We start from the raw sequence: 288,358 nt of genomic DNA on the forward strand, positions 1-288,358 counted from the left end.
GTGTATCTGCTTGTACGGTCTTTGTTTCTCCAAGCAGCAGCATTCTATTCTTTCTCCAAATCTGCTTACAGATTTGGAGAATCTACTTTTCTGCTCTAGACTGTAAATTATCTGATTTTAAAGACAAGGTCTACAGAGCTAGTCCTTGTCATTTCATTTTTACCCATCTAAAAGAGTAGCAAACCTATATGAATAAAAACAGAATCTATTGATAGTGAAAAATCATTAATAAACAAAGAGATTAGTGACGGATACCAATATAGGCAGAAATCATGATCCAAAACAGTATGCATAGTAGCAAATAGTGTGGTAACAACTATTAGTTCCTGGATGTTTGTGAGGGAAAGACACTGCTCTTTGTCATAGTTAGCAAAGAGAGCCTCAATTTAAGGACTGTCTCCATGGTAACTGCCTATAGGAATGTTTACTGGAGCATTTTCTTGATTTCTTGATGTACAATGCCCAAGCCTATTGTAAACAGTACTATCTCTAGGCAGGAGGGCCTTGGGCAGACAAAAAGGTAACATCACCCATCCATGGCCTCTGCCTCAGTTCCTGCCTCCAGGCTCCTGCCTTAACTTCCTGCCCTGACTTTCTTCAGTGGTGAACTCTTACCTGGAAGTGGAAGTGGAAACATGCCCCTCCCTTCGGAAGATGGTTACATTAGGGAATTTACACCAGCAAACTGGGGCAGACATGGAACAGCATGTTCCCCAGGATCCAAGTTGTCTTAATAACTTCTTACCTGGAGTGGAAGCCGCATTACCCACCTATCATGCTGTATTCCAACTGTCAAATTTGGAGAGTGTGTGGTTCTTAAAGGCAGGTAGCTTTATGAGGAAAATTAAATTTGAAATGGGCATTTTTGAAAGGGTAGAATTTGAATAGTAAGAAAGGAGAACATTTGATTAGAAAATAGCATGGAATAAGGTGTGAAATTTCTCTTGCTTTACGATAAAAGCGAACTAAATCAGGAAGGCCAAATATGAAAAAGTATAAAAATCCTGTAACTTGCCACCAAAATTTATTATTAGTTCTGTCTCCTCAGTACTTTAACTAACTGTTAACGGAAACCTATGAGGTGGTTAAATTCACAGTCTGTGAAGCCATATTATTATTATTATTTTTTTTTTTTGCTTAATTTCTGAAACTTACTAATTCTGTTTGACAAAGTTTCTAAACCCCAAGTGCCTTGGAGACAACAGGACTGTGCCAGTGATGTAATTCTAGTGTAGGCGTCCATGTAGTAAAAATGGGGACAGGTGCACTTTAATATTCAATTAATAAGGTCGCTTAAAGTTTCAACGTATTTCCCAAGAACGTTGGATATTCTTAAACTTTTAAAATTAGACTCGGTCTCTTTTAAACCAGGAGAATAATTCAATGGCACTTTTAAGACAGGCCAGTGCCAGCTCGGTCTTGGTTGCCATAGCTGGCTACCTGCACATCAGGAAGCTTCTAGGTCCTGTAAGCTCCATCGCTCATCTCCACTGACGGCACTGCAAAACTCCAAGTACAGTTATATCCGAATTCGATTATTCTAGGCAGTGGGCAGCTCCTTAAAGTTAAGGGGCTCCTGCAAATGCGCAAGTCCTGCTCAACCTGAAGAAACGCAGCAAAATTTATTTTACCATTCTTAAAAGTTCATTTTACGTCACTCTGCATGTGAGCTGCAGCTCTTTCATTTTACCTGGACCTGGATCCATTCAAAGGAGAAGTGAAGTCTTAACCTGATCGGGTGATTTGGAAATTCTCTCTCAATAAAAGTACTCAAACGGCTGCCTGCTTCCCGTCTCTGCGATGAATTAAGATGTAACTGACACGAACTGAACCTCTCTCGGGGACGCTTCTCTTTAGGGGGCTGAGATCACAGAGTCCATGCTTCTGGCTCTCGCAGCTCTTTGATTTTTGTCAGGGAGGCTTGACACCAGAGCACAACGCATAGCAACACGAGGGGACGTCTCCCATGTTCCCTAATGAAAAGCTGGCTTGGAGATGGGGGGGGGGGGGGGGGGGTTGGAGGGTAAATTTCAAAGAGGGGAAAGGTCAGTTCCTGGTCAAAGTATGAGGAGCTTATGGAAGAAAGAAAACTTCGAAAATAAAGCATTAACATACATTACTGAAAACAGCCTTTGAAATCCCACTGAAAGAGACCAAGCAACGGTACCATGATCAAGGCTTCCACTCTCCAAAGCCGTAGCCACCTTTGTCTTCTGCTGATGACTGTGTAAGATTACCAGAAATGTCTCTAGATGGTTCTATTTGACATTCTTAAAGAAAACTTTACGGTCACTGGAATTTTAAAAGATTGCTACCTCTTCACACAGGAAGAATGACGAGGTCACTGGCAACTTGGCTGAAAGAGAGGTCTGCCTTTGCTAATTGAGGGGTGGGGGAAATCACACTGAAATAATATTGTAACATAAACTGCACTGGTTTAAAGACGTAGGAGTGTCAACTCATTTCAACAAACTTGAAACATCAATAGCCCATAAGTAAAGTTGATAGTGATATGTCCAAGAAGAATCTTTTTCTCTTAAGAACAATGTATTATAGCCTGGAAAATAATGGCTGTCTGCATGAGCTACAGAAAAAGCAAGCAGTCTCTCGTTTTCTACCCCCACTTCACCAAGCTAAAGGACAAAAGGGCAAAATTATTAAAAAAAAAAAAAATCCAGAAAAAGAATTGGCGAAGCATAAAGGAAACAGCAAGTGCTCGGGCTTTGTAGGTAAAACTCAGTAATTTGTACTCAAACGCTTTCATCTCTCGGTCCCTGTATAACCTTAAAAGTGCATAAAGACAGCCAAATTTGTTTACATGAATTATATGCTTTGAATAATCATTATTTTGGAAGTTGAACCTGAATGTTTGTGTGTGTGTGTGTGTGTGTGTGTGTGTGTGTGTGTGTACATTTCAAAACAATGACAATGCATTATAGCGTAAATAACATTTTCACAAGCTAAACAAACCTCATTTTACAACTTTGCAAGTCTTTGTTGTATGTGCACTAGTAAAGAGAGCCAATTTCTACCTGCCTCCCTGCCCCTCCCCGCCGCGCCCTGCGATGGTTTGTGGTCTGATCCTATTGTTTGTCTTGTATTGTTTTATGTTGGTTGCTTGAGACAAGTTCTCCCTATGAGGCCCAGAACGGCCTGAAATCCTCAATCCTCCTGCGTCACATTCCCCAGTATGGGAATTACAACTGTGTAACACACAATGCCCGGCTTATCTCCTGTGACATCTTTAGTTTTGTTAAAAATATCAAGAAAATCTGATATCACACAAAATGTAACAGCAAAGGAGTTTTCTGATGGTTTTTTTAGACTCATTTGGGTCTTCTTCATTGTACTAGCACCTGCCAAATGCAAATTCTGTCTGCTGCAACCATATCAACGAATCCACACATGAAATTCAGGAAGTAATATGCAACTGTGGACAAATTTTCCATTCATGAAATGATTTTTCAACACAGTGCCATGGTCATTCAGAAGAAACAGTTTACTGAATTATATCTATCTTCAATCATTGATATATTTTTTAAGAAATAACTTTGATAAATATCACTATCATTCTCATTAAAAAATAAAAAAAAACCTTTGGAACTTATCAAGCCCAGAATAGTAGACACAATGTTTCATAAAACTTTAGTCTGAACATTTAAATGTTATCTTTAGACATAATGCTACCAGTTGTTTTCTTTGAATGCATAGTTTTATCTTGTACAGTATCAAGAAAACATTGCCAATTTTTAATTAGTTTGTCATACTCCGTTTCAAATAAAACTTAAATTCCATTTAAAAAATTCTTCATCTCACTCTTCAAGTGACCACCTCAGGTATTTGTTCAAGACAGGGACTGTGTTTGGGGAAACTTCCTCCCTGGCCACACAGAATATTAAAAACCTGTACTCAAAAGCCGCATTTTATTTATTTATTTATTTTTAATATTTGTTTATTATGTATATAGTGCTCTGCCTCCATGTATACCTGCAAGCCAGAAAAGGGCATCAGATCACATTATAGATGGTTGTGAGCCACCATGCGGCTGCTGGGAATTGAACTCATGACCTCTGGAAGAGCAGTCAGTGCTCTTAACCACTGAGCCATCTCTCTAGCCCCAAAAGCCACATTTTAATGAAGGTAATAAGTTTTCCTTCTTTACCAGGAACACTCTGTGAAGCTGCTTTCCCTTGTCTCCTTTTTTGATTGTGAGTTCAGGTTGGTACAGCTACCTGGCTCTAAGCTATGGTGCCAGCATCTTTCCTGGCCACTGCTTTTGTGCCATCAAAATAACAAAGAACCAGGCAAAAATGATGCATTCATGGTTTGAGAAGTCATTTTTTTTTTTTTACTGCCTCCAAAAGGGTCCAGCAGACACCTGGCCATCAACAGACATTGAGAACTGACAAAATGGAAAGGGAGTAAATTAGCCAAAGCCCAAGAAATAAGCAATTGCTATGGTAGTATCCATCAGGAGTAGAGTCGGTTTCCCGCCTGGACACTGGCTTCTCTCTTCTATTTACACTCATCCGTTCGACAGGCTTCCTGGGTGTGGTAGCACATTGCTTTAACCCCAGCATTTGGGAAGCAGAAGCTGGGAGAGCTCTGTTAACTTAAAGCAGGCAAGCCTTGTCTGCGGAGTAAGTTCCAGGCCACCTGGGTCTACATCGTGAGACCCTGCTTCAAAGAGAGAGTGGCGGCGAGGAAGTCTTAAGTACTCAAAGTACCGGCCATATTCAAAGAACATCAGCTGGGGCCAGCCCCGTGTTTGGAAACCTAAGTCTTGAGTGGAATTAAGAGACGGCTCAGCCGTTAAGAAAACGTGCTGCTCTTTCAGAAGACTGGAGAGCGTGGTTCCCAGAGCCTCGTGGAGCGGCTCTAGGAAGTCGATCTTTTACCACGCCCCGCCCTCCCCCCACTCCGGCTTCCACAGGCGCCTGCACTCATACAGGAGCATGCACATACACAGAAATAAAAATAAATAGTTTTAAAGAGAAAAGGGAAACTGATTACAACTGCACAGAAATGAATAAAATTAATTTTTTTAGAGAGATGGCTCAGAGGTTAGGAGCACTGGCTGTTCTTCCAGAGGACCTGGGTTCAGTTCCCAGAACCCACATGGCAGCTCATAACTGCTTCTAACTCCACCTCCACGAAATCCAACACCCTCACACAGACCTATTTACAGGCAAAACCCCGATGCACATAAAATAAGAATTAAAAATCATTTTAGAAAGTTTTTTTTTAAATAGCCCACAGAATCAGCTAAGCAAGGCTCAGAGGGGCTCACTGAGACTGAACGAACAATGAATGAGTCTGTGTAGGGACTGACCTAAGCCCTCTCTGTATGTATGTTATAGTGGGATCACTTAGTGTTCTTGTGGGACTCCTAACTTGAGGGCCTACCTCTGACACCTTTTTTAAAATATATTTTATTAATTTATTCATATTACATCTCAATTGTTATCTCATCCCTTGTATCCTCCCATTCCTCTCTCCCTCCCATTTTCCCCTTACTCCCCCCCCCCATGACAGTGACTGAGGAGGACCCCCTCCCCCTCTATATGCTCATAGGGTATCAAGTCTCTTCTTGGTAACCTGCTATCCTTCCTCTGAGTGCCACCACGTCTCCCCATCCAGGGGACGTGGTCAAATATGAGGCACCAGAGTACGTGTGAAATTCTTACTCTGCTCTCCACTCAACTCTGGAGAATGTTCTGTCCATTGGCTAGATCTGGGTAGGGGTGCGAAGTTTACTGCCCGTATCGTCCTTGGTTGGTGCCATAGTTTGAGCAGGACCCCTGGACCCAGATCTGCCCATCATAATGTTCTTCTTGTAGGTTTCTAGGACCCTTTGGATCCTTCTATTTCCCCATTCTCCCATGCTTCTCTCACCTAGAGTCCCAGTAGGATGTCCTCCCTTCTGTCTCACTTTCCTGGTAAGTGACGACTACCTCCAACTCTTTTGCCTGCTTTTAGGACCCTTTTGCTCCCACTGGGTTGCCTCGTCCAGCCGTGAAGTCAGGGATGTACCTAGTCTTATTGTAACTTCATGTGGCGCGCTTGGTTGACATCCCTGGAAGGCCGACCCTCTTCTGAAGGGAAATGGAGGAGGAGTGGATGTGGGTGAGAGGGGAGCTGTTTGGGTTGGGGTGGGGTGGAGTACTGGGAGGAGAGGAGGGAGGGTAAACTGTGATCAGGATGTAAATATATGAGAGAAGAAGAAATTATTAAATATGGCTGGTTAATAGCATATAGCACTCTTCTAGAGGAGGTGAGTTCAGTTCTTAGCACCTACAACAGGTGATTGACAGCTGCCTGGAACTTCAACTACAGAGTTATCTGACTCCTCTGGTCCTTGCAAGCATTTGCTCTATGCACAAAATACACTAATTAAAAATGAAAAAAAAATACATCTTAATTAAAAAAAGAAATGATGCAAAGAAAAAGCCAGAAATTGGATAAAGTTGAAATAGTGAACAGTTGCTCTTTACTAAAGTTTCTCTGTGATCTTCTAGTTTTTACAGTATGCATTTATTATTATGACAGGGAGCAGTATCCACACACACAATGTGTTTTACCATTATTTCAGTAATAGAGCCATTGGAAAAATTATGTTGTCACTCTCTCTAATCCCTATAAGCAATGGACGATCAATACAAGTAAATCTGATTAAACATGATAATGAGAACTGTGATGGTTTAGTAGCAATTTCTTTCTAATTCTTAATATGTCCATAAGTTCTATATTTACAATCAAATATAGATAAACTACTTCAAATTTGAATTGAGGTGATAATTTATAATTTATTTTTGCATAATGACAGAGAACGTTAAAATTATAGCTCATTTTTTAAGGATCATTGCTTTAAAATTTCCAGAACTTTAATGGTAAAAATTGCTTTTACCAAAATTTAAGATTACACTGGGAATTTATTGTGCTTTAATGAACAGGCTCCAGTGAACCATAACTTATATTTATATGGCACATTTATCTCCCATTTGTCATCTTCAGGTCACCACAGCGAACAGAAGCCTTATAATAATTGCTAGATATGCTTCTCAAGGATGCCACGTCACCTAAATTTATAAGTAGTACAATTAGTTATCAATATAACTAGGTGGTACAGGAGATACTTCTGTGACAAACTTTCTCCCAAATAGCATAGTTGTAGAAGGTACTGGGGTGTAGATACGGTCACTATGGCAGTGTCTAAAGTCAATACCAATGCCATAAATGAAAAACAAGCTCTCAAAAACATGTACTTCCTTGCATTTTGCATTTCTGAAGCTAAAACACTTTACAGTTAGGTGTGCAAATATGAGAAGAAGTTTAAATGTATGGCATAGGCTATGTCCATGTTGCTCTTCAAATCCCAAACGTATGAGAGCGATGCTTGTGTTCATTTGGAGAAAGCCTAGCATAGCACTGCTCTAATAGTTCAGCCCATTTAGCAAACATCCCAACCCAATATACTTCCTCTCTAAATACTATAAAAATGCTTTGTGCAGTGCTTTGGATCTGTATTGTCCTTTAGAGCAGGATTGTTCTTCCTTCTAATGTTTCAGTATTCCAGAGATATTCTCTTTATATTTGTTTCTCAATTTCTATAGAACCTACAGAGTATAAATATATTATATTTATATAAATATATTATATTTGTGCATGTCTTGATCATATGTATCATAAAAAGAATTTTTACATATATGCATATAATGCGGCCATGTTCGAGATTAGAAAGAGATCGTACAAATGATGCAATCTAGAATACCTCAAGTTGGATGGCTTTGTTATGTAGACTGATGTCTAAAAGAGCTAATTCAACAGCCAAGAAAGAAAGTTAAATCTTTATATTTAATAAAATAGCTAGACTTTTGAGACTATAAAATGTATATGAGCAATAATTTTTATGTGGTTGATATTCAATCAAGACCTCACATACAGTAGACAAGTACTTGACCATCCATCTAAATCCCAAAACCTTGAATGTGTATCAAAGGATTAAGTAGTTAATTAATTAAAGTACACATTTATACATGAGTTATAGGATAAATCTATAGTAAAGTACCAAAATTAATTAGCTTTCAGAGTTAACATAAACTAATCGTGCATAGCAACAAGCTTTCAGTTACATACACTAAAACATTTTATCCAAAAATACAAAGTGTTCAAAGCCCAGTGGGATCTTGGGGTATTTTATATGGCTATGTATTAACAACTCTTTTGAACAACATTATTTCTACCTAAGAAAGCAAATTTAATGAAAGGATTTTTCTCCATTCATTCAATTACTTATTTATCATTCATCCTATAAATATTTATTGACCTCCCTCCTCTACACTCATGTAGAAAAAGCATAGATATAAAACATATGGCAAGAATACCGTGTGATAAAACTCTTGGTTATTTACCAAGTTAAGATACCCATGGGAACAAATAAGGTTAATTACAAAAAAGTAAACCCTCTCAGTAATGTTACTTCTAATAACCCAGTTAAACAAAAATATTGCCAGTGTTAGAGTTCATTATACTACAAAGGAACTGGCAAGTGAGAAACTCTGAAATCATATTTAATTAAGGAAAATAAGGCACAGTGTCTATTTTCTCAACTTCATAGCCACCTAATGGACACATGGTCTTCATCTTTTCTTAGGTTATAAGAGTTCTCGGAAGACATTATAGCAAGCTCATTTGACTACGCAGAAAGACCATCACACAGAAAATGGCTAAATCACTCTCAGTTTAATATTTCACCATTTACTTATTTATTTATTTATCTTTCCCTCAGGCTTTGGCAATATTAAGGCCATATTGTAAATCCTGGTCACTGCTTTTCTAAAGAACACAATGAGAGTTTATTAGCATCTCAGTGGTTGCCTCAATAATGACAAAACAGTTGCTCATTACCGCTCATTAGCTCCATATTAGTTTCACTTGCAGTGGCAATACATCTTCTATTCATACCCAACTGCAAAACAACGAATAGAATTTGACACCTGCTGTACAACAGAATTCATTAGGCTGTGATAATACAAATAAAACTGCAGACTCTGGACTTACATTTGCATCTGTGATAACTGCATAGGGAAAGACCTCTGAAATTATCTAGGCTAGAAGAAGACACATGTGTACAGCAACTGAGGAAGGCTTTCAAGCACTGGATTTTCCAATTTTTTGATTTTTAAAAATATACTATCTACACAATATAACATTTCAATAGGTTGCTGGGATGCCCAAATTATGAAATACTTCATATAAATAAAGTGAAATACCAAAGAAGCATACCAAATAGAAAAGAATCCCAAGACATTTTAAACCCAAAGATAAACTGAATTATTTTTAATACAATTAATATTTGTTCATCTATTTGTGACTTAACCCATAGGGAGTAACTTGGTCTCAAAGGGAACTTAATCATTCTTCTGCCGGTCAATTATGGTAAGTTACTTGAACTCCTTGTAGCTCCTGTCACACGTAGCCAAATATAATAAAAGAAAAAACTTCCAACAGTATTATTTTGTGTTATTTTACATATTTAAATTACCAAGATACAAATCAAAAATGAAACAACTGTCTCTACCGTGAGAGCTTTAGAAAGGAATCTAATGTTGTTAGCTTATGAATTATGACCCATGCTACATATAATTTTTTTCATCAGAACATTATTGTTCATTGGAAATTCAATCCAGAAATGTTATACTTTTTTCTCAATATTATAACTTTAAAAAGAAAAACAAAACAAAAAACCCACAAAAGCAGTTGTCCCAGCATCATTCATTATTCCTTATCAAACACTATGGTGTGGTTTGACCTGTGCTTTTTAGCTGTAACTTGAAGTCAAAAGCAATAGGGAGGTGTGTATTTTAATGCACAAAGTGATGCTACCTAGTAAGATGTTTAATTACCACTTTTAGTTGTGCCATGTAGCCGTTCTCGTAAGATGGGTCCTTAGTGTTGTTTACCTTTGCTCTAATTGTCACAGACACACAGCTTTCTTAATTCAAGCTGCTATCCTGCATACACAAGTAAAGTCAGTCCTCATTCGGGGTAGTTCATATGAACAGCATTTGGTCCTTATCCAGAATCCAACATGAACCAATTAGTTCTCCTTTTTGCTTTACACACACACACACACACACACACACACACACACACACACACACACACCACTTCCTTTTTCTCTTTAATTTATTTATTCACTGTACATACTGCTCACACCCACTCCCTCCTCTCCTCCCAGTCCCATCCTTCTGCCCTCTACCCCCAGTCCCTACTCCCCTTCTTCTCAGAGAAGAGAGCCCCTGCCATGAGTCATCCCACCCAGCCAAGTCATCTTGCATCAGGGCTAAGCTCATCCTCTCCCACTGAAGCTAAACGAGGCTGGCCAGCTGGGGGAAAGTGACCCAATAGCAGGTAACTGCGCCCATGTCAGTGACAACCTCCATTCCAGTTGCTAAGAGACTCAAAGACTGAGCTGTCCATCAGCTCCATATGTGTAGGGTGCCTAGGTCTAGTCCATGCAAGCACTTAGGTTGGTGGTTCAGTCTCTGTAAGGTCCCATGGCCTAGGTTCGTTGATTCTGTTGGTCTTCTTGTGGAGTTCTTATCCCCTTTGGGTTCCTCCATCCCTCCCCCACCTCTTCCACAAGATTCCCAGATCTCTGTCTAGTGTTTGGCTGTGGGTCTCTACATGTGTTTTGGTCTACTGCTGGCAAGACACCACATTTCTTGTCCCATCAAATACACATAAAGTTGTCCCAATTGACACCATCAGTTCTTGAAGCCATAGGAGTATTAAGTCACTATTTATTACCTGAAGATATAAAAGACTTTTTGTGAACAGTGTGTGTGTGTGTGTGTGTGTGTGTGTGTGTGTGAGCAAACATGTGTGTGTGTGTTTTAAGATTTAGTAGTGAGTAGTTCAAAAGAAAAGTGAATTCATCTATTTATTTCAAGGCTTAGAAATGGATGCCTTATCAAAATCATAGTGAACTGGGTGGTGGTGGCACAGACCTTTAAATACAGTACGGAATACAGAGCAGGCAGATTTCTGAGTTTGGAGCCAGCCTGGTCTAGAGAGTTAGTTACATAGTTCCATGTCAGCCAATGCTACAAAAAGAAATCTTGTCTCAGAAACAAACATCTTTGTGCTAAAATGGAGTATAATATAGTATTAGAAAGAGGATGTAGGAGATGAGAAGGCAGGGCAGAGGAGGGATTATGGATAATTAACACTAAACAATGGCCTTTTGAAAGCCAGTCATAAACGTATTTTTGTAGAAGCTTCTTGAAACTATACATTAAATTTGTTTAAATGGAGTTACCATGTAACAATGTGATGTGCTACCAAGCCAAACCCCCACTATCAAGAATGGGTTACAACTTTAAAAACCATTGACCAAAGAGATGCTATAGACACCACAGTGCTGCTATTCGTTACCCTCTACAAGCAGATGGAAAGCTCCTTTCACTGAAGACACCTCATATTTATGTCATCAAACATGGATTGCTCAAGCTGGTGCCCAGTTAGAAAGTTTACCCATCTGACCAGTGTTCATAGTGTAGGAAAGAACTGCACATGCTACAGAATGAGAAAAAAAATCGTCAGTCTCATCCGGATGAAAATCCTGCAAGCTACAATAACATCCTGGCTGCAAGTTATACCCATGATAACAATAGTGGCACAGATGTCATGGGAGTAAGCAACCAGGTCGTTTTGTTTCTTAGTTGGATTAGGGCTCAGTATCTGACACTGTTAATGAGGTCAAGAACGTGCGACGAGATAGGTGATAGGCCCTAAGGGAAAACCTACTACCTTTATACTACTACATTGCAAGAAACTGACACCTAATAACATATTGCTATATCCATGGGCGAATGAATCACTCAGCTCCCATCAGAGAGCTCTCTTATTGCAGTTGCTGGTAATTAGTACAGACACTCACAACTGGACAATGTGCAGAGAGGGAGAGACTGCAGCATTCATCCTTTGTGTGTTTATCGCGCTCCTCCCATTAAGGCTCAGGGATGAATTAGAAAGAGAAGACCAAAGTATTGCTAGAGCCAGAGGGGGTAGATGATTCCAAGGAAACAGCACTTGCCAGCCACAGTAGGCCTGATGCACACATGGACTCACAGAAACTGACAGCCTGCCCAAGACCTGCAGAGCCTCAAACAGGAGAGGTAGACTCAAAGCCCTGCCCCTGACAAAGAAACTCCTTGCAACTGAGAGCTGCAGGAGAGAAGGAAAACCAGTTTTCTCCAATGCAGTGATCTGGATAGATCAACCACACTCCAGGGTGGGCCCGAGGCTCGGGGAACACAAAGAAGGTCTCCATGGGGCTGGGGACTTTAGTTTATTTGGTTAGTTTAGATGCAAAAACTAATTTCCTTCAGGAAGCCATATTATCACCAGAGACAGAGACAGCTCCTGGAGATAAATGTTTCAATTAGCACAAAGCTTCTAAATTTGTATATGTTCAATAATTTAACTTCAGAACTCACAAAGCAATATGCTAAAATAGAGAAACAAACAATTCCTCAGTTACAATACTGCCGTCTTAACAAACATATTTCTACATATTATATTTCATGACAAAAAAAAAAATCAGGAAACTTAAATTTAAGACCCATCTGTTTTCTGCTTCTACTCCACCAATGTCGGCTTTAACCCATACTGCTTTTAAACAAGTACTGTTTTACTTATGCATCTGTACTTGTGTTTAATATTTTTTCTTTCTAATATTGAGTAACTTAAGGGTACCACTTCCTTCATAAAGCACCAAAACGCTTCCTGCAACTTGTGTCTGTGCTATCCCAGAGAGAATATCTCCTGCTACCCTGCTTGTTTGTTTGTTTGTTTGGCTTTCTGACCTCCAGCTATCTTAATTTTCAATAAACACAAAGGTGTGCTTCTGCCATGTCTCTGTTGTGAGAGCCGTTTGTCTATCTGGAGTGCTTGCTATCCCCCACCTCCAGATAGTAAGGCCCAAAAAATACTCAGGACAACTGGCTGTGAGCATACCCAAACTCACCCCAGCTGCCGGCTTCCTGCACCTGTGGCTCCTCTCTGCTCTGCTCACTCCTGACCTCTACCCTACCCCTCTCCAGCACAGGGGTTCTGCTTCCCTTCTGCCCTACTTCTGGTTTCCATGGAAACCTGCCATTTTGGCCATGCAATCTCTTGGTTCTCTTGGCTCTGCTCTTGGTTCTCTTCCCTGGCTCCTCTTGACTTCCTTTCTCTTCTCACCCTCTCCCTCCTCTCATGACCCGGGTGACTGTGCTGGTCATGTTCAGCCTATGTCTTTCTCTCCTCTCTGGACTCTTCCAGATGCCTCTGGCTGTACGCTACCTCACATCTACAATAAAATTCTTCCTTCCAACTACACTTTGGAGTGTTCCTGTCCTCATGTCATTCATAGATACCATTAAATCCATTCCTTTAACTCCTTCAAGACTTTTCAATGAGTCAGAGAGATTCTTCCCAAAATAATAAAATGTGGAAATAACAGCATTGCCCTGGGAATGTTTGTGCTAGAATAATTACGAGTGTATTCAAGGAGACTGTATTTAAGAATGAACAAGTTTCTGAAGGTGAAATCAGCACGATTGCATCAGATATCTTGGAACAATTGTCCTAGGTTAATACTTTAGGTGGTGGGAGCCACCGTTGAAAGGTAGACATTTATAAGACACGTGTTCTTGCAGAAGTGTGTTCTGAAGATGGTTATGGGGGCTTTGGGCAAGGTTATTGTGCCGACAGAGGATATTTTGATTGTTACCTTCAAGCTTGAGTTTACAATGTAGTTCAACTGAGTGTTTGCCTAGCACACATGAGACCCTGTGTGATCCTCAGCACTGCATGAAACTAGGCATGGTAACAAACATCCATGGGTACAGGGGCTGTAAGAAGGAGGCTCAGAAACTAAAGGCCATGCTCGGCAGCATATTGATTTCAAGGCCAGCCTGGTCTACATAAGACTCTCTCTATAAAAAAAAATTAAAGCAACTCTGAGCTTTATTTCCTTGTTTGTTATGGTTGAAACAAGCCATTCTGTTTATCCTGGCCACCTACCCACAACGTTCCTTAACCACTCCATGCAAAGTAACAGTATGAGCACCTCCATCCTTGGCACTTTCTCTTGGCCTCGAATACTCCATTTTCTCTATGCATTCACACTTTCCTCTGTAACACTCTGGTCGGGAGAGTCTATACCGGGAAGCATCAAATGAGAGAGACGGAGAACGGCTTGATACAAAAGCAAGAGGCTTTAATATTCCAGCGCACTGGGGTCTACCTGCACACAGGAGTCAGGTGACCCTGAACAATAAATTCATAAAGTTTTTATACTCTAGCAAAGGCCGACTTCAGGAGCAGTACTGCGATTGGTCTATAAATTGATTGGGTCAGGCATATTGGGTGAGAATAAGGGTGTATTTGGAATGTGGAATTCTCTGCGTTGGAAGGTGTTTTGGGCCGCAAGGCAGTTTTTCCTAGTAGGGTCGGGTAGCTTTGACAGGCTATGGCAATGGAATTTAACTGTATCTAATTGCTCTGGGGGAGTTTCTACAGGCTGCTGGAAGTCTAGTTTACAGCAGTACGTGGTCATTCCCAGAACCCAGGATGAAGACACCTGGAGGACGGGTTGTCATACAGAACATAGTATTAAGTGCAGAATATAAATTACATAAAGGATATGCTATTAATTTTTGCCCCTACACGTCCACCTTGATATTACATGGGTTTCTACATATGACACTCATGTTAATGATCAATTGTTTCTAAAAAGGAACTTCAAAGTTTCCCAATGTGTTGTAAGTCTTAGCTTTCTCTGCCACTTGCAAAAGATATACACACCTAACACCAAAGCCCTTCCTTACATTCTACTAATTTATAATTATTTTTCTGCAGAAATAAATGTTTGTTCTTTGAAATACGTGGAATCAACTATATGATGTTTTCTATCATGTCCACTGCACTGGTTCTGTAGTTCCTATAAAGCAGTTTACCACCAGCACAACTTGAGCTGGTGGCTCATCCAGAGGCTTGAATTTCACAGTATATTCACTTCAGGTTAATAATAGATTCTACCAAGACATAGCACAAGGTTGTGTAATGCTTAAAGATATAAGCAAGAAACAATACAGATGCCACATTTTATTCTGGAAAAGTCTGCCTGCTTTAATCAAAGCATTCAAAAACATCCCTTTTCTTTCAGAGCAATTTGGGCTAAAATGCAAGTGAATTCTCAATACTGGCTGTGGAAACTACTTTCTCAAAGAAGCATTTTACTTTGTGATGTACCATTTTCACACTCAGTTACACAGAGAGAATATATTCATGTTATCAGAGTCTATTCTTCAGCAAGCCATACCCATAAATCTAAAAATTGCAGGTTGATTTACAGAACGCAATCCAGACCAACCGTGTCTGTCCTGCTAAAAGGCATTATGAAGTGTGCTCTCTCCACTCTCTTCCCTTAAAAACACCATCAGCATGATTTACGAGGTGGTCGGGCTTGGGGGTCAGTGTCCCGTCCCTGAGTCAAAATGAAGTAAGTCACAGGTCTGTCCCACAGCACAGTAAGGCACACACGTATACTCTGTCACAAAATCTATACAAAACAGCCACCTAAATACAGGATGCACTCTTTAAATAATACTTCATTTTACATATTAAGACAAAAGCTCTCTATCCTTTAAAATACTGTTTATGGGGAGATCCAAGATGGCGTCGAGCAGTGTGGACCATGTTTGGAAGCTCCAGTGAGCAATTCAGGGAATTCCACAGATTTCTGAGCCAGGAACACCAAGTTCCCCACACCACGGCAGCAGGAGTGCTCCACGGTTCAGAGGGACCAGGGTGCAGAGGACCTGCATGCCCCTACACACGGTAGGAGCATGGATTTTCTTGGATTGGAACAGCAGCAGCAGAGGCAGCAGCAGCAGCGGTGGCACCAGTGGCACCAGCGTCAGCAGTGGTGGCGGCTGAGATTTGCAGCTTAGAGCCTTCCAGTGGAGGCGATTGGTGTGGTGGCTGGTGGGAGTTGCTGTGGGAGAGGGGACTCTGGACAGGGGACTCTGGACAGGATTTCGGTCGCATGGTACCTTGAGACCCAAACTGGATTCGGCGGACAGTTCAGCCCCAGAGTCCTGGGTTCAGCTCAGTGCTCAGTACCGTAGAGACGCTGGCTCAGCTCAGCAAGCAATTCTGCCCAAGGCACTAGCTCAGCTCAGCCCCAGGTCCCCTGCTGTGACGCGGGCTGGGCCGAGCACTCAGTTCCACCCTAGGCACCAGATCAGCTCAGCGGCAACTCCCCTGCTATGATGCAGGCTGGGCGGAGCACTCAGTTCCACCAGAGGCACTAGCTCAGCCCAGCCGCAGTTCTCCTGCTGTGACTCAGGCTGGGCAGAGCACTCAGTTCCACTGAAGGTGCTAGCTCAGAGCAGCCGCAGTTCTCTTGCTGTGACACAGGCTGGGTGAAGTGCTCAATACCATTCTAGGCACCAGCTGAGCTCAGTGGCAGCTCCCCTGCTGTGACACAGGCTGGGCAGAGCGCTCGGTTCCACTGGAAGCACTAGCTTAGCGCAGCCGCGGTTCTCCTGCTGTGACACAGGCTGGGAAGAGCACTCAGTTCCTCCAGAGGCACTAGCTCAGCGTAGCCGCAGTTTTCCTGCTGTGACACAGGCAGGGCGGAGCGCTCAGTTACACCAGAGGCGCTAGTTCAGTTCATCGAGCAGTTCTGCACTAGACACGAGCTCAGCTCAGCGGGCAGTTCTGGGGTGCTGACGCAGGCTGAGAGCACGCGGATTCAGCCCAGAGGCTTTAGCTGGACTTGCCAGGTAGTTTGGGCCCAGAGACTCTAGCTGAGCTTTGTGCTCAGGCTCGGCGGCCCTAAGACTCTGCCTGGACTATCCAAGCAATTTAGGCCCAGAGTCCCGGGCTGATCTCAGTGCACAGTGTGAGTCCAGAGTCCCTGGCTGAGCTCGGTGCACAAATCTGTCCCAGAGACTCGGGTGGAGCTCAGCGTGCAGTTTGGGGCCAGAGTCCCTGACTGTGTTTGGCAGACAAATTGGGCCCAGAGACTCTAGCTGAGCTTTTGGCCCAGTACCAGCTCTAAGACTCTGGTTGGACACAGTGTGCAGTTTGAATCCAGAATTCCTGGCTGAGCTTGGCGGACGATTGGGGGCCTGAGTCAACAACTGACCACAGCACGCACTTTGGGCCAAAATCCTATAGCTGAGCTTGGTGCGCAATCCCAGCCCAAAAATTCTGTCTGGACCCTGTGTGCATTTTGGGCCCAGAATCCCTAGCTGAGCTCAGCAGACAGTTCAGGCCCTGAAAATCTAGCTGAGCTCCACGAAAAGTGGTTCGGGCCCAGTATCCCTGGTTGGACTTGGGAGGGGACCCAGGAGGCTGTGGAAGCCTTAGCCTGACCCAATGCTCATTCAGAGACCCAGAACAATTGCAGGACCCACAGCACAGGGGAGCTGAGGATCCCTAGCTGTGAGAGCCCAAAGCGACAGGGCCAACCTCCTGCCATCCACACCAGTGAAGCATCAGAGCTTCCACCCTACAGAAATCATGAGAAAACAAGTGAATCTATCATCAGACTCCCTCCATCCAAGTCTGGAAGCTACCCAACAAAAACAGAGATGGTAAGATGTCTAAAGGACAGCTTAAAAGTATGTGCAAAAAAACCCAAAACAACATGGCGCCTCCAGTTTCCAGCTATTAAAAAAAAAAAAAAAAAACAACCCAGAGAACTCAAATACAATGGAAACACAAGAAAATGACCTCAAATCCTTAGTAATGAGGATGATAATGGAGGAAACAAATAAAATTTGTAACCAAATGCAGGAAGACGCAGCCAAACAGGTGAGAGACATAAAAGAAGCACATAGAGTGGAACTGGAAAAATTGCAGGAAAATGCAAACAACCAGATGAAAGAAATAAATAAAATAGTTCAAGCTCTGAAGACCTATAAAGAGGCAATGGAAGAAACTCAGGAATATACAAAAAATCAGATGAAAGAAATAAAAAAATCAGTTCAAGATCTGAAAATGAAAATGGAGTCAATGATAAACACACAGACAGAAGAAAAACAAGAATGTGAGACCTCAGAGAAGAAGGCAAGCAAAACAGAGGTGAGCTTTTCTAAAAGAATCCAAGAGATGGAAGAACGAATCTCAGGTCTAGAAGATACAATCACAGATATTGAAGCAACCATTAACGAAAATGCCAAATCTGGAAAACTCCTGACACAAAACATCCAAGAAATTAAGGACACCATGAAAAGAAGAAATTTGAGGATAATAGGCATTGAAGAAAGAGAAGATATCAGACTCCAAGGCACAGAAACTATTCTCAACAAAATCATAGAAGAAAATTTCCCCAATCTAAAGAAAGAGATGCCTATAAACATACAAGAGGCCTACAAGACACCAAATAGAATTGACCAGAAAAGAAAAACTGCCCATCACATAATAATCAAGACACAAAACATACAAAACAAAGAAAAAATATTAAAAGCTGCAAGGGAAAAGAACCAAATAACATTTAATGGCAAACCTATCAGAATTACACCTGACTTCTCAGCAGATACCATAAAAGCCAGAAGGGCCTGAACAGGGATCCTGCAAACCCTAAGAGACCACAGATGCCAGGCCAGACTACTTTACCTAGAAAAACTATCAATAACTATTGATGGAGAAAACAAAATATTCCATGACAAAAACAAATTCAAACAATACCTATCCACAAATCCAACTTTACAGAAGGGACTAGAAGGGAAACTCCATCCCAAAGGGTCAAGCTACAACCAAAACTACTCAGGAAATAGATAACTATCCCATGGCAAAAACACAACTATACAAATGCTCAACTGGAAACAACATCAAAATTCAGACTCTTAACAGTCACTGGTCATTAATATCTCTCAACATCAATGGTGTCAATTTTCCAATAAAAAGACACAGACTAACTGAATGGGTACATAAACAAGATCCAACATTCTTCTGCATTCAAGAAACACATCTCACCCATAACGATAGGCATTACCTCAGGGTGAAAGGTTGGAAAAAAATATTCCAAGCAAATGGTCACAAGAAGCAAGCAGGCATAGCCATTTTAATATCAAACAAAATAGAATTTCAACCAAAATTAATCAAAAGGGATGAGGACGGACACTTCATACTCATCAAAAATAAAGTCAACCAAGAAGACATCACAATTCTGAACATCTATGCTCCCAATAAAAGGGCACCCACATTTGTAAAAGATCTGCTAAAAAGGCTTAAACCACACATCGATCCCCACACAATAATAGTGGGAGACTTCAACACCCCACTCTCACTGAAGGATAAGTCATTGAAAAAGAAACTAAGCCGAGAAATAACATCATTAATCAATGCCATGGGTCAAATGGATCTAACAGATATCTATAGAACCTTTCACTCAAACAAAAAAGAATATACCTTCTTCTCTGCACCCCATGGAACCTTCTCCAAAATTGATCACATTGTAGGTCACAAAGCAAGCTTCAACAGATACAAGAGGATTGAAATAATACCTTGTATCCTATCAGATCACCATGCTCTTAGGCTGCAATTCAACAACAACAGAAATAACAAAAAGTCCACACGTACGTGGAAACTAAACAACTCTCTGCTAAATGACACCTGGGTCAGGGAAAAAAAATAAAGAAAGAAATCAAGGAGTTTCTGAAATTCAATGAAAACGAAAGAACAACATACCCAAATTTGTGGGATACATTGAAAGCAGTGCTAAGAGGAAAATTCATAGCACTAAGTGCCTTTAAAAAGAAATTGGAAACATCGCACCTAAGCATCTTAACAACACAACTGGAAGCCCTAGAAAAAAAAAAAGAAGCAGAAACACCCAAAAAGAGTAGATGTCTGGAAATAATCAAACTCAGGGCTGAAATTAACAAATTAGAAACTAAGACAATAGTCCAAAGATTCAACAAAACCAAAAGCTGGTTCTTTGAGAAATTCAACAAGGTAGACAGACCATTAGCCAAACTAACTAAAAGGCAGAGAGACAGTGTTGAAATCAACAAAATCAGAAATGAAAAGGGAGACATAACAACAGACACTGAAGAAATACAAAGAATCATAAGATCCTACTTTGAAGGCATATATGCCACAAAATTTGAAAATCTAAGGGAAATGGACGATTTTCTTGATCAATTTCACTTGCCAAAGTTGAGTGAAGAACAGATAAACAAGCTAAATAGTCCCATTTCCCCTACAGAAATAGAAGCAATCATTGGTGGTCTCCCAACTACAAAAAGCCCTGGGCCAGATGGTTTCAGTGCAGAATTCTACCAGACCTTCAAGGGCGAGCTAATACCGATACTCTACAAGCTACCCCAAAAGATAGAAATGGATGGAACATTACCAAATTCATTCTATGAGGCCATAGTCTCATTGATACCTAAACCTCACAAAGACTCAACAAAGAAAGAGAATTTCACACCAATTTTGCTTATGAACATCGATGCAAAAATAGTAAATAAAATAGTTGCAAAACGAATACAGGAACACATCAAAGATATCATTCATCATGACCAAGTAGGCTTCATTCCAGGCATGCAGGGATGGTATAATATACAGAAATCCATTAATGTAATCCACCATATAAACAAACTGAAAATGAAAAACCACATGATCATCTTTTTAGATGCAGAGAAAGCATTTGATAAAATTCAACACCCATTCATGTTTAAAGTTTTAGAGAGATCGGGGATACAAGGCACTTTCCTCAACATAAGAAAGGCTATATACAGCAAGCCAATAGCCAAAATCAAAGTAAATGGTGAGATACTCAGGATATTCCTCTAAAATCGGGAACAAGGCAAGGCTGCCCACTCTCTACATATATTTTCAATATAGTACTCGAAGTTCTAGCCAGAGCAATAAGACAACAAAAGGAGATCAAGGGTATGCAAATGGGAAAGGAGGAAGTCAAATTATCCCTATTTGCAGATGATATGATAGTGTAAATAAGTGACCCTCAAAATTCCACCAGAGAACTCCTAAAGCTGATAAACACCTCAACAAATTGGCTGGATACAAAATTAACTCAAAAAAGTCTGTAGTCTTTCTATATACAAATGACAAGCTTGCAGAGGAAGAAATTAGGAAAGCCACACCCTTCACATTAGCCACAAGCAATATAAAATATCTAGGAGTTACTCTAACTAAGCAAGTGAAGGACTTGTTTGAAAAAAATTTCAACACTCTGAAGAAAGAGATTGAAGATGACATGAGAAGATGGAATGATCTTCCTTGCTCATGGATCGGGAGAATTAACATAGTAAAAATGACCATCCTACCAAAAGCAATCTACAGATTCAATGCAATCCCTATCAAAATACCTACACAATTTTTGAAAGACATTGAAAGTTCAATTCTGAACTTTATAAGGAAAAACAAAAAACCCAGAATAGCTAAAACAATCTTGTACAATAAAAGGTGCTCCGGAGGAATCTCCATACCTGATCTCAAACTGTACTATAAAGCAATAGTAATTAAAACAGCATGGTACTGGCACAGCAACAGGCTGGTTGATCAGTGGAATCGAATCAAAGACCCAGATATGAATCCACACACATCTGGTCACTTGATTTTTGACAAAGAAGCCAAATCCATTCAATGGAAAAAGGATAGCATCTTCAACAAATGGTGCTGGTCTAACTGGATGTCTATGTGTAAAAAAATGCAACTGGACCCATATTTGTCACCTTGCACAAAACTCAAATCCAAGTGGATTAAAGACCTCAACATAAAACCAGAGACACTAAGTCACTTAGAAGAAAAAGTGGGAAAGAGCCTGGAACATATTGGCACAGGAGACAACTTCCTGAACAGAACACCAATGGCCCAGGCCTTAATGTCAATAATTAATAAATGGGACCTCATGAGGTTGAGAAGCTTCTGTAAGGCAGGAGACACTGTCAAGAGAACAAAGCAACAGCCTACAGACTGGGAAAAGATCTTCACGAACCCTACATCTGACAAAGGTCTAATATCCAAAATATATAAAGAACTGAAGAAATTAAACACCACCAAACCAAATAACCCAATTGAGAAATGGGACTTGGAACTACACAGAGAATTCTCAAAAGAGGAATATCAAATGGCTGAGAAACATGTAAAGAAATGCTCAACCTCCTTAGTCATCAGGGAAATGCAAATCAAAACAACTCTGAGATTCCATCTTACACCCATCAGAATGGCTAAGATCAAAAATTCAAGTGACACCACATGCTGGCAAGGATGTGGGGAGAGAGGAACACTCCTTCATTGCTGGTGGGAATACAAACTAGTACAGCCACTTTGGAAATCTATCTGGTGCTATCTCAGAAAAATGGGAATAGGGCTTCCTCAAGACCCAGCTATTCCACTCCTTGGAATATACCCAGAAGATGCTCCAGCACACAACAAGAAAATTTGCTCAACCATGTTCATAGCAGCCTTATTCATAATAGCCAGAACATGGAAACAGCCTAAGTGTCCCTCAGTAGAAGAGTGGATAAAGAAACTGTGGTACATATACACTATGGATTACTACTCAGCTATTGAAAACAAGGAATTCCCGAAATTTGTGGATAAGTGGATTGAGGTAGAAATGATCATAATGAGTGAATTAACCCAGAAGCAGAAAGATTCAAATGGTATATACTCACTTATATCTGCATATTATCCCAAGGGGCATGTCCCACGAAAGCCTTCACTTACCAGTAAACTGGGACAGAGGGGAGGACATCCTATTGGAACTCTAGATGAGAGAAGCATGGGAGAATAGCAAAGTAGAAGGATCCAGAGGGTCCTAGAAACCTACAAGTAGAACATTATGATAGGCAGATTTGGGCCCAGGGGTCCCACTCAAACTAAGGCACCAGCCAAGGACAATACAGGCAGTAAACTTTAAACCCCTACCCAGATCTAGGCAATGGTCAGAACATTCTCCACAGCTGAGTGGAGAGTGGGATATGACTTTCTCACATACTCTGGTGCCTCACATTTGATCATGTCCCCTGGAGGCAGAGACCTGGAGGCCCTCAGAGGAAGGACAGCAGGTTACCAAGAAGAGACTTGATATCCTATGAGCATATACAGGGGGAGGTAATCCCCTTCAGCAACAGTCATAGGGGAGGGGAATAAGGGGAAAATGGGAGGGAGGGACGAATGGGAGGAAAGAAGGGATGGGATAATCTTTGAGATATAACAAGAATAAATTAATTTTAAAAATACTGTTTATAAGCATATATAATAAAATTACTTTCGCTGTAGCAAATACATGTGTCTCTTCTAAATATGCTCACCCCCCGGTTTCAAAACATTGGTTTAGTACTTTGTGATGCACTGTGTTGGCTGATTAGACAAATTGAGTTTACTCACATTAACATACAAACTTCTGCACTCTGGGTCAAAATTTTTTTCAAGATAATCAAAATAGGATACAATTTTACTTTCCAAAAAATCTGTGTGTGTGTGTGTGTGTGTGTGTGTGTGTGTGTGTGTGTGTGTGTGTGTGTGTCCGTGCATCTGGAGGCCAGAGGACAACGTTCAGGAACCAGTTTTCTTTGTGTGTTACAGGATTTGAATTCCTGCTGCCCGGCTTGTGCAGCAGACCTCTCACCAACTGAGACATCTCGCCAGCCACCATTATACACTTCAGTAAAAGATTCCAACATTCTCTTAAATGTCTCATCTGAAAGATCTCTGCTTTACGTCCAAGTCTTTGACATGTGCGAATACATGAGTTTTCATCAATAGCAATGATTATTTCATTATTATGCATGAGACCCACATTGTCTGGCAGACATTTCCATACAGTTGTTTTCAAAGCAGTTTTTCCATGTAACAAGTTTCTTTAGGAAGGCTGTTGCTTTCTTGTTTGTGAATTTTATTGTGAAGAGCCCAGCTATCTATTTTCTTTAGCAAATACACTAAGTCATAACCTTCTAGCAGCCATTAAGTATTTATCTCTCTAATTTTTCAACACTTAACTTTGTCTTTAATTATGTGCGTGTGTGAGAATGGGCACGTGTGCATGAGTACTGGTGCCCTGGGAGCCCAGAGGCATCTGATGCTCAGAAGCTGGAGTTACAAGCAGTTTGTGAGCCGCCTAATGTGGGTTACAGGAAGCAAACTCAGGTCCTCCGCAGGAGCGCCGCATCCTCTAAGTGTTGCGCCATTTACCCAGCCTCTATCTACCTCTGTTTGAAGCAGTTTGGATATGTGAGGATGGGGGTTCTGTGCTGCGTATGTGGGAGGTGGGGTGCAGGTAATGTGTATGTGGTTTGGGTTTTTCCACTTATTATATCATAAATTCATAGGAAATGAGCTCCAGCAGCTCAAACCTCTTTCTAATTGGCTCATACAACCTGGTACTTCAATTACTCCTGACACTGGCTTCTGTGGTTTCTTTCTCCGATATATCAGGAGGCTATTTGTGTATCATTTTATATATCAGGAGGCTATTTCATCTCTTAGTTTATGTAATACACTCACATTTTACATTAATTTGGGTGAAAACCTTACCCTCCTTTCTTTTGAAGAGTGCTATCAGCATCTGTACATCACTTTAGACTCCCTGGTCTGCTGTGGGTGCCTTGTGGCCATTCCTTTCTAAACATACTATCTCCTGATACCCGTCACAGCACTTTTCTGGAAGATTCACATGGATGGATCCTGAAGAGCATCTATCAGCTAGCTACCTCTCCTCTTTTTATGATTTTGAAGAGTTACTCACAGGTGGTAGTTCTGGCTGAAAGACAAGAACCCTTCATCTTGTTTAAAAAAAAAAAAAAAAAAAAAAAAAACAACCTACAATCTAGGTCTCATTCTAAAAGGAAAACTATAGCTATATTCGAGTTCCACAACTCCGTTAAGCACCATAATTTATGATGAGGCAGCTGGTGTAAATCATGCTTAGTCATTCCTCATGTGCTGAAAACATATCCTATGTATGAATTTAATTTACTAGGCAGAGAATCTGTTATGTGGGCACATGCACACATTACTATATTTACACCCAAAAAAAGCAAATAAGGAAATATCTGGGCAAGCCATAGCCAGCCTCTGCCAGGACCACAGAACCTTCCATATTCTGTTTTCTGTGTATGATGTGTCTTTACTATCATCTATGACCATATCCAGTGTGGTTTTACAGCATACATTAATAAGTTTCTTTCTGATTTCTGATTATAAAATAGCACAGTTATTAGATCTAGAATGTCTTCTCACACTCAGCTTGATCGTGCTCCCCCTCCAGTGCTTACAAGTTCCATGTTCTATTTAATGGGGTGACTTGATTGGTTGGTTCTGCTCATCACGATCATTTTTATGTCATTCAATACTTCAGGGCATTCATCTTCCATTACTCAAAGTGTCCTCCTTTTTTTTTTTTTTATAGAAAGAGCACAACACAGTTGCCTGTTTTCTGTTGCTGTGATAAATAGCATGACCAAAAGCCCCCTGGGGAGTTTAATTCAACATATAGGTTCCCTTCTGCACTGACAGACGTCATGGCAGGAGCTCAAGACAGGAACTTGGAGGCAGGAACTAAAGCAGAAATCATAAATGCTACTTATTGGCTTACTAAATTCAGCTTGCTCAGCTCCCTTTTCAGCCCAGGATCACCTGCCCAAGGATAGCTCCCCAGTAGACAGCCCCCCTACTACATCAATTAGCAGTCTATAAAATGTCTCACCAAGGTGCCCATAGGCCAATCTGAGTCTGTGGGAAGCAATTCTTTAATTAAAGTTCCCTCTTCTCAGTATATCAAGTTGCAAACCAAGATTAGCCATTCCACTTATTAAAATATTACTTCCAACAGAAAGTTCCTTTTAGGTATTTTTCACATTTGTCCTTACTTCCATGTTTAGTTTATTCATTTAATTTATACATTCATTTAATTTATACAAAAGAATATTTTGATTATTTCTCATGACAATTTCCCTACTAATTGCATTTTTAAGCGTATCCAACCTGTAGGCTATACATCATTATGAGTAGGTTTCATCCTACCTAGAATGTTGCAAAATTCTTTCATACCTTAAACCTGCCACACAAGAATTTCACATAGAACCTCCCTAAATGTGTGGTACCAGAAAACACTAGTTTGTCACAAGTGCTGAGGCAGAAGTTTTACTCAGGCATACTACGTGGCGTCTCTGTAATGAAGAGCCGTTCGGCATGTGATGTGGAAGAGCTGAGACTCAGATCAGAAAGCCTGAGTTCAAGACCAGCTCCACCCCCTATGAGATTCATGACCTAGGAAATGGCCTTACTTGGTCCTTGCCTCAGTGAACCTGTCTCTGAAATGGAGAGTAGGATTATCTCCACTTCTCAGGCGGTTAGATTCTGCAGCAGAGGAGTTGAGCTCTTGTCAGCTCATACCTAGAGCAATACTTTCACCAAAGATGCTGTCATTTTGTTTAGTCCTTATACAGGGTCAAGTCTTCATTCATTCATCTTCGGGACTCATTTATCCCATCACTTCTCCTCTTTCATCTTGGCTGCCTCACATAGTGTGATTTGTTCCCCCCCCCCCCCCCAATCAACAACAACAATTTAGACAGGTGCTCAGTTTGGTTTTTCCAGCCCAGAGCCAACATCACCACTCTTTTTGTTTGGGATATAAGTCTCTACTCTGATAGAAGGCTAGAAAGGTGGGCCACTCAGGGCTTCCCTCCTGACTCTTCTGGGCTTGTCCATGTAGCTTCAGGGAGTCAAGTCTGGTCCTGGACACTTCCTTTTCTAATCCTGCCAGATAGCTCATTCTTTCAGTTGTTAACTCCATGGGTCCAGCCCATCCTTAGCACACCAGCTAAGAACAAAACCCCCGAGAAGATGCAACACATTACAAATTTTCTGTACACTTGTGACCAATTTACCTGTTTCTGTGGTTTTTGATATATCTTATTGGGAAACTGCTTCAGGCAAAACACCTTGGCTGCCTACGCAAGACCTCAGTGGTCAAGCACATTGTTTCTAGATGAATCCTTTGGTTTTAACAGCCATGGGTTTTTTTTGTTTTTGTTTTATTTATTTTTTATTTTTTTGGTTTTTTTTTTTTTTTTTTTTGGTAATGTTGGAGAAGACAATGGCAGGTGCTGAATTCTCATAAAAAGTGCCACCTTTCCTTCAAATTAACACCTTCCCTTGACCAGAGTTCCAAGAGAAAACCTTTAGCAACATTGACTCGACCAGAATGAAAACCGTGATTGGTGATAGACTTAATAATACTAGCATTAATCTTTGAGTTTCCACAATATCTCTTCAGTTCTAACCTTCTGCATACACCAACCAAATACATACATACATACACATACATACATGCCAGACCAGATGGCCGTGATGCATGTCTTTAATCCCAGCACTCGGGATGCAGAGGCAGGTAGATCTCTGAGTTTGAGGCCAACCTGGTCTACAGAGTGAGTTCCAGGCAGCTAAAGCTACATGGAGAAATCCTTTCTCGAAAAACCAAAATAAATAAATAAATAATGAATGAATTTCTGCACATTCCAAACTACAAGTAAAAGGGGTTCTCCCAACCCTGCACATATGAAGAGGGCCCAGGACTGGAATTTCGATCTCTAAGGTTAAGCAATGACTTGGTGCTTCATTGCTCTAGTAAGCTGTAGTAAATTATGCAAAAAGTAAGCCAGCTTTGTTTGCCATGGCTTTCTTGATAATATTTTTTTCCTGTCCTAATCATAGCTCTTAAATTCTTAAGAGGATAAGAACCTTATTCATCTCTTCTGGCATTTCATATTGGGGTCTTCTGCAAACTATAAAGTCCAGTTAAGTAGACCGATATTGTAATAGTTTGATAGCGGCACTCGTGTAACGAATGTACAGAACTGGCCATTGGTAGTTGAAGTGGATGCTTTGCCAGATTTGAGAAGGAAAGTTGAAAAGGAAAGTTCTAAGCATCCTGCCACAGACTGGCCCAGGCATTTGCACAAGTGTGGTCACAGTCAGGGGCTCATTATAAAAACAAAAGATAGACTTCAGTAGGGAAATTCCAAGGGCTTTAAGAGTTCTGAGCCAGGGCCCAGGGATAAAGAGCTTATTTACTAGTTTAAGATATTCTATGTAGTACAGCTAAATGATAGCAGCCTGCCCACATTATACAGCAAAATTTTAAGTGAAAAAATACATCTAGGCCCACTTAAGACTTCTACTAATATACTTATGCATTGGCCAGCATTAAATGTATTATTAGCAGATTTAAAAAAATGTTTAGTAGGAAAAATTTATGAGCAAATATCATAGGACATGCTAATAATTTTTTATATGCCAAAAAACTGATAGCAGTTTAAATCTTCAAAACCAAGTCTATGTCTTATTTGAATATAAATTATGGAGGCATAAGGTAGTAAAACACCTACTGTGGTATTTCCGTTGTTTGTTTTTGATATAGGTCCTTGTTATAAATTTATTTCCAGTCTAGTCTCTTACTTACCCTCCTCCCATCTCAGCCTCTCAAGTTCTGGTATTATAAGAATACTGTACCATGACTATTAGTATTTTATTTTTTAATGTTTTCTTAATTTTTATTATATATGTATTAAGTGTATTTATTATATATGTTAAAAAATACAACATCTAAATCTTCCAGCCTACTCTAATGTGACAAAAAAAAATCATTTAAACATTTCAAAATCTGAAAATTCAAAATGTGTAAAGTTTTACAAGTCCAAACTAGAGAGGCGAGATTGTAGAAAGGAATAAACTTCTTTTTTTTTTTTTAAAAAAAGGAAGAATTTAAATCTTAAACTTATTCTGTTTTCTGTTGTTCTTAAGTAATTTTATTTCTAGTTTAGGTGAAAAAAATTAAAACAAAACAACAATATTCAAAGGAGGGAAAAAAATCTGTTAAAGTTCCTGTTGTTAAATGTCAAACTTTTTAATTGAAAAAAAAAAAAAACCAGAATGGTAAAATGATCTGTGGGTATCATTACTGAATTTTTATCATCCCAGTAGTTTGTGGAACCCGAGCCATGGAGACTCCACCTTGTCCCTAAACTCCATCTTAGGCCTGTCTTCAAGCTCAGCCCAGTTACTGGAAAAAACACAAACTTCCAGGAGAAGAACCACCCTACGCCCAATCAGGGGACAGCAGGGCAGATGTTATCGATATATTACTGAATCATTTATGACCAGACTTGATGGTCCCATGGTGCCACCCCATTCTTGCTAAAAGTCCTGTAATCACAAAACAAAAACAAACAAACAAACAAAAAACAAACAGAGAAAAAAAAAAACAAAAACAAAAACAAAAACCTGCTAAAGGATAGCTCGGGCCCTGCTGCTGATCCACTGCATTCATAAGGTTCGTGAGCCCTCAAGCTTCAGCAATAAAGGCCATTTATTTTGCATATGACTTCAGACTCCCTGGTGGTCTTTGGGGATTGCAAGATCTGGGCATAACATAGTTAGCCTGTATGTACTTAGAATGTATTCATGTAACATGAATCCAGATTTATCTGTAGCTATCATTTACACATCTACTAAGACCACGAATATCTGTGATTAGGCAGCAATGGTAAAATGGTTGATGATAGAGATTACATTTTGTATTTCAGTTGTTAATACAGTGTGTAATACAGAAAAATAATGGTTTTTCAATGAAAGCTGTATAAGTACTTTTGATTGACTGATAGTATAAGGAACTTCTATGTTGAAGAAATAGATATGTAAATTGTCTATAAAATATATTCACAGAGCACTTTCTACCGTTATGCCGAGATTACTCAGATCACGAGATTGCCCAAAAAAGACCACCAGGACTGATGCAACAAACACAGCGTCCTGTATTACGGGCTTAGAGCTTCTGATCACAGTCCTTCCTGAGGCAGCAGGATAGGAGAGTGATACTGGAGCTCCAAGGGCAGTGGGTTTATAAGGAAAAACTGTAATTAGGGGTGGGGGGGTCACCGGAAAGTAAGGACAAAACTATAAGTGGGGAGTCCTGAGTCGCAGGAATGCAGTCCTTTAGGCAGGCTGGGTGGGGACCGGATCTCCAGGGAAAGCTGTGAGTCTCAGGAATGCAGACCTTCAGGCAGGTTGGATCCAGGAGGCTGAATCTCCAGGGAACATTGGGTGTTAACTGTATCTTCTGGAGAGTGCTGCCAGGTTTAATTTATGGCAGTGCAGAGTCTTTCCCAGAGTGCAGGAAGTAGTGGAATCACCTGGAGGACAACTTTCTCACAGACCATGGCATTAATTGTAAAATATAAATTACATATAGAATATGGCATTCATTTTGCCCCTACATTACAACAAAATTGACTAAAATACTCATATTAATTTAGGTTATAACGCAAAATATTCTCAATTTACCTAAAGTTTCCTATAGTATAGGTTATTCCCTTAAAAATGATTTCAGAAGATGAAAGAACTGTTGGCTACAAATAATGATATTGTATTGTTTCTATTTTATCATAGCAAGGAACAGCTAATATTAGCAGAGACAATTCTTTACTAATTGGGTCATTTTTATCATTTTTAAATTTGATATGTGTACTGAGGAGAAACATGGGAGTGTATTACATTGTGATTGACATTAAATAGCACATTGTCTTATCTTCCTATAAAGACAAAGTATCAAATCTCGACATTGGATAACAGTTACACAAATTAGCAACACTATATAGTTTGGAATAACTATAATTAAGGTGACGTACTTTTACCAGTTCTACATCGAACTATTTTGTATTAGGAGATTAGATTCTCCTAATAGAATGATACTGTGGAAATGATATTGCGAGATGAGATTAAATTTGTTTTTTATTTGGTGTAAGAAAAATTATCATAATGATTAACAATTGAAATCAGACATAGTGGTGTGAAGCATGGTGCCACAAGCCTTTCGTCCCAGCACTTGGGAGGAGGCAGAAGCAGGTGGATCTCTGTGAGATTGAGACCAGCCTAGTGTATAAAGCAAGTGCAGGTCAGCTAGGCCTACACAGAGAAACTGCCTCAAAAAACAAATAAAATTAATTAATTAATTAATTAATTAAAAACAACTAGTTAGTTAAATAAAATCAGATAGAGCATTTGTCCTCATGTGCTATCTGAACTAATGTTATCACTTGTTATGTTTTGATTCTATGTGTTTCATATGGACTTATATGGTTAACTTCTTGTGGCAACATACCGGCACTGTTTGCCGAAGTTGTGGGTCCTGGCTGGCTAAAGAGAGTTACATAGGGGTAGGTCTTTGAGACTTAAGCCCAACTCTGCTTCTGGCCCCACATTATTTTTCTGGTCTAACTTCCAAGATTTGAGGATCTCTGGCTGCATAATCCACTATGTCTTCCCTTAGCAAGATGAACTAAAATCTCTTGAGACTATGATCCAAAAAAAAAAAAAAATTGTCCATTTTCCATTGAGCTGCTTCTAAGAAATATTTTGTTATAACAACAAAAAAAGCATAATTAATACAGAAAATTTGTGTGATGAGTGAAGATGTTGCCATGATACAACAGACCATATGGTTTCTAGGTCTTCAGAACTGGTTTGTGGTAGGGATGTGGAAGAGGTTGAAGATGCAGGCTAATACTATACCTTCCTCTTAGTAGAATATTCTGGTGGGTGTTCAGAAGACCAGAACGCTAATGGAAATTCAAGCACTAACTACTTACAGATTAGAAGCAGGGCTTGGATGGGGAGGAATTGAACTAGAGGCAATTTCTGATATGTTCTACAAAAGAATATGTCTACATGATGATTGTGCTCTAAAAGTTTTTTCCATATGATTTTTCTTTTTTGTTGTTGTTCTTTCATATTCTTCTTTCATACACTACATCCTGAATGCAATTTCCCCTCCTTCCATTCTTCTAGTCTCTCTCTCCAACCTCCCCTCTGCCCGACAGCCACTCCTCTTCCATTTCCCTTTTTTAAAAAAGCAGGCCTACCAGGGATATCAACTGAACATATACTAAAATTAGACTAGACACAAACCCTCATATCATTGCTGGACAAGGCAACCCAGTAGGAATGAAAGAGTTCCAAATGCAGGCAAAACAGTCAGAGACAACCCTCACTCCCTTGCGAGTCTCACAGGAATACCAAACTACACAACTATGACGTATATGCAGATGCTCTAAATGTTTAAATGAAAATAAATTTAAAAGTAGTTAGTGAATTTATTTAGCAAAGAAAATGTCAGGCTGTGGAGCAAGAACAGAAAGGGTTGTCCAGATGGTTCAGTAGGCAAGAATGCTTGCAGTGCAAACATGAAGACATGGGTTTGAACCCCCCAGGAAGCAAAAACCAGACATGGCTCTGAGTGCCTGTAATCCCAGTAAGATGGGCTTTGGAGGCAGTGGCAGAGACAAGCATCAGATTCCAGAAGCTTATTAGTAGGCCAGACTAGCAAAAATGGCAAGCTTCAGGTTCACTGAGAGACCAAGTCTTCAAGTAGTAAGTCACTGACTGACAGAATGGAGAATCCAGAACCCACCACAGCACTCCACATGTTCACACTTACATAAGCAAGTGTACCCCCATGTAAACACAATCATGAATAAATGGATAAATAAATATCACAGAGGAAATAGTAAGTCCTTTAGATCTAGAATGTATTTTGCTTCTGCTGTGTTTTCAATCTTTGGTTTATTTGCTTGTTTGAAATGATTGTTTTGTTTGTTTGTTTTGTGGGGATTTGTTGTTGTTTAAGTTAGCTGATTTTTAATTTTATTTAGGTAATTTATTCAGATTACTTCTTAATGTTATCCCCTCACTTGTGTCTTTCTATTCCTTCTACTCTCCCTCTTTTAGCCTATTCCTCTCCCCTAGGTCTGTGACAGAAGGAAACCTCCTTCTCCATCATAAGATCACAGCCTATCAGGTCTCATCCAGGTAGCCTGCTTACACTTTCTCTGAGCGCCTCCCTCCCCACCAAGGGGAAGTGGTCAAATAGGGGACACCAGAGTTCATGTCAGAATCAGTTGCCACTCTCCAGACAAGTGTGGAGAATGTGTTGTCCATTGACTAGATCTGAATAGGGGTTTAGGTTTATTGCATGCATTGTCCTTGTTTGGTACAGTAGTTTGAGCAGATCGTCCCCCACCCACCAGGTCCGGATCCACTGGCTTCGATGGTTTTCTTGTAGGTTTCTAGGACTTTCTGGATCCTTCTATTTCCTCATTCTCCCATACTTCTCTCACCTTTTAAAAAGATTTTATATATATATTAAACAACCATAAATATCCATTCCACCTTTTGGCAATGGGGAATTGTAATCTTAAAATTGCTTGTCTGGAGGCAAAGATATCTTTTGGATACCCTATGAAAATTGGGATATTGGCCAAGTCCAGGGAAAACTACCTGTATCTTTTTCTGTCCAGTATCTATGTTCTCTTCCAGTCTCTGTGTGATTGATCACATGCACTAGATGTTTTATAGTTGACTTGCATGCAAATTTTGGAGAAATCAGTAACTAAGGCAGTCTGGGAGAGTGAATCACCTGGGCTAATTGTTTTGTAAAGACATTCATATCTTAGCTAATAAGAGGTTTTCCCTGGACAGATCTAATTTTTATAAGTTTTAATGGTAACCATATTTTTTTCATTCCTTGTAGATAAATAAGAAGCCTAAACATGTCCTCACCTCAAAACTATTGCACACTTCCATTCTCATGTCAACACATCTTTAGACTATATTGGTTAGTCAAGTTCCTCAGTTTTTTTTTTTCAATAATCCAGTGTCTCTCAGTTGTTGTTTCTTTTTCACTAACATTAAGAAAATTTAAAGTTAACGAAGCATTATTTAGTCTGTCCCTGGGTAGTTTAATCGTTACTTTTTGTTTAATAAACATCTCTTTTAAGGTACAATTGGCTCTTTCTACAACTGCTGGTCCTGTGAGATTGTGTGGTATACCAATAATGTGCTTTATATTGTAGTATGTGGGAAAGATTAAGCTCTGTCACAGGTGGAAACAGTCTTGGCGTGCTTTACCCTTGGGGCACCCCATGAATACCTTGTGACAGACTGAGTGGAGCCATCCTGGGCCTGGAATTCAGGAAGCAGACCTGGGAACTCCAACTGGGCTATTGTTTTTCTAATTGACCCTCAATGGGAGAAGGAGACCGCCCTTTCCATGTGACTCAGGCAGGTGGGGAGGAGAGAACAACAGGTTCAGACTGGGCTTGAGCACCTGTGGAACAGCGAAGAGGCTGGACCAGCACGCCGGCCAGAGAGACACCTAAGGACCCATCTCGTGGAACGGATACCGGAAGGTTCACTCTTTTGTCCCTTTAACCTTTTTTCCTTCTTGTGTAAGCTAGTTGGGTTGTATAATAAAGTTTAATTATTAAGAAACAGAGCCAACAGTAATATGCAAAGAATTGCTTCATCTTACTGGATACATATGAAGGAGCGTCATCAGTCTTAATTTGTGCAGGTATCCCCATAATTGCTGTTATTTCCAATAAGTGAGTAATTACACAATCAGACTTTTCAGAACTTAAAACAGTTGCCCATTGAAACCGTGAGTATGTATCAATGGTATTGTGCGTATACGTTTGTTTTTCAAATTCTGCAAAATGAAAAACCTCAATCTGTCAGATTTGATTTCTTTTGGTTCCTCTAGGGTTGCTATCAGCAAGTACGGGACTTGGGTTATATAGAGAACACGCAGGGCATTTTTTAAATTATCTCTTTGTCTCATTGCCAAGTGACAGAAATTTTTTCTTCAAACCTTTCCCTTCAGCATGTCTCCCATGATTTTTGAGGCATCTAACACATTTCCTCATTTCCTTGTGCCAGTGGACCTGGTGAACCTGTATGAGACCGAATATGATTGATATATAGTGGATATTTCCTACTTCTGATGGCCTGTTGCAATTGCATAAATAACAGAGTTAATTCTGAATTATCAGGAACAAATTCAGCAGTCTCTATGAAAAACAACTTTTTTCTGCATATAAAGAATTAGTAATGATATTAAGACATTCAGGGAAAGCTAATGATACCATAAGAAGTGCATACAATTCTGATTTTTTAACTGAAGTATGTTGACTTTTGATAACTTTGCTTATTTTGTCTGATGTATAGCCTGCTATTCCCATCTTGTTTGTATCAGTATAGAATGTTGGTACCTCTGGAATTGGTGTTTTCTTTACAATACATGGAAGAATCCAATTAGTTCTTTTTATAAACTGTGTATGTTTGATTTTCATACAGTTGTTATTAATCTCTCCCAAGTAGTTACTAAAAGCTCTTTGTCCATCTTCAATGATCACCCATAATGACACAAACTCAGCATTAGTAAGAGGTACTACAATATCAGCTGGATTTGTTCCTCATACTTGATGTAGTTTTATTCTACCTTTTATAATTACTTCAGAACTCTTTTCCCTATATGTCTTCTTTTTTTTTTTTTTTTACTTTTTTTTAATGAGCTAAGAAAATCTATTCCATAATACTATCATCTCTTTGTATAATGAGCCCAGTAGGAGAAAGAGTTGAAGGCAAAATGACCAAAATACAATCAAGTTTAGGACCAATTTGGTCCACGTATGCATCTTTCAACCTTTCTTCTACAAGAGTTAACTCTTTTTCTGCTTCAGATGTTAGACATTTTGGACTGCTTAAATTTGAACCTCCTTGTAATGTTTGAGACAAATTACTTAACTCGAAAGTACTTAATCCAATTGTAGGCCTCACACAGTTAATATCTCCCATTAATTTTTGAAAATCATTAAGAGTTTGCAATTGGTCCCTACAGATCTGTACCTTTTGTAGTTGAATTTTTTGTTGCATGATTTTATAACCCAAATAACTAAGTGAATCTCCTCTTTGTATATTTTTTTTCTGGAACAATCTGTAACCTTTAGCATAGAAGAATTCTTTGTGTTTCCTTAAATAGTTTCTCTAATGTATCTGCATCACAATCAGCCAACAAAATATCACCCATGTAATGATAAATGATAGATTGAGGAAATTGCCTACAAATTATTTCTAACAGTTGGTGCACAAAATGCTGACATAAAGTTGGACTATTTAACATTCCCTGTAGAAGTACCTTCCATTGGTACCTTTTTTATTAGTCCACTTTTGTTCAGAGTAGGCACTATCCTGCTTGTGCAAGGGTATTGTGAAAAAGGAACCTTTCAAATCAATTATTATATAGGCCATGATCTAGGTAACAAAGAAAATAAAGGAATTCCAGGCTGTAAAGAACCTGGTTGAATTACTGTTCTTAAATCTATTATCATCCTCCACTTTGCCGGTTTCTTTTTACAACAAACACAGGGGAATTCCATGGCCTGGTAGACGCTTCTATATGTTGTTACTCCAGCTGTTCTTGTACCAGTTGTCTGCAATTTTTCTTTTGTTATGGGTCACAGCTCGTGCCACATAGGTCTGTTCAATAACCATTTTATGGGCAAGGCTGTTGGTTTCTCAGCAGTGACCCCTTTTATAAATTTGGAAACTCAGTCCCTGCGATGTCCTCTGTTTAGACAATGGTCATAGTTTGTGATTGTTTTCAATCACCCGTATCAATACATTCCCCAGGAGCATCTACCATTTCATCGCTAATTTCCTTATTTGCTGTCCCTGGAATTTCAGGAATATTAATTTGAGTACCTCACTGTTGTAGAAGATCCCTTCCTTATAAATTTATGGGTATGTCAACCAATAAGGTCTCAACTTCTTTGTTTGCCCTTCTGGGTGTTCACATTTAATCCGCCATGCACTTTGACTTATTCGTGATAATTTGCCAATTCCTATAAACTGTGTGTAAACCTTTTGAAGTGGCCAATCTAGATTCCAAGACTTTTTGGAAAGTATACTGATGTCAGCTCTTGTACCCACCAAACCTTCTATTTCAACACCATTAATTTGTAATATTAATCTGGGTCTCTGATGATTAACCACTGTTTGTCAGAATGCATGTTTTTCAGTACTCCCAAAATTTCTTGTTCTTTCTATTGCAGCAGCCTTGTCCTTGATGTAAGGAAACAGTAACAGCTGAGCAATTCTATCCCCTGCGTTAATTTGCATCTCCTTTTTCACGTATGCCATGATTTTAATTTCTTTCTCAAAATTCCCATCTATGATATCTGGGTGCACAATAAATTCTTGAGAAGTTAATCCACTTCTTCCCAAAAGTATTCCGACTGTCCCTTAAGGTAAAGGACCATAAACACCAGTGGTTAATTTGTAACATTCAACTTTCGTGGGTAGTGTAAAAGACATATCTGTCACCGGATCCAAAGCTGCACTGCCTTCTGTGGCATGGATCTTTTAATTTTCCTGCCCACTTGGTTTGATTCCTCCTGGCTGACCAAAGGAAAATGTCTCAGATTGTTTGCTGTGTGGCCTCAAGCTGACAGGACCCTCTGCTCATTTCCTGGTGGTAAGAGGTTACCTCGTATGTATCTCTTGGACCTACAATCTGTAGATCAATGTTTGCCCTTTCAATAGTGACTACAATACCCTGGAAGCCTTTGTGTTCCATTGTAGCTAAAAACTGCTTGTTCTCGTCTACGAATACCGCTTTCCCCAGAGTGAACGCACCTGCTATTCTGAGCTCTGAAGCTTCTAGCCTTACAATTTCTTTGGAAATGGCCAAATTCACAGCAATTAAAGCACCAGGCATTTTAAACTTCTGCGATTTCTAGCTATAGCTTGTCTAATTGCTTTCTTACATTCAATGTTTGCATTTTCAAAACCAAGATCTCTACGAACACATTGTCTGGTTTCAAGGACTGATCTGACTCTATTTACAGCTGAACCAAATCTCTTTAAAAAGTCAGTAAAGGCTTCTGCAGGGCCATGTATTACCTTAGTAAATGAGGTATATTTTTTTCCCAGGTTCCTCAACTATATCCCAAGCTCTTAAAACTACAACAGGACCTTGTTCAATTAAGACATCATCAGGTTGGATATGATCCTGCAGGTCAGTGTAATGACCTTCACCAAGCAGTTGGCCTTTAACAACCTTTGTCCCCTTTACTATATTACATTGTTCTAATTTTGTGGCTTTGCGCTTCCACCACTATAACCGTTACTGCTGACCAGCTTCTAGCCCAGCAGACACCAATCACTTCCAATCTTGGGGACTAACTCTATGCTGCATAGCCCAGTTACTCAATATTTCTTTAACAAATGGAGAATGCAAGCCAAATAATACTCATCTCAACGATGCTTGTTAAATATTGCCAGGTCATCACATTTCCTGTTGGTGGAAAAAGGAGTAAAAAAATACCTCAGTCTGGCAAAGGTTAGCCCCGACCCTACCCCCAAGCCCCCAGTACCCAAAACCTCAGCCCTACCCGCACAAGAATAACTGCTGATACAGACAGTTCCTATCTGAAACTGCAGAGGCAGAACTAGGGCAGAGAGTTATGCGCCACAAGCTCACTCTGATACTCCCTTCCACTCTAGCACTCCAACAAAATCTCAGCCTCCTCCTGCCCTGACCCCCTTAAGAGGGACACGTAGCACTCTTAACCTCTAAGCTGTCTCTCCAGTACAAGCCAAAATTTAATCTCTGATCAACTCCTTGAGGCACTGGAAGTGTTAAATAGGCATATATATAAATAGGCTTATATTACTATCCTGAACTGGACAGCTTTTCTCTCCTTTTTTATGGGGGAGCCTTATTTTTCCAAAGTACTAGCTTCAATATATAGTGAACATTCTGGTTAATAATAGGAAAGACAGTCTCTAAGATTTGCTTATAAAGTCTCATTAAACAATAGGTATCTCGGCATTGTAGCTCCCATTTATAATCTCTCTAACTGGGAAGCTGAGGCAGGAGAATGGTTTAACTTTATAGCTAGCTGGGCTGCAGAAGTAGAAGCAATCTCAAAGGCATAATGCAAACACAGAAAATAAACTAACAAACACATTAAACAGATCAAAAGTATTTAATGTGTTACTTGATAATTATATGAAAACATAAAAATGTGGTACCATAATAAAGATGACATATATATATATATATATATATACACACACACACAATCTTTTTGTATACTAAGACCTATATATTTAATTTTATCAGCATATATTACTTAAAAATGGTAGTAGCTTACATATAAACATTTATAGTCCAGTCTACAATGTACTTTAAAGCTATTTCACACCCCCATACCCTATCACCTCCTTTCTGACTCTTTGCACACACACACACACACACACACACACACATTAGTTTCCTTTGTTCCCCTAATCAGATAAATTCTTTTTCAAGAAAACGAAAGCTTTAAAACCACAAGATTAGTCATGGCTTTTCATGCTGAATAAGAGTAAATATGTTTCTGGATTCATCTTGCCTTTTAACTCAGAGATTCTGTTTATGGGTTACATATTTGAGTTCTGCATATTTGAAGTTCAATTTAGATTGAGGAATTTCCAGGATATTATGTTCATGAAAGTTTATTCCAATAGCCATTTTCATTCTATAAGTATAGCATAATACTGAACTGTGCCTTACTCTTTTTGCTCTTCCTTTTGTTTATTTTTGACTATAGTAGAAATTGAACCCAGCTCCTCAAGTACACTGAGAAATTACTCCACCCAGAAGCCCAGAAGTATACCTTTTTAGATCTATGATAATCACGCAAAAAATTAATATGACCTCTTGACTAAGTATATATCTGACTCATCCAATGTACTAGATAAAAATATCGTATGTGGAGAAGTTATTTCTGAACTTTGATATTGCTTATATTGTATAAGAAACATGATCTGGTTAATACTCACAACAATTTATCACTATTGCTATTATTATGTATGTTTGGACAAAATGTGGGAGCATGCATGTACCAGAGTCCACATGTGGAGGCCAAAGAACCATGTGGTACGTTGGTTCCTTCCTTCCACCTTTACAAAGCTCCAGAGATTAAACTCTCTTGCATACAAGCACCTTACTTCCTGAGCCATCTCATTGGACCTATTTTTTCATTTTTATGCCTTGTCTTAATTTTTTTCATATTTAAGGGTCAAAGAGTTTATTTTGGTTTATGGTTAGGGTATAGACCATCATGGGACATAGGACAAGGCAGGAGGACCCTGAGGCAACTGGCTACATCATAGCCACAGTCAGGAACAGGGATCAGTGATAAATGGGTTTTGCTGTGTTCCTTTTCGCCAGTTGTACAGTTCAGGATTTGAGCCAGGGAACGGTGCTGCCCACAGTGGGCATGTCTTCCAACCTTAACACAATCAAGATAATCCCCGACAGGCATAGCCAGAGCCTTTTCTCCCAAGACATTCTAAAGTCTATGATGAACCATTTCACTCCCTCCTTGTGCTCCAGAAATACTTCCTGTGATGAGGCTGCAAAAGGCCAGATAGTTCCCTATTCTGGTGGTTTATGCCACATGCCTGAGATGCTTCAGAACCTCACCACTTTGCAGTCCACACCCATCTCATCCAAACCATTTCTGTGCCTCTCTTGATGATATTTTTCTTTCTCTGGAATTTTTTTTTTTTTTTTTTTGATCATCAAACTTGGCTTATATTCTCTGCTTATGCTCACCACTATGGCATTAACTGGTTTAGTTTTCTTTGTTTGAGACAATGTTTTACTATATATATAGCCCAGACTAGCCTTGAACTCAGAATCTCCCTGCCTTGACTTCCCTAGTATTAAAGTTATAGGTATATACAACTATGCCCAACATCTGTAACAGTACTTTTAACATGAAATTTGCAATGTCTCTTTAATTGATCTCTCTAGGATATAAACTCACTCACATTAATCAGTGATTAAGGCTTCTTTGAATTTGTAATGATAGTACCCTTAAGACATTTTTACATATAAAAGAATTCGTGGGACTAAATACTAAGTGATGCTACCATGATAACCAGTCACACAAGAAAAATGTTTAACATTGGTATCACACAGACAGGAACACAAGAATATTGATATATAAAAGGTTTTAGGTATAAAGTTCTGCTTTCCTTACAACTATCTTTGTTGTTCAAAGGGTTAGGCTTATATATCCAGGTCACAAGTTCATTACTGAGGGAAGTCAGAGAAGGAACCCCAACAGGGGCTTGAATCAGAAACTACAGAAGAACAATACTTGCTGGCTCCCTCTCTGGCTTGAGCAGTCTCAGCTAGCATCTTTATATAGGCCAGGCCTGCCTGCCCAGGCAAGGAATGACACCACCCATGGTGGGCTGGGCCTTTCTATACCAGTTATCAATCGCAACAGTCCCCCACAAGACATGCCTACAGACTAACCCGATAAGAACTATTGATCAAGTAAAACTCCTTTTTTCACATGATTCTTGACTGTCTTAATTTGACAGTTAATGCTAAGCCAAACACTAAGTAAGCCCTTAATTATAAAAGTCACAGTTTTATTCTATGTGCTTATATGTAATGTACATATTATTGCATGAAGTATATCATTATTTTTAAAGGCATCAACATAGATTTCCTATGTAACCATATGTGTATACATTTATACATTTTATAGGAATTGGCATATATTATCCACATAAGTAGGGAATCTATGAATGGCTCATGAGAAACCATGGTTGCTTCTGGAAAGCAGAGGTGGTGGTAAAATACTTTTGTGCAATTTAACATTTTTATTTCATGTGAATTTTTAATAAAATAAATATATGAAGTAATTCTGAGACACCTACAGTTAAAAGCTCCAGTGTTTAGAACAAAAGCCACGGACCTTAACAAAGCCACAGCACAGTGCAAAATGTACATAAAGCCCTTTAACAGGCAGAAAGAGCCTTGGATCTATTCTCCATAAATTTTTGTTATTTTAACAATGAATAAGATGAAATGCATAGGATTGTAAAGGAAACAAATGCATTAAAACCCTGGTGTTTTGTTTGTTTGCTTCTGTAGTTCGAGGCAGGGTAGCATGTAGTACAGGCTGACCTGCTTCCTATGCAGTCAAAGATGTCCTGAGCTCCTGATCATTCTGCCCCGCCTCTTCAGTCCTGAGGTTACAGAGGTGTGCCACCATACCTGGGCCACCACATCTGGGCCACCACACCTGGCTCTAGTCTTTAAATATTTAAAATATTAGACCTCACAGTGGGTTTCATATCAGCCAGGCCCCTGCAGTAGTGGTGAACTTAAACACCCTGAGAGGCACATCTATAAGAGCTTTGCTCTTCACCTTCTGCTTCTTTTATTGAAAACAATCCCAGATAATGCTAAGGGTACATGGCTGGGTTTGATTGTTTGTGGTATGTCTTAATAAAATGCTAAATTCTACCTTAGCATATACAAACCCCCCCTCGCCTCACAAAATTATTTTAAAATCTAACAACAATAGAAAAGCACACTTTATGAGAATCCTTTGAGTTCTGTTTCCCTGTAATTCCCTTTGTCGCAGAGTCCCCATGAGAGGTTAAAGTGCATCCGGGGATTCTTTTCTTAATTCTGGATCACATGTTTATTTGGAATACTTACTTTCTCTCTGAGGAGACACAGCGTGAGGTTAGTCCAAAGTACCGTGACATTTCATCTGAGTGTGTAACCACACACTAAATAAGAAGTATATTAATTATTCAGCAAACATCTTCTTCACACATCTGTGGGTACTAAGCGAGGCTCCTTCTTTTCCTTTCTTTGCCCCTTCTTTTAAAATCATTGTAATATAACCTCTTCTTTTCCCCACTTCAACCTCAAATCAGTGGATTCTGTGTTTGACATTTTATTTACCTCTTTCTCCTTATGCAGAAGACTCAATCAGTCATGTTTCCCACGCCTGCTCACATTGTGTATGTCAGTGGTGGCTGAAGCCTGCGTCTTCACTTAATTTTATATTGTATTGAGTTGTAATCCTAGAATGTGTGCCTGAAAGCCACTGGTCACATCCCTTTTCAATAATTACTTGGTTCTTCTTTTTTTTTTTTTTGCTTGTTTTAAAATAGTTAAAACATTTAATAAGTTACAAAATGTCCACTTGAAACCCTTAATCAGTCAGAACGTTGGTAAATTATACCTTCATGCAATCCATATTGAGTACCCATTACTCCTGGACATAGGACATTAACTGACTCATTAGCTATTTCTAACCATATGGACTTGGATTTGGGTGGGTCATTTTGATAATATCCTGAGGTGAGTTTCCTAATTATTGCAATTATGTGATCTCATTCATGAGGCCAGGCTCACGAAATAGTGTCAGTGCCTTTCGGATGGGTGTCGTGCACCCAGACAATGACTGAGATGAGCAACATGCTCTTTGGTTGTTATAAGTCCCTTGATACCCAAAAAAGTAATTACTTGAGAAGTTCTGGGAAACCATTAGAAACTGTCTGAGAGTTGAAGAGCATGAAGTGCTTCAGTACTTAATGATGAGGACTGGCTTGCCCAGAACTGACGGTACAAAATCTCAAGTGCCTCAGTGTAGAAAATGTTCACACATTAAATTTACATAGCACTGTAAGTAACAAGGAAGGCTCTTTTAAAAATAATAAGCACATAAAGAATAAGTGAAAATATCTCATTGTCTGGGAGAAGCACTGTGAATTATCTCAAAACAAGTGAGAGATGCCAAACTCACACACTAATGAGTGGAGAAATAGCTTGAGGATTAAGAGTGTCTGCTGATTTTTCAGAAGAAGCAAGTTCAATTCTCAGTATCCGCGTCTGTCCAGTGGCAACATCTCTGACCCCTGTGGACACCTGAATTTATTTGCAGGCCACAAACATACATGTATACATTATTTAGAATGATAAAAATAAAGTTTTTAAGAAGTAAGTTTACATTATAATGCAAATAATGGAAAAATGGAAAAAATTACTGCAGCAAACTATAAATACCTAAAAATCTATGATTTTAAAGTGCTCCATATTATGACATTATGTGCCTTTGTGTGTGCTACACCACAGCATTGCCACCAATGTGTCTCCAGAAAACATCCATCTTCTTATGCTGTAACTCTGTGCCCACCAACCAAGAACCCTTCATTCTTCATTCTCCCAGGCCTCTGCAGCTACTGTCCTCTTGTTCTCCTGACTGTGAATTTCAACTGCTCTGGGTATCTCAAGGAAGCCAAACCAGACAATGTTTGCCCTTTAATGACTTGGTCAGAGCACATAGCATCATATTGTCCTCTAGGCTCAACCATGCTCTTGTGTATGCCAGAATTTCCTTCCCCATAGCTAGCAGGATGGCACACATCTGTAATCTCAACATTTGGGAAGTGGAGACAGAAAGATCAAGAGTTCACAGTCATCCTCAACTACATAGTGAGTTTAAGAGTAGCAAGAACTTACAGGAGATCCTGTCAATAACATTAAATAAATAAATGTGTAGTTTTTTTTTTCCTTTTTAAAGCTAAATACAATTATGTACATACATATTTTATATCATGAATATAAGCATAGACATATGATACTCCATCTTGTGTCTCAAGTCAACTGTTGGTAGACTCTTGTACTGCTTTTTGGAGCCTGTAAATAATACTGCTGTGAACATATGAACATATCGGTTCAAAACTCATTCTCTGTCTCTGTTTCCATCTACCTCTCCCTCTCTCTCCCTTCACTTTCCCCTCCTCCTTTCTCTACTACCTCACTCCTTCTCTCTGTGCCTCACTCTTTCCTTCCCCCACCTGGATGAGATTGACTTTAGGCCTTCATGTCCAGCTTACATTAAATTCTGAAAGGCTATTTAAAGCATCAAACATTACACACGCACTTCAGCCTCTACTCTGCCTGAGGACACTAACCAAAAACTAAAATAAGATATTTGCCAATAAAATGATCATCACTTGGAAGCAAAAATGGAGGAAATTTAAATTCCCAAAGAATCACTCTTTCTTTCATGTTTGTGAAGTCATTAGATTAATGTGCAATGGTCACCATTAAGAATAAAGAGTTCTGCTTCTGGGTTGCTCAGAGGTAAAAAGTATTAGCAGTGTCAGATTTGTCAAGAGAGGCCAATTTGGCACTGTACAGGCTCACCCTTGCAGAATTAGCATTGACCCCTGGAAGAGAATGGTGCTTACACCAAAAGAAGCAGACTACCAAAGCAAGAATGTTTGCTAGGACATTGTAGTCTTACAGATGAATATGTAAATTCATGATGGTGCAGAAATGGAGAGACAGAAAGGCAGCTCAGGATTAGTATGGGTTTGGGTTGGAACTGTAATCACTAGAGATGGGACCACACTTATGAACAGTTTGAGAATTTGGTAGCAAACGTTTTCAATGTTAAGGTAGAGAGGCCAGGCTTAAAAAGCAGAATCACGAAAAAAACTAACAAGATGTGTGAGACATTGTGTCATTCAGCAAGAACTGTTAAAGCACTTGCTCCACCAAAGCCTCTGTTGGTAATATGGCTTTAAATTTAATAGATCAATAATTCTTGGCTGATGAAATGGCTCAGCAGGCTAAAGATACTTGCATCCAAGTGCTATGACATGAGCTCAATTCCTGAGACCCACATGGTGCAAAGAAAGAACCAACTCCTACAAGTTGTCCTCTGACCTCCACATGCACTCTGTGGCATGTGCCCAACTGCCCCCTCCCACAGCACACACTATACACACAGAAAGAATAAATAAATAAATAATAAATGTAAATTTAGATGTATATCTTTCAATATTATTCCATGTAGGAGAAACTCCTAATGATGACTATTTTTGGTTGTCAACTTGACTACATTTGGAATTAACTAAAACCCAAAAATAAATAGCACACCTTTGAGAGATTTCCACATAATTTGAGGTGGAAAGATCCACTTTTAATCCAGGTTTGTGAGATAGACAGATATACCTTTCGTCCAGATCGTTAGTCTAGATCTAATCTGTGTGAGACTTCTGCTGGAAGCCTACAGAAAAGAACGTGGAAGTAGGAAGCCTTTTGCCAGCTTGCTCTTGCCTTCACTAGCAAGTCCATTCCTTCACTGGTGTTAGAGCCTATTCCTTCAATTTCAGTGTATACTAAACACTGGCTGAGACATCCAGCCTCATGGGCTGAACAACTTGTGGAGTCTTCAACTTTCTGTCCATAAGTAGCCATTTTTGGATTAGCTGAATCACAGCCTCTACGTCATTTTAATAAACCCTTTTTACATACAGAGCTAGCGATAGATAGATGATAGATAAATAGATAGATAGATAGATAGATGATAGATAGATAGAGAGAGATAATAGATAGATGATACATAGATAGATAGATAGATGATAGATAAATAGATAGATAGATAGATAGATGATAGATAGATAGATGGATAGATAGATGATAGATAGATAGAAAGAGATAATAGATAGATGATACATAGATAGATAGATAGATAGATAGATAGATAGATGATAGATAGATAGAGAGACAGAGACAGAGAGAGATGATAGATAGATGATAGATAGATAGATAGATAGATAGATAGATAGATAGATAGATGATAGATAGAGAGACAGAGACAGAGAGAGATGATAGATAGATGATAGATAGATAGATAGATAGATAGACAGACAGACAGACAGATTCTATAAGCTATGTTACTCTAGAGAATCCTCATACAGATTTTGGTACCAGAAGTGGTTCTAGAACAATGTAAGGATGAACTTTTAAATGTTTGAAATAAACTTTGCAATTTACAAAGACTACAGTTACAGAGGCCTCTCCTGGGAGCTCAGAGAGTACTGAAAGCCCCTTTCTGCGAACTGTATTACACACTTAAGGAAATTAATGCATTTGATTATTTTGATTGATCAGTTGTGAGTGGCAATGGATTTCCTTTAAACTCTGTATATAAAACTTTTGACAGCTTGTGGGAAAAAATGATGAAAATTATGATGCTAGTCAATTGCTTTTAGCATCTCTGGATAAATTGACAGAAGATAGGAATGAGATTTATGAAAAAATTAACCAATTTATAGCATCTCAGAATACAATCAAGGACCACAGTGAACTTAGTGATGAAATTTACCTGCTCCAGATGCACATAAACAGTGTAAAGGTTTCTAAGTGTGCCCTGGAAGAGAATCTTATTTCCAGAAGCCACAGAGCTCAAGTTGGGGAAAATCAAACCAAAGCCTTCATTGTAAATTTGGCTGAATTACAGCAAAAATTCAAGTCCCAGCCTTGGAGGGTATTGGCCATTAAAGTTAAGGGCATTGACTGGTATAGAATGGGATCTTGTAACTTCGGATAAGGGTGTGTGGGAGGGCCCTATTGAAGCTGAGGACTTCGAACACTCAAATTCACAAGGGGTTTTCTTGCCTGAGAAAGTAGTCTCTCTACTCTCAGCCCCACCGACTGAAATGCTGCCCTTTTCCAACTTCAGCTGAGGAAATTAATCCCTCATTGTCTGCTAAGCCAGCAGTGACTTTCCCTAAAAGAGATGCCAGGATAGACAACACTGATGTCCCTCAGTGCCCACCAACACTTGCCTAGAGACCTATAGGCAGACTTAAGTAAAGCAGGCTCCTAGAGCAGAGGTAGAAAGTGCAGTCAATGAGGAGGTATGCTACACTACTAAAGAGCTCAATGAGTTTGCTAATTCATTTAAGCAGAAGTCTGGAACTATGTGTGGAATTGGCTTTTAAGGGTAAAGGATAATGGTGGAATGAACATAAAACTGGATCAGACTGAGTTTATTGATAGGGGCCCTCTGAGTAGACATTCTAGACTTAATATGGGAACTCACACAATTTTTTAAAAAAAAGTGTTAAAATTTTGTTTTAATGATTGTCTGAAGCATTTGTCAAAAGATGTCCTACTGTAAAGGCATTGAAGATGCCTGGTATCCCTTGGCTTAGTATTGATGAAGGGGTTTTAAGGTTCAGGTATTGCAATGTCAGAGTGGGCACACTGTGCATATCCTACACCCCCATAGTGGGAAGGCCTAGAGACATGTTCTTCTCTGATCTTATAAGACACAAAATAGTGAGAGGGGCAGCCGCACACTTGGAGAGCTTTGTTGTCACTATTTTCCCTGTGCCGTGCCTTAGGGTTGGAGATGCTACTGCTCACTGGATGAATTAAATGCAATGGGTTTAATTGGGCCAGTGGCAGCACTGAACTGTCCAAGGCAAAGCCATCTTGGTTATTGCAATGGGCAGCATAGACAAAGCAGTGTCCATAATGGCCTGACCTAATGGTCAGCACAGCAAAGTGAACCTTGTAAGGACATGATTCGTATGGACCTTGGGTACTGGATAATCAATCATGGCATTTTCAGGCATGACATAGGTAAGAAGCCTACTGAATTTATGTTTGATTCACATAAGCAGCAGCATCCTCAAACAAATGAATGAAAGGCTACATTGGATCATGGCAAAAGGGAATCTCTGCCTGTAAATCAATTTGCAGACTACAGTCAGCTTACAAACCCAGAAAACATTGAGTGAAGGGACAGGCAGGTTCCCCTGAGGAAGGAAGACCTTGATAAAATACCTAAGAGTTACTGTTGTCTTTCTCCAGTCCTTTCCCAGAGGGACCTCTGGCCTTATACAAGGGTAACTGTACACTGGGGAAAAGGAAGCAATCAGACTTTTGAGGGGCTCTTAGATGTTGGTCCTGAATTAACACTGATTCTAGGAGATCCCTCAAAACACTGTGACCTTCTAGTTAAAGTAGGGGCTTATAGATGACAGATGATTAATAGAGTTTTGGCTGAAGTCACAGTATGTCCATTGTGTCCCTGAACTCATCCTGTAGTTATTTTCCCAGTCCCAGAAATAGATAGACTGAGAAGTTGGCAGATTTCTCACATGGGTTCCCTGTCCTGCAGAGTCAAGCCTGTTATGGTTGGAAAGGCTAAATGGAAGCCTCAAAAGTTGCCTCTGCCAGGGGAAATAGTGACTCAAAACAATATCTCATCCCTGGAGGAATTGCAAAAATGAGCGCCACCATCAAGGACTTGAAGGACGCAGGAGTGCTCATTTCCACCATATCTCCCTTTGACTCCCCTGTCTGGCCAATGCAGAAGACAGATGGATCATGGAGAATGACAACTGACTATCAAAAACTCAGTCAGGTACTGACTGAGATTGCAGCTGGTCTACCAGGTGTGATGTTCTTACTTGGGCAGGTTAACACATCTCCTGGAACACGGTATGCAGCTATTGATATATCAAATTCCTTTTTTCTTGGTGCCTGTCCATAACGATCACCAGAAACACTTTGCTTTCAGTTGGCAAGGCCAGCAGTATACCTTTACAGTTTTACCTCAAGAATATATTAATTCTGCATCAAGACATCTTGATTGTCTGTTTCTTCCATGAAATATCACACCAGTACGCTCGATTGATGACAGTGTGCTGATTGGACCAAGTGACCAGAGGACAGCATTCACTTTGAACTCATCATCAGAGTATGGGAAATATATCCAACCAAAATACAAGGGCCGTCCACCTTAGTGAAATTCTTAGAGGTTTAGTGGTGTGTGCGTGCAGATAAATTCCTTCAAAGGTGAAGGATAAGTTATAATTGCACCTGGCCCCTCCCACCACCAAGAAAGAAGCAGAATATTTTAGTAGGCCTATTTGGATTCCAGAGACAGCACATTTCTTGCTTGGGTGTGTTACTTCGTCCTATATACCAAGTGACTTAGAAAACTGCTAGCTTTGTGTGGGGCCTGGAAGAGGAGAAGGCTCTTCAACAGGACTACACTCCTGTACAGGCTGTCCTACCACTTGGACCATGTGAGCCAGCAGACCCAATGATACTTGAGGTGTCTGTGGTAGGCACAGATGCTGTTTGGAGCCTCTGTCAGGCCCCTGTTGGTGGACCACAGAAGAGACTTTGGGGATTTTGGAGCATGGCTCTACCATCATCTGCAGACAACTATTCCTCTTTTGAGAGACAGCTGTTGGCCTGCTTATTGGGCCTTAGGAAAACCTGAGTGTTTGACAATGGACTCACTAGTTTCCATGCCACCTGAGCCAGCCATCTTGAGCTGCGTGTTATTGGCCCCACCAAGTCATAAAGTAGGACGCACATAGCAGCAATCTATGATCAAATCGAAGTGGTGTATAGGTGATCAAGGCTAAGCATTTCCAGAAGGCACAAGCTGGATTTAAAATGTCCATCTGACTTGGAATGCTTTACCTGAATGCCTTTCAAGGCTTGCTCAGTTTATCTAAGACAGGCTACCACCAAAGGGTAGCCTCTAGAAAAAAATAATAATAAATGCTTCTAGGGACACAGGGTATATGCTGCCTGACTTTGCACATCACAAGCTCCATCAGGCTGGAAGTTCCAACAAGCCCTTCCACTTGGGACCCCTTGTTCATAAGTCCCTGGTCCTTTCTGTTGAATTTATATAATATACAAGATATCCATCAGTCTGTCATGGTCCTTCTGATTCCAGCACAGGTGAGCACGCCACATATATTATTTAGTGTTTTCTAAAAATATGTAAGCAAAGTAAAATGTGACTCTATGGAAAGTTTTTCACACACCAACTGCTTTGAGACTTCTGTCCTTCAGTGTTCTCCGTCTTGTTTCATTTCATCAAAGAGATGCACAAAGCGGAAGCTGCCCGTGATGCACTCTCTTCTGGGACTATAACAGAGAGCCTTTGGAATGCTGAGCTTATTAGAATAACTGTTATCTACCAGCAAGGGTGGCTAATGAGATGCATGAGGAAAATACTAGTCTATGTACAGTTTATGTTTATCATATTAATTTCCATGATATGAAAACACCCCATATGTTTAGCTAAGGAAAGGTAGTATGACTCTAGATCTACAATAACTCTTTCTTCAAATACACAAGCTTGGGAAGCCAGCAGGCTCCAATAACATGTGGAGGTCATGAATGGACTTTTCACATTGGCATAGGAGCATTTCGGAAGAATGAATGTAGTTATGGTTTGTGTATAGACTGTATTGACTGTAATGAAATACATGGTCATTTAAAAACTTTGTTCTTGTTATAGGCTGATGTCAAAAGGAAATCGTTGCTGACTACTGAAGATATATGAGTGTACATGTTTTAGTGTTTTTTTTTTTTTTTAGCAAAACAGCATTATAATTTTAATTTAAAAATTTATTTAAAGAAGCAACGAGAAGTTAAATAGCTACATCATTTCATGCAGACTAAAGATTTCTTAGTCTATTAGCAATTTTCTGCTTTGACGTGTGAGCTTTTCCATCCTATCATGCTACAGAATTGAAGATGCTGACAAAGCATGTTCAGTGACGACCAGCACGAGGAACGTCCCGTCGGAGCCCAGTGAGACTTCAGAGCATGATGCAATGATCAAATCTCTTTCTCCCTAATTCATGGTCATCCGAACATTCCCACAGGTACTTAAAATAAATCACTGTGGAGAAAAGCATCAAGAATGGTGACAGGAAAGGTTTCTATAGAAAGAAGCTTCTTAAGCAACAGAACACAGGGTTCTGCTACCTATCAAACATCCCCCCCCCTTTTTTTTTTTTGTACATGTCATTACAGTATTACTAAGGCAATTCATAGGAAGGGTTGATGAATTTATCAGCCACATGTGGAAGTGGAGTCTATACAGAGTCACAGGAAATCACATATTTTACTATTTTATTTGACTCTGTCAACTACATAAAATTACTTCCTTGTACATATGAGTAAATGCATATAAATTTTGACCCTAGTACGGATAGAGAGATATTGACACAAATTCATTCCAAGGGTTTTACACTAGGAAAACAATACTGAATCCATCTACAAGATCTCTAAAAGAGTGATGATCAGACATGGCAGGGGGACCAAAAATAAGAAAGCAGAAACAGTGGCATTACAAGCAAGGAAACGTCTCCTTCTGAACACAAACTCGCTTGTATTTGTGTGATTCCAGGCCAGGCAATCAGATGGTCTTAAACAACTGCTTTAGGGGCTGGGACAGGCAATGCCCTCTTCATCTGTCTAGTAGAGAAGAAATGCTGTGCGCAAGGTTTTTATGTCAAGTGTTCCTTAGTAAGAAAGACCGTGATTATCTGCTATTATTGAGTAGGGCTCAAACAATCCCTAAATCTCAGCCTTTAATCTAGATGGCGCACGTCTGAATACTGCATTTGGACTGGGCAGCTATTTTTAGGAGCCAGAGCAGGGGAGCCTGTTTTTAATCTTGGAGCTTCTGCTGCTACTCCCTGGGTGCTTTGTGATCCGAGGCTCCCAGAAAGAGGTAACACTTAGAAGTGACAATAAGTCATATCATTTCCAGTTCATCACCAAGGGTTGGAAGATAAAGAAAGGAGACAGTTTCTACTGCAGAGTCATCTGATAGAATAGTTCCTGAATTTTTACATTTCTGACACTTATATTAAAACACTTAGCAAGTTTCATCTCTCCAGAAAATACCCCTAGAAATTATGAAAGGTGAGAAATCAAACTGAAATCTAATTTGGTCCAATAATTTCTATTTAAAGTAGGGTTTGTTTGTTTGTTTGTTTTTGCTTTATTTCCTTGATAAATTCTTTGAAAAGTCTAAAAAGCTCAGTAGAAACTGATTAGCTATTCTATATTCCTATTACAAAGCAAATAAGAGAGAAAAATGACAGACATGTCCCTAGCCATGAAGACATCAACATAACTTGCGTCTCACATTTTCTTCTATCTACAGCGTCTTCTTCCTGTTTGGCCGGCTTCCATCATTTGTCTCTACCTTAAATTGGTCTCCTCACATTGTTTCCTGAACTGTAACTCTGGCAGTTTCTAATTAACCTCTCTCTGTCATTGCTTAGATGGGACCGTGTAGCTTTAAATCCATCTAAGTAGATATAAGTTTCAACGCTTTAAAACTCTCAGGTCTCATGTGCCCCTAGCCGACCTCAAACTCACTGTATATGTACCCATAGCTGCCTTTGCACTTCTCATTCTTCTACCTTTGCCTCTCAAATTCTGAGATCGTGGGCGTGCACTCTCATGCCTAGTTATACAGTGCTGGGGAAGAGCCAAGGTCTTCACACTCTAGGCAAGCAGCCTACCAGCTAAAACTCTATGCCCAGCTTTAGGATTCCATATTTGCCAAGAAACTTCCATTACATTTAAAAGCAAAACTAACTAGCTTGGCTTTGATCAAAAACAGCACTGTTAACTGTCAGGATTTGCATGATTTTGCTCTGCTGTTTTCTTAGCTATCTCTTCCAGTGGCCATATTAAATTAATCATGATGCCTCACCAAGGCAGGTGCATACTGCCTGTCCTGTCTCTCTGAAAGTATTAAGATCTTCTTGTTGTTTAGAATGGCCACTTAGGTTCTGAGCTCTGATGAGTTAGCCAGGTGAGCTGGCCTTACTTATGTGACAACGTGCGTGCACTCTGGGCTCAGATGCACAGAAGCCCACCAACTAGCACAGGACAGCAAGGAACTGCAGGATGGTGTGGTGTCATCGAGCTGAGACTCTAGTACTTCAGTAGTTGAGAACACTGGCTCATCTTCCAGAGGACCCGCTCTTGATTCCCAGCACCCAATGGCAGCTCACTATCAACTGTAACTCCAGTCTTGGGGGATCTGGTATTTTCTTCCGCTCCCCTCAGGCACTATACACACAAGGTGCACAGACATACATGTGGGCAAAGTACCTGAACACGTTTTTAAAAAATGAGAAAACAAAAAGAGTTGCGATGGAAGTGATGAACTTTAGGAAATAAGAAAACCAAGAGCATGTATACTAATGTCACCACTCCCTCTGAGTCAATCTCACCAGCAGAAATGGAGGGAAAATTACATTGGGAAGACAGAACAAGAAAAAAATCAGGTATGTTTTGAAGTGATATGTAATGCAACTATTTGCTTTTATTAAGAGGCCCTTATCACTGCTTTCTAGCAGCTGTAATGTCCCAAATTCACGTGCACCTGTGCAGCGCACCTGAGCACTCAGCACTTCCTACTCTCCCTAGATATAAGGACAGTTGATTCAAAGGCCTTCCTCCAGTTTGTCAAGAGCTTCATGGCCTTAAGTGCTTGTGACTACCTCTGGACAAAGGCTGGAGGAAGAGGAAGGTAGGGAGAAGAGCAGCTGAAATTACAGCATCTCAAGCCTTAGATGATAGTAGCCGTTTCATTCTTCAGTGACTCCTTGTCCAGTTACAACCTGTCTCACAGTGACCTGGCCACCATCCAGCATCCTGCATCCTGCATCCAGCCATCCCTCTGACTCATCTCTCTTCCTTTCTCTAACATTGTTCCTCTCTTCTCTCCTCCTCTTCTTCTTCCTCTTCCTCTTCTTCTTCTTCTTCTTCTTCTTCTTCTTCTTCTTCTTCTTCTTCTTCTTCTCTTCTCTTCTTCTTCTTCTCTTCTTCTTCTTCTTCTTCTTCTTCTTCTTCTCCTTCTCCTTCTCCTTCTCCTTCTCCTTTTCCTTCTCTTTCTCCTTCGCCCCCCTCACCCCCTTCATGCTTTGGGAACTCATGAAGTTCAAATTGTTTTTAAATCTACAGGGAAATGTTCTTTCAATGTGTTTAGCTAACAGAAGCCTCTTCACTGCAAGTTACTGTGATCATATTACAGTCAGGGTTCGTAGGGTCTTTCATAAGGAAACCATCCCATTTATAAAACATTCATTTATAAGCTCTTGTATCCTGATCACTTCTCAGAGTTTCCTTTCTTCTTTCCTTTCTTCCTTTCTTTCTTCCTTCCCTCCTTCCTTCCTTCCTTCTTTTCCTTTTTTCAAAGACAAGGATATTCTGTGTAGCCTTGGCTGTCCTGGACTCATGTTGTAGACCTGGCTGGCCTCAAACTCACAATTATCTGCCTGCCTCTGCCTCCTGAGTGCTGGGATTACAGGTGTGTGTGCCACCATGTACTTTTAAAAACTACAAAACAGTTCTCTTAGTGGTCACCTGTAGACCAGTCTCCAGTTTCTCTTCCTTTTAATTCTCAAAGATAACTGTCAACAGCTGGGTATATCTTCATAGTGAAGTGTCTACTCAGCCTTCCATGCCCCAGCACAAGAAAGAAATGAGACAGAAATGGGGAGAGCCGAGGACAAGAAAGAAGGACGGAGAAGGAAGGCGATTGTAGAAAGTTCTAGGAATGTATCTTAAGATGCAGAGAGCAGGTGAGTATAGCATAGGGTTTACTCCTGCTTCCCTTGCCCCAAACAGGATATCTCTTCTGGGTGAGTTAACCTAGCATACTGTGTACCTCTGGGTTCTAACAGCCTGGATGAGCTTCTTCGGGGAGACCCTCAGATGCGGGCAAGTAAAGCATGTGCCTTCAATCCTCCCTCTGGCCCAGGCAGCTTTGCTGAGCTGGAAAGCTGCTCTCAAGGAATCCTAGGCTTCTGTTCTCCCTTGCTGCCTGTGTGTGTAAGTAGTAAATCTGCTTCGTGTAACTTGTTATGTGTGTGGGTGTTCTGTCTCACCAGACGTAGATAAGCTGGGAACCAGTGCGCAGTGAACCTGCTTCGCAAATATCATCACATTGGATGTTAGGATTTAACATATGAATCTGGGGGGGACACAAACATTCGCTCTATAGCATATGTGTTCTGACATTTACATATTTGAAAATATCTCCACTTTTGCTTTCATGCATAAGGATAACTTGACTGTGTTTGCAATTCTTAAGTGCCATCACTGCGTTCACAGTTCTGTGGTCGGCACTCCTTTCCTTCTTTCATTCGTAACAAAAAGGAGTCGGGCCCACTTAGTTTTGGAGATGTGGCTGTCATTCTTCCTTTCCAATTAAAAAATAATTTTACATGTTTGGCTTCTAAATAATTGATTTTGATTTTCCAGATAAGTCTCAACTATGACTCTCACTTCAAAGGGAGTAAAAGTTTCTTCTGAAGCCAAATATGAGTGATTGTGGCCCAGGAACAGAGATCTGGGCTACTGGAGATACCGTGTCCCAATGTGGCAATGCTTCATGAAAGTGTATAATGACAGAACAAAGTAAGTTATAAGTGAAGACACCTTTAAAATACATTCGTGGGAACATCGGGTGTGTGGGCTACAGCAAAGTTGGGAACCCTTTCTTAGGATGCTTTCTGTTGGCATTAGCTTTTGGGTTGGTGGAAGCTAGCGGCTTGCTAGGAATACAGTTTAAGGGTTTGGTAGGCAGCAGGATGTCAGGCCAGACACAGAGTCAGGTGGGCAATGAACGGCTTTCAATGGGACTAAAAAAAACAGCACAAGAGATTTTAGCCATCGTCTGCAACATTTTAAGTCTCCACAATCAGACCATTGAGTCATTTGGCCATCTGTAATACATGTTGGGCTTTTTATCTACCTGGAGCTTAAATTCACAAAACTAATTGTGTGACATTCAGTTTTGAATTAAAATGTAGACTATCTTCCCGAAGCACTTTCTATCTTACTTCCAAAAGTGACGTCACAGTGCCATTACATCAGGATCTTGGCCTGAAGTGCCAATTCTGGCTGGCTGGCTGGCTGGCTGGGCCGTAGGTGACCACAAGCATTTTCTGTGAGAAGGTAGCAGGGCCATGAGAGGCAGAGAAAAGCTGAGTATGGCACACTGCTGCCTTTAAAGATGGATGAGGCTGTAAGCCAAGAAACATGGGTTGCCTCTAAGAGCTGGGAACACTTTGGAAATGGATCCGATCTTGGAGCTACTGAAATTTCATTTTTATCCCCCAAACTGTGCGAGTAATAGAACATGAATGGTGCTAGTTTTAGCTTCATATGTAAAGCTATCAAAACATATAAATTGATACAAATCAAAAAAATTTTTAAGAATAGTTTTGCTTTATTGTAATAAATTTATTTTTAAGTGAAAAAAGTTTTAACTTTTCTGGGAAAAACGGTCTCTAAATTTTAGGGCATTTCCATATAAGTGGCAACACATCTCTGTTTGGTCCTCTACAAAAATTCTTTTTCTCTGATAGGTCTTCAGTCTGGTCCTGGATACTAGAAATATGCAGGCTCTGTTCCTTAGTCTTGTTTTAAGACCAAATAGAAATATAGATGGTTTGGGGGGTAACTTGGTGTGATTTCCTACTAAAATCTATCCTGTGTAGGTCAAGTCTATACAAAGGAAAAATACACTGGTGAAATTATGATGTTTCCAAATTTCAAGGATTCCAGAACAACTCCTGAATCTGGAATTAGAAGAACCCAGTGTCAATATAAATAATTAATTTGTTCCCAAGTCCCTTGGGATTCAAGGTAAACACTTCCAGTTTTGTTTTCTTTTTCTTTCTTTCTTTCTTCTTTTTTTTTTTTTTACTTTTATTGAATGTCTATTATTTGCATGTCATGTACCAAAATCCCTCTCCTCCCCCAAGTAAAATAAAAGAAACAGACAAACAAAAAATCTTGTCACAGAATCTGTACTCTATTACACAGTATAGCCTTTTATTCACATATCTTTACTTTCAAATGTTCATTGCTACGAGTCATGGGTCTGGTTGGAGGCCTACACTAACGTTACCGGATCCTCACTGGGACTGCTGTCAGATATCCCATTGTTGCCTTGTGTCAAGGAGATTCTTAATCTTTGAATCTGTAGGCCTGGCCCCTTCATGTGTTCCAGCAGGTCATACATGAGGTAGATGTTGGGGTGAGGTTGATTCAGAGCCCTGGATCAGGGCCTGCTCCTGTGATCTCAGGGGAGGGCCTGCTCTCCCGCTCCCATGTCCTTGGGGCAGGACTAGTTCTCCTGCTCCCTGTCCTCAGAGCAAAACCAGCTCTCCAGTTCTTGTGTCTTCAGGGCAGGGACAGCTCTCTGGCTCCCGTGTCCCCAGGGCTGGCTCAACTGCCCCCTCATCCTTAGGGCCAGCTCTCCTGTTCTTGTGTCCTCAGGGTCAGCTCTCCTGCTCCCGTTCAATTCACCAGATTGTTGCTGGCTGTCAAGGCCTGCATGACCTCTTACTCCAGTGAGTACTAGATCTTGTGGGCCATCAAGCAGGTGGCAAGTGGACCAGTACTGTGTTTTGGAGCTCTCAGCAAGGTCCTTTGGTGGCTGTGCAGTCACTGCTGTTCCACGGATTAGACACAGTGTGTGATCAACGCCATCTTGAGTGATCTCAGCTTGGGTATTTCTAATACATTGTGCTAAGTGTTTCCTCCCAATCAGGCCACTCTTGGGGGATGAACATTTCTGTGTAGCTCTGGAACACAATCATCCTCTTCAAAATGCATGGAGGACCTCATCTTTTGAGTCCCATGTGGCCCCGTGCCCACCCGGGCCAACACTTCCAATTTTTCCTAAGTATTGCCAACAATAATTGGGAACTCTAATTGCTCACTAGCTAGAATAATCAGGAATTGTCATCTTCTTGCTTGAGGAAGACTAACTTAATGAAGCTAAAAATCATTGGACTGGGAAATGTCCTTTTCTTGCTTTGTTGTGCTGTCTGGTATTACTCCTCAGCACTGTTGTGTGCTGTCCCCAACACACTAGCATCCTTTTTTCCTCCCTCGGGACCTTTGCACAAATCCCCTCTTTCCCTTTTCTGTTTTCTAACAACTTAGATATTCAGACCCCACTTTAGCTACACTCCCTCAAAGTTTCCTTTGCCCCAGCCTGCTGTTTAAGTTAGTTAATCCTTAAACTCTCTCAGTGATAACCTAATAGCTCTTCCTCCTTACAACTCAAGTTTTAAAAAGGTAGAAGCCACATCTTTTGTAGATACCAGACTCAGGAATGTTTTGAGTGAAGGAATGGATCTGGACTGCCTGAGTGGCTCTTCTGGCCATTTCTGTACATCTTACCTCATCTTCTGTTCTATCAACCCAACTCAATCTCAGAACAGGAAACCATCTTTTATCTTTGTTCCTCATTCGTCAACTCAGCGCACAAAACCCAGAAAGCCAACCAACCAACCAGAAAACAAACAACAAAAACTATAGTTATTCCTTCAGAAATCTCTGAGCAAGTTACATTAGATATTGCCAGTGCAAGATAGCGCTCTCTTGACATGAGAAATAAGTCTCAATTGTACCAGCGTGTCACTCATGAGACCACGTAGCATTCATCCTCCAAATGTCTTGATCACTGTTTATGTTTGTGCCGCTGGAGATGAGACACCCCTGGCTGTCCTGTAGCTATAACACCACCTAACCTCCTGGTATCATGGCATTCCTTGATTGACATTTTCTGTATTGACTTCTGGGTTTGTGACTCTTATAAAGAGCATGTTTAACAAAGGTCTTCTTTGTCTTTCTTCAGTATTATTATTTGTGAAGCACTTTCAGCAAAATGACTTAAAGTTTCTTGTGAATGGACAATATTCATATTATTTACTGTTGCTAGCATAGATTTTTTTTTTTTTTTTTTTTTTTACTTCACTGTTATTCCTTCCTTCCCCAGGTAAATTCCAGAAGTATCAGATGAAGCCCAACCACAAGTGTGGGTAAATATTCAGGTATAAAATGAGGTCACTGTGTAATAAACATGTATAATTATGAAAATTATCACTAAAGAAGGGTTTTGGAAGGAAGACTCTCCATTACTAGTTATAACCATCATCCAGTACAAGGACTTTGTACACTGTCCTTTAACTGTTCTATTAAATCCCCTTGAATAAAATGACTACTGTCATTATTGGCCTGAGACACAAAACTTGTTTTTCCACAACTGAGATAAACACATGTATTCTTAATTGTATACAATTGCTTCTTGATTTTTTACCAATTACATACTTTTTTTCAACCAAATATATGTGATAAATAGAAGGGAGTATGTGACCAACATTGTATAGTCTTTTTCATGAAGCAAAGAGAGTATATTGAGGACTTTATTTTTGAAACTAATATAATATTATAAACTATCTGCATTCCACATAGTACTAAATTATCCTTTCTTTTTATTAAAAATGTGGTAAAAGACTATGTGCATGAAATGGCTAATCTTCATCTCAACTTGAAGAGCTTTAGAGCCACCTAAGGGGTGATAAGGTATACCTTGGAGTGTATGTGGGGGTCCGGTGGGGGTGTGTATTAACTGAGGAGGAAAGAACCACCTGAATATAAGTGGCATCATCCCATGGCTGAGGGCCCCAGAGCCAGGAAAGGAAGCAAACAAGAAAGCCAGGCACTTAATTCTTCCTGGCCACCATGATGTGAACTGGGAAGCTTTTCCACACCTCTTTGTCCTGATGGACTAAACTCTGAATTCATGAACCAAAACTAGTGAATCTTGGTTTGGTTAGGTATTCTGGTCACAACAACATACAAGTAATTAGCACAAGCATACCATTAATTTCACTGTGTATAGATAATGCTCTTAAAATTTGCTGTCATTGTAAGTGAAACACTTGTAAGATCTAAACAAAGTTATTACTCTACTCTCATTGGTCTATTCTATATCTCATTTCTTAAGGTTTCTATTGCTATGATGAAGCACATGACCAAAAAGCAAGTTGGGGAGGAGAGGGTTTATTGGGCTTACACATCCACACTGTAGTTCATCACTGAAAGAAACCAGGAAGGGACCACAAATAAGAGACAGGATCTGGTGCAGAGGCCTTGGAGGAATGCTTTTTACCAGCTTGCTCCTCATGGCTTGCTTAGCCTGTTTTCTTTCATCTTTTTCTTTTTTCTTTTCTTTCTTTCTTTCTTTCTTTCTTTTTTTTTTTTTTTTTTACACAAAGTTTCTCTGTGTAGCCTTGGCTGTTCTAGACTCCCTGTGTAGACTAGATGATCCTCGAACTCACAGCAATCTGCCTGCCTCTGCCTCTTGAGTGCTGGGATTAAAGGCGTGTGCCACCTAGAAGCCAGGACCGCCAGCCCGGTGATGGCAGCACCTATAATGGTCTGGATACTCCTGCATCAATCACCAAGAACATGCCCTACAGGCTTGGCTGCAGCCTGGTCTTCTGGAGGCATTTTCTCAGTTGAGGTTCCCTCCTCTCAGATAACTCTAGTTTATGTATCAGGTTGACACAACACTAGCCAACGCACCCAGGTTGGTCAGTATCGAGATTGTGTGCATTTTCTACACTCTTTTTTAGGTCCATAAAAATAAAATTATATAAACTTACACAGGGAAGAAATATGTGAAACAAATCAAGGAAATACAAACAATTTGCATGTATTATAGCGTTTCCATCATCAAAAAGGAATGTAGCTCAGCACCTGTCTGTTATTTCTGAGGCTCGGGGTTTACACACTATTAATGTTACCCTTCCTGATCCAATTGACAGGCTACTCCATGCTATATGTAGTGGTATCCAGAAGAATGCTATAATGATTAAAACTACGTATAACTTCACTTTACAATTGTTACACATTGGCTACATGACACTGTCAAGTACTTAAAGCAAGAATCACAGCACTGAGACTCTGGACTTATATTTTATTTAATTGCAAAGTGTCTGATGTTATCAGATTTCTTAACAGGGACCTAGCATCCTTATTATTTTAATTCAGATAACCTGAGTGCAAAGTCTGCAGAGCCTAAGGATAAAACTTGATCCCTGATAGGTTCTGTTTATATTATGTGTTTATATGGTGGCAGAGAGAAAGCACAAATAATTTTGACTATTGCTTCAAAACTATTTGCATGTACAAAACATGAAATTTAAAGAATAAAAGATATTTATTGGAGAAGACTGATCAAACTACATGTTTCAGAATGTGCGTTTAAAAGGGATAAACCACTATTTTCCTACTGAAGGGTATTCTCAGCATTAAAAAAGGTGAGTTAAGCCAGACATAGTGGTACATGACTATAATCCCAGCACTCAGGGAGGCAGAGGCATGCAGATCCCTGTGAGTTTGAGGTTAGCGTGGTCTACAAAGTGAGTCCAGGACAGGCACGGCTACACAGAGAAACCCTGTCTTGGAAAACAAACAAGCGAACAAATTAAATTAAATTTTAAAAAAGAGTTGAATTATTTACTGCATGTTTTTTGCTGTTGTTATCAATATCTTTTTTATAACAAAGCTTTATTTTATGAAAAAAAGAGGAAGAGAAAATTGAGGAAGGGAAATCAGACTACAAAATGACAGCTTCTCTGTTGTAACTCATCGCCATATTCTCCCTGGCCTGTCTTGTCTAGGTCATCAGGACTCCTCTCCCCTTCTTTAGTGATACATGCTGTTCCTCAGGACAAAGATACAAAGAATCTTAAGAGCCCAGCAAGTCCAAAGGCTCCCTGTGGTGAGAACTAATGAAAAACAACAAGAAGAAAAGAAAACCTGGGCCTCGGGCTAGAAAAGACGGATGCTATAAACAGTCACTGGACAAACCAGGCGAATGGAGGGGCCCCTTGATGGCTTTTATTGATTACCAGCTTGGCAGGATCTGAAGCCACCCAGAAGGCAAGCCTTAGATCTTACCTGTGAGGGTTGTCTAGATTAGATTAGGCTCTGAGTATGCCTGTGAAGGATTGTCTCAATTGAATAATTTGAGAGAGAAACACTCCCACCATAATCTGGGTTTGAGTCGTGGCCTGCACAAAAATGTTAAAGCTGGCTGAACACCAGCACTCATTTTCATCTTCTTCCCACCTGTGGATATGAAATGAACAACTGCCTCCTACACCTTCTGCCATTACCTCCCCACATGACTTGCTGTGCCCAGGAGCTGTGAATCACAAGGAACTCTTTCTCTTCTTTCCTTCCTTCCTTCCTTCCTTCCTTCCTTCCTTCCTTCCTTCCTTCCTTCCCTCTCTCCCTCTCTCCCTCCCTCCTTTCTTGTCTTTGTCAGTGTATTTTATATCATAACATAAAAGTAAGACAGACAAACTGCTAAATTGAAACCATTCAGAGTCCTTTTCTCTAAAGGCTGTTTTACCTCTTATACTATAGACCAATTGGGAAGCAGACTACGACACCTCAAAATAAACCACTTGGGCATGAAGGTTATTATGAGCTGAACACAGTTGATGAGGAGCAGATGTAGTGTGGGATCCTGCTTTTAAGGTCAAAGTCCGGTATCTCCTGGTAGCCTCTGAGCTCTGTATAAGAAGATGGGTTCCCTCTCCTCCAGATCTGGGAAACGCCAGATCCTCTAAGGAGAGTCACATAGCCCTCAGGGAGATTACAGGTCCAACCCTTTCCTGATACAAAACCTGTTCAGTGTCCACCTGGGGATTCCTGAAAACATCTACCTTATGCTAATGAGATGTCTTGGTGTCTTGACTTTCAACCAATGACCTTTAATCATATCTGGAGTTCTTCCCCCACCCATAGGATAATTAAGTACCGCCTTTTTCCCCTCTTATGATAGAGCTATGTTGTTACATGTAAGTCAGGTATCTCTGGTACCCCTAGCCCCAGCGAATCGAACACATTTACCGTTAAGACTCCTCCCACTGCCCAAGATTTATAAGTCCCTGTTTCACATAAACATAAAATGAATGGGCCAGCATCATCTGTTTCATCAAAGATCATCTGATACTTGTTATTTATTCTGTGGAAGGAAAGGCTCCCTTTGACCTCGAAGAATTCATCACTGGATTCCCCTGGGCTTGGCTGCCGTCCAGTCAGCCATGTGCTGCCAACTCCAGGAGTTTCTAACATTCACAGGAGTGTCAGCATGGATCACTGCTGCCATCTTTCTATCACCACTTTGCCCACCACAGTGCTAGGGCCAGGCCTCTGTTACCACCTGGCTCAGGTTTTGGATCCCTGAGCTCCTTTGGCCCTGTGCTTCACCCTTTTCTGCCCCAGTGTGTGCGCTTCTGGTTTCATGCTCTATGGGGTCAGAGCTTCTAGAGAGAGTACCTGAGAAAGCCCAGGCTCCCGCCTGATGCAGAACAACAGTGTATAAGCCCTCGCTAACTCCCCAACCCTTTCTGCGTAAAAGCAAGGTAGATTTTTCCCTATGGAAAGTCAACATACATTTGTGTGTGAAGTTTTCTTTCTTCAGCTAATATATATATATATATATATATATATATATATATATATATATATATATATATATATATATATCTTTGGAGGTTGAAGAGATGGTTCATTGGTTAAGAACAGTTCTTGCTCCTAGTTCACTTCTCAGCATCCACATGGTGACTCATAGTCACACATAACTTCTGTTCCAGGGGATCCAACGCTGTCTTTTGACTTCTGCTGCATCAGGTGTGCACATGGTGCCCATGTGCACACACAGGCAAAGCATTCCTAGACATGAAGTAAAATAAGTAATCTAACAAGAAAAGATATTTTTTTGTTTTATAACAAGCCATACTGATTAGCATATAGCGACTGCACATTTCCTAGTTACTTTCCATAATTTGCTGTACCTAGGAGTCTTAGGACTTTGTTTATCCAGTTATTTTCTTTCTTTCTTTCTCTCTCTCTTTCTTTCTTTCTTTCTTTCTTTCTTTCAACTTCTTTTCTCTTAGATCTTATGTAGGTAAAAATAAAGAAAAAACTTACAACAGCAAGGCGGCATAAGTTCTTTCTCCTGTTTGTCTGTGTTTTCTCTGCTTAGTTTTCTAGCACCTGCCAAATATGCAACTACTACTATAGGTGCTGGTGACATGCTGTAAAACTCCTGCTTTCAAGATTTGCAATGAAGTTGAAAATAACTAAATATTCATCCAAAAGAAAATTATTGAAGTAGGATCCATCTACATTTTAGAATAGCAGAAAATGTGTAAAGTTAAAATGTGGTAAGTTTGTATGTGTTCATGGTGACTTGAAGGGACTTTAAATTGACAAGAGCCAAAATGTGAAAGGCAAGTCTTGTAGAGTCAGCAGTTAAGAGCACTGGCCTCTTCTTCCAGAGGTCCTGAGATCAATTCCCAGCAACCACATGATGCCTCACTACCATTTATAGTGTGATTTGGTGCCCTCTTCTGGCATTCAGGCACACATGCTGGCAGAACACTGTATACATATCAAATAATCTTAAAAACAAACAGAAAGGCAGGCTCTTCATGACCTATTTTCTCCAACTAGGCACAACCTTCTAATAATTCATTTGAGGATGAACTCATCAATGAATTAATGCATTATCAAAGTTCACAGTTCATTGCTCCGATTATTTCTCAAAAGTCCCAAAAATGAGGGACCAAGCTTTCACTACATGAACCTTAGAGACGTTTTATGCCAACCATAGCACCTCCTATGCAAAGATATCAAATGACATAGATGTCCAATCGGGTTAAATTTCTGACAGGCTTGACTTCTAATTACTTAAACTGTATTGTTTTCAAAATGTCTATATCACTAATTCCTTCGCTCTCCATGGATTGGGGGCTTAGGAGTTGTAAGAGACCTTTCTGATTTTATAAAACGAAACCTAGCTCTTTGGCAGGCAGAGTATTTTCAATGAAGTAGTCTCCTAAATAACAAAGATTGTTTTTTAATAAAATATTTTGCCTGTGCAACAACTGTAACACCTTAATTGATTTTTAAAGTGATCTTGGCCTTGTAAAGATTACTCACTAAATGTTGGGATTTTCCTTATTCCTTTGAACTGGTATAACCATTTTTTTTTTTTTTTTTTTTTTTTTTTTTTTTTTTTTTACAATATTGGCCCTCTAGAAAATAGAACAGTCACCAAACTTAAGACTTGGCACACAACCAAGAAAGCATTTTTAAGTGTTGATGTCAAATCATTCATAGCTTGTAAGAGCTATCAAAATAGCTTTGTTTCAAATCCTAATTTTCCTAATCTCTTTTCCTGATGACTCAGACTTCAATGCTTTCCTGTATAAATTCCTTTCTTTCTTGTTTCTCATCACATTCACTGAGAAGATATTCTTTCACTAGTTCCAAAATTTGTATTCCTATATTCTGTCAGTTTCCATCTTGAAGCATACACGCAGCAATATGCTCTGAATCATAAAATTCTACATTAAATCCTAACACTTGGAAAATGTTCTGAGTGTAGGTTTACCTGCACTACTGTTCCCATTTGTATTTAGTACAAGTTGAAAGTCATTAACATCTAAGAAACTTGCAACTCTATTGGAATGCTAGGAAGACTTTGGCTGCAAGGAATATAAACTCAAGGTTTAACACATCAGACCCAGTGCCGGCTTGAGGGGGGAATGGAAATGCTGCTGGTGGGAAAGCTGACCTCGTACTTCAATAATGGCGTCCAGGGTGCAGGCTCTTCCCATCTTGCTCGTCTCACATTCTTTTCTTCTACATCAGTTTCATAATTCATCAGTTTTAAGTGTAGAGTTAAGATTTTGGCACAGTTGTAGTTATGCGAGCACAACTCAAAACAGTTCCATCCATCCGTAAGGCTCCTATCTCTGCCTGAATCTTCTCAACTCACATTTTGGCAATTTCACCTAACCGGAACACTCCAATGTGGCCCCACTCACGCCTGCTTCTGTTTATGCGGCAGAAGACTTGCTAGGTCCATCCAGGTTGATGCGTGTATTGCCAGTTTTGTTCCCTTTGCTGCGGGGTGATATGTTATTATATAAGGTCTATATTGCTTGTACTTTACCATGCACTAATTAGTAGGAATTTGATTCTAGTTTGGGGCTTGTATGGACTCAGGGGCTAATCAACATTTGTACCTACAACCTTTGCTGGTATAGGACTACCCTTCTCTTTTTCAAAGCACTTATTTTTATTATAAATTATGTGTTTCTCAGTGTATATCTATCTATGTGTGAGTGTGTGAAGCTGTGAGTGCAGTGTTCATGGAGATAAAAAAAAAGGGACTCTGAGTCATTGAAGTTGGAGATAGGTGGTTGTGAGCTGCCCAACACGGGTACTGAGAACTTGGGTCATCTGCAAAACCAATATGTGCTCTTAACCCTGAGCTATCCCTTCAGTACCGATTTCCTTGAAGAAATGTCTAAGAGCTCGCGTGTGGGGGGGTCACACACTTTGTGTTACACTAGTAGTTTATTTCACTTCAGAAGGTGTCAGTTAGTTGGGTCAGCCATCATGATCCTGTAAGATAAATTAGAAAATTCCCAAATGAAATAATTCATAAGTTTAAAAGTTGCACACGACTTCCTGAGTTGTGTGATAGACACTTTTTCTGTTACAACTGGAGCTTTGCCCATCCTTTTGTCACACATATTCACTTTGTATACACTACCTGTGTCAGCCATTTAGTACCTGTAGGGGTTCTCAGATTGACTCTTGTGGTGTTACAGTTTATTTTCAAATGATCCTTAAATATAGCCTAGTGTCATGTCCCAGCATGCGTAGGTGTCCAGTAGGTGGTACTATTTGCAAGGGGGGTGGGTGTTAGTTGTCACCACCTTCCTAGACATACTATGTCACTGGAAGCAGGCTCTGTTCTTTGCTTTGTGCTTGTGGATCAAGATGTGTGCTCTCACTTCCTGTTCCAGCGACCGTAGCTGCTGCTTATGGCCCTTGTCCTAAAATCATAGCCTCTTAACCCAATGGAACCATGAACAAACATAAAGCACCTCTTCCTTAAGTTGCCTTTGGTTGTGGTGTTTTATCACAGCAAGGGCCTTGTATTAATACACTCATATCCACATAACTGTCCCCCTCGATGGATTGTTACAAGTGCCCATCTAGTTATGCCTAACCTCTGACTATGTCTAATTTATAGATTGAATTCTTGATAAGGAAAATAAAATTTATCTTGTCTCACAAATGACCTTACAGGATAAAACAATCACAGACTATGTAAGGTTTGGCTCCATCTGTGGTTTCAGATATCTCCTGGGATCCTGGAATCTACTTCGTATGGATAAAATGGGAGATGCTAAACCAGAGCCTGACAAATTGTTTTCCAATGTGTCTGGATCAGCAGTATAAGAAAGCTCTATTTCCTCTACATCATTTCCAGCAATGGATATCTTACTAGTAGTGTGTACGTTCATGTGTGTGCATGTGTATGTGTGTGTGTGTGTGTGTGTGTGTGTGTGTGTGTGTACATGCCAGAGCTGGTGCATGTGGAGCCCCAAGTTTCCTCTTCAACTTTACTTTTTGAGACAGGATCACTCGCTGGAGATTCATCTCTAAGGCAAGGGTGCTGGTTCAATGCACTTCAGTGACCCACTTGTCTCTGGTCTTGTCATCCCTGCCTTGGGTGACAGAGGCTCTCTGACAGAAACTTCCTTCAGCTCTTGTGTTTCCTCCTCCCAAGTGCTGAGAGGGTTCCCGAGGCCTGTACCATGGAGCTTTTGTTGAGAATTTTTTACAGGCCAGACAAACACTACCAACGAAGCTACACTCCTGTCTCCAAAATGTGTTTTAAAAATGTTTTATAGCTATACCATCTAGTTCTTTTAAGAAATAGTCTCAGCCGGGCGGGGAGGCGCACGCCTTTAATCCCAGCACTTGGGAGGCAGAGGCAGGCGGATCTCTGTGAGTTCGAGGCCAGCCTGGTCTACAGAGCGAGTCCAGGACAGCCGGCATACACATAGAGAAACCCTGTCTCGAAAAACTAAAACAAAACAAAACAAAAACAAAAAAAGAAATAGTTTCACATCTTCCATTTTTGGAGTTTGATAAAAGTTCCATTTCCTTACTTCATCAAATGTAGGAAAGAGAGGTTAATCCCACAAGGCAACAATAGACCACTTCCACAACTTTTGAGCCAAATTTGAAACAAACTTTATTAACTACTGGCCAGAATGACGGACACTGGCCAGGTCCATACTCCAGATTTCCAGAGTATGGCTGCAAATCACATTAGTCAGAGGCGTAGGAAAGCAAAGCACACAAGGCTATGTACTTCCTGCCTTCCTCGAATCAGGGGCGCGCATATACCCTGACATAATTTCTGCCTATGTACATCTGGCCTATGTGTGTGACCAAGCACACCCTGTTGCTTGCAGTTGGAGCAAGCAAGCTTGTTCACGGAAGGGAAAACACATGGCTTGCTATCTTACCTGAACAGCAGTTCCCAGCATCCCTAGAAGTTTCCTGCTCATGGGCAAGTGGGGCTTACAAGCTAGAGGTATTTTTGTTTTATAGATCTCTTATGCAGAGTAATTTAAACTTAAAACATAACTTTAGCTCTACACAAAGAGAACATAAGTTTTCCTTTCAGTGTTTGCATCTGGGCAACTATTGACAGGTTCTAGGTAAGAAACTTAAGTATTATTTAAATACTTGTTTTATGAGGATTTGTTTTGCTTACTCGAAAACATAAACTCACTGTACACCCTTAAAGAATTCGGAAATTACTTAACATATTTCTCTCAGTTGTCATGGTAACCTTTAAACCCAATAACTAACCTTTTCCATTTTACAGATGGGAAGGTAGAAATTTACTAAGTAAACAGTGTTTTAAACACCATCCAATTAATAAACGGCAGAACTTGGCCTACCGCAGACACTTGCCTGAAAGTGTCATACCCAGAAACAGGCCCTCCTACTCACAGCAGCCCAGGCCCCAGGGGACTAGGTGGGTCTGCTGGTAATGGCTAGGTCAACTTGCAATCGCCTGGTGCTCAGGATTGGTACGGGACAGCTAAAGTTCTTACCGATTTAAGCGCCAGCCCTGGTTACTCCACCCCATACTAAGTCTGCCGGCCCTTCAGAGACAGTGGGGGGCTCAGGTGCTTAGAGAGTCTCAGCCACATTCTCAGTTCCTCCCTTCCACCTACACTGTACCCCGGGCGGCCCGGGTCAGGCTCCCAGGCCTCGGCTGCAGGGAGGCTGCCGGGAAGGTCGCCCTGCCCCTGGGAGGTGCCTGGCGCGTCCCGCCCTGCCGTGAGGCCTTGGCCCCGCCTGGCCAGGAACACCGGCAGCGCGGGGACGAGGGCGGCAGGTCAGTCTTCCCTCGGCCCAGCTCCGAGGTTCCGGTGAAGGCCCAGGCTCAGCCCCAGCCCGGGCCCCACCTGCCTTAGAAACCAGGCCGGGCGCTTCTGCACACCCGGGACCAGCGTGCTCGGAGGCTGGCGTGCCGGGGAGGGTAGGGTGGTGGTGGACAGGCGTGCCCGGGAGATGGCGTACCCCGGGACTGGCATGCCAGGAGCTGGTGTACCCCGGGACTGGCGTACCCGGGAGCTGGTGTACCCCGGGACTGGCATGACTGGGAGATGGCGTACCCCGGGACTGGCGTACAGCGGATGGGGCCGCCGCTCCCGCTGGGAAGGAGGGGTCTGCGAGCGTCACCCCGGTGCCACCAAGGATCCGGAAGAAACTTCACTTGTCTTTTTAGTTGTCCCACTCAGAAGTTTCTTTAGGAAGACCAGGAAGTTTTTAGCCAGCCCCTTTCGCGTGGGCCACGACTACTACCCGGTTAAGGGAGCCCGGTGAAACACATCCTGCTTCAGTTCGGTTGCCCTAGTTGTTCCCGGTTTGGATTTCCCGCTCTGCTTAGGGCGGTGTGCAGGCCGGAGTGGATTTTCGGCTGCCCTGGGCTCATTCAGTAAGGGAAGAAGGGAAAATTCTACTTAAGCGACGGTGGGAAGCTGTAGGGAGAGAGAGAGGGAGGGGAAAAAGGGGGGGGGGGGGGAGTGTGCTAATTTTCACAAAGCATTTGTCCTATTTAGATATTTTTGTAGCTGTTAACTTGTCACCACCCAGGCTCGTCTAGGAAGTGGGAACTTCAAGTAGCAGAATGCCCCCATTAGATTGACCCACAAGCAGATGTAGATCTGTTGGAAGAAGGCTCAGCCCTCAATGAGCAGTGGCCCTCGGGACGGGTGGTCCTGGTTTGTGTAACACAGCCAAACAGGCTGAGCCATTCAGACCGAGAGTAAGCCCACCGCTTCAGGACCTGCCTGGAATTCCTGCTGTGAGCTCCTGCCCTGACTCCCCTTCCGGGTGGACCATAAACTACAGAATGGAATAATCCCAAATTGCTTTTAGCCAGTGGTATTTATCACGGCAATAGAAACCAAACAAAAGCAAAATTTCCCGGTTTTGTTTATTTTTCTTTAGAAATACTAAGAGGACCATGGTTACTTCGTGTTTAGTTCCAAGCATTTACTTACTCTGATGTTTATTAATGGGCACCTTCTTGGTCAACCTAAAAAAAAGTCCTCATTAGTGATTTGCTAATATGTATGTAATAATAATTAATTAATTAAAGTTATATGCCCTTCTCAAGGATCATAGGATCCTTGTTATCCACACAGCTGTAATCTCTAAGGCAAAGCTATTTTTCATATTGATGGGAGGGGGTAAGAGGGAGGGTCAGAAAGCCCGAAATAACCTGAACTAGCCAGTGACCTAGTTTCTTAAGGTCTATTCTGTAGTGTTGCTAAGTATTAATAGACCCCCCAAAACGTATTTTTGAAGTATTGCTTTAAATGAAACACCATAGATATTTTTTATTTTTAATAGATTTTAAATTTTTTAGGAATTGTGTGTGTGTGTGTGCATGTGCATGTGAGTGCAGGTGCCAGTGGAAGAGGTCAAATGCATCAGGCCCCAGGAGCTGGAGTTACAGAGTCTATGAGCTGTTGTGGCTGCTGGGAACCGAATCCAGGTCCTCTGCAAAAGTATTGGCCGCTCTTAACCACCTGCCAGCTCTTTAGCCCCAACAAATATATGTCACATAAATTACATATATGCCAGTGACTCTTAGATTTCAGAGTATCTGAATTTCTAGCTTGAATATGGTGGACAGCTTCTCCAGTTGGAATTGTCTTCAGAATCTTAATCTTAGTTCTGGGAAAGACTTTGGGAGAAATGAGTTTCAGTGCTAGAGTTTTCACTGTTTACCTCCTCCCTCTGCCAACAGATGTGATGGCACCAAGAAGAAAAGAGAAATACCAGCTTCCGGTTCCACTGCCAGAAGGCAAAGTTCTGGGTGATGTGGAAGGAAACCAGTGGGCTCTGGGCAAGATGATTGGCTCTGGAGGGTTCGGACTGATATACTTAGGTAAAGTATGACGAAAGCGCCAAATGTAATTATGTCTGCAATCACTGTAACTATGGTAACAATGGTATTTTAAGAGCTAACGGAAATAACAGAATTCATAGATTTTTTTTTAAAGTAATTTGAAGATAGTTAATGTTTAGTACTATACATTAGGTTCAAGCTGTAACTGACGTAACACATTCCCTGTTGTTCATGTTTTCCCCCCAGTAGCTTGTAGAAGTCTTTTCAAAGCATAATTCTATGATCTGCCAGACAGAATATGACTTTTCTTTTTGAGAACTTGTTTTCCTGGAACCATATATATATATATATATGTATATATAATATACATATTATATATACTGGTTTATATATATATATATACGAAACCATTGATATATATGAGATATATATACATATCATAAACAACAACTCTATACATGTAAATACTTTCTGATGCTTTAAAAATATTTACTATATTTTGCGTATGATATGTGTAAGACGCATCCCAGGGCACCTGCGGAGGTCAGGGGGCAACAACCTTGTTTTACCTCTATGTGGGTTCTGGGATGCCAGCCAGGTGGTCAGACTTTTGGGAGAAAGCGCCTTTTCCTGCTGAGCTGGACTTCTCACCCCTGTGATCTAGAAAGGACTAGGGCCTGGATATTCCCTGACTATAGTGACAGAAATCATCTATTGCAGGAGAGACGGAGCTTCTCTTGTGAGACAGACGTTTACTAGTTCTGTTGTTCTGGGCAAAACTGACAAAGCAGATGCTCAGATTTCCTTCTGTGCTCTGTGGTAGGCAGGGAACTGTGCTTTGGTGCACCTCTACATTGCATTTAAATATTTAGAAATTACACTGAATTTAGAGAGACCATTAAGGACTATCTTTTTTTGTTTGTTTGCTTTTGTTTTCTGAGACAGGATTTCTCTGTGTAGCCTTGGCTATCCTGGACTCACTTTGTAGACCAGGCTGGCCTTGACCTCACAGCGATCCGCCTGCCTCTGCCTCTGGAGTGCTGGGATTAAAGGCGTGCGCCACCACACCTGGCTTTGAGGACTATCTTAGTGCTGTGCTGGGATGGGCAAGGTGATTGGTTTGATAAATAAACTAATGGTGATTAGAAAGGAAGACCCAGGGATTGGAGGGTACTTCATGCAAGATCTTGGGTACCATGACTTTCAGCACCTCCCACCCCAAACAAAAAATACAATGTATGATTCTCTTATATACACTTATTCACCCTTTAAACCTACATCTGTTTCTGTTGTAGATGTCTTCAGGGGTTGGGCATGTTGGCTCCTTCCTGTAATCTCAGCATTTGAAAGGTCACCTTGGCCTAAATTCCAGGCCAACCAGGGCTATTTAGTAATACCATACCTCAGAACAAACAATCAAACAACCCAAGAGAAAAAACCACACAAAACAAACAAACAAGGGGGAGAAAAGAAAAAGAAAAAGAAAAAGAAAAAGAAAAAGAAAACAACCTCCTTTACCCAGCCCCTCTCTCCTCCCCAAGTTGCTTGACCAAAAATATCCTCAAACTCTCAAAACAAATAAACCAAAACTGGATCTCTTTTGGGGGAATTCTGGGTTCCTTGTCAAACAAACATGTTTCTGAATCATGAATGATTAAGATCTTAATCTAGATATCTTACCTTTTGTGTTCCTCTATTTTGAGACAGACTCAAATAGCTGAGGCTAGCCTTGAACTGTGGACCCTCCTGTTCCTTCCCCTCCATTCTGGGACTACAGGTATAAACTACTATACCTGGCTATAGTTTGCAGTGAATGAAAGGCATTGAATAAATAATCTATTGTCTACCTATCACCTGTGCCTAATATAATTGGGAAAATGAAATCAGGACAAAAAAAAAAACCTCTATAAAGAGGAGCTTCCTAAGTCAACAGTGTTGCTGTGTGGCCCCTCAGCCATGCGGCCCCCAGCTCTCCAGCCTTTGGGGAGCTTCTACTCTGAATAGAAGACCAGACAGGGTTACATCTCTAGAGTCTATATCAACACAGAACAAAACAAAATGGGCAGGAGACACTTTTCAATAGAAACATATTGTGAGTCACTGACACAATTTTAAAACTTCCAAGAAACACATTAAGAAAGTTAAGAGAAGCAAGTGACATTCATTTTACTAGTATGCACTGTTCAGTTTTAATATATCCAAATGAATTCATTTTAGCTTGTTCATATAAAAATAGTGAAATAGCTGGTTGTGGTGGTGCATGCCTTTAATCCCAGCCTTTGGGAGGCAGAGGCAGGCAGATCACTGAGTTCTAGGCCTACGTGGTCTACACAGTGAGTTCAGGACAACCAGGGCTACACACAGAAAAACCCTGTCTCAAAAAAAACAAAAACAAAAAACAAAAACAAAGAAATAAATTAAATAAAAATAGAAAATAAATAAATAAAGATTGTGAGCTGCTTTACATCTGAGTGAACTCTTCTAAATCTAGAGAGCTTCAAGTGTCAAGATCCTTGTGACCTGCCTGACTCCTAAGCCGTGCAGACTAGTGGCTAGTGAGTGCTTGGAGCACAGAGGAGTGGCATTCCTAAGTACTCTCTGAACTCTTTTTTTGTGGCAGTGAGTAAGATGGCTGCTATTCTGGCTTGACAATAGGTCAGAACCTCAGTTGAATAAATTATTGATAACGTAACTGTGGCATTGGAACCATGGCCTGCCTCATATTTACTTTTCTAACTTTTGAATTACTTGAATAATTTCAAAGAACTGGAGAAAAACTTTGACTCCAATGGTCTTACTCCTTAAAATGGATATCTTTACATACTTCTTAAAGTGTAAATACTTATTTGTGTTTATTTGAATTCAGGTATAGGCGGAATGACAATATTGCATTCATATGCGTGGTTTATGAATCTGAGTGTGCACATCACAGCCTTGGTTTGCCTCTGGTCATGAAGGACAACTCTCCCAGCCCTGGCCTTTTCAAGTGCAGACCTTTCTAAGTGCAAGTCGCATGACTTTTACTTTTCTTTTTTCTTGTTATCCAAATAAACTTTGTTTTACAGCACGTTTTAAGATGCATTGTGTTGGGTGGCATCCCTCCACCATCTGACTTTTAGAAACTGAACGCTGGCAAGGCAGATACTAGCAACTACTCGTGGGACAGAGCCTTTTAATAAGCAGTAACTTTGAGAGAAAAAGAAAGGCTCCCTTCTTCAGAATTATAGGACAGTGCTTTATTGTTCTATCAATGGGCATGGTGAATCACATAATCAGCTTAACTCTGTTAGTGTTAGTTTTCACAGATTATTTCCAAAGCCATAAGTAGGAGATATTGGAGAAGCTCCTGCTGTTGGCGGTTGTGCACAGTTCTCTTCATGTTGTGCATATAGATTACAAAGCACTTAAATTCGAGATTTTCTTAAATAACCATGCCCGTCCCAGGTATTATTCCCAGACACACTGCTTTGACAGACACTTAGCAGTGTCTGCGGCCCAAGGCTGAGAGGAAAGCAGCTGCTGTGTGGCTCATTGTGCATTGTACAACTGTCTTCTAGCTTTGACATCAATAGCCCAGGCCTGTTGGTAATCAGCAACTTGAGCAAAGGGGGAGGGGGCAGAGAAGTTCCCTGTTTACTCTTGACTTGGAGAGCTACTGTGCCTGAAGCATTCTTAGCCACAGTCTTAAGAGGGAAGAGAAAAGTCTGAATACAAGAACAAAGTCTGAGCTCTCTCTTTGAATATGAAAGCGGCTGGGAAGGAGGAAAAGAAACTGGTTAGGGTGTGAGAAAGTCGCCGCCGTCGTTTTAGTACCAAGTGAGCAAAAAAGTTTCTAAAACTCCAGGGAAAGAGAGAACTGAAGGTTTCAATTCCCTTTAATGCAGCATACAGCATGGAAGCCACCCTAACCCAAAGGGAGCCTGCGCAAGAGGGGCCGAAGCTCAGGTGCTGGGGAAATCTGAGTTGGAGCTTGACTTGCCATGATGTCACTGACTGACGGACCAAGCTATCTCTACCTCATAAGACTAATTGCAAAGATTAAATGAGTTGTTTTAGAGTTTGGAACCTAGTAAGCAGCTAATAAGTAGAATTGATTTGGAATCTCCCATTCTATATACCCAGTGCTGTGTGTGATGCGTTAGGGAGAGGCCTCCCTTCACTGGAAGGATTTGGTGTTCCTTCTGCCTTGAATTGTGGTCGATTTCGTTACTGGTAAAACTAAGAGCACAGAGGCTGCCCCTTTAACGCCTGGTGAGTGGTTCTGTTTCGACGGCTACCTGTTTGCTTTAGATATGAGAAACTGGGCACCAAAATGTAATGAAAACGCAGAAAAAGAAAAGCTCTAGGTTAGATGGTTCATGACATCTCTTTAATGTTTGTTGTTGGAGGGACTGTGCCTGAGACTGTGGCACTGAGCCCACACAGTGAGTCTGCTGTGTTCTCTGCTGTCACTATAGATGCCACCCTTAACCCAGTGGGCAGTCACAGGTGAACCCTATTAGACACAAAGAGACCTGCTCAAGGTAACTCTCATGCACTCCTTTAAAACAGTGGTGCACTTCATCGTGCTGTGGTGACCCCAGCCATAAAATTGTATTCTTTTGCTGCTTCATAACTGTAATTTTGCCAGTTATGAATCATAATGCAAATCTGTTCTCCAATGGTCTTAGGTGAGTCCTGTGAAAGATTTGACCCCCCCCCCCATAGATTGAGAACCACTTCTCTAAAAAATTATGCAAATACGTTATTGACAATGAATTGATATAATTGTCTTTTTTTTTTTTTTTTGGTTTTTCGAGACAGGGTTTCTCTGTGTAGCCTTGGCTGTCCTGGACTCACTTTGTAGACCAGGCTGGCCTCGAACTCACAGCGATCCGCCTGCCTCTGCCTCCCGAGTGCTGGGATTAAAGGCGTGTGCCACCACGCCCGGCTCTGATATAATTGTCTTTTACAAAGAGTAACATGTTATAACTAAAATTGGCCACGGTGTTTTAATCTTATGGATCATTATTCGTGGATTATTGTTTAGACTTAGTTGAGTAACTTTTGGAGATTTTCATTATTGTTGTTACATTATCCTTTGTTCTTCAGAAACAGAAGAAAGTTTGGGGGGGCAGTTTTTGGAAGTAATCAAATTTAATTTTATTTACTGATGAGGAAATATTTCTACTTAAAGGAATAGAAGAATGTTTTGTGTTTTTGTTTGGTTTATTATTTAGTTGGTGGTAGTTGATTAATTTTTAAGGAATGCAGAGTAACATTCAGGGAGTCCAGTTATAACAGTAATAGCACTGTTAAATGTTATTTTTCCAATGTTTTTCAAGAGACGGCTGTTAGTCTTGTGAAAATGATGATAGTAGAAAAAAAGAGTATTTTATTTTAGAGATTATAGTAGCTACAATGTTATATATACCATAAACTATTTTCCAGTGAAGGCATAGGCAGATACGTAAATTCAAAAGAGGAGTTTACTTTTTAAAAATTAACTATTAATTTATTTATTAGATGTGTTAGGCCTACAGGTAAGTAAACATTTATAGCAGATGTGTTTAAAATTTTTCACGTGCCTTTAATCGGATGCTCACTTTTAGTGTATGCCAGGTAGTGCTGTTCATTTCCCTATCAGCTTCTTCATTTTCAGCAGTTTTAACTACCAGACCCTTGCCTCTCTGGACAGTTCATAAGCTTTCTGATTCTGCCCCACGTTTATGTATTTTGTCCCTTCATTGCACTGTTGCCATCTTCCTGCTTTTGCAGTGGTGAAAGCTTGTCTTCTTCTCTTTCTTTCTTTCTTTCCTTCCTTCCTTTTTTAATTTGCAGCTCACTGCTGTGGGGAGTTTCTTCCTTATGAAATGAGCTCACCTCTGTTGCCACACAATAAAAGAATTCTCTGTGTTGGAGAGCTTCTGGCTTCCTTATGAAATATGGATGGACTCTTGCTTCTGAAGTGTTTTAGCTTCTGCCTCTGTAGAGAGGGGCGGAGAGGAATAAATAGCATGAGGTGCATTCCTTCGTTTAAGACCCAGGGGTATCCATGTATATGAAACAAGTCAGAAGAGCATCTCAGAAACTTTAAACCGCGGAGCGAGACTTCACTAGAAACTAGCGCCTGGGATCACGGCGGTTCCCACAGTTAGCGACACAGAGGTCCGCGTGAGGTTTACGTTGCTTCCATGCTCAGATTTGCAATTATGCGTCAGTGTGTTGGCCTTTTCCATCCCTCTCACATGCACTGTGTTTTTCCTGAACACTGCACAGTTGCTCTGTGTCAAAGACTAGTTTAGGAGACGAGATGGAAACCTCAGCAATTGTTTCAAGACAGTTGTTTGAGAGGTATACTGCTTCTTTCCAGATGACAGCCCGGCAGGCCAAGCTTCCCTTAGCATCTCCAGCCCAGGGAAATGGTTTTGTAGAAAGATAGCCGGTGAAGGCCAGAAACATCTACAGATGCAGTGTGATCCCAGGCAATGAAGCATGTGGCCCTTCATTGGCATTTGATGCTAACAGGAGGATCTCCTGGCAGAAGAACTGACTTTTGCTGCGTTCTGCATGCTGCCCCTCCAAACCCATCTTTGATTGGCACCTATGCCCTATTGAAACTGGCATCACACCTTCTGAATGGGCGCTGTGCCAGGCTAGCAGATGGGTATGGGCAACGGCATGCCAGAAACCCAGTATGCGAATCAAGTTTAAGTATCAGGGGCCCAAACTCCCATCCAGGGATATCAAAACTGCAGTCTGTTGAGAGCTTTTTGTGCTTAAGGTTAAAGGACATGCCATTTCCACTCCAGCTTAGAGGTTGATTAATTTTGAAAGTCAAACAGGAACTCCTGTGGTGGTGTCAGGCAAAATTCTGTCTTTGGTGAGTGAGAATTGCCACTTAGTATTGTAATGAAGTTGCCGAGGAGAGTGACTCCCCCGCAAGTCCCTCCAGCACTTAAGCAGCGTGCGTTCAGCAAAGATGAATATTTCTGTTCTCCAGCGGAGCCAGGTGCAATCAAAGCCAGATCTGCAGCGCGCTGCAGCAAAGGACCCTAAATTTAGAAAGGGCAGGCGAAGTTTAGAAGAACTCCGCGGTGGTAGCTCTTCTCGCCACGAGCTTCACAGACCTGCGCGGAGGAGGAGATGAAGGGAAAACTCCAAATCGAAAATCTTCAGAGGGCTCCGACCTGAAACAGAAAGATCGCTAACAGTCCAAAAGAAAAACCCGCATCCATTCCCCTCCGTGCAGAAGTCGTTCTGATTTTTTTTTTTTTTTTTTTAATCAATAAAATCGTAGGTTACGGAAATGTTAGGATCAACTTAATACATAAGCAGCTAAACTTCCTGTTCTTACTTTCGTTTCCTTGCATGTCTATCATGTATATAAACTTTGCTTCTTGAATAATGGATTTTGCATAAAATTGAGTTGTAAACATCATATTCCTTATGATTGTCTCACACTCACCACAGAACTGTCCCCACACCAGAAAGAGAGGGCATCCTCCTTGTGGTCGCCTAACTTGTATCTTCTAAATACTCTTGAATTTACAGGCATGCCTGTAAGGCCAGCTGTGGCCAGGAGCAGCTTTGCTAATCGCATTATAACCCTTGCTTTTGCTTTTTCACTGTGTAAACTTTATCTATGGAACAGATTCCATGAGACCGTTGTGAATACTTCAACGTATTCAAAACATATAACTGCCACAAATTAAACTACTAAAACTAAAGCTGGTGCACTGTAACTGCCAAGTAAAACTGGCACGTCCCTCTGTCAGACTGCAGGGGAGTGTGCCATACAGGCCTCGGAAAACACAATTCATCCAGAAGCACTCTTGTCACTTGCTCTGATATTAAACCAGAGAAAGTGACATTAATTAAAGAAATGACATGAGCCGACAAAGGCAATGAAATTCTATACTTTGGCTTTGTGCAGACCTTCATCCAGGCCGTTCTGCCCAGGTACTGTGGTCGATCCTGAGGAGAGCCAAGGGTTATGACTTTTAATCTCTCCTCTCCCCATTCAGCAGCATTGTTGAATGACTAAAATCTCCCGCCCTGCGTTGGCCTGGTTTGGTAGTGTAACGCAGTCATAGCCGGGCTTCCTCGAACACCGTTGTGGTGTCATGCAGAACACCCACTGCACTTGGTGTGCAGTGAAAGGTACAGAGGAGTTGGTCTCACAAAAAAAGGTTCCCCAGCTGGCAGCTAGCAGAGATTATAGACTTGGATTGGAATCAAGGAGGCCTGTTTCTGGGGCCAGCTGACTGGAAACTCTTGTGAAGTGAAGAGACAAGCAGGAGAGGACCAGGATTTCTTCTTTGTTCCCCCAGGGAGCTTTCTCACAGCCATTGTTTCATCAATAATTATTCACACCAACTTTTCAGACCCTTCCCGCCTCCAGCCACTCTTACACCTTGTGCCGTGTTGTGCAGTCCTCCTGATAGGCAGCCTCTCAGGGTGAGGACATAATGGCCTCACGTGTCACAGTTATTAAAAAATGATTTTTCATAGAGACAAAAACTAGAAATTTTTAGAAAAAAGAGCACTAAATTTTATGGGATTTCTTTCTTTTAATGCAATGCCTGGTCTGTGTTTGAGACATTGTAATTTCATATTTAGAGACAGTATTTTGTATACTGTAGGGTGCTTGAGGTAAAAGTAGCATGTTTATTTTTTCAGATGTGTCTTTAAAATATTAGATACCATGTACTTTACTCATAGATTAAAGGAATTATTGGGAGATGTCTGCTCTATTAATGCATAATCTAAAGGAATTTTAAAAAACGGTTACTGCATTATATACAACCACTTCCATATATAGAATAAAAGCTCTACTGGGTAATATTTAATTGAAGTAGATTTAATAAGTACAAACTATTTTAGGAAAAAGTATGGTGTTTCCTGTTGGGTCAACTCTCTGCTCCGCATGGACTGTGTAAGAAATCAGCTTTTCAGAGAATGTTTGCACAAGTAACTTGAACAGAAAATAAACTATCCCCTCCCTCCCCTACCTGTTTGTCTGTTTGTCTATCTGTTTGCTTTGTCTGGCACTGGAGATCAAACACAGGGCTTCTCCCATGCTCTACCACTGAGCTACATCCCTAGCTCTGGACTTTTGACCCAAGTCTGTGAACAATGCATTGCAGCATTTACGCACAGTCGGAAGCTTGTGTTACAGTTTCCAAGCACAGATATTTGATATTTGAGATGCAGAGCTTTCTAACTGTATAATTAGTCACAAGGTTTAATGCACGTTTCCCATATCAAGCCGACAATGGCTTCAAAGAGACAGCAGTGCTTTAGGGGAGCAAGAAAAGGAGGCCAAAGTTGACACACACAGAGGCAAAACAGTGGAGGAAAATCAACACGGAGTTGTGAAGTCAGGCATTGGAACTCTGTCAGTGTTCAGGAGACCGTCTTTAATTTGCAATCCAAGTGAAAGAGAGCATTTAAATACGAGAGGCAGTATTATTGAGCCCCGCATGCCTGCTACCACTTGTTTGACTAGCTCAGAATAGAACACTGAGAGGCAAGGGCTCAAAGTTAAATGAACATTTATACATTTTAAAATCAAATGAAAGATTCAGAGTATATTCATGAATTAATTTTTTTTTTTTCAGGAATCCTAAATTTAATCAGCTGGAATTACTTTTAAAGTGTCATTCTATTTAACTTAGGGCAATGATGAATTTGCCTTTTAGTAGGGATGCTGTATTTTATCATGAAGATGAAACAAACTGTCTTTTGTTAATTACTCCCCAGAGACACTGGCCATTTTTCTCTCCTATGCTTAGTGTGGAGTGAAGACAGCGCCTGCAAATTTATTTCAGACAAGACCAAACCAGAAGCTTCAACATGCGTGAGAGGCACGAGAGGAATGTAGCTTCAGGTAGTCTGGGTGCCCCCCAATGAGCCTTTTTAGAGGGAATGCTACTACAGCCTTCTGAGGGGACCTTGAACACAGAGTAGGTAACCGCGGAGATTAGTTTCTGTGGTCTGTCTTAGGAAATGATCATCCGCTACTAGAATCTCTTTCTGAGCTGGGGTCCGAGGTTTGTGTGTATTACTTCATTTCCTCTTCTTGGAGCTTGGTGAGAATGATTGATCTTGAGGCCTAGGGAGGTGGTGATATGCCTTTAGGCCACTTATTTTTGTTGTTGTTTGTTTATTTGTTTTGTTCTTTTTGTTTTTTGTTTGTTTGTTTGAAACTGGGTTTCTCTGTGTAGCCTTGGTTGTCCTAGACTCGATTTGTAGACCAGGCTGGCCTCGAACTTACAGCGATCCGCCTGCCTCTGCCTCCCGAGCGCTGGAATTAAAGGCATGCGCCACCACGGTTCAGGCCACATTTTAAAAGACCGTCTCCATCTACTTTTGAGCACAGGATTCTTTGCATCCTGGTTTGATGTCCCTTGTGAAAGAACACTTCGAGTTTACAGCTAGCCAGAGAAAATATGGCAAGTGATGTGCTTACGGCAAGCTAATTTCTAACACTATAGCTAAATATGTGATTGACAGTGCTGGCAACTAACCCAGGAAATCTGTTAGTGCCGGTGCTCAGGTGGTGCCACTTTCACTCACACTGACAACCAAGGCCCAGAACACTGCGCATAGGGTCCTATTGTTAGGATCACCAAGTGTGCAAAAGAACGTCTGATATTTACAGTAAACCCAGTGCCGAGCACCGGAAAAAAAATACATTTAGAAGGTATTATAGCTTAGGTTGTACACACAATATTTTAGTGAAAATTAGTGAGACTAGTCAACCAAGTTGTGCTATGATCAGATGAGAAAGATTTGATGGGTTTTCAGGCTATTCAAAACTGAATAAACTTGTCCGATTTATAGGGATGTTTTATATTTAAGTCTTTTTTTTTTTTCTGCATAGCCACATTTATTGTGGAACTATTTTTTTTCATTTTTTTTATTTAAGTCTTAATAAGCTGCAAGACGAGAACATTAGAAGGAGGCCTCTTTAAATATGACACATACTGTGATTTAAGTGTAAGAAACATGGTGGAAGAGAGGTAACTTTACAGATACTGATTATTCTTAACTGTCTTTTTTTCTTGGACAATAATTTAAAGATACACAGTTCAGAAAATTAGGTCTTTTAAAAGGTAAGGCACAAAAAATACTTGGGTAAATAGAATCTTATTAAGGAATTTGGTTCATATTAAAGAATTTGTTTCAGATTAAATTATTTTATTTAGAATAGCAGTCTAGACTTTGAAAAAGATTCATTCTTTCGAGATGCTCAGATGCTCCCATGGAAAAAAAATTAGGACAGTTCATGTAGAGGTGACTTAAGGTATTGATAGATGTACTTATTATTTATTCCAATGATAGTTTTTATATCTCCTTACTTGGCATGTGTACATAATAAGAGAAAGAACAAACAAAATAGAATTATTACATTAAATTAAAATGAACATTTTTAGCAAGGCTGATGACATAACCCTATCATCACAGTCCTTGGAAGGCTGTGGGATAGGAAGATCACAAGTTCAAGGCCAGCCTTAGCTACATAGTGAGTTGAACTCTCTCTCTCTCAAAAATAAAGATATAAATAAATAAATAAATACATAAATAAATAAATGGGTTATTTGTTTCAATTTTTGTAGTGTGTGAAGGGACGGTATTCAGTACTCTTTACTTGACATACCTTGTGTCAAGAGATCACATCTTATCACCGACCTCCAACCCAATGTGAGATGTAACTGAGAATGGTTGTGAGTAATAGAAACCTTTACAAATACTGGGAGGTAAATAGGAGGAAAATTCTTCACACAGTAACCTTTGGGAAGAAAACAAATCAAAGATCCATAGCTAAAAGAAAGATGTTACATGATTGCGGAGGAACAAAAAGGTGGTATGAACCCCATAACCAGAAGAGCCTCTGCTTCAGCGGGCTGCTTTGAACTAGTCTCCACATTCTGAAATCAGTTATTTAATATAAATTGTATGTAACATGAAATCTCCCAAAGAGAAGAGATTGTTCCGTCAGCCTCTTAAAGGACGATGTTAAAACCTGCAAGGGTTTTTAGCAAAGTGACAGATATGGCAAATAGAGCAGACCTAACTCAAAAAGGAACGATGTAAAGAAACGGTCCAGAATTATTACCAATATTAGCAATATGCAAGCAGGTTTCAGATGATGAGTGTCAAGACAAATTATAAAAACCTGCAAAACTTAGGCCTTCCCTTTCCTGACATCCGGCTTCACTGTATTAGAAAGTGGCTTAAAGGCATGGGGGCAGGGTTGAGGACCTCTAGTAGGTTCTGAACCTCACATGCACATTCCATATAAGAAATGAAAAATCATTTAAGGCCCAGAAAACACGGTAGTTAAGAGAAACAGCACTATAGTTCCAGTGTGCTATATGGCCAACGTTTATTTCTCTTAGGAGATACAAATGAACACGTGAGATTTTACAGAACCTGACATCTTTTTGTAGCCAATTGTCCTTAAGATAAAATAGAAGCAAATGACTGAGAATCAAAAACAAATGAATTAAATATGTAAGCTGAGTGTGGTGGCTCTGGAGGCTGAGTTGGGAGGAATACCAGTAGCTGGAGGCTGCCCTGGGCTTCTGAGGGAGAGCTTGTCTTAAAGTGTGTGTATGTGTGTGTGTGTGTGTGTGTGTGTGTGTGCATGTATGTGTAGAGTTGGATACAAACTGAGCAGATTATATGTATTTAATTAGCAGTTAGAGACAAGGACAGTATGAATTTGAGGGAGATTTTTTTTTTGCACATTATAAGTGAAGAATAAAACAATCATCAGATTGTTTTGTAATTTTACATTCCATAATTAAAGTTCCTAGGAATGTATTAGAGTAGACTACAGAAACAGAGCTGATATGATGAATATATACGCATATATATATGTGTGTGTGTTATATGATTTATTAAAGTGGCTTACAGGCTGGTGCAGCTAATTCGCAGTGCCTGTCAGCCGTGGAAGGTCTGAGAGTCCGGCAGTTGCTCAGCCCACAAGGCTGGATGCTGCAGCTGGTCTTCAGTGTGTGCCGGAGTCCCAGACAAGTAGGCTTTGATGCCACTGAAGGAACGGACTTGCCCGTGAGAGTGAGGGCAAGCCGGCAAAGGGCAAAAGCTTCCTTCCTCCATGTTTTCATATAGGCTGCCCCCAGAAGGTGTGGCCCAGTTTAAGATGGGTCTTCCTCAAGTGATTTACTTAAAAATCTCTCACAAGAGTACCAAGCTGCTTGGATTTTAGTTAATAACAGATGGAGCCATGTCGACAACCAAGAACAGCCATTCCAAGATGTTGCAGTTATTATATCTGTAAGGCCTAGGAAGCCAATAACTGATACAATGAGACTGAAGAGTAATTTAAAGCTGCAAGCACTATGCTGGGCAGAATCTAAATTGCTACTAATCTACTAATAAGCTAAAATAAGCTACTCTAATCCTGTTTTCATAACCTACTATATCTCAATCACTTGCCAATCTGGTCCTCCTAGGGCAGCTTCTCTCCACCAACTGTCCTCTCTCAAATGTCAACCCCTCGGCTCCTCCTCCTTTCCTGGAAGCCCCGCCTTCCACTTCCTGTCCTTCTGCTCAGCTGATTGGCTAATCAGCAGTTTATTGACAACTGCTACATCCTCTCAAGGTATTGGAGAACGCAAGTGAAAAGGTAATAGTGGCAGAATGTTAAATGACTAGGATCATGTCAGTTTATTTTTACCCTAAAAAAAAAGAAAAGGAAAGAAAATGTGGCTGATATGAACAAGAAACTGTAGCTATCCAAAGATAAACAAACAAATGGACAAAATGCCTTCACATTGCTTGAACCCAAGTATATAGCTAAAAGAGGGGAGGGTCTCCAGTAAGCAGCCCCCACCACCCACTCACCAACCAAATATTTCTGTTTCATTCATTTTGTGTATTAATCTTCCAAGAAGCATCCCATTACTAACACACTGTCAATGTAAATAATTACACTAAAAATATGCCTATGCTATGAACTATGTACTTTATAGGAAAAGCTTTGATTTGGAGACTTTAATGGCATTATAAAGAACAGACTTTGTATGAAGATTTAAAATTTTAAATATAAACATTTTGACGTGTAATTTTTTTAACACACAAAAATCTAGGGTCTTATATGTCGAAGTTTCAGACTCCATGGCTGGCAGGACATACCGTGGATGTTCTGACCCTCGTGTGTTTTCTTCTGTGTTCTCTTTCTGCATTTCCTCCACATTCAAATTGTTCCTGTTTGAAGTCCACATTTATTTCAAAGCCTATAGTTACACCTTATACATTTTTAACCAGCTTGTACATTATTATTTATTTTCTACAATATTTTGGCCTTTAAAAAAACATTTTCTATTTTGTATGCATTTGTGTCTTTATTTTAACATTATTACAGAGGAAAATTAGCATTGTGTTTGTATTTTTCTTTAAATTTTAATACATTACCAGCACAATAGGATACAGCACATAGCCACCGTCTAAGCGTGTCACAGCTGTTAAGCTCCTCATCACAGCTTCCCTGTTCTGTCCTTTATTGTCTGCATGCTTCAGGTGAGTGGCGTCACACAGCACAGGTGTTGTCTGACCCTGGAAGGTGTCTGTGTGGTTTGAGGCCTTTACTTCCATTCCTTGGAATTGCGTTTGCTGTTGAGTTCCTTAGCTTTGCATATTCGGATATGATCAACGGGTCTGTACTTACAGAAAAATTACTTGCTGGAATTTTGTTTGGCATGGATGAATTTGCTGAGAACTGACATGCTAAATATGTAGAGCCTTCTATACCAGTGTGCCTCTCCACTTACATTTCTTTCATCATGTTTTGTGTAGTTTCAGCACACTAGCTCTGCATCAGTTGCAATTTTAATTTCCGTTTGTGTTCTTTACATTTATTTATTTATTAGGAAGTCATCGCATTCTTTGGTGTATACATGGAGGGGTCATAGGATAGTATGATTTTGTTTTTTCTGTTGACTGTTTACCAAGATGAAAACGATGCTTCCTTGAGAGTTCAGAGAGTTTTTATCAGGAATGAAAGTTAGCTTCATCAAATGCTTTTTTATGTATCAATTGATAGAATACTGTGGTGTGCACTGAGACTCATGATAGGTGGGTAACTGGTAACTTTGACTAGTGAGGCAGTCTTGTATTCTTCAAATAAGCCGTCATTGATCTTTATATCTGTATGTACACACACACACACACACACACACACACACACACACACACACACACTTCTGGATTTGATTTATTTGTGTTTTTCTATGTTAAATACAGCTAGTAGTGATAGCTTTCTCTTTCCCCTTCCTCCTCTCCTCTCTTCCCTTCTATCCCTTTTCTTTTACCATGTTTTCTGGTTTACATATTAGGATAATGATAACATAAACCACATAAAATGAATTCCAAACTATTATCTTCTTTTCTTTCTGCTGATGAATGTGTAGGATTAGTACTGTTCCTTTAAAAATGCTTTCATTGACTTCTACCATGAAGCCAGTGGGCTCTGGCCATTGACTTATCTTTTTTTTTTTTTTCTTTAAAATTTTTAAAAATTTCATTGATGTATCTTATGACTTTTCCTACTTTTCAATTTTTTTTTTTTTTTGGTTTTTCGAGACAGGGTTTCTCTGTGTAGCCTTGGCCATCCTGGACTCACTTTGTAGACCAGGCTGGTCTTGAACTCACAGCGATCCGCCTGCCTCTGCCTCCCGAGTGCTGGGATTAAAGGCGTGCGCCACCACGCCCGGCTACTTTTCAATTTTTAATAATATTTTCCATCCATCTAAAAACTATCAAATTTGTGCAAGTCACTTGTAGTATTGACATATTCCACTATTTTTTTGTGTGTGTCTGATGGTGGAGGTTGAACCCAGAACCTTGTGCCTGCTGGGCAAATGCTATCCCCCCAGTTGCATCTCAGCCCTTGTGTTATATTTTTAATGTGTCAGAACTGCACAAATTTAATATATTGTAGTTATTTTATATACTGTATTTATATTTACTAGAAAGTTTGTTAATACAGGTTATAATTTTTGCTACAACTGACAAATATATTTTAGGAAACTAGAAAAAAGATATGTAATCCGTATCGTGTCGAACTAGCTACAATATTTTTCTTCCTTTGTTCCTGGTAGTCCACATTTCTTTATACAATTTTTGTTTTTTGTTTTTTTTCAGTGTCTTCTCTATCACTGAGTCTTCCTATCTGAAGGGTGTTACTGATAAATATTGAGTTGAAAATTGCTTTTTCCCAGCACCTTCCTTTTCATAGTGTCTGATGAGAAAACCAGTCGTTCGGTTCAGCTGGTGTTTCATACTGATGAACTGTTTGGTTCTAGATCCCTTTAAAAGTTTTCCTTGTTCGTAGCTCCCAGCAGTGTGACCAGGACTCATGGAGCCCTTTCCCTGGGGGAGTCCCTTTGTGAGGCTCCAGCTTCTGTGTGTACTTGGGATCTCTTTCCATTGAATCTCTCCCCACTGCCCCCCAGTATTGTCTACTTTTCTACCTCAGTGCCTTCTTACAGTCTCCTCTTCCGTTGCCCCCAGATTCTTGAGGCTCTGTCTAGATTGGAGAATGCCTATTGATTTGTCATCAGTTGAATGACTCTTCCATATACTGTGTCTGTATCTGTCACAAGGCCACTTGATAATTCAGAGCATACTTTTGATTTAATGTTCTGAGTGTCAGAGGTATCATTTCATCCTCCTCAGAGGTTTCTGTATCTTTCTCAGGTTGTGGTGGCTTTTTCATTGGGAAGCATTTGACTTTTCTTGCCTGGGCACCAGAAACAGTTCCTTTCACGTCTGTTGAATTGCTTTAGTGCCTCTATCATTTCAACCTGGTGTCTGCTGATTGCCTTTTTGTATGTCAATGTGTTTTGTTTCATTTTTGTTTTTGTTGGTTGCGTTTTTTCCTATACTTGGTGTTTTTAGATTGCATTACGGATATATTGAGTATTTTGAGGATTTGCATATTGCTTTTTTATTTTAGCCAGGGAATATGAATAGTTAGGGATATGAATAGCAAGAAAGTTGTCCTGGTTATATTCAGTCCTCAAGTTCTGACTAGTGCACTCTTGTCTTTGGTGTGCTGTTAGTTCATTTTCACCAGCATTTTTCAGGTCTGTCCCATGTGTGTTGCACCCAAAACTTACTGCTTTTCCTAGTATGGGCACTGCTTAGTATTAGGTACTCAAGTGAGCAGGTGCAGAGAAAGACTGGAGTTCGTTAACACTTTTCAGCCTAGTCTTTCCAAACTCTCTTCCCTGTGATCTCTCTGAAATGTTGGTTCTCTGGGTCCTTGTTTTTGGGTTATTTGACTAGGAAGTTAGGCCCAAACCTTCGTCATCACTCTGTGCACCTGTGTCTGGGAAAGCTGGGGAAGGTGTGTGCAGAGAGCGTAAATAGGACAGTCTGATTTGGAGGAACCACAGTCCTTCAGCTTTGAACAGGAGCTTTCCCTCTCCTTCGCAGTGCATGTGCCTTAGTGTTTATGAGTCACCTCAGAATCCCTTGGTTGCTATGCTGAGAGTGAATGAAGGAAAAGTGAGTTTTCCAGATCTCTGTATTTTAGGACATTCATTTCAATCCCTCCCCTCCTCATCTAGTCGTAACCTGAGGGATTTCCCTGAAGGTCTTTCTGTTTGTACCAATGCAAACTTCAAAATTTGGAGCAGTTTTGAGTTCAGATCAAAAGATGCTAGAAGGTCATACTCCATTTTCCCCATTCTAATGTTCCCTGGGAAATACATGGAATATATGCCTGTTGCATGGCTTTCCTGTAGAGTCTGAACAAATGCCTATGTATCCTAGGCAGAACATCAGCAATAGACCAAAAATGATTCTACCTAAATCTTCTTGCCTGCCAAATGGTTGGATTTGTCAAAGTTACTTACAGGAGCATGTGTGACCCCACTCTGTCACAAATTCAAGATCTCTTCTGTAATTATTATTTTAAACACACACACACACACACACACACACACACACACACACACACACACGCTACTGAGTTCATTTTCTGTTGCTCACAGTTGCATGTGTTTAGGGCTGGCTGCTTGGGATTGGATCACCTATCAGAGCCTTGTGTCTGGAGTGCTGATTTTTCCTCCTCAGCAGCATTGATTGCCTGTAGCTTTTTATCCAGGTTGGGGCCTTGTGAGATGTCTTACCATCCATGTTGGCTGTCAGCTGTTGCAGTAGTTATATAGGTCTGGTGGAGACAGCCATGTAGTTGAGATTTCATGGGTTCAGCTTTCTGGCTGTATCTACAAGACCCTGTCTCACAGCAGCCATCCTGGCTGGTCCTTTGGCTGTTGGATGCTTTCTATGATGTTCCTTGAGCCTTATGGGTATTTACGTGAACCCTCTGATATGATGAGAGCCAGGCTTAAGAGAGGAGGCTCAGTTCCAGCTTGATTCCTCCATTTTCTATGTCTGAACTATGTGATATCTTTACCAACAGTTCAGGAGACAATCAAGGGCAATGGCTATATGCCAGGAGTGAGTAAAGAAACCACCAAAACAGCCAATCCATGATTAGGGGAAAGGTTTGTGTAAAAAGCTGAGCAGTGGAGGTTATAGCTTAATGGCGCAACTGTACAGAGGGATGAAACCACACCACACAACAGATCCACTTAAGAGGTTTAATAAGGAGATACAGGAATTGTCTCTGGAGACACACGTGGGGAGAGAGGGAGAGAGAGATAAAGAGACAGCGAAAGGTAGAGAGGAGTTAGAGAGGTAGAGAGACAGAGGTAGAGCTAGGTAAAGAGAGAGAGGTAGAGGGAGAAGAGAGAGGGAGAGAGAGAGGAGGAAGAGAGAGAGAGCGGAGAGAGAGGAGAGAGAGGAGAGAGAGAGGAGAGAGAGAGAGAGAGAGAGAGAGAGAGAGGGAGAGAGAGAGAGAGAGAGAGAGAGAGAGAGAGAGAGAGAGAGAGAGAGAGAGAGAGAGAGAGATCCATGTGCAGGGTCTGTTCTCTTATATGGCCCTAGGCAGGGCCACACCCTCGTGACAGGTAAACAGTGACATCACAGGTAGGCGGAGTTTCACAAAAATCCTAACAGTTTGTATTGTGGCTAAGAGAGAGAAAATATCCAGAGGCATCTGGGAGAGTCCAGAGCAGAGAGAAAAAGAAGCGGACTGGACATGACCAGGGCTGGGGAAGCAAAGGAAGAGAAGGAAGGAGCCAGAGAGAATAGAGGGAGTGGCCCAGGGGAAACTTATAAAGTGAGCGTTGGATCCGGAACTGCCTGGGGGCTCGCATAGTACAGAAGAGCCAGGGGGCTAGTGTAGGCGCTTTGCTTTGAAATGTATGACAAGTGCCTGTGAATAGGGACGGAGGGAGCCTGGAGGCCAGCATGGGCTTTAATATGCAACTACAGCTGTAAGGCACTGGAGAGCCCTGTGTCCCTTCTGCCAGAGGCAAGGGGGATGACTTCTTTTGGAGACAGGAGCCCAGCCTGTTCCCTAAGTTCCCGAGGAATGCTGGCTTTTATCTACCCACTAGAAAGCCTTCTGTAGTCCAGCTTGAGCTCATTTCTGGACATATGCACGGCCAGAGACATAATAATGGCAACAGCCTGTGTTGTTTCAAGGTCTTGTGGATTCCCTGGACCAGAAATCTCCCTTGACGGACACTAGGGTTTGAATTTTAAGAACGCGTTGTATATTTTTATTATACCTTTCATCAAATGTACGCTTTCCAGATATTTTCTCTCACACTGTTGATTTTTTAAAAATTCTCTTTACAGTGTCTTTTATAGAACAGAAAAAATAATTTTAGTAAATTCAGTTTTTTAAGTTTACCTCCATTGATTATAATTTCATTGTTAAATCTGAAACTTATATTACCTCAATTTTCACCTGTTATCTTCCAGAAGTTTTATGCTTTTGTGCTGTACATATTTATCTGCTGCTCCCCCACTTCCTTTTCATGTCTGCCTCGTTCCTGTCTCTTTTATACTTTCTTTCTTTTTTTGATGCATTTGCACTGTGTAACCTGGCCTGGCCTCAGAATCCTCCTGCCTCAGTCTCTCCTTGGATTCCAGGAGTGTGATATCATGCATAGCAGTGGCACATACTAATTAATTTTGAGATAATTAATTTTCACATGTAGTTGGTTTGATTTTGTTTTTGTTTTTCGTTTTTGTTTGTTTTTTGAGATAGGGTTTTTCTGTGTCACCCTGGCTGTCCTGAACTCACTTTGTAGACTAGGCTGGCCTCGAACTCACAGCCATCCACCTGCCTCTGCCTCCTGAGTGCACCACCATTCCCCGTTCAGTGTGATGGTTTGAATACGTTTGGCCCCCATAGACTCCTATGTGTGAATGCTTGGCCCATAGGGAGTGTCACTGTTAGGAGGTGTGACCTTGTTGGAGGAAGTGTGTCACTGTGAAGGCAAGCTGTGAGGGTTCTCATATCCTCCTGCTCCCCCTGTGTGGCACACAGTCGCCTTTCTGCTGACTGTGGATGGCACTTCTCCAGAACCGTGTCTGCTCGGATACTACCATGCTTCCCACCATGACGATAAACTGTAAGCCAGCCCAAATGAGGTGTTTCCCATTAGAAGAGTTGCCTTGGTTATGGTGCCTCTTCACAGTGATGAAACCCAAACTAAGACACTTGGTGTCTACATTACACTTTTATTTTGAATGTCTAATATCTTATGGGAAATTTTTGCATCAGTATCAGAGGTAATACACTATATTTATATAATTTCTCTTTCTGTTAATGTATTGATGTAATGTTGGTATTAAACTGAAACAATATTTATAGAATATGCTAGGATGTTTTCCTTTTATATTTATTTCTAGAAGAGGTTTTAAACTATTTCTTTTTTTTATTTATTAATTTATTCTTGTTACAACTCAATGGTTATCCCATCTCTTGTATCCTCCCATTCTTCCCTCCCTCCCATTTTCCCCTTATTCCCCTCCCCTATGACTGTTCCTAAGGGGGATTACCCCCCCCTGTATATGCTCATAGGGTATCAAGTCTCTTCTTGGTAACCTGCTGTCCTTCCTCTGAGTGCCACCAGGTCTCCCCCTCCAGGGGACATGGTCAAATGTGAGGTACCAGAGTACGTGAGAAAGTCATATCCCACTCTCCACTCAGCTGTGGAGAATGTTCTGACCATTGGCTAGATCTGGGTAGGGATTTAAAGTTTACCACCTGTATTGTCCTTGGCTGGTGCCTTAGTTTGAGCGGGACCCCTGGGCCCTTAAACTATTTCTTACTTAAGTGTTTATAGACTTCTCCAGTTAACCCAGCTGAGCTTGGCTGGACTTGGTTCTTTCCATTTGGAAGGTGTGTGTATGTGTGAGTGTTTGTGTGTGTGTGTGTGTGTAGCTTTGGTAAGTTTCCTTAGTCAGCTAGTAGGTCTTTTTCATTTGAGATTCAGCCACATTGTATATAACATTCTGTTGTAGGCCTTGCCGTGTCCATGATAGTCATAGTGCCTGTTGACTGAAATACAAGCACAGTGTGTTTTTTTCTATTTTTTTTCTTGGTCAGTTTAGCTTAAAGATTTTTGTCAAGTTATTGATCTTTTCTAAGAACTAGCCTTTGTGATTTGTTAATTTTCTCAGATTTTTATTTTTGATGTCATTGGTTTTATGCTCAAAAGCTGGTATCTTCTTGCTTAAGGTGGCCTGTATTGCTCTCCTTTGAATCTTTTCTTCTTCTTCTTCTTCTTCTTCTTCTTCTTCTTCTTCTTCTTCTTCTTCTTCTTCTTCTTCTTCTTCTTCCTCTTCTTCCTCTTCTTCTTCTTCTTCATGGGTGTGTCTATGTGTGTCAGTGCACATGCGTGTGTGCACACTCAAGGCACACGTGCCCTGGTGCACTTTGTGGAGGTCATAGGACAATTTGTCGCAGTTGGTTTCCTCCTTCCACTAAGTGGGTGCCGGGGGTGGAATGTAGGTCATTGGCTCAGGCAAGGGCCTCTTCCTGGCAAGCCATTTCCCTGGTGGACCCTCTTCTTCATTTGTTAAGGTAAAATTTAAAAGATTGATTTTATGCTTCTAATCTTAGACATATATGCAGTGCTACAAGTCTCCAGGTTAGCATTTCTATTGCTGCATCCCATGAACTGTAGGGTGTTGGTGTTTGAAGGGGTGAGCGTAAACTGCAGGACTTCTCCACGTTAGCCCGGCGCCATGGCACTAAGGTATGCACTCAACTCAGCATAGGGATCTCCTATGTTTTATTTTTGAGACAGGGTCTTGTCATGGTGACTGGGTGGTTTCTGAATGGGACCCAGGTGACCTGGAGCACAATGGAGTCTAGTCCAAAGGTTCAACGGGGCTTGGCACTTTGGTGGAAAGGTATGGAAGAATCAGGAGAAACAATGGCACAGCTTTTAGCATCAGAGGCCCGTGGAATGTTCCTGTCGCACAAGTTCCACAAAGACAACCTGCAAAGGAGTGCAGAAGAGGGAGATCGGTGTGGAGAGACTCTAGATGGTCATTTAGCTTTCCCCTACAGGAGGAGGCCTAGGGTAGGCTAGGGCGTTGTCTCCTCCAGGCTTGTTCTTGTGGTTTAAAATATTATTTTGGGGAAGGGTTGGGGATAGACTCACAACCGCCTGTAATGCCAGCACCAGGGCATCAGGCTTCTGTGAGCACCTACATGCAAGTGTACACTTACACAAATACACACACACACACACACAGATACACAGACACAGACATGCACACACACACACACACACACACACACACACACACACACAGGTATGTATGCATGCATGCACAATTTAAAAAATAACATTATTTGAAAGGGCTTTCCATAGGGCAGGGCAGCTGTAGATGATGTAATTATAAGCTGTCAAACAGCTGTGGGTTGTCTGCCTCTGGTCTTCTAGGAACTAGGGTGTGGTCAGCAAGTGGTTGTCAGGGGAACTTTTTAGGGTTGGCACCCCATCCTCATTGCCTGGTGGGGTCTAACTTATGGCCTCCTTAACTCTAGTACTCAAGTAAATCTCTTGCTTTGGCCACCCATGCAGCTGGAATTCTAAGCCTGCACAGCTCTAATGGACTAATTGAACTCCAACATTATTCTCTTGCCTTTTTTCTTTTTTTTCCTTTATACCTTCCCTGTAAACCTAGTCTACCACTAACCATCTAGCCAAATTCATCCCATAAAATTTGACAACTTATATTTTCATTTTTATTAGTTTAAAACATTTAATATTTCCCTTAAGACTTTCTCATTAATTTGTTATTTAGAAATATATATGTATATATATATATTTAAATCTAAATATTCCCTTCATACCTTTCAGTTTTGGTTTCTGATTTATTTCTGATGTGGTCTGAGAATACATTTTGTGCCAATTCTATTCCTTTAAGCTTGTTAACGTAGCCCCGTGTATGGTCTGTCTTGGTGCATCTATGTCCGAGCTTGAGAGTAACGTGGATTCTTTGGTTGCTGGGTACAGCACCCCCTAACTTCATTGATGAGCAGGGCCTCTGCTTTACATCTATACCCCAAGATTTGCTCGCCAGCGTGTGGTCACTTCCCTCTACTTCCCTGGTTTGAAGTTAAAGGCCAGTGGTGATTTGGCTGTTTCCATCCTCCCTTGGTTGGGCTCTGGTTCCAGAGTATTCCATGGCATGTAAAGTAGAGGGGAGAGGGAGCTAGAATTGGTCTTAGGTGCCTTCCACTGTCTTTTCTTCCTGCACAAGTCATGTTCACCGAGAGGGATAAGCTGGAATGTCCCCCTCCATCTGGTCTATTGTTTTTAATTATCAATTTCTATATTTATGTTATTTTATTCTCTGAAGTGCTTTTGAAAAATTGGTTTTTGTGTGTTACTGTCATTCTCCATTCCAGCATTTCTTTGTCATGTGTTTATGGTACAAGACTATCTTTTTTCTAAGTCTCTTCCGGATAGCTTATTTTTCTTTTTTCTTTTTTTTTTTCCTTTGAATAATTTGGCCAAGAGAATTATCATATAACTTTAAAGAACAATTCTGATTTTTCACTTATTTTGTTTCAGGTTTTTACTTTGAAAGCTTCATTTTGTCACTTTTAGATTTCAGATTTATAAAAAGCTTGGATGAAGAGAGTACCTATGTGCCCATCACACAGTCTGCCCAAGTCTTAGAAAACCCTGGCATCAATATCCTGGCCATCAGCCCAGATATGACACCGTTAACTTACCTGTGTCTCTTACAACCTTGCCAGTTGTCCTAATGACTTAAAAAAACAAACAAACACTCAAATCTGGGATGATAAAATAGCAATTAGTTTCTTTGGTCTTTTTTTTTTTCTCCTAAGTCTTGCAGTGTTGTTCAGTCTACTCAGACTTTAGGGTTCAAGTGGTTCCCTCCTGCAGCCGCCCAACTCTCTGGGTTCATGCACACATGGGCAGTATCCAGTGGTTCTTCTGTCTTTCTTGGTTGTTTATGGAAGTAGTATTTTTTGACCTTGCATTTTAAGCTACCATTCGGTGTTTGTATTATAGACTTCAAGTATCTTAGTGTCAACATGCTTTGTAATACAGAGGACAAATCCTAGGTAACTGAAGCCTGGGACACTCTTGTCAGTTCCTTGATTGTCACTTGCTGCACATGGCCCCACAGAAGTCCTGTGTTTTCTAATATACTGGCTTCTCTGGGACATGTCTGCTCTTTGGAACTTTACCCTTCATCCTGAACGAGTGAAAAGTCTTTTCTGGAACATTCTGTCCCTTATCTCAGTCACGATTGGATGAGTAGGTTCTCCCCTTAGAGAAGATCAGGATTCCCATACTTTTAATGGTCTCCCTGTTTCCTGTCCTCCTCCTTTCAGTGTGCTTTTGGGGGTGTACAGAAGAAAGACTTCAGAATGTCTTAATTTGGTCCAAAGAAGGAACTGCACTAAGGTGCTTCCTAAGGAATGAGACCTGAAGAAGGCACACACCCTTCCACACTGCCTCTGGCTGCACTCCAGAGCATTCAGCACTGTTGAAAAACTCAGTGTGACAATTAGCTATATTGGAGTCTCCTGCACTTGCCACAGTGCACTATGGAGACATCTGTTCTGTCGCTACAGGAATAAAGTCAGCAATATCACATAGAACTGTCCCTCCTTCACCTTGTGTGAGAGTTGTTTTGAGTTCTGTTAATTCCCTAGCAGATTCTGTGTTCGGAGCAGAAGGACCAGCTGGCTGTTAAACTTTGTTCTTTGTGCTATATTTCTTCTCAGGTGGATGTGAAGCCTCCTGTTGGCTTCTCACAGGTCTCTCTCTTTCAGCTATGAGTTTCCATTTACAACCAGTATATTATAGAGAGAAATTGGTTCCTTTCATCCATTTACCCGCTGGTTTTAGCCTTCATTAATGACTTTTGCTTACCATTGTCATTACTGTAATGTTTACCAAAAATTGACGTTTCATTTTTATGATTTATTCTACATTTATTAATTAAATTTCACTTGAAAGAAAGAATTGCCTTATCTTTCTCATTTGTTTATTCAATTATTTACATCACTATGGTCAATGGGTATTTTTTCTTTGGGTTAAAATTTATTTACTAACTTATATTATATAGCTTAAGTAGCTTATCTTGCTTTGCCTGGTCCAGCACTGGAGTCAGCCATTTCTCTAAGCATCCATGGTTCATTTAATCAGGAATGGCATTGAAAACCCATAATGTGCTCTAGATATATGCTCATTACTACATGGCGACTGAACTTTGGTGGTTTTAATCTTTAAGCTTGATTTTATTAATTTCTATTTATATCTTTAGCTTTCTAAATTATTAAACTGGTTATTTAGATCATTCATTTTATCCCTTTTTAAATAAAAATATTTCATGTTATAAATTTTCAAGTACAGCATCCATTCATTAACATACCTCTTAAATTTTAAATGAATATAGCTGGATCCTAATCTAGTGCTTGAGATGCAACTGAATAAAACAGAACCATTTCTATTGTTTGGTTTATACCCTAGCAAAGGAAGACAATAATCTTTTTAACTGTATTCCAATTAGTTTTTATATATTTTCATTATTATTCAATCTTATGCATTTCATGGGTTCTATTATACTTTCTCATTTCCTTAGGGAATGTTTACTGTGGCCAGAGAGGAGGCCTTAATATTTCTAAGAATTGTTTTGTGAATTAGGTAGGTCTTGTACTTGCTGTCACAGTCTCTGTGAGTTTATATGTATAATAGTCATATTGTATCTAGAAGACACTGTTACATTGGAGTCATCCGTCACCTTTGACCCTTTCAGTTTTTCCACTTCCTTTTCTGCATAGGTTCCTGATCCCTGAGGGGAAGGTTTTGTTGAAGACATTCCACTTAGAGGTTGAGTGCTTCAAAGTCCCTCACTCCCTTCATATTGTGGGTCTCTGTTAATTTCCAGTTACTACAAGAGGGGTCTTCTCTAATGCACCAATCTCTGGTATAGTATTGTCATTAGGGTTCATTTTATTGCTTTGTTCCTTTAGCAGAATCCCTGGAGTCCATGACCTATCCAGTCTCAGGTTCTTGGTCACTTTAGTAGCCTCAGAAATGGATTTTCGTCTCATGGATTGGGTCTTAAATCAACCCAAAAAGTGGTTGGTTATTCCCATAACATTTATGCCACTTTTGCACCAGCATATCTTGCATGCAGGTGATAGTTGTAGTTCACAGTTTACAGCTGGAAATATTGATGATTGTTTTTGTCCTCTGTTAGTGTGTAGAGTACCTTCCAACGCCACCCTGCTAGTTAGTATTGGTGAAGCTTCTAGTTGGGCATCTGCTTGATTTCCCCATTTTCAATGGCCAGCATGGAAAAAGGTAACTGGACCCAAAGTTCCACCCGTAACCATGAAGCTGCTTGTCACTGACACCTGTTGGTCAAGAATATCCATTTCCTCCAGGGGAGTGTCACTGGGTGCATCATCTACACTGCAGGGCAGGCTTCATGTCCAGGAAGAGTTATCCAATGCAAACCAGGTGCCATGTTTTTTTGGTGTGTGTGTATGTGTGTGTGCATTTTTTGTTTTGTTTTGTTTGGGTATTTTTTTGTTTTTGTTTGTTTGTTTTGACCTTTATTTGAGAGAGAGAGAGAGAGAGAGAGAGAGAGAGAGAGAGAGAGAGAGAGAGCTCACAAAGTTGGGTGGATAGGGATGTGGGAAGATTCTGGGTATAGTTTTAGGGGGAAGAATATTATACAATTTTTTTATATTTTAAATTAAACAAAGAATTGATAAAGGGAGTTAATTTCTACATATAAATTTGGATACTTTTAACATAATGCTTTATGCATTCTTGGAGAGAATGTACATTCTTTATTGTTTTTAAGTCTAAGTCTAGCTTCTAAAGAAAAATGGTGAACTGTACAGTTTTGTCCTGTTTTGTCTGTTTGCCTGAACATTATTGAATGCCATTAATATTTTCCACTATTTTGTCACTTTGTCATACATTCCTCACTATGGTTCTGCTAGCTGTGGATTTCTATATTTTGAAACTATTGTTACATACTTTCAGGTTATAGTTGCACAGTTCCTTTCATGATTAGGTTGTTATCTAGTAATTCTTCCCTCAGTTTCTTCAGCTTTGAAACTCCATGTCCTAGCTTTCTTTGTTCTTTCCATTAATTTTGATGTATTAGCTTATTTTTCCATCATCTTTTTAACATTGCAATTTGTCATCATCACATTTAAGGTTATATTTTATCAACAGAATGGATTAACCTGAGTTTTAAGAGCATGGGAATTTCTTGCTTTAGCTGATGAGCTTAGTCTATTTAAACTCATGGAGATTCCTGAAATTTTATCAAATGATAAACTAATTATTTCATGTGTGCATGTTGAACTCATGTTAGATGTTAATATAGTTCAGAATCATTATTTTCCTTTTGAGTAATTTCTCTTGTGTTTTTGTGGACCTGATATAAATTTAATAATCAGTGTTGCCCATTAAAATTTCACGAAATACCCTAAAATGGTCATAAAGTACTCAGTTATCACAGTTGTGTTGTGATAACGTTTTACCCCACCAAATTCAAATTTTGCTTGTAATAGTCTATTCTTGGCTTATCAATTTTTCTACATGTGTAATAATTTTAGTTAATGCCAATTCATTTTTTACTAACGTCCATTCAATGACAAATTTATTGTACAAAACTGCCATCAATATGCAAGATCAATAGAAGACAAAGGGACAGCAGGAATTGAGTTCATACGTATGCAGTGACTGTTATGTTTACATGCTGGAAAACATCTGGAAAACATGTGTATGATGTCATTAGTTCATAAGTGTATTCTTATCTAAAGCTCTTACATACTATTTCAGTGTCATTGTTTGGCTTTAGTCTTTGTTGCAATATTCCACGTATATAAGTAGTTAATGACTATCTTATTTTTTTCACTAGACAGCAAAAGCAGATATTCATTTCTTCAACTAAGTGGCTGATTATTCTAATGTAGCTGGAACAATGTTTGTGTATATAAAACCTTCTGGTCAATTGATTTTAGATTGAGGTGCTCCAATATAACCTGACTTAGAAGTTTTGGAAGGCTGTTGTATGCTATATCTTGACAAGTGTGGAGTTATCTTAGGTATGTGTGAACATATGATTATGTTCATATGAAACAATGTGAAAGAAAGATTCAGATTATATAGTGGTGGAAACATACAGACTGAAATTGCCCAGATCATAGACATTTAACAGGCTGGATTTTTTTCCCCCTTAGTGATAATTATAAGCTAGTTATCTAGAAGGAATGCCCACTTTTCTTCTGTAATTTTTAGGTCCTTACAATTTATTAAAAGTTGAAAAGAAGCCGGGCGAGGTAGTGTGCACCTGTAATCTCAGCACACAGAGGCAGAGGCAGGAGGATGTCTATGAGTTCGAGGCCAGCCTGGTCTTCAGAGCAAGTCCACGACAGCTAGGGCTGTTATACAGAGAAACCCTGTCTTGAAAAACAAAAAGTTTAAACGATTTATTTGCTGTTGTGGCCTTTTACTTTTAGACAAGAGGCAAGAAAGGAAGCTTACCTACACAGGTATTGTTGTACAAGGGACCAAGATTGGGGCAGGGCTACTTCTCCTCAGCTCGAGACACATGTTAAGCAAATCTGTTCTCAGAACACGAGTGCCCTTACTTGTCCCGTACAGCACCACGTCCCTTCTTTGTGGATATTTCCTCAATTTTTTTTCTTTCTCAAACCTGTATAATTCCTTCCTTCAACAGTTGTAACTGCATCCATAAAAATAAAGTAACTGTGTGAATGAAAATGAAAAGATAATTTTAATTGATGTGTAATTTCTTTGTTATGTATCTTTTAAAAATATTGGTTCATACTGTAAGATCAATTCATATGACATTGCTAATAGACATTTTGGGAAATGAGTAAAGAAATCAAGCAAAGGTTAGATGAACTATAATGTACAAGTTTTACACCTTTGTTTTTGTTTTATATTTTTTATTCAGAAAGATTTTTCTGAATACAATTTCCCCTGTCCCAGCCCCTCCCCTATCCTCCCCACTTTTCTATTCACCCTAATCCACACCCTTTTTGTCCCCTCTCTCTACTCAGAATACAAACAGTCATGTACATTTTTTAAAAAAGTATATAAAATAAAAACAGGCAGTGTGGTAGGTGCAGGTCTGCCTGACAGGCGCAGGTTCGTGGGGTTCAAAAGATGAGGTCCTCAGTGCATTTTGAGGAGGATGATTGTGTTCCAGAGCTACACTGAAATATTCACCCCGAGAGCAGCCTGATTGGGAAGAAACACTTAGCGCAATGTATTAGAAATACCCAAGTTGAGATCATCTAAGATGGCATCAATGCACACTGTGTCTGATGTGCGGAACAGCAGTGACTACACAGCCACTAAAGAACCATACTGAGAGCTCCAAAACACAGTGTTGGTATTTCCAAGAAAGAAGGAAATCCTGTCATGTGGCTCGTTCATGCCCTCCCACCACAGGACCATGGAACCATGCTCTGGTGAGCTCCCAGGGATCCTGGACCACTGCTGGGTTGCAGCCTGGCACGGGTGTTTTAGAAGGGGGTGCTGTTTGAGTCAAGCCTGAGCAATGACTGCTCCCGCCCACACCATAGGCCTCATAGGTGTCCTCTCACAGGCCAAGCCATGTTCAGTGCTGAGAGCTAGATCATGCAGAGGTGGATACTAGGGGCAGTACTTAGGCGGGGGCCTATGACGGATAGAGCACAAGATGGAACCAGAGACTCGAGAAGCACAAATCAACAAAGCCACAAGTTTTCCGGGACAAGAAACTGAGCTGGGCCAACATCAATGGATTCTGCAAGCTATTCAACGAAGACTTTGAGGGGCCTCCACTTGCCACCTGCTTGATGGCCCACAAGATCCAGTACCCATAGGAGTAGGAAGCCATCCAGGCCTTGATGGCCAGCAACAATCTGGTGAATTGAACAGGAGCAGGAGAGTTGACCCTGAAGACACAAGAACAGGAGATCTGGCCCTGAGGATGAGGGGGCAGGTGAGCCAGCCCTGGAGACATGGGAGCCTGAGAGCTGGCCCTCCCTTGAGGACACAGGAGCTGGAGAGCTATACTTGCCCTGAGGACATGAGAGCAGGAGAGCTGGCCCTGCCCTGAGAACACGGAAGTTAGAGAACCAGCCCCACCCCAAGGACATGGGAGTGGGATAGCAGGCCTTGACCTGAGGACACAGGAGTGGGAAAGCAGGCCCTGTCCTGAGGACATGGGAGTGGGTGAGCCAGCCCTGCCATGATGACACGGGAGTGGGAGAGTGGACCCTGCCCTGAGGACAAGAGAGCTGGTGAGCTGGCTCTGCCCTGAGGATATGGGAGCATGAGAGAGGGCCCTGCCCTGAGGACAAAGGAGTGGTAAAGCAGGCCATGAAGACATGATCAGGAGAGCGGGCCCTGCCATGATGACAGGGGAGTGAGAGAGTGGACCCTGCCTTGAGGACAAGGGAGCGGGCCCTGATCCAGGTCTCTGAGTGGACTTCATCCCATCATCTACCCCAGGTAAGACCTGCTGGAACACATGAAGGGGCTGGACCTGCAGATTCAAATATTAAGAATCTTCTTGACACACAGGCAACAAGCAGATATCTGACCAGCAGTCTCACTGCAGATCTGGTAACGATAGTGTGGGCCTCCAACCAGACCCATGACTCTTAGAAATGAACATTTGGAAGTAAACATTTGTGGACAAAAGGCTATACTGCGTGATACACTATAGCTTCTGTGACAAGATTTTTTGTTTGTCTGCTTTATTTACTGGGGGGAAGAGAGGGATTTTGGATGCCTGACATGTAAATCATAGACATTCAATAAAAGTAAAAAATTAAAAATAAAAATGAAAACAAGCAAACCAGAATAGGAAAATCAAAGAACAATAGAAATGAACAGAAAGAAAAAGAACCAAAGAAAGAAAGTAAGAAACCATAGAGGTGCTGGGATGCATACTTTCCCATATACAAAAACAGAAGATTGGAAACCATAATGTGTAAGCAGAAAGTCTGCAAAGGTTAAACAAAAATTCAGGCAAAGCATTGTGAGACAAAATAAGACTCCAAAACCACCACGGAGCCCATGTTGTGTTGGTCATGTGTCCTGGGCTTGGGGCCTGCCCTCAGTATGACTGAGCCCATGTTGTGTTGGTCATGTGTGCTGGGCTTGGGGCCTGCCCTCAGTGTGACTGAGCCCATGTTGGGTTGGCCATCTAGGCTGGGCTTGGGGCCTGCCCTCAGTGTGACTGAGCCCATGAGTGTTGGTCATCTGTGCTGTGCCTGGGGCCTGTCCTCAGTGTGACTGAGCCCATGAGTGTTGGTCATCTGTGCTAGACCTAGGGCCTGCCCTCAGTGTGACTGAGCCCATGCTGTGTTGGTCATCTGTGCTGGGTCTAGGGCCTGCCCTCAGTGTGACTGAGCCCATGAGTGTTGGTCATCTGTGCTGGGCCTGGGGCCTGCCTTCAGTGTGCCTGAGCCCATGAGTGTTGGTCATCTGTGCTGGGCTTGGGGCCTGTCCTCAGTGTGACTGAGCCCATGTTGTGTAGATCATCTGTGCTGGGCTCAGGGCCTGCCCTCAGTGTGACTGAGCCCTTGAGTTTTGGTCATCTGTGCTGGGCTTGGGGCCTGTCCTCAGTGTGACTGAGCCCATGTTGTGTAGACCATCTGTGCTGGGCTTGGGGCCTGCCCTCAGTGTGACTGAGCCCATGAGTGTTGGTCATCTGTGCTGGGCCTGAGGCCTGTCCTCAGTGTGACTGAGCCCATGAGTGTTGTGCTGTGCCTGGGGCCTGTCCTTAGTGTGACTGAGCCCATGAGTGTTGGTCATGTGTGCTGGGCTTGGGGCCTGCCCTCAGTATGATTGAGCCCATGTTGTGTTGGCCATCTGTGCTGGGCTTGGGGCTTGCTCTGAGTGTGACTGAGCCCATGAGTGTTGGTCATCTGTGCTGGGCCTAGGGCCTGCCCTCAGTGTGACTGAGCCCATGAGTTTTGGTCATCTGTGCTGGGCTTGGGTTACTGAGCCCATGTTGTGTTAGTCATCTGTGTTGGGCATGGGGCCTGCCTTCAGTGTGACTGAGCCCATGAGTGTTGGTCATGTGTGCTGGGCTTGGGTTACTGAGCCCATGTTGTGTTAGTCATCTGTGCTGGGCCTGGGGCCTGCCCTGAGTGTGACTGAGCCCATGAGTGTTGGTCATCTGTGCTGGGCCTAGGGCCTGTCCTCAGTGTGACTGAGCCCATGTTGTGTTGGTCATCTGTGCTGGGCCTAGGGCCTGCCCTCAGTGTGACTGAGCCCATGTTGTGTAGATCATCTGTGCTGGGCTCAGGGCCTGCCCTCAGTGTGACTGAGCCCATGAGTGTTGGTCATCTGTGCTGGGCTTGGGGCCTGTCCTCAGTGTGACTGAGCCCATGTTGTGTAGATCATCTGTGCTGGGCTTAGGGCCTGCCCTCAGTGTGACTGAGCCCATGAGTTTTGGCCATCTGTGCTGGGCCTAGGGCCTGCCCTCAGTGTGACTGAGCCCATGTTGTGTTGGTCATCTGTGCTGGGCCTAGGGCCTGCCCTCAGTGTGACTGATCCCATGAGTGTTGGTCATCTGTGCTGGGCTTGGGGCCTGTCCTCAGTGTGACTGAGCCCATGAGTGTTGGTCATCTGTGCTAGACCTAGGGCCTGCCATCAGTGTGACTGAGCCAATGTTGTGTTGGTCATCTGTGCTGGGCCTAGGGCCTGCCCTCAGTGTGATTGAGCCCGTGAGTGTTGGTCATCTGTGCTGAGCCTGGGGCCTGCCTTCAGTGTGACTGAGCCCATGAGTGTTGGTCATCTGTGCTGGGCTTGGGGCCTGTCCTCAGTGTGACTGAGCCCATGTTGTGTAGATCATCTGTGCTGGGCTCGGGTCCTGCCCTCAGTGTGACTGAGCCCGTGAGTTTTGGTCATCTGTGCTGGGCTTGGGGCCTGTCCTCAGTGTGACTGAGCCCATGTTGTGTAGATCATCTGTGCTGGGCTTGGGGCCTGCCCTCAGTGTGCCTGAGCCCATGAGTGTTGGTCATCTGTGCTGGGCCTGGGGCCTGTCCTCAGTGTGACTGAGCCCATGAGTGTTGGTCATCTGTGCTGGGCTTGGGTGACTGAGCCCATGTTGTGTTAGTCATCTGTGCTGGGCTTGGGGCCTGCCCTCAGTGTGACTGAGCCCATGAGTGCTGTGCTGTGCCTGGGGCCTGCCCTCAGTGTGACTGAGCCCATGAGTGTTGGTCATGTGTGCTGGGCTTGGGGCCTGCCCTCAGTGTGATTGAGCCCATGTTGTGTTGGCCATCTGTGCTGGGCTTGGGGCTTGCCCTCAGTGTGACTGAGCCCATGAGTGTTGGTCATCTGTGCTGGGCTTGGGGCCTGCCCTCAGTGTGACTGAGCCCATGAGTGTTGGTCATCTCTGCTGTGCCTGGGGCCTGTCCTTAGTGTGACTGAGCCCATGAGTTTTGGTCATCTGTGCTGGGCTTGGGGCCTGTCCTCAGTGTGACTGAGCCCATGTTGTGTAGATCATCTGTGCTGGGCTTGGGGCCTGCCCTCAGTGTGCCTGAGCCCATGAGTGTTGGTCATCTGTGCTGGGCCTAGGGCCTGCCCTCAATGTGACTAAGCCCATGTTGTGTTGGTCATCTATGCTGGGCCTAGGGCCTGCCCTCAGTGTGACTGATCCCATGAGTGTTGGCCATCTGTGCTGGGCTTGGGGCCTGCCCTCAGTGTGACTGAGCCCATATTGTGTAGATCATCTCTGCTGGGCTTGGGGCCTGCCCTCAGTGTGACTGAGCCCGTGAGTGTTGGTCATCTGTGCTGGGCCTGAGGCCTGTCCTCAGTGTGACTGAGCCCATGAGTGTTGGCCATCTGTGCTGGGCTTGGGTGACTGAGCCCATGTTGTGTTGGCCATCTGTGCTGGGCTTGGGGCCTGCCCTCAGTGTGACTGAGCCCATGAGTGTTGGTCATGTGTGCTGGGCTTGGGGCCTGCCTTCAGTGTGATTGAGCCCATGTTGTGTTGGCCATCTGTGCTGGGCTTGGGGCCTGCCCTCAGTGTGACTGAGCCCATGAGTGTTGGTCATGTGTGCTGGGCTTGGGGCCTGCCTTCAGTGTGACTGAGCCCATGAGTGTTGGTCATCTGTGCTGGGCTTGGGGTCTGCCCTCAGTGTGACTGAGCCCATGTTGTGTTGGTCATCTCTGCTGGGCCTAGGGCCTGCCCTCAGTGTGACTGAGCCCATGAGTGTTGGTCATCTGTGCTGGGCTTGGGGCCTGCCCTCAGTGTGACTGAACCCCTGAGTTTTGGTCATCTGTGCTGGGCTTGGGGCCTGTCCTCAGTGTGACTGAGCCCATGTTGTTAGATCATCTGTGCTGGGCTTGGGGCCTGTCCTCAGTGTGGTGGTTCCATTCTAGTGAGACTGCATTGTGGAAAACTAATTTTTCCTTTCCAAGTGGTTGGTTATCGATTGGAGATAGCTTCTGGGTTAAAGATGCAACTCAGTGTATACTTCCTTCTCAGTACTGGGACTCCACGTGGTGTGGACCTGTGCAGATCCTGTGTTTGCTGCCACAGTCTATGAATTTATATGCATCAGTCCTGTTTTGTCCAGAAGGCTTTGTTTCCTTGGTGTCTTCCACTCCCTCTGGCTCTTATAATCTTCCACCTCCTCTTCTGAAGAGTTCCCTGAGCCTGAGGGGAAGGATTTGATGCATATATCCCATTTAGGACTGAATGTTTCCAGGTCTCTCACTCTCTGCACACTGTCCAGTTTTGGGTCTCTGTGTTAGTTCCCATCTCTCGCAGGAGGATGTTTCTCAGATGATGGCTAATTAAAACACTCATCTAAGCGTATAGCAGAATGTGGTTAGGAGTCCTTTTATTCCAGCGTTACTTTAGCAGAGCAGTGGTATTTGGTTTCCCCTAGGTCTATGGCCTATTTAGTCTCAAGTGTTGGGCTGCCCAAGCAGTATCAGACATGGGTTCCATCTGGTGGAGTGGGCCTTGATTCCAGTCACACAGTGGTTGGTTACTCTCACTTTTGTGCCACTGTAACATTAGCGTATCTTTCAGACAAGTCACCATTTTAGACCTCAGGGTGTGTAGGTAAGTTTCTATTTCCCTTTCTCCTCTTGTAGTGTATACACTATGAACACTGGCCATTAGGGGTGAAGGCTCTTAGATACTAGCTGACCTCTTCATGGCCAGTGAGTTATATAAGTGCTGTCTTCAGTGATCATGGCCTCACCATTAGCTTGTAGAGAGGAACAATAGCCTGGTAGTAGCCTGGGTTTGGGGGTTTCCATGGGGCTCCTTTTGCCAACTCATTTTGTTGTAACCCATTCTGGGCACTGGAGTCTAGTTTGGTGCAGAGAGATGTCTACTTGAGGCTTTGTCTTTCTCATTATTTGGTGATTCTAAATCAGATTTATTTCATCTATATATGTGTGGGTTTTTTTTTTTTTGTTGTTGTTGTTGTTTTGTTTGAGACAGGGTCTCTCTGTGTAGCCTTGACTGTCCTGGACTCACTTTGTAGACCAGGCTGGCCTTGAACTCACAGCAATCTGCCTGCCTCTGCCTCCCAAGTGCTGGGATTAGAGATGTGCGCCACCACCGCCTGACCCATCTATATATGCTTTACAGAGCTTGTACTATATTAAATTTCCATACAAACCTCAAATTATCTCTCTCTCTTTTTTTTTTTTTTAGCAGTTCTTCCCCATATTTCTTCCCTTACCTCCTCTTTGCATCCCTTCCCCATTTTATCCTCGAGTTCCATTCCCCCACTTTCCATCTATTCATAACTATATTATTTCTCCTTCCTAGGGAGACCGTAAGTTCCCACCTAGTCCTTTACTCTATGCCAAACCTCTGTTATATGGATCTTAGCCTGCTTATGGAGAACTTAGCAGTTAACATGCACACATAAATGAATGTGTACCAAAGTTCTTTAGTTTACTTCGGTCAGGATAATTTTTTTTTGGGGGGGGGGGCTCCATTTATCTGTGAATTTCATGATTTCCTTTATTGAATATGCCAGTAACATTGCATTGTGTAACTTCACTACATTTTCTTTATCTATTCAGTAATTGGCTGATTGACATCTAGGCTGTTCTAGTTTCTGCCTATTATGAATAGAGCAATAATGAACATAGTTGAAAAATGTCTCTATAGTAGAATTTAGAGTCCTTTGGGTATATTCCCAAGAGTGGTATAGCTGGGACTTGAGGTAGATCTCTTCCCAGCTTCCTGAGGAACCACCACGCTGATTTCCACAGTGGCTGTACAAGTTTGCACTCCCACTAGCAATGCATGAGTGTACTCCCACATCTCACCAGCATGAACTCTCATTTGTTTTATTGACCTTGGACATTCTGACTGATGTAAGATGAAATCTCAAAGTAGCTGTGATTTACATTTCTCTGATGACTAAGGATGTTTACTATTTACTTAAATGCTTCTCATTCATTTGTGTTTCCTCCTTTTAGAACTCTATTCAAGTCTGTACCCAATTTTTTCAGTTGGGCTATTTGTTTTCTTGATGTCCAGTTTTTTAGATTTTTATATAATTTAGATATTAGCCTTCTGTTGGATATGTAGTTGGTAAAAATCTTTTCTTATTTTGTAACTCACCTTGTTATTCGATTGATGGTGTCCTTTCCATACAGAAGATTTGTAGTTTCATGGGGGTCTCATTCATTAATTCTTTCTCTGAGTGCCTGTGCGATGGTGTTGTGTACAGAAAGCTTTTTTTTTTCCTGTGCCTGTGAGTTCAAAACAAATTTTCACTTTCTTTTCTTTCAGTTTCAGTGTATCTGAGCTTATGTTGAGGTCCTTGATCCACTTGGCCATAAGTTTTGTGAAGGGTGCTAAATATCAATTTATGTGCATTTCCCTCCATGCGTCCATCCAACCAGCACCATTTGTTGAAGACCCTGTCTTTATCAAAAGTGAGGTGTCCATAGGTTTGTGGACTTACCTCTGGGTCTTCAACTCAATTCCAGTGATCAATACATTTGTTTTGTGCCAATACCATACTGCTTTTATTACTATAGTTCTGTATTACAACTTGACATCAGAGATGGTGATATGTCCAGCAGTTTTTTCATAATAATAATAATGACGATGATGATGATGATGATGATGATGATGATGATGATGATGATGATGATTATATTACTATTTTAGCTACCTGGGCTTTTTGTATTTCCATGTGAAACTGAAAGGCATTGAATTTATAGATTATTTTAGTAACATAGACATTTTTATTGTATTAATCCTACAATTCATGAGCATAGGAGATCTTTCTATATGTTGATATCTTCTTTAATTTCTCACTAATTTCTTATTTCTATATCTATATTCTATACTTATATAAATATGTAATATATAAAATTATATATAATATACTTATATATTTAAATAATTATCTTATATTATTTCTATTATTCTTATTTATTATCAATTTCTTATTCAAGTCTTTCAGTTGTTTGGTTAGAGTTACCATAAAATATTTTATTTTGGTGGGAGGAGGTATTGTGAAAGGTATTGTTTCCCTAATTTTTTTCTCAGTCTGCTTGTCATTTGTATATGGGAGAGCTACTGATTTTTGTGAGTTAATGTTGTATCCTACTTTGCTGACAGGGTTTATCAGCTTAGGAGTTTCCTGGTGGAATTTTTAGGGTTATTTATGTTTACAGTTGTATTATCTGAAAATAAGGATACTTTGACGTCTTCTTTTTCTAAGGTACTGCCTTGATCTTTGCTGTTGTATTGCTGTAGTCAAGATTTCAGATACTGTATTGAATACAGTATACAGAGCGTGGACAGTCTTGTTCTGTTCCTGATCTTAGTGGAGCTGGTTTGAATTTCTCTACATTTAGGTTGATGTTGACTGTGAGAACGCTGTAAGTTGCCTTTCTTATGTTGTGGTATGTTTCTTCTATTCCAGGACTTTTATCATAAAGGGGTATTGGATTTTGCCTTTTCTGAATCAAATGAGATGATCTGTGGTTTTTGTCTTTCATTTTATTTATGCAGTAAGTTACATATGTTGAACCATCCATGCATCTCTGGGACAAACCCTACTTGATCATGGTGGATAATCTTTTTGATATATTCCCAAATTTTGTTTGCAGGTACTCTACTGAGCGTCTTTGCATCTATGTTCATAGGGAGATTGGGTTGTAAATCTTTCTTTGTGGGACCTTTATGTTGTTTTGATATCAGGATTAATTGTGACCTTGTAAAAATAATTAGGAGACAGTCCTTTTGTTTCAATTTTGTGGAATAGTTTGAGGAGTATTGGTGTTAATTCTTCTTTGAAAGTCTGTAGAATTCTGCCCAGTATCCATGTGACCCTGAACTTTTTTGGTTGAGAGACTTCTAATGACTGTTTCTATTTCACTGGTGGTTAAAGGTCTGTGTAGATTGCTTACCTGATGTAGATTTAACTTTGGTAGATGGTATATGTCAAGAAAGTTGTTTACTTCTTGTAGGTTTTCCAATTTGGTGAAGTGCAGATTTTTAAAGTATGCTCTCCTGAGTCTCTGGGTGTCTTTAGTGTCTATTGTTATACCCACTTCTCACCTCTAATTTTTACCATTTTGAATCTTCTCTTTCCATCTTTTAGTTAATTTGGCTAAGAGTTTATTTATCAATCTTATTGATTTTTCTCATCAACTATATTATGCTAATTCTTTTTTAAAAAAAGATTTATTTATTATGTATATAACATCCTGCCTGTGTGTGTTCCTGCCTACCAGAAGAGGGTACCATTTCTCATTACAGATGGTTGTGAGCCACCATGTGGTTGCTGGGAATTGAAGTCAGGACCTTCGGAAGAGCAGCCCATGCTCTTCACCTCTGAGCCAATCTTCCAGCCCATGTTGACTCTTTATATTTTGTTTTGTTTCAGTTTTATGTTTTTGTTTCAATCATGAATTTGATTATATTTAGCTGTCTACTCCCATTTCATATTAGTTTTTCTTTTTGTTTTACATCTTTCATCTGTGCTGTTAAGCTAATAATATAATCTCTCCTTTTTTTTTTAATGTAGGCACTTAGTACTATGAATTTCCTTCTTAAAACTGCCTTTACTATTTCCCCAAGTTTCCATGTGTGTGTATTCATTTTCATTCAGTTCTAAAAATTTTTAAATTCATGTATTGGCCCATTCTTCTCTCAGTAGTGTGTTGCTCAGTTTCCATTGCTTTGTAAGCCTTCTGTTGTTTCTCCTGTTCATATCCAGCTTCAATCTGAGATCATCAGACATGATGTATGGAGTCATTTGAATTTTCACATTTCTGTTGAGACTTTCTTTGTGTCCAAGTATGTGGTCAGTTTTGAGAAAGTTCCATGAGCCTCTGAGAAGAAGGTATATTCTTTTGTGTTTGGGTAAAACGTTCTGTGAACATCTGCTAGGTCCATTTGATGTACAATGTCCTTTAGCGCCTGCATTTCTCCGTTTAGTTTCTATCTGGATGTCCTGGTACTGGTGAGCATAGGTTATTGAAGTCACCCAAATCACTTGTCAGGGTCAACATATGATTGTAGCTGTCAGAGTATTTCTCTTATGAGGTTGGGTGCCCTTGTGTTTGGTGCTTAAATGTTTAAATTTCCTTATTCTCTTGGTGGACTTTTTTTCTTTGAGTATGTAGTATTCATCCCTATCTCTTCTAATTAGTTTTAGTTTGAAGTCTGTTTTGTCAGATATTAGAATGGCTACATCAGCTTACTGTTTTGTATCTCTTTCAATCTTTTTACCTGAGGTGATGTCCATCCCTGATGTTAATGTAGGTTTCTTGGATGCAGCAAAAGGATGGATCCGGTTTTCTAATCCAGCTGGTCTGTGTCTTATTCTAGGAGATTGAGACCATTGATGTTGAAAGTTATCAATGTGTACTGTTTGTGGATTCCTGTTATTTTGTTTTTATGGTGTGGTCTTTCCCTATACCACACCACTTGTGTTTGCTGGTCTGTGATTATTTATTTCTTGTGGTTTCTTGGGTATGGTTAACATCTTATGAGTGCTGTTTTCCTTCTGGCACTTTCTGTAGAGCTGAGTTTGCAGAGAAATACTGCTTAAACTTGGTTTTCATCATGGAATGTATTTTTTCTCCATCAATTGTAACTGAAAGTTTTGTTGGGCATAGTATTCTGGGCTGGCATTTGTGATCCTTTAGAGTTTATAGAACATCTATCTGGGCCCTTCTATTACTTAGAGGCTCCATTGAAAAGAAGGTGTTTTTCTAATGGGTCTGCCTTTATATGTTACTTGGCCTCTTTCCTTTGTAGCTTTTAATATTCTTTCTTTGTTCAATGTTTTGATTACGTGCTAAGGGTAATTTCTATTCTGGTCCAGTCAATTTGGTGGTTTGTATATTTCTTGTACCTTATAAGCATGTTTTTTTTTTTTTTTTTTTTTTTTTTTTTTTTTTTTTAAGGTTATGGACTTTTTTTTTATGATTTCGCCAAAAATTTTCCTTCCTCTATTTCTATTATTTGTAAATTAGGTCATTTCACAGTGTCCCAGATTTGCTGGGTGGTTTTTGCCTAGATTATTATTTTTTAAACATTTAACATTTTTCTTTGACTGAGATATTCCTTTCTTTTATTTTGTTTTCAATGCCTGAGATTCTCTCTTCTATCTCTTGTGTTCTTTTGGTGAGGCTTACCATGATTTTTTTTGCTTGACTTTCTAATTTTCCTGTTTCCAGGTTTATATCAGTTTGCATTTTCTTTAGTAATTGCAGTTCTACTTTTATGTCTTGAACAACTTTTTTCTTTTCACTCCACTATTAAGGGATTTATTCATATTGCCTTAAGGTCCTTAAACAGATTCATAAAGGCTATTTTGAAGTCCTTGTCTTGTGCCTCAACTATGTTGCTTTTCTCAGTTTTTTTTCTGTGGTAAAATTGCTGGGTTCTTGTAAAGATATATTGTTCACACTATTATTGATTTCGTTTTTACACCAGTATCTAGGTATCTAGGCTTGGGAAGCTTGTAATTCTAGGTTTTGATGGATGGTCTTGCTTTTGTTGGGTAGATTTTTAGTTTGTTGGTTTCTATAACCTTTTCTGGTTCTTTGGAGAGTGCAGTGGGTGTGGGTTGCCTGGTACAGGGTACTTCTCGGTCCCCATCAGGGCTGGCCACTTGGAGTCCTGGGTACAATGTATTTTTAGGCATTAGGAGCTGACATGAAGGGATAGAGATGAGCTAGAAGAAAGAGGATCCTGAGAGTTTCCATATGATGGAGGAAGGCTGGGTCTTCCAGGAGGATCTCTGGGTTCCTAGGGAACAGAGCCAGATAGGAAGGCAGTCCCTTGCAGGTGGTTTGCTACTGGACTGAGAATAAGACTGGGGACTTTGCAATGGCAGACAGGAAGGAGATTGAAGATCCCAAGTTGACATGGTTCCCCAATAGAGAGTGAATCTGGGAGTTAGTGTCTGACACAAAGGAATGGTGTGAGAGAGGAAATCTGGGTCTCAAGAGGCTCTGTGGAGTTCCCAGGGACTGGGGCAGAGCTGGAAAGAAGGACCCTGCAGGCAGTCTACTTCAGGGCTGAGGGTGAGACTGGGAAGTTGTAATGTTGGACAGGCTGGAGCTCTTATAATATTTGATTCACAAGATACGAATCAATGATACAAGGATAACTGCTGATAAGATTAGAAAAGGAACTCACTACTACTACTAACCTGATGCAGCGTCTTTATCAAACACTGAAACTGTACGTACAGGGTTTGATGTTTGCAGCTATGATGCCAGTTTTCATTTTGTTCAATTCTAGTTCTACCACTGTTATTTTCTCCTGTCTCAAAATTGAATACTTAACCCAGTACCTGACATATCCTAGCTTCTTGATAAGGATAGCTAACTGACGAGTGAAGGAATGAATAAAAGACCAACAAAATGGTAGGCCTCTAAACTATAACTAATATACGTGTATATTCATTAAGATTTAAAGACAATATACTCTTGTAATCGTTGTGTAAAAGATGGGATTGGTTTATTCTAAAATGTAAACTCTAGATTTTTCAACAGTTAATTATTATTGATACAAATGGAAAATGTGGACAGACAAATAAAAGATTCCATCTAATTCCAGCTTGATGAACCAGCGACGTTATTGGAGTTATGTATAAAAGCATGAATGATAGATAACACCTATGCCAATTCATGAAAACTGTATTCTTGGCACTCTCTGCCCAGTTTGTAGGCAGCTTCACCAAGGAGACTCTCCTCTAGCAATTGTTTCCCACTTATGGGTATCTTTTCTTCCAGGAAAGAATGTTTGAATGGTTGAATTTGGTGAATTTGCTGTTTACCTCTTGCCCAGCATGACTGTACCGTAGCATGCAAAGTATCTCCCTCAGATCTGTTGGTGACAATGCTCCCCCAGCAGCCCGGCGCTGTGAAACCAGCCAGTGGGGAAAGAGTTTCCAGGTCTTTGATTTCTCTACATTCTTCATCAGAGGATCCAGTGTGTTTGTCACTAGGGAGTTAACAAATGCTTCTCGTGTGTAATTGATACCAGTAGCAAGAGCCTTTATGATCTCTGCCAACAACTCCTAGGGACATAGCCCAGCCAGGGCACTGGGGTTTCAATCAGCAGCCCTGTGGCACTGAGGAGTGCCTTTGCTTCCCCTCGGAGCAGAGTCTTTACTGTGGTCTGGACAGGTCTTCTAGAGGCTTTTCTAAATCTTTAAGATATTTAGAGGTGAGTCTTTCATTCTACAGTGAAGCTTTTGAACACAGGGCAGCAGATTCTCTCAAAGCTCTTTGCCTTTCATTTCAGCCAAGGGCTTATTGGGCCTGTGACTCAGCAGCGAGGGAGAGATGTTTTGATAAGTTAGCAAGATGCCATAAGGCATGAAAGCACACACCCTAAGTTGTATCACGTGTTTCCTCAAAAGAGCAACACTGGACACAGTTTCGTATATGAAAGGCACTGCTCTATTCAGCTCCCTGTAGTTCACTGTCATTCTTCGCGCTGTTCCTGTTTTCATCCTGGGTCCCCAAGGGCTGCTGTGCATCTCTCCCTACCCCTGGTGGGCTCATCAGGGTCAGCTTGTATGGGCAGCTTGGCCCAGCTGAAAGCCAGGGTGGGGTAGGGTAGGGTGGGGTAGGGTGGGGTCAGGCGGGGTCAGGTGGGGCGGGGCTCCTGGTGATGCAGCTACCACTGGAATGACTCCTTGATTCTGCGAAGCTCCAAACATACCCACAGTTGACTCTACATTCCAGTCCTCACTTCACTTTTCTTTCTTGCAGGGAGTTTACCAATCCTCTGAGGGCATTATGTCCCCACGTAAAGACAAGCACAAGCGCTGTCACCTACGCAGTTCTCATCACTTGTCCTCCAGCCTTTCTTGCCCAGGCCTTCAAGGCTTCCAGAAGATTCTTAGGACAGAGTGTGCTTTTCTGTCAGATTTTCTTCCTAAGAACTCTGCCTCAACATAAAATGCTGCCACTCTTTCCTTGAGTGACCAGGACGGTGCTTTAGTGCCATGATTTATTAACACGCTTGCCTACACTGTGATGTGCCAGTGCCGCTCTGGTCTCCTTAAGATCACTTCTCACCACGAGGTTCAGCCAAGTCCATAAAACCCTGTACCAGTCTCCAGGTCCCTTCTGGATCAGCCTCTTTCCTAACTCTCCTGTGAACACAGTTATGAGCTCAGTGACTGAGGCAGCAAGCTGTGCCTCTGACATGCCCCGTTCCCTCAGGAATGTTTATCATCTTCTGTGCTTTCAGTTAGTGGTGCTCATGGGAACTTCAGCCAGTGAGAAGAAGGGGCTAATGGCCCGCTCATATAAACTGGTCCAGCAGGGACTAATTTTGCATGTGTCACTTCAGATTATGCAGCCTTTGTTTCAAGGAGGGATGAGTAATTTCATGTTTATTTTCTCTTGCCGTATCACGCAGGCTGACCCCATCCACCCTCAGTCAGTAGCCTCACGCTCCTGGGGTGGGGATAGGCTTCATCATTCGCTACTACAGGGCGTGGAGTTGAGGGGAGGGTTACTGCTTCCTCCACTGGGCCATGGTTAAGGCCCCATCTGGGTGCAGAATTGTGGATCTTCCTTTCCTCTGCGTAGAGCTTGGACCAGAAGAATGTTTTCTATCTCTTTACCATCTCCCTCTTCCTTCTACTCACTGCTTATCCCCAGGAGTCCAAGTTTTTGCATCCCAAGGGCTCTTTAATTCTGTACTCTCAACACTTACACGTGACACCTCAGTCTCATCTTTACTCCTGCCCCTTTTCTGCCACAGTGAGTGGTAATTAGAGGATAGCAGCCCCATGGTTGTTTTGTTTGCTTGTTTGGAACTTAGACCGGTTCTTTCTGAGCAGACAGGTCAGCTTCAGTTGCCTTAGTGCTCACGACAGAGACCATACAGCTGACATTACATCTGGCTTAGAATCCTTTTCATGCACTCTGGCTTCAGGTCATTAAGGTCTATTCTTGGACCCATTGGTAGCTTGGGGCATGGGACAGACCCCATTAATCAAGTAGGCACACCACCTCATTGCATGTCAAGGAAGACAACAAACCAGGAGCTCCTCCCAAGGACTCTGATACCTTAGATTGTTCAGGCTTACGAAACACAGCAGGAACAGGTACTTGTTATTATGGGGAGAAGTCACCCCATCCCATACAACATGGGGAAAGGCAGCCATTTCAGGAGTGCCCCTTCTGGCATTTCACCCACAAGCAGCTCAGCGTTAGTTGCATAGGTTATTTATTGCCCATTGCAATTGTTCCTCCCTGGCTTATCTTTGGTTTTGTTGGGTAGTGTTTATGTATCGTATATTCTGTGTCACTTCCTGGGGATATGATGACAGGGACAGACAAAAGGAAAGATTGCACCCAAAACTAGTTTAACAGACTGATGAGTATATTGGAGTTACTTACAGGATACTGGGTGAGGAGTTCTTACAGGATAGTGAGTGAGGGGTCCTTACAGGATAGTGAGTGAGGGGTCCTTACAGGATAGTGAGTGAGGGGTCCTTACAGGATAGTGAGTGAGGGGTCCTTACAGGATAGTGAGTGAGGGGTCCTTATAGGATAGTGAGTGAGGGGTCCTTATAGGATAGTGAGTGAGGGGTCCTTATAGGATAGTGAGTGAGGGGTCCTTATAGGATAGTGAGTGAGGGGTCCTTATAGGATAGTGAGTGAGGGGTCCTTATAGGATAGTGAGTGAGGGGTCCTTATAGGATAGTGAGTGAGGGGTCCTTACAGGATAGTGAGTGAGGGGTCCTTATAGGATAGTGAGTGAGGGGTCCTTACAAGAGCATGGGTCATTCGGCAGCTTGATCAATGAGAAGCCCCCACCCTGACAAGGATGTAAGAATTATATCCCTGGAACACCTCCAACGTGCTCAACCCCATCTGTTTTAGCTTTCTTACCTTCCCCTACATGTGGATCACAGATTGCTATTGTCTGTTCCTTCCCTGTGTTTGAGTGCAGGAATATAGAATATGACGGGCAATGTGTTCTGTCAGACCGATAGGAGTTTCAGACCTCAGTCTATTTTTCTGGGTGAGAAATTTGTTCCATTTCCCCAGCTTCAGTGGCACCTATGGTAAACTGGAGATGGTGCCACAGTTATAAGGGGCTTTGTGGGCACTAGAGAGATGGCTCAGAGGTTAAGGGCACTGGCTGCCCTTCCTAAGGTCCCAAGTTCAATTCCCAGCAACCACATGGCAGCTCACAACCATCTATAATGGAGTCTGGTGCTATCTTCTTGTGTGCAGGTGTACATGCAGCAGAAACACTGTATACATAATAAAAGATAAATATTCAAAAAAAGAGGCTTTGTGGGTAATCTGGATCACCTACTTAAAGATCTAAGATCTCTCTGTGATTTGGTAGATATCCAATGATTTGAATTAACTATTATTTTCTAATTTTCCCCTTTTTTGCAGCTTTCCCCACAAATAAACCAAGCAAAGATGCAAGACATGTAATAAAAGTGGTAAGTGTTGTTCATACATTTTTATTCCTGGATTGACTTCCCCTCATTCTGATTTATTCTTATTTTTAAAAAAACTTCTCACCTTAATTTCTGTAACCACAGACTAATAAACCAAATATGACATTGGCATGTCAAGACCGGTGAACCACTGTGCTGTGTTGTCTTCTGTTCTCATCTGGCCTCCGACATTCTTTCCCTCACACTTTTACGTAGTCAGGGTCTTAAAATTCTGTGGAATTCCACTTCTGTTCAGATCCCCTGGGCTCAGCGCAATGAAGAACATGCAGTAGACAGTGAAGGAGTCGTGTGAGGGGATCCCACAGTACTTTGCAGTGTGCCCGCCCTGAAGGACGCATCGTTATACAGCTAGTGGTTATGAATGCATATGGTTCTTGTGCTTTTAATAAGATCTTTGCAGAAGACTTCTTTCAAGCGTAAGACTATATTAGGACAGCAGTACAATATGTTGTCTAAAATGAGACTTTTCAAGTTTACTTAGTGCCTTTTTTTGTGGAAATCTGGAGCCTGTGTTTGAATTCTGTAACTATTATGTATTTTGCAAGTGGATCTAAGGTTAACTACTTTCACAGTTGAAATACAATTTGTCTTATCTTTAGGATAATTTTTCCTAGTAAACTTATTATTTTTCTTCCACAGGAATATCATGAAAATGGCCCATTATTTTCAGAGCTTAAATTTTATCAGAGAGCTGCAAAAAAAGAATATAGTAAGTAAAATTAGCTAAACAGCTACTGCCATCTATGCACTTGCTCAAGTAAGTGTTAACATTTTGGTCTTTTTCTGGCCTTCTGGAAAATTTTTTTCCATAAGAAATTTTATTATAAAGTGATATACTTAACTGTTATAACATATAAAAGCAAGACAGATGGCATCCACATCTTGATATGGCACACATAACGGGTTATATATTTTAACTCAAAGTATTTTTCTACTACTTTACATAACATGCTGACTTGTAGAATTATCAAGAGTTCTCTAAGCATAAAATGTAGAAGGAAATTATTTCTTTTATAAAGATGCATTTAGATAGAAATGGGGTACTGGAAAAACTAAACTATGTATACACACATACACACACACACACACACACATGTACACACACAAAAGAGAGTGGTCGTAAGGTAGACTAAAGTATTTGGAAATGAGAAAATATTAGGAAGGTGACTCTTGGGAAGGTATTTGGTGTTGGATATCATAAATAAGAATTACCAGTTGGAGACTTGAATGTGAAACTATTATAAGCCGAGATGAAGAGCAGGGAAGAGGTTTCTAGGAGCTAAGTAAAAGACAGAAGTTGGTAGGAGTCATAATGACTAGTGTGGTCAAGGTCCCGTGTATCTTGTTTAGGAGAAAGAATGATGGATCTGGTCTGAATAATTAACTTTGCTTTCCTTAATAAACTTCTAAACACTATGACTGTAGTTGCCACCAACTGCTTCAACTGTGTCAGAGTGACAAATAGAAGCCATTAAATTTGATTGTTTTATCAGGAAAGCTGTCTTAAGCATGAAACACATATGGTAGAGAAGTGAAAATGGTGATTAAAGTACCTGATTGTTTAACTGGATTAAACATTCAATTATGATGTTTTTGTAAACTAAATTTATTCAAAACAGTTATTTTACAGCAGTGTCCCAGTCAGGTACATTTTCTGCCCAGTCTGTGCTTTGTGGACTAACATGGCTTTAGACGTTGAAGTGCAGGTGGTAGTGGGGAAAGCACTCATCTTTTGTAGTCAACATGTAGACCACTTAGAAACAGCATATGATGACATGATTTGTTTTCACGAATAGAAATATTTATTAATAAAAGCAATGCACTTTGCAAGACTATGCCTTTTATTGCACTGTTAATTTATCTTAAAACCAGTATTTTGCATTAATTATAGCGGTAATAGAAAGTTGGAAACCAGGGCATAAGTGTATCTTTTTTTAAAGGTTTTGTTTTCTTAGAAGGTATAATCACAACTTTGGCTAGATAATTAAGTTTTAGCATCGATACAAAGGTAAAAATACCTTTCTAAATCTTGTTTCTTATAAAAAATTTTCTTTGCAGTCCAAAAGTGGATAGAACAGAGAAAACTTAATTATTTGGGAGTTCCTGTATTTTATGGATTTGGTCTGACTGATTTCAACGGAAGAAGGTAAAAAACATATTATGAATTTATATGATCAGTTATTGTCACCAAATACCCTTCCTCAGTGATTGATTGGATGTGTTTTTGTTCTGTTTTGTTTGCCAGGTAGCAAATAACTCAGAAGCCTGGGCTGGCTGGTCCCCTTGTTCTGGGTTCTGGTCTCATGGGGACTGGGACTTGGCATCTGCCAGGCTACAGTGATCTCAGGCCTTACCAGGGAAGGGCCTGCTTTCAACTGTCACTCCTGAACCCAATGAGTAGTTTTGTTTGTTTGTTTTTGTTTTTAAAGATTTATTTATTTACCTTTATGTGAGTTCTCTTTCTGCATGTACACTTGCATCTAGAAGAGGACAGTATAGATGCTTGTGAGCCACCCTGTGGTTGCTGGGAATTGAACTCATAACCTCTGGAACATCAGCCAGTACTCTTAACCTCTGAGCCATCTCTCCAGCCCCTAGATGAATAGTTTTTAAAAGGGTGAAACAAAATGGCCAATTTGAAACAATGTTTAATGTTCTCAGCTGTCAGTGAATACAAATTAAAACTAGACGACAGACAAGAAAGATGGCGCCATGGCTAAGAGTGCTTGTGGTGGTGGTGGAAGGCTGAAGTTCACTTCCTAGTACGCACGGGGGGTGGGGGGAGGGCTCATTACTGCCCAAACTCTTAATGCCATGAAACCTGCCTTCCTTCTCTGGTCTCTATAAGCTTCTGCCACCGGAAGCACACACTTACACAGAGCACATAGATACAGGTAAGCAAAACAAATCTTAAAGGGAAAACTATTTTCAGATTACATCTCACAAATAGCACTCATTAAAGACAAAACAAATGACAGCTCCTAGCCCGGGTGCTGGGAAAGAGGACTCCGTGTACATTGGTGGTAGTGTGTAGACCAGGGAGGCCAATATGAAAATCATGTGGCTGTTTCACAGAAAACTGAAAGGAGAATATGTCCATGTGACCCAGCAATGCCACTCCTGGGGATTTGTTTGATGGGATCTTAGTCAGTATACCATAGACACATTTACATATTCATGTTTATTATTGCACTACTACCAATATGCGGGAATGGAATCAGCCTAGATGCCCAATCAATGGAAGAATAACAAAAATGTGATACACAATAGAATTTTATTCATCCATAAGGAAAATGAAACCATGACATTTATAGGAAAGAGGATAGAACTGGAGGATATTCAGTAAGTGAAATAAGCTATGCCATCCTCAAACACATTCTTAATGTTTCATCTCATATGAGAGACCCAGATACTTTATATACATAATGTGTGTGTGTTCGTGTGTGTGTGTGTATGTATGTGCATGTGTACATGCACCTGTGTGTTTGTGTGCGTGTGCATGCATGGGTGCATGTGCGTGTGTGTGTGTGTGTGTGTGTGTGTGTGTGTGTTTGTGTAAGGAGGGGGCTATAAGAGGTGGAGAAGACGTCATGAAAAGGGGGGAGAATAAGAGATAAGATAATGGAATTTATGTGACATGAAAGCAGGAGGGAGGATGCTTGAGAGGAAAGGAGAGCAGCAGGAGGAGGCTGCAGAGTGACGAGGGGGGGCACTGGGAGAGGAGGATAAATGAGACAGAGTATGACACGAAAAAAGAAGCCTATAACAGGCGGGAGAGATGGCTCAGAGTTTAAGAACACTGCCTGCTCTTCCAAAGGTCCTGAGTTCAATTCCCAGGAACCACAAAGATGGTGGCTTACAGCTATCTATAATGAGATCTGATGCCCTCTTCTGGTGTGCAGGTGTATGTGCAGGCAAAACACTGTATACTTAATAAATAAATAAATCTTTAAAAAAAAAAAAAAAAAAGGGGCTGGAGAGATGGCTCAGTGGTTAAGAGCACTGTCTGCTCTTCCAAAGGTCCTGAGTTCAATTCCCATGCAACCACATGGTGGCTCACAACCATCTGTAATGTGATCTAATGCCCTCTTCTGGCCTGCAGGTGTACATGCAGACAGAACACTGTATACATAATAATAAATAAATATTTAAAAAAAAAAAAAAAAAAAAAAAAAAAAAAAAGAAGAAGCCTATAACTTTGTATGGTGACTTAATAAAAGGGACAGTGAAAACTTCCATGATAACATCACACTTTGGTTAAACAAGCCCCCCCCCCCCAAAGGGCTCTGTGTATATTTCTCTGCTTGCAGATGTAGAATGCGGCTGCTGTGCTAGAAAAGGGTGAATGAAAGGGAATGACTGAACAGAAAAGGGCAATGTGGACTTACAAAAAAGGTGTGTGGGGATGGTGAGATCAATGCAGCCATTCTAGAACTGCAGCACACCTATTAGTGACCAAGTTCAGATGCTGGCACCTGTGTAACAAGCCAAGTGGGTCCCCACAGATGCCTCTGGCTTCGGCGCTGAGGGATCGGCAACCTCTTCTGTCCTCTATGCCCACAGGCCCACACACTTTTGCCTGCACACATGTATGCCTGCCTACATACGATGTTTATAACAATGGGTAAATTGTAGTTTTGTAAGACAAAGAAGTGGTACCATTTTCTGTATGGATAGTGACATTTTTTAGGGCGCGTGTTAAGCTTGGTGGGAAATTAACTTGTAGTGAGCAATTAACACTGTCATAGACGACCAAAAAAGGAGGTTTGAAGGACCATTTTCTCCATTATCTAAGACACTGTGAACTGCTCAGCATTAGAGAAAGAACTGCAAAGGAAATGTGAAGCTGCTTCACAGACGAGGGCAGTGTGCTGTGCACACATTCTCTCTTCCTTCAGATACACTAAGAGGCAATTCAGTCATCATTTCAGTACGGTCTCTTGGTGTCTCCTCACAGGTACAGGTTCATGGTACTGGAGAGACTGGGGACAGATTTACAGAAGCTGTCAGACCAGAGCGGCACTTTTCAAAAGTCAACCGTCCTGCAGCTTGGGATCAGGATGGTGAGTTCCAGATGTCTCCCTTCAAAAATGCCTCCTCTTCAGATTACTTGCTTGCTTTTGCTTGCTATGGAGTCCTGAGAAAATAGGATTTTTGCCTAGGCATGTCAGTGTTAGAGAGTAGAAAGTCTTTTGGTGGAATTGATGGCCATGGGCTCTTCAGATGACAGGCTGTGTTGTGGTTGGCTATCACTGCCGCACTCAGTTTTCCCTCACAGGTTGGTGTCACATTTCAGAACAAGCTTGTGTAGGTGTAAGAATAACCTTTCTGTTGTCTTTCATATTTGTAACTGCAAATTATGGCCAAATAGGCTATTTTTCATACTAAATATGGTACGGTTTGATTTAAAATAGTTCAGGTGTAAATTGGGCCTGATGGCAAGAATTAATTGTGCGAAGGAATAACACACATACATGCACACACATCACACACATGCACACACATGCACACACACACATATATGCACATGCATGCACACACAGAGTTAACTTTGAAGCAATGAACCGTGAATACATTCATTTGCTGATAATGCCACATATTCATCTTATTTATACGTGGTTTGCTTGAGTCTTGTCTGTCCCCAATCATAAGTAGAATGAAACAACTCATGCCAGGTTGTGAAGTGAAAATGAATTTCTCCATTCACCTATCCATCTATCTATCCACTCAGCTAGTAAATGTTTATGGAACCTCTCTCTCAAATGTGTGTCTACACACACACACACACACACACACACACACACACACACACACACACTTGACATGCAAGGTTCCAGGACTTTAATGATGCCCAAGAGTTTTCTGTTATTGCACAGGATAATGACCATAGGCATACTATGTTGTTCTGAGGTCTTCAATATTTGAATCATAATTGTTGATATAATTTATTCCCAGCCTCAGTTGCTTTTTTAAATTACTGTGATAAAATACTCTGGCAAAAGCAAGTTATAGAAGAAAGTATTATGTTATTTATTAATTTAAGGTTGTAGTCCCTCACAGTGGCAACTGATTGCCTGGCATCCACAGTCAAGAAACAGAGTGGTGGGTGCCTGTGCTCAGCTCTCTTTCTTCTTTTTTATACATTACAGAATCTTGTTTTAGGGAATGGTGCCACCCATAGTGGGCAAACAATCCCTTCAAAATTAATCTACTCAAGATAATTCCATGCATCTATTCCCAGAGGCTCATCTCCCATGTAGATCTAGAGTCTCTCACCTTAACAACTGAGACTAATCATCCCATTTTCCTTTTATATTTTGATCTGACTATTGGGCCTTCAGGGCCATAAGCATAAGCATTGTTAAATCCCAGTTTCCCTTCCTCAGAGGTTCAAGTAAAATACTTGATGTTTGAGAATTTTATTCAACCTTTTATGGATGAACAACCAGGAATTTTGATATTTTAGAACAATTAATAATTGGGAGATACATTATCGTGTGTGGAAGCAAACCATATTATTCTAGTGTAAAACACTGATACTGGCCTTATCTATTTCTTTTCACAGCTGGATGTACTGGAATACATACATGAAAATGAATATGTTCATGGTGACATAAAAGCAGCAAATCTACTGTTGGGTTACACAAATCCAGATCGGGTAAAGAGAATGCTAACCTTTGCTTTCAGTGAGGGCTTAGGAGTACTGTAGTCAAACTCAGTAAAGGCAGACTCTTAACCCCCAGAGTTTACAAATGAGGGCTTAATATGATGAATGTTTCAATTTGTCTTACCTTGCTTACCTGATTTAATCCTTGGACCAGATTAATGAGTAATTAGGATGAAGAAACTGAGAGCCAGAAGGGTTAAATCATTTGCTAATGGGCACACATTGAAGAAGTGGCTGAGCAGGAATCTGAGTGCCTAAGCAGATGTAGATGAAGTACCATGGCAGTCCAGAGAGAAAGGATGGATGTGCGCAGAGAGGAGAGAGAGAGAGAGAGAGAGAGAGAGAGAGAGAGAGAGAGAGAGAGAGAGAGAGAGACACAGAGAGACACAGATAGACAGAGAGAGACAGAGACAGAGACAGAGAGAGAGACAGAGAGAGACAGAGACAGAGAGAGACACAGAGAGGGACAGAGAGAGAGACAGAGACAGAGAGAGAGACAGAGAGAGAGACAGAGAGAGAGGCAGAGAGAGAGACAGAGACAGAGAGACAGAGACAGAGAGAGACAGAGAGAGACAGAGAGAGAGAGTGCTGCACGGGCCTCCGTGTCTTCTCCCTATAGTTTCAGCAAAGAAACATGTTCAGAGAACTTTCCATTGTGGTAGAAATCTTCTCAGTCTCACCGCATTGCTTGAGAGGAAAGCCAGTTGCTACAGAATCCATAGAGGAACAGATAACAGAGCTCTGTGGATATCTGGGATGGTACTTTTCTCAGTTTCCTAGGAACATAAAAGTCTCCTACTATGATATTGAGTAATCATGTCGCTTACACTTAACTGAAATGAGTTGACTACTTATGTCTATAAAAAACCTAAAACACAATTCATTCTTATCAACACTTGGAAGTGACTGGAGTGTCCTCCTGTGGAGGAATAGATATGTCCCACTAGAGGAGTTGTATTCAATGCTGAAAATGTAAAAATATAACAGTACATAAAAGTCAGTGTGTAAAGGCTGCGCATGTCAGCTGCTTGGCGTTCTGTATTGAACTATGGGGACATGCAAACAATTGGTGTGGCCCCAGAGTTGGAAGCAAGGGAGTCAACAGTCAAGAGTACCCAGGTTTTCTAAGGCAGTGACATCAAGATACACATGTCATTATTATTATTATTATTATTATTATTATTATTATTATTATTATTATTATTATTATTATTGTCAAGTCCCGTTCTCATTGGGCGCTCTGGACTTGGGGTGAGGCTTATATATCATTGTCACTTTATCCTTATTAACACGTGTCTGTGTCACTGAGGGTGTTGAGGTGAAAGCTATATGCCTGGGGGCTGGGGTTATATGGGAACTCAGAGCACTTACTGCTTAGTTTTACCCAAATTGCTCAAAATTTATCTGAATTACACATAAAATGTCTCCAAAAATAGGCTATAAAAATATGGCAAAAATAACAATAACTGAAACTTTAAATTAATTTTAGGTAATAAGTATATGTAACTATTACCCACCATCTCAACAGATTTAAACTAATATAAAATAAAACAAAGCAAAACAAAAAATTAAAAAAAAACCACTAAGACTCCAAATATTAGGAAACTATAATTAAATGCTTAATGGACCTCTGTGAGTAGTGAAACTTTTAAATAAGAGAAAAAATCTTGACAGAAAATACTGGTAGGCTGAAATTTTAAATATATCTGTAAAATAATACTAGACATAAATTATGAGTACCTGAGAAAGATATTTATAATAAATGTTTGAAATTATTTAGCAAGCAATAAGAAATCATAGAGAAAATACCACATAATTTTGTAATGTAGTGATAAAATTGAAAGTGGAGTTGGTGGAAGGAGACATAGCACTGTCCTTAAGACAAATGGAAAATAGGTCACCTTTGCTAAAACTCAAGATGTGGAGATGAAACAGGGAGGCGGCCTCCTTAAAAGACAGAGCAAATTGGAAAAATTCTGAAAGAATAAGTAAGATATATATTCTAATATCTGTCTTTAATCACTTAGCAGAATACTCCAAGGCTTTGTAATTCTTTTGTATTGCCAGCTAGTAAAAACTGACCAACCTCTGTGTGCTTGCTTGCCGGCCTTGGTGAATGTGTCCATTTTTAAATCAACTTCTCTTCTGAATGAGCTGTAGCACCTTTATATTTTGAGGGTTAGAAGGACCTTTGCCAGATGTTTGTTTAGCAGATATTTTCTGTGGCTGTGGCCTGTCTTGTGGTTCTCTTGGTGATTTTGTTGGTGAACAGGTGTGACGTCCAGTGTAACACTATCTCGATTACCGTAGTTTTATAATGTTAAAATTAGGCGTCCTTATTCTCTGGTTTCCTCAGTGTCTGTTGTTTTGTCCTTCCTTTCATTTCTATTTTTATTTGGACATTCTCTCTTTGACTTTTAGTTAATTTAGATAACAATTTGCCATTCTTACTGATTTTCTCAAAGAACCAACTCTATTCCTTTGATTCTTTGTTTTGTTTTTCTTTGTTTCTATTTTAATGATTTCATCTCTGACCTTTATTATTTTTTTGCAGTTTACTCCTTTTGAATGTGATTTCTTTTCTTATCTTTTTTTTCTTCTAGAACTTTCAGATGTGCTATATTTAGCTGCAATCACGAGATTTCTCCTTTTTTCTTCTTTCTTCTTTTAATGTAGGCACTTAGTGAGATGAACTTCTCTCTTAGAAGCACCTAAATTGTAAAGTTGAGTATGCTGTGTATTTGTTTTCATTTAATTCTCAAAAGTCTTTTTTTTTTATTCTATCTTGATCAGTTTTTCCTTTAGTAGATATAAGTTTGTAAACTTCTTGTTGTTTCTGCTGTTGTTGATAGCTTTTAATTATGGTAGAAAGATAGGATGCAGGATTTTACTTCAATTTTTTTGTGTCTATTGAGACTTGCTTTGTGTCTGAGTATGTGGTTGGTTTTGGAGGCAGTTCCATGAGGTGTTAAGAAGAAGATATATTATTTTGTGTTTGGGGGAAGTGTTCTGTAAATGTCTGCTACATTCATTTGTATTATAATGCTAGCGCCAGCATTTCTCTGTTTAGTTTTTGTCTGGATGACCTGTCTATTGGTGAGAGTAAGGTATTGAAGTCTCCCACTCTAAGTATGTAAAGGTCATTGTGTCATTTTGTGATTTAAACTGGTTTTTGTTTTTGTTTTTTGTTTTGTTTTGTTTTACAAACTTGTGTTTGGTACATACATGTTAATTATTGCAATATCATCTTGGTGGATTTTTCTTTTGATGAGTATGTAGTGTTCTTCCTTATCTCTTCTGACTACTTAGGGCTTTACGCCTATTCTGTCAGATATGCAAATGGATACACCTGCTTGCTTCTTATTCAATTTGCTTGGAATATCTTTTTCCATCCTTTCACCTGGAAAAGACACCTATCCTTGATATTATGGTTTGTTTCTTGACCTACAGCAGAAGGATGGATCCTGGTTTCACATCCATTCTCTTAGTCTGTGTCTTCTTATTAGGGAATTTAGACTATTGGTGTTGAGAAATATCAATGCCCTATTATTGTCATTGTTGGTAGTGATGTGCGTTTCCCCTCTTTTGATTTTACTGTCTTGATTTATTTATTCTCCGTGTTTACTAAGATTTAATTAGCCTCTTGGTTGGAGTTTTTCTTCTAACACATTTTTTTTCCTTTGAGCCAAATTTGAAGTAAGCTTTAATAGATACTGCCTGGCATCGTGGACACTAGGCAGGTCAATACTTCCCTTGCCCAGAATATGATGCTGACTTACATTAGTAGTCAGGGCCTAATAAAGGCAAACTCCAAAAGGCTATGTACTTCCCACTTTCCTCCAATCCGGGGCAATCATACATACAGAGGCACTTCCTGCCCACATTCCTCCCCCTGCCCTACTTGTTATCAAGTACATCCTGGAAACCAAGCTTGTTTACAGAAGCAAAAACACAGTGGCTTGTTATCCTGCATGAACAACAACCTCCAGCACTGTCCTTGGGAAGGTAGTACTTACAAGTTAGATCTCTTAAGCACAGTAATTAAAGCTTATAACTTTAGCTATCACACATCAAGGTGCTGGGAACTGGAAACCGCCATTCATGTCACACCCACAGCCAAGAGGACACAGAAACGAATAAACATATGCTCCCTTGTGTCCTTGCTACTGCTCAGCTTGGTTAAGCACTCCTAGACAGGTCACGATTCCTATCTGGGAAATGATGCTGCCTGCAGTTGGCTGAGTATGCCACATCAATTAATTAAGAAAGTATCCCAAGCGCATGCCAAAAGCAACGTAGACAACATCTCAGTTAGGTCTCATCTCGGGTGATTCTAATTGTACCAAATTGACAAAACTAAACATCACAGTATATTTATTTTTTCCTTCTTTATTGTTTTTCTATAAACTAATTTTTATACTGCTCCTTCTAGCACCTTCTGTAGGACTAGATTTGTAGGTGGAAATTGGTTAAATTTAGTTTTATTATGGAATGTCTCATTTTCTCCATCTATAGTGGTTGAAAGTTTTGTTGGGTATAGTAGTCTCTGCTGGCATCTGTGGTGCCCTAGAGCTTGTAGAACATCTGTCTAGGCCCTTTTGCCTTTTAGAATCTCCATTGAGAAGTCAAATGTAATTCTAATAGACTTGCTTTTTTTCCCCTACAGCTTTTAATATTCTTTCTTCTGTATGCTTTGTGTTTTGAATATTTTATGATGAGGGGTCTTTCTTGTCTGGTCCAGTCTATTTGTTGTTCTGTATGCTTCTTATACCTCTATAGGCATCTTCTTCTTAATGTAGGGAAGTTTTCATGTATGATTTTGTTGAAAATATTTTCTGTGCCTTTGAAATGTGCTCCTCCTCCTCCTCTTCTTCTTCTTCTTCTTCTTCTTCTTCTTCTTCTTCTTCTTCTTCTTCTTCATCATCATCTTCTTCTTCCTCCTCCTCCTCCTTCTTCTTCTTTGGCTATTCTTACATTTGCTGTTTTCATAATGTCCCAAATTTCTTGGATATTTTGTGGCAGGAGCTTTTTAGATTTAACATATTTTTAATGATTCATCCATTTCTACTATCATGTCTTCAGTGACTGGGGTTTCCCCTGCATCCTCCTTTCATAAAATTTCTCTCTGTGGTTCATGTTTGAGTTCCTAAATTTTTCTTTTTCAGATTTCCCTTAATTTGGGTTTTCTCTATTGATTTTATTTCCATTCAGTCTTGACTGGTTATTCATTTTCTTTCACTAGTTATTTGTGTTATAGATTTCCTTAAGGGATTTATTAATTTCCTCTTTAAGGACCTCTATCATATTCATAAAGGTTTTCTTATGTGTTGAAATATTCAGAGCCTGCCCTAGTAGGCTTGCTGGGCTCTAGTGGAGACACACTGTTATTGATGGTGTTTTCATGCTGGTGTCTGGGCATCTGGGATTGGGAAGATTGTAATTCTAGGTGCTCGTATCTGGTCTTGTCTTTGTTATTGAATATTTTCTTCCTTGAGTTCTTCTTTCTCTAGTTCTTTGGAGGATGTTGACTGGTAGGACATTTCTTTTAGGGTCCTGATAGGTGTGGCCACTTTCCCTGGCAGAAGTGCATTCTTCGTTTTTTCTTGAATAGCTTATTTTTATATTTTGGCCCAAAATTTTTCAAGGTTTGTCTAGGGTCAATGGAACAGATTGTCGGTTTCTCTTAGATATGGCGTGGTATATTATTGAGTTTTTCCTATTAATACCATTGTACTTTGCAGGGCTAAATCTCAATGTATTGTGACATGATATCAATATGGTTCTGTGTGTCCACTGATATTTTTGGTGATCCTTTCACACTGTCCTTAAGTGGTGCTGGCCTGTCACATTCTTTTCTGTGTGACAGTAGTGTCTGGCTCATTGACTCACTTCATGCTAATAATTTTGATATTTGTTTCAGTTTCTGCTTCACAGCTATTTCTTTTGGATAAGAATCATCTAGCCCTAGGGGTGACACCATCTCACGCTGCTGCTCTTCTGTGAGAAATTAGGTGTAAATCTTTATTTTGTTCCAATGGAAATAGTTGCTTAAGTTCTTTATCTCTAGTTGTGTCATTTTGTGTAGTTTTATTCATTTTTGGACTCTCTTTTAGTAGTTTTCTAGTGTTGATTGGTATAGTTTTTCAAATTTATATAGTATTGCATCTTTATATAGTATCATGACTTTTAAATTTCTTTTATGTCAGTGATCATTTCCTCTCGGTTATTATCTTTCATTTTGTTCCTTTTCCCCATGACTTTTGTCTTGGAAAGGATGGCTGGAAGGCTGTCTCTGATCAGTGGCATAGGAGTTGTTTGTGAGTCTAATTTGTTCTGTGCACTGTGTATTCTTAGGGTGTAGCTTGGTTCCCCTTGCTTTGTTCTCTTATGTTTACTTTTTAGAAAGTATATGATTTGTATGTTCTTTCACTTGTTCCCACTTTTCCTTTTACTATGACATATCATAGGCCACACTAGATACTCACCTATGTGTCAAAGTGAATGAGATATAAGCCTGTTTTTGTTATGATCCCAAGTGTGGGATCAGAACAGTCTTGTGAGAGAACAGGTGATGTTAATCCACTAGAAGGCAAACCACCTTGTGCGGGAGCTTGATTGTTACCAGCTGAAAGGATCCATGAGCAGACTCTGGGAGGAGATATATAAATGAGCCCCAAACTGGAGACGGGACCTTTGGAGACTTGAGATAGTTCTGGCTGTTCATTACTCTACTTCCAGTCTCTCCTAGAGAGAACCACTTGAGGGAAGGCTTCAGGGCTCTGGGCTCTTGCTGAGGTTCTGGATTTTGATTACTCCAGGTCCCAACAGAAAAAAGCCTGCTGACTGCACCAGGAGAATCATTCCTTGGAACTGATATCCTTGCAATTTCATTTTTATATTCTTTAATCTTCTTTTCCTATTGTTTTGGTTAGTTGGGTTATAAGTAATGTACGCTCGGTTAATAAGTTTGCAATAAAATATATTTGTTAAAAAATTGAGCCTACATCAAAGTTTCCTGAACAATTTTTGAGTGGCTGCTGTTGCTCTCTTGGTACATTGTTGAAGAGCATTCCCATGTTTAAAACTTTGAAAATTTGCATCAGTACTTAGGATCAATTTAGATGAACTTAAAATACTTGGTTTTTTGCATAGGTGCTTTATGAATTTCTTGACAATATTGTGGTAATGTTATCCTCTGCTTGTCAAAGCCAATCTTGGAATTTCTCTTCAAGCTATCCTCATTTAAAAATGAGAATTTTATGAAATTATTTCTATTAGACAAAACGACTAAGAAATGCTTCACTGGTAATATTATACTCAGTACAGGAAATATGATTTTTCTTTTGTGCTGGTATAGTTAAGTAATATCTAAATTATACGATATTTTAAAGTAAATTATATTGAGAAATATATATGTACAGAAGTGATGTCTTGAGAAAGGACATTACATAAGTTTTAGCCAATGTTTTGAGCACTTATTATGACATAGACATTATATCATGTTTGTAGTAAAATAAGATTGTAAATCTGTATTTTCTGCATTTCAAGATCTTGGACTTCCTAAGCTATTTTAAAGGTGTTTATAAAACCTCCTGATTGTGGAATACGGGAAGGTGTTGCCTGGTTGGTCCTTAGGACCCCGACGTAGGCATGCTGATCTCGTGTTTAGAAGAGAGTGTTGCATTTTTTTTGTGTTTCCTTGCACTGGTCTCACCTGAAGTGTTGTTGCATGGTAGTTTTGAGTGACATCCATCCTGCTGTACCCTCCAGTATTACAGTGAGGGCGTTAACAACCTGACTGACATCAGTGCAGCTGTCCCATTTCTCTCTTGAAAGACACCCCCTTTGGTTGATCAGAGGTGTGTTTCTTTCACGTGCCTGCTACGTCCTTGTTTATGTGGCGGCTTCCCTGCTGACTTTGGTGGATCCTGATCCTGATTGGTTTCCTTCAGTTCCCAGTGTGTATTAACCCCAAGTGCATGCAGCCCTTGCTCGTGTGGTATTATCGTCCTTCCTGAACCGGGAGGCTTGTGGGTAGGTATGCTGTCCTTCCTCTCTGTTCCTCTTAGCACCTGGCCATATTTCTTTCTTGTAACTCTTCAAGAATATTTTATTGATGTGCCAAGGCACAAACTCGTTTTAATGCAGTATTCATTGCTTCATTTAGTACCAGGAGTAGGTAGTGCATGGAACTCCTTGTCTGTGTGCTTGGTGTGTCTATGTCTGAAGCTGTCTACTGAGTCTGGGAGGATAACCCACCCAGGGAGTCATCATGCCAGCATGTGAGTGTTAACATATGACAGCAAATGTTACTTTTTAGAATATTAGTCACATTGTATTCTTGCTATATATCTAGGTTTTCTCAAAGTTGCTTTGGAATTCTTTTACTCTTCTGTGTCAAATGAAATAAAAATCAGGCCCAAATTTAATTTACATTTCATTTTTATAATGCTTTAGTACTACCGGTCATTTGAACCCATTTGTTTACTGAAGTATTTTTAAATTGTTTATGTTGTAGTCAAATGCATTGCCAGCTTACTAGTGTTCCTATTCTCCAAGATTATTCCTACCACTGCATATTAAAATGTGTCTTATGAAATCAGATTAGAGCTATATTAAAAGTATACACTTGAAGGTACAGAAGATGGACTATTAGCATCTTACTAGATTTGGAGAATAGTGATGGGGTGGGAAATATTGGCAGTAATAACACAATAACTTAAATTTAGAAACCCAAGTGTCCATATTTAAAATTAATATTTTATGAAATATACATCAAGTGTTATGACTCAGAGAAACTGTTAAATACAGAATTTTATGACTAGGAAGGTACATATTTTTACAGTTTATTTTGGAAACTTAAAGCATACTGGCAAATAGAGAACTTCATATATATGTTGCTTTTAAAGGTAACATTTAAATTTTTTACCTGTTTTTGGGAGAGGTGTATTAAAATCAATTATAGGTCCTGCAGCATTTTACACACATATGTATCTTCAAAAACCAAAAACCACTCACCATATTATCATCATGTCATTGCTGCTCTTAACAAAATGTCAGATACAGTTTTTGGTTTGTTGTTTCTTGTTTTTCTGAAGTCCATGGACCATGGAAATGTGCTGGTCTTCATTGCAAATGCACTACAGAATTCTTTTCCTCTCTGTACAGCTTGCCCTTCTGACAGTGAGTGGCTTATGTGGTATCTTCCGGTCCCTTTTCTCACACGGAGTCTTTGAATGAAGCTGACAAGCATGTGACGTTATGATTTGAATTTGGAATGCCCACAGGCTTGTGTCTTGAGCAGTCCATCCCCTCACGGTGCTGTTCAGAGTGCTGTTTAGAACGGCTCTGCCAGGACAGCTCAGATCACACAGAGAGGCAGGGCTAGTTCGTGACGTATACTGTGAGCCCACATCCATCTCTCCTTTGCATTGATCTGTCAGCTATGTGGTCACAACAGTAATGAACTGACTAACAGACCCACAAGTATGATTTTAGAAACCACTGGTCTATAACTAGACATTTGCAACAGAGTATCAAAATTTTAGTCTAATGAGTTGGCAAACTAGTAATGTGTTTCATTGACTAATATACTTCCAGCAGGTGTCACAAGGCATGGGGTATATTGAACATTCAATAAATAATGATTAATTAGCAAAGAGAAATTGAATGTATTCTGTAGTGTCCAAGAAGAATATGTATCACCAGCCACATAACATCTGGTATTAGATTAATGGAATATATTAATTAAGTTAAATTATATTTTTGTTAAATTCCTACTTGGAAAGAGCTAGCTACTGTATCCAAGATGTTTACTATTTCTCATAAAAATTATGGGTCTTTTCTTTTAAGAAATTTATTGCATTTACATATTTTTTGATTTATTGGGGGGCGTATGTCACAACCTGCATGTGGAGGTCAGAAGACAACTTGTGGGAGTCGGTTCTCTCCTTCTACCACGTGAGTCCTGACAATCAAACTCAGGTCATCAAGTTTAGCAACAAATATCTTAGCTCACTTAGCTGTCTCTCTGGCCCTGCACATGATTTCTTCCAGAGAGAACTCTCCCAGTGTACTTGCAAAGAGAAATGGTAGGGATTGCTTTGATAAACTCTATCCCTAATACATGTGAGTGAGACCTCATTTGAAAATAGGGATAAAAATAATACAAAGCCATTACGGAGAGCTCCTTTCCAGTATGATTTGGGGAAATGTCAGAGAGAAGCATGCAGAATGAAGCTGATATGAAGAGACCCGGGTACCCATGCGCAGGGGATGAACACTTGAGCCACCTGCACTGAGGAGATGGGCATGGCGTGGTTTTGGTACCGCCTCAGGAGTACTGTCTAGAAGCCTAGGTTTTTATGATTTCCATGAAGACAACAAAAGGTCACCTGATTTATTTTGTTTCATAAATGTTCATATTTATGAAACGTGGCATATGTTCTGGTCAGATATTATCTCCCAAGTAGTGACTCTGTAATGGATGCTGGTCCAAGATGTCTATGTTTAAGTAATTTTATGCTTACAGTATCACTTTGAGGGAGATACTATCCTTATTTCTTGGATGGTGAAACAGAAATTCAAAGAAGCAAAGTCTCTTGGCTAGAACACTGGTGGACACAAGAGGTGGAGCTGGTCTCAGAATGATGGAGCCTGATTCTAGAGCTCCAGTCTCCACTGTGCGCCCTTGCTTCCCCCTGGATGCTGGACTTCCTTCTGAGGTCGTGTAGCTTATTTGTTCTCAGAGTTTCTCATTGCCTGAAGACTTCATCCTTGGCAGGAAGGAGAGCTTGTTTTTCTCCATTAGCCAGAGCTGTCACTCAGTCTACCTTGATGGCAGAACCCAGAGCTGAATGGGTAGAGGTGTCCATTGCTAACGGGTTAGTTTGCTTCTGGTATAGAAGTGATTGTTTTGTTTTGGTGTTTTCCAAATCTCTTCTTCCTCTAACCCCCTCCCAATTCCCGGACACCCTGACTCCTCCCCACGGATCATGATCACACTTGGTCCACTACCCTACATGCCTTCTCAGAGTCCCACTCTGCCTCCCAGCGCCTTTGGCTTAGACTTTCTGTTTCTCCTCCCCACTTAGCCAACCACCAATGCTTCTTTTTCTTTTTTATTTGTTCACTTTACATCCCAATTGTAGTCCCATCCCTTGTCGCCTCCCAGTCCCACCCTCCCTCCCTCCCTCACCACCCCTCCCTTAATCCTCAGAAATGGGGAGCCCTCCTCCCTAACATCTGATCCCAGCCTATCAAGTCTCATCTGGACTGCCTGCGGCCTCTTCTTCTGTAGCCTGGCAAGGCCACACCAGGGGGAAGTGGTCAATGACTTGGCACCAGAGTACATGTAGAGCTGGCACCTACTCCCTATATTATAGGACCCACAAGGAGACTGTGCTGCCTATCTGCCCCATCTGAGCAGAGATGCACTAACCAAGGACCACCAATGCTTCTAATGCTGTTCTTTGCCAGAACCTTGCAGCAGCTGTGTCCGAGCTTCTTAGATCAGCCTTCAAAGTCTCTGTAAAACACTGCAAGTCTGTCAGCCCGTGCCGCCTCCACTGACCTGCCTGCGCCAGTGCACACAGACCCAGACCCTCCCTGCCTTTCCTGTCTGTGTTATTTGTTTTTGCCTCTCGAACTTTCTGATCTATTTTGAGGCCCTCCTTAAATGTTGATTCTTTTCCTGTGGCTGGATGCAGGTTCCTTTTGATCAGAAACGTGACAGGCTCTTTATTATCGTCAGAGCAGGTGAGGTCTTCAGATCTATGGACTTGTGCACTGCCCTCCTCCTTCCTTCTGTGTGTGGCCAATGGCAAAAACTCAGCTTCTGGTCCAGACGGATACAAGTTCAAATCCCATCTTCACCAGCTGCTACAAGTTTGTTCTGCATGGAGCGCCTAATTTTATTCATCCCATTTTCTGGTTCTCCAAAAAGACCTTAAAATTACTTCTTCTTCTTTTTTTTTGTGTGGGGGGGAGAGTTTAAATTATTTGACTAGTGTAAGTGCTAGCCTTTCTCACTTTGCAAAGACCAAATAAATATGCATTTTTCCTTGAAGCTTACTATTCCCAATGACTTATTTTGACCCATGATCTATTGAAAGCAATTTGGCTCATTTTGCCTGTGCTGTTGCCAGGACAATCCAAGCAAAAGGTTGTAGAACAGGACTTAAAGGATGTCCAGTTTGTCCTGACTCCCCCCCCCCCCCCCCCCCCTCCCCTCCACCCCGATCCCCCAGGGCTGTGCAACTTTTAAATACAAAGAAAAGATAAATGGTGTAGCACACTGTTAAACTAGCAAGTATGCAAAGACACAAGTGAACCCTAATAAATTGCCTTGTGGTTTAAGGGATCTGCCATGTCAGGGTGGGATTTCCCAGGAAGAATGAGTGTGGGTTCAGACTTTGGTAGGAGTGGATGGTGGGGAGCTGTCTGTGGAGAGAAAAGCATTCCTGTGCAAATGGCTTCAGGAGAATCACCACAAAGGCTCTTTAGTTATCTGTGGCCTCACCCACCAAACTAGAAAGTCAGGGCAGTTTAAAGTTGGAAACCATGAGGTGGCCAAGGAGGCCGGAAGTGAAGCCTTAGCAGAATAGAGCTGGAGAGCGGGGTGTGTGGAGCCACTCTGGCCAGGCAACTAAGGAAGTTGAGTTCTGAGACGGGCCTGCTCAGTCTATGAAAGTGGTTATGCTAAGGGGGGAAATTGAGTTCATTTGTTAGTCAAGGCTATCTGTGATTTACTGATCTTGTCAGGAAGGCAGATGCTGAGACAGAATTAGGAGTTCAAGAAGTTTATGGGGGAGGTGAAATGTGATCCTGATGAAAGGAAGCAAGCAAAATAGATGAGCGCGCTTTCAGAGTGGCTGCGGAAGGGGCAGTGCCAGAGCTAGGCAGGCCACACATCTCACTGTGATGCTCCTCCTAAGCGAAGCCAGGAAACCCATTCCTTCAGAGGACATGGCTGCAGGGCAGAAGTGGCCCTACAGTCTTCCCCAGGATTAGCTGTGGGTGGGGACGGCCCAGAAAGGGTGTGGCTCCTGTTGCCAACTATCTGACAAGCCCAGTGTCCCAGCTACTGGAGGTGTCAGCTTACTTCAGTCCTTACAGGAGAACAAACAGGTCTTTTTTGATGAGCTTTGCCCTTCAGTGGCCAGCACACCAGCTTTCCTTCCAGGGGCTAACACACCATTTTCCCAACCCAAACAGTTAAAGCTCAAAGTCCACAGAAGCATTAGCTTAAGCTTACTGGGTGTCACAGACATTTTCCAAAACAAGAAAATCTTCTTGGGAACTGGTCCTGGTAAAGGGTGGTGACTATTCTATGTGTGTATCGTGTTTATGATTTATCAGTTTGTAGATAGTGTGATGCTCCTTCCCTTCTGTCACACTCACAACAACGACTAGAGATGGGGAATTAAGAGGGAATACAGGAATCATGAGTAAGTGCCATAGACCTCTGACATCAAAGGGAAGGGAAGCAGCTAGAACTCTCCTTTCTGCTCACAGCAGGGAAGGGGGTTAGGACTTTCAGAAGAAGGATACAATGCCCATTTGAATGCATTAAGAAGCTAGCTGTTCAGGTATGGCTCATCTTATTATAAGGAAACGCCCCCTTCTCAGCTCTGATGTGAACCTTGAGATTCGTAGGACTGGCTATCTAAAACCAGGGGACATCTGTTTGCTTGCTTAAAGTGAAAACAAATAACCACCTGTTGTTTCTCTCTCTCTCGTATGATTAAAAAAATTAACTAAGCCAAATTTCACCCTGTATCGGAGGTTGGCAAACTTTCTATAAAGAGCTAGACACTAACTAATTCAGGCTTCTGTAAGTTTGTGGGCGACTTGGGGGTCCATTGTACCCCCCTTCCCTCTTTGCTTTCCTTCCTCCCTTTCTTTTATAATTTTCATGAAATGTACAGAAAGAAGGCCTAGACTGTGGCCTCCTGGTGGGTGCTGAGTTCTAGTTAGTATTACTTTCACATCAATCTAACTTCAGAGATTGACGAGCCCCCAGTTCTCCATCCCATGGGAGGGGTACCCGAGTCACACTGGCCTGACTTTCAATCATTCCTCTTCCCTTCACTGCTCCAGTTTCTTGGACAAGTTATTGGCTACTTGGGGTGCTCAGTTGTCTCTTGCATAAGAGACAACTTGCTGCCTGGCTGGGTGTGCTTGTCTGAAGTAAGGGAATAATAACTTGTGAACTTATGAACAGACTTTGCTGAGTGACTGTCTAAAGTAGAACTTGAAGAAATAGCGCTTCTTAGACCCTGCCTTTCCTTGTTTATAGCATTTCCCATACCGCCATCCCCACTCCCACCCCACCCCCCCAACACATACACTTCCTTTTGAATCATTCTAGCAGAACTATAGACTGTCTACTTAGTGTGCTCAGCTTTCCATAAGTTGAGTCAAATTTATCAGTTAACAATGTTAAGTCTGAAATCACCACTCAGAGGCCACTACTCACATATGCAATCAGCAAGAGTGTTTTTATTTCAGGAAAGCAAGACTCCTGCATGCAGGGACAGGGGCTGCATGCAAAATGGCGACCCTGGATGTCGGCTCACAGGCCTGTTATGCATAAGGAAGGGAAGTCCAGCATGAATTGGGTAATCTAAAACCTGATTGGTAGGCAGCAAGGCAGTTACATCGGTTGGTTTTTGATTGGCCCTGTCCAGCAGACCAAGTTCTTATGTCAAGAGCCTTTAATCACAAAATGGGATACCTAAGCCACATAAGGATGTCAAGCACAGATGACCAGTCTTGAGATCAGATTTCTCCAAGATCTTCTGGTTATCACTGGGCTGCCCTTCGGGTGGGGATTTTTATGTTTTTTTTTTTTTTTTTTTTCTGAAACTGATGCCTTTTCAAGGCCTAAGTCATGTCTGGTCCTATAATGGAGACCAAGCACAAATTAGAGTTATTAACCTTATTTCTTCTTATATTAATCTTTACTTACCAAAAGAGCTAGCCATATAGGTCTCTGTAGTATTGCTAACGGTGGGATTCTCCTAAGAGTTTTAGAGAATTGTTCCTGTTCAGTACTAAAAAAATATGTAAAATTTGAATGGCAAGCTAAACTAATTGGTTCAATTCCAAACTGGGGTGAATTTACAAGGTTAGTGTATATGAAGATACAGCTCGAGATGGAGACTTGCACATTTTCCTGAAGTTCTAGTTTATGTTCAGCGCCCTCTTATAATTTGGTTCCGTCTCATGACTGTTAACACTCAAGGAGCATTTCTGGTTGCTGTGCTGCTTGAGGCTGTGACCATGCATGATTTAAATCACTGAGGTCTGAAATATTTATCGCCTAAAATCCGGTTAATGTATCTTCTCTACTGAACTGTTAGCTTCTGCCTGTATAGTAAGTGTGAACCCTGCACCCTTCCTATTCTGAGCAGCTTCTTGTGGCCCAGAGCTCAGAGATTTCTTCCTGACTCACATAAGAAAGTGAAACTGTGATCCTCCTCTTTCCTCTTTGAGACTCAGCCTTTCTCCTGTCTCTCTAGTTCTGGGGCAGTTTGGCCAGTCTTTTCTAGAGAGCCCGAAGTTACATCCTTGTGTAGTTTGACAGTCTCTGTGCAGGTGTCTAAGTGATTCTTAGCAAACAGAAGGGACATAAGCATTTTGACCTGTGGCCCATACTGTGGCCTCTCTCTTCCCAGCCTTCTGTTTGAACCTTCCCTTTTACACTAGTCTCAAACGAAGTGTCCTTTATTAACTTAGCTTGATGTTCAAGGTGGTCATTCATGCTAGCTAGGAACTGCTCTAGGATACTGGCTCTCTTTCTGTGACTCATTTGGTTTCAAGGTCCATATGACTAGAGTGGGCACCATGACCGACCTGCAGGACTTCTTGTTGTCTTGAGTCAGTGATGGAGTGTGGCCTAGTGCATGGCGTCTACTCTTTAGGTCTTAGGTCCTACTCAAGCTAGTGTTGAAAGTATGTGAGTAGCTTCTCTATATTTTATAAAAGTAGCAAGTAGTCCTGGGTATTAAAATAAGGCTGTTTGCTCAATCTTCAGTGTTGCCTCCTTCAGGAATCTACTTTGCAAATGAAATTTATTTAGTTCTTGAAATAAACAAAGGCAAGTGTGCATGAGACAAAATGGAAGCAAGAGCTCATTGCTTGTGTGATGTGAAACACCTAGCCCCTCAGGGCCTAGGGATCAGTTACTCAGCTGTGGGAGAGAGAAAAAAACTATGAAATATGTATTTCAGATCATTCAGCAATTTATGTTATCTAACAACTAAAGAAACTGTATGTGTCTTATATTTAGAAATTCCAAATATCTTCTATGTGAGATATCCTAAAATGGAACATTTAAGAAACTAATATCTAAATACTAAATTATCTTTCAATAGGTTTTACATTTCAAAATCCCATTTATAATACTCTACTGTCATGAAGCTACATTTTGAAACACTGCCCAAATCCATATATATATATATATATATATATATATATATATATATATATAAAATCAATACATTCTTAAGTTGAAACTGCTTTCTTTTGTGAGACATGGTGAATATGATAAAATGTGTTTGAAACCTATGAAATAATTCTCCATCTCCACCACATAGAAACATGTGGTCAAACAGTTCTCCATCTGGGGTCTACTATGTCCTTAAAACTACTCCCGCCTCCAAAGCAATTACAGGAAGACTTGTGAGAATTACTTACACTCTGTTTGTTTGGAGAACCTGCTCAATCTGAGAGGCTTCCAAGGGTAATGGTGGTGCTGGGCTGGATTGCTCTGGAAGTCCAGAGCAACCTAACGGTTTGGGCATTTTCAGTTTGAGTTGTTGGCTCTGACAGGCTGCTCACAGGTGTTAAGCCTACTCCTGGTGGAGCCTCAGTGATCAGCCTTCAGGAGCACTTGCTCTGCCCACATCTGCTCTGCTTCTGTACTTAAACACAGTTTCAAGTTTAAGGAAAGGATTCCTTAAAAGGCAGAGCCTCAGAACCTATGTGAAAGCAGTCGGAAGAGAAGGCACCTAGGAGCGAGGTTCAGTGTGAGCCTTCGATGAAGCAAGGGCTCAGGTTAGCAAGTTAGTTATCCTAGTACCTAGTACATAAATTGTTCACATTTGGCTTTAATGAAACAATGATCAGAGGGCTGAGGTTTCTCTTAACTTTCAAGTTCTTTTTCAGAGCTTTTAATTCATTTATTATTTTGTGGTGTGTGTGTATGTGTGTGTGTGTGTGTGTTTGCTTGTACTTGTGCATGTGTGGAGGTCAGGAGGACAAAGGACAACTTGTGGCAATGTGTTCTTTCCTTCCACTATGTGGGTTACAGATGGGTATCTTTAGGCTTGGTGGCAAGTACCTTTACCCACTGAGCCATTCATTCCACTGGTTCACAACTTACAAGTTTCTTAAGACTTAATTGTAAAGGTCATATTTTCAGAGGACAAAACATTACTCATTGGCCTCTCCATCTCTCCCAGGTTTACCTTGCAGACTATGGACTTTCCTACAGATATTGTCCCAATGGGATCCACAAACGGTATCAGGAAAATCCCAGGAAGGGCCATAACGGGACAATAGAGTTTACAAGTTTGGATGCCCACAGAGGAGCACGTAGGTCTCTCTTTTCCAGTTTGCATTTTTACTTCAGGACGATGATTTTGTTGAAAGCACCAAAGCTACCACAGGATATGCGTGTTGCATGGTCATATTGAGGGGTGAGCGCTCTGGTAAGAGTTTTGTGGAAAGTAGCGAAGTGCTCTTATCTTGGGGAATATCTGACAGGAAGCAGCAACCACGTGACTAGATAGAGACTGCAGAGTGTGACATTCGTTAGGCTGAGAAGTCACAGGTCTGTATGTGAGGCTGCTGGCCGGCGCTGAGGGCCTGTCAGAGTCAGTGGCTATCATGTGTTATTCTGTTTGCATGGCATCCCTCTCAGAGCCTTGAAAGAGATACTTTCTCCAAAACAGCAGTATTTTCCGAACCCCCAAAGTGTTAACTTGGGAAATCTCTCCCAGTCGCCTTTCATAGATCTCACTTATTTAAACTCACTTTGATGGTATTGGAAACACATTTGCAGGTAAATTACATACATAGCCCTTTTATTGGATATTGATTGGACTGCCTTGCATTCCAAGGCAGACTTAATTCAACAATTCCCTAATTAGTTAAAGTCATAACCTATGTCTTGTATTCATTTACCATTAATTAAACCTTAGCTGTTTATTACTCTGCAGTCCAAATCCAATAGCCGACCCAGAAAGCCATGGAGAAGGAAGGAGGAGGTCAATATTGGAAATATATGGTGCTGAGTCCCACTGATGGCTGCTTTGCTCACAATCAATATGCCCAGTGCAACTGTACTTTCTTAGTTGCTCTGTCAGCAAGACAAAAAGTCAATTCTAATGTTATGCTACTGAAAAAAAATGGCGATTATTAAAAAACTTTGGCTTTCAAAATTATATTCTTTGCAAACTTTGTTTACGAAAGTATCATCAGATATGGTAAAGCAAACAGATAATTTTTAAAGAGCTCTCATCTTCACTGCACGTCAATTAGACATTTGCACTGGTGATGGTTGTTGAACTGTTACCCTAAACTAATACTTTCTAACGAGTTTCAGTTGGTGCAAACAACTGTATATTATCGCCTTTCCTATTAACGGGACCACTGGCCATGTAATGCAGAGGGTGTGGATCATTTCCAGAGCAATTAAAACAAAACCCACAGTCTTAAGGAAGGCCGTCAAGAAGGTGGAGCCAGTGTGTGGATTATGTGCCACCTTCTTAGGAAGACTGTTAGGGGACAGCTTCTAAAATGAAAGGTAGCTTTTATACTCTGGGCCACAGTAAGAAAAATGATAGCATATCATTGTCAAGTCTGGTTTCTTAGAAAAGTAAAAAATCAGTGTTGTGTAATTTTTCATCATTTACATTGTTAATGACTTAATTAACACTTAAAGTAAGATGTAACATGGCTTTGATTAAATTAGGAAATATGAAAATGAAGTGATGCTAGGCAGGGATGCTTTTTACAGTAATTCATTTAAATGTATTTATTTTATGTCTCTGAGTATTTGGCCTGCATGCAACTATGTGCACCACATACATGCGCAGTGCCCACCAAATCAGCAAAGGGCATTGGAGCCCCTGGACCTGGAGTTCTGGAAAGCTGTGGACCACCATGAGGGTCCTGGGAACTAAACCCATGTCCTCTGCAAGAGCGACAAGTGCTCTTAACCACTAAGTCATGTCCCCAGCCCGGACAGCGGCACATTCTGACTTTAATGTCTCTCATTCTCAGTGAGTCAAAGAACTTTTGCCAGACTTACTTTGTGATACAGAATAGAATTTTCAGAGATACAGAAGTTCTCCTTGTTTCGTGTTGTGTCTGGAAATTCACCACACAGATTCTTAAGCCTTGTTACCGATATTCTAATGCTGGTTCAGTCGAAGGCACACTCGCACTGTAGGAGAAGCAGAGCAGCCACAAGTGCTCATGGTTGGGCTTTTTTTTTTTCTGACCAGGCCTCGACAGCAGTGTTTCAGAACGTCTTCTTTGTTAATTTTGCACAGTACTCTTTGTGTTGTCTTCACAACATATTCAATACGATGTCTGTTTTGTGCTCAAACTTTTTCCTCCTCCCTCTCACGGCAGGCACTGATTGATACACTGAGTAGGCGTCACCAGTCGGCGTGTTGGAGAGAAGACTAGGTCCAGTGTGATTGTAGAGGTGGCTCTGCGTCCTGAAAGAAATATTAGGGAAGAGCCAGGGGAACGATTTTGACATTGGCTTGAGTGAATACTCATTTTCTCAGAGATGGCTTAGCTTTCCTATAACATAGTAGACGTCTTTCATGCATTTTGCATATTATCATCTATATAAATACATATAAGTTTATCCTCCATATGTAAGTAGATATATGTGGACACATATACATATATTTGCTAAATACATGTGGTGGATTTGTTCTGGTATAAAAGTAGAAGATTTGATATTCTCACATGTTTTAACAGTTTGTTCCTAATATTTTCCCTTGGATTTTGTAAAATAAAGCATTTAAGCCTAGAATTTTGTTAGAAATGAACTAATCATATTTAGAAGCCAGGATAAAATGGCTCAGATCCTATATGTAAATGGAGAAAATCAGATGTATAGATATCCATATGTTAACTATTAGTACAGTCACCATGCGGTTTAATATCAGAAAAAACTTTCCCTGTACCAGTCCAGGGGAGGAAGCAATGCACAAGGAAGCAACACGAATCCAGAAGAGTGAACACTGAACCAGAACCGGTGGTTGTGGAAGCATTTCCCACACAGCAAGTGTGCCTGTGTGTAGTCAGGCAAGGCGTATGCTGGTCCTGAGCAGACTGCGGCTGACCTCGCGCATCCTGGCTGTTATCTAGCCACTGAAGACTTAGTGAGCTTTAAAGTAACCTGTCTAAGGTTCCATTTCGTCCTCTTACCCACATGTTTTCTTATTCATCTTCATGTACAGGGAGTGTAGGGGAAAGCAAAGGAAAGGAAAGACCAGTTTTGCTACTAAGTAGCTCATTAAAACCCAAAGGCTGTACAGAGGGCTGTACCCAAGATGAGATGGAAGGACAGAAGGACGGATGGAGAGATGGTGCTTCCTGGGTGGGCTGTGAATGGAGTGGCTTTTAAGCAGTTGCTCTTCCAGACTCTGTGTGACCAAAGGCTAGTTTCTGTGGCTGGCTTGCTTCATTCAGTATAAAACTACAGCAAGGACATTAGGCTTAGCTCTTCATTACTAATTTTTTGCTCCATAAAAACTAGCATGTATGAACACTGACATACTTTGTTCTTGTTGCAAGATAATTAAAGAGAATTATATGTGTGTCAAATACACTGTTTTAAAATTTGTTGCATTCTTAGTAATGTTAAGAAGCAATATTTGGATCAATGTGTAATATGGATTTTTGTAGATTTTTCTACTTACTGAGGCATGCAGTCAATACCTAATTTCTCTAGAGACAGACTGCATTTAACAGATTGAGCATTCTGAAACACTTCAGACCTGGGCATTGAGTGTATAATACCTGTTTTAATTTGACATCATTGATGAGCATAAAATATGATATCTAAATTGCATTTTAAATGTCTATCTGTTTATATAATATATCCAGTGTCAAGGAAAAATATATCGCATACTTGAAAATTATTTTTGCCGTTTGTTGCACCACATGGAATTATGCTGCTTCTTGTGTGGTTTCATTTGTTTTAGGATTCCCACCTACCAGATAGACATGAAGGGAACAGGGAACGGGGTTCCATGCTACCAAACTGGTGACATGGCGTGTGGGACACAACTAAGTCAAAAGAGCAAACTCGCCGTTCTATTCCAGGATATCAAGCACTCTCATGAAATATTTGGATGCCCCATGATTCCCAAGAAATCAGAAAGCTCTTCTGTTAAAAGCATCTTTTTAGGTGAATTAGACTGCTGTGTATATAGCCTTTGGCTAACGTGGAAAGTCCACAAAGGCATTGCTTCCGTGTGACATATGCCCTTTTGTTTTACATTGGGTTATTTTAATACATTTATTTTTGGTGGCTTAGGTGCTGTGGCGCAGGTGTGCACAGCTTCCGGGATTGGATTCTTCCCTTCTACCATGTGGTACCGGGGATCAAATTCGGATCCTCAAACTTAGCAGCAACCAGCATTGTTCACTGAACCGTCTCATCCACGCACCCCACACCCCTTTCATATTTATACATGTCTCATTGAGCCATAATATTCCTTGACTTTTAACTGAACTGTTTGGTTAGTGCTGAAAAGTAAAGTCTCCTTGCTTTATTGAATAACTGAATAACTTTTCCTAATTGATCTACCCTTCTCCCTCCTTCCTTCTCTCTCTCTCTCTCTCCCTCTCTCAGACACACACACACACACACACACAACCAGAGCTCAGGATTTAAAAGGTACTAAAGAGAAAAAGCAAAATTCAGATGACGTTTCTCGTTCCTTTGAAATGTAATACTTTGCCTTCTACTCTCCTACTGCCCCCTTGGGAGGTATAACAAGTGGTGACACATTGGTCAGACTTTGCTTCGCTGTGACAAAGTACCTGAAAAATACAGACTTGTGTTAGTTCACATCCGTGGTCTTCTGCTTCATTGATGAGGGATGTATTCCGAAGCCCCACATTGTGGCAGTAGAGTCCCAGCCACTCAGCATGATAACCAATGAGGAGAAAAGAGGGATCTGAAGGGGGGAAGAGCAAACATCAAGGCCCTCAGGCACATGCATGCCTCAGTGACTACTTCCCTGCTCTCTACTCCTTACCCACTTCTGGTATTGGCATTATATTACTAATTCATCCAAGGAGTAAAGCCCTCAGGCACACAACCCATCCTCGCCCCCACCTCCACTGCTATTGTGTCCAGATGCCCCAGAAGTCTATGGCAGACATGTCATACTCCAATCCTAACAGGAGTCAGCATAATATTTTATTGCTCTTGGTATATGCGAGTTGACAAAATAGTAACACAGTCACTAGTTAGAGACCTAAAAATAAAGTGTAATCTCCCCCGCCCCCTGTCATTAGTCCCTGCCCCCTTTCAGGTTATCCTCTTGTTCAGACATTTCTACTTTGTCATAATTTCAGCAATATAGTAATATGTTAGGCACATTTTGTCTACTGGAAGCAAATGTTTTCATGTTTGCTTTATTTTCTACCAAATCCCTGGTCTTCTTCATCCTGCATGATCCATAAGAAACGAAGCTAACAAAAAGCACACCTACACTGCCCAGGTGTGTCTGGCGTTAACACACTCTCCCATCCTTGCTTTACCTCTGGTGAATTGGTCCAGTTAATTACCCTAGTTTAGAGTGCAGACTAGATCTCTAGTGTGACTTTTCTGTTGATGTTTTGCCAGCTTAGATGGACCGTTACTACTTAATAGATACATATTTTTAATAGAGGCCCTGTTGTCATAATGGAGTAATATGGATGGAGCGAGCTTTCTGGAAAGGATGGTTGCAAGAATTTTGTGAGTAATTCAGTGATGATGGGAATCTGCTACTTTTTATTTATTTATTGCACAGGCAAATAACTTTGTGTCTTTTTGTACTCTAGGTCAAAATGCCTGTGTCCTATAGCTCCTTCCATAACTAAAAAAAAAAAAAAAAAAAAAAAAAAATGGTGAGATAATGTCGGTTGGCTGGTTTTAAACAGCTGATGGAGGCAGTCACTGGACTGAGGTGTGCCTTCTCCATTCTCAGCCATGTAGCTTCAGTGTTGCTCTGTTGGGTTTTGCTCTCCCACACGAACAGTTATCTTACCTCTTTTGCTTCCGTTTTCTTATTGCCAATATAATTAGTCATGCTGATATTGTTGAAATGATTAAGAAGCCACACTGCAGCACTACAGTGAGTGGTGCAGTGGCTCTTCTCCATACATTACACCAATTGTTTTTTTGTTTTTTTTTCCTGAAATAGAAGTTGAGTCTCCACCTGTGCCTATTTTTTTATGGCTGTTAGACTTGGCAATACCTTGTCGTTTTGAAATGTTGGACAATTGCAAACAATATCCTCTCAGTGAAAAGAGAAATGTGCCTTCATACATGCTAGTAAGCATAATAGAATTAGATGCTAAATAGGATTTGAAAACTAATTTAAGGAAGTTTAGAGGAAAATTCTTGATAACAAAATTGCCGAGCAGAAAGTAATCATTTGAGTCGTTGGGCAGCTCTATGAGGACCTACAAATAATGATAGTGTTGGTTATCAAATGCAGCTGGAACCCTTATGTAGTACAATGATATACTCAAACATGTCTTCATGGGAGGACAGCCCATAACATGCTGTCTATCCAGTGAGTACAGTCAACTGTCTGCGTCACTGAGCTGCAGAGCCGGGGCTGGCGTCCACCCTCGCTTTATGGATTCCTGCTCCGAACTCTTTCCGTTTCCTGGTTAGTTCACATTTTCAAATGAATTTGGAAAGTTTATGAAGAAACAAGCAGTTTTAGGATTAGAAAGAGTTTCAGACGCTTATTCATTTTCATTTCATGTGTATTAGTGTTTACTATGTGCGTGCCTGATGCCTGCAGATAACAGAAGATGGTGTTAGATTCTCTGGAACTGGAGTCATGGATGTTTGAAAACCACCAAACAGATGCTGGCTTTCTGGGTCCTCTGCTAGAGTAACAAGTGCTCTTAACCACTGAGTCATCTCTTCCATTCCTAAAAGTTTTCAAATTATTAATCTATGCTGGAAAGGAAACTAAGATTCTTGCACGTAGAAGGCATGCGCTCTCCCATCGAGCCACCCTTTAGTCCTAGAGATTTCTAGTGCTGTCTACCCCACTGTTGCTTTTGAATGAACAAGTATTGCACTGATTCTCCTCTTTGTCCGGTAGCTGGAGAGTGGACATGAACTTGTTTAATTTCCCTAAAAACAAGTCAGGCCTTTTTGTCTCTCTGGGATCAAATTTCAGTCAGAGAGACATACTTAAAAACATTTTTAATGCTTCTGTCATGCTTCTTGAGCCAGGAAAATATGACCATTCTTTTTAGCGTTACAAATGTTTTTGCAGGACTGAGAGCAGTGGTAAAATGTTTGCCTAACCATACTGATTAATGATACGTCTATAGTGAATGATTGAAAATTTGATAATATGTTTAATTAGATAAGACTGAGCTATAGCAGTGAAGTGACCTCTACTCTCAAAGGCCTATTTTGCATGAAGACCACTTTATGAAATATTGGTTTCAGAAATCTAATAGACTTGTCCCTCAGCTGGAGGTGGCTGGGGTCTCTGGGAAGGTTCGTTCCATATTAATTCATATTGTTTTCCCCCCTCCTCTTGTGTGTAGCCAGTATCCCCCACACAACCATCAGAGTATCATTTTTTGAACAATAAAGGGTGTGAACTTTTTAGTTGATGCTGATCAGGAATTCCTGCAATGGAGAAGAGACTTGTACACACCTCTGTAAAAATGGAGCCATTCCATTATTAACAGGAGATTTATCACCGAGGAAGTCATTGCGGAGCAGCACGGTAGAGCCTGTGTTTTTATTTTAACACCAGAGCCAAATCCTGCATTAGGAAATTGTCGAGGCCTCTGCAGAAAACAAACAGCACCCGAGGGCCTGGCCTTCTACTGGATTAAAGGGCCTTTAATAACCCAGTACTCAAGCAGCCATCAGGACCAAGTACAGGAGGAGCAAGCATGCAGTCCGCTTTTAGAAGAGCCCAGAGCCAGGGGAGCGACAGTGGTGGCACCATTGTTCTCTCAGTGACTTTTTCCAAGATTATTTAACTGAGGACAATGAAATAGGATACCTGTTTACAACAGCTTTAACAGTCACACATTGCTCAGGGTATTATATATCCCTGCACAGATGAACATTCAGGTAGTAGGATCAATATAAATACCAGCTTATTGCTTTTATAACAGCTTTTCCAAGCTTATAAAATGACTTTATTTTATGGGCACTCACTAAGTGTGTTAGCCATTGGTTCAATGACTTATTTGCAAGTGTAAGTTGCATTTAAGAATTCTTAGGTCTCGTTGTCTTTTGTTATAATGTGTTTGATAAAAAGATGTCAAATTGAGATGAAGTTAGTCCACAGTACTTAAGAGTCTGCTATACATGCTATTTTAGTGGGATCGGAGCATGCTCTTTTAATATGCTTTAAGAAAAGCCATCTTCCATTAAGTCTCTTTGGCTACAGACCTTCCTTCACCATCATATCCTCTGGTCCACGCGCCCTCCATGCTTGCCTCACCTTTGGCTTTCGATTCAGATTAAAGACCAGTGGTTTTTTTTTTTGTTTTTTTTTTTTTTTTGGGGGGGGCCCTTCTTTTTTTTTTTTTTTTTTTTATTGATTTATTCTTGTTACATCTCAATGTTTATCCCATCCCTTGTATCCTCCCATTCCTCCCCCCCCCCCATTTTCCCATTATTCACCTCCCCTATGACTGTTCCTGAGGGGAATTACGTCCCCCTATATATTCTCATAGGGTATCAAGTCTCTTCTTGGCTACCTGCTGTCCTTCCTCTGAGTGCCACCAGGTCTCCCCCTCCAGGGGACATAGTCAAATGTGAGGCACCAGAGTACGTGAGAAAGTCGTATCACACTCTCCACTCAACTGTGGAGAATATTCTGACCATTGGCTAGATCTGGGAAGGGGTTTAAAGTTTACCTCCTGTATTGTCCTTGGCTGGTGCCTTAGTTTGAGCGGGACCCCTGGGCCCAAATCTGCCTATCACATTGTTCTACTTGTAGATTTCTAGGACCCTCTGGATCCTTTTATTTTGCTGTTCTCCCATGCGTCTCTCATTTAGAGTCCCAATAGGATGCCTTCCCCTCTGTCCCAGTTTCCTGGTAAGTGAAGGCTTTCGTGGGACATGGTGGGGCCCTTCTTATATCTGGAATCGGTATGTGCAGCACTTTGGAGCTGTGTGCCCACATTTGCTGTACTCCCATGCAGCTGAAGGGCTTCGTGGGCATGGTTTTAGAGACTGCACACTAGATGGCAGTTTTGTCATATTCTTCTGACTTCGAATGTGACGGAATAGGAAAGGCCAGCCGTGTTTAGTCTGCACTCAGAGGGTCTCTGCATGACCGAGGCAGACCCCATGGACTTCCTGGAACATGTGTTAGCAATTTAGCTGCAGACATTTATTTCTTTGTTTTACTGCTTGGCTCTTTGAGAAAGTGTTGGTGCCGGGTTATGGGTTGTCTGGATCATGTCAGAGGCCATGGGATCAAGTTCATGTGACAGGCTAGACTAAGGAAAGATGAAGTTGGAGGAGGTGAGGAGACTGACCCTGACTCCAGCAGCAAGTCACTGCCTGTCTGTGGACCGAGGCCAAAGGCCCAGGCGGTTAACGTGACTCCAGCTGAATAAACACGACACTTTGCCCATTTGGCTTTTTCATATTTCGTCAATGGGAGCTCACTCAAAGATTTCTCTATTTCTCACGAACTCTCTCATCCTCCCCTTTCTGCAGCCCCTTCCAGAAGAAGCGATGTTGAGATCCTTGGATACTGCATGCTGCGCTGGCTGTGTGGGAAGCTGCCTTGGGGAGCAAACCTGGAGGACCCTGTGGCCGTGCAGACTGCTAAAACCAAGTAGGGATCCTCAAACACACTATCCCTTCATGGGGCAGGACTAAGAAACTATGGAAGGAAGTAGAAATGACAGAAAAAAAAATTGTCCCTCAGCCACATGACCACACAAACAATATCATTAGTCTGAAAAAGACTGCTTAAAAGTAAAACCATCAACAGACATATAATACATTAAGATAGCACTGTAAAATTATCAAGTACCGGTAAATTTCTAGACATTTCTATCAGTTTCCAGACATGCTTCTTTTTCAGCATTTAGAATCAGGGTGGTAGTGTCTACATGACGGACTGTTTTCAAATGAGTGTGGGACCTGGGTGCAGAGGTAGTCTGTCCTTTGTATGACTGATAGGAACTGTGCAGAGTAGTGGGGTGAGGTGGGAGAGGAGAGCTTGTATTTCTCAGGTGAGAATAGCATATTTCATATTCCTGTCTCCAAAAGCCCATGTTTTGTTTCTTGAGTAGAAACAAAGAAAACTTAGATGAGCCATTTGTATAAAATACGCTTGCAGCCACATAAACCTTTCTGATATAGGCTAGATTCAAAGTTTATTACCTTGATTCTGTTGGCATAAGGAGGTCAGTTTTACAACAGAGTGTTTATGTTTTACAAGTCTCTCACTCACTGATCAACTGGGTCCAAGGCACAGAGGATCCAGATTTTCCTCACGTTCTAAGGTAGGCTGACATAGTTATCTCTGGAGAGACAACTCCTGTAGCAAGGCAGTGGGATTTCAGGAAAACAAACAATGAAAATGGACACAGAGGGCAGCTCAGCCACATAAATCAATCTTCCAATTCAAACGTTTTCGGACTGGGTCTCACTCTACAGCACATGATGGTCTCCAACTCTTGATCTTCCTGCCTTGGATCTTCCAAGGGCTGTGGTTAGTGGTGTGCACTAGCACACTTGGATTCCCTGTAGGATCCGTGCTCAAGATAGAAACTTTAGGCTAATGGTTGGAAATGACAGATCTTTGCCAACCGACATGTACAGTAGCTGCACTTGGACTCCCCTAGTCCCTGACGCGGTTGTGCAAGTCAGATTTGGGACTCTAATCAGTCTGCCCATTTCAGACCTTGTGTAACTGGCATGCTGGACACTGCAGCCAAATCAACCCGCAGGCGTCAACACTCCTCATAAGCAGTTCTGGCACACAGAACTGCTTAACTAACATAACTAGTGTGTTCTACTTCAAGGCCAGCATTTTTATTCTAACAACCATTGGTAGGCTTTCTTTAAATAAGACTTATAAATGGTTGGTTTTAGTCTTGTATCAACATGTTATATAGATGGCTTCATTTTGATGACTAGTAAGTATGTCCACACATGTAGTCATGTCTAGTAAAAAGATCCTTTGTAAAATAGGGCTCTGATAAGTGAAACAGAACCTCTACATGTGTTAATACCTTCATTTTTATTTTATTAATAATATAAATCCAAATACTAGTAGGGCTAATTTATTATCTATCAAAATTTAAAAGTTTTTGCATTTCTTATATAATAAGTGGCTCTTTATGTGCCTGTGAAGGTGTAACGCGGGAGGCAGACATGTTTGGCCACAGCACCGTGTCCCTATGTTTTTGCTGTCAGGGGTCACTTGAGATCATTGCACGTACTGCTGCTTTTCTGCTTGGGTTTCTTTGTAAATCATTCACTTTATCTAAGTTTTAGTTGCGACTTTATATATTTTTGCTGCACCAACTTAAGAAAGTCATTATTTATTTAGCACCAAATACTGGAAAACACTTACCAGGTGTTTGTTGTTTTGTTTGGTGTGTTGTATTGATATTTCTTGCTAACTTATTTAATCACTGGATAGTAGAAACTTTTGTCAGGGGAGAACAAATGCACTTAGACAACTAAAAACATCATCCCTCTCCAGTGATAAATACATGAGGGAGAAATGACGTCACACGGAACAAAGGCCATGCTGCCCACAGATCACTAGGGACACCAGGAATGTTAAACACACAGGAGCCTCTCCTTAATGGAGGAGATAAAATGCCTGTTTTCCCGCCTGGAAAGGTGGGAATGGATATTGTAAATGACCTGGTGACCTTTTGCTGTCTGTGGAGGCAGACCTCCCCCACATGCCCTAGAATGTTTATCCCACACTCTCCCCCCCCCCCATCTTTAGCTTTAGTGCCACATTGGTAGGACCCATCCTTAGGAGGGGGATGTCACATTATTTTATGTTCTACTGACCTCTATGCTATCTTAGTCAGAGACTACACTAGATTCTAGACCTTTTAGCTATAGAACCCACATGTACTTTGCAAAGAGTTTCTGTGTAGTCACACCCTAAGCTTTCCCGTGCACCTAGAATTGACATGATTGTTGCCTAGAAAATTTTTCTCCACTTTCTACTGTGCTTAAATATACTGACAATAAACTACCTGGCATCAGACTCCTGATGTTTTGATCAGGTTCAAAAGTCAGTCTGAACCAAGTTTTCATTCTTCTCTTTGTGGATCATTTTGCTGCCTGTCATGACATCCGCAGAGACCCCCACACCTCTCCAGGTATAAAGCACAATTTTAAATGTATTTTTTATTCTTGTTTTTAAGGAAACATAATAGCAAGCATCCCTACCTCTGCAGTCCTCAGTTATGGACAGTTTGAATTTAATCATCCGTGTTTTTACATGGCTTAGCTTCTAGGTGGTTACAACTGTAAAACTGGCCAGTAAGAACTAAGGATGCCCCTGCCTCCTTTGTTAATCCTCCTATCCACTACAATTGGGCAAAAAAAAAAAAAAAAAGGGAGGGGGTTTTTTGCACAATTGTGTTGTCTTATTGACACAGCATCAGAGTCCTATGTTCTAACTGAAACAGTGAGCCTAGGTTGAAGACGCTCACCATGTGCCGTTGCTGTTTTGTTTAGTCTGCTGGACGAGCTCCCGGAGTCGGTGCTTTCGTGGGCTCCTTCTGGAAGCAGTTGCTGTAAGTTGGATGATAAAACCTCCGTGCATCTCTGTCTACAGGTCATTATAGTCATCACTCTGTAGATGGTACCCTCACCACTTCCATTCCCCTAGGTGGAAAGCTTCAGGGGTCACAGATAGTCACTAGAGAAGATGTTTAGTCGTATTTGGTGTGAGAGCCAAAGCAGTGGAACTCTATAGTCTTTCTGGGTTTTCTGGTTTTCTTTAGAGTTTTAGGTTTGTATTCAATAACAATTGGTGTTTTAGAATTAAGACTTTTTGAATGGAGATGAAGTCAATTTATAAAAATACTATAGTCAGTATATTTAAAGAACTTAATCATTACATGCCTGAATGCTGCTTACACCTGGGTCACTTTATATACTGATTGGTCAGCAAAACGTTTTAGATTAGACATTGACCTGATCTGGGCATGTAGAGGTGCATTTTAGAGACAATTTTCTCCTTCAAGTGCGTAGAGGACTCCTTCAGTAGTGACTTGAACATGAAGCTGGCTTGTCCTATAGCAACTCTGCCATCAGACTTTTCTTTTAGCAGGGCAGCTTACTTAAGGCCATCTCAGGGTTAGCCGCTAGCTGACGTCTGGAAGTGCATGACCACTAGCATGGGTGTGAACACAGCAGTAGAGATGCTGTCTCAGCCTACCTCCACAGCTCATCGTCAGCCATGAACCAACGTTGTCTTCCACAATGGAAACCCAGCAGGAACAACCCAGGCCCGTTCTCGCCTCCTCTTCCCAAGTCCGACTGAGTGTCCTTGGGCCAGGCTTCAGTCTTACCATTTTTGTGATACTTTTCTTCTAACGGAAGGGACAAAAGAGGGAGATTAGCTAAACATCACAAGTTTTGTTGTTGTTGTTTGTTTGTTTTATTCTGTAACCACATTAAAAAACTTGATAAAACTGACATTACCATTGGATAGTGTCTTTTCTCAGTGAGGCAGAAAACATGATGGATCTGAGACGTCATTTCCTTTTTAAATTATGTGCCTACTTTAACTTCTTGCCCTTTCAGCTAAGGTCTAGAAAAGAAGGCCTGACTGCCACCACAGGTGGATGCTTGTGAGCCAGTGAATGTCCCCTGATACTTCTGTCATTACACAGATATGTGCTGAAATTTTAGTCACCTGAAAAATCTAGTGATGGATTCCTTATTTTCCCACCCATGAACTTAGCCTATGGTACTAATTATAAAACAGACCTCTGTTCTTAGAGCACAAAAAGCTTAATGGCAACATTGTCTCAGGAGAGCATAGACCTGGCCCAATCTCGAAAACAATCTGATTAACAGATCACTTACTCCTGTCCTTTTTTTTTTTTTTAAGTACAGCAATCACGTGTCTAACTCAATGTGGTGCTTCCAGAAGTCTTTCTGTCTTGAACTGGTAGTCAGGGACGATGCTCAATGTGTCACTGTCCTGAAAAGCAGATAGCTCAGGAGTGTAGAAATCCTGTGCTACTCCATGTATTCTGTTCAATAGCTCTGGAAACTTACATCAGCGTGTACTTCATGGACTAAGCCCAGTGTTTATAACAGTGCCTCATCACAATGCCCTGAGATTCGGGCCCATGCTAATGAATCCATAATGGAAGTGATCCTTTCCCTTTTTGCCTTCTTGAGCCTCACTGGTGCTAATTTTCTCAACCTCATGCCCAGGAGGCCTTTTGTACAGCTGCTCTCAGTGGTTGGGATGCTGGGAATGCCCCCTTGTCTTATAGGCATTTGTTCCCAGCAAACACAGCTCAGTCCTCCATTTGGGATCTTCTGATTAATAAACATGTACTCATACTAAGATTAGCTTGCCAGCTATTGCATAACTAAAAAACAGTAGAATGTGTCTCAGAAAGTGGCACAGACTGTTTTTTCCTGTTTATTTATTAATTTAATCTCTTTACAGCCTGATCCCTGCCCCCTCCCTCCTCTCCTCTTGGTCCCTCCCCCTTCCCCCATTAGCCCCTTTCCTTTTTCTCAGAGAAGGGGAGGCCCCCAAGGGGTACCAACCCACCCTGTCATCTTAAGGACTAAGCATGTCCTCCCCCACTGGGGCCTGACAAAGCAGCCCAGCTAGGGGGAAGGGATCAAAGGCAGGCAGCAGAGCCAGAGGCAGCCCCTACTCCCATTGTTAGGGGACCCACATGTTTACCATGCTACACATCTGCTACGTGTGTGTATGGGATCTAGGCGCAGTCAATGCACGCTCTTTCGTTGGTGGCTCAGGCTCTGTGAGCCCCATGGGCCCAGGTTACTTGATCTATAGGTCTTGTGGTCTTCTTGAGCCCTCCAGCTCCCTCTCTCCTTCCTCCCACTCTTCCACAGAACTCCCTGAGCTCCGCCTGTTGTTTGGCTATGAGCCTGGCAGAGAATGTTATTGAATATTCCTTTAGGAACTGGATTTGGATGCCCGCAGAGGGACACCAGAAAACACCAGTTAAACTACATGAGAAAACACCAGTTAAACTATGTTTCAAAGCAGGAGCTGCCTACTCGGAATCTGGAAAACTAATTATTACATAACAAAGCTTGATATGCCTCATAAGTTAGAAAAGAAAAGGGGAAAGTAAGTTGCCTAATTGTCATATGGTTAAAACACAAAACAAACAACAACAACAATAAAGCCAGGAGCTCTCATGTTAACTATGTTAGCGCTTTTTTTCTAGATAATGATTCTAATTGTGTGCTATAGAATGGTCATTTTGAGTGGGCTGGAGATATGGCTCAGCTAACAGGAGAGTTCACTGCTCTTTCAGAGGATCAGAAACTAGTTGCCAGGACACCCTTTGGGGAGCTCACAATCACTTGTAACTCTGGGCCAAGGAGATCTGATGACCTCATCAGACCTCCATGGGTACCTCCGTTCACACATGCCTGTGTGCCTCTACTCACATGCACACACTTTACCAGAAAGGAAGGTTGTGACTATTACTTTTGCAATTGTTTTTTCTAGGAGGAGAGACTCAGTACCTCTACATGTCTGTTTGAATGGAGGGAGGGAAGGGAAAGTGTTAAGAAGTTACTCCTCAGCTCAGGAAGCTGTCTGGGCTTTCCTGCCATGAGAGAGAAAGTGAGAAAGGATAGGGCACTCATATCTGGATCAGTAGTATTTTTTTGGAGGATAAAAGCATCCATGCACATTGTTATAAACAAATGAAAATATGATTTTAGCATGGTCCTTCTGAGAAAAAGTATAGAGAATAGACATTTTAGTGCAACACTTCATTGCCTTTTATTATTAATTGTGCTCTTTTCTAAAACCAACTGAGCAGGGATAGTTCAGTGGCAATGTTAGTGCTTAGCATATGTGAGCTTTCCTTCAAAGCCCATCACTAAAATAAATAAGAGCTGGGATGAGGGATTCTTACATAGCTCTGGTGATACACTGCTACTTAGAGAGAAAATAGAGGACTCCTCATACTCCTGACCTAAAACCAAGAACAGCAGGGATGTCCTGGGATGCCTTGGGATGCTCTGGGATGCCCTGGGGTGCTTGCATATAGAGGCAGCCCCCCCCCACCCCGGTAAAGCCAGGCATGACTTAAAGCATGGACTCCACACTTATTTCTAAGTGTACTCATACCACGGCAGAAGGAAAGCTGTAGGGAAAACTTGCAATGCTTGTTTCCTCTGATGTCAGGTTTATAATGAGTAACGTTTGTTTTTAAGTGGATATTGAAATGTTCAGTTCGAAAGAAAAGTCTGTGTGGCTCCGCGGTAGTGTTGCGTAGTCCTTAGAGACTGCACTTCACAATCACAGTTGGTAACTATCACTGCGCAGGGGCTTCGCCTGCCATGAGCTCATTGCAAACGTCAGCAAGGGTATGTTGAGAAGATTCACTTCATCCCATTGGTAGCACGTCATGTCAGTCATTTTTTAATAGTTTTTTTTTATTTAAAAAATTTTAAAAATGTTTTTATAGACTTGTTTATTTTTAGTTCACTCAGGTAGGGGTATGTATATATCTGTATGTATGTGTGTGTGTGTGTATGTGTCTGTGTGAGTGTGTGTAGGTGAGAGTATGTGTGTATGTGTGTGTGTGTGTGAGAGTGTGTGTGTGTGTGCTTTAAAGAAAAAGAGGTAACCAGAAAGATTTTGAGAGTATTAGAATTTTGATAATTCTTCCCACTTATGAGTGACATGTGGAAACTTTGACACTTCACAGATGAACTCGCCCAGTTCCTGATGTGTGTTCATAATTTAGCTTATGAAGAAAAGCCAGACTATCAGAGGCTCAAGAACATTCTGAATCCCGATGGAGTACCTTTAGGACCACTGGATTTTTCCACTAAAGCACAGAGTGCCCACGTGCGGACTCCAGCCCGTCAAAAGGTAAGTATAACATGATGCCTGAACTCTTGCCCTTGCACACAGGGGCAGTGCTTCTGTGGCGACTCCCTAGGGCAAAAGTGACTTGCTTGCTACATTGGTTCCTATTTCTGTTAACCCAGTACAAAGAAACCTGGAATTTCTCTTATATATTGTCTCTTGGAATGGTATCGGTTCCTATTGTGTGTTGATAAAGAGCAAAGTAATCACTGATGGCCTTGTGCATGGTTACAGCAGAGCTAAAGGCCACTCCACCTTGACTTGGGAAAGCCCTTATGGACTTCTCTGGACTCTCTCACACTACTGCTCTGTGGCTTTGCCTCCCAGTTTCACCACGATACGGAGCTGTATAATATTCTTAGATACTATTGATACACATCTGTTGATATTTGGGCTTATAGAATTATTTTCTTAGCAAAGTTGTTATTCTATTTGCTGTCTCCTTTATTGTTCCCTCTTTGAATAAATGCCGTCATATCAAATTACAAAAATTAATACTTTAACCAAAGCAAAGAAATAAAAAGTCAAAGGATTTTTCAGACGAGGATGGAAGAAACCTGAGTCTATGATTAGCAACACTGTTACACAGACAAGGAAATAACCCTTTCTCACTTGAATCTATCCATAATACATGCATATACATACATACATACATACATACATACATACATACATACATACATACACGTATGTAAAGGCATTAAGCTGGAGGTACAACTTAGGGTTAGAATGCCATTCACTTTTAACTTTTCTTATGAACTTTGGATCAGCACTAGCGCTCGTGAGCCAAGAGTGCAGGATGCAGGCTAATGTGGCTGCTAGAGGGATGGTGAGTCAAGTCTCCGTGCACAGATGGTTCTGATTTGCTGAATTTTGTAGCTGCTGCAACTGAAGACATAAAATATCCTTCTAGTCATAAATTAGCTCTTTGGAAGCAAAACCTTGGCACCAGAGCTTTACAACCTTCAATTAGTAGGCAAAGACGTATTTGAATGGCTGTGGTATTGACATCTGTAGGCCTGCATAGCAATCATTCCTAATAGAAGAGAGTATCTGTTTGAGGAGGGTTTGCATGGCTAATTAACTACCAGTGAGAATATGTAATTTTTTCATGATCCCCTGATTGTCACCTTTCTCTCGTGATACAATTACATTTTATTGTAGCAAGTGCCTCACAAACCAATTGTCAGCACTGTTTACATATTGCAGAAGGCAGAACAAAAGTTCATGTTTAATGAAAAGCCACTGGATTTTGATCTTGGTAATTACGGAGACTTATTTTAACAGTTTTATTGACTTTTGTAGTTTTATCACTTTCTAACAAAACAAAGCACCATTCCTTGACATGTACCCCTTTACAGTCATGGGCAACACGTAATCCACACTAGTTTGAGAAGATAGCACCTCTTTTTGTAGTTTTCAGTTTCATAAGCATAAATGAAATATAAAAGAAGTCATTTACAAAATACTATGTCTTCTGATATCAAATTCTAATTATTACCTTCCACAATGTTCTGTTCACTAAATCAGATTATTTGTTGTAAAACCATGTTTAATCAGAAGATAATACAATGTAGAACATTTTCCAATGAACTTTCATTAAAAATATTTTATTCCTTTTGATGAGACTGCTTTGATTATAAGTATCACTACTTAAAAACAACAGGTGACTTTAGCATCTCTTAAGATGTTATCACTGTGGTTAGCCTGGTATGTAGATAAAGCAGTTCATAGCATATCAACATTAATTAATGACTTTATTCATCTACCATTGTATGTATACATGTTTAAATACAGCAAAAATATAGTTTCACTATCTGTGGGTAAATTCTATCTTAATTTTAATTTCTACAGTTTATAGGTTTCTATTAATGCTATAAAAATCAAACCTAAAAATGTTGAAAATATGCCAACATAACTGTACTGTCCTCGGTTCCGCTGAGTGACGCACACAGGGTGGTGTCTGCATAGATGATTTCATAACAGAATTATTTAAGTCAAGGACTGTCAACCTCATGGCTACAAATTTTCTCCTTCAAGTGCCAGCCTGTTTTTCAGTCACTCAGCACACCTTGTTACTATGCATGTGGGATTCTGCAGCAACTTGACAGGGTAGTGAATGAATTATTATGACTTCTTCCCTTTTTTGACAGATATTTAAAAATAAGTCATTGTACCTGAAAAAGCATACATGTACAAATAAATTCTTTCTACTATTTATTAAAGGGAAGATGATTATATATATTTTATTTTTGGCATATTATTTCATTCTAAAATGAAATTTTTAGAATTTAGTATTCTTAATAAATGCTTTTGACTTAGAAAGCAGCACACTATTAAGAGTCTCAGTGGAGCTCCTGTCCCTCTCGGGTCCTGCTATCCCCCTTAGTGATTCTACAGACAGATAAGGTCTTCAAAAACCTCAGAGACGTATAGAATATGGCATTTAAAGATGCTTTTATAATTTTAAAGATTCTATGACAATAAGGCAGGTTAAATTCTGGCAACACCCAGCCTACCTCAAAGAAGATGATGAGCATCAAGGAACCTCCTTATGGGGATGGCTTCAAATGTTGCAAACCAGCCACTGGACAAAATGTCCCCATTTCTGTTAGAGACAGAATTCTGCCTAAAAATGGACAAGCTTGGATGCAGGTAGAGTCGACGGCCAAACTCTGCCAAGACAGTGTAAGCAAGTCCTCAATAGTTCCTGTCTCACAAATATGTCTGTCAGATATACTGGGCCAGAAGGCTGAAGATAATGTTCCAACGTTAAAGAGAGTTTTGGGTGACTATTCAGGCAGCAAACTGTCACTTTCTCATTTTGGAAGCTGCTAACCTGAACTTCCTGTCTACTCAGATAATTAACTTTATTCCTTCTCAAGTCTCTGATGGGGTTGAAGATCAGATAGCTTAGTTTGACAATTAAGACTAGTTGTTTAAGGGTTAAGATGTTTTAGGTCTATATAGATGTTTTAAGTTGATAAATATGAGATATGATAGATATTGATTTATATTCAGAATTTTAGATGCACCAAGATAGGAAAGATGTTTTCTTCAAAGTTGCCAAAACACTACGAATGTAACATTTATATAATTGCTGAGTGTTTCATGGTTCTACTTGCTGTAGGCAATGTATTGTATATATGTGTAATATAAATGTATATGTAAAAAAAGAAAAATTATTTTAAGAAGAAGACTCCCTGCTCTCCACTGCAAAGTTTGGCTGTGAGTCTCAGCATCTGCTTTGATCCCCCACTGGGTGGAGTCTTTCAGAGGACCTCCATGGTAGCTCCCGTCCTGTTCCTTCTCTTCAGCCTCTTCCAGTGTCTGTTCTATTTGCCCTTCTGAGTGAGAGAATTAAGCATCCTCCTGGGGTCCTCCTTGTCATTTAGCTTCTTTAGGTTGGTATATTGTAGTGTGGTTATCCTGTAGTATGTGGCTGGTATCTGCTTAGGAGTGAGTATTTACCATGCGCACCTTTCTGGGTCTGATGTAGTCAATCGGCAGCACCGTCTCTTTGTGGGTCCTATGATATGGGGGGGTAGGGACTACCTCTGACATGGATTCGGATGCCCACTTGTTGATCATGTCCCCTAGAAGGGTGGCCTTGTCAGGCTACCCAGGAAGGGGATGCAGGCAGTCTAGGTGAGACTTGGTAAACTGGGGTCAGATGGTAGGGGAGGAGGACTCCCCCTTTCTGCGGACTTGGGGAGGGGGTAATGGAAGATGAGGGAGGGATGGAGGGGGCTACAATCAGGATATAAAGTGAATAAATGAAGAGAACCTCAGTGGATTCCCAGCATGAATTTGCAAAACAACGTGAGGTATTTTACTACTAGAAGTTTGATTCCGTGTGGTGAACCATTTGCAGTAAACTGGGATGTCCTCTGCAGCCAAACTGGAAATGAATTTTTGTTAGTATAGCAGAGATGCTGTTGTTCTGTTTTGATATTTGTTTTGTTTTGTCCTTCCCAAACAACAACCCCTTTATTTGCAAGAGCTGCCGGCAGCTTTGGAGGTGGCTGCTGTCTCCAGGCTGGTCGGGCTACAAGGCTTCTCACCTGGATGACCTCCACAGGCCCTTGCTGCCCACTGAAGCGGTCGGCTTTGTTCGTTTGTTTTGTCTTGTTTCGATTGCCATCCTCTTAGCAGGCATGCTACCATTGAGCTATGTTCCCTGGTCACTCTCTGGAATTGACTCTTTCAAATTCAGTGAATAAAAGCACATCTCCCCAGTACTTGCTGAGGTCAGTTTCTGCCCCAGGGTTCTCAGAGTGTAAACTCAATGGGGGAACTGCACGGGCAGCCATGCCGTGTCTCCAGTCCCCCGGCTTGTTGTCTGTGCCTCTTTTTTGAGGAGCAGGAATTCAATTGAGTTGCCCATTTCAAGGAAGAGGGAAAACTGTTGGTCAGAATGAAAGTTTCCCTCATCTCACACAATAAAATAATAAAATGTGGTTCCTTTTCTCAGCCTGAACCTAAGGCCGGGGGAAAGTGTGTTGCTGAGGTGCAAACCTTCATGGTGAAGCTTCAGCCCTCAAGATCCATCTATGACATTGTCTTCCTGCATCTTTTTCTAAATGAAAGAAATAGAACACAAATCCCTGGTTAGAAGACTTTTTTACTATCAGTGTTTCAGCGTATAAATGTGTTCTGATTTTATAGAACAGTATAAGGGTACAGAGGGAAAACTAAGTAAAATCCATCTCATTTAAGTAGTGAGTTTCTCTGAAAACAATGCCTATTTTTTCACATTTCAATTTTCCTTTTTATGTTTATTTTCATATCTTTGTAAATAGGAAAGTTTCACTCTGTTCAAAATTAAGAATTTATTCATCCCATCTTAACCTCAGCATTATAAATTTGTGTAGAAACTTTTCTATATATATATAGAAAAGTGGGAAGTATTTTGCTTATTAGATAGAAGTGTCTGTGGCGCCGGTACGGTGGCGCATACCTATAATCCCAGCACTCAGGGACATGCAAGGCAACACAGAGAAACTCTGTCTCCAAAAACCAAAACAAGACAACAAACAAAAAAGTCCATGGCATTGCAGACCAAGTCTCTAGCCACTGACCATATCCAGGAGCTACCATCTCTTCCAAGAAACCTCATGGGATGAAATGTATTATGCCCAATCCTGTTCACATGTCAGATGCTCTTGAGGAAAACCCGGCGCCTTACATACTTAGTGCACAGGAGAGACTAAAAGTCCTCAGTTATCTCAACTAGGAGCGGTCCATAGAACCCCACACCCCCAGTTCTGAATGCATAGCCGGGACAAATGAGATCATGTCACAGAGACCTGTACATCTTATATTTTAGAGTTATTTGTAGTAGGGAAAGGAGAATCTGCTGATGAATGAATGAAAGTAGTGGTTGAGTAAGAAAGTCATCCAGCTCTGAAAAAGGAAGAAATCCCCTCTTTCCTTTCATACTAAATGAAATGTGCCCAACAGGTCAGGATGGACACTGCACAGTTGTAACTCATATGTGGAACCTAATTCAACAAGACATTGGAGAGAAGCATGGTAGATGCCGGAAATTTTGTGTTGGAGAACATGTGGGGATATTAGTTAAAGACACAGACATTTCAGTTGAAAGATGGATGAGTTCCAGGAACCTATTACACAGTATATGGCGGCTATACTTACTGAGTCATGTGCTTAAAACCTACTAAGAAAGTAGATGTCACATTCAGACGTGATATATGTATGGACTCAACCATGGTATTTTACAATGTGCAAATGTCAAAACACAGCAGCACACAACTTAAGTCTTCATTTGTTGCTTATGTCTCAATAAAGATGGAAGGAAAAACCTTTAACTAATTCAGAGCATGTTTCACAATGACTGCTACGCCAGTGTTTCCGAGGGTGAAACAAGTATTGGGGACCTTTCTTTTACACTACTGAAATACATACCAAGTACGTGTATATTTCTTACTAAGCAGGGAGGGTGGATTCTCGGTTCCATCAGCTTTCCCAGTGGACTTAGAGGGTGCGTGAACAAACAGTAAACTCCAAGTGAATTGGAAGCATTTCCAGTGTGCAGGTTAGTGAAAGGCAGTGGTTTTGCCATTCATTAAGATGCTGAGATCCGGGAGTAGGTGGGAGTAAAGGAGAGTGTTGTGACAACCGAGCCCCGCCTTCAGGGCAGTAGCCTATTTCAAAGAGAAGCAACGAACACCCTTGGCAATAGAAACTGGAAATTGAGAGGCTACAAATTAAGGCTCTATTTGCCCAGCCAGCATAATTTATTCTCTATTTTGGCACAGGCTACTCCATTATTTCCCCTTTGGCTGTTCCTGTCTCCTGCTCTTCGTTTAACCCAGGGAAAAAGGCAGTAGCACTCTGAGCTGCTGTAACTGTGAAGCTGCCGAACAAACACTTCACTCAAGGACCTTCGTTGGCTTTCAATCTTCTACCTGTGTTGTAGGAGGTGCCCTCTATTCTTGTGTCTACTTCAAGGTTATTGAGAGTCAGTCATTCCCCAGAAGTCACCACAGTGTGAAAAAGAAGCTAAGAGACAGTGAGCTTGTCATCAAGTTAACCTCCAGCACTGGTATACAGTGCCAGATGACATGAACTCATCCTGCACAAAGGTTAAACTACCTGCAGTCTATGTAAGCAATATCATAAGCTCCGTGTATACATGCACATTAATTAGCCTCTCTTCAACAATAGGAAAATAAGGTCCTAATTAATAGGAATTTAAGCTTAACGATAACTGGATCCACTCGCAGCAAAGGTTAATAATGAATTCACATGCAGTTTAAAAATGTGACAATGTTCCATAAAAATACAATTTTCATTGTAAGCAAGTTTTCTGTGAAGATAATTTTTAAAGTATGTGTAACAGTGACACTAACTTTAATGGGTATTTTCCCATTGATGAGGAAGGGTCTGGATCTTGCTAGGTATTGCAGGGGTTGCGGGGGAGGGTTGTTTGTTCGGTATTGTTTTCTACAATAGCCATTGTTGCTTTTGATTTGTGTGTTTGTCAGGTCTATTGTTAGGCAGCTTAGGTTTTTAAAGAATCTGGACGTGAGTGAGTTTTTTAAAAAAAAAGAAATGTCATAGTTTTTATTTCATTATATATTCTTACTCCATACCAACAGGTTGATTCACCAAAAGCCACAACAAAACCAGCCACCAAGTTTCCAGCTAAGTTCCCAGAGAGAGTCTGCAGAGAGCCAAGTGCACCACGGAGAGAGGAGTGTGAAGAGAGCCAGCCCGGCATGCTGCTGAGCAGAGCAGTGGGACAGGTGAGAGTCCCTGGTGGCCTCTTGGTGTTACTTAGGATAAACACTTGGAGAGTTCACACGCCCTGTGCCCAAGGCCAAGGTTGCATGATTTTTGTCAAATGAAGACAGAAAATACCCTGTCCACCTGGTACATTTAAAGCAGCCTACAGCATTTGTTTCAGGAACAGAGGGAGATACACATGTGCACAGATCTGATTACTTCTCCTAAGAATGCAATGAAGCACATGGATTTCTTCTGTCACCTACCATCCATCAGGGACCCTCCTGTGCGCATTCTGCCCTTCCTATATTCCTTTGCTCTAACCCTTGCCATCACAAGTAAGGCCACCATCTGCCTGTCGGTGGGCGGAGTTTGGAATCCTTTGGATGGAGTGACCTGCCCTTTGTGGCTGACTCATGCAGACAACAGCAAAAGGCCTCCCTTAGCCGACATCCCACACCAGGAAAGCAAAGCATACAAAATTTATCTGGAGAGAAAAGTAAAGTTTAATTATGTCAGAATAGCCAGCATTTCATTTGATTTGTGCACCATTATTCTCACATGGTCTGAAGCAGTTCACAGTGTGAAACAGGATAATTTAATACCCCCACCTTTCTCACCCTCCACCCAAGAAAAATTGATATATGGGGCAGCTGGGATGTTAATCACTAAACTGAGCACTGAATTTGGCTCTGAACTTCTTGGCAGCTGAGTCAAAAATTAGAAGTAGAGTTATGCATTTCTCATCCAACCAGCAAACAAGTTTATCCAGAGAGAAATGTTGCTGTTAGTGCTCAGAGGAACCTTTTACATTTATTCAGTATGAAATAGCATTATTTGTGGTTTTATTTTAAGTCTTACATACAGAAATCTATTTCAAATGGGCATATTTTATAATCCCACTTGTAAAGTTAAACACAAATACTGCTTGGTGACAAAATCAGAAATTCTAAGTCTTTAGTGTGTACTGGAATCTCCTGTCCCACAGTGGAGGGGTCCTGTGATAGTAGGTGCCCAGGTTTCCAGTGAAGCAGGCTTTGGCTGGCCTGGCAGTGGGATGGATGGCACAGAGATCCTCAGGCCAGCAGCCCTTTCTTCCTTTGCTCAGTCTTCTGACTCCAGGATCAGCTCTGATTCTACTCTTTAGATTAGGTTTGCCTCTTAAACTCCGCGATGGTGCAGTGATACCATCTGTAGTATTTTATGTCTGCTCCTTTCATCCATTACCTTTAAAGATCTCTGCATTCATCAATATACCAATATTCCTTGTCACTGTGCAACTCATGTGTCCATAGACATGGGAATCACTTCTAGTTTAATAGATTTACAGAAAATATTGTATTAATTCTGCCCAGAGACTGCATTTCTTATGGGACACCGCATTATTAGATCACTAGGCAAAGAAATGTGTGTTCAATTATAAAATGTTGGCACATAGCAGCCAAGATGGCTTACCAAGTAGAGATGCTTGCCACAGACCACCTGGGTTTGATTCCAGGGATCCACATGTTGAAAAAATAGGACTGACTCCTGGAAGATGCTCTTTGACCTCAACACATGGGCCATGGCACAAACAGCTCCTCAACCCAACAAATAAGTGTAAAATCTTGGCAACTACTCGTAGCAAGTGGCTGTACCCTTTATATGTGCACGTGTTCTGGTCATTCCTACACTGTCTCCAACATTTAGTATTGCCAGTCATTTGCACTTAACTACTTTCACAAGTGGATCAGTACCAACTCAGGAGTACAGCTGTTTGTATGATGACTAATAGCACTGTTGTCACTGGCCATCCATATCTTCTTCTTTGGAGGGTCTTTGCAAGTGCTGGGATTCATTCCCTGCATGTGAGTTATGGAAACCCTTTACACAGTGTCCACACGAGACCCTCAGCATGTCTCTGTAACATGGGTGCTCATTCCCTCAACACTGTCATTCACAGCTGCTTCCCGACTCTCAGTCCCTGTGTGTGGTGTGAGGTGGGAGGGGAGGTCCACTCCTTTACACTTGTCTTATCACAGCGTCCTTCCTTGGAATGATTCTTTTCCACTTCCTAACTGAATTCCTTTGGATGCTGTTTTAGAAGCCAGCTAAGTGTGCGAGCGGGACTGCTGGGTTGTTTTCTAGTGTTTGCCTTTCCTTACCCCAGCAGCACACTACATGAATCACTGTAGCCTACAGCACATCCTACAGTTGGGACTGCAATGCCTTCAGTCTTCTTTACAAACTGCAGAGCTTAACCATTAAGCCTTGCTCCCTCTATAAGATATTTTTTAATAATTATTTTCATACAATATATTCTGATCATAGTTTTCCCTCCTCTCCTTCCAACTTCTCACCCATCCACCTCCACACTTTTCTGCCTCTCCCGAGAAAACAAACTGGCAAATTTAAAACAGCAAAAACCAATCAAACCAGAAAACAGAAAAAGGCCCAAGAAGCATATACACACACAGAGACAAATACACACGTACACATACAAAATCAGAAACCATAACATATAAGCAACAAAGCCCATAAGGTAAAACAAACAAGCAAACCCAAACAAAACATGAGATTAGACATCTCAAAAAAAAGTTCTCTGACTCTGCCATTGCCTAGTTGTGGCTCTTGGTATTAGCACTCATCTACTGCCAGAAGAAGCATCCCTGATGATGGCTGAGCAAGCAGTTGGGAGCCATTTTATTGTTGCATTCCTGTAGCCAAATAGCAATTAGTTTTTTGCTAGGTATCTGGGCTACCTAGTCTCTTGTTCTTGGCCACCCAAAAAGTGACAGACATGGTTTCCATAGGCCTTAAAGCCAATCATAGTGGTTGGTTGCTCTACAAATTTTGTGCCACTATTGCAAACAATTCACCATTGTAGACCTCAGGGTTTGTAGCTAGGTTGTTTACTTTTCTCCTCTGGTAGCATGTTGAGTGCCTTTCAGTATTATGAACAGTTGTCAATAAGGGGAAAGTCTCTAGTTAAGCACTAGGTTGGCGTTTTTTATTTCAGTGAGATATGTAGGTGTTGTCTTCTGTAATGGGGCCTTACTGTCAATTCATGAAGAGCAAGCTGAAGCTTTGGCAATAGCCTGAGTTGTTTGGAAGTTTCCCTTTGGCCAACATTCATTTAGATGGAACCCATTCCTGGCACTGGACGTTTCACTTGGTGAAGAGAGATGTTTAGTGGGGCCGCTACTTGGTGACTCCAATTTAGATTCCCTTTCTTCCTTCATATATACGTATCTCAAGAATCTTCTACTGTAATAGTTTTCCGTATGATCCCTCAAATAGCCCATAGTTTGTTCCTCGCAGTATTCCTTTCTTTAACCTCCTCTCCTCCTCCTTTCCTAAAATTTAAGGATGACCTTGTTAGCTTCCTCATAAGCATAGCAATGATATTTTGATGGGGATTAAGGAGAACAGGCAACCCACTGCTGCCTCACAATGTATCAATTTACTTCTTCCTCAAGTACCAAGCTTATTTCATAGCTATTTTTTGTATATCTGGGGTCATATAAAATTGTTTCACATAAAAAGGTGTCAGCAGGGGCCGGGCATGGTGGTGCACGCCTTTAATCTCAGCCCTCGGGAGGCAGAGGCAGGCGGATCACTATGAGTTTGAGGCCAGCCTGGTCTACAAAGTGAGTCCAGGACAGCCAAGGCTACACACAAAGAAACCCTGTCTTAACCTCCTAGCCCCCAAAAGAGGAGGCGTCAGGAGTTGAAAATGTTTATGATGCCCTGTGTTAGAGAAATCCTAGAGTGCTGTAAGCCATTCAATAGTTAACTCTGATGAGGGCTCACAAAGTAAAACACTGATGGAAACACAACAGATTGGGCGGCATGTGGTGGCTTACTGTTACAATCCCAGTAACTAGGAGGCTGGCACATAATATTTGCCATGAATTTAAGGCCAGCCTGGGATTCTATGCAAATAGAACTACAGCCAATTCTGAGTCATCTGCTGGGTAAAATGAATCCTAGAAAGATGATACCCAAAGCCATCTTGGTCAGGTAGGCCACCCTGGCTTTTTCTTAAAAGTTTTGAAACAAATTGCTGGGTTTTCTTCACTTGTGAGCCTGTAAGTAGATGATGCTATACCAAGATGTTTTGAGGGACTCTCTTTTGTTGTACTCTAGGAATGACCACCTTCATGCGTTGGGCTTGTAGTTTATTGAGCTTCTTTCATCTATGGCTTCACATTGTCATCAAATTGGAAGTTTCCACCGTAACTCCACCCATGTTATATTTCCTTCCTTCATACTCTTCCTCCTGAGTTCTAAGCACATGTGTGTGTAAGATACTTTTTTACACAGAAAATGAGGCTTTTTTTTTTTTTTTTTTTTTTAGGTCAGTCTTGCTCTTTGGATATTTCTTTGCCTAGTAACAGGATAACTGTCAAAGCATCAGTACCTAACTAGCAACAGAACCCAGCCAGGAATGGGTTGGATCTTCTATGTTGTATTTTTCAGTTACACAACCTGATTATATTTACCTATCTCTGCTAAGATTCCTTTTACTAATGTTTAACTTTTCCTTTAAGTCCTCCCAAGTGTTTGGAGTCTGTCCACTTAATCATATTATGACTTCCATTTAATGTTTTTTCTGGTCTCATCTACAGTAAGCATAATCTTAAAACTTGCAGATGTTCTGAAGTCTTGGCTATTTTCTCTCCTTGTATGTCCCTTGTTGGTTTGAGATGCTCTTAAAGTCCCTTTATATAGTTTTGCTTAATTTTATTGTTTTGTATTTATTTCATCAGCCAAAGGTAGTTTGATACCCATGGGGCTTGACTTGAATTTGCATTGGTATTTCCTAAGCTCCCCAGTGATTGCAATGCACATTCAAGGTTAATAACGCTCAAAGGATGGTCTTCTGGGGCTGGCGAGATGCTCAAGTTGAGAGCACTGCTCTTCCAGAGTTCTTGAGTTCAAGTCCAAGCAACCACATGGTGGCTTATAACCATCTATGATGAGATATGGTGCCCTCTTGTGGCGGGCAGGCACACATGCAGGCAGAACACTATACATAATAAATACATCTTTAAAAAAAAAAGATAGTCTTCTGGAAGCAATACTATTAGCATTTAGGGCTTAGCTATTTGCTACATGATGCCTTGCATGTGTGTTGTAGGATGTTCAGTAGCATTCCTACTATGTGTCCACTAGATGCTAATAGCGCTTCCTCCTAGTGTGACAACCCAAGTATTTGTAAAGACTGTATTCTCCTCAGTGAGTTAATGTCACTCCAGGTTGAGAGCCAAAATAAAACAGATAGATTACTGCATTGCCTTAAGCCCTTGCCATTCCTGTGAGCCAGCTGTGCCAGTGTTTCCCAGTTCTGGGTTAAACATTGCAGCTGCGCACACACACACCTCAACCAGAGAGAGCAAGCTACATTTTAGCACGCCCATGCTGTAGTCTGATGGGAGATGTCTCCTATAGCCTTTCTTGCTGGAATATATGGTTCCCAGTTGATGGCAGTTTGGGAAGGCTGGGGATACTGAGCAGGTGGAGTCTTGCTGGAGGAAGTCCCCTGACCTTCTGTTCACCTTGGCCTCCTTTTGCGGAGGTGGTGTCACCACCCAGGCTCCTGCTGCTCTGCCTTCCCTGCCTGCTTCCATGGCCCTTTCCATCTGGAACTGTAAGCCAAAATATGCCCTTCTCCCTCAAATGGTTTTGGTAAGCATATTTTATTACAGCAATGAGAAAGTAACGAAGAGACCTTCTCATATATGAAAAACAGTCTCTTATGCAGACACCGGGAAATTTCTTTTAGGCACCAAGGATCAACTCAGGAGTTATACTTCAGCCCAGCAAAATTTTAAAGTGTCTAGTTTGAAAATATGTTTGGTCTTATAATCCATAGTTTTTCCCCAGAACTATTCAACTGTACTATTTCAGTGTGAAAGCATTCATAGACAAAACAAATGGATGTGGCTGTGTCCCAAGAAAACTACTCACAAACATGCAAGTTTGTAGAAAATGTATAAACTTGTCCACCAGTATACTGAGCATCCATTAGCTGTTGCTGAGAGACACTGTAAAAGTCACAGAAGGTCCCTCTTCAAAGGCTAGTAGTGTGGAGTCTGTTCCTGATGAGGTACACAGACAACTTTCCAATGGCTCCTGGCCTTAGGAAATTTGATTGCCAGTTTCTTTCTCTTTGTGTGAGAATGATTTTGTATCCTGGAGAAAAAAAGTCAATGATCTTTTTCTAGTGACAAAAACTGTCAGTAGAGTTATTTCCATCTGAATCTCAAACAATAATCTATTCATATTTAATAAGAAAACATCTCTTCTAAATGTATTTTTTGTCTGGTTTTTGGTTTTGCTTGGTTTTTCCATTGTTTGAGTCAGGATCTCACTGTGTAGCCCTGGCTGACCTGGAACTTGATATACAGAGCAGGCTGGGCTTAAACTCAGAACTCTTCTCATGCACCACTGTGCCTGGCTGACACATAGTTCATGGAGGAATCCTTCTTGATCTTTGAAAGTGACCATTTAGGGGGATGGGGTTGACGGAAAGCTGCTTAGAGTAGTGGTGCTGAGGATGTATGGTGGACGAATGGTGGATGGATGAATGGTGAAGAAGATAGGTATTTCTTTGCTTTCTTAGAGATGAAGCTGTCTTCTTCTAAATTACTCAGTAGCTGGTAGAAGGACAGAGGGTGCCAGAGGCCACCAAGCTAAAACAGAAACAGCAAGTTTGGACCTCTATCACATTAAGTAGTGAGCAGTAGTTAACGGTCGTTCAACTGTACCTGTTTCAAGACACGGGAGACAAGTCCAGAGCTGTGGCATTGCACAGCCACCGGCTTGCGAATACTCTGCTCTGTCGCTATACACCAAATGTCAACACGTTAGTTTAATGACCAGACTTGCCTGCTGTGTTGTTTTATTAGCATTGTTACAAAGTACACACTAAAGGCCTGGGAAGCTAAGATCCAACAAAATATATTTCTTTCATAGGAAAACTCGAGGAGAAGAACAGTATATGAGAACTCTGATCTTCTGAGTGAAATGCACAGTTTTCGGCAGCCACCCAGCTATATGAGTTCCCAAACTTCGTATCGTAAGCCCTATGTGGACTGTGCTCAGAGAGATGCAGTCAGGAAGCCGAGACCCCTGCCTCCGCACAGATGCACATCCCCGGGCGATGTGCACGGCACAGACCTGGAAAAACCCCCAAGGCTGTGGCATGCAGTTTTTCCGTTGACCCTGAGCGAAGAGACAAAGACGGAGGTGTACTGCTACGGACTCACTGCATTCTGTCTGCTGATATTAGTATGTCTTGCTTTGTATTTTCTCTAATGTCACCAAATAAATTGTTTCTTGTTTTTTAACAATTCTTAACATTCCATCTCCTCACAGGTGTGTTTTATTCTTTCTTCATGGTTTTCTTCCAGACATTTTTAAGGTAATTGGCTAGAGAGAGAGAGAGAGAGAGAGAGAGAGAGAGAGAGAGAGAGAGAGAGAGAGAGAGAGAGAGAGAGAGAAGAGATGAGAATAAGAATACATTTTAACAAAATTTTGGGCACATTCTTAACAATTAAAATAGTACTTTAATTTACTATTGACTTTCTATTAGAAATGATTTCACCATACAGTATCAAAATATTTTCTTAGGATTACCAAGAAATCAAGAAGACATAACTCTTTTTGATCAAAGATACCTTGGAAATTAAGATATATTTAAGGCTAATTTGTCTCACAGGAAACTATCATAGTTTGATGAGACAGAAAACAACATATTTTAAAACCTTCATGTAACCTAATATACTATCTATCCAGTGTCTATCACACGTTCCCCAGAGCCAGGGACACTTTATGAAATGTGAATGACATGGCTTACCTTACTACAATAGGGACATTCACCAAACAAGACGTTAAAGCTCTGCCTGCTGGTGCTCAGCCCTCTCAGCCACTGTGCAGGAGGAAGTGCAGAACAGCGTCAGTGCGCACACGCCATCCCAGACTGACTAATTCTGTTTTCTAAAAAGAAAACCTTTTCTGAACCCACGTCCTCTTACTATCATACTAATAATTAGGAGGTCAGTATTCAAATTTAGAATATAAACTTCTAGTGTATAAGCAGTGTACGGGCCCTTTAAGACTTAGCTGATAGCTACACACTTTTACATGAAAAAGAGACATACACAGGGATTTATCCAAGTTCTGGTGGTTCACATACCTAAACCAATTAATCATATATCAACAATTTCTCTGTAAAAGTTATCTTAGGATTTTGAGGTTCTGATCTTATTTCACCAGTAGGGTAATTTTTACTGTACTCATTGTAAGTATGAGGCAATCCCTTTTTTTAAAAATTAAAATGAATATTCACAATCACAAAAGAAAGTACAGATTCCATTAGAATTTCCCAAGAAAACCTAGTAAGAGAGGGTAAACAGCACTATCCGTATTCTGCCCCACTTCAAAAGAGAAACGCTGAGCGTCTCCGGCCCTTTCCCACTGGCAGGTGATTTGCACAGAGACAGTCAGTCCTGTGAGCTGTGCCCTAACAGGAATGCTACGCAGATGAACTTTCTGAGAGATGGAAGTGCAATTCATGTAGAAAAGGTGCTCAGGTCACAAAAACCTTTGCGTATTCAAGAGAGTTGCTGTATTTACCCTGTACACACATCCGGCTGCCCAGGAGAAGTACTTCCTGCTCACTAACTTCCTCACTCCACCCCCTTGGCCCCCTTCATCTGGCACACCTAGAGAATTTGCATAGTGGAGACCGACATTTAAGATTTCACTCATTCCTACCATCGACTTCTTATGTGTCAATACGCTGTTCACTGGTGCATTGTAGATTGTTTTTGCCCTGACATTCTCTGGCACACTCAATAGTATCCAAGATGAAAAACTGAAGCCTGGGAATTTAAACTAGTAAGTTAAAATTAACTAGTAAGGTTAACTAGTAAACTAATATAACAGAAATACTAAGAGGAGTTGGTGGCGAAAGAGGGGACTACTTTGGTGCACAGAGCTCAGAATCTGTATCTCATATGCGGATGACTGCAACTTTACCTCATATAAGCACATTTGATGAAAAGGCTGTCCACATTGGGGATTATCACATACTTGGTCAGGAATGGACCCATTAAGGTGTCGGGCGTAACAGATCCCACAGTCCATGCTAAAGTCCTTCAAAAGAAAAGTGTGTGTGTTTAATGTGCATATGGTAAGATCAGGAAGGACAAATATGATATACATAATACTCGTTTTTATATCTGTATCTTATAAGGTTGTTTCTGTATTGTGGAACATACAAGCAGGTGACAGCACCTAGTCACTTGCACTCAAATACACACAGATCTCATTTTCGGCTGACAAGATTTTTGGGTTTTAGTATTTTTCCACGCACACAAACACGCCTGTGTACACACAGAGACAGATCTGACGTGAGTAGTGAGCACCCCACTGTACAATCCTGTGGCAAAGGGACAAAGAAAACCATCGCCACCATTTCTTGTTGTCAGCAGTAGCTCAGTCCTGAGTCAGGCCTGCCTTCTTTATCGTCACAGCGTCGATGGTGCTGCTTGCTTCCGAACAACTACGGTTGTCCTTCACAAACTTACAGCAAACTAATTAAGCCTGCACTGTAGTCAGCCATAAGCAGACAGTACAAAGCCCAAACATCTCATTAGTGTCTCTTCTTTTCTTTGTAGTTTTAATAAATGTGTCTGTCATTAACCCCTTCGCTGCTGAAGACCATGAGCAAAGCACACGTGAGCCACCTACTAGCAGAGCTTAGCCAGTTCGCTGACACCAGTTAACCAAGAGCTCCGTGTTACAACACTCTCCCAGTTTCTTTCTTTTTTTTTGCCTTGTTTTTCTGAGAGGAGCATTTAAATTTTATTATTCACATAATGCAGACTATTAGAGCAATAATTAAACTTACAGATTCTTCCAAGATAGTACGAGCTGGAAAATCAATTTCTAAAACGTCTTTCAAATTTTGTAACAGACTATTTTCTGGATCCCTAAAAACATAAAAAAAAAAAAAAAAAAAGAAAAATCCCTATAAAGTCTGTTAAGCCATAGAACAGGACCAATTATATTGCCAAGGTACCTACCATAAATGTATATTCCCACTCAGCTTGATTCCTAGGGGTTTTATCACTTTGGATATTAAAAAGAGGAAAAAAGTTTTAATAATTTAGGCTTTGTTGCTGCATACAGTATTTGTTTAGCTATTTGGCTTAAAATCTAAATGATCTATTTTGTTAAAAAGTATAAGTTTAAAATGAGAAATGTATGTACAATAACTGTAATATTAGTATTCTGAATATATGACAGCATTAGACAGGATCTTATGAACCTGTTCCGGGTATTCACCCTGACCTCTCATACCATGGTCAGGTCCCAGGAAGCAAACCTCGGGAAGCATGGCAGGGTGCCTGGGGTCGACCTCTATGTTTACGGACACGTTAGTCCCTGGAATGAAAGGAACAGCTTTTAGATGTGAGTAGCTGGCCAAGCCACCTCTTTTCTTCTCAGGAAAACCCAGCCAAATGTTTTTTAATGCCATGTAGAGGCAAACATATCATTGTTTAACACTGACAAGTATTTTTGAAATTATGACTGTCCTTACAGATTCAGGGATCTCAACCTTGAAAAGACAAGACCAAAATTTATATGAGTAACTTAAGCTGGTAGTCTGGTAATTATGTCCCAGTAAGATTTCATAAAAAAAGTTCAGTGGATTGATAAATGCTGTTAATATATAAACATTATACATTTAAGTAATGAAGAAAAGTACTTTTTATGACTTTCTTTACAAACTTAATATTTCATATAACTATGGTCAAACTAATAGCTGGCAATAATTGACATGTCTAAGGAAACTTATATAAAACATTGTATTTGTACTTTATGAAAGTTAACGAATGTTTAATTCACATTAGACAGATGTTTGTCTTAATACTTACCTCAAAGAAAGTATTTTTGAAGCTGAGAAAGATGACTTTACTTACTACTAGGTTCTTTTACAAGCATACCTGTATTGAATATGTACAAATTCCCCAAAGCTTCCTACTAGTCAGCGAAGTTATGTAGTATAGTTAAAATCAATTTCAGCTCACTTTAGTAACAAAATGATATGATAAAGTCTATAAGCTTTTTGATAAAGTTGGCAGTAAAAATTTAAATAAACAAATCTGGCCAAAAAAAAAAAAAAAAAAAAGTCAAAGTAAAGAAGAAATACATGGTATAGCCATCCAATGAGAAAAAATAAGATTTTATCAGTACAGAACACACACTTCTCATCAGCCTTGGACAACGTTGTCTACCACAGGCCAGAAAGTGCTCCCACTTAGGCAGTGGCTATAGGAACACATCTTTCAACTCAAAGGTTGGCCTGAAGCGGGAAGAAGAGCTAAAAGCAGACACAGAATGTGACTACAACTTGGCTTTTCAAACTTGAGCTATAGGAAATCTAATAAAAAACACTGTTCAAGAATAATTATTTTAATGGGGCCATGATGATAATAAGTCATGACATTTCTCTAAAGAATATGTTTTCAGTCTTAGCATCTACTTGTTGACAAATACACTATAATTGGTTAATTATTCCAGCTGGAAAGTAGCACATTGCTAGTAAACGCTGCAGTTCCGATCTCCCCCCAACCCCGCCCATCTCCCAAGCTGTGAGGAGAGTACAGAGGCTAAGCTGCCACTGACCGGCAGGATTCGCATCACTACTTCAAAATGGGATGTAGGTTTTACAGTAGCATTTAACAAGGCCAAAGCTGAGGAAAATATCCCTAGCAGCTATTACCATAATATGGTGAGAAATATTATTTAAAACTCTAAAATCTTTAAAAAGGTTAAACTCTAAGACAGGCTTTGTTTTGTTTGCTCATGAGGAAAATAACCTCTGGCAGAGACAAGAGCGTGGCAGGGGCAGGAGCACCGCGCCCGCGCTCCCGCTCGTCAGCTATGTCCACTCATCAGAGAGGGGATACTCGTGCCTCAGGGCTCGCTTGGCGCCTTCTGTTTTCTCTCAGCGGCAAAACCCAATTCAGTGTCCTTCCCTCGCTATCTTCTGTGAGAAAGTATTGACAGATCTTAGTTTCCACGGAAGATAAAGACTTCATTATTTCTAGCACAGGCTTCTGTTCTGAGCAGTGTTCATTTTGAGTTACCTACCCTACAGTTTCCGTGCCAATTAAATACGGTGTGGATGTGGCCGCCACTGGAGCATCGCCTTCCTTAATGAAACACTTGTCCATCTAAACAGTTACATTTAACCATGTCGGTTTTAGTCCTAAGAGTTTCAATAGCTGAATCCATACAAAGAAATTTCATCTTAAGATTTTAACTGCTATTTTCAAATGTGTTTTTGCAAATAATATAAAATAAAATGAGACATCTGAAAAAGTCTCGGCGTCCTTCCCTACCTAATACAATCCTGCGTGCTGTAGCACTCCGCGGAGGCTTCTCTGGTTCCAGCACCCAGGTCTTCTCATCAATTTCATCCATAGCATCCCAGAATGTCTTCAGCGTCTCCAAGGCCGCCACGAACTGACTATACACGTTCACCAAGGAGCTCTGTGAAAAGACAGAACCTGGGAAGTTACCAAGCTTTACCAACAGAAAGCCGGTTTCCACTCAAAACACAGTCCACTCAGGCCCTTGAGGCAGCTTCACTTCCCCTGGAACATGAGGCGCAGGCACCACTGCTCCCAGTGCTCCCAGTGCTCCCCGCCATGGCTCCGGCTTCCTTACCCCCAGCAGCACTGGCACTATCTTTGTCACTACTACCTATCATCAAGAATGGTCTCCATGAAACCACGTGATGCATGTTATACATATGAACAGAGATCACATAAAGTGACAGATAGGAATAAACACTGATGCTATATTATCTAGAGTGCACTGAGCATATACCTGCACGTTTACTACAAATTATTCTTTTGCTACAAAACGAAATTAAATACAATGCTATGCATAATTACACTAGATTAACTTTAAGTATTAGCAAATTAGCAAACTTTGCAGACCCATTTATTACAAAAGTATAAAAGTGGTGGATTTTTTTTCCTGGTTGTTGTTTTCATTTTTATTTATTTATTTATTTATTTTTGCTGTGCTGGGGATTAAACCAAGGATACTAGGCAAGTGCTCTGGCGCTTAACTTTATCTCCAACCAAGCTTTGCATTAATTTTTTTTTAATTCTTAAAAAATTTACAACTTTTCACATTTGATATTTAGTCAGCCTCTGAATTCAGTTTAAATCATATAAGAGTTAGCTTAAATACATTTCACTTAATAAGCCATGATTGATTTTAAAATTAATTTGTATTTTTTTCTTTTAGAAAAGGAAAGCATTTTTATAATATATTATGATGTATTTAAAAGGTAGAACTATTTGCTAAAAATTTTTGTATAGTAGTATAAAAATTAGTACTTTACTGTTTCAAATATCCAAAACATGTACCAAGTCTGGAAATAGGACAGATGTATTTTGTCACCAAAATAAGTGGCAAAAGAAGCAATGTGTCCTGAAAACGCTGTAGAGTAGAGCTTGCTCACGCTCGCTGCCCATCGCTGCAGTGGCTCCACAGCTTCTCAGCCCTGAGCTTCAAGTATAGGGCTGAGTATAAGAGTGGGAACTAAAACCCTTATGTCTGAAAATAACATTAAAGGGAGCGTGTCCCTTTTTATGGTATGCCACATTAAGGTGCAGATGTAAGTAACAAATCAAATAACTAAACTCTGATATGGCTAGTTCTAAAATCAGTATACCTGGGGCTTCTCCTTGTTCCATCTGTATCTATACCTGTGTATGTAAAATATATGAATTTCGCTCTTTACCTAATGTTTAGTCTCATTCAAAAAGAGATGGCAAAGCATTTTCATGGCAGAGTCTTTTACTTGAAAGTATTTACAAACACACTGGCCATTTCGCCTACATACAAAAATTCTAACTGCACTTTGAACAATAAATGCTTTTAAAATAAGAAAATGGCAGTTTAAGGGAAACTGAACAACACAAATAATCCTCAAACTAGACGTAGATGGTAGAGAAAGGAAACCCTAGGCCTAAGAGCCATTATTCGACTTAACTCGAAATCTTTCAGAACAAATGCTTTAAGGGTAGCTACACATTCCAGAGAAACTGTTTGTCAGCAGCCTCAGGGATGTAGGAAATGGGACTAAAATGATCTCACCAAACGCAAGAAGACAGATGGGGATTGTTTAATTTGCTGTCAAATAACACACCAACCCTTAGTTTGAAATTATCCAATTAAAATCCTAGGTTACTATTATATGTTAGCAATAATATCCACATACATATCAAAAAATAGTGTGGCCAAAGTTATGAGGAAAGTAAGGTCTCTAAGAAGCCAACTTTTCTTTCTTTCTTTCTTTCTTTTTTAAAGATTTATTTATTTATTGTATATACAGTGTTCTGCCTGCATGTACACCGGCATGCCAGAAGAGGGCACCAGATCTCATTATAGATGGTTGTGAGCCACCATGTGGTTGCTGGAAATTGAACTCAGGACCTCTGGAAGAGCAGTTAATGCTCTTAACCTCTGAGCCATCTCTCTAGCCCAACAACTTTTCATTCTGTAATGTGCACAGTGTAGATGTCACCAAAACTATTGGTATAGTTGATATACTGATATTTGATAAAGAGTCTGTCAACTTCAGCCGGGCGTGGTGATGCACGCCTTTAATCCCAGCACTCGGGAGGCAGAGGCAGGCGGATCGCTGTGAGTTCGAGGCCAGCCTGGTCTACAAAGTGAGTCTAGGATTGCCAAGGTTACACAGAGAAACCCTGTCTCGAAAAACAAAAAAACAAAAAAAAGAGTCTGTCAACTTCAAATATGCAATATAAAATGAAAACTCAAATCAAGAACAAGTGAGAGCACCTTAGTAAGAGCAGCTCTTACTAAACATTTTACACAACCCCGAACCATGGGCTGAGGTGTATAAAAGTCACATCTCTCTGAAAAGATCTGGAAACATAATTTATTTACAAACTAAAGACATCCCTACCTTATGATCTAGCAATTCCACCCGGAAAGAAGTGAAAAAACAAGTCCACAATAACGAGTCTATAAAGATGCCCAGTCCATCTATGTTCACAAAAACCCCAAACCTGTAAAAGTCCAGATGCCCTGGCAAAAAAGAAAAGACAAAACGTGGGAACAAATTCTTAATCTAAACCATCACAGTTATGAATTTAAAACTATACTCGGGGTGGGGGACTGAAGCCTATACACAAAACAGCATGTACTGTTTGTCCGTTTAGGTGACATTTAAAAGAGATGCAATTAAGTTAAAAATCTATTAAGGCAATGAGAACAAACTGGTTACTTGCTAGGACTCTGTAACTGCAGGAAACAGTTTTCCAAATTGTACTGTACTTTAATATGCCTAAAATAAGCTGCCCAGTGTGAGACTCTAGAAGTCTGAACCAACACCAGCTACTGGGTTGTGTTTCCTGGTGTAACAATCTCCTGTACACAAGAAGGCATAATTACATCAAAACTCTTCTTAAAGCACATGTTACCTTTGCCACGAAAATGGGTTCTAAAGATGGGCTACCAATATATGTTATCTTAAGGGCTCAGGGGAAGATCTGGTCATACAGATAGCACAGAGGTCATCTAGTTTATTAGCCACCTCTGGCCTTGATTGTGGGAGTATGGGAGAGGCCTGTTTGCAGAGACCCACACACACTTCCTCTGCCTTCATGCTGATTATAAGCAGTTTCCAAGATACTGTTGGCATATCTCCATCAGAGTGTATAGCTCATCGTACTTTTCTGTATGTGTGTCTGTTGTTTCTTCACTCTATGTCACCCCAGGTAGGCCAGTCCATAAACTGGACGGTTCATGATGAAACCTTTTCTTCTTTAAGCTGCTTTCAGCCACAGCACTGTTTCATAGCATCATAAAGAAGTAATACAGAAATTGGCACCAGGAGTGGGGTGTTGCTGTGATACACTGACCATGTTGTTTTGGGGAGGACTATACGAGGTGCAGAGCCTAAAGGGATGTGTTGTAGGGTCTTGGAAGATACGAATGTTGGGAGAAATGGAGACAATGGAGGCCTGACTTGTGACGTGTCAGAGGATAGCCAAGACTGCTGGGGTTGTTTGTGTGGCACTTTGTTTTAAGAATCTATAGTCTCTGGTCAACTGAAGCAAAAAAATTATTTTTCATATCAGGAGGCCAGCACCACTGAGGTGAACCTGTGCATTATTAAGACAAAGGATGCTAGTCATCTGGAGCTGAAGAATCAGCTATGATTACTGAGAGAGATCAGCATCATTAGTGTGAAATCTTTGGGGAGCATTTTCCCAAGTTCAGGAACAGAAGCTATGGTCCTAGGGAGAAGAGCAAGGCTGCATCTCAAGTTGTAGTTGGACTTAGTAATTCATATACTTAATGGTGGTATTGAAGACATAAGAGGTAAGAATGACAGGGTTATGAAGAGTGGTTCAGGCCTGGCACTACATGGCAGGGTCACTGTTCCTAATGAGGCTAATGGTTAGGGTGCAGCCTCTGTTGCAGAGAAGAAGCCAGGATACTGGAGAAGCCAGGATCATGGGATTGCCATCAAGAACAGTGGCAGGTATGAAGTGCAGCTGTCCTGAGCCTACAAAACAAGCTGTGTGTGTATTGGATGGCAGTTCTGGAATGGCACACAAAACCTTTGAGATCCAGAACATCATGACTCTCAAGACATTGAGCCATAGAATTTGGATTTACATTGCTGGGGAATGGTTTTACTCTGGTCTGATATTTTCCTATGCCCTGATTCTTGTCTTTCAGAATAAGAAAGTACGTAACTTGTTTTCAACTTTACAGGAGTCCACAGTTGAGAGTCTCTTGACTCTTAAAGAGACAACAAACTTTTAAAGGACTGAAACTTTTTTAAATAGTGAGACTTCTCAAGTTGTATCATATTTTATATTAAGTACTTACACGAGTTCCTGGGGACACACAAAAAAGGAAAGGTTATGGTTTAATGGTGATGTATTTGTCAAATTGATAAGGGAGGAAATGACTTGGCTTTTATTGTCAACTTAACACAACCTGGGTCACCTGGGATGAGGGAATCTCAATTGAAGAACTACTTCAATCACACTGGCCTATGTGCATGTATGCGGGGCGTTTTCTTATTTGCTAATTGATGTAGAAGGGCCTGGCCACTGTGGGTGGGTACGTCCCTAGACAACTGGTTTGAGCTATAAGAAGGCATGGTGAATGTACCAAAGAACTAGTGAGTAAGGAGCTCTGCTTCCTGCTTCCTGCTACTGCGCCTGTGTTCTCTGCCTGCTCGGCTACCACCAATGACAGACAACCTGGAAGTGTAAGCGGAAGTCAGCCCTTTCTTCCCCAACTGCTTGTGGTCAGCATTCTTACCACAAGCAACAGAAAGCAATCAAGGATACCTAGACGTACAGCTACTTACATACACACACATTATAGGCTAGAATCTACATATAAGGGAAAACATGTTTGTGTGTTTCCTTTCTGAATGTGGGTGTCCTCGGTTAATGCTATATGTTCTAAAACCATCCACTTTCTTGCAAATTTCAAGATTTCTCCTCTTGTTACAGCTGAATAATATTCCTTTCCAATGTAAATGTTCATATTTTCATATATATAGCATGTCATTATCTATTAATCTGCAGGTTGACATCTAGGTTGGTTTCTTTTTTTTTTTCCTACTGTAAGGAGAGCAGCAATAAATAGAGAGGCAGATATTTCCATAGTAGGCTATGGATTTCTCTGGGCACAAGCCTAGGAGTGAAATATCTAGGTCATACAGCATTTTATTTTTAATTTCTTGTAGAGCCTCCACACTGATTTCCATAGTAGCGACATCAACATGCACTCCCATCACCAATAAATCCGGGCTGCTCTTTCCCACACCTTCCTAACCTCTGAGGTCACATTTCTTGTCCAAAGTCATTCTTACTGGAGTAAGGACATATCTCAAAGTAGTTTTAATCTGAGTTTCTTTGCTCTCTGGGAATATTGAACACTGTAAAAACTTATTGGCCACTTGTGTTTCTTCTTATGAAAACTGTCTGTTTATTTCATTAGTCTGTTTTCTTTTCTTTCTGTTTAATTTATGCTATTCTTTCCAAATTCTAGATACTAGCTCTTTGTCCAGAGTAAGCTGATATATATCTTCTCCTAGTCTGTGGACTCTTTCTTCTGTTGATGTTTGGCTTTTGGTTTTTGTTCTGTGCAGAAGCACTTTCATGTGGTCACAGCTGTTGATACTGAGGCTAGTTCCCATGCTCCTGAGGCTCTCTCCAGAAAATTCTTGCCTACCTCAGTGTCTTAAGAAGTATTCCCTGTATTTTCCTCTAGCAGTCACTTTCCGCATTTCAGGTTTAAAATTAAGGTGCACGGTCCATTTCAAACTGGTTTTCATACAAGCTAAATTATATGTACCTAACTTGATGCTTCTGTAACTGGGAATCTTTTCTTATTCAACATAGTATTCAGTATCTTAGCTATAGCAATTAGAAAAGGAAAAGACATTAAAAGGATAAAAGAAGTCAAACTGTCCCTATATGCAGATATGATTCCGTATTTAAAAGACATTATAGAATCTACTAACAAAGTTTTAGATTTAATAGAACTGTGCAATAAAGCTATATGATACAAATCATTAGAAAAAGTAGCCGCCATATTATAACAACAATGTAATCTCAGTGAAATAAATTAGAAAAAAATCTCTTTCAAAATAACTTAAAAAGAAAAGAAAACTCACTAGGTACCTAGAAATGCACACCTAATCAAAATAAATTACAGACCTCTACAAGAAAACCATGAAGCCATTAGAAAAAAGTAAAAGAAGATACCACAGAATGGAGTTAATGTTGCGAAAATGCCTATAGTAGCAAAATTAACCTGCAGTGTTAATGCAATACTCAAGGTTATTCTGCTGTTGTACTTTGGAAAGAGAAGACAGCCTTACTCCGCAAACCAGGGCGGGGAAACAGCACAAAGCAGCAAAGGAGTGCAATGAGATGCACATCCTGCACCTTGTACTATACTGTAACTTGGAAGTATTAGATGAGCTTGTGAAAACTGAACCCATTTACGAGATTGGTCCTGCAGAAGAAACCATTCTATCTTGAACCTAAGATGGCCAATTTCAAATTTATTCAACAGTCTTCATTTACAACACACAGTGCAAAATTAAATGAGCAAAAATCACAGAAATGGATTGTACCCTTCCTTATCCAATTTAATACAGCAAAAATGAATACTGAGTCTACTAAATACTATGTCCTGTATTAGGTATCAATGACACTCCACACCAGAAAGCATGGCAGGTGAGATCATGAACTGTAGGAAAATCTTCAGTTCTACACTATGCTCTCTGGGTCAGTTATATCCTTCTCAGCAAGTGTCTTAGCCATGGTTTCTTTTGCTGTGAAGAGACACTATGACCACAACTCTTTCAAAGGAATACATTTAACTCGGGGCTGGCTTACAGTTTCAGAAGTTTAATCCATTATCATGGTGGGAAGCATAAGAGCATGCAGGCAGACACGGTGCTGGGGAGGTAGGGAGCCACTATGCCCCATCTGAGCTATTGACACTTCAAAGGCCATCCTCAGTGACACACTTTAGCCAACAACACTTTACCCATTCCAGCAAGGCCACACCTCCCAATAGTACCACTCCTAATAGGCCAAGCATTCAAACCCATGACTCTATGCGCCATTCCTATTCAAACTAGCACATTCCACGCCCTATCCCTCACAGGCTTACAGCCATAAGATAATGCAGAAAGCCATTCTGTGCAGCATCAAAAGTCCCCATAGTCCATAACAATTTCAAACTTGTTTAAAAGTCCAAAGTTCAAAGTCTCGTCTGAGAATCACGCAATCTCTTAACTATAATCCCCTGCAAATCAAAATGAAAAAGCAGAGCACATAATTCTAACATATAATGAAGATATACATTACAATTCCAAAAGGGAGCAAAGTGAGGAGATACTGGACCTGAGTTAAGACCGAAAACCAGTTGGGCAAACTCCAAATTCTGCATCTCCATGTCCAATGCCAAGTGCTTGTCAGATGTCCAACTCCTTTCCTCCTTGCTGACTATAACTTCTCTCAGGCTGGCTCCACTCCCTGTAAGCAGCTTTCCTCAGGAGGTACCCCAGGACTCTGGAATCTTCAATATCTTGGGGTCTCCAAGGCAACCCAGGCTTCACCTTCACAGCAAAGACACCCTGACACATGCGTGGCCTCAGAGGCTTTCCTTAATTGAGGAGCAAGATTCAACAACCTCTTCTTTCCGTCTTTGACTCTAAAACCAGAACCATGTGTCTGAAGCTGCCAAGTTCTGCTGCTTGATGGGGGTGGAACATACCCGCCTTGTTCAATTACATCTTTACCGGTTCTCTGCTTTGGATGGTTTCCTTCATTGTCTAAGGCCTGGCTGCCCTGAAACTCGCTCTGTGGACTAGGCTGGCCTCAAACATTGAGATCCGCCTGCCTCTGTCTCAGAAGTGCTGGGATGAAAGGCATGTGCCACCACACGTGGCTCTGAAGCTTTTTTAAAAATTCCTCGTCACAAGTTTGAAGTTTAGCTGGATGGGGTCTTGCCCTGAGCTCACCACTGCCTTTATTCCATTGAACATCAGGATTTTCTCACTTTATTCCTTGAGCACAGGATGTAGCGCCATTCCACTTCTGGTGCCCATTTTTTCTCCTCAAACTGTACTTTCTGTGACTTCCCTTGCTCAGCCTGCTCCTCTTCATTATAGATCTACATAAGTGCGACCACTAACAAACACACAACATAGTCCACGTGGGCTCTTTTGAAATCTCTGAAAACATAATCCAAAACTCTTCAATATAGCAGGCAGACTTTTTGGACAAGGGCAGAAAGCAGGCCCATTCTTCATGAAGAAAGGTCTCTAGGCCACATATTAACATTCTCTTCTGAACCCTTTTGAACCAGGTCCCCACAGCTCAAATCATCCTCAGCACCACTGTCTACCATGTTCCTACTAGCATGGCAAAGTGTCCAACTGCTTTTTTAATCCAAAGTCCCAAAGTCCACATTCCTCCCAACAAAAGCACAGTCAGGACAGGCCTATCTCAGCAATACCCTAGTCCTCATACCAACTGCTGTCTGAGAGTTTCTATTGCTGTGAAGAGACACCATGACCACAGCCACACTTACAAAGGAAAACAATTAATTGCGCTGGCTTACAGTTTTAGAAGTTTCGTCCAATATTGTCATAACAGGAACGATAGTGGCCTGTAAGCAGACTTAGTGCTGCAGAAGGAGCTGAGAGCTCTACATCTGGATCAGCAGACAACAAGAGAAAAGCAAGCCACTAGGCCTGATCTGAGCTTCTGAGTCTTCAAAGTCCACTGCCCCCATGACATACTTCCTCCAAAACACCTACCTCAACAAGGCCACACCCACTCCAACAAGGCCACACCTACCCCAGCAAGGCCACACCCACTCCAACAAGGCCACACCTACCCCAGCAAGGCCACACCCACTCCAAGGCCACACCTACCCCAGCAAGGCCACACCTACTCCAAGAAGGCCACACCTACCCCAACAAGGCCATACCTATTTCAACAAAGCTACACCTACCCCAACAAGGCCACACCCACTCCCACAAGGTCACAGCTACCCCAACAAGGCCACACCTACTCCAACAAGGCCACACCAGCAAGTAGTGCGACTCCCTCTTGACCAAGCACTGGAACACATGGAGGCCATTCCTATTCACACTATCATAGCAAGTAACTCAATCTCAGCCTCAGGTGGTAGTTGGCCTTCCTTCACACAAGATAATTAGTTTATAAAGAGAAAGGGCATACTTTCACTCACAGTTTTGGAGTTACCAGTTGCAAACTGGAAAGACCATTGCTTTGGCCAACTAATGAAATAGCCAATTACTGGCAGGGGTTTGGGGCAACATGTGGAAGAGTAGACTCCTCACACACAGAGAAGCAAAGGAAACAGAGGAAGAGGCCAAGGTCCTTCAATTCCCTTTAAAGGTGCCCCCAACAATCTAATGCTACAGGTTCTGACCCTGCCAATGGCAGCGCTCTATGGAGCAAATGTTTAACACGCAGGCCATTTGGGGATATTCATCCACACCATGGCACTTCTATACTACAGATCCTGCCAAGACTTGAGAAGGATAACACATATAAAATGTCAACTGCTCCGTATGTAGTGTATGTTTACACTGTTGAAGCAAGTATTTTAAGAGATATAGCTAACAAAATTATATCCTCATCAAAAAAATTTCAAATAGGAAAATACTTGTACCAAATTAGACCATGAGTACTAATATCACTAACATGTAAATGGTTATTTGAAGCATAAGCACAATGGAAATGAACAGACAATAATATGAAATGGGTAAGAAATAATTTCCTAAAGCCAACAAGCATATGATCTGACAGAAACGTAACCTTGCGAGTTGGCCATCACCTCTCTAATTGCAGAGCTTTGAAGTGAGCAAAGAAACAGGTTTAGAGTTCGGAAATGAGGAGGGAAATGGAGTGCCTGTAATATCCTAATTGTCCAAAGTGAATTTTCCTCCAACAGATCGCTCGCTGCCACAGTCTCGTTACTCTCTCATTATCTGGCAGTGCTCCCGTTATCTGTGATGCTCTATGGCAGGGCCTCAGGGAAAAGGGAACTGTCCTGCAGATCCTACGGGACCTTAGCCCATGGCCTTAGCCCTTTCCAAAATAACCAGTCTTAGCTTCATTATGAATTTGCTCAAACAACTATTCTATTTTTCACTGATACCTAGTTAGAATGGGTTAACACACACATACACACACACACTTCTTAATTTTAATTTTCTTCCTTGTACTTTTTATTTCCTATAAGACAATGTATTGTTTTCATAATGACAAAAAGCCTAAGTAGAAACTGGAATAGATGATCTCTTGGCTGACTTTGCATTTCATGATATTTATAATATGCTAAAAACACACAGTAATTCAATAAAACACTTTCAAACCCTATGCCAGGGCAACTGGCAAACTAACCCAAAATGCCATTGTTTGAATACAGATTTCAAAGATGACTAAAGAATATGAAATGAAAGAATAAAAATGCATGGTAGAGCTGAGGAAAAAGACACCAGGAGTTGAGGGATAGTCTCGGCTTAATAAAGAAAATCTACATAAGAACGTGTCTCAACAACCTCCTGAACAGAACACCAACGGCCCAGGCCTTAATGTCAACCATTAATAAATGGAACCTCATGAGGCTAAGAAGCTTCTGTAAGGCAGGAGACACTGTCAAGAGAACAAAGCGACAGCCTACAGACTGGGAAAAGATCTTCACCAACCCTTCATCTGACAAAGGTCTAATATCCAAAATATATAGAGCTCAAGAAATTAAACACCATCAAACCAAATAACCCAATTGAGAAATGGGGCTTGGAACTAAACAGAGAATTCTCAACAGAGGAATATCAAATGGCTGAGAAACACTTAAAGAAATGCTCAACCTCCTTAGTCATCAGGGAAATGCAAATCAAAACAACTCTGAGATTCCATCTTACACCCATCAGAATGGCTAAGATCAAAAATTCAAGCGACACCACATGCTGGCGAGGATGTGGGGAGAGAAGAACACTCCTTCATTGCTGGTGGGAATACAAACTAGTACAGCCACTTTGGAAATCTATCTGGTGCTATCTCAGAAAAATGGGAATAGGGCTTCCTCAAGACCCAGCTATTCCACTCCTTGGAATATACCCAGAAGATGTTCCAGCACACAAGAAAATTTGCTCAACCATGTTCATAGCAGCCTTATTCATAATAGCCAGAACATGGAAACAGCCTAAGTGTCCATCAGTAGAAGAATGGATAAAGAAACTGTGGTACATATACACTATGGAATACCACTCAGCTATTGAAAACAAGGAATTCCCAAAATTTGTGGATAAATGGATTGAGGTAGAAATGATCATAATGAGTGAGTTAACCCAGAAGCAGAAAGACTCAAATGGTATATACTCACTTATATCTGCACACTAGCCCAAGGGGCTTGTCCCACAAAAGCCTTCACTTACCAGGAAACTGGGACAGAGGGGACAGAGAGTCCCTATTGGGACTCTAGATGAGAGAAGCATGGGAGAATGTCAAAGTAGAAGGATCCAGAGGGTCCTAGAAACCTACAAGTAGAACATTATGATAGGCAGATTTGGGCCCAGGGGTCCCGCTCAAACTAGGGCATCAGCCAAGGACAATACAGGCGGTAAACTTTAAACCCCTACCCAGATCTAGCCAATGGTCAGAACATTCTCCAGAGTTGAGTGGAGAGTGGGATATGACTTTCTCACGTACTCTGGTGCCTCATATTTGACCATGTCCCATGGAGGGGGGGACCTCGTGGCCCTCAGAGGACAGCAGGTTACCAAGAAGAGACTTGATACCCTGTGAGCATATACAGGGGGAGGAAATCCCCCTCAGGAACAGTCATAGGGGAGGGGAATAATGGGAAAATGGGAGGGAGGGAAGAATGGGAGGATACGAGGGATGGGATAACCATTGAGATGTAACAGGAATAAATTAATAATAAAAAATAAAAATAAGTTAAAAAAAAAAAGAAAATGTTAAAAAAAAAAAAAAAAAGAACCTGTCTCAAACAAAACAGAACAGATGCAGGACGGAGAACTAGAGAAATGAATAGTGCATGTGTTTGCATTCGCATGCGCGCGCGCGCGCGCACACACACACACACACACACACACACAAGCCAAACAAAAACCAAAAGCAAGCTCAACATACAAAGAGAAGGCTAACTGCCTCCCGTCCCAATAAACTCACAGAAGCAAATGTATCTCAGAATCAAAACCCTGGCACAGAAGTCTTCCAGATAAATCTTGGTATGGCGGAAAGAGAAATGCTAAACAACAATGTTTTCCAGAATCTTCCATTACAGATAGATATAAAAAGATAGTGAGATAGAGAGAAAGAGGAGTTGGAGGAAGAAGAAAATGACTATGAAACCTATGAGAAACCTGGAGACTATCCAGAACTAAAAAGAAATGGCTGCCAAGAACATTCAATTCCACCTATTTGAAAATGTTTACCGTGAAGTACATCAACCACAAAAGGATTGTTGGTAACGTAGACTAGGGCTGAGATGGGAAAGAGGTGCTAACAGCAACTCAGTGATAAAATACCACTACCAAAGCAGCTCAGGGAGAAAAGGGTTTATTCAGCTTACACTTCTACATAACCATTCACCACTGAAGGAGGCCAGGACAGGAACTCCAAGGGCAGCAGCCCAGAGGCAGGAGCTGATGAGGCCATGGAGCGTGCTGCTTACTGGCCAGGTCCTAGTGGCTTATTCAGGCCACTTTGTTACAGAAAGCTTTCCACATAGTGATGTCAAGCCAAACGGACAACCATGAGGAAGGTTACAACTTTCTAGGGCCAAAGGTATCACCTGAAAGAAGCCTAGTCCTGTTTTTTTTTTGTTTTTTTTTTTTAATTTAATGAATGGAGTTTAAATACACCCTGGCAGGGGTTTTGTTCAGTTTGATAAACAAGTCAAACAAGGCAAGATTCTTTTAAGGCAAACTTCTGGACCTTTTAAGTGCTGTTGGTGTATGTACACTTGTCACCATTTCTATCTATAACACATGATGATGCCTACTTCTCTGAGCCTAAGATGTCCAGAAAGCAAAGGCAAGGATTTGTGTGACAGAAAGTGTTAGATAGGAACTTAAGGAACAGGAACGAGGAACTGCAAACAGTGAAACACAGGGGGGACAGGACAAAACAGGGGCATCCTCTGGAAATGGTCCTGTGGCCACACAAGCGCTGAGAAGCTGAATAGTCAAGTCTCCTTTGTGCCCTCCCGCCCCATCTTTTATCTCCTGGCTTCCGCTCTCCACTGATTGACTGTCACAGGGGGTATTAAATCCCACAATCTCAGGTGTGCTCCCCCCACCACAGCCCCCTCATGTCTCCCACCAGACTCCGGGACCTCAGTGCTAGGAAAGCCCTGGAGACAAGGGGACTACCCCATTATGAAGTTAAGGAAACAGCATGGCTAAGTGTGGCCGAGGGAGGGAGGGAGGGAGGAACGAGGCCAAAAGAAATCAGTAAGTGATACCAGTTCACTTTTCTAGGACTTCACTAAAAAAAATAAAATAAAATAAAAATCAGTTCACAGTCACGCTTCGTGGCCATAAAAGAGCAACACAGACTCTCTGCCTGCATGAAACACTGTCCACTTGGGGTTTCCTTAAGATTTGAGAGTTCTTTATGTAATCCTGACACAGTACATTATTAGTATATAACTGGAAAACTTCCCTTACATGTTGCCTTTCCATACTCATAATAACATGATAAAGGAAAATGAATTTTTAATTTTGACAATGTTCAATTACCGACTTGCTCCTTCCTGGTGACTATCAAGAAGCATCTGTCTCACCTAAAGCTTCAAATATTTTCTGGGTTTGTTCCAGATATTGGAGTTTTGGCTTTTACACTGTACTTATTATCCATTCTGAGTTCATCTTTTTATGTGAGTCAGAGTTCAGCCTTTGGCACACAGACTCTGATTGTTTCCGCATAATTTTGTGAGAAGGCTGCCCTTGCTGTAGCCATTCTGTGCGCGCCTTGTTGAGCACAGGTGTCTGAGTCTGTTCTGCACTGTGCATTCCCCGGACCTGTTGTCTACTATTCTGACACCAGATTATCTGCTGCAAAGAGGATCTCTAAGTCCTTACATCAGATGTCATTATTCCTTCCCCCAGTTCTTTAGAGTTGTTTGTCTATCAACATCTTTTGTGTTTTGATATAATTTTAAAATAGCTATCAGTGCGTCTAGGAATGTCGCGTCCCTTCCGACCAGCAGAAAATAAGGACACGACCCGAGCGTTCTTCTCCAAGCAGTTTATTCAGGAACCTTTTCAGCAAGCTTCTTCTTCTCCCGCTCGCTCGCTTCTCTTCCCCCAACACCTCCGGGCCCCTTTATATCCTCTGCCTCAACCAATCAGCAGCTCCAATTGGTTCCCGACAAGGCGGGATGCATACGTCAGAGCAAAGCACGGCCCACAACCCGAATAAGGACTTGCTTACCAGGAGCAGAATTGCAAGTCATCCTGCCTGGCAGGTTGCCAGGCGCCATCTTAGCGAGGGCGATAACTTCAGCTTCCCCCTGTTCCCCCTTCTGTGTTTTAAAACCCAACAGGCGGGAGTAGAGGTCTGATCTCCAGCCTCTTCGGGGGCGTGGGTACTTGATGGTGCTGTCGCGGATGTAGCACTCAGGCATCCGCCAAAACTTGTCGCCATCCCGGGACATGTAGATGACCTCCCGCAGGTTGATGTTCATCCAGTTGTCGCAGTTTACCAGGCGCCCGTTGTATGTCTCCCCATTTTTCAGCTCCACCAGCATGGGGTGATTCTGTGTTGTCTTTAGCAGCGACAAGGGGAGCATCTTCTCCATGGAGACACCTCCGCCGCCGCTCAGCCGCTCGCGACCTGCCCTGCGCACGGGCCCAGAGGCCTTGTCCACTGTCCTGTCCCCGAGCCGTTCTCTCGAACGTAGGGAGGAGGCCAAGGCAACTCAGATAGAGGCGGCCCAGGAGCCGAAGGCTCCACCCCGGATTCTAGTTTCTCCATTTTCCGGATCAGCTTTTTTACTTCCTCTTCTGAGTCCTCCCCCTCTGAATCTGATGATGTTACAGATTTTGCACCTAACAAGTCCTTAAGTGTGATAAACATAGGGCTGAATGGTAAATTTCCCATTTTACTTTCTGTTTCATTTCATCCTCTACCGGGAACCTTATTGCTCTTACCGAGTCTTTACAGTCCTAACCAGAACCTTATAGTCTCTGTATCCGAGAACTTTATTCGTCCCTCTCTTACCAGGGAACTTTCCAGTCGACTGCCCTGACCACCAGGAGTTCTGAACACTCATGAATGACAAAAGACGTCCCTGTACGGGCCACCACTTGTCAGTGCCGCTCCGACCAGCGGAAAATAAGGACACGACCCGAGCGTTCTTCTCTAGGTGGTTTATTCAGGAACCTTTTCAGCAAGCTTCTTCTTCTCCCGCTCGCTCACTTCTCCTCCCGCTCGCTCGCTTCTCCTCCCCCAACACCTCCGCGCCCCTTTATATCCTCTGCCTCACCCAATCAGCAGCCCTTACGTCGGTAGCTCCAATTGGTTCCCGACAAGGCGGGATGCATACGTCAGAGCAAAGCACGGCCCACAACCCAAATAAGGACTTGTTTACCAGGAGCAGAATTGCAAGTCATCCTGCCTGGCAGGTTGCCAGGCGCCATCTTAGCGAGGGCGATAGCTTCGGCTTCCCACATAGGAATACACAAGACTTGTCATTGGGCTTTTACAGAGGTCAATCAGGAGAGAACTGACATCTTAGTAAGACTGAATTCCCCAACTCACAGCCTTGGTTCCCTCTGTCCACTAAGAATTTGAGAAAACGTGCTGGCACGTCAGCAGAGAAGCATGGATGTCAAGCTCATGGACAGATGTTTCACCATTAGTCATGAAGAAAATGAAAATGAAACACATTGAAGACACCATTCAATGTCCACCTAGGCGACTAAAATGGAGGAAACTCAACAGAGCAGGGGTCAGCAAGGCAGCCGCTAAGCAGGATGTCCCAAGCACCATTGGTAAAGGGTAATGCAGCATAACACTGAGAAGCACTTAGAGAGTTTCCTAAGAAGGTAAAGCTATAACTCCTGCAGGGTCCAGCCACCTCTCTCCTAAACAAGCACTCAACAGAAGTGAGGACATACACTTACCCAATGGCACGCTAACTATTTATAGTAGATTTGTTTTTATATGTAAAAGATGTGTGTGTGTGGAAACGGAGAGGGAGTTCCTAGTCTCAACTGATACAACATGACTCTTGAGCCTCGGGGACATCATGGACGAGGGGGTGGGGGCGGAAGGCTTGTAAGAGCAGAGGATCCGGAAGTCTGCTATGAGATTGTGTCTCCTAGAAATGGCAGGGAAGTTATACCCGCAGTACCTCACAACATGGCTGCCTAAGCATGATCTGAGCAAGGACGACACCAACAGACATGCTAACACGGAAGGCAGAGATCTCAGCAGGGACGCATGCCTACAAAAAGAACCGCAGGTGACTTTGTTCAGAGATTGTGGAAGAGTTTTCCCTGGGGACAAGTTCCTGACTGGTTATGCAACAGCAAGTGCTCAGCCCCGAAATGGGAGGTGTTGGAAGGAGCCCACAGGGGAGGGCTTGGTGGTGGGGAGATGAAGGGGAAAATGACGTAATTATAGTTCACTAAAATAAAAAGGGTTTCAATTGTATGTATGGCTATGGACACACTCGTGTGGAAATGCAAAGGAGTGTGCAGATTAGAGGCTGGCCATGAGTGCCAATCCTCATTCTGAACCCTGTTTGAGACAAGGTCTCCTTCTTGGTTTTCCGCTGTGCTTGCCAGGTTAGAATATTGGGCTTGCACCTGCTTTCCCTGTGTGCCCAGTTTTTATGTGGGCTCTGGGAATTTGAACCCAGGTTCTCATCCTCGAAAGACAAGCACTTTTAGCCAGGGAGCCACTTCCCCAGCCTAACGGCGTAGGCAACTGTTGAAAACCTGCATCCGTGCACAAGTTAGTGACAGCATGTGCTATGTCCATAAACACCTCACAGTAATGAGGTAGGAGCTAGACGGCATGCTGCAGGGTGCTGAACCTCGTCAAAGCTCTCACACTGAGGAAAGAGGCCCCCACAGGAAAACACAAAGGGGAAGGAGAGGTGTGAAAACAGCAGATCTGCTAGTTGTCTTGAGAGCAGAGAAGATTTCATGGGTGATCATTTGTCAAAACTCACCCAGCTGTACACTTTACATTGTCCCACTTACTTGTCAGTTACAGCTCAACTACATCACTGACTGGACAGCAACAAACCCAGCAGTACTTTTTGCACTGTTTTCCTTAACAACTAACAACTTAGGCAAAAATATCAATACTCTTTACAGCTAAGAAAAGTAAAAGAATAAGTGGTTCACATGCATACACGCATGGAGATAACGAGATCTTATCAAATACATAGCTTGCACATTGGAGAAGGAAGGGTGTACATACATGGGAATTAAGATACTGGCTCTTGCCCCATAGTTGTCATTAAGTCATGTTAAACTATGAAAGCACTTGAGCCTTAAAGTGTGAACACTGACAGTCTCAAAGTGCAGGGCTTATTATCTTTAAAAGCGTTTTGTTACTTTTCTAATACCTGAAGAGAAGCAATAACAGCAGTCACTTCAGCAGATCTCAGAGTGTAACGTCTTCCTCTTAAGCGCTATTGTTTCCAGTATTTTAATAATGTTCACATAGTCCTGGAATGTGAGCTTTTGTGCTCTGATGACACTTAAATTAATAGCATCATTTTCTAGTACTTGCAACAGTTGCTTCTCATTCTGGTGTGTGTGTGTGTGTGTGTGTGTGTGTATGTGTGTGTGTGTGTGTGTGTGCGCGTCTGTGTGTGCGCGTGTGTGTCTCAATCTCTCTCTCTCTCTCTCTCTCTCTCTCTCTCTCTCTCTCTCTCTCTCTCTCTCTCTCTCTCTCCCCCCCCCTCCTTCCCTCTCCCCCCTCCTCTCTCTCATATATTTCTCTATAACACTGGCAGTTAAACCCTCTAATAACCATTTTTACCTTTGCAAGATTCAAAAGACTTGCATAGCGTATGAAAACATGAAGAGATTAAACTTCAGAAATTTAATTTTAATGTTGACTGCAATATTTCCAATCAGGTACCTTTAAAGAAATCTACATATCTAGTTCATTTGACTTTAGTTGCATTTCCAATAAGGTCCTCACCTGTATCTGTAGTTACATCTGTGACTGAATCTATTCAACCCCATGTATCCTGTTAAGTCCTGTACTGTTATAATTTCAACTGCAACGGACGATTTCAGGTATTTGCTCAGGTTTTCCATTTGCATGAAGGAGCTATAGGCCACCAGGGATAAAAGAAGCAAAATCACCTCATGTTTGAGAGGACAGTCAAATCAATTTTACTAAAATAAAGAAAGTCTGTCAAGCTCATGTTGAAAATAAGAAGGTACTTTTAATATTGCTGTTAGCTAACCATACTGTACACTACTAAACAAAACAACAGCAAACATTTGAGTTAATTAGTTAAAAAAAATCCCAAAAACCAAAAAGCAAGTCAGTCTATCTTTGTACGTGTAAAATATTGTAGTGTAGGTGTGTACGTGTGTGGACACATGTGGAGGCCGAGGCCAATCCTGGGTCTTATCACCCTATACCTTATTCTTTTGAGAGAAGGTCTTCCTCTGAGCCTGGAGCGCCCAGAACCAGCCAGGCGGGCTGGTCAACAAGATCCAAGGATCTGCCTGATGCTGCCTCATACATTAGTGTCATACACAAATGACACCATGCTTAACCTTTACACAGTGCTGGGAATTCAAACAGCTCCTCAGGCTTGTGTACCACACATTACCAATGGAACCACCTCCACAGCCCAGTCTAACTTTCTTTTATAGTGTCAATACCTTGATAAAGAAAAATCTAGCTATGTACAACTTTTTCTTATGCATACCAAATTCTTGTGCATAAAATTTTAAAAAAGGAAGGAAGGAAGGAAGGAAGGAAGGAAGGAAGAAAGAAAGAAAGAAAGAAAGGACAACCAGGAGGAACAGCAGTGTATGCTGGCTGCTAACCTTGAAAGAAAGAAGGAAAGAAAGAAAGAAAGAAAGAAAGAAAGAAAGAAAGAAAGAAAGGACAACCACGAGGAACAGCAGTGTATGCTGGCTGCTAACCTTGAAAGGAAGAAAGAAAGAGAAAGAAAGAACGAAAGAAAGAAAGAAAGAAAGGAAGGAAGGAAGGACAACCAGGAGGAACAGCAGTGTATGCTGGCTGCTAACCTTGAAAGAAAGAAAGAAAGAGAAAGAAAGAAAGAAAGAAAGAAAGAAAGGAAGGACAACCAGGAGGAACAGCAGTGTATGCTGGCTGCTAACCTTGCTCGCACAGCCTGAGACAGGGCACTAAGCGCGTTGACAGCACTTAAACATGCACACTGTTCTGTTGCCTCTCCTGTCACCTCCTTTAGTTCTGCTTCCCTCTCTGTCTGCCTAGTGAGCTACTTTAGCTTTTAATATTCAATTTCTATCTCACAAAAAAGGAAAAAAAAAGCGCACAGGAGGTATTTCATAGCAGGAGTGCTAGTGTCTCTCACACATTTCATAACTGACCACCAATCTGTTCCCAACCTCCTAGATCCTTATCTTCAAACTGAGAGTTTATTTTCCAAAAGGCTGTATCAATGTGCTTTCATAAACCATCAATACTTTGTGTGTGTGTGTGTGTGTGTGTGCGAAAATGTAACAATGTGCTGGTGGAGGTCAGAGGACAACCTGTGAAAGTCAGTTCTCTCCTTTAACTACATGAGTCCTGGAGACTGAACTCAGGTCCAACTCACCAGGCTTGGTGGCAAGCGGGCTAATCTCCTGACTCATATCACTAGCCCTGAAAGAATGATTTAGAATATACAATATTCCCATGAATAAGTATACTAATATGCATAACCATTCTAAATTAGTCCCAAGACATGGAAAGGAATAGAGAAGAGGGGAGGGTAGTGGCAGCAAATATGAGTAAAATACATACACATATGGAAATACCATTATGAAAGTCATTATTTTGTATGCCCACTAAACAATAATTTATGTAATAGATATGGTATATAAACTTACTAGAAGGATCCTTTACAAAAACAAATTATGATAGAGGATGTTAATAGATTATATATGTACTTCACTTATATTAATTATAATAATCCTTTCTTTTCCAATAGTACTTTGAAACATAAATCGTAACACTAAGAAGCCATTTGGAATCTGATGTAGTTTTTCTTTTACCTGCTATGTATAAATATTTTATCAATTTATAGTAAACATTAAATATTAGGTTAAATAACAGCAATATGTTAGCCAATAAAAAGCAAGATGCTTACCTTTTGTCCATGTTCAAGTAAATCACATATTTAGTCCTCTTTCACATCAACACAGCTCACTAAGACTGCGGCATTTCTTGTTACTTATCCATATCTCATTCTGGAATGTCCTACAATTCTGAAAACCTTGAGAACCCTTAATGCAACTGTAACTCAACATACAAGCTATCACTACATAGATATACAATGCACAATAGACATGGCAGATCTTTCTTTTCTCTGAGCTCCATGGTAAGAGCTCACTATGTACAAATGTTTTACATTTGTGTCTGTAGTGGATGTAAACATATTTTTATTTTGATCCCCAGTGTGGGATGTAAAACAGACTTGTGTGAGGGTGTGTGGTGTTTGTCCTCTGGAAACAGACTTTTGAGAGGACACGTGATTTTTGTCCACTAGAAGAGAAACTGCCTCTTGCAGGGGCATGGTCTTTGCCAACTGATAAATATCCTTGGCTGTTTGGTTTTGACCTCGCTTCCTATCCTTTGGTTGTTCATTGATCTGCTTCGAGATGTTCGTAGAGAGAAAAGATCCAGAGAACACTTTGAAGTTCTGGTTCTGGCTGCTGCTCTGGGTTCCAGCTGCTGCAGTTACAGACACTTCTGCTGAATTTCTGGTTAGCAGTTTAATGGGTCTGTTGGAATCTTGACTATGTGTGGGAAGCAGAAGCTATCGCCCTCGCTAAAATGGCGCCTGGCAACCTGCCAGGCAGGATGACTTGCAATTCTGCTCCTGGTAAACAAGTCCTTATTTGGGTTGTGGGCCGTGCTTTGCTCTGACATATGCATCCCGCCTTGTCGGGAACCAATTGGAGCTACTGACATAAGGGCTGCTGATTGGTTGAGGCAGAGGATATAAAGGGGCGCGGAGGTGTTGGGGGAAGAGAAGCGAGCGAGTGGGAGAAGAAGAAGCTTGCTGAAAAGGTTCCTGAATAAACTGCCTGGAGAAGAACGCTCGGGTCGTGTCCTTATTTTCCGCTGGTCGGAAGGGACGCGACAACTATGAAGAGTGGAATTGCTTCAAGGAACTGAGCCTAAAAGGTCTGTACTCCTGCCCCCATTAATCTCTTTTCTCTGCTATCTAGAGTAGGTGGGTTACAAAGGAGGTACAGGCATTAAAGAACCTCACATAAGGTAGGATTGTAAGAATTCAAAGCCTACATGTGTTACCCTTGACAATTTAAAAAGACTTTTGTTCACATCTTCAAGTTTTGTTATACACAGACTATGATGCAGATGGAATGCCGGAAAGGATTTGGTCCAGCCCACGAGACTCTGGTTTATTATGGAGATTCCTGTGAAGATCGTTAATCTAGTCTGGTTTACTAAAAGAAGCAGATATATCATTTTAGATGTGCCTTAAGGTGCCAGGAAGGCACCCTATCAACAGGCTGGCACATCATACAAGTCTCTATGGGTCTCCACTCTTTTATTATTACCCAGAACTATCTCATGTACAGACCCCACAATTCCTACTAAGTTTAAGCTAACTTTGATCATTTTGGAAATCAATAACAATTTTCCCTAATATAAAAGTCAAAGGTATCCATCTATTTGTCCTCTAAAGTCATCTACTCATAGATGAGGGGGCAGCTATATCATAGGTCTTGGGGACTGTGTTAAATGAAAAATAACTACACCCAACCACTCATTGCTCTGCAGAGTATACATAATGACATAAACACTGAATATGTAATATCTTATAATGCAATTATTTGGTGACGATCAAGACATTAGGAAATATGTTTGGGGTATACAGGCAGGTTAAAACTAACAAGCAAACAACATCAAAAACCAGCCAATTTGCTTTCCACAGTATATAAATTACAGACAATGCCTAAAATGAACAAACAGTAATACATATGTGAACACATAATATCATGAATTACAATACTACCACAGTTTGAATGCCAGACATCCTTGCAAAGGTAAAGGCTTTAATAATGTTTCCTAGAATGGTGGTACTGGACAGCAGTAGAAATTCTAAAGAGGGTAGACCTGGTAAGACGTCTCAGGCCACTGAGAGTCACTGTCTCAAGAAGGTTGGGCCCTTTCTTCTTCTTTTTCTCATCTTGCTAGGCCACATATTCCGACTAAAATGAGATGCCACTGGACCAGACACCTAAAGTAATGGATCCTATGGGAGCACAGACTCTTATTTCCAAGACTTAAGCCAAACCAAACCCCTGAGTTTTCAAATGATGATCTCAGACATTAACTGCAGTGATGGGAGAACCGAGGAACACAAATACTAAAAGGACGTACTAATAACTTAAAGAGGATGACACTGGAGAAAGAGAAATAAGTGAAAAAGAAGGTAGAGAATGCTACTTTATCTAAAACAGAAGAAATATGAAATGATACCTTGAATCCTAACTCAGAACTATTCAAGTTAACTTTTATTTTGGTAGATGGTTTAAGTAACAGTTTATCCACATTACAATAAAATGCAATGGAAGAGATTGTATTTACAACTGCGACACAAATCTTTACCTACTAAGGGGAAAAGTAAACAAAGATGCAGAACACCTGGATGAAGAAGAGAAGCCACTGCTGTAAGGACCTAATGAAACAGATAGTTATCAGGTGAGTGCTATGAACATGCCGGCTTTGTTTCATGGACATATGCCAACCCTATTATGAAGAAAGCTCCCAAGATCCTAAGGATTATTTGAATAAATACACATTTTGCTATTAGTATTTTAGAAAAGGAAAGCACAGTTCTACACTGTACAGAAAGACGTATATGGTCACTATAATTTTTCTAATCTTTCTTCTTTGCATTTTCCCTGCTCTCCCTGTTTTTCATTTAAGGCCTGGTATTTTTTAAATAGATGATATTGAAAAAGAAAAGAAGAAAGGCAGCTAACAGGCAATTCAGATCCCATGACTCCAACACTGTACTTTTTCTATCACATTACAGAATTTTAAAAATGGTGTTTCTTTGCTTTTATCTTTTATTTGTAATACTACCAATGACAACAATAATACTGCAAAGAAAGCAAAAGTACACATAACTAACTTAGGAGTAAAGGAAAATCCGGTTCTGTGAATTTTCTGACCAAATCAACAAAGGAATGACGGCAGCAACACAGCCTAATGACGTAGAACTCCCATAGGTTTCTTGGAGCGTAGCATGCTCTGTGGGCCTTGATGAAGTTGTGCTTTTTTAACAGAGTGTATTTCCCTGAAGATCTGTGAAGAAGGAAAGCTCATGTATAGATGAGCTGAAGTAAAAGGCAGGCAAGAGACTTGCATAAGATTATACAGTTTAAGGGCCAAGTGTAGCAGCTCGCCACTGACTGACAAGCTAGACTCAAGACGCTGAGGCTGAAGGCTTGCCTTAAGCTTCAGGACACTGGAATACATAGTGAGTTCCAAGACAGCCTGGACTACATTATCCCTGTCTCAAAAACAAACAAAACAAAACAAAATGAAACAAAAAATGGTGGAGAGTAAACGGAAGTAAGATGCCCAGTTGCTGGCCTGCAGCTGTGAGGAAAGGACCACGTTCCCTGCTGCGCAATAGGACTCCTTTAATTACACTCTTCAGTCATCAGAGGATCGCCTGTCAGAGCTTTATCACTAGTTTCACTCTTCTTCTTCCATGGCACTGTCCCAGGGGGATCAGATTTTGCCATGGCAGGAAATACGCAGGCCACTGCTTACTGCATCTGATCAAATCTAAATATTCCAACTGCCCGTGGCAAGGTTACTTCCCAAACCTGCACTTAATGGCACATTTTTCAGGTAGAAAACAGCCTGTGACCTGGACAAAATGACTTTCATTTTGACTTTCATTTTGTCCTAAATATCTGACATTAGCACATTTAAATCTATCCCTTGACAATATTGACATATATGGCCAGTGTATAAAATCTTAAAGGTGACACATTTCATAGCACATGTGATATGAGGGAGATAATGTTGTTACACGCTATACTGGAATCTACAAGGGGGATTTATGAGTAAACAAAACCAGCATCTGAAAGGATCCAGACCCTGAGTCTGAGAAGTGCTTTTGTGTGTCTCTGGCACACAGCACCACAGCAATAGGAACAGAAGCCTCGCCCTTGCTGCTGATTTCTTACGACACTGAATGTCTCCTCAGAGCCAGAGTATACTGGCTGCTGCTGATCATGCTGTGAGACACCTGCACTGGTACTAGCCCTGTCACGCCGCACAGAGCCCTGCCATCCTCAGCCCGACACTGTGCACGTTATAATTACTCATCCAAATGAGTATGTCAGAGCAGCAGCAGCAGACCTCTCATCAGAGCAAAAGACAAATACATCAAAACATTATCAACTCAGCAGGCAGACGGGGACCATAAGGAAAACCACCCATTTCTAGTATGGATGCCACAGAGCCATGTCTGCTATGCCACAAAGGGAAAGGAAATGATCTTGCAAGTTTAAAGTCAGGGGACACCGAAGCCAGAGAAGAAATGTACAGAAGCAGACAAAGACTTGGTGAAATCAGGAAGCAGGGTTTTTTTTTTTACTACTACACAACAACAGTAACGTCTGTGCTGCTTGAGAGCCACAACTGTTTAAAAATTATTGTTAAAAAGGAAAAAAAAAAAAAATAGAAAAGACCCCTAAATATGTAGGAGCAGAGCTGCCCCAGTCAGTCCACGAAGAAGGACCACACACAATGTCACCTCACCTCACTTCGTCCTTTCCAGATACAAGTTAGTGTTGCCAATGCTTTAACGTTGAAAAGACTCGGGGTTCATATTTTATCACCAAAAGCTTTATGACATAGGTAGATATTTAAATGCAAACAAAGACTTCTGAAACTTTCTCAATTTTAATTCCATGTATTGTATAAAAAAAAAAAACAAAACAGAAATTACCTCAGACTGATACAGATGAAGCTATTGCCAAACTGCATGCACATACATAATATGGACAAAAGTCAGTTCAGATTGTTCTAGAATACTTGAATATAAACAAAAGACACAGATTTTCCTTGACAGGCAGGAAAAAAAAGCAGAACCATTTTAACTGATATATGTGACCACTCTGAAAGTTTGACAAACTATTTAATACACAGAGTTAAAACAGAATCCATGAAAAGATGTTTGTGTCCTATGACACCAACAAAACAATATGATCGATGCATATCATTTTTAAAATACCTCAACTAGGCAAAGATTATGAATACAGCAATGATTCTCAATTCTTGGTAAGAATTAAAGGCAACTATGATCAAAATAAAAAACAATGATGTAAGAATGTGTGCCTGAATGTCAGTACAGACTTATACAACCAATTTGGGAAGGCAAGCTGGCAGTATTTAGTAACCTCAGAGGCATATTCCTTATAGCAGTTATAGGAGTAGTCCGTACAGAAATCCTCACAACTGTGCACTGGGAGGCAGAGGCATGTTCTGTTGCAGGCTGATAATAAGACACTGTGGCTGCCTTCACCAACTGGGCAGTGAGTGAATTAACTAACTGATCAACATCTAAATACACAGCACCTTAAAGAGCAGATGCACACAACAGATGAGTACGGAGACACTGGAAATACGGCATAAGAATACGTATGAAAGCTGGGCAGTGGTGGTGCATGCCTTTAATCCCAGCACTCGGGAGGCATAGGCAGGTGGATCTCTGTGAGTTTGAGGCCAGCCTGGTCTACAAAGTGAGTCCAGGACAGCCAAGGCCACACAGAGAAACCCTTTCTCGAAAAACCAAAAAACAAAACAAAACAAAAAAATACGTATGAATAGCATACTTAGAATTTAATGGAAAGAGAGTCCTGTTTAGAAAACTAAGGACACACAAAAGAAATGGGGCCCAGAAAAGGGAGCAGGGACAGTGAACCCCAAGAACACTGTATTTCTAACAGAAAGCGAGGGTGCTAATGCACCACTAAAGCAAATGTGACAAAATAGTGTCTGTCGAGTGTGAGCGGTAGGTTACAAGGAGTCAATGATTCTAGAACTTGATAAGAATTCGCAATGTATTCTACAGATTTTAAAAGCATTACACCCCAGTTACTGCCAGTTAATCCTGTTTCCTTGGAGCCACTACAAAAAGCCATTTGAGAGTCAGATCTGAAGTTCTCGTGGGCAGGAGTATACTAGCCCTATGTTCTCAGGCCGAGGCTTGCACTTCCAGCACACAGGAGCACCAAACGTAAACCACTCTCAAGGCCTTTTCCTTTACTTGCTGTGTCGTATCAACTTCCAATAGAAGAGATAGGATGTTTTTAAAAGAAGAAAATGAGAAAAATGACTTAAAATGTCAGATTGACTATCTAAAGCCTCAAAAACCTAAGCCCTCTTCAGCACATTAAAACTAATGCATGAGCAGGTGAGACGGCTCGGTGCGCAAAGCGCCTGCCACTCAAGGCCGACAACCAGCATTCAACGCCGGAACCCACATGACAATGGAAGGAACCAACTTCCAGAGTGGTCCGCTACCTCCACAAGTGCACCACCACAGCACACAAGTGCATGCACACAACACATACAATAATAACGAAGACCTTCGCAATCTCATTTATAACCATTCATGTACAACTCTAAACATAAACAGTTATATAAATTTTAAAAGTTCAGAACAAAGACAAAGATGGCGTCTATTTAGAGGCCCCTTGTAAGGCATCGTGATGCACTGTCCTTCTTTCCCATCCATAACCAGAGGTGCCTTCTCCTAGGTACATTCAACTACCAAAGTGACCTGGTGCAAAGGAGGACAGTGTCATAATGGGATTGTTCTTTGAATCTCAACACTGTCCTCCTTTGATTTTTTTTTTTTAAGGGTATTTTAGTACTAATATCACTTTCTAAAGGATATAACATCAGTTTACAGCACAAGTCTAAAGATGTCATCTCTATCAATATACAAGGAAACTGAATTAACCAAAGTAGAGTAAGACCAGACAGGAAGACAGAGTGCCATCAGCAGGCTTTACATTCCATTCCCCTCTTAGACAGGCCATATGACGTCATCAATATTAATTTTAGCAGCTTTCTATTTGCATCCACTGCTTTCTAAAGACCTTTTTAAGATTTAAATTTAACAAACAGTGGACATCAGTAGACCTACATGTTTGCCATAAGAGATCTAGACATCGTTTGCCTGCCTGCTTAATGTGTGCATTTAGAGAGACAAGGTAGACATTAACTTTTGGAAAATATAAATTATCACAGGAAGGTTTATATATAAATGCATAAAAACAAACAATTTTCACCCTAGAACAATCACTCAACTAAAAAGAATACACTTCTTAATTATTTAAAATAAACTTATTTACCTGTGGTGTCCAGGAAACAGAAAACGGAACAGGGAAGTCCACAACACAATCTGGTGGCTCCACAGGGTACTGCAATAAAGCATGAAATAGCCATTCATGTTTGTGTGTGACAACCTGCATGAGGCATTTCAGAGATAGCAGATACCGTAGGAAAGGCACTATAACTACAAACACACACACTGATGTGACACTTATTATATATCACAGACAGACACATACGATAAATACACTGTCATAGCGACACTGGGAGCTGACTAGCAGCACCCTATGCTTGAGGTGATGTGGAGGTTTCCAAAACCTGCTAAGTACCCAGCAGTGACCTGAGTCAGTATCAGTGTTCTTGCCATGACCTGATGAGGGACCAAAAGCTACATGTCAGTTTTTCTTTAAACAGAGAGAATTCAATTGTAGTTTAATTCCTCTGGCTATAAATTTCATCTCAACTAGTTTAACTAACCAACTAAGTAGACCGTGTATGCTACAATAACCAAGAAGCATACACCATGCCTGCATGCAACTGTTAACTTAAATGTGGCTTCCCATAATAAGCATCTACTTGCATCAAGATGAAAAAAAAAAAAAAAAAAGAAAGAAAGAAAAGGAATAAAAGAAGAAGAAATAATGAAATGCCTTCTGCTTCACAAGAGAAAAATAAAACTTAAGAGTTTTAACCAAGAAAAAAATTTAAGATTGGTAAAACTATTAGAAAATTAATTACTTGGTTATATAAAAAGAAATGATAATCGTAAGAGCAAATCAGGTTTCTAAGTTACCAATGATACAAAAGTTTTTTTAAATTAAATTTCTTATTAGATAATTATATCTCAAGATCAATTAAAATACAATCTAGAATCTTCAAAGTCATTTATAATTAAAAATACCCATTACTTGCCATTAAAAAGCTAAATTCCTTAAAAGAAAATGAGTTTTAAGAAGTTTCCTATAACAAGCTATTTTAAGTTCCAGCCTTTACTTTTTTTAGTATCTCATTTTTCATTTCTTTATTGGGTAAAAGTCACAGGAATGGAATGAAGAGTGAGAGGAAGAGGAGATGTAGCTTTAACTTTTTTTTTTAATTACTATACTTGAAGCCAGTGTTTTCCAAAGAATTAACATTTTGCTATCAAGATATTTGTGACTAAAATGAAACTAAGTGTCAATGCAAACTAATTCTATCTGGCTATACAAAGCTAGCAGCACAATTAATAGGAAGCCCCAGAAAAGTATTACAATGCTTAACTCTAAAACAAGAAAAAAAGATCAGGTTAAGGGAAATGGATGTATTCAGGCAACTCAAAATATTGCAGGCTGCACATCAGAGCAGGGGTGTAGCCATGGGGAGAGAAGTGCACACCTTTTTCTTTTTAAGTCACCTGAGTCATTCCTGCAGTCCCTCCCCAAGTGGCTCTACCGCTTCACTCTATAGCTCCAGTGTGTTACGTAACTTTTACACTCTCAGATGAGGTGTTTAACTTCTCAGGCATGCACCTGTAAAAATGACATAACTTCAAATGCCATAAAGATCCCTTTCCCCTAAATTATCAGATTCTATAAAAATATGCAAGGTGGCAAGATGGCTTAGCAGGTAAAGGGGCTTGCCACCAAGCCTGACATCGTGAGTTCAACCCAGAGAACTCACATAGAGGAAGAAGAGACAGGCTCCCAAAAGTTGTCCTTCAACATGTGTGTCACACGCCACACACACACACACACACACACGAACACACACGAGTGGGCGAGTGGATAGATAGATAGATAGATAGATAGATAGATGATATAGATATTAAAAAGCTTAAAAAATAAGTGTGTGCCCTCAAAACTTCCCTGGGTCAGAAATGGAAATTTTCAATACTTTGGGTAGCTATCCATCACCTAGAGACCTACCAGCGGGGAGTCTCAGTTCTGAATTTAAAGATTCATCAGTGTGGGTAGTGGAAGAATATAATGGAAGGCTTACTGTTCTACATGAAGCCTCCTGATCCTTCTGTTTTCAAGTACACAGCTCATCACGTTTAATAATAATAATAATAATAATAATAATAATAATAATAATAATAATAATAATAACAAACCCTACATTTAATTCAGAGTTAATACAGTAAGTGCTACAAGTACAAGGACACGGAGAGATTCCCACTCAAAAGGGAGCTAAACAAAAGAAACAAATTCAATACATGAAAAACATTGTATACAAACAAGCCCACTGTATCCTATGTGAGATGGTGATCCTGTTTAATATATTCATAATTATATAAACACACATGGACATTTAATGGATTACACTCATCTGTAGTGGTTTTACTGAGCAGTCGCTGTAAGGTCAACAAATACAAGCATATAATATATACAATACTATTACTTACATGAAATGCCAATTTATTCAAATAAACTTCATATAAATGAAGGGAACCAAAAAGCAATTTTATGTGTCTAGGAGTTTATTATGAATTACTAAAATGTAAAGTTAACATCATAGGTATTTATTTTATTTTCCTTCCTTTATTCTTTGGCTTTTGAAGTAGGTTCTCACTCTGAAGACTAGACTACTTCTGGTAGTCTGCACAGCCTGGGGTATCTTCAAACGTGGGGAAACCCTTCTTCCTCAAATTCTCAAGGGCTGAGATCAGAGGAATTAACCCACACTCAGAATTTATTTTTAAAAATCACTTTTGGATTGCAGCAGCAAAATTATAGTGTAGGACTAAATATAATGTTACCCACGCGGACAGAGTTAGGATGGCCCTTACTGTTTTTGGGTGCCGGTATATGTGATACTAATTTGCACTGTTTGTTTAGATGGTGCTGGGCATACAACCCATGGCCTGGGGTGCACAGTCCATCAGCGGATCTGTAGGGCCAGCCTGAAACGTTTACTCTGGAAACCTCATTGACAGCATATGTGCTGTGCCTAGAAGCAGAGGAGGACGGCACACATGTGTGATCCCAGTACCGAGGAGGCAGAATCGTGCTCATCAGAGACTGGAGCCTGGGCTGGTCTACATAGCAACTTGCAGGCCAATCAGGGCTATACAGTGAGACTCGGACTCAAAACATATATTTCTTTGCAAGTATAAGGCTTTTTTCCTTGTTCTCGGGATTTTTATTTATTTTTTCCTTTTTTATTATTCTTTTAAAATATTACATATACATTTATATTGTTACACATACATACAATAAACTACCTACAGCAAGAAGAACCACAAAACAATCAGGAATTATATAAATCTTACATTTACAGTGTTTTAGCTATTTGCATTTGGCAACCTTGAAGAAAACATCTTTCCTACCTTGGTGCATCTAAAATTCTGACACAGACAGAATTCTGCCTAAAAATGGGCAAGCTTGGATGTAGGCAGAGTTAACAGCAAACTCTGGCAAAACAGGGTAAGCAAGTCCTCAGTAGTTCCTGCCTCACAAATATGTCTGCCAGATACACTGGGCCAGAAGGCTGCAGACGACGCTCCAGCGCTATAGAGAGTTCTGGGTGACTGTCCAGGCAGCAAACTGTCTCTGCCATTTTCTCATTTTGGAAGCTGGTAACTTGCACTTCCTGTCCACTCAGATAATTAATTTTATTCCTTCTCAAGTCTGTGATAGGGCTGAACACCAGATAGTTTAGTTTTACAACTAAGCTTAGTTGTTTAGGGGTTAAGATGTGTTTAGGCCCAGGTAGATGTTTTAGGTTGATAAAGATGAGATATGATAGATACGGATTTACATCAAGTGTAAGTTTTAATAATTTCTCAGTGTAATAGTTCTGCAAATCTCCTTTCAAGCAAAGCAAAACGATCAATTTTCATGGAATCATATACCATCAAGTACATATATTTGTTGACATGGCTTTTAGATCCCACTCTCTATTACTCCACAGCACACTTTAACCAAGTCCTGGCCAGCTCGGACCAAAAGCAGGAAGGCTGCCCCCAAGTGAACACACACAAACACAACAGCCCAGGGCTTGGCCTCCAACACACTATGAGCTGTGTTTAGTAAACAGGACTTTATTTGCTTGTTTATTGCAGGACTTATTTATTTTTAATGGGAGTTATCTAGCCCAAATCAGTATCGTGTTCACTGCAGTTTAGAGACAGTGAGTGGGGTGATGGAATTGTGAGAGTAAAAACAAAACAAAATGTACTTCGTTAATGTTTGTGAAGAGGCAAAAGTTTATATATGCACCAAAATCCCAATTAAAAAAACTAAGGCACCAGCCAAGGACAATACAGGAGGTAAACTTTAAACCCCTTCCCAGATCTAGCCAATGGTCAGAATATTCTCCACAGTTGAGTGGAGAGTGTGATACGACTTTCTCACATACTCTGGTGCCTCACATTTGACCCATGTCCCCTGGAGGGGGAGACCTGGTGGCACTCAGAAGGAAGGACAGCAAGTAGCCAAGAAGAGACTTGATACCCTATGAGAATATATAGGGGGACGTAATCCCCTCAGGAACAGTCATAGGGGAGGGGAATAATGGGAAAATGGGGGGGGGAGGAATTGGAGGATACAATGGATGGGATAACATTGAGATGTAACAAGAATAAATTAATAAAAAAAAAAAAAAAAAAAAAAAAAAAAAAAAAAAAAAAAAAAAAAAAAAAAAAAAAAAAAAAAAAAAAAAAAAAAAGCTTTTGTTTTTAAAAAAATTGCTTGGATTAAGATATTATATTATATAATCTTACCATATAGCCTTAGTGATTAATGTTTCTTAACTGATATTCCTAGACCTAAATACTGAGTGGGGAAGAAGGGGCAGGGGAGAGGAAGAGAGAGAGAACACATATTGAGACCAACTTGGCCTATCTATAAATCTAAATTAGATAGACAAGCCTAAGAAAGCCCATCAACATAACACTAAGATCCTCATGTCTTTGACAAATACAAACTATGCCCCATCTCCTCCCACACCCAGTCAAGCTTTGTCTTTTCTCTGCCAATGTCTGTCTGTCCTAAGTGCTGTGGAACTACAGATGGAAAGCAGAAACAGGAAAACAATTTCAGAGAAGCCTCTCACCTCTAGCACAGAGCTATTTTTTTTTTAAAGCAGCAGACATAATGGAACATACTAATGTCCACATCATCATCTGCAATATCACCAAATAATAAAGTCAATGTTTCACTTAAATAGATTAAAAAAAAAAAAAAAAACTTCTGCTACACTGAACCCCCCAATACTTAAAATTAGTGAAAACTAAAAAGTCTTCCAAATGTACTGACACAGTGTGTCACAAAGCTAACTGGTTAGTAAGCACAAATGCTTTAGCTGGGAGGACAGATTCACTTAAAATCATGGGTTTTGGCCCTTCTTAGTGGCAAAGCAACATCCATCAGTGTATAGATCCCAAACACAGGGGTTGGAATGACAACACAGAAAGAAGCCTTGCTGCCGGCCGGAGGTGACATTTTCTAAGAATAAAAACTGATTATTTCTATTTTTTTAAGAATACTTTTTAAAACTTAAAAAGAAAACAAAGCCCCTTATTTTAACAAAACAAACCTCTAACTCATTTTACAAATTAATTAGATCTATATGCAATGAATTTGCTGATATGTCTCAAAACTATACTTAAAACTTCTGTGTGAACAAGAGAAACGAGTCACTTCCGAAGTTGCTTTCCTGGAGTCACCGAGAGATGGCACCTTTTTGTGCCACCCAAAACAGCATAATACGTTTGCTTATTTTCTCTTTTGAAAGCCTTAAATGCCAGACACATTTTTTAAAAGGACAAACAAAATTGATCTTTTCGTCACTACACTCTTCTGAAATAGGGGTGATGGATGACTACTAGAAACAATAAAAACCTGGATGTCCTGGTTCCCTTCAAATTTCAATGCTTCCCCAGCTGTTACTAAGGGAGTGATTAATACGTTGAGCTTTCTTATTTATTTCTTAAAATTCCCAATCTAGAGCTAAAAAAGAAAGACGAAATGAAAATATAAAATAAATATTTTATGAATATTTATAGATCACTAGCACACATAAGCTTATAAACAGGTATTACCTTTCTAAATTCTTAAAATATATACATCCAAAGCTTCAGCCAAAATAAGTAATAAAGTGTGCACGCACATGTGCAATGTGCAATGCTGGGGGTGGGGAGTGAGGAAAAAGATAAAAGCGACAAAAACAACTCAGTCTACATTAGAAACAAAAGAGTTTCCTAGAAGAACTTTACTTAGGACCGTGGAAGCCGTCACTCACACTGTTGTACACAGGCTACTAAAACAATGAATGACATCATGGGACTTGGAGGCTGCCAATTCCTTAATATTTCTTGATTATTAGGTCTACATCTTTGTAGTAATTGTGTAGTAGCACAATTTTGGAGTAAATTAGTGACAGGAAATTGTATCTAGGCTTTTGGAAACTGGGTGAATAAATTCCTTGAGGCTTTCTAAAATCAATTTATAAAATCATCCACATCATTTTAAAATAAGCAGCATTTCCAAGCAGTGAAAACATTCCGAGTTCACCTGTCACAGTATTTACTCCCTGACCACAATCACTAGGCACGTACCTTCGCCTTCAGCTTGACAGTGATTAGGTGCTTTCTACCAGAAGCATCGTCTGCTTTTAACTTGATCGTACTGAAGGAAGGATCCACACACACAAGTCTGTGAGGAAAAGAGAATAAAAAATGATCACACAGAGGTGGGCTATGAGGTGGGGAGATGCTACCATTCCCACTACTACATGGAGAAAATTAATCAGGAATTTCTGCATGCCAGCTTTTCCTCCTGCTATAGATTTACTGCAGTTAATACACCAGCCTAGTGCTTAATGCAGCCATAGATCTTGGGATTATTTACAGTGTGTGTCAAGGCTCATGCTGTGGTCACTGAGCACTATGTTTCGCTTTTCCATCACTGGAACCTTTGGCACACACAGCATGTTTCTGTCATCCTCTACTTATGTACACATTAAACTTCCTGTCAAATTCTTTGATCCATTCCTGTAGTTTCATACAGTATGAGATTTTTATGCTTCCTTTATTTGTTTTTCTCTTCAATAAACTTCTCCTTTGTTATCAGTAATGTTACTGCACGACAATCTGGCTGATATTAGTTCACATACTCAAATTAATCCTATGAAACATGCTGTATACGCACAGGTATGGGCTAGTCTCTTAACAATAAATTTTCTTTTTGCACAAAATACAGCTTCTGACACTTAACCTAGGCATATATTCAAGATGACTAATATTTTAAACACATAGCTCAAACTCAATTGTTTTGATTTTGAATTGCTCTAAATGCATGAATTCTCTACAATGAAAACCAATATCTTTTGAAATACATCATTCTGTAAAAACAAAAAACAAAAAACAAACAAAAAAACCAGTCCTTTGAGTAGCATAAGCTACTGCCAAAGTGGCTCAAAGTTAGCAGCGTGTTTACCAATACACCGGGCACGTGGATGGCTCTTGCCATTTTTATACTACTATTCTCTTGGAAAGATAAAAAGTGGGCTAAGAGCATTGTGCAACTCATCACTCAGACTGATGGTATAAGAAGCATTGCAGTGCAGAAGAAACATCCACCTCCTAACCCAGGTGACTTCCTCTTAACATCACCATAAAACTTGGTTACTGGCCGAGCATGGTGGCGCACACCTTTAATCCCAGCACTCGGGAGGCAGAGGCAGGTGGATTGCTGTGAGGCAATCCTGGTCTACAGAGTAAGTTCCAGGACAGCCAACGCTACATGGAGAAACCCTGTCTCAAAAAAACAAAAAAACAAAAAAGAAGAGAGGGGTGAAGAAAGGTAAGTCCTGGGAAGCACAAAGAAAAAAAGATATATCAAGAATGAAGACTAATAACAATAAAATCTGCAGTTGCTAATGTGAGAGTCAAGAGCCAACAACTACATATTGAATGAAGTGGATATGAATGGGATTTAAAACATATTAGACCTCATGTGCTTTGCATCTTCTGAAATACTGTACTTAGTTTGATGAACAACTTTTGATTTTTTTCCTTAACCAATTAGATGCATTTCCTAACATTCACACGCAGCCCACATCGAAGGACAGACCACGAGGTTCGCAGGCACGGACTTCTAAAGGTACATTGGTATGTACTTTTTCAAAACTGCAAAGATTCCATTGTTACTGTCAGGCACTAACGGCATCACTCCAAAGACTCCAAATCCCTTCCTGATCACTCTTGTCACTTCATTTGTCTTCCTAACATCAATCCATCCTGTCTTCTGAGTCAACATTTACCCTTCCTCTTAAATCAAATTAACCCTTTGCCCTAAGACGTTCAGGTCCTCCCCATTCCCTGCGGTGACCCAGCAGCGGAAGTACTGTAGTCTGGCTGCATAGTGCCATCCTTCCTGTGAGCATCTGACCTCCTACAGTGCCCATCCTGTCTCCTCAGTCTCCAGGTTTCACATTCTTTGCTCATTCTTTCAGAGGTTTTAACACTCCTCCCTCCTCTAAGAACTGTGCCACGTACTCCTGGACTGAATGTGCTTCATCTTAGCTTACACTCATACCTTCTTATTTGGGTTTTAGCTTACCAGCCAAATAAGCTCTTCACGTAGCAAGTGTGTAGTTTTCTATGGATGAACGTGAAAATGCAGCCTGTATGCATGAACATACAAGAGCTATTGTGAGACTGGCCAGCTTTTTACTGATGTAGATCTTCCATGATCTACGAAACAGAATTTTAAAAGTCTCTATAAGGATGGAAAAGTTTTGTAAACAGATTTTACTTATGGTAAAGTAGATTTGAGTAGGTTCACCTTCACTGTGTGCCTTTCTCTGCACCTAGAAAATCTTCCATATCAAAGGTATCCCATGACATCCCCAACAACCTAATGAGAGTGTATAGACTCATATTCGCGTTGTATTAAAGTAATTATCCTGGGACTTATTCTGAGAATTAGATAATATAAAAAGCAGCACACAACAGATACAGGCAGTCTTCTATACGGTAACTTTAGCCTAAGGATACATAATTACTGCCTAATGAATATCCCAGAAGATTTCACATTGTAGGGAGAGTTCTGGAATTTTGGTTTCTTTAAAAAAAAAATCATAGAAATATTACAGAGATGTTTTCATTTTAATCCCAGGTATGGGATATGGGGCTGCTTCAGATTATCCACTGCAGCTGATTATGATTTGCCTTGTGCTCTAGCAGAGGCGTGGTTTTGCCAGCTGCAGACAGTATCTGCGATTGTGGGACATTTGGGATTCTGGGAACTTTTCAGTGGGTATATAAATACTAGGTCCCCAAGAGGCAGAGTTGGTGGTTGGTGATCATTTAGGAGGATTGGTTGCTGTTTGTTTGTAGCTGTGCTCAAAGAAAAAATGAAAAGAAGGAAATTAGATTCTGTGATCTCTACCTCCATCTTTCCCTCAATTCTAGTGATAGGTGAAACTGGAAGGATAAAGAGTGGGGAAAAGAAGATCCCACAAAGTGGCAAAGACCAGCTATATCACATCCTTACTCTGAGCTTTCATTTCTATGAAAGTTAGGAATCTAGTCTCCTTTCCATCATATCAGAACAGTGTATACAATACAAAGAAAAAGTCAACACTTCCAATGTACCTCTTAAAGCACTTACTCCATAAAAGACTTCACATATTGTATTATTTCCTTTATAAATTTATTAATGGCTTTCATGTAATGCTACATATACTCTACAGTACTTGTCACAGTTGTAATTAAGTGCTACTGTAATCATCTAGCTGAGGACTCACTCTTCCACTAGATGTTAAGTTCCATGTGGCATTTTCAGCCCCCTTTGCCTCCTTTTCATTTCTGATTTTGTTAATTTGGATATTCCTCCTCTGTCTTTAAGTTAGTTTGGGTAAGAGTTTATCTATCTATTCTTCTCAAAGAACCAAGGCTTGGTTTCATTTATTCATTGCATTGTTCTCTTTGTAATTTATTGATTTCAGCCCTGAGTTTGATGACTCCTATTGTCTACTCCTCTTTGGTGTATTTGCTTCTTTTAGTGTTAGTTAAGTTGGTAGTATGGGACAAATCTAATATCTTTATGAAGGTGCTTAGTGCTGTGAACTTTACTTTTTTGTACTGCTTTCATTTTGTATTGTGTATTGTTTGAGTATTTTGTGCCTTCATTTTCCTTGAATTCTAGAAAGCCCAATTTCTTTCTTTATTTCATCCTTGATCCAGTGGTCAATGAGTAGAAAGTTGTTTGTTCAGTTTCTATGAGTTTGTAGGGTTTCAGTTATTTCTCTTATTGTTAAGTTCCAGCTTTAATCCATGGTGGTCTGATAAGATACAAGGAGTTATTTCCATCTTCTTGTATCTGTTCAGGCTTGCTTTGTGTCTGAGTATATGGTCAATTGTGGAGAAGGTTCCGTGAGGTGCTGAGAAGAAAGCATATTCTTTTGTGTTTTGATGAAATATTCTGTAGATATCTGTAAGGTCCATTTGATTCATGATGTCTATTAGTTTCATTATTTTTCCATTTAGTTTCTGTCTCAATGATCTGTCTATTGATGGCAGTGGGGTGTTGAAGTCTTCCTCTATAAATGTGTGGGATTCAATGTGTGATTTACATTTTAGTAATGTTTCTTTTATGAATGTGGGTGCTCATGTGTTTGGGGCATATTCAGGACTGAGATGTTATCTTGGTGTATTTTTCCTTTGATGAGTATGAAGTGTCCTTCCCCAACTCTTTTGATTAGTTTTGGTTGAAAGTCTATTTTGTAGATTCTAGAATGGCTACTCCAGCTTGCTTTTTGGGTCTCTTTTCTTGGAATACCTTTTTCCAGCCATTTATTGTGAAGTAATGTCTATCATTATTGCTGAGGTGTGTTTCTTGTATGCAGCAGAATGATGGGTCCCGTTTTCGCACCCATTCTGTTAGCCTATATCTTTTTATTAGGGAGTTGAAGCCATGATGCTAAGAGATACTAATGACCAGTGGTTTTTATTTATTGTTTTTTGATGTTGGTGGTGGTACAGTACGTGTGTGTATGTATTCTCTTTTGGTTTTGCAGATATGGGGTTGTTTTCCTGGGTGTAGTTAGCCTCCTTGGGTTGGATTTTTGCTTCTAGTATCTTCTGTAGGGCTGCATGTGTGGCTAGGTACTGTTAAATTTGGTTTTATCATGGAATATCTTGTTATCTCCATCTATGGTGATTGAAAATTTTGCTCTGTATAGTAGTCTGGGTTGGCATCTGTGGTCTCTTACTGTCTACATGACATCTGCCCAGACCCTTCTGGTTTTCATAGTCTCTGTTGAGAAGTCAGGTGTAATTCTGATAGGTTTGCCTTCATATGTGAACTGGCCTTTTCCCCTTGCAGGTTTTAATGTTCTTTCTTTGTTCTATACATTTAGTGTTTTGATTACTATGTGGCAGGAGGATTTTCTTTTCTGGTGTTCTAGAAGCTTCTTGTGTGTTTATAGGCATCTCTTTTTTTAGGTTGGGGAAGTTTTCTATGGTTTTGTTGAAAATGTTTTCTGGGCCTTGGAGCCAGGAGTCTTCTCCTTTTTCTATATCTATTATTCTTAGGTTTGGTCTTTTCATAGTGTCCCATATTTCTTACATGTTTTGGGTCAGGACCTTTTTAAATTTAAGATTTTTTCTGACTAATGTATCAATTTCTTCGATTGTATCTTCTACACCTGAGATCCTCTCTCCCATCTCTTGTACTCTGTTGATGATGCTGTGTCTGTAGTTCCTGTTCTCTTCCCTAGGTTTTCCATCCCCAGAATTGTCTCTGTTTGTTTTCTTTATTGCTTCTATTTTCAGTTTTAGGCCTTCAACAGTTATACTCTCCCATTTGATTGTATTTTCCTGTATTTCTTTAAGGGAGTTATACAATTCTTTCACCTGTCTGATTGTATTTTCCTATACTGCTATGAGGAATTTATTTTCCTTCTTTAAGGCCTCTATCATTTCCATAACCTCAAATTTAAGAGCATTTTCTTGTGGTTCAGGTATAATAGTATCACCAGGGCTTGCTGTAGTAGGATAGCTGGTTTCCGGTGGTGTCATATGTCCCTGGGTTTTGTTGCTTGTGTTCTTACACTGACTTCTAGCCATCTGGTTGTCTCTGGTGTTAGCAGGCCTGGTGGTCCCTGATGGTGTGGCAGTTTGGGAGTAGGCAAAAAGGGAGGGCTCTAAGATGAATGTTGCTCAGGCCCCGACACAGCCTCCTCAAGACAGCAGGCAACGGTGATGGATGATGTGAGTCCGAGCCGAGTATAATTCACCTCTGCTGGCCTTGTCCCAGGTCGGTCAGGCAAATCAGGAGTCAATAGTGGAGAGGGCCGTAAGCTGAATGTTGCTCTGGCCCCCCAATGGCCTCCTCAGGATGGTGGGCAATGGGGCTTGGGAACCACATACAGCAAGGAAGGAAGGGAAGAGAAGAAGGAGAAGGAGAGAGAGACAGACAGACAGACAGACAGAGACAGAGAGACAGACAGAGACAGAGAGACAGAGAGAGGCAGAGAGACAGACAGAAAGAGACAAAGGCACAGAGAGAGAGAGAGACAGAGACAGAAACCACACTGTTAAACCACACTGAATTAAAAGAAAATAGAAACATGTACATCAATGATGTCAAGAAGGAGTTTTAAGAAGGAAGAGTTACTGAATAATTTAAAGTACTAGAAAAAGTCAAGGATAAGGACAACTGGGCTTATCCGAAGACATGTGCCAGCTTTCATGACTACAATGTGAATGTAAGAATGAACAGCTGTAAGAGATGACACACAATTCAACATACTTATTTTTAATAGCACTCATAAAGAATTTGTGGTAGTTTAGAAAAAGTAAAAAACACAAAAGAGAAAGAAAACAAAAGTATACAGAAATATAAATTATCAAAATGACTCTAAAGTGGGTCAAAAATCTGACACTAAGCTTCTTCTAGCCACTGCAAAGGAAGCTTAACCAAACAATTAATAATTCATATTATTGATTAAGTAAAAGAGCAGATATTCCAGAGAAACATAACTTTTAACATATGCACAGAAAAACTATCCTTTATTATTTCTCAAAAATACTGTATCATAAAATGGAAGGCACCCAACATAACTGCCTGTATCTCATGGGGTGGCTGCATTTAACATCTCTGAATGCAAATTGATGATTTCACAATAATGGTTCTCAGTTTTAAAATCCAATTTGGCAAACATAATTCTATTATATACACTTCAACAGTCTAGATATTCTGAAACACTATTACTTGCAATCATGCTTTTAGTAGAGTTTTAATAGTTGAATGTGAAGTTGTAGTTTTTGGCAAGAGAGCAACATAGAAAGTTCAAGGCTTGTAAGTATAGATCTATGTGCTGCCACTATTAGCCAGGAAGAGAATGAAGTTAAGAAGCAATAATAAAAAATTTAAGAAGTCTAAATAAAATGCATGTCTAAAATAACAGCCGACCCATTTCTATGCAGAGGCACACCATAAGATTTCTGCTCCACTCAAATCCAATGTTGAAAAAAAAAGCCAATGATCTGTGGACTAAGAGGGGAACCTTTCTAAGAAAGGATTTATAAGGAACAGAATGAGAAGCTGAACACATGGACAAAGGACCAGAATCTTCCTTCTAATAGAAATAAGTGCATTACACTCTTATTGTTGCCAAAAATAAATTGCCATTGAAAATAATTTGAGACACATTGTGTATGTATGTGTTAGCTCTCAGTTTATGGTGTAATTTTATTAAAGGAAGTTTTGTTTGTCTGATTGATTGATTTTTTTGTAACTCTATTATGTACAGAGGACATAGCAATGCACATTTAACCCAGTTTAGTGGTGAGTTCTTTGGCCTTTGTCTCTTCCGGCTTCTCAAGGCCGAGCCAAGATTTAGGACCCAGGATGATGCCTCCCCAGTAGCAACAAATTTCACTGTATCTGTCATTGCAATTGGTCCTAAAAGCTTCCACCAGCTTAGCCAGGGTACCCTTGTCTTCTGTTAACCTGTGTGAAGTCAACCGTGGTGCAAGTCTTCCTGTGGACCAGCTGCCCTAGCCTGTCCTTTCACTTGATGATGCAGTAGAGGACCCCCATCTTTAGACACAGAGCAGGCAGAAAAATCACCAGCTCAGTGGAGTCTATGTCATGGGCAATCAGCACCAGCTGAGCCTTCTTGTTCTCCATCAAAGTGGTGATTATATTGACCCCTGCTCGAAGGACAGGTGGTCTCTAAGACGAAATGTCGCCTTTCCCAGCATCTTTCTTCTCGACAGCCAGTAGACTTTGCTTCTTCTCCTGTTTTGTCTCTTCTGTACGTGTGGGAAAGCTTAAGCAACTGGGTAGCTGTTTAGTGGTCCAGGATCAGGTTACTGGCAGGTGGTACTTTGAGTCACTTTTAGAGGATGGCGCTTTGCCACTGCAGCCTGATGTAGCAAGGCCATTTGATGAAGCAGGTAAAATGTCTATTAGGCTGGATCTCCTGCCCAATTTCGAAGTTCTCAGGCCTTTTCTCAAACAGAGGACTCCCCACCTTTTTGGCCTCCTGTTTATCCCAACAGTGGGGTCCAGAACCCCCAACCTTCTTCATCTTGACCTTCGTTCCTTTGGGTCCCTTGCCCCGATGAAGGAAAACATGAAATATGTTTTCTACCTATGATGTTGTTTTCTCTTAAAATGCTATCTATGTTTGGCTTCTTTAAATTAATGGTCAAGAGGCCAACTCAGAAAGCCAGTAAGTGCCAGTGCATAGAAGAATGAAGAAATGTCTTAAATACATTCAGAAAAATTTGCTGGTGAAAAATTTAACATTTGAAGTGGTAATTGACAGCCATTGACTTATCATAGTAATAAAGAATCCTAAACTAGACCTGGTGGCAGCTACACTCTGAGAACTAAACTGCCTCTCGGCACTGACACTTCAGCTCCAGCAGAAACTTTGTAATACACTTAATAACAATGTGAGGTTTTTAAAATGTCCACACTAAGAATTAACTTCAACAACTAAAAATCAGGGAGATTAGCAGACATTTTTTTTCCCAGTGATGTATGGGTGAAGTTTTAACAAATTTCCCTCTACTGAATTTCTTTTAAGTTTCCCTCTCCCGTCCTGTCCCCCTCCCCTCCTCTCCCTCTCCGTCTCTTCCTCCTTTCCCCTTTCTTCCCCTCCTCTTCCTCTCCTTCCTACTCTTCTCCTCTTCCTCCTTCTCCTTCTCCTTCTCCCCCTCCTCCTCTTCCTCCCCCTCCTCTTCTTCTTCTTCTTCTTCTTCTTCTTCTTCTTCTCTTCTTCTTCTTCTTCTTCTCTCTCTCTCTCTCTCTCTCTCTCTCTCTCTCTCTCTCTCTCTCTCTCTCTCTCTCTTTCTCTCTCCCCCTTCCCTCTGTTTTTAACAGGGTCTTTCTACATAGCCCTAGCTATCCTGGAACTCACAGAGATTCATCTGCTTCTGCCTTCCTAGTGCTAAGATTAAAGGCATATGCCACCAATGCCAAACTTCTTTTAAGTTTCTTTATTCATGATTTTCTTCAGAGAAAGAAAGATGATTTTTCCAAACCTTATTTATGAAGATTTACCACTGAAAAGTACAAAAGCACTTCAAATACATGCAGATATTTGCATTTAGGAAAGCAAAACTGAATAATAGCCAAATGTAGTTATGCACACAATCAGAAACACAGCAAAGCCCCCTGCAACTTTCTATTCTGATTCATATTTATTAGTATTATACTTTTGCATACATACACATATACGGTATGTAGGTATATGCACATGTACATGCGGAAGCCAGATATTGATGCTGTATTTCTTCAGTAGCTCTCTACCTTATTTACTGAGCGTGAGGCGCTCCTTTGTGGTCTAAGGTTACTGCTCAAGTTAGTCTAGCTGGCCAACTTGCTCCACGTGAACTGACCTACCTACTTAGTACTTTTCCAGGTTTCAGGCTTGCACAGCAACAACTCTACCCACTGAGCATCATCCAGCCCCAGCATCATCTTAAACATGAACCATGCAGGACATTTACAATACTGTTATGTGCCTAAATGGAAAGTCCTGTTAAGATCAATCCTTACGTGCATAAAATTCCAGTCTTTCAACTCACATGTAGGTTAATATTTCAAATGTTCCTTTCTGCAGCTGACAGCAACGCCCAGGACCAGATACTCTACACCAACCAAAAACAGTCACACAGCTAAGCTGCATACATAAGGCTGTGATGTGAAAAAAAAAAGGCATTTCTAAGGTATATTTTTAAATAGACGTACTTATCCCAACCAACAGCTCCTATCTCATTGAGAAGGTCTGTGCAGAAACTGTGAGAAGGTGGCTGGACACACAGCTCTTGTCTATTCTTTAAAGCAGCTTCCTGTTGAAAGAAAGATATTTTAATCAGCTATGAAATAATAAAAAGAGAATTATTAATTGATTACAAAACAAAATTCCATAGTCCTTTCGTCACCTAACTCAAGTGTTCACTATCTTTATAGGAAACCCAGGTGATGCTTTCTTTTGTTATATTGTTCAAAGATAGTGTACAACAGCAGGCACAGCAGTCGGAGTCCCCATGGAGATCAAGAGAAACTGAAAAACTGCTTCCAGAAGTGTAACATTCTCCACAGGTCTGACAGAGGTCTGAATCTGGACTTTTAACACTTCTTAGTTCCGACAAGCTAGACTCATTGCTCTGGCGTTAAAACCGACGGAAATAAAATAACCCACTCACTATAGAGTTCTTTTCGAGCATTCACCAATCTCTCTGATTCAAAATGCTCACACCTGATTTATCACTAAGTAGTGCCACAAAACATTTCCACACCTTCCTGAAGTTCCACAGCTTCTTGTAGCACCATTCTCAAGGCTGTCACTGAGGACTTAGTGCAGGCACGGTCAGTCAGAACAGCCTCAGAAATAAACGAACCATTCTCAGAGATTTCAGGACATTATCTCAAATAGTATTAAGATCACCAACTTTGTCCACAATTTCTGAAGGAAGGTAGACTACAGGATCTCGTTTGTATTAAGAAACACAGCACAAATGTAGAAAACAGAACTGTAAACCAAGGAACAGTGAGAAGGGTTTATGTGAGTTTAAATTTACAAATGCTTCTTGAAAATTAAATGACCAATAGAGCCAGAACTTATAATCCAATAGCTAAGGGCAGTAATGAGAATTTAATGGGATATAGTCTTGCTCTGGTTTCCATGTTCTTATATTTGCACATTAACACTGCAATAAACAGGAGAAAATTTTAAAAATGTTCTCTTAATATCAAGAGGATATGAAACAATTATGTTTCTTTACCTTACTCTTTTAAAGTTCCTATACTGTGGTCTTTGATGCAGTGGAGAAGTTTGTTAGTCTTTATTACAGGTTATAAATTCACAAATCAATTTAAATTTAGAAGTTAATCCTAAACAATTCGGCTTTTGAGCATTTGATCCACTGACACCTCCAAGAATTGCTCTGAGGATTAAAAAAAAAAAAAAGACTCAGAAGAGAGATCCAACAACTAAGTTTCCAGTGTATACCACCTGACACTATAAAAAGCTCAAAGCAACTACAAAATATGAAATATCAAAATGTTTGCACATGTCAGTAGAAACACTAGAAGTATGGTTTTGACATAAACAAAGATACCAGAAGCTTAACAAGTTCAGTCTAGCTGGTATGGCTTGGAGCTCAAGCATCCCTCCAAAAGCTCAGGTGTTTGATGATCTGTCCCAGTGGGAAACACTAGTGTGATCTGAGTGGGCCAGTCCACAATGATGCGAGCTGAGTGGGCCAGTCCACAATGAGTTCAGAGCCCCACGGGCCATCAGGAAGCAAGGCCTGGTTGGAGAAAGTAGGTCACCAAGTGGCAGGGCCTTGAAGGGCATATATTGCCCTTGTCTCCTTACATCGCTCTCTCTGCCTCTAGTCCATCATGAGATAAGCCACATTTCTCCTCCCAAACATAGTCTTCTGCCTCACTATCCAGGAACCCAGAAAATATGGGGTGAAGTGACCATGGCCCTCTAAATGTGAATGAAAAAAAAGCTCCTCTCACTTAAGTTTTCTCAAGTATCTTATCACAGAGACAAAAATTAGTCAACACAACAAACAAAATAAATAAATAGTAAATAAGTAAATAAACGTAATTAGAAACCAACATTTTAAGAGACAGAAGCATAAATGCAAAGAAAAAGACAATAATGCTAAATGGAGATGTTGTTATGTCTCATGATTACTCTTTCCATAGCTTTGCCTGCTGAAGAGAACGGGGAGCAGAAACAGCAATGGGCCCCCCAGTTTCTAGACCATGGTATCTGATACCACTTCCCGTGATGATAGTGAGTATTATTACTATAAATAGATCCCACAGATCGATTAGAGTGGCCAACTGCAGTTCTAGAAGAAAAAGCCTAAATATGTCTAGAGCAACTGGCATCACAAAGCAGGAAGATTATGTGACATTAAATGACAAAAGGTGCCAACATAAAGTATTTTGAGTTGACCAAAAATAGGATAATTTCAGCATCAGAAAGAAGATGACTGTAGTAGAGTAAAGCTAATCAAACATATAAAACTCACGAGTTAATAATGACTCTTTAAAGCATATTAGTTCCTGTGATAATTGCTAGGTACTAACTCATTACAATAAAAATTGATTGTTTTTTAAAGAAAAGAAGCACTTACCTTGTTGCTCTAGTATAAGCTACACCTTATATTAACCAAATAATGCAGGATGGTCTTTATTCAAGTATTTTTGGTTAATAAATCTAAAAGAGAGTTTTGTTTTATTTTGTTCAGCATTTGTGATACTGTCCTGTGACAAAGCTTTACACAAGCTGTGGGACTTTATCTCCTGTACCACAAATTGTAAAATATAACTTCTCACACACACACACATACACACACACACACACCACACACACAAATCCTTTATAAGCCCCAGTGAAATAGTGGATACAGTGGGATCAACAGCAGGTAATAAACTCCCCAGGTGGTAAGCTGATAGGAAACTGTAGCAGATGCAGCCAAACTTACTGACCACCCTTTACTAACTGAAGAACACGCAGACATCATGCATCTGCTAGTGCGTCACAGTAAGAAGTATAAAGCACCAATTACTCATATCAAAAGGCCTATGCTAAGCTCTGCCTGTGTAGATTACAAAGAAAACACACTGATTAGCCCTTACCTAAATTGCTTGGGAAATGTTTCAGATTTTAATTTTTGTTCCAGTTTTTGAACTAGTTACATATACATAGTAAGATATCTTTGGGATGGGACCAAAGCATAATATTCATATTTTATTCTTTATACAAACAGCCTGAAGGAAAATTTAAACTATATCATTAACAATTCTCTGCATGACACAAAGTCTCACTCTGCGACATTTGCTGTGTGTGCTATCATGGCAGTGTTCAAAAAGTTTGGGATATGAATGAAACATTGGAGGTAATGGATGCTCAGCCCTTAGGAGAGTGTGTGGAAAGATTCCACGGATGTCTAACAAGCTCAGTTTGCAATGTGAGAAATTTTATAGAGCACATGATATGCTTTGTGCAGCAAGTAAAGGGAGTGAAAAGAGAGGAGCAAGAGCAAAGGGGGGTGCGATACATTAAAGCTCACATCGGCATCAGAGTTTGCGAGTAGGACTTTCCACCCTGAAAAGCAAAGCATCTGTCTGTAAGGAACTCTCTGACTTCACCGCTGTACCTACATATTCAAAACCACTAACACTGGCTTTTCTTCACAACATAGTGTGCCTGTGTGCTGTTCACAATGTGTGAGGCAAGTATTAAAGGTCAACTTCATGGCGTTGGCCCTCTCTCCACCATTATGGGAATTCTGGAGCTGAATTCAGATGCCAGGCCTGCAGGCCAAGTGCCAGTAACTAAAAGCCATCTTGCCAGCACCAATTAAATATTTTGAAGCACTTGGCTAAAATATATAGATATAAGCTGATATATTTATAAAGGAATTGATACGATCTCCAGCATTTCATACAGTTACAGTACTCCAATATCTTCTAAAAATTTTGAGGAAGAACTATAATTGAGAAAATGCTGAGGTTAGGTCGTAGGCCTAGGGTACTCTCTACAATCACCTCTCTTTTGTTCGTGTTAAAAAGTCTTTCAGGAATCTGTATCAGCATTAAAATGTTAATTATACTTTATGCTATGTAATTAAGTATGACCACCTCATACAAGCAAAAGGATCTGACTTCAATTTCCATCACCTATATAAAAAGGCCAGACATGAAAGCATAGGGCAGTAGCCCCAGGTCTGGAGAGAGAGACAGAAGATCTCTGGGGCTCAGTGGTCACCCAAGTTAGCTGAATCACCAATCTTCATATCAGTGAGAGAAGCCATCTCAAAGATAAGGTAGAATACAACTGAGCAAATGACAACTGAGTGTGTCCACATACATGTAGATACATGTGCATATACCCCCACACATGTGCACACATGCAAACATCGATACACATATGAATACCATTAAAAAGTTTCAGAGACAATAAAGACTTACTAGATACAATAAGAAAAAATATTCTTACCAAAATCATCTTCAACTCCATCATGAAGCTCATTAGATCAGGAGAGTGCTTCATTCTCTAAGTCAAAACATTTTCAAATAATAACTCATGAAATAAATGTTCTACTCATTAAAACCAAATGAGGATAACTATTAAGTCAATCCAAAGTCTAAGGTACTAATTATTGACACATTTGTGATCACGTCTACGCCTACCAGCTTTGTTTTGAAAGACTAACCGCAACTGTTGTCTCGGTTTGCTTTCTGTTGTGATAAACACCATGACCACAACCAACTTGAGTAGGAAGGGTTTGTTTCAGCTCCCAGTTGGTCCATCTTGAAGGCCAGGAACTCCAGGCAAGAACTGAAAGCTGAGATCAGAGAGAAGCATACCACGCAGGACCCCAGCCCAGAAGTGGTACCATCCACTGTGGGCATCAGTAATCAAGGAAATGTCCCCAGACTCACCTACTGGCCATCTGGTGAAAATAGTTTCTAATGGAGCACACTCTTCCCTATAACTCAAGCCTGTGTCAACCCAGTTGAATACAACTAACCAGACTTGCCCATCTGGGGAAAATATAATGAACTGTGGGAGAATTGACTTAAGACTGTACACACACCCCATTCCTGCAGCACTAGTCATTGAAGGAGCTAGGAAATGTAGAAAATCATTATTTTAAAAGGAGAAGGGAAGGGCAGATGAAAGAGACGTGAATGGAAAAAGGAAAATAAAATATAACTTGTAATTTTTGGATTTACTAGGTTGTTTTTGGATTAGGTAGATTTATTAATGACAGTACATACTTTGCTTCTTAAGCTTTAAGATCATGAATTTCATCCCTTCACAACTAGCTCATCATAATTCAAAGAGAAACACTTGATACAGTTAAAAAAAAAACCATTATAATAAAATGACAAAAGGAGCAGGCTATACCTTGAAAATTTCAGAAATCTGGTATTCCACTGTTTCCAATCTTTTACTCTTTAAATAACCACAGAAGAAACGGTTATATCTTAGAATGCTTTCTTAGGTAGAACGCTACATCATGTTTCTGCTTGAAAAAAAAATACTGCTTGCTTTGTGCTTCTGTTTTACATTTGGGTGCATTTCACTAGCCACACGTTGTTCCAAATACAGCTAAACGTAAACTTGTTCCACGTTTTCAGAAGAGAAAATTAAAGAGTCTACGATACGTGAACAGTGCATGAAGTGCTCTGGTGGAGCACATGCCTGTAGATTAAATCTTATACCACAGCTGCTCCTACACCCAACGACTTGCAGCAAAGCCCTGGGACCCACAGCTCAGCAGCTCCATCCAGCTCAACACCTGGCTTTATAAGGGGGTTTTACTGGAATATGGCCACACCCACACGCTCTTCGCTTATGGCTTTCTAGGTGCTGCTGCCAGAACAGAGCATCACAACTGTGACCCGGCTTGGTTGTTCACAAAACCTGAAAATTCAACTATTGTCTTTATAAAAAGTTTGTTGGTTACTTGGGTCACATTTACTGACAATAGTATAATAGAAAAATAATAACATTCAACTGAACCTGGGAATAGAACAAAACACAACAAAAAACAAAAACAAAAACAAAAAATTGAATGCTGGGTTTTCCCTGACCAGCTGGCTATAAGGTAAGTGATGGTAACTTTAGGCCTCTTTCAGAATAAGCAGAGGGAAAATGAGCCATTTGTTCAACTGTTTCCTTAGTTTCTATGAACAAATTTCTTGGGCTATTCAAATGTCTCAATGGACTCATTCTTAAACTTTCATGTACAATATACATTAGTGACAAGAATAAGGGAGCAGAGTAAAGAGAAAGTAGAGACCGTCTCCATATTCCATTAAAGCAATGCTGAACTCATCCAGTTAACACAATAGTCTGCACTCTGCAGTTCATCTCTTGCACTACTCTGTGACTCAATAGTGCTTTTTCTAGACGGTGAACAACCTTGTCTATTATCACACCTAACTCACCTTTAACACAGAATGGAATATAGAACATGAGGAAAATCAGAAATGAAAAGACCATCAAAAGAAGTGCAATTCTACTAATATCTATTTTTCTGCAAGAGACATTACATTATTTTCATTTATTTCAGTACTAATCTCTTTTACAATGTTTCTATAATCATCATGGAACTTTTCAGATAGGGTACAGCACGTACTAAGCATAACTAAGTTACTGTTGCCCACCTTTCTGCTTAGCCACCCTCAGCTCCTCTCTTTATAAAAGATCACATGGACCTACACAACTTCCTTTTCTCCCTTCCTGATCATAACCTAGAACTCCAAATCCTGTTATTGTCTTTATACAGCCTAGGTCCAAATTATTTTCCTATCCCCACTCTTCAAGTTCAGCAGAGAAATCACCCAGGAAATACTGCATAGGGATAGGGTGCATATGGATGGAGTGCATATGGATGGGGTGCCTATGGATGGGGTGCCTATGGATGGGGTGCCTATGGATGGGGTGCCTATGGATGGAGTGCATATGAATAAGGTGCATATGGATGAGGTGGATATGGATGAGGTACATACGGGTGGGGTATATATGGATATGGTGTATAAGGATGGAGTGCATATGGATACGGTGCATATGGATGGGGTACATATGGATGAAGTATATATGGATATGGTGCATAAGGATGGGTGCACACGGATAAGGTGCATATAGATGGGGTACATGTGGCTATAGTGCCTATGGATGAAGTGCATATAGATATGGCACATATGGACATGGTGCATATGGATGGAGTACATATAGATAGGATGCATATGGATGGAGTAACCATGTTTAAAACCCTAAAGGCTCAAGGCTGCAAATCAACTTCAAACCCCAATGTTGCCTTGAGATCTGAGGATTCCAGAAAACGTGTTATATAATATACAATATTTAAAATTCTTGAAACCTACAAAACTCAACAACTAATAAGGCAGCTTGTTTACTGCAAAGCAGGGCTTTAAAGAGCAAGTTTAGAAATCTCTATCCTCACTTGACGTGTACGACTTTTAACAGACTTACCTGTTGGACTATTTGATGATATTCATTAAGTATGTTTTTCAGCTGCCAGCTACACAGTAATCTAAGATTTAACAAAAAAGTGGTTTATTCATTGTTTGCTATTACAAAGAAAAAATGTATTTGTATGCAAAACAATCATATAAACATAATTCTGACAAGTAAATACAAACATTAACCACTCATACTGCTGAAAGGCTCATCTTCAAAATGCCAGTGTTAATTTGACTTAAAACATAACTAACTGCTATCACTAGCCAGCAGGTTAATAACGCATCTCTGTGAAACTTCAACACAGCCAAATAAAACCGAACTAGACTCTTCCTTATAGTAGGAAGACATAATATACAGTTTGGATCATAATATATCAAATTTACACTTGAAAAATCCAAATTCTAGATTCATATAACTGAAAAGATACTTTTAATCACCTAGGTAACGATAAGTTCATCACCACCAGCTCACCTCAACTCTGCACACAGTATTGGTAGCCAGTCCCTTTTTGAAGAAACAACTTTAATTATCTAGATGTAGAAGATCTGGGTTTGGGCTGCACAGATAGCTCAGGAGTCAAGAGCACAGCTGCATCATATTCCCAGGGCCCACAGGTCAGCTCACAACTGCTCAGAACTTCAGTTCCAGGTGAATCAATATCCTCATCTAGTCTCTGAGGGCAACAGACATACATGTCCACAGGGATGCATACAAACACAACACTCACTCAAGAAGGCCAGGCGTGGTGGCGCTCCCCTCTGATGCCAGCCCTTGGGAGGCAGTGCAGGGGGATCTCTGAGTTGGAGGTTTGCCTGGTCTACAAAGCAAGTTCCAGGACAGCCAGGACTACATAAGAAATGCTGTCCCAGAAACCCCAAAATACATACATACATACATACAGTAATAAGCAAGTCTAGGTTTTTCCAAACTACATCCAAGCCCATCACTCCCTGCTCTTATAGTAAAGTCCATTCCCACCACATCTCCTCTCTTAGCAGCAAAGTCATTTTTCCAACTGTCCCTCCATCAGTGGCACTGTCACCCAATAGGCTTCCCAACTCTTGCTACCAACTTAGGCTCTTATTAATTATGCCTTTACTGTGGCATTCCCTAGCATATCTTTGCTATATCTCCTCAGAGAATTAAGCTGCTTAAGTACAAACCATCTTCCAACGTTCATTAGTCTTCTTTCAGCATCCGTCTGTCCTTTCTACATACCAATCTATAACTTTCAACTTCCTGTTTCCCACTCATCTACTACAAAACTCAATACTCCCTCCCCTTGTGATCAGTCATAAAATCCTTGTGCTTCTACTTAGAGTCAGCTTTGGTTTCTTTTTCTTTATTCGGGGACACTGAAAAGCAAACCTGAAGTTTGAGGTGAAATTGGCATGTCAAGCCCTTGCTTCTGATGAACTGTTCCTACTCATGTCAATTTTACTCATCCTGGACACCCAGGAGACAGAATGGTTCTTCCCAGATTACTAACACATGAGTGTGAAGTAATTATCAGTGAAAGCTGGGCGGGGCATCCAATCCTTTCCACTGCCCTCTTAAATGCCTACTCAGAACTTGGTAGGGAGGTATACACAATTGTTGTCTACTGCCTTCAGTAAAAACAAATAGAGAATGAATACGTGAAGTTTAGAAAGTAAAAGGGTAATGATTCCCAAACGACAAACTGGTTTGGAAGAACCAGAAATGTGTCAGGGATCTCAGCGCTGTCCTGATAAGCACTTCAGGCAAAACTCCAGCCATCAGGATCAGCTGCTACCAGGCCACCCGTGCCACTAACACACACACACACACACACACACACACACACACACACACACAAACACACACACACACACACACACACACACACACACACACACACACACACACACACACAACGACCACATCACCTTGCCTTCTTCAGTTGCAGGTCTTTAGGCAGCACTATTTTGAGGTGGAAGTCACTGCCCTGTAAAAAATAAAAGTGTAAATGTCACAAAAAGTTAAAGTCACACAAAACCTATTTTCCTATACTTATAAAGCATATCAAATTTAGCTAAATGTTTATACTTGAAAATATAAGCAACACACATACACACACACACATATATATAACAAAGTGTTTTGTTGAAACATTACAATTACTGAGAAACCACATATTAAGAAAGGGACCTGGTTCTTAAAGAAAAAGACATAAAGGAAAAGAAATACTATGAAACTGTATCAAACATAAAGAAATGTATTTCTAAAAGTCTAAATTCACAGAAAAGATATTGTTTCAAATTGTTCTGGATGAGAAAAAAAATCACAATATAAAATTTTAAAAAATCACTAGGTAATATCAGGTTTGCAACTTTCTAAATGTTAATAAAATGAAAATATATTGTTATATAATCTTGGTTTTTAGACAAAACAGAAATAATTTTCAGGGCTGAAGAGATGCCTCAGCAGGTAAGCAAGTTTGTTGCACAAACATGAAGAACAAAGTTTAAATCCTTGCAGCCACATAAAAAGCCTGTAGCCCCAGTGCTGTGTACAGTGTACAGTGCAGGCAGAGGGTCTCTGGGCTTTCTGGCCTCCAGCCTACCATGTGTCAAACAGCAGAGAATGAGAGAGCAGGACAGCTGATGTCTTCTGTGACCTACACATGTCCACGAGCATGCACACCTACAGCCACACATGTGTATACCACAGATAGACACTGTGGCAGTATGTACACCTGCACAAATACACACAGCCAACACACACTCCCCTATGCACTCTGGAACAATTTCATATGGGGACCCTTCAATAAATAGGTAATATATTAACTTTTTAAAATCTAAATATTCAATAGTTATACAAATTTTTACTCAAGAGTATATGGAAAGGAAAGAGTGTTCTCTGAAAAAAAATATATTCAGCCTTTCTTTCTCTCAAAAGTCAATAGGTAAGCAGTTTAAACTTTGTAGCTTAAATAGGATGATACATGTGAAATCTGAGGAAGAATAAGCAGAAAAGACAAACAGAAATGTAATCTTTTACTCCAACAATATAAAATGAAAAGAGTAATAAAATTCTTAAAAAACAATTACCTTGTGGAATTTTAGCAGACTCCCTCAAAGCAGATTCAAAAACAGAGGAACACAATTAAATGTACCCCATAACCTTTACTTTCATGGTAATATTACAGTTCTAGCTTTCATTACATTTAAATGTCCTTTTAAAAAATGAAACAAAATGTACTACTGACCTTTTCAAAAGGTCAAGTAACAATAATTCACTATTTCATTAAAGCACTAAAAGGTATTATGTAATAACTTTAGCCTAACTTCATAGACATCCCACACATAGGTGTAAGAATGATATGAAATTCACAGGGTACGTGAAAGCAGTAAAGCAATTCTACTTTACCTGAAAAAATAAAATTCAGAGTCCCATATTTGGGAAATCCAGGCATTGTAAAAGGTCAAGTGTCATAAATGGGCCAATACTCGACTATTCCAGGAAAATATACAAAAGTAGACTTTTTGTAGTGAAAGCATCTGAGCAATATTGGTCTCTGTCAAAAAGCCGATGTTTCAGGCTTCCGGATAACAAAGGCACTTAGAGCATCTAAACCCGAATGTCTTCATACCTCGTCCCCCAAACTAGAGTGAATAATAATACACACACAAAAAATAGCATATTTGCAAACAGGAGTCAGAGAACACAATGAATTTGCAATGACTTGTAGGAGGGATGAAAACCACTTTGGAGTAGAGCTTTCTGGGTTCCAATAGCAATGAGAGTTAAAAGTGTTATTTAAAAAAAAAATCACAGAAGAATGAGGGGATTGGTGTTAAGTGCAAAAATAATAACAAAGAATTCTTGGAGAACAGAACAATGACAATAAGCAAGAGACCTAACACAAACCAAAAACTCAGGGAGTGGCCATGCACTGTATCGGAGCACTCCTAAAGACGATGTAGGATGGTCATGACTTTGAGGCTTTCCTGGGCCATGGAATGAGATACTATTTTTAAAAAGCAAAAAAGAAAGAGGCAAGGAGATGTCTGAAAACATTTTCAGAACAGCAAAAAGATTAGGTACAAACACCCTTTGGAAACCGCACATTAGAAAGAAAGAATAGCTGTGGGAAACTTGAGCTTTTACCACAGACTAAGAACCCTGTATCATCACACCCCTCACCTCTTCAAAACATACCTCACTGAATAAACTGCACTTCCTTCACCAAAAGAAGAGGGTATTCTTGAATCAGAAATTTCACAAAGACTGCAAACAGCAAAACACTCACAAACCATAAGACCTGTGACCCCAGTCCAAAGGTGCTGTATGCAAAGACAGCTGAGAAGCCGAGCAGCTCAGGTAATGATGGGACCCACGAGAAGAGAGCCCAGGAACATACACCATTAGAATAGAGAGTACAAGGTCCAGAAATGAACATTTCAAGACTGGAAGGTCTAAAACCCAAGACCAGAAACTGAAAGAAGCAATGAGCACCTTGACTAAACTCAGAAAGAAAAGTAAACAAATCAAAATGACATTAAGATGAGAGAATACATTTAAACATGCTGAGGGAAGAAACAGGATAAACAAAATGTATTAACAGTGAAATAATAGTAAGAAAAATGCCAAATGACCATGAAAAAAAAATGCGGCTGAAGTAGAAAGCAGCAGAGAAAGACCAGGGCACATACAATAGGAGACATGGAAAGAAGCAGAAAGAACAAATGGATTTTTGCAGTCATAGCCTAGCTCATCTTTCTGGAAGCCCCCACACTAAAATGGACAAGTTCACAAGAGAAAAATGACTCATAGTAATCCAGTCTGAAAAAAATATCGGAACATAAAAATAAAGAGAAGGGACCAGAGAGATGCTCTGGTGGGTAAAGAAACTTGCAATCAGGCCTGAGTGAACTCAATCCCTGTGACTCCTGGAGGAAGGAGTGAGCCACCTCCCGTCACCTTCTCACCTCCAGACTACACCCTGTGGCATGCACACACCCGCACACACGCACATACACACACAGAAGATGATGTAATTTTTTTTTAAATGAGGTCTTAAAGAAAGTACTGAAAGCTAGGAGACATAACATAGATTATGCAAACCACTCTTGTTTTGGAAAGAGAAAGCTGAGGACCGAGGACTGAGCCCATGACTTAACACATAGCACTAATTCCCAGTCCAGTCTACAAAGAGATCTTTCAGCTCACTCAATATTGCTTCACTGGTACGGAAAAAGTAATCTCTGCTCATGTTTAACAAAAATAAAAGGTAACCCTGAAACAGCTGGAGCCTCCTCAAGTAATTTAACTACTACTTACACTTGTTAGGATACAAGTGGGTATCATAACAAAGTATATTAGACATTCGAAGAATAAAAAAGTAAGGTCCATAACGGGGAGGAAAATCAAGAGATGCAAATTTTACAGCAGCGTAAATTAGATACTGCAGGGAAATGAGCTGCCATCTCAGGGTGGTGGTCACATGCATTATGAAGTCAGGGAATGAGGCCCCTGGCTAGTGCTCTGTGGAGAATCTCTGAAGCCAAGTCTGGTCCAAGGCCTGGCAAGTGTCTTTATTATTGGAAGTCCACGAGCTACCCTGATCGGGACCCACCAGCCAAGTTGCTTCCGAATTCCTGATCTGGGGAAGCGGATAATTATTTTGTTGCTTTAAGGTTTAGGAAAGTAAAGCAAGAGGCAACCAGCATTAAGAAGCGTCGTCACAGATCCTCAGGCCTTAACTGCCAGGGCAACAGGGGCTGGGAAGATGCCTCAGCTGATGCAGCGCTCGCCCTGCAAGCCGAAGGACTGAAGTTGGGACTCTGGGAACCGAAATAAAAGCTGCCTATAATCTCAGTTCTTGGCAGGCACATCAAAGGACCTCAGGGACAAGATGGCTACTTAGACTACACAGCATTGGCAAGCCCATGTTCAGCAGGAGACCCTAACTTAGTGAGTAAAGAGCTATCAAGGCAAACATCCAATGTAAAGCCCTAGCCTTCTGCATGCTGCACACATGCGCGCGCACACACACACATACACACACACTCACACACACACACACACACACGAGAAAGAAAGAAAAAAGGAAGGAAGGAAGGAAGGAAGGGTAATATTATTAAATAACTTTAAGCCAATAAATTCAGAAACCTAGATGAAATTAATTCCTTGACTAACACAATCTACCAAAGCTTTTTCAAGAGGAAAGGGCCTAATAATAGAGAGCACCCCTTTTCATTTATTCACAAATGATTCAGTCACATAAAAACATTATGGAGGCACCAAAAATGCACCCATAAGTTCCACAAGCTGATATTTTATAAGCAATTCTAATTATGGTGCAATACAACTATTAAGTTTAGCAAAGACTGAAAGTAGAAAATCTAGAAATGTTTTCATTTAACTTTTGAATAAAGAACTACAAGTAGAAATTATATAAGCACCAGAAAATAGTGATAAAACACTCTATGTAAGTATCTACAGAGCACTTTTAAAACAGCAAGATGAGGAAAATGCAGTGCCAAAGCAACACCTTAGAGACATAAAAACAGAAAATGTCCTGTCACTGGCTATTACAAGACAATACAAATAAAATAAAGGAGGTAACTGTCACAATCACATGTCAAAAAGAAATAAGATGGCTATGGTCATATGGTGGGGGAGGGGGGAGTCTTCTTCTGTCAGAGGTCTAGGGGAGGGGAATAGGGTAAAAGGGGAGATACAAGTGAGGGGGTAACAATCAAGATGTAATCTGAATAAATTATAATAAAGGGGGGAGAAATAAGATGTGAAAGCTATTCCGCATAGCAAAATGCAAACTCAGAGATAGAAAGGGCATGGTGGTGTTAAAAAAAAAGGCTTGAGAGTTTTGGGAAATCATCATTTGGCACCAATCACTACTATTAACTGACTCAAGGCAAGAGTCAGGAATTGAAAAGCTGCAGTCTATGAGTGAATGTGTGATGGCTCAAAGAAGCTCACCAAAAAGGGCTTGCTAATTTCAAAAGAAAATCTGGCAGAAGTCACCCTAAACTGGTGACTGGTGTTATTACTATCAACACTGGGAGCAGCTGACTTCATGAGCCTTGAGAGGAAGACAGCAGTTTCTGGGGTGCCCATGCCCAAATGCATTACCAGAGTTTAATGGTGAGAAAACATCAAACCTAATAAACTGAATTCTTAAAAAAAAAAAACAAACAAACAAAATTCAAGTTAACGAAAACACAGACTAAGAACTGCTCCAAAATAAAGAGAAAAAATAGTCCATGGAAATCTACATCAGGTAGCAGTTTTAGTAACTGTACTATGGTTGATTTCTAGTGGGCCCTTGCTTTTATGAAATGAATGCTAAATTACTGAGCAATAACGAAGCAAGAAGCATCTACTGTGTGTACAGGACCAAGCACAATCACGGTCAGGAGAAAACCAGTTCTGCTGGACAGTTTTTGGACCGTGTTTGAGACTTAAAGGAGATGCTTAAACGAATACAAAAATTACACATTACCTATGCGGCCAAGGCTAATTTGTTTCCTGTCTAATTTGATGGTAATTGTTTCTAAAGGGCTATTAGAGACACATACAGTAATGTGAAACCCTTGCTTCCGCCTGTCCTGTCCAGCACTTGTCCGGCATATGAAGGGCTACAGGTTCAATCCCAGCACCACATGCACGCACACATACACAAAACTTGAACTTTTCTGAACGTTTCTGTTACAGCGAAAAACACTTTAACTGGGTATTTGAACAATTAAGAAAGAAGAGGTGGATAATTTGTTTTAGCCTCTTTTTGAATGTTTCCATTGTTTTGAAAACACATAAGGAAGCTCAGGCTTCCTGTGTGTTCACTCACCACAGCATTTTCTTAACTCCCAGTAATGCTTACGGACAAGGGAAAGTTTCGCTATGAAGCCGATTTAACAACTGCTCAGCACTCTAGAGAATTTGCTTTAAGGAGACCTCAACACACCTGGTAATTAATGACATGTCATTAAAGAGAAAGTTACACACAGTTGAGTTTAAGATTCAGAAGAATCCACACTTGAAATCCTAAACTAAGGTAACCTGTTGTACCATAGCAGAGGGGAGCTGGGGGTGGCGGTGGGGGGTGAGGGGCTAACTGTGACATTAAAAAAAAAACACACACAGCTAGAGCTCCAGAAATAAGAGGCCATCACTGCCAAGGTTCTTAGCCTCTGTAAAGCTCTCACTGCCAAGGTTCTTAGCCTCTGTAAAGCTCGATTTTCCTCAACTTCTATTCAATAGTGAATCCCGAGAGCTCCGCACATTTCAAAATCGTGTGAATGCAGTAACAGTCTGCGTGATGAACTTGGTCAAGTTCTACAAAACTGCACCTCACTCTTCAACCACAAGCCAGCCCCCGCGGGCCGCCCCGCCCTCCCGGCGGCCCACAGCGACTACGCATGCGCACAGCCTGGCGCCGGGTCTCCCTCTCCGCCGCGCTCTCCCCAGCCGGCCACCGAGTCCCGGGGGTGCGGCCGCGCCACGAGTGACAGGCCCGCGTGCGCGAGAACGACCCTGCAGAGTACCTGAGCCGAAATGAATCCCTCATACACAGTTTTCTCCCGGTTCTGAGGAAGAAACAGCGGGAAGTGGCGCAACAGGTTTGCGTCCGCCTCGGCCATGGCGCGCAGGAATGGCCGCCGCGCACGCGCAGTCTCCGGAGGAGCCGGGCGGAAACCGGTGGCATTGGCGGGAAGACTGGAGATGTCCTGTGTAGGGATGCGGCCAGTGGGCCTTGTACTGCTCAGGGGCTAACTGGTCTCCGAAGGAGGGCAAGGAACGTCACTCTCAAGTCCACAGGTCTGACTGATCAGAGTTATTCTGACCTTGACTCTCAAATAAAAACAACGAAATCCACTTGTTGATTTTATTGAAGACTGCTGCAACTCCAGAGCCAACTTTACTCCACCTGACAGAGCGATTGCAGTGTGCACGTAGCATACGTGCTCATCACTTTTTCACGTGTTTGCTCTACCCTAGGTCTCCTGCTTACTCCCAGTATATACTCTTCAAACCACCTGCATGTGTAAATATGTTGTGTTACATTCAATACCTCACATATACTGTCTGCTGGTTCAGTGTCATACTGTGTTTATCAGATATGTTTGAAAGACCCGCATGCAAATCAAGGGAGATTCGATTTAACTCTGGATTATTTCTGATTAAGTGCACTCACAAATAGAGCAAAAACACGAAAGATCGATGAAGGACTTGCTGAGCGTTTTCTCTGACAAACTTCCCCATACGTTTTCCTAACTTAGGCATGGTTACTCATTCTCTTTTTACCAAGTATTGATTTAAGAAACATTTTAATAGCTGCCATATGATAATTTGGTATTACAATTAGTCACTGTTGACTCCTACTATTTTTAAACTATCACTGTGCTATGCCAAAGATTGTGCAAAGATGAATAAGGCATTCCTCCTTTCTATTCTTAATGCCCTCACTGTAGATTGGAGTTTTAAAGAGTATAGTTTGACAGAATTTGTCACAGTATTGTGGCTGTTTAGAGAAAACAGTAAGTTACATTAAGACAGTGGTTCTCAACCTTATTAATGCTGCTGCTCTTTACTCGAGTTCCTCTTGTTGTGGTGTCCTGCCTCTATAAAATTACTTTTTGCTAGTTTCTAACTGTAGCTTTGCTACTGTTATGAATTGCAATGTAAAATAATTTTTTGACATACAGTTTTGCCAAAGCGGTCACAACCCACAGGTTGAGAAACACTCAAAATGTGACTCAGATTACAATAGTGTCAGCACTAAAAACTTGTACAACTTATGTAAGTGTTAGAGCTCTTAGGGGAAAGGTTTCCCCAGTACAAGTGTTGTAGCTCTAAGGAAGCAGAGGCAAGCGGATCTCTCTGAGTTCAAGGCCAGCATGGTCTACAAAGTGAGTCTAGGACAAGCAAGGCTACACAGGGAAACCCTGTCTTGAAATAACAAGTGTTGCGGCTCTAGGGAAAGGTAACCTGGCAGTCAACCGCACAACTGACCTCACATAAGGAGGGTAGCTAGATCTGCTTGGGCAAGAAGCACCAGGGAACTAAGCTGGAACTAAGGTTTCTTGAGGGTGGAGATTTCCAGGATGGGAATTGGTGGGGTTTCAAGTCTTGAGCTTGGAACTAGCTCAGGGATTGGTGCATTTTTAAGCTCAGGGGTTGGTGAGTTTGCAAACTCACATTAGTGAGCTAGGACTTTTTACCCTATATCTTAAACAATATTTTACCACCACCACCCCCTCCGTGGATTCAGACCTCCCACCTTGGCATTTGAATAAACAAAACATCATCTCTGGCCCTCCCAGCAGTTCTGGAGACAATCAACCCAGAAAGTCTTCTCTATACTTGGAATAAAGAAATAGCCCTGTCCCTGGAGACGTAGGGACATGAAGAAGAAGCTACATTTGAATTACTAATACTTTCCCAGATTGTAACCATTAGATCATACCTCCTTAATATAGGCATACTGTCTCATAAAACAATGAGTGATTTCCACATTGCTGAGTCTCAGTTAGTTAGGTCCTTGTGGCATGTGAATGGTCATCATGTGTCATTGCGTCCCAGCATCTTCCTAAAGTGTCTACAGTAGAACTGTCATCTCAGCTCATGCTAAATAGAAGTGAACTGCAAAAGAAAACAAGTTTACTCGTGGGGAACTTGTACAACTTTTTAAAGGCATTGGTCTTGACTGTTTAATTTACTTAAAAGACATGCTACTGTGGTCCTTGATTTAGCAGCTACTATCCTTCAGTTAGATAAAGTCTTGTTTTATTTGTTGTATTGCTGTATACTGACAGCATTAAAGTTTTCATTATTTTCACTCAAGAGTTGTGCTATAGTTTATTTGTTTTGGAGGAATATGTACATTGATCTAGAATCTGGATCCTCACCATGGAGAAATGGAAACATCTGAGTGCTGTTCAGCATGAGTGATTATTTTTACGGTGAATATACTATAGAGCCACGGAACTTAAACAGGATGTAAGGAAACCCGTATGCTCAGGCTCTCTCAGAGAGCTCAGCAAAGGCCAGCAAACCATAGACACATGTAGGTAGCGTCCCATGGACTTCATACTTGCAAATATCTAATACCAAACTGGTGACATTCCCAGTGAGGTAGACCAAACTCTGAAGAAACTTCTGACTTGAACGCTCTAGAGTCTTCAAAATAGCTGAAATGGCTCCTCAGACTTTCATGCACACCATCACAGTAGCGTATTGGAAATGGTATTGCCTGCCACACAAATGATGAAGAGGTTCATGCAAATCAGCCCAAGGGAACTCAAGGCAATTTCTTAGCAGCATTTTTGTTCAGAGCAATCTGTCTCTTAAACACTGGTGTTAGGCACCAGTTTGACAGAGTAACTGAGTGGCTACAGTGAGTCTCCTTGTCCACTGTGCCATCACTGCTGCCGCTTCCTGCTCAACAGCCATTTGACCTCAGCCTTCGTTGGCCATCAGCTCCCCTCCTCCCCAGGTCCATCATGACAGGAAGCACTTGCTAAAACTGCAGTGGCCCTCCAGCTTCTCACACACCCAACAGCAATGTCTGCCGGTGTTCTTTTTAAAATTTGTTTGTTATGTGAGTCTCCAGCATAAAGATGGGCAGTACATATATTTCTATATTTTTCACATACCATTAACTCAAACCTTACAAATCCCAAGTTGTGATAACAGTGTCCCTGCAGTATGTGTAACAATCCTACAAATGGTCCTATAATGCATGCTGAAGTACTGTCTGCTCAGTCATACAACTCAGTCATTAAAAATGTTTAGACCATGCACTAGGCGATGGAGACAGTTAAGGAAAAAGACTATTTATTACCTTGAGGGCAACCCTCCACTGGATATCAAGTGTAGAATTTAAGCCTTGATCCTAGGCTTCTCCTTCTTCACAAGAGCAAGAAATAAATTTCTGTGGTTCAGAAGCTACCCAAATTATGCTTATTTCTGTGATGGCATCCTGCGTAGAATAAGACATTTCACAAGTAGTTAATGTTGAACCAGGGAATATACTAAGTGATTCAACATAGTGTAGTGGATGTAAACATGTGTTTGTTTTAATCCCAAGTGTGGGATGTGAAACAGACTTGTTTAAGGTTGCACGGTGTTTGTCTGCTAGAAACAGACTTGTGAGAGAACAGGTGACGTTTGTCCACTGGAAGAGGAACTGCCTCTTGGGGAGACTTGGTCTTTGCCAACTGATAAACATCCTAGTATGGGCTCTGAGAGAAGTTTTATTGGTCCTGGCTGTTCATCACTCCACTTGGAGACACTCCTAGAGAGTGTCTCTTTAAAGTTCCTGGTTCCAGCAGCTCTTCTGGCTTCCAGCGACTGTGGTTGCAGTAGCTTCTGCTGAATCGCTGTTTTGCTGTTTAATGGGTCTGCTAGAATCCTACAGACTATGCCAGCAAAATTGTTCCAAAAAACTAAGTCTAAAAAGGTCTACATCTCTGATCAAGGGGCTGCCCAAGGCAGGCGTGGGGCTGTGCAGCAGGCTCGGGGCCACGTGGGGTTCGAAAGATGAGCTCCTCAGTATATACTCACTTAAATCTGGACAGTAGCCCAAGAGACATGTCCCATGAATGTCTTCACTTACCAGGAAAGTGGGATAGATGTGAGGACATACTATTGGCACTCTAGATGAGAGAATCATGGGAGAATGGGGAAATAGAAGGATCCAGAGGGTCCTAGAAACCTACAAGAAGAACATTATGATGGGTGGATCTGGGCCCAGGGATCCTGCTCAAACTATGGCACCAGCCAAGGACAATACATGCATTAAACTTCAAACCCCTACCCAGATCTAGCCAATGGACAGGACATTCACCACAGTTGAATGGAGAGTGGGGTCTGACTTTCACATGAACTCTGGTGCCCCATATTTGACCACGTCCCCTGGATGGGAAGGCCTGGCAGCACTCAGAGAAAGGATAGCAGGCTACCAAGAAGAGACTTGATACCCTATGAGCATATATAGGGGAGGAGGTCTCCCTCAGTCACAGCCATAGGGGAGGGGAGTACAGGGAAAGTGGGAGGGAGGGAAGAATGAGAGGATACAAGGGATGGGATAACAATTGAGATGTAACATGAATAAATTAATAAGATATATTTTTTAAAAAGAAAGATGAGGTCCTCAATGAATTCTGAAGAGGATTGTGGTCCAGAACTACACAGAAATGTTCACCCCTAAGAGCAGCCTGATTGGAAGGAAACACTTAGCACAATGTATTAGAAATACCCAAGCCAAGATGATCCAAGATGTCATCTATAGCACACTGCATCTGGACAAGAAGCAGAACTAGGTCAACATCAATGGTTTCTATGAGCTACTCAACAAAGACTTTGAGGGGCCTCCACTTGCCACCTGCTTGATGGCCCATAAGATCCAGTACCAACAGGAGTAGGAGGCTATCCAGGCCTTGACAGCCAGCAACAATCTGGCAAATTGAAGAGCAGTAGAGCTGACCCTAAGGACACAAGAGCAGGAGAGCTGGCCCTGAGGTCTCAGGAGCAGGTGAGACAGTCCTGGGGACTTGGGAGCTGGAGAACTGTCCCAGCGTTGAGGACACAGGAGCTGGAGAGCTGACCCTGCCCTGAGGACATGGGAGCGGAAAAGCCAGCCTTGCCCTAAGGACACAAGAGTGGGAGAGCCAGCCCCACCTCGAGGACATGGGAGCAGGAGAGCCATCCCTGACCTGAGGACAGAGGAGCAGGACAGTTTTCCCTGCCATGATGACAGGGGAGCAGGAGAGCGGGCCCTGACCTGAGGAAAGGGGAGTGGGAAAGCCGATCCTGCCCAGAGGACAAGGGAGCGAACCCTGATCCAGGGCTCTGAGTTGACCTCACCCCAACATCTACCCCATGTATGACCTGCTGGAACACATGAAGGGGCTGGACCTGCAGATTGAAATATTAGGAATCTCCTTGACACACAGCATCAACAGGATATCCGACAGCAGTCCCAGTGTGGATCCGGTAAAGACAGTGTAGGCCTCAAACCAGACCCGTGACTCACAGCAATGAACATTTGAAAGTAAGCATATGTGGACAAAAGGCTATACTGCGCGATACAGTACAGCTTCTGTGACAAGATTTTTTGTCTGTTTGTTTTATTTTATTGGGGGGAGGTTGCAATGGCAGAAGGTGGATATGAGACGATGGGGAGAGGAGAGAGATTTTGGTGCATGACTTGTAAGTCATAGACATTCAATAAAAGTAAACACATGTGTGTACACACACACACACAAAACATAATAAAAGAAAAACAAACAAAAAACAAACAAAAAAGGCCTACTTCCCCAGTTCCCATTAACCTCTTTTCTATCCTTTCTAGGGTAGGTAGGCTGGAAGAGAGTCATAAGCATTAAAGAATCCCAAATAAAGTAGGTTTTGAAAAAGTTCAAAGCCTACAAGTGGTGCCCAAAGTGTGGTTTGAGCATAATGGGTAATTTAACTTCTAATGCTATAGAGAAAAAAAAAAATACAGGTTTTAAAGGTATAAAGATACTCTTTCAGGGTGTCAGCAAAACGGCAGCTACTTTTGTAAGGATTTTTCCTGCTTTATATCCAGAGGGAATTTTCTGTTTTTGCTTTGTCTTTTTACAATATTCCATTTTTAAAAGATTGGAAAAAAGACTGATGAGATACGAAAACCAAAAGTGTAACTAAATTCTATAGTTCTAAAACAGACTTCAGTGTTGGTGGTGCAACAAAACAGTTTACAGGTAGCGATGAAAACACTTGGAAAACAAATAACACCACTGATAAATGGGGAGGTGGGGGCTGTTCAGATTCAATGATAGCTAAAACCTGGAGTTTACCACCCTTGCTACTCTGCCCTGCTCCACACACCAGGTGTTCGGAGTAACAGCGAGCAGAAGGGGGCAGAGGAAAAGGAGAAGGCCAAGAGGCTGAAAGGGTTCTAATGGAACAGGAAAGCAGAAAGGCCGAAAGGGCTTTGGAGGCAAGCACTCTGACAGAGAAATTCTCTAGGGCTACACAGACACCATCAGCTTTTGCAGTATTTGTGTAAAATATCCCTGCTAGTGATGGTGGTGAGGCTTATGATAAAATGGCATGACATCCAGTAGATATGTCAGATTTTAATTATATCAACTGTCAGGAATAGAGCCAACTAAAATCGTAGTGCCTCCTACTAATGATGAGATCACATCATTATGGGTAACCAATAAATATTGACAAAGATTTGTAGTAACTGCTTGGAAAAAATTAATAACAAATAACCAAAAAGCAAACATACACCGCTTGTAAAAAGAACTAATTGGATTCTTCCACGCATTGTAAAAAGAACACCAATTCCAGAGGCACCAATCTTCTATACTGATGCAAATAAGATGAGAATGGCAGGTTATAAATCAGACAAAATAACTAAGGTAATCAAATGCCCATATACCTCAGTTCAAAAATCGAAATTGTGTACAGTCCTTACGGTGCTATTAGATTTTCCTAAATCTCTAAGTATAATTACTGACTCTAAATATACAGAAAAGGTTATTTTATGTATAGAAACTGCTAAATTTACTCCTGATAACTAAAAATTAACTTTGTTATTTATTAAATTGCAAAAAGCCATCAAAAGTAGAAACTATCCCTGGAATATTACTCATATTTGGTCTCATCAAGTTTATCAGGTCTATTGGCATGAAAAGAAATGAGAAAATTAACCAATTGATAATAAAAATGGTTTAGAAGCCTCAAAATTTCATAAAAAGCATCATGTTAAAAGCAAAGTTTTTAAAATTCTTCTATCACTTGGCAACTAGCCAAAGAAATAATTAAAATGTGCTCTACATGTTCTTTGTATGACCAAACTCCATTGCCTGCTGAATGTAACCCTAGGGGTATCAAAAGAAATAAAATCTGGCAGATGGATGTGTTCCATTTTACGGAATTTTGAAAACAAAGGCACATATATCATATCATTGATACATACTCAGGGTTTCAATGGACATCTGTTTTAAATTCTAAAAACGCTGACTGAGTAATTTCGCTTATTAAAAATAATGACACAAATGCACAAATTAAGACTGACAACGCTCCTACATATGTATCCAATAAGATGAAAAAATTTGAGTATTATAATATAAAGCACATTACTGGTATACCACCCAATCCTACAGGACAAACAGTTGTAGAAAGAGCTAATCATAGCTTAAAAGACATGCTCATTAAAGAAAAAGAAAGGGTAAAGACCCACAGAGAAAGATTAAATAATGCTTTCTTGACTTTAAATTTTCTTAATGTTGGTAAAATAAAGAACAACAGCAGAGCTGAGAGATATTAGGTTATAGAAAAAGCTGGGGAACTAGGACAACCAATATACTATAATGATCTGTTGACAATGGAATGGAAATCTGCAATAGTATTGCGATGGGGATGTGGTTATGTTTATGTATCTACAGGGAATGAAAAATACAGTTACCAACAAAACTTATAAAGATTAGATCTGATGAGGAAAGACCTCCTACTATCTTAAACATACATGTCTTTGAGTAACAAGAAAATCTTATGGGCTACCTGCTCCTTATAACATGCCATTCTTTCATACTGCTTGGATATTACAGCTCAAACAAACGTATAAAGTTGATGCCTTACATCTGCTCAAAAATAAGACAAAAATTCATCTTCACATGATTTGTATGCCTTGAATAGTCCATATATATGTATATATATGTAGAATGTACCTATACAAATACTTTTTAAAAGTTTCCTTATTTTCAGAACAAAAGACCAGATAATAATAAAGACAAAACAAGTAGACCAGGTGATTCAACCTCAAAGACTGCCTCAGCTATTGTTTCCTCAAGAATTTACATACATGTCAACTTTAAAAGGGGTAGCCCATAGGATCGATTCCAAAAAAGACTAGACAAAAACAGTTACAGCTAGTTTTTCCAGTGCTTGGCCAATATCTTGATTTTCTAAGGGTACACAGAAGATGTTTTTACCCTCAGACAAGAAAAAATAATTTTAAGAACATGACGCCCCCATTCCCAATAGATGGGATGGATGTTGTCGGTAGGTTATCAATGTTTGTTATTGTCTAAAGGGATTGGTTAAGAAGGGTTAGATTTAGGATTTCTTTCTTTCTCCCTTCTATTCTTCTTTTTTGCTTATCTTTCTATCCTATCTAGTGTTAGGGGGAAAAGGTAATAATGAAAGGGAAGATAGACAATTATAGAATAAAAGGTAGATTATTGAACTTACCAGCCTCAAATATTTTACATTGGTATTATATATTGATAAAAAATTTTTAATTATTTTGTTAAGCTTTTGCTTACTACATTGTACACGCTATTTATTGATAGAGATTTAAGATTATTTTGCTCAACTCTTGTTTAATGTATTGTACATTCTTGTATATTGATAAACATTTAAAATTATTTTGTTCAACTTTGGCTTAATGTATTGTGCATGTACAACTCATTTAAAAATGTGATGTAAAGTTCTAGTCTTATGAAAGATAACTGTTGCAAACTGTTCAATATGGGTGGAGATACAAGTTAATAGTCACCTATAAATCTTACTTGTAGTCTTGTTAGATACTAGTTTTGTTAATTACAAAATGTTTTATTTAATCTTCTGTGTATGTTTTCAAGGTTAAGCAGAGAGTAATAGCTAAAAACAATGTTTGTCTATTTAGATATACTGAGACAGATAAATAAGTTGGTCAATTGATGAATAGATAGATATATAGATAGCTAAATTGATAGATACATAGATAATAGATAAATATGATTATGCACTACAGTAAATAGATAAATTGTCTTCAAACACTTCAGAGATCTACAAAATATGACATTCAGTAATAAAGGGCTTTGCTAACAGAGAGACACATCTACTCCTGACAGCACCTCCAATCTGTTTCAGTGAAGATGATGGTCGTCAAAGAAACAAAATAGCCACTAGACCAAAAAACTGTTCTTATCTCTACTGCTAATAACAGACTGACTGTCCAAACTGTGAACAAGCCGGACACTGGGAAATTGACTGCCTAGCTTTACAGAGTCTAGGTGGATCAGTCCTTCAAAATTCCCACTTCACAGAAACGTCTGTCAGATTTCTGGGCTGGTAGGTTAAAGAATGGATGCTGCAATGGTAAAAACAAAGACAAAAAACCTTTGGTGACTGTCCACACAGTCAACAGTCTCTATCATGTCTGTGCTTCTGGAAGCTGCTTGCCTGTACTTCCTTTATATTAGATAATATTTTCTTCTTAAGTCTCTGATGTGGTTAAAGACTAGATAGCCATAGTATTACTACAATTAATCTTTAGTTGTTTAAGAGATAAATACATGCTTCTAAGTTGATAAATATAAGTTATGATTTTAAAAAGTGATTTAGAAAAACTTTGGACACTGTGATAGGACTCACTAAGATAGGATAGATAGTGGAATGCTTTCTCCAAGATTATCAAATATAAATGGACTAGATCTTGTAAATGTAACTTTTACCTGATAATCCTCATAATTATTCTTATTGTATATTGTTTATTTTTTAATAGAAAGGGGAGTATGTAGTGCATGTAAACATATTTTTGTTTTGATCCCAAGTGTGGGATGTGAAACAGACTTGTGTGAGGGTGTGTGATGTTTTTCTGCTGGAAACAGACTTGTATATATATATATATATGCCCAAAACAAGAGGTGAGGCTTCTTGGTCTTGACTGTTCATCGTTCCACTTCAAGATGCTCCTAGAGAGAACAGCTCCAGCAAACACTTTCAGGTTCTGGGTTCCAGTGGCTGCGGTTGCAGTAACTTCTGCTGAATTGCTGCTTTGCTGTTTAACAGGTCTGCTGGGATCCTACAGACTATGCCAGTAAACTCATTCCAACGCCCCCCCCCAAAAAAACAAAAAAAACAACAACAAAAACTAAGTCTAAAAAAGGTTTACTTCTGTTCCCATTAACTTTTTTTTCTCACCTATCTAGGGTAGATGAGTTAAAAGAGAAGTATAAACATTAAAAAAGAAAGAAAGAAAAGGTAGGTTTGAAAAGGTTCAAAGCCTACAGCAAAGCAATAATTTCAGAAGACAAGAAAAATTCCTATAAAGAACATTTGAAAAGGATACTCAAGAAAGGTTAAAGCCAGCCCTGATTAAATGTTTTCTTTTATCAGAGCTGCTGTGGTCATGGTGTCTCTTCACAACAATAGAACAGCGACTAAAACACTATGCTTGCTCCTATAGTATTTATGTTAACATAAACACACCCAATATATTAGTGGGACCATAAAAATTAAGAAGCTGTGTAATCTCATCAAGTACTTTATAGCCTTTTCTGCTAAGACCTTCCATTTTCAGACATCAACATCTCCCATCACCATGCTCTTCCTGTGGAAACTTTAACCTTTTTTGAGCTCCCTTCTCAAATGCTCTTTATGGAGATTTTTCTTGTCTTCTGAAATTATTGCTATGCTCAATCACTTAGTATATTCCCTAGTTCAGCATTAACTACTCGTGAAATGTCTTATTCTACTCAGGCTGCTATCACAGCAGTACCATAATTTGGGTATCTTCTGAACCAAATTTATTGCTTGCTGTTGTGAAGAAGCCTAGAATCAAGGCTTACATTATACATTTGCTATCCAGTGGAGGGTTGTTCTCAAGATCCTAGCCTTTTTCCTATAATCTTATGTCACACTCACTGCTGTCACTGAAATATGCTATCCAAGGTAGCCAAAGGCAGTAGCCTCCATGTCTCTGAGCTCCCATCATTCACTTAATAGGAATTTCAAAAAATAATTATTAGTGAAAAAGATATCATTTATAAGGGAAGTAGTCTTAAGTTATTTTCATGGTGGTTAAATTTCCAAATGAGCCTTTGTCAAAAATAAGTACATGGTCGCCGGCCGTGGTGACTCGGCCTTCTCCTCAGCAGGTTGATGCCCCGTGCCCTCAGCATGAGCAAAGTAGACCCGAACAAGCTGCAGGGCAAAATGTCCTAGTACGCCTTCCTTGTGCAGACCTGCCAGGAAGAAGCACCACGACTCCTCGGTCAACTTCACCGAGTTCTCGAAGAAATGCTCCGAGAGATGGAAGACCATGTCTGCAGAGGAAATGTCACAGTTTGAAGATTTTCGCTAAGAACGACAAAGTTCGATATGACAGGGAGATGAAGAATCACATTCCTCCCAAAGGGGACAAGAGAGGGAAGAAAAAAGATCCTAAGGCTCCAAAAAGACCGCCAATGCCTTCTTCCTGTTTTGGCTCTGAGCATCGCCCAAAGATCAAAAGTGAACACCCGGGCTGTCTATTGGAGATACTACAAAGAAACTGGGCAAGATATGGTCTGAACAATCTGCCAAAGACAAATAACTCATGAGCAGAAAACAGCTAAACTAAAGGAGGAGTAGAAAAAGGATATTGCTGCACACCGCGCTAAGGGAAAAAGTGAAACAGGAAAGAAGGGGCCTGGTAGGCCAACAGGCTCAAAGAAGAATGAACCAGAAGACGAGGAAGAGGAGGAAGAAAAAGATGATGAAGATGAGGAGGAAGAATAAATGGCTGTCCTCAAATGTGTGGAGTGTATGTGCTCAGGCAACTGTTTTGCTAAGAATGTGAAATTCAAGTGCAGCTCAACACTAGCTTCAGTATAGAAACTGCACAGATTTTTGTATAGCTGATGAGATTCTTTGTAGAAAAAATACTTTAAAAAAAAAAAAAAGGAGTTTGTAGCTTTTTCAGGGGCTACAGTGAACAGTTAGATTTAAAGCTTTGATGTTGAATGTTCCTAAATATATAATGGTTTCTTTAATTTCTTATGGTATCAAACATAAATAAATAAATAAAATTTTTAAAACTTCATAGGAATTTGTACTACCAGTAATTTTTTTTAGGATGTTGATTTTTTTGCTTTTTAAATTTGTAATAAAATAATGTATGTTAAAAATTAATTCAGTAGCTAAGAAATCTATTCACTATCAAACAAAGTAAAACAAGAATATTACATTAAGACTTACTAATCCAATGGTCCAACCACTACGCTTAGGTGTTCTAGACTGAATAGTAAAAACGTATGCTCTCATCAATTCATTGTTGTAAGCTATTGTTTATAAGAAACACAATAAAATAAACAGCAAAGAATACTCATTTTTTTTTTTTTTTTTGAACATCAGAAAACAAAGGAACTACTTATATCACTGTAAGTAAGATTTAAATTTTGGGATATTTCTTATGAGCTACATGGTGATCCACTCCAAATTTCAAGCTCTTTGAGGTAACTTAGGTATGATTTCTTTTGTATAGTGTGTCACAAAATAGTATCCTTTAAATTTTATGGTTTTGAAAAGCTGAATTCCTAACTTAGAAAACATACAAAAACATTTTCTTGAATGAAAAAAATCGGAGTTCTAGAATTGTATATATGCAGGTTTGAATAAGAAGGGCCCTGTTCTCATTCTCTCTCTGTCTCTGTCTCTGTCTCTGTCTCTGTCTCTGTCTCTCTCTCTCTCTCTCTCTCTCTCTCTCTCTCTCTCCTGTGTGTGCACATGCACGCACGTGTGTGTATGTGTGTATACATGCCCTTAGTTCTTGCTATGCTCAATCACTTAGTATGTTTTCTGGTGCATCACCAGTTATTTCCTGAAGATCTTTGCATTAAGGGGGAAGAACCTATCAGGGGCAAATTCAGGTAGAATTTGATCCCCAGCAGCCCCTCTAACACCCTGATCCCTGCAGAAAACATCCAGGGCCACGATCAGCAGCCAACTCACTCAGGGAAGCCCACTCAGGAAAGCCCACTCAGGGAAGCCCACTCACTAAGTAACCCCAAATGGCCTACAAAGCCCACCCTCCAACAGCCGACAGGGCCTTTCAAAATGTTTAAAAACTCGCCAGTATTAACATTGAAATAGGCAGTTTCTATCCCTCCAGTCATCACCTGTTACCCCCACTATCTGACACTGATATTGAGCTTTTCCCAGGAGCTTCTTCTTTTAGTTGCTACCAGAAGACTGATGCCTGCCAGTGACTTCAGTAAGATAAATTAGAGAGTCTGTTTCAGTCTGCTGAGAAGAGACGTGAAGGCAGAGGCTCAGGAAATACCAAAATTAGGAAAGAATGGAACCATTTAGGAGTCTCAAGGGACTGGAAAAGCAAAACACGAATATCCTGGTACGCAGACGCTGTCATGGGCGAGAAAAGAAGAAAGGTATTCAAGATTATAGCATGAGTTACAGTGTGTGGAGCTACGAAAAAGGTGGAAACTGTTGACAGATATGGGGTGTTTGGACCCCATAATTATCAGTCTTCAGATTTCCTTATCACAAAACATTGATTAGCTTGAAGCAGCACTTTGCTCTTTCCTTTTTTCTATTCAGAAATTTAAAAGCAGCTCATAAATTGTACAGTGGTGAAGACTTTTGGTATTGCTTTTCCTGTTTTAATCTTTGGAAACAGCACGCTCATGAGAATAAATGACGGGGGCTTGCTTTAGCGGCTTGATTGTGGCGGGCGACTCAGATGAGATGCTGGAGCTTCTACCACAGCGGTCCAAGTCTCTTAGAGAAGGCTTCCTTCCAGGATGGTTGCCAGGTAGCAAGTGTGGGTCCTCCACAGGCCTACAGTAACGGTCTCTGCTGCACTCCTCACACACTCGAGGGGAAACGACATAGGCAGGCAGCGCGTTTTAGGACCAAGAAATGATCCGGAGCTGTGTTGCTTTAAAGTTTCCCGAGATTCCTCAATCCCTCTGAAATTATAAGCAAAGGCTTCTTGGAAAAGACCAGAGTCAGCACGGTTAAGTAAAATCCACCCCCAAATAACACATGTGAATTCTGGCAGGGTGATTCAACGATTTTTTTTTTTTAAGCAAGCAGATGTATATCAAATTTAAGTTGTATCAAAATGATTCTGAAGTAAGCTAAATCTCAACACCCATTTCTTTCAACGTGTCTAATATAAATGGTCGTACTTGGTCTCTTTGTGAAGCCACAGCTGAAAGGTTTGAATTAATGAAGTGGGTATTTGTTCTAAAAGAGGGCTTATGGTTCCAAACCCGGAAACAGATAGCTTAGTAGATAGAAACTAAATTAATAAATATAATTTCTTAAGTGCCAGACTATTAAATAACATCTAAAGATAAAGATAATCTTAATTATAAAAATAGAAAAAAATCTAAAAAAATCCATCTCACTTGCCATCGGATTTTAGGGAGCTAACTTTCTTGTTACCTTTTCCTCAAAGTTGTGAGCTGACTGACGAGCTGAGGCAGCACCTGGGTGAGAAGACAGTGACAGCTTTGTGGAGGCTTGACCAAAAGAGCTGTAGTGACCACCTGCCCATGTGGATATGGCGCCTAGTGTTAAAAATGCTTAGGTTTCTGTTAGGATGAATTAAGGAGAAAATGGCCATGAGATGCATGATTTCCCATTTCTACACCATGAAATTCTCTGTCATACACATGCACATGTGTGCACGCACGCATGCACACACACACACACACACACACATTCACACAAGACCTTTAAACAGTCTCATCTTAGCATTACTAATAGCATGCAAAAATATTCGTAACTAATTTTTAGAATAAAGATCCAATATAAAGAAGCTGGGGTTGTTGGTCAGGGAGCAGAGCATTTACCTTACCTGGGGGCTGACCAGGACCACCAACACTGGATGACATACCTATAATTCCAGGACTCAGAAATTCAAAATCAACCTCTGCTGCTTCCTGAATTCAAGACCATCCTAGCATACTTGAGAATCTTTTGTAAATGAACAAACAAACAAATAAACAAAACAACCAAAAGGACAGGGATGGGAAATCCAGTATAAAATTGATCATTAATGATTACAAAACTATTTTATCACCTCTTCTTGTATTTTACACATTTTCAAGATGGCTTTTTTTTCATTGAACTAACTTACATTTTATGAATTTGTCTTTCTTTTGTTGCAAACATCTATATTTTGTTACAAAACATTGGGCTGAGGCTCTAACTCAGTGGTACTTAACTTTCACAAGTCCTGCATTCTATCTCCAGACACACACACACACACACACACACACACACACACACACACACAGAGAGAGAGAGAGAGAGAGAGAGAGAGAGAGAGAGAGAGAGAGAGAGAGAGACCAAAACAAACAAACAAAAACTACAACACAACATACACCGAAAATTTGAAGAAAGAGGGAGGGTGGGTAGGAGGGAGCAAGGATGGAGAGAGAGAGGAAGGAAGGGAGAAAATATAAAAAATCCCATAAGGATTAGTCATTAGTCACTGGATGAGTGCATTAAATCATAGAGAGCAATGAAAAAACTTTTTTGTTTTGATTTGCTTGTTTTCCGAGACAGGGTTTCTCTGTGTAGCCCTGGCTGTCCTGGACTCACTTTGTTGACCAGGCTGACCTTAAACTCAGAGACCTGCCTGCCTCTGCCCCCAAGTGCTGGGATTAAAGGTGTGCACCACCACAGTGAACATTACGGCATACCAATAATCTCAGCACATAAAGTCTGAAACAACATGATGGACAGAGAGCTCCAGGCCAGCCTGGGCTACAGGCCAAGATCTTGATTGAAAAATAAATAAGTAATAATAATAGTACTTTTAACTAACCCATTTTACATTTGGGGAAAGGTGTCCTGTGTACACAGTGATGAAATATTCTATGAATATAGTAGTTATGGTTTTCAACATTAAAAACAAGTAAGACTTGGTTGTGTCCTATGTTGGCCCTTTATACAACTTGGTTTCTACTTAGTGATGTATCCTTCTTTCTGCAGACAAATTAGAAGAAGTGAAAGTAAAAATAGTCTATAATATGAAAATAGTTTTTTTTATAAACTTTGATAGCTAGTTAAACTAAAAAGCAAATTAAAAGTTGTTCTAATATTCTAAAGTTATTTTATTATGTTTTGTTTTTTCAAAATGGGAAAATATTCTGATTATCTTTGTGAAGAAATAGCAACAACAGTCTTAACATTCTTCAAAATCTTAACTATAAAAAGCTGGTATTAGCAAGTCTGTGGAGAGGCAGATGCCATCCGACTTCTAATAGCGATGTGCAGTCTGCAAAATGCTTCATCAAAGAAACTCATTTGTACACAATAAAAATATAAAAACTGCCTTCTTTTGAACAAGTACCACACATGGAAATGTAATCTCCCCCTTCAAATAATCCAAATCGTTTATGGAAATAGAGACTCTCAATTGGTCAACAAGGTACAAATGACTTAATTGTAGCAATGTGATTGCCTGTCTAAAAGCCAATGAGCTATATACATGCATGTGATATTTGCACGTAAAAATATATATGAAATTCTGATTTGTATAAAAAGCCACAATGAAGATATCAATGGAAGGCTATATAATTGCCTTGTACCTCAAAGGAGAGTGGGTCACTTGCTTGTCTATGTAGAGCAAGTGATTTAATTGTAATATTAATTTAAAAAATAAAGCATTAGCAAAGATATTTAGAAATGTAAACGCTGTCAGGGTTGAGATCACCTCCGAATTCAGTGAAGCACTCATGAATGTGCAGTGAAAAGACTGAGTGGAAACGGCACCTGTTTACCAACAACAGTGAGTTTCTTGGATACCAGTCAATATGCATCAGTCTCTTGCTCTCTAAAGAAGTATAGAATTTATTTTCAAGATGCTTTATTAACTTTTTCTACTTTTAAATATTAAGACATAATTCACATAGCCGGGCGTGGTGGCGCACGCCTTTAATCCCAGCACTCGGGAGGCAGAGGCAGGCGGATCGCTGTGAGTTCGAGGCCAGCCTGGTCTACAAAGTGAGTCCAGGATGGCCAAGGCTACACAGAGAAACCCTGTCTCGAAAAACCAAAAAAAAAAAAAAAAAAAAAAAAAAAAAAGACATAATTCACACAAAGTTAAGCTCATGTTCTTAGTGTCTGATTCTGTGATTTTAGTCAAATATATATTAAATTATAATTTTTATCAATTTTTCCAGATTACATTTTGATAACTTACACGAGCTCATTCTCCCACAATTTACTTCCCTATGACTTGGACGGTAAACTAAACTTCTTCAACTCTATCAATCTGGGCTACATTGTCTTCTAAGATTTCTTTTATCTTTAAAAAAAATTTTTTTTTAGTTTAAGTCTATTGGTGTTTTTCCTTTGTATATGAGGGTGTCAGATCTCCTGAAACTTGAGTTACAGACAGTTGTGAGATGTCACGTGGTTACTGGGAATTAAACCCGGCTTTTCTGGAAGAGTAGCCCGTGCTCTTAACCGCCGAGCCATTTCTCCAGGCCCAGTTTCATTTATCTTAGTATGACAAGGCTGAATGGATTTTTACTTGTGTAAAAATCCTTTGTTTCCTTTTCTGTAGCTTTATTTACCTTCTTGTTTCCCTTGGAACATTTTTTTTCATGATAGGTTAATCTTGCAAATGCATCACTTCACAGAAGTCACTTCAGGATCCCTAGAATCTTCTGCAACTCTAAAAACAAATCTGCAAGAAATGAATGGGTTTGAAAGACTAATTACATGTAAATACGTATTATGTGAACAATAATTATTTTAAAGTCACTTATATCTTTCTTTTCAGTTATAGATAGTTTGGCTCTTTATGCACACCAATTAGCAGTTTCTAAAGAACGTTTTTGTGCACTGTAAGCAGAATTTCATTGTTGAGTGTTATTAGTATTTTGTCAACAATAGATGCCTTAAGCGTGTACATTTTCAATTGGGCAATAATTTCTTTCAAGAATAGGTATTGTAGACTTATGAGCCAGTCACTTCAGGTAAAGACGGGGCTCATGTGCAGTATGAGTGGAGCTCAACAAAGGCTTGAAGAAATGTCCTTACAGAAAAAGCTTACAGCTGTGATGTATGGGAGGGGATTTCTAAACTATTTAACATGATCACACAAACCTTGTCCTTTCAAAACTAAAGTAACTTTACATACATGAGAAATAAAGTTCATTTAAACTGATAATATTGTAACTATTCTAAATGAACAGGACTTTGAAAATATTCATCAAAACCTTAATAGTTTTTATGTAAATGCTTATATCCACCTGAGCTGGATTCATTTTAATCTCTTTCCTTGAAATCTTATAACTGGCCCAAAGGAAAAGATAGTGAAAGAACATGCTACGGAGACATCGCATTCCAAGGTGGACAGGTCGCATTTGGTAGCTCGGACTCCATCTGTGGACTGGACAGACAAAAGATAAAAGAACTCACACAAATGTTTAGGTCCCTTTTGGTGATACTTATTTAATTATGGATATATGTTAATATAAATATTATGTAGAATATATTTAATTAAATATAGCATAAGAAGCAATATTGTTTCGTATAAATTATAATTCTGTAATTGTTCCTCTCTATATTTAAAATTTGTTCAAGTTTCCAAAAATGTATACCTATTTTAGTGTGCATAATCTTGGTAGAAGACACACTGTAAATTACATTCTTCTAGAGTCTTATGTTCATGAAATCCAGGGTAGATACAATAATATAGAGATCAAATAGCAACATCAGTAAATCGAATGAGTTTTCCCAAAGTTAAAGCCGTGTAGGTGAACCTCTTCCTCAGTCTTAGCTTTGCTATACGTAGTTAATTTTCAAGTAGCTCCTTTCATCTGAGTATAGTTTTCAATACTGTAAAGAATGTATTGACCTAAAACTTTTGGTCTCTCAACCATTCCTTCCTTCCTGCATTTCCTTTCCTGGTCTTTTTTTTTTCTCATGAGACTTACTCTTTCCTGTGCTCTTGTGTATAAAACTTTGTATTTCTCAGTGAATAGTATCCTATACGCTTTTTGGGGGTAGGGTTCTTTGGTTGGTTGGTTTTTGCAGTGCTGGTTTGATTGTCATACAATAGCTTAGTTTATCATTGTTTAACATTTTTCTTCCTTTTTCCTATCAACTTTAAAAGATAACTTCTAGCTATAGTGATCAGGTTTGACAGCTACTTATTTTTAAGGCCTAAAATATATTGTATTATGCTTTCCTGTCTGTGATAGTTTGAATAGGAATGGCTCCCATAGACTCAGAGAGAGTGCCAGTATTAGGAGGTGTGGCCTTGTTGGAGGAGGTGTGGCCTTGTTGGAGGAGGTGTGGCCTTTTTTGGAGGAAGTGTGTTACTGGGGGTGGGTGTTGAGGTCTCTTATGCTCAAGCTTTGCCCAGTGTATCACACTGTCTTCCGCTGCAGGCAATAAAGGTGTTTAACTCTCAGTTCCTTCTCCAGCACCCTGTCTGCCTGCATGCTGCCATGTTTCCCACCATGAGGACAATGAACTAAACTTCTGAACTGTAAGCCAGCCCCAATGAAACGTTTTCTTTTCTAAAAGTTGCTTTGGTCATGGCGTCTCCTCATAGCAATAAAAAACCAAACTAAGACACTGACTTTTAAGGTTGGTAATGAAAACTCTGCATCTCTCTGTGTTTTGAATGTTTGCTGAAAAGGGATGTACCCTGCAGGTTTGTTTTGTTTCCTTTTTTCCAAATCTGCTTGTTTGCTTTTGTTTTAGCTTTATCTAAGTCTTCCTGGTATGCTGTCTTCATTGAGTTCTTATTCCTACTGCTAGTTAGGGGAAATCCTACTGACGTCATAGAAGTCTCAGAGACCGTGATTTCGTAGGACTACCAGGCCTAACCTGCAGTAGAAGACATTTGTAGACGTCACCTGTGCCACTGATAAATTTCAGAAACAGTGCCGATATTTACTGACTGGGAAAAATGTATCCTATAGCTGTTTTGATTTTTGAGCACAGAGGTCAAAAATTATTACGGAGTGAAATAAGGAGGCAATAGGAAAAGAGGAAAAGTGGAATATTAATCAGAAGGAAAGCGTATGGGTGACAGGTAAGAGAAATAATACAGAGACTATTGTAAATGGGTGTAGACGAGGCACAATCATAAAAGCATATTTAAATGAGACAGAAGATAAACCAAGACAGCTAAACAGTAAGTACAAAAGTATAAATTAACATGGTAAAGAATTAAGATTTTCTGTCTGGCATATGATCCTGGTCAAAAGCCCTTGACTTGGGAGGTCATAGGTCCTTCGGTAGAACCCGCTGTCTATCTTGGTAAATGGCCATGCTGTCAAACTGCCTTCTAAATACTTATATTGAAACCACAGACCTGGGCCACTGTCAACCTTGATCGGAAAGGCTTCCTTTGCAATGGACAGAAGGCTATGGAGAGATGCGTCAGTCATGGTGCTGAGAGCGGAGACTGCTTGACTCGAAACAGAACATCTGTATTAAGCCCTCTACACCAAAGCTCAGAGCATCAAGGAATCTGAGGCAAAAAGAACATTAGAGCTGGGAGAGAGGGAGGCATGCCATGAAATGCTGCCTTCTGGGCACGACTGCTATCACAGTGATCTCTCAGCAGCTGCAGTTACCTGCACAAGACCCATTTAAGATCATGCTAACCAAAATCCTGGCAGAGTGGGCTAGGTGCCATCCGGACTTCACCACTTACGGAGCAGCTATTGGCTATGGACAGTTGCTCAAGAGGGAGGATCATTTTTTTTTTTTTACTGAGGATGTGACCACTGGTAGGATCCCCATGCTTCATGGGTGGTCTCACACGCTTGTACATAAGGTGGCACTAACTGGATCCAGTGGGTTCCCAGAAGCAAACAAAAGACCATAGCAACAAACTCTACGAAGTTGAAAGGGAAATGATAGAAGGGAAGTTGGAGCAGGAGTCGGGGGTAGCAATGATCGTATTCCATTGTATACATGTAAGAAAATGTTAAAATATAAGAAAACATTAAACTTTTTAGTTAAAAATTATAAACAATGAAATGGAAGGCATTATATTCTCAGTCAGTATTTTTTCCTACTAGAGATAAATGTGATTTCTCTGTAATTTAAGATGGCTTTTTGTAAGCAAGTGGTGGAGGATGAGAGGGTAGCTGCTAGTCTGCTAGTCCCAGAAATTTGAACAATTTTAGTCAATATGTCTTTCCTACTGAGAGGGTGGAGTTCCCCAGCGTGAGGTCCTGCTGCTCCTACCTGCCAGGTGCAGGCCCACCTCTGGTGTCTGGGGATCTTAGCGTCTGGGGATTAGGTTTTCTATGCAGTGCTGTCTGACTGGTGCTCTGAGACCTGCTGCTGCTGTTTACCTTTGCCTCTGGGTGGTCTCCTCCCAGCTGTTTTCTGGGAAGGAGGGAAGAACTTTCTATTTGAAATCTTCCAAACAGCAGTCATAATAGATGACTTTAATGGATCAAAATGTTAGCGAGCTTTTCTTGTTTAAGAGATCTGGAAAGAGCATTGTGCCGACAGTGTCCCGTGTCTCATGACGGAACCAGTCCTCTACATGCCTTGGGCACTTTAATTCAGCATCAAGATATTTAAATATCTTTACTATTTTGCTAGTCTAATACATTAAAGTGAGTTTCCTAATAGATGGGTGTACAACACCTTAATATTAAAGTTTACAGACGTTTTCTGTCTTCTCTGTTTCACGGAAGACAAGTGTCTGTGGGCCTCTGACACCATTCCGCTTTCCAGAGGTATAGCTGCTCTGAGTCCGCCAAGACTCGCTCCCCTCAGAACACCTACCTTCCCGGGAAGCACACACATGAAAGACCTTTATAAGATAAAAAATCTGATAGCCACCTTCCCCAAGGGTGGTAAATTTAGACCACAAGAAACATACAGCGGAGTCAATCTTAGGTAACGCTTCTGGAGTGGCCTGACTAAGAGGGGTGGGGCGGGATGGGGCTCCACAGCCCGGAAGAGCCAAACTGTGACAACTGTCACTGTGGGAACTTGATAAGAGTCATAACGACGTAGGGCTGTTTGCTCCTTAAAGGTCTACGGCAGCACCAGTAATTCAGAAATCAACACAGCTCTGGGGCAATGCTGACTGCTCTTCTCAACAGATAGATGCACAACTTGCATATATGTGTATACGTGAATATATTACAGAAAAACGTATATATGTCTGTATCATAGAAGTTAAACACCCTATACTCAAAGGGTGGATGTTCTCTAAGACGGTTATTGAAAACACAAGGTAGGCACCCTTCTCTGAAGGCACATCCACCGAGACTCCCCAGCTTGGCTTGGCTTTCAGCCTTACTACAGTCATCAGACCCTATGTCCCCCTCTCCATCTCCTGTGCATGCCAGCTAAGAATGGCGTCGTTGTGCTGTACTGACAAACAATCCCTAAACTTACTGGTTTCACACAAGCAACATTTACTTCTTACTCATGCTACGTTCCAACAAGTTGACATGTTTTTGGCACAGGGACCCTGGCTGACAAAGACCCCGTTGCAACCCAGACTTCCATACAGGAAAAAGAAGGAAGAGATAAATCAAGTACCGGACCTAATAGCCTCTAGAAAGTCATTCCTGTTCATATTTCATTAGCCATAATGACTACCAGGGCCACTCCTTCCTTCAAGCAAGCCTCAATGCATGCAAGCCCTGTGTGCTTAGAAGGAGAACCGGAGCATTTTGGTGAACAGCTCTCAGGTATATGCTAGTTTGTAATTTTGTAGAACAATACTTACTGTCTACCAGGGTTGGTAATTGAGAAGACGGTGAATGATCATTTTTGTGCTCACTTGGTAAAGCATTGCATTAGGCCACATCTTATGACATGCGCACACCAGGTATATGCACACAGCACACAACTACATGCAAGGCAGGATATTTGATTGGTGATACCTCAAACATAGAATACTGGTGAGGTATTCATTAGATAAACAGACCCTTCTGAAAAGATGCAGAATGATAGTTACAGCAGCGTTAAGTGGTTTGGGATGCTTGGGGAACCTGCCACAAAGTGTGTCTGATTTTGCTTTCAGTTGTTGTAATAAACATTGTCATCAAAAACTTAGGAGAGGAAAGGATCTCTTTGGCTTACAGGTTCGGTTACAGGTCATCAGTAAGGAAAACCAAGGCAGGAACTCCAGGCAGGAACCTGGAGGTAGGACAAGAAGCAGAGACCATGGAGGAAAATACTGCTTACTGGCTTGCTCCTTCTGCCTTCCTCAGATGCCTTTCTTATACAGCCCAGCCCCACCTGCCCAGAGATAGCCTCCTCAAACTTGGCTGGACCCTCTGATGTTAATTAGCAATTACAAAAATGCCATACAGACATGGCCTCAGGCCAATCTGATCTGAAGACTTCTTCAGATGTGATTTTCTTTTCCCAGGTGACTCTAGGTTTGTGTTAAGTAGACAGATGAAGGTGACAAGGACAGGGAAGAAATTAAGGTTTAAGGTTGGGTAGATAGAAAAGAATCACAAGGAAAGAGTCTCAAGGAGTGACTCTGATGATGGGACTTTGTCTAAACAGCAATTCAAAGATGTTGGGAGAGGGTTTTATAGAAATTAGTTAAAAAAAAAAAAAAAAAAAAAAAAGGCCATGGATTTGAAGGAGCGTGGAAAGGTGTATGTGGGAGGATTTGGAGGGACAAAACAGAAAGGAGAAAAGTAATGATCAAATTATCATCTCAAAAATAAAGTACACACAAGGGCATAAAGAGGAGAAGTTTGCTGTTGTTGCTGCTGTTTTTGTTTTAAACGTTGAACCTAGACCTCTTGTCTGCTATTTTCTATACTCTCTCAAGTTCTATCTGACAAATTCAACTAGAAGAAAAAAAATTGAACAGAGGCCTTAGGTTCAACTGGGAGACAATTCTCATACTCCAGTCAACAGTGACAAAAATATGAGGGACGAGAGAGAGAGAGAGAGAGAGAGAGAGAGAGAGAGAGAGAGAGAGAGAGAGAGAGAGAGAGAGAGAGAGAGAGGAGTTATGCCTTCCTAGCACCTCCGGCTCCCCTGTGCACTGATCAACTGTAATGGCTAAAGCAGCCAGTGAAGGAAGAGGACAATACTGGCCCCCTTCCCCCTCAGTGATTGCATGTAATAATGTGTAGTAAATGCTGCCCATATGTGAATAACTCCCAAACTTTTCTTTCTAGCTCTGCAGGTTTGTGTTTATTTATTTTAGAGCCTACATATTATTTGAAATAGTTTGTATCAAAAAATGGACCTCCAGATAACTTCATAGCCTCTAAAGGAAAGCTGGCACCAAGCATTAACAGGCACTAAAACTTTTGGTTAATGGCTGTGGTGAAGCAGGTATGTGGTGGAGCAAGAGGTGACACTGTCAAACTCGCAATCATGGAATCGCCACATGACACGGCTGTGACTAGAAACGGGACCCCCATCCAATATGTCCCAGCTGGTGTGCCAAGGGAAGATGTTCAGCCTCAATCTACTCAGGTTTGGGGACGTGACTTTTAGTTCACAGGAAACTCGGGGACACAGAAACAAGTTATGTGACTTTGGCAAATCCAGAGTGTTGAGAAAATAGTTACACAGTGGCCTCAATTTTTTCATCCAGTAAATGGCACAGGGGAGAAGGGGAGGGCAGAAGGACCACGAGGGGAGGGGAGGGCAGAAGGACCACGAGGGGAGGGGAGGGCAGAAGGACCATGGGTGGAGGGCAGAAGGACCACGAGGGGAGAAGAGGGCAGAAGAACCACGAGGGGAGGGGAGGGCAGAAGGACCATGGGTGGAGGGCAGAAGGACCACGAGGGGAGGGGAGGGGAGGGCAGAAGGACCACGAGGGGAGGGGAGGGCAGAAGGACCATGGGTGGAGGGCAGAAGGACCATGGTTTCAACTTAAGAGGGACTTAAGCACAACACCTCAGAGCATCAGAAAATCTGTTTGAATCCTGATACAAACAGATTAATTGTAGAAGGACAATTAGCTGTAATCGTAACAGTGACCCTTGAAAAGGGAACTTTTCTGATTGGCAAAGTGTGGGAAAGATATAAACATCCAAGCTCAGAAACAATAGAAAGAAGATTAATACATTTAATATTACCATATTAAAATAAAAGTTCTTTGAAGGACAGATGGCATACATCTTCAATTCTTGCACTTAGGAAACAGAAGCAAGTGGATCTCCGTAAGTTCAAGGGCAGCCAGGGACACATAGCAAGTCCCTGACAACAAATTTTTAAAAAGTTAAATATCATAAAAAGTTAAATATCATAAGCCAATTTGGGAACAATTTTAACCTCCAGGGAATATTTAGCAATACTTGGGTTCATTTTGGGCGGTTACAGAAAAAGGCATGGGATATTAATGGATGGATTCCGTGAACGCCCTCCCATGTGCAAGACAGTCACCACAAAGAATGGGCTGGCACCGCGAGGCAGTGGCTCCAAGAGTAAGAAACCCTTCACAGGCAGCTAAATAGAATTACAAAGGCAGTGCGGACCGGTTCTGGTTGGTCTACTCTGAGCTTGGCACAGCTTCTGCCATGGAGCTTAACTATGACAACGTTGAATAATCACTTTAAAATTATGTAAGCTTCCAAATTCTTGGAAAATTACAGGGCTGGGGGTGAGGCACAGAGAGAAAGATTGTTTATGAGGCTGACCTCAGAGCTAGGCCCCCAGAAGAAAGATTTACAGTGTACGCCATTAGCATAGGATGTAAGTGGGAGTGGAAGCCTCAGGAGTGAATGACAACTGTTTGACCCGTAGGATTTCAGCCTCACTGTGGATGAAAATCACTTGGGCGGATTTGAAAAACTGATGACGCTTAATCTAACCCGAGAGGTGCTGATTGTGTCTGGGAGAAAGGCGACACATAATAGGTGTCATGATTTTAAATTATTCATATTATTTAGTGGACAGCAACGATGGAAATCTAAGGGTTTTTTTTTTTTTTTTTTTTTTTTGAGGGAAGGAAGAACCCAGATGAATGCTGTGTTGTTATGTTCATTCATAAGACATGCTGTAGTCAGTGTGGTCGCTCTCAAAGTTGGCTTTAGTTTTAATACTTTACTAGGTTTGCTAAAAGAAATGAGAAAGGAAAGGCATGAGAGTCCTTGGCAAAATGCAGAGGAAAGAATTTAAAGACTTGGAGAGAAGAGAAAGTCAGTTGAACGCATCGTGTGTTTCACCCCTATATCCTGCTAGGGCCCAGAAGGTTTCTTGCACTTGCCAAGGAAAATAGAGGGAAAAGGAAATACCCAAATATTTGAAGTGCTCTATTGGCTTGCTTTTTCCTGAACTGGGACTCATGTAGAAGACGCTGCAGTAAAAATGGTATTCCTGGTCTCCGTGGGGCTGTGCAAGGCCAGCTGAGGCCTGGCCCAGGTGATGACTGTTAACAGTTTGAAGCAACGTGGGTATTGTTTTAATAGCCAGATGCTATACTTGGGGACCCAGGAATGGCTTCAGTAGCAGGGATTGCTGGCTGTGGTTAATTAATCACGGGGTCCCCAGGAATGAGATAGACAGACAGCCAATTAAGGTGTGTCTTGATTTATTTAACCAAAGCCAGTCTAGGTCTGGTGAACAGAGACCTCGCTGGAGCCAGTGTGCTGGAGAATTTGAAATTCGTAGACTCAGCATTGCCCAGTGAAGGGGAGGCCAGTGCCTCTGAGGAAACACCCTGCTCACCACCACAGAGGCATACTATGAACCTCTGTCTTGCCCTTTCCACAGCGCCTGGCAGTTGTTAACAAAATACCCAAGTGCTGAGGAAATAGAGACAAAGCTGGCAATCAGCTGACACGGGCTCAGGGCTATCACCGATTCTTAAGAATCTGCAGTTTTGCTACAATCAATATGTTGGGGGGCAGGCGGGCAGGATAACTATGAAACACAGAGAGAAATGCCCACAGTTTAGTGCACAGTAGACTCAGGACTTCATCCTCAACCCTGTCAGAAGTGGGAGTGACGTGAGGTAGGCAGGCAGGGTCCTATTCTCAGATCTAACATTACTTGTTGAAGTGAATGTTTGGGGAGCAAGCACACCTCCCACCATTTCTCTAATTATAAAGTAAGGGCAAGTATTTTGGAAGGCCAAGTAGAACTCGCTTGACACTTTACTTCTGTGTCAAAATAGAGAACACACTCTGCAAGTTGCTTCTTAAGAGGTAATTACTAAATATTAAATTAGTAGGCTAGCTATGACTTTATCATCTGATTCTTTTTGTTGTTATTTTGTTTTGCTTTGCTTTTGGTTTTTCAAGACAGGGTCTCTCTGTGTAGCCTTGGCTGTCTTGGACTTCCTTTGGAGACCAGACTGGTCTCGAACTCACAAAAAGCCACCTGCCTCTGCTTCCCAAGTGCTGGGATCACAGGCATGCACCACCATACATAGCTGTCATCTGATTCTTAAATAATTAGGTTACTAAAAACAAAACCAGGCAGTGGGCGCAGGTCCAAGTGGCAGGCGCAGGTTGTGGTGTTTGAAAGATGAGGACCTCAATGCATTCTGAGGAGGAGGATTGTGTTCCAGAGCTACACAGAAATGTTCACCCCCTAGAGCGCCCTGATTGGGAGGAAACGCTTAGTGCAATGTATTAGAAATACCCAATCCGAGATCATCCAAGATGGCGTCAATCACACTCTGTGTCTGATCTGCGGAACAGCAGAGACTGCACAGCCACCAAAGGACCATACTGAGAGCTCCAAAACACAGTGTTTGTGTTTCCCAGAAAGAAGGAAATCCTGTCATGTAGATCGTTCATGCCATCTGCAGCAGGACCATAAGACCACATTCAGGCCGCCTTTCAGATTTTGGCCCAGTGCAGTGCACGCCAAGGAGATGGCTTTTGAGGAGGGAGTGCTGTTCGAGTTGAGGACTGCACCACACACACCACAGGCTTCACAGACCTCCTGTCATGGGCTGGGACCATGCTCAGTGCCGTGATCTGGATCTTGTAGAGGTGGATACTAGGGGCAGCACTGAGGCGGGGACCCATGGCGGATGGAGCACGTGATGGAACCAGAGACTTAGGAGGCAGAATCAACAGAGCCACACGTTTCCTTGGACAAGAAGCTGAGCTGGGCCAACATCAATGGTTTCTGTGAGGTACTCAACGAAGACTTTGAGGGACCGCTACTTGCCACCTGCTAGATATCCCACTAGATCCCATAGGAGTAGGAAGCCATCCAGGCCTTGACATCCAGCAACAATCTGGCGAATTGAATCGGAGCAGGAGAGCTGCCCCTGAGGACATGGAAGTAGGAGACCTGACCCTGGGGACACAAGAACAGGAGATCTGGCCCTGAGGACGCGGGAGCAGGTGAGCCATCTCTGGGGACATTGGAGCCTGAGAGCTGGCCCTTCCTTGAGGACACAGGAGATGGAGAGCTGACCTTGACCTGAGGACATGGGAGGGGGAGAGCGGGCCCCACGCTGAGGACATGGGAGCAGGTGAGCTGGCTCAGCCCTGATGACATTTGAGCGGGAAAGCATGCCATGCCCTGAGGAAATGATAGCAGGAGAGCCGGCCCTGCCATGATAACAGCTGACCCTGCCACAATGACACAGGAGTCAGAGAGCAGGCCCTGGCCTGAGGTCACTGGAGCAGGTGAGCTGGCCCTGCCCTTATGACATGGGAGCAGGTGAGCTGGCCCTGCCCTGAAGACATGGGAGTTAGTGAGCTTGCCCTGCCATGATGACATGGGAGCAGGAGATTGGGCCCTGCCCTGAGGACAAGGGAGTGGCTCTGATCCAGGGCTCTGAGTGAACCTGACCCCAACATCTGCCCTGTGTATGACCTGCTAGAATACATGATGGGGCCAGATCTGAAGATTCAAAGATTAAGAATCTCCTTGACACACAGCAACAATGGGATATCCGACAGCAGTCCCAGTGAGAATCTGGTAATGATAGTGTAGGCCTCCAACCAGACCCATGACTCTTAGCAATGAATATTTGAAAGTAAACATAGGTGGACAAAAGGCTATACTGTGTAATACACTACAACTTCTGTGACAAGATTTTTTGTTTGTCTGTTTGTTTTATTTTACTAGGAGAAGGAAAAGGATTTTGGTACATGACGTGTAAATCATAGACATTCAATAAAAGTTAAAAAACAAGAAAACAAAAAACAAAACCAGCAGAGACTCCAGTTGATTCTGCTAGTACATGTTTTTCATATGACTATATTTATTTATTTATTTGGTTATTTATTTATTTTGCACTTAAGATACAGCTCTTGATCTTGCCCAAAAATCTTTTTTCGGTTTATAGCGATTGCCAGAAGTTTGCTTTGATAGAAGAACCCATCCATTTTTTGTTTGCTAAGATGTATTTGCTTTGTTTTATGTATTGAATGGTTTGCATAAATGTATGCCTGTGTAGCATTTGTGTGCAGTACCCCTGGAGACCAGAAGAGGGCATCAGATCCCCTGAGCCTGGAGTTACAGATAATAGTGAAAGAGGCAATGCCAATGCTGGGAGTCATACCCTGGGTCCTCCAGAAGAGCAGTCAGTGCTCTTAATGTCTGAGCCATCTCTCCAGCTCATGATCTCATACGTCTTTATGATCTACCTCAGGGACAGGTTAGTTCCCTGACTCCAGTGTGCAGTCTGGTTTGCTGGGAACTTGAACATGCTGTGACTATGTTTTGACCCAGTTCTTTCAAGCCATCATGCTCATAGGGCAAGAAGAAGGTAGAAACAATTCTGCATGCTTTCATAAGCTGTGAAATTGTGTAAATAGAAAATGACTTCATGTAGCAGGCAAAGGCCTGTGTTTGAGGAGCTAAGGCACTTACTGTAGATATTTAAACGTAAGGAGTGAAATATCTGTAGGTCTTATCCGTATCATTTACAAAATAAGCAAGTCTTGTCTATCCGTGTTCGGAGACATAAAAAACAAAATGGGAGCTTAGTGTTCCATCCAAAGGTTCAGTCAAAGGAGTCCTGGCTACTGATCTTTATAACTTAAGAGTTCTGATGTTTGAACTTTCTTCAGCAAATTCAGATACCAAGTAAAGGCTTGTTAGCTGAGGGAGGAGCTAAACAGAGAGGGGCCGTTCAGTAGTTAATGTGTTATGGGGGACTTATGACCTGAAACTAGCTCTGGAGGTCCTTGTTTATCATGGGGTTCCACCGGGCTTTGCTCAGATAATGAACTGAGCATGCTGATGTCGGAGCAGCTGTGAGTCCATGGTACCCTGTAGTACCAAGCTGCCTGCAGCCTGTGTTCTAAGTCTTACCCAGACTTCTCCACTTCCTTTGTTTCACAACTGCAGCCTGAGAGATCTCCTTTTAAACAAATGATTGAAGAGGTAAAACCTTAGGGCTAATATTTAAATTATTTCAATTTTTATTGACGTATTTGGTGTATGTGTGCTCATATGCGCTAGTTTGTGTATCTGTGTTTATGTGCGTCATGTATGTGTAGATGCCTGAAGAGGCCAAAAGATGGTGTTGGGTGTTAGCAGGACCTTGTGAACCTCCTGATATAGGTGCTTGGAACCAAACTCGGACTTTCTGGAAATGTAGCAAGCCCCCTTGACCATTGAGCTATTATCTCGACTCTTGAGTCTAATTTTAATATGGCTGCACACTGTTCCTGATGAAAGAAGACTGCTGCCTGGCTCCTAGAGAACCAGAAAATAGAAATCTCTTAGCAGGCAAAGCATGGGACTTAAAAAGTAAATGCTTCTTTAAAAAAAAAAAAATATGGCTACAGAGGCAGGCAGAGCTCTGTGAATTTGAGCCCAGCCCTGTCTATATCGTGACCTGGCCAGTCAGAGTTACATGGTGAAACACCGTCTTAAAGATAAAAATATTAGCTGCACAGATTCCTGGGCAGGTGGTACGTGTGTGGATTTTCTAGAAGAATGAGAGAGAAGGATCAATGAAGGAAAACATAGGGAACAAAGATGTTTATGAAGTGGATCTCTTAAATAGTCCCAGGGCCTGAAACTGCTTGTGCATCAAGTGAACATTCTGCAAGTGTCCCATGAAGACTAGGCTCCCAAGTCATCAAGTGGACAGGTGAGTGTTGACCAACCATCTAGAGGCCCAATGACTCCGGCTAAGAGATCAGCAATGCAGGAGGGGAAAGTGGAAGACGGAGAAGGATGTCTCAATTGACATGGGAACAGATGGAAATTCTTCAACGTCCTTGACATTAGAAGAGTAGATCAGAGGCCGAGGCCTTCAGTCAGTGGTAGAGTGCTTGCAAGGAAGCTGGAGGCCCTGTGCTTGGCATGCAGCTCTGTGCTGAGGGGAAGGGCAGGCCCCAAGAGGCAGGGAGGGGGAAGGTAAAAGTCACAAAAAAGAGGAAAAACAAAACAAGAACTGACCGAACAAAACCCCCACGAAAACTCAGAGAGAAAAAGCAAACCCCATCCAAATGTTTGAGTTCACAGATAACCAAAATTGGAAGCACAGGTTGAGGGGCTCGTTCAGAGAAAAGCTTAGAGTTAGTTATTGGTAGCTTAAAGAAATGGCAGAGACCATAGTTTGACACAAATAGTTAAGAGTCTGATTAACAGGCAGAATATGGCCCAAGAGTAGGACTATGACTTTCATTAGAAAGGTAATCTGACCTTGTTCACTTCATTCAGTTCGTTAGTAATCATTGCATAGGTTACAACACTGGCTGGTCGTGTTTACAACTGGCCATGCCTGGGATAGCAAGAGAGGACAAAACGTATTGAGTGTCTACCTTAGAGTGTTTGCAATTATTTGTCACAAGTTCTATTATAAACAGAGAAATTATAGTGAATAGATTAAACAAAGGGGAGCTGGGCACCGGGGTGCATATGTTAAAGTGGTAGGCTCTTGAAGTACACCCCTACAATGGTGGTTGGTGTTTCCTCCTCTGTCTTACAGTTCCTGCTCTCCAAGTCGCTGCTCTGCTCTTCCTGCTGTGAATTCTTACCCCTGCTGCCAATTCACGCACACAAGCTCTGTACAAACCTTGTTCAAAACCCATCTCAAAAAGGGCTGTTTAAATTATCCAAATTATAACCTTAATTTACATTTGCTGCAATCTATAGTTTAATCTTGTACTATGTGAAGACTCAGCAGTGTAGCCGTTTGCACTTGCTTGATGAGTCTCCGAAACTGTGTTTTCACTTCGTGTGCTTTTGTTCTGTTTTCTTACTCGAAATGAAAAATTGCCATCAAGTGCCCTGGTGTGTGCATGCATCAGTATGCTTCTGGTTACAAATGAGACCTTCTTGAATCATATGGATAGATCTGATTGATTGATCTAAGAATTCACTGATCAATTAGAAATTTTGTGTTTCTATTGAAGATGAAAAGCAAGTTTCAATTTAATTTGATATTTTCCAATTTTTGAAAACACACATTGAATAATGCTGAAAAACAACTTTGGCAAGAAGGTTAAAATTGTCAACTTCAAAGCCCAGAACTATTGGAACCAATAGATTGAATCTTTAGGAGCGTTTCAGTTTAGTTTGAGATCCAGCAGGGTTGCATAAAGATTATACAATTAAGACTATATAGTCAGGTGAGTGGTACTCAGCTGTAATCCCAGAACTCAACCAGCTAACAGGAACATCATACAATCCAGACAACCTGAACTAAATAGCAAGGACCTATCTTTAAAATAAAATTATGCCAGAAAAAAACTATATATGAAAGTCATATAGAAGATTGCTGAAATTGTGATAAACAAGGGAATGCAAATGAATCTTTCATGCTACTGACGGACTTTCTAGTCCACAAGTTGTTTCATTCTGTTAGCACTGACGTTATTCGTTGCTTTTTTGCCGACATTTTCATGGAACCTTCTTGTGAACTGACCCCTTGGGTTCCAATAGATTTTGTTTTGACAAATGCTGCTTTGTAATGTCACAGAAAATATTTCCCCTGGAAAAAAAAATCACTTTGTTTACTCCATTCATAAAAGACTTTGGCAGGGCTTGGTAAACTCTATTTTTTAAACAACTCAAAATAACACATTCTTTGCTGTAGGCTTATACATTTTATGAGGTGTGTCAAAGATTCTGGGCATTGTATTTTAAAAGACTTGTTCAATGGCAACTCTAGAAATTGAATTATTTTAGGCATCTCTAAATAAAGAAAGTTAAGTCTCATTTAAGATAATATTTTTTAATTTTATAAACTCTATTGTAAAAAAAAAACTTGCAAATAAAATAAACAGCACACATAAAACTATCAGTCCCATATTCTAAACATTTTAGTGAACTTATATATAATTAAAACAGCCATTCCAAAGATATGGAGGCTAACACTGAATTGTACAATTTCACTGTCAAGTATGCTTTTATGTATGTAACCCAAACGAAAACTTCATAGCAGAGTTAGAACTAGAACAATTAGCTTTATATCCTGTCTTATAACTTGCATCCATGTCTGCATTCAGTCCCTCCTTTAGAAAAACAATTTTAAACAATTATTAAGAATAATAATAGAATAGAAATCTATAATGAATTATAGATTTCGAATGGACTCCTTGTTAGCAAAACATTATACAGATAAATTTGCATTGCTAGGAAGGCGAGACAATCTTAGACAATTAAGACGTGCATTAGTCAGAGTTCTTTAGAGAAACAAAAGTTATAGAATGAGTGTGTGTGCACATGTGAATGCGTGTGTCAATGGGTGGGAGAGAGAGAGAGAGAGAGAGAGAGAGAGAGAGAGAGAGACAGAGACAGAGACAGAGACAGAGACAGAGACAGAGAGACAGAGAGAGAGCGAGCACCTAAAGTTTATAAACTATTTTCTTATTTTGTTGCTGAGTGGATTTTTTAAAGTCATTTTGGCTTTCTTAAACTACTTTAAAACTTAACTTTTAAAAATCTAGAAATTCTGGGAATACTGCTTCCTGTTTTTACTTTATTAGTATATGACTCTGTTTTGTTTTTAATGTATCATTTATGAAACATATTTTTATTACATTTATTTGTGGAGCAAACATGTGTGTCTCAGCATGCATATAGAGGTCACAGCAGCATGACTTACATGGATTGGTTCTCTCCTTTTACTGTATGGGTCCTGAGAATCAAAGGCAGGTAGACAGGCCTGTTGGCAAGTGCCTTTACCCTCTGAGCCACCTCTGTGATCCATACAAAGGACATTTTTAATGCCACCTACTAGCAGTAGATACTCTCTAACCACTCTTTTATTTTTACAAGAATATTATCTATCTCTGCAGAAGAATAGATGATCTGTTCAGGTACAGAGACAGATACATTTTAGTTGCTCTATATAATAGTTAAACATGAATTCTGGGGAGATGGTCTGATAAAAATAATAATCTGATTATATTGACTCTAAATGCAAAGCTTTGGGAATTAAACTATATCCGATTACATTGGATCACAAATGTGTAGAAGAGTTATAATAAGGTAATAACTTATTCCTATAAAAGTATTCTTATTATATTGAACATGTCCTTTGTGATTAACTAAGCTGCTGTTTCTATTACCTAAAAAAAAAAAAAAAAAAAAAAAAAAAATCAAAAAATGTACCAGTATAGAAATGACAGCAAAAACTGCCATTAATACATGGCTACGATAGGCTTCTGTATTAGTTACTCTTTGTTGCTGTGATTTAAAAAAATTGACAAGAATCACTATTGAGGGAAGAGTTAATTTTGGTTTATGGCTCCAGAGCTAGAATCCGTAGTTGTGGGAAAGCATGACCAAGCAGCAGGAATAGGAGTCTGGCTGGTCACAGGCAAGAAAAAGAGAAGACGAGCGGGAAGTGGGGCAAGGCTATGAACTCTCAAAGACAACAAGACTCCACCACAGCATCCCCAAACAGCACAACCAACTGGGGACCAAGTATTCAAATACCCAAGCCTATGGGAGACAGTTCTCCGTAAGCTTTGAACTTTTACAGACCTGCTTTGTTTGGGGTTCTTTAATGCCTAGACCTCCCTTCCAACCCACCTGCTCTAGATAGGAGAGAAGAGGGGTTAATGGAAACAGGAGAAGTAGACCTTTTTAGGCTTAGTTCCTGGGAGTGATTCCACTTTCCCTCATCAGGATTCCAGGAGACCTGTTAAACAGCAAACCAGCAATTCAGCAAAGGTGACTGCAACTGCAGCAGGCAGAATCCAGGGCAGCATCCACCACCGCTCCAGAGAACGCTTCTCTCTAGGAATTTCTCAAAGCAGAATGGTGAACAGACAAATGATGGGGAGCAATACTAAAAAGTAATATATGAATAAATAATAAATTAATAAAGCCCAGCCTCTTGTTGCTCTCAGGGTCCATACTAGGATGTTTATCAGCTGGCAAAGACCGTGCCCCCACAGAGGCGGTTCCTCTTCCAGTGGACAAACACCACATGGTCTCTCAAAAGTCTGTGTCCAGAGGACAAACACCACACACCCTCACACGAGTCTGTTTCACATCCCACACTTGGGATTAAAAACAAAGACATGTTTACATCCACCACAGTTTTCATTTAGACTACCACGGTTTCTAAACATCTGAATGCAATGACAAGAAAATATAGAGCCTTTCTGCATTGTATACTTTCCACATGGCTACTTTTACCAAACAGTGCTTTGGCTCTGCAAGCCAAGGACTGTCCCTCTTCCAGAAAGGAAAGAACGGTTATGCTGGAACTACTGCATTTATATTTAATCCAATTTAACCATGCCTACCAGAGTGTCAAAAATAAGACTTAAGACGTATAACCCATTTGGGATTATCTACAGATACTATGCCACAGGAAGTTCGAAGAAGGAAAAGAAACCATTTCTCTAAGCAGTGTCCTAATTGATTTCCACGTGTATCTTTGTCCTCTATGACCCACCCAGGCCCTTTGAAAATAGGAAGCATATTGTGTCACTATCCTGATCATTTCTCTCCTATAGTTACCTGTTCCAATCCTGTAAAAACTCGGTTCTCCCAAGGCTGTTAGTACAGCCCTACAGGGCTTCTCTTGCCCTCCTTCCCACTCTCTGGTTCCACCGAGTCTACCGAGACTTACTCATGTTTCTGGCCAGTGACTTCCTTGCTGGCCCTTGAGCAAGCTGGTCTTGCTTTTGTCTCAGAACAGTGCTGACAGTTGTGCCTGACATGACTATTTCTTCAAGCCACTGCTCAAATGGCATCTTTTCAAAAGGTCTCTCAGTCAACTAGTTAAAGTAATAGCACATTACTACATTCCGTTCCTTAGCCTCCTGTTTCTGTAGACTTTTTATCTTTTAGCAAATAGATATTTACCTTATTGGGTTGTTACGAAGTCATTTCAAATTTGGCTTTGTTCAAATTTCCTGTTTGATATTGGAATACATCCTTAGTAAATGTGGTTATGTTATATATCATTTTAATGAAATTTCGTACTTCATTTTTTTTTTCACTAATGACTTACTACCTTGTTTGTTTTATATTTGTTATGTTTGATCAATTTTCTTATTTGAGGTCAAAATGGTTCATAAAGCAGCGGAGATGATTTGAAACACCAAGGATATATTTTGGCCCAGGAACTGCTAACAAGCACAGAGCACAGTGGTGGGTTCAAGAGGTATGGACACTGGCCACTGGAAGCTGAAAATGATCATTTAAACACAACCAGCCAAGCATGACAACTCAACTACATGAGAACTTACCAAAGAACTAACATGTAGTATCTCATTTAAAGTTATCATTTAAAATAGTTATCATTTAAAGCGAAATAAGAATAGTAAAAATGCTCAATAAGTGGGTCAGCCTCATGAGCTGACCAGAAGTCAAATGATATTCATTGATTTGAACTATCCTTGTCTCTTACTTGAAGCCACTGTGAGACACTTTTCTCCTGGATTATTACATGTCATGACTCTGTGATGACTACATGTGATGGCATCTGATAGTGACTAGCTTAGTGGCTGGACCAAGAAGAAGCTTCTAAGTACTTCCCAAAACAAGACTGGTCCCAACAGTGGTCACTGTCACTGTGTTCTGACGCATTACCAGCTTTCTGAACCTGGTGTTGTAACTGCATTTTTTACTACTTTCTGGATTCCTTACTTTCTTCTGCCCTTATTCCATCTTTTTCTAATCCCCCAACACTACATAAGAAGAAAGAAGGATGGATGGGGAAGAAGACATCATTATCACTACATCACTTCCCACTGATTAGGGGTGTTGAGTTTCTTGGGGCAAGCTTGATCTTCATGGTCAGAATATTCAAGTTTTCTTGTCTTGACAAATCACAACAAACAATGACCAGCAACCAGCTGCAGCAGAAACAGCAGCAGGAGGAGGAGGAGAAAGAAGAGGAGGAACAGCAGCAGCCACTCTTAGGGCTCTCACACTTATATATCCTCTCAAGAGTCCCCAGAACCCCAAACGTTATACACTTGCAGAAACTGTCTTCAGCTGACAAAATCACACCCCTACTAGCACACAAGGCAAATCATGGACAGCTGCTACAGATAAACTGAGGCAGTCCCATATCGTACAGCTGGGATTAAAACAAAAACATATTCCCATAACATTTCTGTGTTTTTAAAGAAGCAAAAAAATTCTTTCTACACAGAGCAGTTATGATCTCTGAGAAAGTTTAATTAATACAATTGATAACATGCCCTGGAAATTGCAATGCCTTCAGTCAACACTAGTAAACAAAAGAACCCATTTCTCCATGACACTGTTCAACCACGTGCCACCCAAACAATGCTTCGAAAGTCAAACACATTAGGTACCAGCTTTGTGTCGCCCCTTGTGCTCATCTGGCCCATTTCTATCCCATTGCTATTGAAACGCTCCCCCAACCAGCAAGACGAAGAAAATGCTTTCCAAGAGTTCACTGAAACCTGAAGTGTGGATTTTTATGTTAGTGGAATAAACATCTTACGGGTAAAAATACATTTATTGTAATAACTTTTATTTTATTAGTATGGTGTGTCTGAGCCTAGTTATAATGACTAAAATTCACAACCCCAAAACACAGTTTCTTCTCCACCAACCTAGTGCTTTTTTGCTCATTGTCTGTATCTCTCCAATAGTGTATGCAGACTCCATGGGAGAGGCATTCTTTTCTGCCATAACTACAGTGCTTTGAAACTCCCTTGAAAATAATAGAAACTCAAATATTTTCTAAATATCTTACTACATATACAAATTCTTACTTCATTTCACCAAGTTTCAGTAAACATAGAGTCATAGAACTGTTAATAAAAAGTAAGCTACACGATTCTGGGCATTTCATTTTCCTGTGATTTCTAATATTTTGAGTCAGTTAAGATATCTGAGGCACATACTCAATAGAATGGATCTCCAGAGTACCAGCGTGAGTGGGAGCTGTAGTCTGTGTCACAGGAGGGAATCAGATTCACGTCCATGCTGTTCAAACTGAAATTTGCTGTGTTATAAAATGAATTGCCTCTAAAAATCTAAGATAATTATGTGAGCCAAGTGGCTCTAAATGTTACCAGCTTAACTTGGGCCCTTACTCAGGGGGGAGCCTGCACTTTAAAGGTAACTATAGTTGAATGCATTATCTCTTATGCTCTTATAGGCTTTAGACATTCCCTATTTTATCTTTCCTAGAATTATGCATATTGAAATAATATGTATTAACCTGTCATATATAATAATTAATCATAAGTATTCCTAATGGATATTGATTGGCCTTCTCTAACAATGGCAAAATCATCCAGTGTTCTGGTGTCTATCATTAAAGAACAGACATACAAATAGGTCCTGCACTTGCATTTCTGTTTGAAGCAGATGCCAGAATCCAGTGATGCCCATACTTTCATCAGTGCTCACATGGAGCCAGGATGGATGTTTGGTCAAATCCTAGTTAGCGATGAGCAGGATGGCAAGTGTTGAAACATCTCACTGCAGTGCAGAATAGAGATGGATTCTTCCGCAAGGCTAGCATCTAGTGTGGTACACTCACTTATTCCTTCAGTATTTGATTCCTTCCTGTGACAATATTCAGTGATAACCTGCTTATATGAGGGGTGTCCGGAGCTAAAGTAGTGAGCCAGGAGGGAGCTCACATCTGAATGAGGAGGCAGATACAATGTGGTGCGAACGTAGGAATGATCATAAAGGACAAGCAGAAGTCAACGCAAAAGCACCCGTCTCAGCCTGGCCTAGTGTGGAGTGTGGAGTCTCATAGCAAGAATGGATAGGACTTTGCTGGACAAAAAGAAGAGACTAATATGTACAAGGGTGTCCACCTGAGTTAGAAAGGTGAACACATTTTTTTCTATGTATTTATTTTGTCAGTTTAAAAAAATCTTTAAAAATGTATTCTTTGAGAATTTTCTGTATGAATATAACACATTATAACAGTTATGATTATGCACCTTTAAATACACTATCTACATTAAAAATTAATTTATTTATTCACATTACATCCTGATTATAGTCCCCTCCTCTCCTCCCAGTCCCATCCTTCCTCTCTTTTCCGCCCTCCCCTACTCCTCAGAAAAGGGGAACTCTCCCCCTCACCAAGTCACTCCAACACATCACGTCACATCATGACAGATAGCATTGTCTTCTCCTTGGTCTGGTGAGGTGGTCCCGCCAGGGGAAAGTGATCAAATAGCAGACTTTTTGTTTTTGTCTTCTTTTTCAAGATGGGGTTTCCCTGTGTAGTCCTGGCTGTCCTAGACTCGCTTAGACTTCGTAGACCAGGCTCAAACTCACGGAGACACACCTGCCTCTGCCCCCCCCCAAGTGCTGGGATTACAGGTATGTGCCACTGGCCCAGCAGTGAACACAACTTTTAAGAAACTGTTGTGTTGTTGTATAAAGAACAGGTTAAGGAGAAATACAATAATTCTAGTAGTCACAGAAGGTCTTGAAGGCAATGCCTTAAAGTAAGGAATTTTGACTAAGAGTAGAAGAAAGAATTTGTAAGACTTTAAGAAAAGAAACGTTAGGATTACAATTAGGTTTTTAGGATAAACATTACTCATTCGACTGTGCAAAGTCACTCAGTATATACAATCTCACAACTGTAGAAGTACAGGAGGGCCAAGGTGAGGGAAGGGATCGTCCAAGAGGCTACAATGATAACAAGTTTGCTGACTTCTAACTGGGAACTTGATAACTCACAATAGTTTGAAGTGTGCTTTCCAACAGCTTTTGTTCACGTTTGGTTTTTTTGTTCATTAAAGCAGATGGAGAAAGACTGAGATCCTCTGAAATAATCTGTCTGTGCCATGCTGGTGCTTGGAATGGCTTGGTGCTGACGCTGATGGTCAGAATGCAAATACTAAAACAACAACAACAACAGAAGCAGTAAGTCCTGCTAATTTTTATTAGCTATGGGGTAAGATGGAAATATTGCATGCAAAGAATGTTTCTGGTGGAAACGGCAATAACAAAACATCCTTAGTACAAAATATGAATCAAAATAAAATTTCAAGTTTAATTATAATAATTTCATTAAAAAGGTAAGTAATTCAACAATATACACATTTAATTATACAAGATATATATATGTGTGTGTGTGTGATTATTCTTTTTATGTGTGAGGGAGCTTTGTATTATGTTTATATCAGAATTTGATGTTTTGGTTTATTTTATAGTTGCTTGGTGTTGGACACTAAACTTGGCCCTCCTGTATGTGAGGTATGGGCTTCAACACAAAGTGACTTGTCCAGCCCCCAACATTTAAATGTTGAAATAAAATGAAGATCAAATACACAACTTTCATCTTTTGTAAAGTATGTTCAAAGAAAAGCTGAAAAGCTCTAAGAGGAAGAATAAAAGAGCTAGGGGACACAGCGAAGCCGATAAGGAAAATTAAAAGAAGAATTTTTTTACAGGGGAAAAACAATTTCATTTTATTGTAAAGACCTAAATGAATAAAAGAAGACTTTGAATGTGAGGATGATTAAAAAGACAGAATCATTAGCTGGAGATATTTACAAGTTTAGACTCTTTCATTTTGATTGTAATTTTAATTAGCTGGACACAGGGGGGAGGAAAATGAAAGACTACATCATCTACTTACTCTTTAAATTGCCTTCCACCTTAATTTTCTGCTCTTCAGTTCTTAATTTTCTCTATTTTTGTTCTAAGTAATCTGGTTATCAGGCGAAAGTGATTTTCCCTCAGCCAGGTTTAGCATTCAGTATCTGTATCTGTGAACTGAAGTTCTTTCTGTTGCTTTGGTTTTTATTCTTTCAACAGCACAAACTCTCTCCAGGTAACTTTCCTCGGTCCTTTGTTTATGCAGCGGGGCGCTTTCTATACCCATGACAGGTAGACAGTTAATACAAAGGCTCCCATTTTTAAAATAATTATGCTCTATTTACACAGTTTCCACAAAATTTACTCACAAAATTTAGAAAGCAAAGCTTTAAAAAGCTGTAGGTTTTCTGTTCATTAAAACAATTTTTTCTATGTGCAAGTAAGTTCTTTGCATGCATTTAATAAAATAGCCCCAAAACTCAGTATTAATTCAGTTTGGGGTTTGCATGTGTATGAATAATTTTTAAAAAATTACATTGACATAGAACAAGGCACATCTGCTTAGAATAACCTACTTTAGAAAGGGGTTATCTTCAAGATATTATCTGGCTTTTGAGTAGGCTATTTATTTGCATTTGTTAAAGAAAACAAAATTAGCATAGCTAACCATGTATTATGTGTCTCTCAGTTTGCCCTGTCTCCCAAAAGAAATTCACTTAAATAATGTGTAGCCTCCCTGTTGAAGTGTCTTGGGGTCGGAGGATGAAAGGCAGTATTTAAGTGGTGACAATTATTGTTATTATTCTGCCATGGATAAAGAGTAACAATTGCCTTTTAAAACTATTGTGGACAATTTCATTTCGCTCTCCAGTACCCCAGAAACAGAGTGTTTGAGCTCTGCACCGGAACCACGCACTTAAAAGTAAAACGACATACAGCATGGTGGTGGATGGCAATAGAATGCCCGAAAGATCACAGTGGCTGTCAATCATAAGCCTTCAGGATGGTGAGATTTGAAGGACAGCAAAGAAACCTGGCTGTGTAGCATCAGTGATCTTGTGTCTAAAACTCCATGCTTTGTATATCCTTAAAGCTTTCTTCACTGTCACTTACAAGCATTTGTTCAGGTGGACCATCCTTTGAACCTTACCTCTTTTGCATTGTTTTCCTAAGAATGAGCTTCTGGGTATTTACAAATAGAGTGACAAAGCTGGGGGAGGGTACAGGGCATTGAGGTGAGGGGAAAAAAAAGGAATTAGAGGGAGCTTTGAGGTTTAAAACAATGCAGAAAGTTAAATACATCAGCAGAAAGGAATAATTTCTGACTGATCCCGAGAACATGAGCGTTGGCACTGGAATCTTTAGGCAGTGAGAACAAGGGATACTATGAAAAATTCCCTGACTGGCAACTCTTCAAATACGCGCTTCTTGCTTATCTCCAGCATAGGATTTACGCTGCATCTGAGGTGACAACGTTGAGTAGTCACCCTTCCAGGGATGGATCTCTCTTGGAAACACATCACCTCCAAAAGCTAATCTTTTATGCTGCTCTTTTGGAATGAGGGGCCAGTTGGCTTTCAGTTTGGTTGTGCTGGACCTGCACTCAGAGTTTCTTGCCAGTGCTACCTTTCATTTTTTTCCATTTTGTCTAAGAAATGTATTACTATCCCACTTGTGCATCAACACAAGCTGAAGTGCTTATGTACACAAAGTCTTGAGGCTCCACCTTTTCTTTCGGGTCAAATAAAGTCAATTAGTGACTCTGTAGTGGCCTAATGAGTTAGTGGAGAAGGCAGGGTATTTGTCAATAACATGATATTGATGCCACCTGGGCTTCCTACCAGGCGCCTTTCCTGCCATTCTGGCTCTGTGGCACCTTTGTTCACCCACTCACACCCACTCACACTTCCTGTTTAGTTGGGTAATTCAGACCTGTGTTGTTTTAAAAAGGGTTAAAAATAAAAGCCAGAAGGCCATTTGTTCTCAAAGGTTCCTCAGGACCTTGCATGTCAAAGGCTTGGCTGGTTGGTGCTCTGGGAAGGTAGTGGAACCATTTTGAGGAGAAATGGGTAGCCACTGTCCAGCCACAGTGAGGTGAGCAGCGTCACTTTCCATCACGATGCTTGGCTTCACCTGGGACCAGCTGACCATGGACTGAGGTCTTTGAAACTATGAGCTGGCATGACCCATTACTTTTTTTCACTTATTTTTCTCAGTTGTTTTGACATAGAGATGGGAAGCTGACTTGCATAAAAAGTAAAAGGAATTTTTCTTACCAGCAAGACTCAACAGTGAAACAGTATCTGTCAGGAATGATCAAACTCCTACTATATGTCAAGCGTTGTCCTAAATGCTTTAAATGTGATATTCATCCAAAGAACCTGCATAAGTGGAAAACTACATAAATATATTTTATCAAGGCGAGGGAAAGGGCCAATAAGTTGCTCCAAATCATATATCCAGCAAGGCAGGACAAATGAAGACTGGAGCCTGCACAGCTGGGGTCCTCAGCTGGTGCTCCCAGCAAGCTGTAGCTGTATGAATTACACGTAGAGATGAAAACAAGAGTGGCCAGTGCTGATAGGCTAGGTAAGGCTCCTGCTTCTGTGGGTGTCTACTTACTAAACAAGAAATGTTGCCCTGAACAGTTGTTCGCCTTGAAAGAGGAAAGCAGGAGAACAGCTCTTGCTCTTCATCAGCCATGGTACCCATTTGATGCTGTTCTTCATCAGCCGTTGGTACCCATTTGATGCTGTTCTTCATCAGCCGTTGGTACCCATTTGATGCTGTTCTTCATCAGCCGTTGGTACCCGTTTGATGCTGTTCTTCATCAGCCGTTGGTACCCATTTGATACTGTTCAAAAGAATGAGCATCTGGCAAATCTCAATCAATATTTCACATAGAAAAGTCTTTAAACGTTAATATAAGTAAATAAGCAAATAAACAAACAAATGGAGAATTATTCTTTATTAGAAAAATAAATTTATACGAAAACAATGTTCTTCTATGTGTATATTCTCCCAGCTGTATACTTAATTATTTTCTCTTAGAGTTTTAATTTCATGCTATCAATTTCAATATAACATTCTAAAACAATACTAGGTTGTGGCACAAAGGAGCTAATTCATCTTTACTGGTATTGATAAATCCTTAGAAGAATTTAGTTTAACCAAATCTCTAGGAAAATAGCAAGAATAATATTGTAAGGTAAAAATAGAGAATACAAACTTTTCTTGGTAGGAACATGGAGTTGGGTGCAGGCTGATGCCCATTCGATGGATATGAAATGTTATTACTTTGTAAAGAAATAAAAGAATAATAAGTTTAGAAAATTAACTATCAAATTACATTTTTTAAAGAGGGGCACTTAAATGTTGATGAACAAATATAAGATGATGACTCAGGCCACTAAAAGTAGGCAATATGTGGGTTCTACTCGACGATACAATAAGTACTGGGAATTCCACTTTATCACACGGCGATTAAACAGCATACTGCTGAAAAGGCAGATGTGATACTGCCACAGTAAAACCAGCCTTTTAAAAAGATGCTTCTAATTAAATCATGAAAAATCAAAAGAGGAAAATGTTGAGGCAAACCATTTGAAGACCTTATTAATGGTGCAGTCAAGGGGAGGGCTTCCTCAGTTTTGAACTAGCAAACGCCAAAGCTCGTGTGCAAAGTGATGGGCAAGCATGTCTCCCTCCCGACAAGTCTTGTTTCAGGTTGGACGTTTCCTGTTTTGTTCTTGTTTTCTCCAATATCAGGATCTTTTGGTTCAGTTAAATTCTAGCTTTGGTACTTTGACATTTCATTTCACTCTTTAATCAATCTCTACTTGTGTATGTACACGCATGCAGATTTGTTGCTGTTTCTTGCCTGGCTCTTTGCATTCTACCTGAGTGAAGACCCTATCCAATCAGTTCAGACTCTCTCTTTCCAGAATAATGTCATTTAGGTGTTCATTGCTTACTGTTTGAATATGCTTTTTAACTAATTATGGTAATTTTCTCATAAATACATTTGTTTTTAAGGCTAACCAAATGCCTTGTGACAGCTGCCATATTTCATATTCTGCAGTTTTCAACCCCAAAGTTCCCTCTAATTCCCTTTTTCAATGTCTTAGTCCCCTTCTGCGTTTCAAAATTCTCCCCAAAATTCATCATCGAGAAATTCTGACATGTATAAATATAAAACAGATTTTTTTTTTTTTTTTTTTTTTTTGTTCTTGGGGTTGAGGTAGTAAGGCAGAGCATATTTCAGGCATAGCAAAAGATTTTTCTAGATCAAAATTAAAGTTTTTACTTTGTGAAAATGGGTTTTAAATCTCTTGATAGTTATTAAAATAAAGTTCTTCCAGGTCATAGACAGTCCAGATGAGACTTGATTGATGAGGTCAGATATTAGGGAGGAGGGCTCCCACTTTCTGAGGACCATTGGAGAGGGAAGAAGATGAGGGAGGGAGGGTCGGATGGGGAGTCGACAAGGGACTGGGCTACAATAGGGATATAAAGTGAATAAAATTTTAAAAATCAAAATAAATCATTAAAAATTAAAAATAAAGTTCTTCCACATTTATAATTAACAGTAACTGTCTTGGGTGTTTTTTTTTTTTTTTTTTTAATGTTGCTGTGATAAAATATCTTGACAAAAACAACTTAAGGGAGAAAGGTTTATTTCCCCTTAGGCTCAGGGTTAAACTCCACCTGGGGATCCACAGCAGCAGGAGCCTGAGGCAGCTGGCCACACAGTATCTGTAACCAAGCAGTGGAGAATAATAAATAAATGTATGTGCTCAACTCAATTTCCACTCTTACAGAATCTGAACCAGAGAACGCTGTCACCTACATTGAGTGTGTCTTCCCACCTCACTTGGCCTAATCAAAACAACTTCTCACTGGCCTATCTCCTAGGGTGGCTCTAGATCTTATTGTGATCAATTACCCAGTAGTCATTAAAATAAGCAACCGAACAACAACAGAGACCTAGAGATTTATTAAAAATAGTAGTAGTAGCTAATATACATTCATTTATCACATCTGCTGTGTGGTGGGTTGAATGAGAATGTTCTCCACAGGCTGGGATATTCGAATACTTTGTCCCAGTTGGGTGCTGTTCTTTGGGGGAGCTTGTACATCTTTGGAAGAATGTATGCCACTGGGGCAGACTTTGAGAATTCAGTCAACACCACATTCCCAGTTCTCTCTCTCTCTCTCTCTCTTGGTTTTTTTTTATTACTTTATTCATATTACATCTCAGTTGTTATCCCCTCCCTTGTATCCTCCCATTCTTCCCTCCCTCCCATTTTCCCCTTATTCCCCCCCCCCTTCATGACTGTGACTGAGGGAGACCTCCCTCCCCCTGTATATGCTCATAGGGTATCAAGGCTCTCCTTGGTAACCTGCTATCCTTCCTCTGAGTGCCCCCAGGTCTCCTCATCCCAGGGATGTGGTCAAATATGGGGCACCAGAGTTCGTGTGAAAGTCAGACCCCACTCTCCACTCAACTGTGAAGAATGTCCTGTCCATTGGCTAAATCCTGGTAGAGAGATGGCTCAGCCGTTAAAGGCTAGGCTCACAACCAGTTCACTCTCTGTTGCTTGCAGTTGAAGATGTTATTTCTGTCTCCCTCCCACCATGATGGATTCTTATCCCTCTGGAGCTTTAAGTTAAAATAAGCTGTTTCTTCCATATTAATTTGGGTCAGGTTGTTCTGTCACAACAGAAAAGTAACTAATAGAGTCTCTCTGATTGGATAAAAGCCAAGAACAGCAACCCTATGACCATCCGTATTTTCCTTATCTAATCACCCAACCTGCTCACTAACCTGACCTAGCCTAACTACATGGTTTAGAGCTGGAGCTATTTCTTCACACTGTTCTCCAGCCCCTACGCTTCCACTCAGCAGTGCCTCACTTACCTGGCCAATGTGTTGAACCAATTTCCCCGCGCTGTACTTAGAATACTGAGAATAGCCAGAGAAAGAAATCTCTAGACTGCCCATCAGTTGGCGCCATCACACAGTTACAACTTGCAATGTTGGGGCCTCGGTGCCGTACTGTAACCTGGGTTGCCCTCTCAAGCCTGCCATCCGACTTCTGTAACTCCTCAACACCTTGTATCTTCTTGACTTTGTTACCAGATACGCTTGTCTTCTACTTCAGAGACCTCAGCTCTCATCTCCACCTAGGGCACTGCCCTCACTTCACTTACACCTGCCACTCAGGCTTGCTTTTCTAAATCACAAAGCAATATACTTAACCCTGCAGGGGAGATACTGTGGTCATGAAGGTAGTTTTCCCAGGTCTGGGCTTACCCATTGCAGTGTGGATGCACTGACCCCCTGAGATTTCCCCAAATGTCGGAAACTGGACTGCTTAATTTGTGGCAGTGGGGAGACTGCCTTTGCACTCTCCCCTGAATGACAAAAATCACAAAGGATGGAAGAAAAATTAATATTTTTTTTCATTTTCAATAAAGTTCGTACCTTATAAGGAGACAAGGAAAAGAAAAGCTTGTAAATTTATTCAGCACAAATGTGATGAATAGAAACCTTCAACAAGAAAGACCAGAGACTGGTGAGAAAGCGCAGACCAAAGGACCCGAGTACACAGGACTCACATCAGGTGGCTTGCAAACTGCCTAGCGCTCCAGCTCTGGGGGATCTGAGTTCCTCTTTTGGACTCTGCAGGCACCCATACACACATGCCACACATTCCTACCTCCTCGCTTACACATAACTAAATATAAACCTTCTTAAAAAGTGAGGCCAAAGGAACAAACTGTATACTTCTGATTAGCTTTGGTGGAGAGTGGACAGTCTTTTAGAAACGTGACTGCACAGAAGACTGTGTGGTCCAGTGACAATGAATGCAGGGGAGGCTACCAAGGCCTGTTTGTTCAGATTCTTCACGGAATTTCTATGTCTCCATTGTTTCTCCTGGGGTATTAAGGGTCTTGCTGGAACAAGAGTCTTATGATCTTTTCTTTTTCTTTTTTTATTTGTTTGAGTAATTTCTTTTACTGGACTCTTTTTTTTCTCCCATTTATTTATTAATTTAATCTCTTTACAGCTAGATCCCAGCCCCCTTCCCTCCTCTCCTCCCTGTTCCACCCTCAGCTCTCCTTCCCTCTTATGATTTTTTTTTCTAACAGGAAATCAAAGAACAGGTTATGGCCTGCTGCAGGGAAGGAGAGAGGACACAAATCAAAAAATACCTCTGCTGTTTCCTGAAATGCCAAGATGCCATGTTTAGGGTAGGAAAGCCTGAAACTTGTCCAAGATGCTGAAGACCTTTTCCTGCGATTTCTGCCCTTGCTCTCTGTCCTAAGACGGCATTTCCTATTGTTATCCCATTGTTTTGTTTTCTCTTGATTTTCTCACTTAGTCACTATATTGCTGTGAAGAGACACAGCAACTCTTACAAGAGAAAGCATTTAAATGAGGGTTGCTTACAGATTCATGAGCTTAGTCCATTATCAGTATGATAGGGATCATGGCAGGTGTGAGGGCAGACACGGTACCAGAGAAGTAGCTGAGAGTTACATCCTGACCTGCAGAAGAGGGAGGAGGGAGGGAGGGAGAGAGGGAGGGAGGGAGGGAGAGCCAGAGAGGGAGGGAGAGAGGGAGGGATAGAGGGACTGGGGTGGGGGGAGAGAGAGAGAGAGAGAGAGAGAGAGAGAGAGAGAGACAGACAGACAGACAGACAGACAGACAGACAGACAGACAGACAGACAGACAGACAGACTAGGCCTGGTGTGGGCTTTTGGAAGCTCAAAGCCCATTCCTAGCCACACATTTTCTCCAACAAGGCTACAGCTCCTAATCCTTTCAAATAGTGCCTCTTACTGTTGATTCCCTATTAAATCAGCAGCACTGGCCACCCACAGCCAGGCTTTCCCCTTTCAGCATCCACCACTCCCCAGCGGGCTAACTTGACCAGAAGGGGCAAACTCTCTTGTGGTTCACTCTGGAGGCCTTTGCTCCTCCAGCTGGCCAAGCTGCTCTGTGGCCTTGTGCTCCTCGGTCGTTCAACACTATGAACATTTTTTTGAAACCCTCTACTTTGTGGTTGGCATTGCCCTGTTTTTGTGTTTATGATGGTTCTTCTTTGCCTTTTTCACAGTGGTGCCCCCAAAATTTTGTTTCCACTCATTAATCTCTTTTCAGCTTGTCTATTCTGTGTAAACATCTAGCAATTTCATCATTTTTTATGATTTTGAGTGTTATTTAAACTAATAAATTCAGTGAATATTCCTCTTGTCTTTATGTATTCAACTAAGCATTTAAAATACTTTCCCCTGAAATACCCTTTAGATGTCTAATAATAATCATATTTGTATCATATCCTAAGTGACACACATCTCTACCCACACTTCCTTGTGTTTCACACTTTTCTGTGAATTCAGTGATGGCGTCACATCTGAGTGTCTCTGCTTAAGCATGTTTTGTCACATTATGAGGTGAAGGCAGAACTTCCTGTTGGTGTAATGGAGGGTCTTACTCTTCCTTACCTGTCTCCCCATCCTCACCTCCGAACTCATCAATCTTCATGATTTAAGCCTTAGAAACCCCAGACTATTTACTGTCTTCCAGGATCTCTGCACGATTCTATCATGAGCCTCTTTGTATATGCTATTTCTGTGCCTGAAATACTAGTAAAAATCCTTGGGCGTGTACTATTTGGTTTTTGTTCATCTTTTAAAACTCATCCCAAACAATATTCCCCTCTAAACTTTATCAACCAGTAACTGTGGAAATATGAGAA

General features: G+C 40.7%; 2 protein-coding genes, 1 non-coding gene and 2 pseudogenes across 3 annotated transcripts; 4 read left to right on the forward strand and 1 right to left on the reverse strand.

Annotated features, from left to right (window-relative positions):
- The first annotated feature begins 47,712 nt into the window (after window positions 1–47,712).
- LOC127205503 (uncharacterized) lies at window positions 47,713–50,025 on the forward strand (annotated as a pseudogene).
- A 21,230-nt stretch (window positions 50,026–71,255) lies between these two features.
- Window positions 71,256–173,645, forward strand: Vrk2 (VRK serine/threonine kinase 2). Its single transcript, XM_051165305.1, has 12 exons — window positions 71,256–71,576; window positions 117,878–117,927; window positions 118,585–118,654; window positions 120,004–120,091; window positions 122,903–123,008; window positions 124,511–124,603; window positions 142,081–142,213; window positions 151,593–151,713; window positions 154,599–154,657; window positions 158,816–158,982; window positions 166,104–166,250; window positions 173,191–173,645. Exons 1-12 carry the CDS (start codon window positions 71,384–71,386, stop codon window positions 173,530–173,532), a joined length of 1,569 nt encoding a protein of 522 aa, XP_051021262.1. The 5' UTR covers window positions 71,256–71,383; the 3' UTR covers window positions 173,533–173,645.
- Fancl (FA complementation group L) lies at window positions 173,611–238,621 on the reverse strand. Its single transcript, XM_051165306.1, has 14 exons — window positions 238,475–238,621; window positions 231,851–231,909; window positions 229,953–230,013; window positions 226,944–227,000; window positions 222,665–222,765; window positions 213,007–213,103; window positions 206,489–206,557; window positions 178,632–178,782; window positions 176,584–176,667; window positions 176,307–176,352; window positions 176,132–176,213; window positions 175,258–175,374; window positions 174,074–174,145; window positions 173,611–173,646 (listed from the first exon to the last, which is right to left on the reverse strand). Exons 1-14 carry the CDS (start codon window positions 238,568–238,570, stop codon window positions 173,611–173,613), a joined length of 1,128 nt encoding a protein of 375 aa, XP_051021263.1. The 5' UTR covers window positions 238,571–238,621.
- An 11,251-nt stretch (window positions 238,622–249,872) lies between these two features.
- Window positions 249,873–250,472, forward strand: LOC127205912 (high mobility group protein B2-like; annotated as a pseudogene).
- A 35,371-nt stretch (window positions 250,473–285,843) lies between these two features.
- LOC127206047 (U1 spliceosomal RNA) lies at window positions 285,844–286,010 on the forward strand. The gene has a single exon (XR_007832740.1). It is a non-coding gene; the product is annotated as a U1 spliceosomal RNA (small nuclear RNA).
- Window positions 286,011–288,358: the final 2,348 nt, after the last annotated feature.

This window comes from Acomys russatus, chromosome 22 (assembly GCF_903995435.1).
Source record: "Acomys russatus chromosome 22, mAcoRus1.1, whole genome shotgun sequence".
NCBI classification, from domain to species: Eukaryota; Metazoa; Chordata; class Mammalia; order Rodentia; family Muridae; genus Acomys; species Acomys russatus.

What these genes read in the sequence shown, in the direction of transcription:
- Vrk2 (XM_051165305.1), top strand. Translation starts at nt 71,384, where the DNA reads ATGAGTTTCAGTGCTAGAGTTTTCACTGTTTACCTCCTCCCTCTGCCA. An exon ending in GTTACACAAATCCAGATCGG is followed by an intron (nt 124,604 to 142,080) that starts GTAAAGAGAATG and finishes CATCTCTCCCAG; the next exon opens with GTTTACCTTGCAGACTATGG. An exon ending in GGACTCCAGCCCGTCAAAAG is followed by an intron (nt 158,983 to 166,103) that starts GTAAGTATAACA and finishes CCATACCAACAG; the next exon opens with GTTGATTCACCAAAAGCCAC.
- Fancl (XM_051165306.1), bottom strand. Translation starts at nt 238,570, where the DNA reads ATGGCCGAGGCGGACGCAAACCTGTTGCGCCACTTCCCGCTGTTTCTT. An exon ending in CTGTCAAGCTGAAGGCGAAG is followed by an intron (nt 206,558 to 213,006) that starts GTACGTGCCTAG and finishes GCTTTATTGCAG; the next exon opens with TACCCTGTGGAGCCACCAGA. An exon ending in CTTCCTGGGACCTGACCATG is followed by an intron (nt 176,353 to 176,583) that starts GTATGAGAGGTC and finishes TAATATCCAAAG; the next exon opens with TGATAAAACCCCTAGGAATC.